The 238,546-nt window shown below is 37.8% G+C and overlaps 5 protein-coding genes and 1 long non-coding RNA gene across 10 annotated transcripts; 5 read left to right on the top strand and 1 right to left on the bottom strand.

Moving 5' to 3' along the window:
* Positions 1 to 11,536: 11,536 nt before the first annotated feature.
* LOC127081499 (uncharacterized) lies at positions 11,537 to 14,563 on the top strand. The gene is made up of 6 exons (XM_051021752.1): positions 11,537 to 12,295; positions 12,549 to 12,698; positions 12,852 to 12,929; positions 13,311 to 13,484; positions 13,629 to 13,722; positions 13,980 to 14,563. Exons 1-6 carry the CDS (start codon positions 11,537 to 11,539, stop codon positions 14,561 to 14,563), a joined length of 1,839 nt encoding a protein of 612 aa, XP_050877709.1.
* Positions 14,564 to 21,602: 7,039 nt separating this feature from the next.
* LOC127081498 (putative disease resistance RPP13-like protein 1) lies at positions 21,603 to 22,528 on the top strand. The gene is made up of 2 exons (XM_051021751.1): positions 21,603 to 22,334; positions 22,499 to 22,528. Exons 1-2 carry the CDS (start codon positions 21,603 to 21,605, stop codon positions 22,526 to 22,528), a joined length of 762 nt encoding a protein of 253 aa, XP_050877708.1.
* Positions 22,529 to 22,555: 27 nt separating this feature from the next.
* Positions 22,556 to 166,433, bottom strand: LOC127085666 (uncharacterized). Its single transcript, XR_007789247.1, has 3 exons — positions 166,344 to 166,433; positions 74,734 to 74,866; positions 22,556 to 22,648 (listed from the first exon to the last, which is right to left on the bottom strand). It is a non-coding gene; the product is annotated as an uncharacterized LOC127085666 (long non-coding RNA).
* LOC127085662 (putative disease resistance RPP13-like protein 1) lies at positions 72,699 to 214,644 on the top strand. 5 transcript variants are annotated; one of them, XM_051026152.1, is made up of 4 exons: positions 72,701 to 74,252; positions 165,730 to 166,060; positions 211,105 to 213,319; positions 213,468 to 214,644. In XM_051026152.1, exons 1-3 carry the CDS (start codon positions 72,854 to 72,856, stop codon positions 213,266 to 213,268), a joined length of 3,894 nt encoding a protein of 1,297 aa, XP_050882109.1. In that variant the 5' UTR covers positions 72,701 to 72,853; the 3' UTR covers positions 213,269 to 213,319; positions 213,468 to 214,644. The 5 variants fall into 5 exon arrangements, with proteins under 5 accessions (XP_050882105.1, XP_050882109.1, XP_050882106.1 ...); XM_051026149.1 differs by lacking the exon at positions 165,730 to 166,060 and adding an exon at positions 166,344 to 166,448 and having other exon boundaries at positions 72,701 to 74,866; positions 211,493 to 213,319; XM_051026151.1 differs by lacking the exon at positions 165,730 to 166,060 and adding an exon at positions 166,344 to 166,514 and having other exon boundaries at positions 72,701 to 74,866; positions 211,559 to 213,319.
* On the top strand, positions 164,148 to 164,981 carry LOC127085665 (putative disease resistance RPP13-like protein 1). The gene is made up of 2 exons (XM_051026162.1): positions 164,148 to 164,657; positions 164,804 to 164,981. The coding sequence occupies exons 1-2, from the start codon at positions 164,331 to 164,333 to the stop codon at positions 164,828 to 164,830; spliced, it is 354 nt and encodes a 117-aa protein (XP_050882119.1). The 5' UTR covers positions 164,148 to 164,330; the 3' UTR covers positions 164,831 to 164,981.
* Positions 214,645 to 218,569: 3,925 nt separating the features above from the next.
* LOC127081497 (uncharacterized mitochondrial protein AtMg00810-like) lies at positions 218,570 to 219,108 on the top strand. The gene is made up of 2 exons (XM_051021750.1): positions 218,570 to 218,696; positions 218,816 to 219,108. Exons 1-2 carry the CDS (start codon positions 218,570 to 218,572, stop codon positions 219,106 to 219,108), a joined length of 420 nt encoding a protein of 139 aa, XP_050877707.1.
* The last annotated feature ends 19,438 nt before the right edge of the window (positions 219,109 to 238,546 follow it).

The raw sequence follows: 238,546 nt of genomic DNA, 5'->3' as shown, positions 1-238,546 counted from the left end.
GAGTGTCGATATAGGGAGGGACAAGATCTTTTATCCTTCCTCAAAGCAATGGGTAAATCAACTGGATTAGTGTCACAAGTATCAGAAATGGCACAATCATCACTAGAGGAATCATTTTCAGTACTTACCTCCGGTTCAGGCGATTGAATTTGTTTCTGGAGAAGGTCAGGTTTACTTCTTCTCTGATACACTAGAGTTGGTGCTGGAGGTGCTGATTCCTGTAAAACAGAAGGCCTTGAAGGACCAGGAACACTTACTGGCTCAGATTCATGTGTTGAACTAGGACTCAAACTCAAACTAGGTGACAACTCGGGTTCAAGAGAGGGAACACTGATAGGTGTTCTAGGGAGGCTAGGACCAAGGATCAGAAACTCGGACTCAGACTCTGACTCTGACTCTAAGTCACTTATGTTCTCCCCCTGAGACTGAGAACGAGTGAAATATGACACATTTTCATGAAAGGTGACATCTTTGGAGACAAAGAATTTTCGACTCGGAGGATGATAACATTTGTACCCTCTTTTGTTGGGTGCATAACCCAGAAAGATACATCTGACAGCACGGGGATCCAACTTGTTGCGATATTGTTTGTGAACATGAACAAAAGCAACACAACCAAAAATGCGAGACTCAAGAGTGTGTAAGATAGGAACAGATGGGAAACGTGAAAGCATAAATTGGGCAGGACTTTTATTACCTAACACTCGAGATGGGACCCGGTTAATCAGATAGGCAGCAGTAAGAATTGCCTCACCCCAATAAGAGGTAGGAACAGACATTTGAAAAAGGAGAGATCTAGCAACTTCAAGTAAATGACGATTTTTTCTTTCTGCGACACCGTTTTGTTGTGGGGTGTCAACACATGTGAATTCATGGAGAATGTCATGTTTACTAGTGAAGTTGGAAAAGGTATGATTGACATATTCTTTACCATTGTCAGAACGAATTCTTTTTATGCCTTTCCCAAATTGCGTTTGTACCATATTATAAAATTGGATAAATATTTGTGGTACTTCGGATTTAGTATTCATCAAGAAAATCCAAGTTACCCGAGTACAATCATCAATAAATGAGACAAACCATTTTGCACCAAAAATATTAGAGGTAGGGGCAGGTCCCCAAACATCAGAATGAATCAAATCAAAAGGTTCATCACTTTTATTAAAACTGGAAGGAAAAGATACACGATTGTGTTTTGCCAACTGATAAACATCACACTTAAAAGACTCAACAGAATGGTGTAAGAACAACGACGGAAACATAGACTTAATTATATAAAATGGAGGATGACCGAGACGCTTGTGCTGAAGCCAAATTTGTGAGGCTGAAGAGGAAGACTGAGACTGGAAACAGGAGGACAATACCTTTGGATGGTCATCAGAGAAGTAGTATAACCCTTCCTTTTCCTTAGCAATTCCAATCGTCTGCCCCGTGGTAAGGTCCTGAAAAACACAATGGGACATAGAAAAAATTACTTTACAATTCAGATCACGGGTAAGCTTATGGATGGAAATTAATTTGTGGGAAAGTGTGGGAACATGAAGCACAGATTGCAACTGGAATGGAGGTTGCAAGTCAATATTTCCAGTGCCAACAACACAAGCATGAGAGCCATCAGCAACAGTGATATAAGGAATACTCGAAGGTGTGGTATATGAGCATAATAATGTGGAATCAAATGTCATACGATTAGTAGCACTAGAGTCAAGAATCCACGCATTCTTAGGAATATTCCCACAAACAGTAAGAGATCGGGAACACAAACTCTTACCAGTAACTGCTAGAGACCCAGAACCAGAAGGCTTACTCATGGAGTCAAGAATAATCTCAGCCATTGAAAGGACAATCGAGAGAAAACAAACCAAGAAACAGGATGGGTTAGGGTTTCAAAGATGAGTGAACAAAAACAAGAAGCACGATGTGCTACAACACAAAACAACAATGACCCGAACACCCAAAAACAACAACAAACTGCAAGCTGCAGTAAAAAAAAAGACTCCGCTACAAGGCGGCTAGGGTTTAGGCGGAAGCGAATCCCCCAAAATCGGGAGCTCTTGATACCATGTTGTAAAATATTTTACTGATATATTAAAAAGTTATTCTTACATGTTACATCTACATGCTTTAAATAAGAGAGAATAGAAAACCTAATGGGCTTTGACTAATGGGCCTCATTACTAATAGAAATAATTACTATTTACAATCTAATATTTACAACACTATATAAACAAGATTAGAGAACTCCACAAACCCAAAATCCAATACTCTTTGTTTCCTTTACACCCTCATCAGCAAGATATCTACCAAAAATGGAGCTGAAACATTCTGATGGTTGAATTGCCTTCAAATACATTCTAGCCGAAGAATGTGACTTTTCCTTTTCCACCAAAGTTAAATTCAAACCATGAGTTAGAGAAAGCATAGCTTGGCCAAGATGAGAAAGAGAAGAAGAAATGGAATTCAAAAGCTCCAACACTCATGGTATAGTTTAGATACTCTTCAATGGAATCCAACTTCCATTGACTCATTGGATAATCACTTTCCACTAAATTTTTTGCAAAAACTTTGTTGATGATGAATGGCAAGAAACAAAAACAGCTTTGAAACCATGACAAAGGCAGAGTTCCAGTGCTAATTGATTAATAAGTTTGGATTAAAAACACGGCAATATAGAAGGGCTCCTCCATTTCACTGGGATGGTTTGCGCATCACACTTTAGAGAGGAACATATTGGACAGATTGCAGAAAATATAGAAGGGCTTCGAAATTCATTACAATTATTTGGCAACAACCAAATCGGGGTTGAACGAAAATCAACACGAATGGTTTCGTTAGAGATAACTTAGCTGTAGGGGTGCCATTGCAAGGGACCATCAGAGAGAATTTATGGGCGCTTTTTGGGCGAACTTTGTCCCACAGACAATTTTGGAGGCGAAACTCCTCTCTATTATGGTAGCGTTAGAGCTTGCGGCGGTTAAAGAATGGTCCAAAATATGGATAGAATCAGACTCCCAAGCCGCTCTCCATGTCCAATGCATCAAGAATGAAATCTTAATGCCTTGGGAACTCATATAGGATAACTGCAAGCATCTGAGTAGTCTTAAGTGTTTTCACTCACATTAATAGAGAAAGAAATAATTGCGTGGATAGGCCTGTTAATCATAGTCATGAGTTGTTGGACATTATTTGGTAGGTTGAGATTCCTCATTTCATTAGAACAGACTTCTTTTAGAATAATTTGGATTTGCCTCAATATCGGTTTGCTTGATTCTGTTGGCGGGATGATAGCTGGATATTCACAGTGGTAGGTTATGCATTTTTTTTCAAATTTAGTTTATTTTTGGGGGGCGGGGGGTATTAGGTCCACTTAATCATTACTTCAAGTACAAGGTAACGCTGAATGAAAGTTTTCTAGGCATCGAATATGTCATTCTCATTCATTCCGTTCTACAAAATGAAGTCGGGCATGTGTATTATTATCATTTTGCTAATTAATTGAGCGATGACTCGTTTCAAATTAATACCGATGTAATCAAACATATGATTTGGATATGAAAGGGAGAATTTAAAAATAATTTAAGAGCTAAATTTTACAGTCATTCTGAATTTAATTATAAGACCATTTTCTTTCTTTTCTCTTTGTTACTTAATATAACATCATTTTCAAATTTTCATATGTTTTAATGATTTATAGGTAAAAAGAAATTCATATTAAGACTAGTATTGGTTAACTCGACGAAGAACAGACGTTTACGTCAACATTTGTTTGTTAGATTGTGAACGGAGATGGAAGACCAAAAAACTCATAATATTTCAACTTAACTAAGTAGATCCTACCTGAATACCAGTTTGATTGTTCAAGTCATGTTTATTTACATATGAGAACATTGACATCCACCGTGGAGCAACACAAAATTTTCAACAATCTAACTCAATTTTCAACCAAGTCACTGTTATGTACTACATAGACCAACTTAAACCTCATATGATTTGACATTAGATGAGAATTTTAACTCACAACTAGCTCAACTTTTAGAGGTGATGCAAGAGTTTCAATAGAAAAATGTGAAGCAATAAACTTTTAGAGGTGATGCAAGAGTTCCAATAGAAAAATGTGAAGCAACAACAACAAAATGAAGGAAAAAAAAGGTTATTAATAAGAAAATGATGTCCAAAAAAACTAAGTTGAGGTGGAAGTACGGAGGTTAGAGATAAGGAGGTGAGGTAGTAGGTTGATCTCATACCAAACAATATCAGATGGAGAGAATCCATTAGTCCTGGCAGCTAAGATTTTCTAACATTCTAAGAAAATATCCTATGAGTTTCTATGTGGCATCATATTTGGGAGTCTTATATCCGACTCTTATGATGGGATAATTGAATCTTAGAGTTATCTCTCAGCGTTTCAGACACAAATGTTTTTATTTTATTTTTTATGTTCAATAATCTCCAACCGAGTCTTTGAAAAGTTCCATATCTCGTAAGAATTTATCAATGTCCATCCTAAAGTGAATGTCGGTCAGTTTGGATTAGGTTTGACCAAACTAAATATCTAATATATATTGGGCATTTTGGTTTGGTTGATGTAAAATTAGCACATGTTACACTAATGGACCGGTTTAGATAAACTCACTGATTTTAGACTTAGATTTGATAGTGGATTGCCCAAATAAATTTTCTGTTTTTTTTTTTTTAATATTAAATAATTAAATGATGAGTCATCATACTTTTTCATAAAAATATTTTTATATCCTTAAAAAAAATTTAGATATATTTTTAATATCTTTTAGCATCATAAAATAATAAATAATAACATTAACTAATAAAAATTAGACTTAATTCATCTTTTGATCCCTTAACTTAATTTATTGTTTCTCTTTGATCATTTAATTAAAAAATGTTACAATCTAATCCTTTAAAACCGTGTTGTAGCATAAGCAGTCCCTTCCATTAATTTTAATTTACATAAAAAACGTTAACTTGTCTGCGTGACACTACTATTGTTTTTTAAAAATCTAACATGATTTTTTGTTTGCCATTTTTTAATTTTATTAATTCACTTATTTTCATTTTTAATATATTTTGGATTTTCTTAATATATTTCATATTTTTTGCACTTATTTTCATTTCTATTCATTATTTAAAACAAACCGTAATTACCCTCTAAAGAAACTCGTAGCCGTCACTTTCTTTCTCTTTCTCTTTCTCCTTCTTTCTTCTTTTCTCCCCCAGCATAGTACAACAATCCTACTGTTATTTTTTATTTTTTATTTTTACAAAAACAGAACAACGGTTGAAATGTGAAATAATGTGAGTATTGTACGTGGAGCGACGAAGAAGACTAAGATGCGACTGAGAGGTGTTGAGGGCAGCCAAAAAACGCACGATAAGGGTGAATCTCTATTTCCAACGTTAGTACGGTTTCACGTGGCAGAGAAGGCGTTGAAAGTGATTACCGAATCTGGAAAAAAAATTCTTCTCCTCTTCTTTTTCTTCTTTGTTTCTTTTCAGATTTGTGATGTTGTCATTTTTTGAGTTGTGATTTGGTATGGTGGTAGTGAAACTTGGAGGTTGTATGATGTTAGTCTGATAATAGTGTCGCTTTTTGTTCTCTAATGTTGCTTTTTGTTGTCTGTTGTTCAGTTATTGTTGTGTTTGGTGTTGTTATGTATGGATCTCGAGGTGAAAAGTTTTTGGATTGAGGAAAAAGGAAGGACTGATTTCTGTGAAAGTGACCGGAGGGATTTGAGGGTGGTGGTTGTCTAAGTGTGGAAGAGAGATTTTGCTATTTTTTTCCTTCTTTTAAAACGCGTGAAAGAAGGATGTATCTGAGTTTTTTATTCTAGGAGTTTATGAAGAAAAATAATAAATTTTTTATTTATTATAGATTTATTGTGGTTCTTGATTGATGGAAGACAATAGATGATTTTGATGGATGAAAAAATTGTTAAGAAATATTATGGATTGAAGAAAATCTGATAATGTGACCAAATCAAATTTCATAAAAAAATAATTATCGGCTGAGATTAATAATAAATTGATGAGTAATGGTAAAATTTAATTATGAAAGATATTTTGATAGAGAAATAATGAAAAACCTCATCATTCATGTTAAAGATGATCATAATAAAGAAATAATGAAAAATTTCTTGATTTTGCCGACTTCTCATGCCAGGTTGGCAACATTTAACGTTTTTTCAGAAAAAGTAACGGAAGGGACAAATAATGCCAATGGAACTTATTTTAAGGGACTAAAGTGTAATGTTTTTTGGTTAAGGGACTAAAGTGAAACATTAAATTAATTTAAAGGACTGGTGACTAATTATGCCTAAAAATTATCATAAAATACTAGCAACAAACTAAAGTTGCATGACATAAAATTATATTAATATCAAAATAACCAATGAGTGAAATATTCAAAATTAGTTAAAGTCATGGTTTATTAGTAAATGTTAAGAGAATAAAATTTCAACAAATAAGTTAATATTCATCAAAATCATTAAAATTTTAATAATAAATGTTTGATTAGCGGGTCAGTTGATTTTTTGGGTTTTAGTCTAATTTTACTCGAAACCTGATTTTTGACATGAGTTTTTTAGTTTTTAAACATATATTCATCTAATTATCCGACACAACCCACTTTTTTGGATTTTATTAGGTGAATTTGATAGAGTTTTGTAGGTTGACCTAATTAATGTACACTCTTAATTAAGATATACATGTCATGGTCTTTAGAAAAAGTTCTAAACATGGGTGACGCCTTAATGCAAGGAGAGTTCTATGAACGTGATCAGGATAACGCTCGAAAAACTCATGGAAGCCGAGGAGATCACTCGAGAGAAAGGGTCCAAGGTGGTCCAAAATAGTAATCGATAGTGTGGATTAAAGAGGTGTCTCAGAAGACTAGGAAAGGAGTTATAACCTTTTAAAAAGTAATTAGCTTAGTATTTAATTAGTCATTTGGTCTTTGTAAGTTTGCGAGTTTTTTATTTTCGTCCCTACATTTTTTATGGAGTCTTTGTATGTTAACTTATTGTTGGTGTTAGTCACTGACGTCAAAGTTTTGTTAAAAAAATCATATGTGGCTAACGTTGCTGACTTGGATTTTATTTTATAATTTTCTATTCAGACACTTTTTTAAAATGTGGTTAAAATATTTCCCACAAAAAAAAATCCTTAAAATTCATTTTACAACTTTAATATTAGTCCTTGTCAATTAGGGTTTTAGAAGACAAAACATTTGTTAGCTTCGTGGGAGGAGGTTGTGAGGAAGGCGACATCTGTTGGTGGCAAATGTGGTAGATGAATCAAATACGCATTTGAGCAAGGCGATCGATTCAATAAGGTATGAGTTTTACTATGAAATTTCATTACATGGAAAATTTTGTTAGGGATAGTGTAATATATTACCTAGGTGGGCATTAACATATATTAGACATTGATCATGATAAGTGGAACTTCTTTGAAGCTATTGGCATCATGAAAGACCTTTGTTAACTTGAGCATTCAGAATATTGGTTATGATGGTATAACAATCAATCAGATAGGCACAATAGAATGGTTTGTGATAGTGATGCTAATGAGGTTTATAAATTTGCACAATAAAACCCTAAATCCCAGTCAAACCTTAAAACCTTAAATCCATGTCTATTCCGATTTAATGTCTGGTCCGGTTTTGATTAAGCTATTTATTCTTCATTCATAGAGTTTTATTTATGATAAATTCTCCTCCTTAGCATTAACTTCAATCTCTCCCTAAATGGTCACAACAAAATCATCCTTCTCTGTGTTATTCTCAAAATAATGGTTGTTTGACTTATTAAATCTACATAGTCATAATTTATTATGTCATTCACTATTACACATGTACTCTAATTCAACAAAGAACACATAACACGTTATATTATTAACACATTATGTCATTCATTATTAAATATAAAGAGGTAAATTCTTGTATTCCAATTCAACAAAGAACACATAACACTCTTGTTCAACCAAAATACGATCACGGGGAGTATCTGATATGTTTCAAGAATCTTGTGTCCAAACATTAGCTCATTCTAACCGTTAACGAATTCATACTTACTACTTTTCCAAAATCGATTAGAGAAAAATGAAAATCTCTAACCTTAAATTTCAAATTTCTTTTTTCTCTCCCAAATCCTATTTTTTTTTCTCAAACTCAATAACTAATTAGAAGTAGCAATGTTGTTATATGTAGGACTTATATCTCTTAATATTTTTCGCCAAATTATATGTTTGCCTATCTCTCTAAGTTAGTCTCATTTTTATGTGACTTTTATCAATATCAATTATTTATATTTCACGTATATAATTGTTTTATGACTAAATAAATAAGACATTAGTCTTTCCATTTTTTATATTATAATATATATATATATATATATATATATATATATATATATATATATATATATATATATATATATATATATATATATATATATATATATATATATAAATATTACATTGTGAACTTTTTTTGAAATGATCACAATTTTTAGAAAAAATTCCAAAATAACCATTTAAAAAAATCCAAAATAACCACCTTTTAAAATAGATGCACCATATGAACTAACGCATCTATTTTCCATCATGAAGAGACACCAATGCTTATGGCGCCTGCATTGGTAGCCTCATGAAGAGGCGTCAATGCATATGGCGCCTGCATTTTGGCTTATGAAGAGACGCCAATGCCTCTGACGCCTTTATGTCTTGACATGTCAGGCACCTAGCCTCTTGGCACATGCATTTTCTATCTCATCTATATAAATACCTCACCCTGTATGTAATATTTTTCAACAAATCTTACCCTACAACCATATTTTCTTTCATTCAACTTCACTCTCCTTCAAGTTTTTGAGTTTTAACCATGTCTGAATACATTCACAAGCGAAATGCCGATTTAATATTTTTCGTTGTTGCGTCTCCGATAATTCGACTTTGGAATATAGATTCGTTTGAACGTCTTAATCGAACGTTGAACAGTTGATTAGATGGAGAAATTGGGGATGGTGAAAGGATTAGAAGAATCCAATGACTTGTGTCCACGCTCAACTAAAATGGACAAGTGCGTGAATGGATGGATATTAAGACTGACAGAGACGTTCATAGGATGATGCATTACTTGTTCAAAATTGTTTTGATGGTTGTAATCGCTTAGTTATTATATTGTAGTTGTTTTAATTGTTTGTGTTGTTGTTTATGTAATGATATATCCTCACAAACTTATAATATGAAATAAATTTAATTTTTCATATATTGCAATAGAGGTACTGATCAGTGTATTTTGATGCACATTCTTCTATAATTGTACTTAGGCATTTATCTAGTTTATTTTGCTTATTTTACTATTTTATTATGTTTTTAGATTTAAGTTCATGTTTGCCTTTAATCTATTTTCTTTTGCTATTTTCCGTTTTAGCGGTTATTTGATACATGTCCACTGTTCGGATCATAACTTGAGCTACGGGATGCCGTTTTGCAAGTTCTGACATGTGTTGGAAAGCTAAGAGAAAGATCTACAACGTTTATGTTGAAGTCAAAAGCTGATTCAGAGTGCAGATGTATCAAGTAATTCGTTGAAGTTTCATACTTTAGGAAATATTTTCTTTTGGGCCATTTGTGGGGCCGAATTTAGGTTTTCCGGCCCAGTTTGAATTAAAAGTGAAACCCTTATTTTGTTTAAAAGGGGAAGCCGTGGTACTGTAGCAAAGACACATTATTCATAATAACTTTTTGCTTTCGTGCGATCATGAAGAGGAACTAATCTCCTAGAGTCAATCTGTTGTAACTGAATTTCCAAGGCTTTGAGGTTTTTATTCTATCAATTTAATTTTGTTCTCTTTCAATTCTATTCTATGAAATTTCATTTGCTTAATCCGTATTTTATGGAGTGGTTTTGATTAAATTCATATGATTGCATTCCTAACTATTAATCATCGTTTTCGTCGCTTTGTCATTAAATTGCGTTTATAAATCGTGTTTTCTTAATTCACGATTGTATTTATCCGTTTGCCTAATTCGGAATATAGGAATATAAATCTGTCATATATATATTGCGCTTGTCAATCGAATTTGAACTCAATAGAGATCGAAGTCGCTTAGGGAATTGGTAGGTAAAAAAACCAATGATTAGCCGGAAACCCAAAACAGTAGATTGACTTATTTTATAATCGCTTATTTTAATCACTTATTTTTGCTTTGTTTTCTAAGTCGACTAATAAACATAACCCCCCCCTTAAATCGATTTCATTAGGTTAAGAATAATACAAGAATCCTTACGATACGATACTCGAGTTGTCGCTTCCGCTAAACTACAGTTTTCTAATTACTCGTTTTGACTCGTGCACGACAGCGGATCAAATTGGCGACGTTGCCGGGGATTCTTGTTGTTTTTAATCGTTAGTTGAGTCATAGGTGTCGATTGTAGTTTTTTGGCCCTCCGGTTTGCTGTTTTGGCCAATTCGCGTCCGTTCGTCCGACCTGGTCTGTTCTGGTCCGAAAACCCGGTTTTCTGAAAAATCATGTCTGATTCAAATTCTTTTTTGTCTACTAGGAGCATAAAAATCGTGCGATCATTAGTCCCTTACTCAAATTCCCAAATTCATCTTTTTTTCTATTTTTTATGAATTTTTTACTGATTTCATAGTCTCGAAAAAATTCCAAAAAAGTTCCAAAGTTCTTATTTCGTCTAATTAGATTAAATTTTGTGTTTTTGTATTTTTCTGAATTTATTTTGATCATATTTCTTCTTCTTTTTTTGTTTCTGCCTAATAGGGACATTGTTGGCATTTTCACATTTGTTGTTGCGTTAGTTCTGGCTACTAGGTCTGGTTGTTCTGATCTTTTTGATTTTGATCCTGAGATAGAGAAAGCCTTGCACGCACGACGTAGAGAAAATCAAGCTAGCACTAGTTCACCACCCATTAGCAATTCTGATTCGGACTATTTGCATAACTTATTTGATTCTGATTCTGAACTTGATTTTAATAACATGTCTGAACAAAGAACACTAAGACAACTTGCTGCTCCTAATATGAATTACAATGGTTTATGTGTTGAATATGCTGATGTTACTGTTCCTTTTGAGTTAAAATCTGGTTTAATACACTTGTTGCCAAGGTTTAGTGGTCTTGCAGGTGAGGATCCGCATAAGCATCTTAAGGAATTTCAGGTTGTTTGCACTACACCATTGAGACCCGAAGGAATCACCGAAGATCACATCAAGCTGAGAGCCTTCTCGTTTTCACTACAGGGTGCTACCAAGGATTGGTTATATTATCTTGAGCCGGATTCTGTCATGACTTGGAATGATTTGAAGAGAGTCTTCCTAGAGAGATACTTTCCTGCCTCCAGGGCTGCATCAATCCGAAAAGATATATGTGGTATTAGACAGGGAAATGAGTCATTGGCTGAGTATTGGGAGAGATTCAAACAATTAGTATCCAGCTGCCCTCAACATCAAATTACCAAACAACTGCTTATTCAGTATTTCTATGAGGGATTATCACCAATGGATAGAAACATTCTTGATGCTGCTAGTGGTGGAGCACTTGTCGATAAAACTCCAGTTGATGCCAAAGCCCTGATTGAGAACATGTCACTCAATTCCCAACAGTTCACAACCAGAAATAATTCTATGGTCCAAACAAAAGGTGTGAATGACATTCAGGTTTCCTCTTCCAACAAGGCTTTAGAAACCAGAATTGAAGAACTTACTTCTTTAGTGAAACAAATGGCAATGAGTAAACCTCAAACAACAAAGTTGTGTGGTATTTGTACTTCTACTGAACATCCAACTGACACATGTCCTATTCTTCAAGATGAGTCGGTCACTCAGTTGCCTCAAGCATATGCAGCTAACTTTTTCAACCAAAACAACAATCAGAAAGGGTACAACATTCCTGACTTGTCCACCAACAAATATCACCCCAATTGGAGGAACCATCCAAACCTTCGATATGGAAACCAGCAGCCCACCCAACAACAATTAGTCACACCCCTGCCACAAACCACTCCCCAAGTCTCCACCTCTGCACCTTCCGGGCCTTCATTAGAGGATCTTGTCAAACAAATGGTTGTGAACAATCTCCAATTTCAGCAACGAACAGATTCCAGTATTCAGACTTTGCAGACACAGATTGGACAGCTTGCCACTTCGATGAATGCCATGCAGCAAGCCCAAGGAGCAAACCAACTTCCTTCCCAAACAGTTGTGAATCGAAAAGGTCCTAATGCTAATGTGAGTGCAATTTCGTTGAGATCCGGGAAGGTAACAGAACCAGCCCCAGAAAAAAATAAAAAAAATGTCTTGAGGTAACACCTGAACCTTCCTCCGTTGTGATAGAAACTGAACCCTCCGTTGTGGTAGAAATTGAAAAAGAAAAAGAGAAGGAGTATGTGCCACCAGTTCCCTTCCCACATAGAATACTGAAAAATAAAAGGATGGAGACAAGGAGAGAGAGATTTTAGATGTGTTCAAAAAACCGGCGATAAACATTCCGCTTCTTGATGTTATTAAGCAGGTTCCAAAGTATGCAAAATTTCTAAAAGACTTGTGCACAAGTAAGAGAAGGTTGAAGGGAAATGAGAGAGTAAATTTGGGAGGAAACATTTCAGCCCTTATCCAGCTTAAACATTCACCTGAAAAAGCTACTATTTCATCCCTCAATCAGGTCATACCCCAAAAGTGCAAGGATCCAGGAACGTTTGATATTCCATGTACCATTGGGGATAATATATTCAAATATTGCATGCTTGATTTGGGAGCAGGCATTAATGTTATGCCTACTTCTGTTTATAATAACCTTGATCTTGGTCCTTCGCAGCATACATGTTTAATCATTCAACTGGCGAACAGAAGTAATGCTCGCCCTATTGGAGTAGTGGAAGATGTGCTTGTTCAAGTTAATGACTTGATTTTTCCTGCAGATTTCTACATTCTGGACATGTATGGAGAAACAAATTCAAGCAGATCGCCCATCATTTTAGGTAAACCGTTCATGAAAACGGCGAAAACAAAAATTGATGTCGACGATGGAACCATGTCCATGGAATTTGGTGACATTGTCGCAAAATTTAACATTTTCGATGCCATGAAACATCCCTTGGATGAGCATTCTGTTTTTCATATTGAATTGATCTCTGAGTTGGTCGATGACACTTTTTCTGAATTGTTTTCACTTGATTTTCCATCTCTATCTAGGTTTGATGATGTTTATTCATGTGATGATTGTACTGACACTAACCTTTGTGTTGTATGTGTTGAGATTGATGCTGCCTTGCAGGGTAACATTTCTCCTACAAGTGAAGTTGTCCATGAAGTTATTTATGCAATTGAAGCTCTCGACATCCCGGTTGTCCCAAACACCCCATCCATTGAGCAACCACCTTCCCTAGAGCTGAAACAACTCCCTGAAAATCTAAAATATGCTTATTTAGATAGTAATGAAAAACTTCCAGTTATAATTTCTTCTAACCTTGATTTAGATCAAGAAAATAAGCTTTTGCAGGTTTTGAGGAAGCATAAAAAGGCGATTGGGTGGACATTCACTGACATACCAGGCATTAGACCCTCAATGTGTATGCACTGGATTTTACTTCAGGATGGTTGTAAAACAGTGAGGCAGCCCCAAATGAGGCTTAATCCTTTGATTCTCGATGTTGTGAAGAAAGAGGTAACCAAACTCTTGCAAGCAGGTATCATCTATCCTATCTCTGATAGTAAATGGGTAAGCCCAATGCAGGTTGTACCTAAGAAATCTGGACTCACAGCGGTCAAAAATGAAAAAATGAACTTGTTCCCACTAGAGTTCAGAATAGTTGGAGAGTTTGTATTGATTACAGGAGATTGAATCGGGCTACTAGAAAGGATCACTTCCCCTTGTCGTTCATTGACCATATGCTTGAACGACTAGCTGGTAAATCACATTATTATTTTCTTGATGGTTTTTCAGGTTACTTTCAGATTCATATTGCACCAGAAGATCAAGAAAAGACCACTTTTACGTGTCCATTCGGTACATTTGCTTACAGGAGGATGCCTTTTGGTCTTTGTAATGCTCCTGGCACATTTCAGAGATGCATGATTAGCATTTTTGCTGATTTTATTGAAAATTGCATGGAAGTGTTTATGGATGACTTCACTGTTTATGGTTCTCCATTTGATGCATGTTTGAATAGTTTAAATTTGGTTTTAGAGAGATGCATCGAAATTGACCTTGTTTTAAATTATGAAAAATGCCATTTTATGGTCGAACATGGAATTGTCCTAGGTCACATAATTTCTAAAAAAGGAATTTCAGTAGACCCTGTTAAGGTTGATGTTATTTCTACACTTCCTTACCCATCTTTTATTCGCGAGATTCGTTCTTTTCTTGGTCATGCAGGTTTTTACAGGCGCTTCATAAAGGATTTCAGCAAGATAGCTCTTCCACTATCAAACTTGTTGAAGAATGATGTCACTTTCAACTTCGATGACAATTGCAAAAAAGCATTCGACTTCTTGAAGGAAGCATTGACCTCCGCCCCTATCATCTAGCCCCCTGACTGGACCCTCCATTTCGAGATTATGTGTGATGCTTCTAACTATGTTGTTGGGGCGGTCCTTGCACAAAGAGTTAACAAGGATGCCCATGTTATTTGTTATGCTTCTAGGACTTTAGATTCTGCACAGTCTAATTACACCACCACTGAAAAGGAACTTCTAGCTATTGTTTTTGCTCTTGATAAATTCAGATCATATTTGCTAGGTTCCAAGGTTGTTGTTTTTACTGACCATGCATCTTTAAAATGCTTGTTAAAGAATCCAGAAGCAAAACCGAGATTGATTTGATGGATGTTGTTGCTCCAAGAGTTTAATGTGGAGATTAAAGATAAAAGTGGAGCTGAGAACTTGGTGGATGATCATTTGAGCAGGATAGAGTGGGATGAAGATCCTTTTCCGATTCAGGATGACTTTCCTGATGAGCAACTTTTACTTTTGCATGGGGTTACTCCTTGGTTTGTTGATATTGTTAATTATCTTGTTGCTGGTGTTTTTCCTGCAGGTGCATTTAGGACACAAATTCACAAACTCAAGAGTGACGCCAAATATTATGTTTGGGATGATCCATATATTTGGAAGTTTGGTAGTGATAAGGTAATTAGGAGATGTGTCCCCGACTATGAGATTGAATCTATTTTGCATCTTTCTCATGCTTCTCAAGTAGGGTGGCACTTTGGTCCTCAAAGGACTGCAAGAAAAGTCTTAGACTCAGGTTTCTATTGGCCCACTATTTTTAAAGATTCCTATGAGACCTATAGAACTTGTAAAGTGTGCCAAATAGCAGGTACAACCATCACTCGTAAGAGTGAAATGCCTCAGCAACCTATGCTTCTCTGTGAGGTATTTGATGTATGGGGAATCGACTTCATGGGTCCCTTTCCTATATCATTTGGGTTTCTATACATTTTGCTTGCTGTTTATTATGTTTCAAAGTGGGTGGAAGCTATCCCCACTAGGACTAACGACTCTAGAGTTATTGCAAATTTTGTCAGGTCCAATATTTTTTGCAGGTTTGGAATCCCCCGAGCTATCATAAGTGACCAAGGCACTCATTTCTGTAACGGCACCATGGAAGCTTTGCTCCGGAAGTATGGAGTTGTTCACAAAGTCTCTACCGTATATCACCCACAAACTAATGGGCAAGCTGAGATCTCAAACAGAGAGATCAAACAGGTCTTAGAGAAAATGGTGCAACCAAACAGGAAGGACTGGAGTCGTCGTCTAGAAGACGCACTTTAGGCTCAAAGAACCGCTTTTAAGACACCAATAGGGATGTCCCCCTATCGACTTATTTTTGGTAAGGCATGCCACCTTCCTGTAGAGATAGAACACCGTGCTTATGGGCGGTAAAAAGTTGTAATTTGGAGATGCAACAAGCAGGTATTGAAAGAAAACTCCAATTACAACAACTTGAAGAACATAGGCTAGAGGCTTATGAGAGCTCTAGGATTTATAAAGAGAAAACTAAGCACTTCAATGATAAGATGATTTCTGGGAAGGAATTCTCTGTGGGCCAACAGGTTTTACTGTTTAACTCCCGCCTTAAGCATATGGTTGGGAAACTTTGATCCAAGTGGATTGGCCCTTTTGTTGTTACTAATATTTTCCCTCAAGGTGCAGTAGAAATAAAAAGTGTAGGTACTAATAAAACCTTTAAGGTCAATGGGCAGCACCTGAAGATATTCCATGAAAGTGTGGTACCTGAAGATGCACTCTTAGAAGAGCTTTCCTTGGAAAAGCCCACCTACCCTGTAACTTGACCAGGGAGCACTCCTTTCCTTTCCTCTCACTCTTATTTAATAGTTGTGTCCTTTCATTGAGGACAATGCATATTTTAAGTGTGGGGGAGGGAACCATTTATTTGTTTGTTTTCTTTGTTCTGTTTTCAGTTTTTCTCTTTTTTTGGTTCAAATTTAAAATTAAAAAAAATTGCATGTTTTTTCCCTTGGTTTTTGAGTTACAATTATGAGTATTTTTCTTAGTTCTCTTGACTAAAGTCATGTGGTGTGACGTGAAAAATTTGTTGTGCATTTTTAGTATGATAGGTATGACTAAATTCTAAATTGTATATCTTTAGCAGTAGATCATTAACCATGGTGAGCTTTGAGCCTTATATGGATAACATACAAAAATCCATCTCTTTCTTTCTTGTGTGATTCACTCATGTTTGTTAGTCTCTAGAACTTGAATTGACTCTTGTTGATGTTGTTGTTTACTTGTGCACACTGATATGATAAAGGCAGTTTTATTTTTTTGTTTTTTAGCCAGTTAGCCAAAAAGCCAACCCTGAAATAATATCATCCCTTGTTTGAAACCCCCTTGAGCCTATTATCCTTTTTTTTAAAAACTCATTACAAACCGAGAAGTGAAAAACAATGTTATCACCCTATTCAAAGGGTTGAAAGAGTCTTGTTTTGAATTGTGTGGAGTTGAATAACTATGTTTGTAATGTTTCAGAAGTTGGCAGAAAAAGAAAAAAAATAGAAAAGGAAAATAGAAAAGAAAAAAAAAGGAATGAAAAAATAGAAGGATAAGAGGAAGAAAAAAAAAGGAGTTATGTTTATAATATTTCAATACATGTCAATACATACTCCTTCAAGAAAAAGGAAGGATAAGAGAAAACAATTGCTATAGAGTTATTCAAGTGAATGAAATATTTTATAAATTCAACTCCCACAGTTTCTTTCAAGTCTCTTTTATCTCTTTGAATTTTAGCCTAGTACCCCTTAGGATTTATCTCACCCTTACCTTGGCCACGTTACAACCAAATAAAAGTCCTTTTGATATTTGTATGCATGTATTTTAACTGTGGATGTTAGAGCCTTTTCAAGCTTATGGTAGTACTAATTTTCATGTTGTGCTTTGAGTGTAAACAGTTAATCTAAACACTTGAGAGTTGAGTGAATTATATCCTGTGAGGATCTTACTGCTGTTGATGTAATTTTTGGTAATCTGTTTTTATATCTGCTTTGAATGTCACAAAAAGTTGCTTACTAACATCATATTCTTGAAGCTTAGACTTAGAATTATGCTTATACCTTGTATCTTGAAAACTTTTGGAAGTGCATGCTCTGTTTTCTTTCCTTTTGTTTTGAAATTGTAATTTTGCTCGGAGTGCAAAAGTTCAAGTGTGGGGGAATTTGATCAGTGTATTTTGATGCACATTCTTCCATAATTTTACTTAGACATTTATCTAGTTTATTTTGCTTATTTTACTATTTTATTATGATTTTAGATTTAAGTTCATGTTTGCCTTTAATCTATTCTCATTTGCTATTTTCAGTTTTAGTGGTTATTTGATACATGTCCACAGTTCTGATCATAACTTGAGCTACAGGATGCCGTTTTGCAAGTTCTGACATACGTTGGAAAGTTAAGAGAAAGATCTACAACTTTTATGTTGAAGTCAAAAGCTGATTCAGAGTGAAGACGTCTCAAGTAATTCGTTGAAGTTTCGTACTTTAGGAAATATTTTCTTTTGGGCCAAATTTAGGTTTTTCGGCCCAGTTTGAATTATAAGTGAAACTCTTATTCTGTTTAAAAGGGGCAGCCGTGGTACTGTAGCAAACACACATTATTCATAATAACTTTTTGCTTTCGTGCGATCATGAAGAGGAACTAATCTCCTAGAGTCAATCTGATGTATCCGAATTTCCAAGGCTTTGAGGTTTTTATTCTATCAATTTAATTTTGTTCTCTTTCAATTCTATTCTATGAAATTTCATTTGCTTAATCTGTATTTTATGGAATGATTTTGATTAAATTCGTATGATTGCATTCCTAACTATTAATCGCCATTTTCGTCGCTTTGTCATTAAATTGCATTTGTAAATCGTGTTTGCTTAACTCACGATTGTATTTATCCGTTTGCTTAATTCGGAATATAGGAATATAAATCTGTCATATATGTATTGCGCTTCTCAATCGAAATTGAACTCAATAGAGATCAAAGCCGCTTAGGGAATTGGTAGGTAAAAAACCAATTATTAGCCGGAAACCGAAAACAGTAGATTGACTTCTTTTATAATCGCTTATTTTAATCACTTTTTTTAATCACTTTTTTTTGCTTTGTTTTCTAAATCGACTAATAAACATAAACCCCCCCTAAATCGATTTCATTAGGTTAAGAATAATACAAGAATCCTTGTGATACGGTACTCGAGTTGTCGCTTCCGCTAAACTACAGTTTTCTAATTACTCGTTTTGACCTGTGCGCGACAGCGGATCAGGTTCATTTAAATTTATCTGGTTGTGCTCGTTCCAACACTAGGACAGTTAATACGATTGTGACCTGGCTGACGGCATGAAATACATAATCTAACCATTTTGTTCGCCGTATCCATTTCGGTTCGAATGCGGGTGCTGTTTGGGCGACCATTTTTCTTCCTTCGCATAACTTCGTTATGCCAGACGATGTCTCCTTGATATTCTGGTCAGTAATCCTCTTTTGCCACTACGGAAAAACTAATTTTATAAACATTTGATAGGCTGGTGACTTTGTAAACGTCAGATAGCAAGTAGGATGGATCCCTTCGAAGTTTTGAACATGCCGCAATGACATGGGAGCAGGGCATACGAAAGGCTTGGAACTTTCCGCAGTCGCACCAACCTCTATTTAGTTCGACTTTGTATTGTGCCATTGGCATGCCTTCATTGTGATCCATGGACTCGGCAACACTATACCAACCTTTAGTGCGGTCAAACACCGTGACCACATGTGCGTTTACTTTGGCAGCTTCATGTCTAATGAATTTCATTGGAGCATTACTAAACAACTGCCCATATTGCAACACTGAACTCCATTTGAAACGTCTGGTCTCAAACATCTCCCATAGCCTGAAATATGTTGCATGCACCAAAGCGGTTATAGGTAGGTTATAGATGCCTTTGAAGACAGAGTTCATTGATTCCACAAGATTTGTTGTCATGTGGCCCCAATGTTGACCGTCGCCGTATGCCCTAGTCCACTTCTCCAATGGAATACTGTCGATCCACCGTATTGCATTTGCGTTTGACAATCTTATTTCTTCGCGGTAGTGTTTGAAAGAAGGTTCTGATAATGCGTAACCTACATTGACAACCTTCTTCCGCAACGTCTTATCTTTGATTTCCCGCATAAAACTCAGAGCAATATGTCTAATATAGAAGACATGTGTCGAAGGAGGATCTTGCCAGTCATTATCAATGTTATTATATGCACTGATAATTGAAGGGTGTCTGTCAGAGATCAAACATAAATTAGGTTGAGGTGCAACGTGCAATCGGAGATTTCTTAGGAAAAAACTCCATCCCTCAGCAGTCTCCCCTTCAACAAGGAAAAAGGTGAGTGGAAAAATGTTGTTGTTGCCATCTTATGCCACTGCCATCAGTAACGTTCCTTTGTATTTCCCGTACAACCATGTACCATCAATTTGTATAATAGGTTTACAGAAAGAAAAACCTATGATTCATCGTTGATATGCCCAGAAAAGACGGTGGAATATTCCATTTTCAATATCACGCGTCCCGTCTGGTGTATACGCGGGCAACATTTCAAACTTGACAATAGTCCCTGGAGCATACTATTTTGGAGCCAACAAGTATTTTGGAAGTTGTTTGTAAGACTCCTCCCAATTTCCAAACACCTTTTCAACAATATTTTTCCTAACTATCCATGCCTTCCTATATGATGGAGTGTACTGGTATTATGCTACAATATGTGAGACTATTGTACTCACCTTTAACGACAGATTGTCGCCAATTACAGACAATATTTCATCGCATATTAGCTGAGAGCTTAGTTTCTGATGATCTTGCATTGGGTTTATCAGCATGCATGTGTGAACTTGACCCATGGATCCAATCTCCCAAGAATCCCTCCTCTTCCGGTACGAAGCTGACAACCTGAAAAGGTAGTGCTCATTTGGATAATAAATTTTGTACCTCAATGCATTAGTTCTATCAACTCTGAAATCAACTGATAGTTCCATGTGAAATTTTTTAATGGCTTTTACGCAATCCTCTTTTGTGCGAAATGTGTCTCCTTGTTTCAACGATCCTTGCATTTGCACATAAGGATTGTACCATATATCGGATGAAGGTTCATCGGAACCCAAATTCAACCTTGTCATGTCTTGAGGTTGACAGTATACATGACTAGCTGGTAATATCTCCTCTTCCTCATCAGCGTTCACCATTGAATCAACCAAGATCTCGACTTTTTCTTGTTCGTCATCTGCAACATTCACCTCAGCTTGTTCGTCATCAGTTTCACAAAACACTTGTGACTGATCAATGAACTGGGACACTTGTTATTGTTGTTGTGATAATATATACAACTCTATATCGTTGTGCCCAGATTGTTCATGAACACTCGAGAATATCTCGACATTTGTATGTTATCACTCTCTTTTTACTTATTTCTTATATCTTTCTTATCTATGTTTGTATTATATATTACTTCTTCTTATTGTATTTCTTACATATTAACTATGATTCCCTTCGATGCAAGATGGAGAACACACAAGCTGCAAGCAAAACTAAACAGGTCTGGAACTTCTTTTTTTCTCCTTCTACAAATAACTATGAAGAGATCAATTCCCAAATGAAAACAATGTGCTTAAACCTCAAACATTTTGCTGAAAATAAAGATATCATTAGTTTGCAAACTAAAAGTGTCGGAGTTTCTCGTAGAACACCTTCAACTCCTATGTTCAATGAATCTGTCATGGTTGGTAGGAAAGATGACAAAGCCAAAGTAATGAACATGTTGCTATCACAAAGCAATACTAGCCAGAACAATATGGGCGTAGTTGCAATTGTAGGCATGGGAGGTGTCGGAAAAACAACACTTGCACAACTTGCTTACAATGATGAAAAAGTTGAACATCACTTTGATCTCAAAGCCTGGGCTTGTGTATCCGAGGATTTTGATGTTTTTAGAGTAACCAAAGCCCTCCTTGAATCTGTCACTTCAAAAACATGGAATGACAGTAATCTTGATATTCTTCGAGTTGAGTTAAAGAAAAATTTGAGGGACAAATTTTTTTTCATTATGTTGGATGACTTATGGAATGACAGTTATTCTGATTGGGATGAACTTACATCTCCGTTGATATATGGAAAAAATGGAAGCAGAATGATCATCACAACACGCCACAAAAAAGTGGCAGATGTTGCACACACATTTCCTATTTTTTCATTAGATCCTCTATCCCATGAAGACAGTTGGTTTTTACTCTCCAAACATGCATTTGGAAGTGGAGACTTTTCTGAAACTCAACGCCGAAACCTAGAACCAATTGGCAGGAAGATTGCCAGAAAGTGTGGTGGATTGTCAATCGCTGCAAAATCACTTGGAGGACTATTGCGTTCGAAAGTAGATACTGAAGAGTGGATTGAAGTTCTGAACAACGACATATGGAACTTACAGAATGATAATATTTTGCCTGCATTGCGCTTGAGTTATCAATATCTTTCGTCTCAATTGAAAAGATGTTTTTCCTACTGCTCTATTTTTCCAAAGGACTATCCACTTGATAGGAAGAAATTGGTTTTGTTGTGGATGGCAGAAGGCTTCCTTGATCATTCTCAAGACAGAAAAACAATGGAAGAAGTAGGTGATGAGTTTTTTGCTGAATTGTTGTCCAGATCATTGATTCAACAATTGCATGATAATTATGGAAAACAAATATTTGTCATGCATGACCTTGTTAATGATTTAGCTACTGCTGTATCTGGAAGAAGTTGTTACAGACATGAATTTGGCGCTAAGTGCTATGAAAATGTTCGTCACTTGTCATACAATAAAGAAACATACGACGTTTTCAAGAAGTTTATGACTTTCGACAAATTCAAATGCTTGAGAAGCTTCCTTGCCATTGGATTTGGATGGGCAGAATATAATTTATCAAGAAACGTGGTCAATTATTTGCTACCCACATTTGGAAGGTTGCGTGTGTTATCGTTGTCAAAATATAGAAACATCACCACGCTACCCGTTATAGTTGGCAATTTAGTGCAGTTGCGCTATCTAGATCTCTCTCATACTGAAATCACAAGCTTGCCTGACACCATATGCAACCTCTACTACTTGCAAACCTTGATTTTATCTGAGTGCTCAAAACTCACAGAATTGCCAAAACATGTTGGTAAATTAATTAATTTGCGTCATCTTTATATTGATAGGACAAGCATAATAGAGATGCCAAAGCAAATTGCTGAACTAGAAAACCTTCAAACTGTAAATGTTTTTATAGTAGGCAAGAAAAATATTGGTTCAACTGTTAGAGAGCTTGGGAAGTTTCCTAAGCTACGGGGAAAATTATTCATCAAGAACCTGCAAAATGTCATTGATATCATGGAGGCAAGTGATACCAACTTGAAGGAATAGAAAAATGTGAAGCAACAACAACAAAATGAAGGAAAAAAAGGTTATTAATAAGAAAATGATGTCCAAAAAAACTAAGTTGAGGTGGAAGTACGGAGGTTAGAGATAAGGAGGTGAGGTAGTAGGTTGATCTCATACCAAACAATAGCAGATGGAGAGAATCCATTAGTCCTGGCACCTAAGATTTTCTAACATTCTAAGAAAATATCCTATGAGTTTCTATATGGCATCATATTTGGGAGTCTTATATCTGACTCATCTCTAAGCGTTTCAGACACAAATGTTTTATTTTTTTTTATGTTCAACAATCTTCAACCAAGTCTTTGAAAAGTTCCATATCTCGCAAGAATTTATCAATGTCCATCCTAAAGTGAATGTGGGTCAGTTTGGATTAGGTTTGACCCAACTAAATATCTAATCTATATTGGGCATTTTGGTTTGATTGATGTAAAATTACCACCTGTTACACTAATGGACCGGTTTAGATAAACTCACTAATTTTAGACTTAGATTTGGTAGTGGATTGTCCAAATAAATTTTCTGCTTTTTTTAATATTAAATGATTAAATGATGAGTCATCATACTTTTTCATAAAAATATTTCTATATCCTTAAAAAAATTTAGATATATTTTTAATATCTTTTAGCATCATAAAATAATAAATAATAACATTAACTAATAAAAATTAGGCTTAATTCATCTTTTGATCCCTTAACTTAATTTATTGTTTCTCTTTGGTCATTTAATTAAAAAAAGCAGTCCCTTCCATTAATTTTTATTTTAAAAAAAACATTAACTTGTTTGCGTGACACTACTATTGTTTTTTAAAAATCTAACATGATTTTTTGTTTGCCATTTTTTAATTTTATTAATTCACTTATTTTCATTTTTAATATATTTTGTATTTTCTTAATATATTTCATATTTTCTGCACTTATTTTCATTTCTATTCATTATTTGAAACAAACTGTAATTACCCTCTAAAGAAACTTGTAGCCGTCACTTTCTTTCTCTTTCTCCTTCTTTCTTCTTTTCTCCCCCAACATAGTACAACAGTCCTATTGTTATTTTTTTTCTAAAACAGAACAACAGTTGAATTGTGAAATGATGTGAGTATTGTACGTGGAGCGACGAAGAAGACTAAGACGCGACTGAGAGGTGTTGAGGGCGGCCAAAAAACGCACGATAAGGGTGAATCTCTATTTCCAACGTTGGTACGGTTTCACGTGGCAGAGAAGGCGTTGAAAGTGATTACCGAATCTGGAAAAAAAATTCTTCTCCTCTTCTTTTTCTTCTTCGTTTCTTTTCAGATTTGTGATGTTGTCATTTTTTGAGTTGTGATTTGGTATGGTGGTAGTGAAACTTGGAGGTTGTATGATGTTAGTCTGATAATGGTGTCGCTTTTTGTTCTCTAATGTTGCTTTTTGTTGTCTGTTGCTCAGTTATTGTTGTATTTGGTGTTGTTATGTATGGATTTCGAGGTGAAAAGTTTTTGGATTGAGGAAAAAGGAAGGACTGATTTCTGTGAAAGTGACCGGAGGGATTTGAGGGTGGTGGTTGTCTAAGTGTGGAAGAGAGATTTTGCTATTTTTACCTTCTTTTAAAACGCGTGAAAGAAAGATGTATCTGAGTTTTTTATTCTAGGAGTTTATGAAGAAAAATAATAAATTTTTTATTTATTATAGATTTATTGTGGTTCTTGATTGATGGAAGACAATAGATGATTTTGATGGATGAAAAAAATTGTTAAGAAATATTATGGATTGAAGAAAATCTGATAATGTGACCAAATCAAATTTCATAAAAAAATAATTATGGGCTGAGATTAATAATAAATTGATGAGTAATGGTAAAATTTAATTATGAAAGATATTTTGATAGAGAAATAATGAAAAACCTCATCATTTATGTTAAAGATGATCATAATAAAGAAATAATGAAAAATTTCTTGATTTTGCCGAGTTCTCATGCCAGGTTGGCAACATTTAACGTTTTTTCAGAAAAAGTAACGGAAGGGACAAATAATGCTAATGGAACTAATTTTAAGGGACTAAAGTGTAATGTTTTTTGGTTAAGGGACTAAAGTGAAATATTAAATTAATTTAAAGGACTTGGTGACTAATTATACCTAAAAATTATCATAAAATACTAGCAACAAACTAAAGTTGCATGACATAAAATTATATTAACATCAAAATAACCAATGAGTGAAACATTCAAAATTAGTTAAAGTCATGGTTAACTAGTAAATGTTAAGAGAATAAAATTGCAACAAATAAGTTAATATTCATCAAAATCATTAAAATTTTAATAATAAATGTTTGATTAGCGGGTCAATTGTTTTTTTGGGTTTTAGTCTAATTTTACTCGAAATTTGATTTTGGTCATGGGTTTTTTAGTTTTTAAACATATATTCATCTAATTATCCATCACGACCCACTTTTTTTGGATTTTATTGGGTGAATTTGATAGTTTTGTAGGTTGACCTAACTCATGTACACTCTTAATTAAGATATACATGTCATGGTCTTTATAAAAAGTTTTAAACATGGGTGACGCCTTAATGCAAGGAGAGTTCTATGAACGTGATCACGACAACGCTCGAAAAACTCATGGAGGCCGAGGAGATCACTCGAGAGAAGGGGTCCAAGGTGGTCCAAAATAGTAATAGATAGTGTGGAATAAAGAGGTGTCTCAGAAGACTAGGAAAGAAGTTATAACCTTTTAAAAAGTAATTAGCTTAGTATTTAATTAGTCTTTTGGTCCCGGTAAGTTTGCGAGTTTTTTATTTTCGTCCCTACATTTTTTTATGGAGTCTTTATATGTTACTTTATTGTTGGTGTTCGTCACTGACGTCAAAGTTTTGTTAAAAAATCATATGTGGCTAACGTTGCTGACTTGGATTTTATTTTATAATTTTCTATTCAGACACTTTTTTAAAATGTGGTTAAAATATTTCCCAAAAAAAAATCCTTAAAATTCATTTTACAATTTTAATATTAGTCCTTGTCAATTAGGGTTTTAGAAGAGAAAACATTTGTTAGCTTCGTGGGAGGAGATTGCGAGGAAGGCGACGTCTGTTGGCGGCAAATGTGGTAGACGAATCAAATACGCATTTGAGCAAGGCGGTTGATTCAATAAGGTATGAGTTTTACTATGAAATTTAATTACATGGGAAAATTTGTTAGGGATAGTGTAATATATTACCTAGGTGGGCATTAACATATATTAGACATTGATCATGATAAGTGGAACTTCTTTGAAGCTATTGGCATCGTGAAAGACCTTTGTTAACTTGAGCATTCAAAATATTGGTTATGATGGTATAACAATGAATCAGATAGGCACAGTAGAATGGTTTGTGATAGTGATGCTAATGAGGTTTATAAATTTGCACAATAAAACCCTAAATCCCGGTCAAACCTTAAAACCTTAAATCCATGTCTATTCCGGTTTAATGTTCGGTCCGGTTTTGATTAAGCTATTTATTCTTCATTCATAGAGGTTTATTTATGATAAATTCTCCTCATTAGCATTAACTTCAATCTGTCCCTAAATGGTCACAACAAAATCATCCTTCTCTGCGTTATTCTCAAAAGTATGGTTGTTTGACTTATTAAATCTACATAGTCATAATTTATTATGTCATTCACTTTTAACGCATGTATTCTAATTCAACAAAGAACACATAACACATTATATCATTAACACATTATGTCATTCATTATTAAATATAAAGAGGTAAATTCTTGTATTCCAATTCAACAAAGAACACGTAACACTCTCGTTCAACCAAAATACGATCACGAAGAGTATCTGATATGTTTCAAGAATCTTGTGTCCAAAAACTAGCTCATTCTAACCGTTAACGAATTCATAATTACTACTTTTCCAAAATCGATTAGAGAAAAATGAGAATCTCTAACCTTAAAATTCAAATTTCTTTTTTCTCTCCCAAATCCTATTTTAGCCTATTATATCTCTTAATATTTTTCACCAAATTATATGTTTGCCTATCTCTCTAAGTTAGTCTCATTTTTATGTGACTTTTATCAATGTCAATTATTTATATTTCACGTATAGAATTGTTTTATGACTAAATATAAGACATTAGTCTTTCCATTTTTTATATTATATATATATATATATATATATATATATATATATATATATATATATATATATATATATATATATATATATATATATATATATATATATATATATATATATATATATACTACATTGTGATTTTTTTGTTGAAATGATCACAATTTTTAAAAAGAATTCCAAAATAACCTTTTTTTTAAAAAAAATCCAAAATAACCACCTTTTAAAATAGATGCACCATATGAACTAGCACATCCATTTTTCATCATGAAGAGACACCAATGCTTATGGCACTTGCATTGGTAGCCTCATGAAGAGGCGTCAATGCGTATGGCGCATGTATTTTGGCTTATGAAGAGACGTCAATGCCTCTGACGCTTGTATGTCTTGACATGTCAGGCGCCTAGCCTCTTGTCGCATGCATTTTCTATCTCATCTGTATAAATATCTCACCCTGTATGCAATATTTTTCAACAAATCTTACTCTACAACCATATTTTCTTTCATTCAACTTCACTCTCCTTCAAGTTTTTTAGTTTTAACCATGTCTGAATACATTCACAAGCGAAATGTTGATTTAATATTTTTCGCCGTTGCGTCTCCGATAAAGATTCGACTTTGGAATATAGATTCGTTTGAACGTCTTAATCGAACGTTGAACAGTTAGTTAAATGGAGAAATTGGGGATGGTGAAAGGATTAGAAGAGTCCAATTACTTGTGTCCACGCTTAACCAAAATGGACAAGTGCGTGAATGGATGGATATTAAGACTGACCGAGACGTTCATAGGATGATGCGTTACATGTTCAAAATTGTTTTGATGATCGTAATTGCTTAGTTATTGTATTGTAGCTGTTTTAATTGCTTGTGTTGTTGTTTATGTAATGATATATCCTCACAAACTTATAATATGAAATAAATTTAATTTTTCATATATTGCAACAGAGGTACTGATCAATGTATTTTGATGCACATTCTTCTATAATTGTACTTAGCCATTTATCTAGTTTATTTTACTTATTTTACTATTTTATTATGTTTTTAGATTTAAGTTCATGTTTGCCTTTAATCTATTTTCGTTTGCTATTTTCAGTTTTAACGGTTATTTGATACATGTCCATTATTCGGATCATAACTTGAGCTACGGGATGTCGTTTTGCAAGTTCTGACATGCGTTGGAAATCTAAGAGAAAGATCTACAACTTTAATATTGAAGTCAAAAGCTGATTCAGAGTGCATACGTCTCAAGTAATTCGTTGAAGTTTCGTATTTTAGGAAATATTTTCTTTTGGGCCATTTGTTGGGCCGAATTTAGGTTTTCCAGCCCAGTTTGAATTATAAGTGAAACCCTTATTCTGTTTAAAAGGGGAAGCCGTGGTACTGTAGCAAACACAAATTATTCATAATAACTTTTTTTCTTTCGTGTGATCATGAAGAGGAACTAATCTCTTAGAGTCAATCTGCTGTAACCGAATTTCCAAGGCTTTGAGGTTTTTATTCTATCAATTTAATTTCGTTCTCTTTCAATTCTATTCTATGAAATTTCATTTGTTTAATCTATATTTTATGGAATGATTTTGATTAAATTCGTATGATTTCATTCCTAACTATTAATCGCCGTTTTCGTCGCTTTGTCATTAAATTGCATTTGTAAATCGTGTTTGCTTAATTCACGATTATATTTATCCGTTTGCTTAATTCGGAATATAGGAATATAAATCTGTCATATATCTATTGCGCTTGTCAATCGAAATTGAACTCAATAAAGATCGAAGCCGCTTAGGAAATTGGTAGGTAAAAACCAATGATTAGCCGGAAACCAAAAATAGTAGATTGACTTATTTTATAATCGCTTATTTTAATCACTTATTTTTGCTTTGTTTTCTAAATCGACTAATAAACATAAACCCCTCTTAAATCGATTTCATTAGGTTAAGAATAATACAAGAATCCTTGCGATACGATACTCGAGTTGTCGCTTCCGCTAAACTACAGTTTTCTAATTACTCGTTTTGACTCGTGCGCGACAGCGGATCAAATTGGCGACGTTGTCGGGGATTCTTGTTGTTTTTAATTGTTAGTTGAGTCATAGGCGTCGATTGTAGTGTTTTGGCCCTCCGATTTGCTGTTTTGGCCAATTCGCGTTCGTTCGTCCGACCTGGTCTGTCCTGGTCCGAAAACCCGGTTTTTTGAAAAATTGTGTCCGATTCAAATTTTGTTTTGTCTACTAGGAGCAAAAAAATCGTGCGATCATTAGTCCCTTACTCAAATTCCCAAATTCATCTTTTTTCTATTTTTTTATGAATTTTTTACTGTTTTCATAGTCTCGAAAAAATTCCAAAAATTTTCCAAAATTCTTATTTCGTCTAATTAGATAAAATTTTGTGTTTTTGTATTTTTCTGAATTTATTTTTATCATATTTCTTTTTTTTTTGTTTCTGCCTAATAGGGACATTATTGGCATTTTCACATTTGTTGTTGCGTTAGTTCATAGTTATACTCTCATGGTCTGAAACCCTAGTTGTTGCGAAGAAGAAGAGGAAATTGGAGCGAAGAAGACGACGGTAGTTGTGTAAGACCCGAATTTTGACCCTAAGATCCCTCATGCTACTTCATCATATGCTACTTTTGTATTTAAATACCCTTCAACTTGACTTCATGAGGACTGTCGTTGCTCATGAAATCAATTGAAGATATTTAAATGGGGGCAATTGTCGCACATCGAAAAAATGAGAACACGACCTAGCGAAGCGCAATCGCACGCTCACATGATGGACTAAACAGAGTCGCCGCCAAACTTTATTTATTCCTAAAAAGGAAAGGGGAAATATCAACAAAACCCAAGAAAGAACGACAATGATTACGGTTGTCGCAACCAAAACAGGGTTCGGGAGTCGATTACGCAAGGGGAAGGTATTAGCACCCCTTACGTCCGTTGCACTCAACGGGAACCATTAGGTTAATTGTGTGCGTCAGTGTTAGCTTGAAATATTAGACTTCTCAAGTTATTATGAGGGAAAGAATAATAGGATCAAAAGAAAAGAGAAGATGTTTTTTTATTTTTTTTGCAACGAAGGAGACTAAACCTAAGTTTTTCATTAATGGGCCTGACAAGATTTACATATCCTGCTCCTATGTATCTTCGGGTGCAATAGAGAACCCAAGGCTTATGTAGTTCTGGGTAGAAAAATATTTGTTTGTTGGTCGATTTTAGCGAAAGTTATATTGTATTAATCGATGAAAACATTGGTTTACCCAAAACAAATGAGGAGCAGACGTATACCACACATCGAATGAATTTACAAATCAACATTCGAAAAAACGTCACTTATCTTAACTCAACAATTATGGCCGAAGCATTTCTTTACATCACCTTAAGACAAGGTGTCTTTCGTTTATGAAAAGGTTTTTCTGATCAATCGCACGGCGGCGAATAAAAGAGTTTGATTGGTTGAATGTATTTTCGGGCTTGAAAGACGAGTATTTATGACTTGCAAGCTCTTACAACTTGGGTCTAATCCTCGGGACTACATCTGGACCTTTCACCCAGGTAATCTTTTTCCACCAATTTTATTGAGAAAAGAAGTTTGAATATTTACAAGTATTTTGAAGAGAAGACGAATACTTATGGCTCGCAAGCTCTTACAACTTGGGCCTAGCATTCGGGATTATGACTGGATATTTCATTCGGGTAATCTTTTTCTTCAAATTCACTTATGAACATGATTTGAATATTGGAGTGTTCTGAAGAGAAGACGAATACTTATGGCTTGCAAGCTCTTACAACTTAGGTCTAATATTCGGGATTACGACTTAATATTCCATCCAGGGTAATCTTTTTCTTCACATTTTACTTAGAAAAGATTTAAATGAAAAGGTTAATGTGAAGGTTTGAGATTAAAATGATCGAAGTATGGATGTTTGAAATCAAAGGAAGCTGAATGGATACCTTCACACAGACTTGACATAAAAGGACCCGAAATAAATCGATTATAAATAAATAAATAAATATATGAACAAATAAGTAAGTTTCCTCTTTTTTTTACGCATTTAAAAATAAAAATAAAAATAAAAATAAACGAAAATAGAATAAAACAATAATGTTTTTTTTAAAATTAAATAGGGGATACGGAAGAAAAAAAAGATTAATCTAAATCGAATAGTTATGAAAGGAAAATAGAATAAAGAATGGCGATTCTAAGAAAATAAATTAATGAAACCAAAACAATGCCAAGGATCGAATTAACAGCTTAATGGGAAACAGAATATGTCTCAACCACTAGGACATGAGCAACCAGTTGGGAAACACGTTCAACCATTAATACAAACATCAAAACCAAGTCATTTTTTTTATAAAAAAACAACATTGGGCCCAAAAATGGGTGGAACAATTTTAAAGGGGGAAGGCGGTTCAGGAGATCCAATTGGATCTCAATCGACCCGCCCAAAAACAACATAAAACAAACCAGTGAAGACAAAACCCTAACCTAAAACTAAAAACGTCCGCTCAAGACCTTCACCTAGCTTCAATTTTTTTCTTCTTCACGAACCAAACTTATGATTCAACACGGCCTCACCATACGTACCAAACTCACACAATGGCGAATCGATCGACCCTAACTCAAAAATGGCCGCTCTCACGGTTGCGAATCGGCCAACCAAAACCTCCACGGTGGCTGACCCTGAATCAACGGGAACCAAACTCTCACAGTTTCACATTGGGCTATGAAGAATCGACGGTCAGGCCATCAACAAGAAAATGGGAGACGAAACAAAATTATACATCAACCAGAGCATGTGTATATTGAGTAGAACGAATATGAAAAGTTCAAAAAGAAAAAACATGATGAGAAATAAGAATGGTCAGGAAGGGGTACCGATCTCAGGTACATGTCTCTGACTTTTGCTCTTTCGATAATAAGAAATTTTCTGTTAGGTTTTGTGGTATGTGATTTTTTTCTGAGGAATATTTTGAAGATGTTGGCTATTGGCTATTGATCTATCTTTGATTTTTTTATTTTCCTTACTGCTGTTTTTTTTTATGTTTTTTTTTTCGGATCCTCCTTGGAACTTCTTGGTACTGATGTGTTAGAGAAATATGGTAGCTATTTATCTTTCGAAAGAATAGAATCCCCCTCCACTTCTGCTTGTTTGTTTGATTCAAAAGATAAATAAGAACAACTGGCTAACACCTTTTTTGAAGTCAGAAATTAACTCTCATTTTGGTGAAACTATGTTTTATTATTGAGAACCTGCACATTACCCCATTCTATTTTTTTTTAAAATTATTTTGGACTTGTTTCTGAAATTATGCTAACTGTGGTACCTGTTTGTATAGGTCCGACTTAGAAATCAGATGATGCTCCAACCAAATCAAGTTTTAAGGGGTCCCTCACTTGGACATATTTTCTCTTTTTTAATGTAATTTGTTACTATAAAAAATACCTGGACCTTATTATAATGTGAAAACTTATTTTTATATTTTTTGAGTTTTTTTTCTATATTTGTGATGTAGAAGACAAAGTGAAATTAAATATAAATATTTTTTGAATTTTAAGATAGAGGAGTGATATTTATTTATAAAATGTGACCAAATACTTTACTCAAATCCAATTAACAGAATCAAAATAAATTATCATGCCCATGAGTACCCCTTTTTAAAACAAATTTTAATTATTATTATTACTTCTACTTAACATAAGAAACCTCTTGCTATAACCTAAGAACAATACCATGATAAGACCATTAGAACCTAATTTTAGGAATGCCAAGATATAACTTTAAATAGTAAAGCCAAACCTTAATACAATCCAAACAAAACCTTCCACATATTCAAACACTAAATATAATGCAACAAGTGTAAATTATGGATGTATGATAAAAGAAATGCTTGGAAGAAAAAATGCATGAATGACATAGTATATGATAGATGTTTGTATGAGTTAATCACAATTTTACGAGTAATTGTGATTAGAAAATCAAGACTTTAGTCAACCACAAGTGGCATCCAGAAAGGTCAGGAATCATCTAAATCAATCACCTTAATGACTTAAATGATTTATGATAAAAAATAATGAGTTGAGCTTATCAAACTAAACACAAACAAATATATTTAATCCTTAATTATTGAATTTTAATCTATGCATGAAGATGGGATCATATGACCAGATGAATTGATCATGATGCAAAATGCAATGCTAGTTAATAATGAATGCAAACGAATAGACATAAATGAGTGAATGCAGATGAATGATTGTTGATGAATTAGGTGGGGGGAAATTTAGGGTATGACACTTCTTTACACTCAATTTCCCCATTACTCACTAATATTATGGTTCCAAGTTCTAACATTTGGCATCAAGAGTTTGATTTTTATCCATAAATACCTAGTGTACAACATGAATTATGTCTTCAATGAAAGAATCCCTACAAACATACTCATCCTTGATGTGAAGAATTATGAAAATTGGTGCAAACAAATGAAGGTATTGTTTGGCTACCAAGATGTTCTTAAAGTGATCAAATTTAACCGGTTACGTAAAAGCTATAACCGGTTACAAGTAGAAGAAAATTTCATGATGAGTACGAAAGACTCAACTCATTGCAACGAGGAATGGTATTTGGACTCCGGTTGTTCTACTCATATGATGGGGAGGAAGGATTGGTTTGTTAAAATCAATCGTGCCATGAAGGACAAAGTGATGTTCACGGATGACACCACTCTAGCGGCCGATGGGATCGATGATGTTTTGATCATGAGAAAGGATGATGGAAATTCCTTGATCAAAGATGTATTTTAAATTTCAGGAATCAAATATAAACTTATAAGTATTGGCCAATTGCTTGAGAAGGGTTACAAGATTCACATGAAAAATAAAGGGTTGCGCATTATGGATGCATAATGGGTTTTGGCCCATAAAGCTTATATGGCTGCAAATAGAACTTTCAAGGTTGAAATGAAGGTTATGGATCATAGGTGTCTTGCTACAGCGGCTAGTCAAGAATAGTGGATATGGAATTACCGTCTTGGGCATCTAAATTTCTAAGATCTCAAAGACTTTGCAAAAGAACGGAATGGTAACGATGTTGATCAACATACCAACTGGAATTTGTGAAGAATGTGGTGAGCGAAGCAACATAAGGGTAAATTCAACAAGGATGCAGGTTGTAGAACCAAGAATCACCTTGAGATGGTGTATTCATATGTGTGTGGACCGATGCACGTTGACTCAATTGGTGGTAATAAATATTTTGTCACATTCATCGACGGTCATAGTAGAAAGCTATGTGTTGGCGTTAACTGTCAACAAGATTTTAGGAACTATAATAGGAATATAGTTATTAATTATTAATTACCATGATTTGGCTATAATTATTCTGATTTAGTTATAATTAGAAATAGGTTTTCTGTGTATATAAATATAACCTATTTCCTCCTTGTAATATACGATTGAAATAATATGAAAGTTTTATATCAGTTTAACGTGGTATCAGCCGCCAGGTCTTAATTCTGACCTACGGTAACACTTTCCATCCTTCTTCCATGACCGACTCGGATTCAAACTCCGATGAGGTTACTTCGTCTTCCATTCTTGTTGAATTGATGACGAAAATGACGGAAGTTCTGAACCGTGCGTCAGCCCCGTCACAAATTGGCTCTGACCATACGGTGGCACCGATTGGAATCAAGTTAGATGGCAACAACTATCCCCTTTGGTCCCAGGTGGTCGAGATGTATATCTCGGGCAAAGACAAACTAGGATATATCAATGGAGATCTCCCGCAACCCCCTCAAACAAATCCTACGTTTCGACGTTGGCGGACTGACAACGCGATTGTTAAGGGATGGATAATCAACTTAATGGACCCTTCTCTAATCTGCAACTTTATTCGCTTCTCCACTGCCAAGCTGGTGTGGGATGCAATTGCGACCACGTACTTTGATGGCAGTGACACCTCCCAGGTGTATGACCTTCGGCGACGGGTGACACGTCTTAAACAAGCCGGTGGTACTCTTGAAAAATATTATAACGATCTCCAAGGACTTTGGCGTGAGATAGATTTTCTTCGTCCAAATTCGATGACATGTCAAGTTGATATCCAACACTACAATACACTTATCCAAGAAGAACGAGTGTATGTGTTTTTGGATGGACTTGATGACCGCTTAGATAATATCAGAAGCGATGTTTTACAAATGAAATCGTTTCCAATAGTGGAGCAAGCATATGCACATGTTAGGAGGGAAGCTTTTCGTCAGGCAGTGATGACAGACAACTCCAATGAATTATCTGGAGCAGTTCTTGCATCTAAGGGTCTCAAATTACATAGCAGTAAGATACTTTCTCAATCCAAACATAAAGAACCATCTAATGGCACTAAGTGCTCTCATTGTGGAGGTAACAAACATACTAGCGAGACCTGTTTTAAGCTTCATGGATATCCAGACTGGTGGACAGATTTTCAGGCTCGAAAGCGTCGCGATACAACTAATAGCAACCCGGGAAAAGCTGCAGTAGCTACTGTCGAACCCCATCTTTCCCTCATTCCAAAATCAAGTTCCCACACCACTGAAGGTAATGTTCTGATTTTCTCTAATCATGATGATGACTCTAATGCATGGATACTTGATTCCGGAGCTACCGATCATATGACGTTCGATGCTGCTGATTTTTCTGAACGTTCAACCCCTCGACGCTCAAGTATTGCCAACGCAAATGATGGTTTATCGGCGGTAACAGGGGCTGGAACTGTGACGTTATCACCAGCCCTTTCGCTTTCAAATACACTACTTGTTCCCTCTCTATCTCATAAGTTGCTGTCTATGAGTCAAGTTACAAAAGACTTGAACTGTGTTGTGCTGATTTATCCTTTTCTTTGTTTCCTTCAGGATATTCTCACGAAGGAGATCATTGGGTGTGGTACTAAGAGAGGATTTTAGTGTAAGCCGAGCGCATCACATGCATTATCCAAGAAACAATAATGTGGAGCAAGTCTTACTTTGGCATCGCCGATTAGGCCATCCTTCGTTTGGCTACCTGAAACATGTGTTCCCAAGCTTATTTTCAGATACATCTTTGTTGAACTTCAAATGTGAAGCTTGTATTTTAGCCAAGAGTCATCGAGTTACTTTTCCATCAAGTATGAATAAAAGTAATGCTCCGTTTGCTTTAATCCATTCTGATGTATGGGGTCCATCCCCAAAATCTTCTATCTCTGGTTATCGGTGGTTTGTGATATTTGTTGATGATTGCACTCGAATGACTTGGATTTATTTGCAAGTTTTGTGTATTCCTGTTTGACTTGTCAGAAGTCGAAGATTGAGCATCAGAAGCCGTCTGGGCTAATGCAACCGTTGGCTATTCCAGAGTGGAAGTGGGATAGTATCAGTATGGATTTTGTTTCTGGGTTGCCGAGAACAAGTAAGAATTTTGAGGCTATTTGGGTGATTGTTGATAGATTGACGAAGTCGGCTCATTTCATTCCGATCAGAATGGATTATCCGTTAGAGAGGCTAGCTGAGTTGTATATTGAGAGGATTGTAAGTTTGCATGGTATTCCGTCGAGTATTGTTTCGGACAGAGATCCTAGATTTACATCGAAGTTCTGGGAAGGTTTGCAGAGAGCTTTGGGAACTAAGTTGAGATTGAGTTCTGCATATCATCCGCAGACTGATGGTCAGACTGAGAGGACGATTCAGTCATTAGAGGATCTTTTGAGAGCTTGTGTGTTAGAAAAGGGAGGTGCGTGGGATTGTTATTTACCTTTGGTTGAGTTTACCTACAACAATAGTTTTCATTCGAGTATAGGTATGGCACCGTTTGAAGCTTTGTATGGTAGGAGATGTCGGACACCTTTATGTTGGTATGAGTCCGGTGAGAGTGCTGTGGTTGGGCCGGAGATTGTTCAACAAACTACGGAAAAGATTAAAATGATTCAGGAGAAGATGAGAATTGCTCAGAGTCGTCAGAAGAGTTATCATGACAAGAGGAGGAAGTCACTTGAGTTCCAAGAGGGAGATCATGTGTTTCTTCGTGTTACTCCGATAACTGGTGTTGGTCGAGCTCTGAAGTCGAAGAAGTTGACACCTCGATTTATTGGTCCTTATCAGATTTTGGAGAGGATAGGAGGGGTAGCCTATCGTATCGCTTTACCGCCGTCACTTGCAAATTTGCATGATGTTTTTCATGTGTCTCAGCTGAGGAGGTACATTCATGATCCGTCGCATGTAGTCCAAGTAGATGATGTACAGGTGAGAGATAACCTGACTGTTGAAACATCACCTATGAGGATCGAGGATCGAGAGTTGAAGCAGTTGCGGGGTAAAGAGATTGCCTTAGTGAAGGTAGCTTGGGGAGGACCAGCAGGTGGCAATGTGACTTGGGAACTGGAGAGTAAGATGAAGGAGTCTTATCCAGAGTTGTTCGATTGAGGTATGTTTTCGAGGACGAAAACTCTTTTAGTGGGGGAGAGTTGTAACACCCCGATAATAATAAAATAATTATTTAAATTAAGTCAATAATGTAATTATTAATTTGATTAAATAATTAGAAATTTTATTATTATTATTTTGGATTATTATTTTGGAATAATAATTATTGGAATAATTATTTATTGGAATATATAAGTTGGAATAGTAAAAAAGTCCCAATTTTGGAAAAAGGGTTTTCACGTGAAAAGGAAAGGAGAAGCGGCTGAAAGAGAGAAAGGGCAAAAGGCAGAGCAAGAGAAGAGGAAGAGCTTGAAGCTGCAGAATTGCCGGATTAACTCAGGTAAGGGGGGTTTATCGTCGATTTAACGGGTATTATATGATAATATGTCATGGGTAGTGATAGACCTTTGAATTACTTCTGAATTGGATGATTATGGTGAATTTGTGAACTTTTGGATGAACGAGATTGAGGCGTGATTGAGAAAGAATTCGTAGGAATTTGATGTAAACGTGTTAGATTCTGTGTAATCGAATAAAATAGTGAGTTGTATTGACAATATGAACGATTATTTGATGTAATTGGGACGGTGGAAGGTTGGAGCGGATAGGTTTCGGAATAGGGAAAACCATTGTAGATCCGAAGTCTGGTTCCTGTAGCAGAGGATTCTGTTCGCACGCGATTCGCGGCGCGAAGCCCCGTTCGCGGCGCGAACTGGAAAATCCAGAGGGGGGTTCTGTGACGCACAGGTCGCGGCGCGAACCCTGCTGCGCGGCGCGAACTGTGCTGTGCAGAAGTGGATGTAAGTGAGTTTTGAGTGCAGTTTTGGCTGTTTAGGCTGAGTGATGTGACTTAGCTGAGATACGATGTAGTAGGGATCATTTCCCATTGCTTGAGTAGTATAGGTATTAGTGGAGTGTGCTAATACTGCGTTTGATTTTACGGCATGATGTGGTATGCTTTTGGTGTTAAAATGTATTATTGATGTGGGATGATATGCATGATGCTGTTAATGTATCAGTTATGTATGCATTTGTGGATAAACTGTTTTATGGCTTAGAGTGTGAGCTTATGTTTATTCTGGAATTGTTGTTGTTGTTGCATTGCTAGGTGATTAGCATGCATATTCTAGCCTTCGGGGCTGTAGCTAATTCCCATTGTGAGGAATTAGTGAGTAAAACCATTGTGGTTTTGTTGTTGTTGATGTTTGCATACTAGATGAGTAGTGTGCATAGTCTAGCCTTTGGGGCTGTAGCTAATTCCCATGGTGAGGAATTAGTGAGTGAGTCACTAGATCTCAATGAGTGGGACTAGTGAGCTTAGTAGCCGTATCCAGAGGGATCGGTGAGCTTGAACTGTAGGTTCAAGAACAGTCGGTACCGCATGTGTGGAGTCTCATTGCATAACGAATATGTGGCATATAATATGAATGGATGGATTCCAATATTATATGTGTGTTGTTTTGTTGTGTTGTTGACGTTGAGTATGGTTGAAGTTGTACATATGCTATATGTTATTGTTGAATATGATGTTTGAACGGATACTGTCGTTGCTGAGTGTATAGTCCGGTTAGGGTGAATTAATGCGTTATTTACTTAACATTACATGCTGTTGTATAATGCTTGTTATATTGATTGAGAAACTCACCCTTACGCCTATTTTTCAGGTAACGAGCAGTGAGTTGAGTAGAAGCTAGTACTATGAAGTTTAGTGTCGTCCCTAGTAGGTCATGCTCTGGTAGATGTAACATCGGGAGGGGATGTTTGCTATGTTTTCCTTTAGTCGTTGAATAACTTTACATGTACTGTAGTACATGATTTAAATGTTGATTTTGTATCCGCTGCGAATTATGCAAAGAGTTTTGTTTTAATTAAATAAATGAGAATGACAGGATATTTTGATGAATGTTGTGAAAGATTGTGTGACACCCTTCGGGGCATAAATTACTCTGATGATTTTTATACATTGTTATATGTTAATATTTTAATTAAATATTTTGGGGTATTTAGAAGGGTGTTACATTAGTGGTATCAGAGCATAGTCGGTCGTGTCGAGTCGTAATTATTCTGTTTCCCCTGTACGGGATAGGTGTGGTGTAACCCTATCGGTACTTATTTTGGTTTGACTTATTGGACTTTCAGAATAGAGATGGCTGGAAGAGGTAGAGATGATGCTGCAATTGCTGAGGCTCTGGGTATGCTAGCTGGAGTACTTGGAGGAAATCCGAATGTTGTGGGAATGGGAGCTACTCGTCAGTTGAGTGAGTTCCAGAAGAACAATCCTCCAATGTTCAAGGGAGCATACGACCCAGATGGTGCTCAGAAGTGGTTGAAGGAGATTGAGAGAATCTTCAGAGTAACTGAGTGTGCTGATAACCAGAAGGTCAGGTTCGGTACACATATGCTGTCAGAGGAAGCTGACGATTGGTGGGTTGCTACCCGCACTGAGTTGGAATCTGCTGGTAATACTGAGATCACTTGGGCTGTGTTCAGGGAAAGATTCCTGAGGAAGTATTTTCCAGAGGATGTCAGGGGGAAGAAAGAAATAGAATTCTTGGAATTGAAACAGGGTAACAGGTCGGTTACTGAGTATGCTGCGAAATTCACAGAGCTGTCAAAGTACTATACTCCCTATAGTGAGGCTGCTGGAGAATTTTCCAAGTGTGTGAAGTTTGAGAACGGGTTGCGTCCCGAGATCAAGCAGGCAATTGGATATCAGCGAATCAGGGTGTTTTCTGATTTGGTTGACTGTTGTAGAATTTTTGAACAGGATTCCAAAGCCAGAGCAGAGAGCTATCAGCAGAGGGTTGATAGGAAGGGTAAGAATCAGATGGATCGTGGGAAACCGTATGCAGCTGGCAAAGGTTTCCAGAGACAGAGTGGGATGAAGAGGCCTAGTGGGGGAGACTCTAGTGCTCCTGTTAAGTGTTACAGATGTGGTCGGGCTGGACATCGTGTTCATGAGTGTACCAGTGCTGAGATGAAGTGTTTCAAGTGTGGAAAAGGTGGTCACTTGGCTGCAGAGTGCCGATTGAAGACTGTAACTTGTTTCAACTGTGGAGAGTTGGGCCATATCAGTCCCCAGTGCCCTAAGCCGAAGAAAGAGAATCAGTCAGGAGGCAAGGTCTTTGCTTTATCGGGTTCTGAGACTTCTGCAGATGATCGGTTGATCCGAGGTACGTGTTATATTAATGGCTTTCCTCTTATAGCTATTATTGACACAGGTGCTACTCATTCTTTTATATCATTGGATTGTGCTGTAAAACTTAAGTTAGAAATATCTGAGATGCTTGGAAGTATGGTGATTGATACTCCTGCGAAGGGTTCAGTGACTACTACTTCGGTTTGTTTAAGTTGTCCTTTGAGTATATTTGGTAGAGACTTTGGGATAGACCTTGTGTGTCTTCCATTAGTGCAGATTGATGTTATTCTGGGCATGAACTGGTTGGTGTTCAACCGAGTCTATATCAACTGTTTTGATAAGACTGTGATATTTCCTGAGATCGAGGAAGGACATAGTTTGTTTCTATCAGCAAGGCAAGTGAATGAGGAAGTAGCTGATGGGGCAGAGTTGTTTATGTTGTTAGCAACTTTGGAGGCTAAAGATAAACTGGTGATTGGCAATCTAGTCGTGGTGGGTGATTTTCCTGATGTGTTTCCGGAAGAAGTGAATGAATTGCCGCCAGAGCGTGAAGTTGAGTTCTCGATTGAATTGGTACCTGGTACTAGGCCAATATCGATGGCTCCGTATCGTATGTCTGCTGTTGAGTTAACTGAATTGAAGAGTCAGTTGGAAGATCTGTTGGATAAGAAATTTATTCGTCCGAGTGTGTCACCTTGGGGTGCACCAGTGTTGTTGGTTAAGAAGAAAGAAGGTACTATGAGATTGTGTGTGGACTACAGGCAACTGAATAAAGTGACGATTAAGAATCGGTATCCGTTACCGAGGATTGATGATTTGATGGATCAGTTGGTTGGTGCGAGTGTGTTCAGCAAGATAGATTTGAGATCTGGGTATCATCAGATACGTGTGAAGACTGAGGATATTCAGAAGACTGCTTTTAGGACAAGGTATGGACATTATGAGTATTCTGTAATGCCTTTTGGTGTGACTAATGCGCCTGGAGTATTCATGGAGTATATGAATAGGATTTTCCATCCGTATCTAGATCAATTTGTTGTGGTGTTTATTGATGACATTTTGGTGTATTCGAAATCTGAAGAGGAGCATGCTGAGCATTTGAGAGTGGTTTTAGGAGTTCTGCGAGAAAAGCAGTTATATGCTAAACTATCTAAGTGTGAATTTTGGTTAGAGGAAGTAAGTTTTCTTGGTCATGTGATTTCAAGAGGTGGTGTTGCTGTTGATCCTTCTAAGATAGAAGCGGTATCTAAGTGGGAAGCTCCGAAGTCAGTTTCTGAGATAAGGAGTTTTCTTGGACTTGCAGGTTATTATAGGAAGTTCATCGAAGGATTTTCCAAGTTGGCGTTACCGTTGACGATGTTGACTAGGAAGGGGCAAGCGTTTGTTTGGGATTCAAAATGTGAAGAAGGTTTCCAAGAGTTAAAGAGAAGGTTAACTACTGCTCCTATTCTGATATTACCGAGTTCGTCGGAATTATTTGAAGTTTACTGTGATGCTTCATTGTTGGGTTTAGGTGGGGTGTTGATGCAGAATAAGCAGGTTATAGCTTATGCTTCGAGACAGCTGAGGGTTCATGAGAGGAACTATCCGACGCATGATTTAGAGTTGGCAGCTGTGGTATTTGTTCTTAAGTTATGGAGGCATTATTTGTATGGGTCAAGATTTGAAGTTTTCAGTGACCATAAGAGTTTAAAGTATTTGTTTGATCAGAAAGAGCTGAATATGAGACAGAGGAGATGGTTAGAATTTCTGAAGGATTACGACTTTGGTTTGAATTACCATCCGGGTAAAGCAAACGTTGTGGCTGACGCATTGAGTCGGAAATCATTGCATATGTCTATGCTAATGGTTAAGGAATTGGATTTGATTGAGCAGTTTAGAGACTTGAGTTTGGTGTGTGAGAATACTCACAATAGTGTTAAATTGGGAATGTTGAAGTTAACGAGTGGTATTTTGGATGAGATCAGAGAGGGTCAGAGATCCGATGTGCTTTTGGTTGATAAGTTGACTCTAGTGAATCAAGGTCAAGGTGGTGAATTCAGAGTTGATGAGAATGGTATTTTGAAATTTGGTAATCGGGTGTGTATTCCGGATGTTACCGAACTTAAGAAGAGTATTCTTGAAGAAGGACATCGTAGTGGTTTGAGTATTCATCCTGGAGCTACTAAGATGTATCATGATTTGAAAAAGTTATTTTGGTGGCCGGGAATGAAAAGAGAAATTGCAAGTTTTGTGTATTCCTGTTTGACTTGTCAGAAGTCGAAGATTGAGCATCAGAAGCCGTCTGGGCTAATGCAACCGTTGGCTATTCCAGAGTGGAAGTGGGATAGTATCAGTATGGATTTTGTTTCTGGGTTGCCGAGAACAAGTAAGAATTTTGAGGCTATTTGGGTGATTGTTGATAAATTGACGAAGTCGGCTCATTTCATTCCGATCAGAATGGATTATCCGTTAGAGAGGCTAGCTGAGTTGTATATTGAGAGGATTGTAAGTTTGCATGGTATTCCGTCGAGTATTGTTTCGGACAGAGATCCTAGATTTACATCGAAGTTCTGGGAAGGTTTGCAGAGAGCTTTGGGAACTAAGTTGAGATTGAGTTCTGCATATCATCCGCAGACTGATGGTCAGACTGAGAGGACGATTCAGTCATTAGAGGATCTTTTGAGAGCTTGTGTGTTAGAAAAGGGAGGTGCGTGGGATTGTTATTTACCTTTGGTTGAGTTTACCTACAACAATAGTTTTCATTCGAGTATAGGTATGGCACCGTTTGAAGCTTTGTATGGTAGGAGATGTCGGACACCTTTATGTTGGTATGAGTCCGGTGAGAGTGTTGTGGTTGGGCCGGAGATTGTTCAACAAACTACGGAAAAGATTAAAATGATTCAGGAGAAGATGAGAATTGCTCAGAGTCGTCAGAAGAGTTATCATGACAAGAGGAGGAAGTCACTTGAGTTCCAAGAGGGAGATCATGTGTTTCTTCGTGTTACTCCGATAACTGGTGTTGGTCGAGCTCTGAAGTCGAAGAAGTTGACACCTCGATTTATTGGTCCTTATCAGATTTTGGAGAGGATAGGAGGGGTAGCCTATCGTATCGCTTTACCGCCGTCACTTGCAAATTTGCATGATGTTTTTCATGTGTCTCAGCTGAGGAGGTACATTCATGATCCGTCGCATGTAGTCCAAGTAGATGATGTACAGGTGAGAGATAACCTGACTGTTGAAACATCACCTATGAGGATCGAGGATCGAGAGTTGAAGCAGTTGCGGGGTAAAGAGATTGCCTTAGTGAAGGTAGCTTGGGGAGGACCAGCAGGTGGCAATGTGACTTGGGAACTGGAGAGTAAGATGAAGGAGTCTTATCCAGAGTTGTTCGATTGAGGTATGTTTTCGAGGACGAAAACTCTTTTAGTGGGGGAGAGTTGTAACACCCCGATAATAATAAAATAATTATTTAAATTAAGTCAATAATGTAATTATTAATTTGATTAAATAATTAGAAATTTTATTATTATTATTTTTGGATTATTATTTTGGAATAATAATTATTGGAATAATTATTTATTGGAATATATAAGTTGGAATAGTAAAAAAGTCCCAATTTTGGAAAAAGGGTTTTCACGTGAAAAGGAAAGGAGAAGCGGCTGAAAGAGAGAAAGGGCAAAAGGCAGAGCAAGAGAAGAGGAAGAGCTTGAAGCTGCAGAATTGCCGGATTAACTCAGGTAAGGGGGGTTTATCGTCGATTTAACGGGTATTATATGATAATATGTCATGGGTAGTGATAGACCTTTGAATTACTTCTGAATTGGATGATTATGGTGAATTTGTGAACTTTTGGATGAACGAGATTGAGGCGTGATTGAGAAAGAATTCGTAGGAATTTGATGTAAACGTGTTAGATTCTGTGTAATCGAATAAAATAGTGAGTTGTATTGACAATATGAACGATTATTTGATGTAATTGGGACGGTGGAAGGTTGGAGCGGATAGGTTTCGGAATAGGGAAAACCATTGTAGATCCGAAGTCTGGTTCCTGTAGCAGAGGATTCTGTTCGCACGCGATTCGCGGCGCGAAGCCCCGTTCGCGGCGCGAACTGGAAAATCCAGAGGGGGGTTCTGTGACGCACAGGTCGCGGCGCGAACCCTGCTGCGCGGCGCGAACTGTGCTGTGCAGAAGTGGATGTAAGTGAGTTTTGAGTGCAGTTTTGGCTGTTTAGGCTGAGTGATGTGACTTAGCTGAGATACGATGTAGTAGGGATCATTTCCCGTTGCTTGAGTAGTATAGGTATTAGTGGAGTGTGCTAATACTGCGTTTGATTTTACGGCATGATGTGGTATGCTTTTGGTGTTAAAATGTATTATTGATGTGGGATGATATGCATGATGCTGTTAATGTATCAGTTATGTATGCATTTGTGGATAAACTGTTTTATGGCTTAGAGTGTGAGCTTATGTTTATTCTGGAATTGTTGTTGTTGTTGCATTGCTAGGTGATTAGCATGCATATTCTAGCCTTCGGGGCTGTAGCTAATTCCCATTGTGAGGAATTAGTGAGTAAAACCATTGTGGTTTTGTTGTTGTTGATGTTTGCATACTAGATGAGTAGTGTGCATAGTCTAGCCTTTGGGGCTGTAGCTAATTCCCATGGTGAGGAATTAGTGAGTGAGTCACTAGATCTCAATGAGTGGGACTAGTGAGCTTAGTAGCCGTATCCGGAGGGATCGGTGAGCTTGAACTGTAGGTTCAAGAACAGTCGGTACCGCATGTGTGGAGTCTCATTGCATAACGAATATGTGGCATATAATATGAATGGATGGATTCCAATATTATATGTGTGTTGTTTTGTTGTGTTGTTGACGTTGAGTATGGTTGAAGTTGTACATATGCTATATGTTATTGTTGAATATGATGTTTGAACGGATACTGCCGTTGCTGAGTGTATAGTCCGGTTAGGGTGAATTAATGCGTTATTTACTTAACATTACATGCTGTTGTATAATGCTTGTTATATTGATTGAGAAACTCACCCTTACGCCTATTTTTCAGGTAACGAGCAGTGAGTTGAGTAGAAGCTAGTACTATGAAGTTTAGTGTCGTCCCTAGTAGGTCATGCTCTGGTAGATGTAACATCGGGAGGGGATGTTTGCTATGTTTTCCTTTAGTCGTTGAATAACTTTACATGTACTGTAGTACATGATTTAAATGTTGATTTTGTATCCGCTGCGAATTATGCAAAGAGTTTTGTTTTAATTAAATAAATGAGAATGACAGGATATTTTGATGAATGTTGTGAAAGATTGTGTGACACCCTTCGGGGCATAAATTACTCTGATGATTTTTATACATTGTTATATGTTAATATTTTAATTAAATATTTTGGGGTATTTAGAAGGGTGTTACATGCCTCACCGCCATTGGACTGACGTTGTTACTACAACAGTATATCTCATCAATCGGATGCCATCAAAGGTCCTTGAATTTAAAACTCCGCTGCAGACCTTGTCCACATTTGTACCGCTGCCTACAATACAAATGCTGCCACCTCGAGTCTTTGGGTGTGTTGCGTTTGTTCACCTACATAAAAACCAGCGTACAAAGCTTAATCCGTGTGCCATTCGCTGCCTGTTTTTGGGATATGGTGTACACCAGAAAGGGTATCGTTGCTATGACCCTATTACTCGACGCATTTATGTAACTATGGATGTTACATTCTTGGAATTTGACCATTTCTACTCATTTGTATCACCCAATTCTTCTCTTCAGGGGGAGACACCAGAAGAAGAGTCGAATTGGTCGACATTTGACTGGTTCAAAGATATTGATATACCTTCAACTGAAGGTTTTGGTGATTCTTGTCAAACTCAAACAAACCATATGAGTCCTGAAGTTGAAGTATCCGAATTCCCCCCCCCCCCCCCCCCCTCTCCAATACTCAACGATCCATCTCATGAGAATATCATTGAGGTAAACTCTCATATATCTCATAATAATAATAATAATAATAATAATAATAATAATGGTGATATCTCTGTTAGCTATGAATTACCTCACATGCATAATCGGGGAAAACCACCGAAGTGTTACTCTCCTGAAGAAGAGGATCATAGATAAGGTATCCAATTGCTAATTATGTCTCTATGAAGGACTTGTCTGAACCCCTTAAGAAATTTGCAAATGAGCTGTCTTCATACAGTGTACCTAGCAACGTTGAAGAGGCCATTGAAGACCCTAGATGGGTTCAAGCTATGAATGAAGAAATAGAGGCATTAAACAAGAATGCGACATGGACTCTTGTCCCTTTACCAAAAGGAAAGAAACCAGTAGGGTGTAAGTGAGTTTTCTCTATCAAGTACAAAGTTGATGGGTCTATTGAAAGGTACAAAGCAAGATTAGTGGCTAAAGGCTTTACACAAACATATGGCGTAGACTACCAAGAAACTTTTTCACCTGTTGCCAAGTTGAGCACTGTCAGAGTTCTTTTATCTCTTGCAGTAAATCTGGATTGGCCATTGCATCAGTTAGACGTGAAAAATGCATTTCTCCATGGGCACTTGAAAGAAGAAATATATATGGATATCCCTCCGGGATACATGACAAATTATGAGACTAAGGTGGTGTGTAAATTGCAACGCAATTTGTACGGCTTGAAGCAATCTCCTAGAGCGTGGTTTGGGAGATTGAACCTGGCAATGAAAAATTATGGCTTCCAATAAAGCAACGCAGATCATACGTTTTTTCTGAAACATCGTCAAGGTAAGGTCACAGCTTTGATTGTGTATGTAGATGATATGATTATTACAGGAGATGACTCTGAGGAAATAGCAAAACTTCAAAAACAACTTGCAACCGAATTTGAGATGAAAAATCTAGCTGGGCTCAAATATTTTCTAGGTATTGAAGTTGCTAGGTCGAAGAAAGGCATCTTTTTATCTCAACGAAAATATATCCTAGATCTTTTATCAGAAGTTGGGCTACTAGACTGTAAACCTGTAGATACTCCAATTGTCCAGAACCACCAACTTGGAGAATATCCAGACCAAGTGCCAACAAACAAAGGAAGGTACCAGAGATTGGTTGGAAAACTTATTTACTTATTGTAACACCTCAAAATTTGCCCTCCTCTCTTGGGACTAAGCATTAACATATTTGCATTTCATTTTAGGTCATTAGGCATTTCATATTGCATATCATGTGGTTACATTGTGCAGACCATCTTCCCCAAGTCTTAATCAGAAGATAAGGAAATCAGAAGGTGCAAGCTAGGGTTTTGTTGACTGATCATGGACCATCTGAGGATTGGGCTGTGGATTAGGGTTTCATGATTCTCAAGGGAGATTGGTCTTCATCTTGATTTAATTGATACATCATCATCATCATGTTTGGGTGTCATCAGAAGATTGAAGAAGATTCCTTGAGATTAGGGTTTTGACCACTGGTCAACCCTAATCAGTTGCATTGGGCCAGTCAGGGCATATTCAGGAGATGGGGTCTGTGATGGGTATGAGGTTCATTTTGTGATTATATTATGCTTATTGAGGCTAGGGTTTCACCCTTGGGCCATTTCAGTTGAAGATTGGGGTTCAAATTGATCTATGCATTGCCAGATTCATCTGTCAGATGAAAAGTCAACTGTGGTCAACTGTACATGATCTGGTGGATTTGGAGGTGGAAATGAGTTAGACACATTTCATTCATGTTGGAACAAGTGTTGAATGACATCTCAATGCCTTAAAATGAAGAAAGTCAAGTCAGGACAAAAACTGCCAAAAATAGAAAGTGACTTGTAGCTGAAGTTTCCAAAAATGGAAAGTTTTTGACCTCAAAAACAGAAGTCCAAGGAAGCTTCAAATGAAAAATTGTTCAACATGACAGTTGTAGATCTTGCTCTCACCTTTCCAAAAAGTCCAAGAACTTGAAAATCCAATGTATGGTTTGCAAGATATGGCTCAGTGAATTTCAGAAAAGACCCGTAATCAGGAGGCCATAACTACCACATACTTTGTCCAAATTGCAAGTTCTTTATATGCACAAACTCCATTTGACATGTACTTTGAGGGTGCATCATTGGATTTTCCCAAAAATGGCCAAGGCAAAAAGTCACTTTTCAACTGGACAGCTGAATTGGACCAGGGGCAAAATTGTCCAAATGTCAAAATAATTGGAATTTGGAGATGGGACTTTTTCCAACACCTCAGGAATGGCATTTTGAGTATGTTTGAATATTCATTTTACGGTTAATGCACATGGTTTGAGTTTTGGGTTGAAAAATGAAATGCTAAAAATGCATCAATTACCACACACATATGATTTTGAGAAATACTCAACCAATTGGAATGGGAATAGTTTCTACACATTACATATGGCATTTGGGGGTTGCTTGAGCTGTCAAAACAGCTGGCACTAGCTGTCATTGTGTATTGACCAATTTGCCCTTGCTTACAAAAATTGCCATTTCACTAACATTCCAAATTGTTAATTAAACATGATTAGTGGTGGATTAATGCAAGGTATATAAACCAAATCATCTCCTAATCATAACTGAACCTCACATTCTCCAAAGTTGGATCTAGAATCATCACATTCTCTCCATTTTCATCCAAGAACACAAACCTTCAATCTCCAAATTCTCCTTCATTCCTTTACCAAATCGTGTGGTTTTTGTTGCATTCGATCACAAACATCATCCTCACCATCTGTTTTGCAAAATTGAGAGGAATAAGGTGCTAAATCGTGGCTGTGCAAAAACTCCTCATCCATGGCAAATGTGAATTCTTCATAATTGGAGCAAGGTTGAGCCAGACAAAGGTTGCTATTCACCTTCCTAATCCTTCTTGCGCATCTGTTTTGGATCGATTCACGCAGAGGACAGCTCTCTCACGACTGCCATTACAGGTTTGAGCAATTTTCGAGTTTCATGATTTGCTTCAAGATCATATGCGTTTGGAAGTACATGTTATGTAGATCGCGTTGATGTAATTAGAATTGTGAATGCTTGTCTGTGTAGTGAGAAATCTTGAATTGAACATTTGATTCAAAACCCTAAGTGAGTCGATTCGAGAGATTTAGGAACTGTTAGTGAAAAACAACGTAATATTCATGCTCTACATGTTGAGACGAGTCCAACGAGCTATCGCTCGTCCATTTTCATTAACTTTGAGTGTTCTTCAATTTTTTTCATTTTCTGGAAATTTGGCGTGAGGAAGAAGATGAAATAGGCTGTTTGATCCGTTTTTCATTTTGAACTTTCAAAATTTGTGTTTACCGCCATTGCCTCATATATTTACAAGATTGCCACTGAGATTTTATTTAATTATTAAAAAATGTTTAGGACATTAAAAAATTCATTAAAAATAGAGAAAAAATCAGAAAAATATGAGGAAAATTTTGTTGACTTTATTTTTGAGTGTAGGTTTTTTTTGACCTATTGGTCAAAGTTGTGCTTGGCAAATATTTTAGTTGACCTAGGGTTTTCCATTGTGTGTCCATTTTTGGTACATGTTTGCAATTTGATCATGAAATGCCTATGATGTAAAAGAAATTTGTGCCAATTTTTGTGGTGATTCCTGATTCATTGAGGCTTATTTGTATGTAAATTTTGTGCATTTATGATACCTGGACTTGGAGTTATGATTTTTGGAACATAGGTGTGACAATTTGTGTCACACCTCTTGATGTCAACTTGTGGAATTTAATTGGATAACCTATGCATGTTAGAATTGGATGAAATTTTGCATGATGACTTGTTGACATGTTAGGTTGTTGTATGAATTTTTGTGGATTTGTTCATTGCATTTTCAATTTAATCTTGATTTTTCATTTCTGGTTGTTGATTGTGCAAGTTCATGTGACATAGGTTTGTATTTTGATTGGGAAATGCTCATGTTGTACTGTATGGCCATGAAATTTGATATGAATGTAGTAGACACATGTTAGGACCTCCCTGTTTTGGTCTCACTCATTTATTTTTTGTTTTCATTGAGTTATGAATTTTTGAATTGGATGTATGCATTGATGTTGTGATTTGAAGCATGTAATGGTGTCTGTTTTTGTTGATTTTCATTGACATGGTTCCATTTGCCCAATTAAGCTCAAATTTGACATGGTAGACCTTGATTGACCCCTGTTTAGGTGTATTTAATTTGAGAATTTTTGGATGTGTTTTGGTATGGATTTGAATGCAATACTTCTGTTTGTATGCTTTGGGCTTCATATGAACCAATATGGATTGTTTTGTGCATGAATTGAACTTGATGGATGATATAAACATGAGACCAATGATGTTTGCTCTTGTTTGATGTTAATTTGATGTTGGTTGATGAATACCTTGCTGTTTTGAGTTTTCTCTTGCTTTTGGACCCTAGGCTTGGCCTAGTGGTCTAGTTGCTAATATTTGCTTGATTTTTCAGGATCAAAAAGCAAGGCACATGGATAATGGTCCAAATCAATTTTGATTGATGTTGTTGATGTTTGTATACTAATATAACATTGTTTTGTAGGTTGTGGAGCTTGGGGCTTGAGCCTTGAGCTTGCCTTGTGTTGTGCATAGTTTGTTTAAACTGATTGATTATACATTTGTTGTTTATGGTTTGTCTGCTTGATTACTGACTGAGTTTGATTGTTTCCAGGTACTTTAGTTGCTCAGTTCCTTGTGAACTATTGCTTTGCTTTGCTTAAGCAACTTGTATTGAGGTATAGCTTCCTAAACTTCATGTAGTCTGGAGACCCGGCTGTTACCGGGCCGGGCAAATTGTCTGAAGTCCTCCTTAAGAGGCAATGCTTGTGTATGTTTATTTTTAAGCCCAAGCAGGAAAAGTCCTTCAAGTAAGGCAATTGGTGGAAGGTAGGGACAAGCAACCTGTCCCCCACTATTCAGTGAGTCTTCTCCTTGCTCCCATTACATGGTTGTAGCATTGAGATCAAAAGCCCAAGATCTGTCGTGTCAGAGTCATCGAGTATAGAAGGGTTCCCCTATTCTGGACCCATGCTCATTTGTCAGCTCTCCCTGGTTAGGGATAAGAGCTGTGAGGTCTGATCCTCACTTCATCCTTTCATCTGCTTCACCTTAGCCTCGTAATGGCAAGGTTAAGAGCAAACCCAGCCCGTACAGACGACTTGCTTAGGCAGTCAAACCTGATTGATTGAGCCCCCTTGTTTGGCTATAGTGCGTGTTATGTGGATATCTGCTTGTGTTGATTGAGATGCCTGTTCTCATTTGATATATGATTGTATGCTTGTGTGCTAGCTTCTTTCCTGGTTAGGTTAGTTGCTTATGCAAGTAGGATAGAAAACCGAACTTAGGGTTAACGATGCATGACAACATTAGGCTCGAGTCTCAGCTCCCTAGTTGTGTGTCTTTCCCCGGTTTCTGGTTAGCAATTTAGTCCCTTTCAGGGGAACTACATCGCCCTGATCCTCGTTCCAGACGAGGTATGTAGGCAGGTGGTCGTGCGAGACCACTCCGGGCAACCTTTTTCTTTTTGTATACTTGTTATCTGATTGATTGTTTGGGTTCGGATGCTGACATAAGCCCAGGATTGGCTGTCGGGCTCCACGTTTGCCCTTTTGAGTGTGTTTTGGTTCGGATGCCGACGTAATTCCATCCAGTGGTTGTCGGGCTCCATGTTTGCTATCTGTTTGTATGTTTTGTGTTGTTTGGCGTGCGTAAGCCGAACTACAGTGGCTCTGATTCTTGTTCCAGACAAGATATGTAGGCATAAGGTGCGATACCTTATCGAGCTCCCTTCTCTTAACCCCACCTGCGTTCCCCGTGTGTGTGTGTGATGTTTAGCAACCTATTCTTTATTCTAGGACGTGGATCCCGTCGAGTACGACGGACGTGAGGGGTGCTAATACCTTCCCCTCGCGTAACCGACTTCCGAACCCATTCTCTTGGTCGCGAGACCATTTCCTTTCCAGGTTTCTCTGAGCGTTTCCTTTCCCTATCTTGGGATAAATAACGTTTAGTGGCGGCTCTGTGTGTTTTATTTTTAGGCTCGCCGGTTGATTTTTCGCAGGATGCGACAGCTGGCGACTCTGCTGGGGACCTCGTGTTGACCTATGCTGGTCCATGGTCCCTAAGCGAGTCTCTCCTAGCGCTTTAGTATAGGTTTGGTTGCTTGTATTGTTTATTTATCGCATTTATTTATACTAACCATTGTTTGTATACTTGCATTAAATACGTGCATGCATCATTACTGTCATGTTGCCATCTTCCTCTGCAGGTGGTTCTGATTGTTTGGGGTGGGTGTTGTTCTGAGTGGGGCTAAAACCCAGGCCCGAGTATACACCTAGGACTAGTGTGGTCTCACGTTGCCTCTTTCATGTTAAGTCAACATGTGCCTGGCGGCGTGATGTGCCACAAGCCGGACGAGGCTCACTTGATAGTGCTCATCTCTGTGGATATTCCGCTTTGTTTGAGTCACTCCATTTGAGTTGTTGACTCTGGTGACCGATCATTCCCGGATCTTTGGTTTAGACGATTTTAAGGGAGCTACGATGGCACACCCGAAAGGGCAAACCCATTGAGTATCTCCGCCCGATTGTCGAGACTATTATCCGCCTTAGGATGGCTTGTTTAGAACCTACCTGTGAGGGGAGGGTTGTTCTGTCAGATGTTTGTTCAGATAGCCTTCAGATGGTGACCTTTTGATCTGTGATTCAGAGACATAATTATAAGTCGGATTTATGGTTATTTATTGCTGTGACGCCGGAGTGCTGTCCGTGGTTTATCAGTGGGGATCCGTTTATTTCGGATTCCCCGGGCCGAGATATTTTATCAGTGGGGATCTGTTTATTTCGGATTCCCTGGGCCGATTCAGAGGGTGATGGTGTGTCTGCTCAGAGACCAGTGGTGATGATGATGATGTATCTGTCTTCCGTTTATTTCGGAACCTGTGGGTCAGAATTGTGATTGTGTATTCCTCAGATGGTTATGATTAGTTCAGAAACTCAGATTCAGTGCAGATGATCAGATGGCTTGGAGGATGGCAACGCATTGCATTCATTCATCAGCATCATTACATTTTGCATTAATTGCATCTAACACATGTTTACCCATATGCAGGGACACTTTTGATCGATATCCTGGTTGAGAGATTTCTGTTCAGAGATGAGGACCGGCCTGAAGAACAACATTGCTTACAGTTTCTTCGATCCAGAGATTGGTGTGCTCAAGGATATGGTAGCATTGATTACTCCTGATCATGTGGGGATGTTTAGAGAGTCATACGGTGGTATTCTGAAGACGGTTTTCAGGCTCACTGACTGTGATAGGAGTGCCATTCATACTCTTCTTCAGTTCTACGACCCGGGGCTGAGATGCTTCGTTTTTCCAGACTATTTGTTGGGACCCCTGATGGAGGATTATGTCAGCATCCTGGGTATTCAGGTCCGTGATCAGATTCCTTTCCATGTCACCAGAACAGAGCCAGATGTCCTTGGAATTTCACGTGCTCTTCATTTGAGTCCGGAAATGGTCAAGGAAGGTTTGAAGGAGAAGGGAAAGATACCGGGGTTTCATTTGAGTTTCTTGGAAGCTAATGCCAAGGAACATGCTGCTATGGGTAACTGGAAGGCGGTTTGTGCTTTGATTGCTGTGAGCATTTATGGGATTGTTCTGTTTCCTAATCAGAAGAATTTTGTGGACCATAATGCTATCAGATTGTTCATACAGAGAAACCCTATTCCTACTTTGATCGGAGATGTTTACTACTCGGTTCATAACAGGAATGAGAAGCGGCGTGGTGGCTTGATCAGGTGTTGTTCTCAGTTGCTCTTCCGATGGTTTATGGGGTATTTGCCTTCTCGAGGTGCCTTTGCTTATATCGATCCCCGTGTCAAGTGGTCCTTCAGGTTGATGGGTTTGCGGGCTGATGACATTTCTTGGACTCATAATGGTTTGGCTGGAAGAGATTTCATATGCAGTTGCGGGAGTTTGCCTAATGTGCCTTTGGTGGGAGTTCAGGGTTGCATTAATTACAACCCGGTGCTTCTCCGGAGACAGATGGGGTTTGCTATAGAGGGTTCTCCTCTCGGGCGAGAGATTCAGGAGTCCTTCTATTTTCCGATTGAGGGTAATCAGGCCAAGCTGAGGCAAGTGTTGGACGAATGGCGAGATATCCAGAGGAGGGGTAAGGTTCCTTATGGCAAAGTCAACTGCCGGTATTTTCCACTATTTGAGGATTGGTTGCGGAAGAGGATTGAGTCTACGTTTCTACCATTCCCTGGAGGTGACTCAGTGTGTCCTAGGATCGAGGGTCCAAGTTCTTCTGTTAGTATGGAGGAATTCCTCGAGACGAAGAGGGCCAGAGATCAGTTACTTGCGGAGAAAGCGGAGTTAGAGATGACTGTTGCTCGAATCCAGATGTCCAGCCAAGAGATGAAAGTGAAGCTGGAAGATCAAGACAAGCGGCATGCTTTAGAGACCAAACGCTTTGAGATGGATACGGCCTACTATGGGAAAATCAGCCAGGCTTTAGCATCGTCCAACAGGGAGCACGATATCACGAAGGAGAAGCTGTTCAGAGCATCGAAGGTGATTGAGGATGAGAAGAGGAGGCAGATCCTTGTCAGAGAGCAGAGAGATGATAGAGTCAGAGGCATCATTGCTGAGTGGGAGGCTAAGCTGCAGGTCAAGGATTCAGAGAGTCTGAAGATCAGGGCTGAGAGAGATCATTACCTAGCTGAGAGAGACCACTACTTCAGGCAGATGAAGATTCATCAGAAGGAAGTTGGAAGACTACAGCAGGAGAACATAGAGCTCAGGTTCGCCGCAGAGTTCGCAAGGATGGAAGGCGAGATAGGGCCACCTGCGGGACCCTCATCCAGTTAGATCTTTCATTTGTGTTGAATTACCGTCAGGCCTGTTGACGGAATTCACTTTGTCTGTATTTCTTTCCTATTCTGGAGAATTGTATTTGACTGATATTTGGCTGATGTATGACTATTGCACTGTTTGTGCACTCTTTTGGTTATGTGATGATGATTTCTGTTCAGTGATTGGTTTTCAAGCTTTATTTGCTTTACCGTATGCACTTACACAAGCACACACATGGTTGGGGGTATTCTTGCTAAATCACATATCTCCGATCTGTACGACAAAACCAAATGCTGCTAATCAGAATGTTAATGCCGGCTTATTATTTGTCTCGACGATGCCAGGGTCGAGAGACAAAGTGTCCTTCATATGGATAGACACTGCATTCATGCATAATCATGATAACTTGTGTTTTATTTTGCAGGTGACTATTACTAACGTGCTTGTTTGTAAACAGGAATCATTGCTCGCGCTCGAAGAGTAGTACCCCTGCACTCAACTCGCCCTCACCGATATTACACAAGGAGAAATACACCCAGACTCATGGAGCTTCCCAGTGCTGACATGCTGGAATTGAAAGAGAAAATGAACGAGCTGATCAATATAATGCAAGGTTTTGCCATTGGTCAGAAGGCTCTCGCGGACAAGGTTGAGAAACTCGAGCGGGTTTCTGCTGTGAATAGTGGGGTCAACCTGGATGGAGTCTCCAACCAGGGGCAAGGATCTCGTGATGGTGGGAAGAGAACAACCGTTGGTTTGGTGAACAATGCTGGTGGTCAACCTGGACCAAGCCAGAATCTGAAGGACAACTTTGTGCCTCCGTTTTATGGTTTTGATGACGATCAGGAAGAAGATAGGGAGGCGGATCAATTCTCGATACAGAATGAGCCCTTCGCGCCTTACAATATTCCTCCACAGAACAAAGAAATCCAACTGCTGGCTGAGAAGATAAAAGTGCTTGAAAGTTATGCCACGCCAGGGATGGTTAACATGTCCAACATGGGATTGGTGGAGGGGATTGTTATTCCTCAGAAGTTCAAGGCGCCTGCGTTCGATAAGTACAACGGAAGTTCCTGCCCAGAGACGCATTTGCAAGCCTTCGTCCGCAAGATCTCCGCGTATACTTCAGATCAGAAGCTGTGGATGTACTTCTTCCAGGACAGCCTGTCCGGAGGCTCCCTGGAATGGTACACCAAATTGAAATCGTCTAATATTAAAAGCTGGCAAGATTTGGGAGATGCTTTCTTCAAGCAATACCAGTTCAATGCAGATATGGCTCCGAGTCGTACCCAGTTGCAGGGTATGTCTCAAAAGCACAATGAGGGCTTTAAGGAGTATGCACAAAGGTGGAGAGAGCTGGCTGCCAGAGTTCAACCTCCTTTGGTGGACGGAGAGATGTCCGATCTGTTTATGGGGACCCTGCAGGGGCCATTTGCTGAGAGGATGGTAGGTTGTCCTGTCACCAATTTCTCCGACATTGTGGTGGCAGGGGAAAGAATTGAGAGTTGGCTGAAGCTGGGCAAGATTCAAGGTGGTGCGTCTTCTTCTTCTTCTGGTACGAAGAAACCATTCGGCAATAATGGTGGGCAGAGAAAGAAGGAAGGAGACACCAGTGCAGTCTATACACAGCGCGGACCCAGTAGGGACCGTTACTTCCAGCACACCGCTGCGGTAACAATTCCTGCTGAGTCTCAGTCAGCACAACCGCAACAACAACAACAGCAGCAACAAAGACAACCGTTCCAACAGAGGCCCCAGAGGGCTGGATACCAGGTCAGGGGCAGAGCAAATGATAGACAATTCGACAGGCCTCCGGTGACTTATTCGTTTCTGTTGAAGAAGCTTCTGGATCTCGGGCTGGTGCAATTGAGGACGCTGGCGCCTTTGAGACCTGATCAGAGGCCGCCCAGTTACAATGAAAATGCTAAGTGCGAATTCCACTCGGGTGCGCCCGGGCATAATGTTGAGGACTGCAAAGCTTTTAAGCACGTAGTCCAGGACCTAGTGGATTCCAAAGCAATCAACTTTGCGCCTTCTCCCAATGTCAATGCAAATCCCATGCCTGCGCATGGTCAGAGGGGAGTAAATGCTATTTCTGTGGAAGATAGAGTGGGGCTGTCTGAGGTCGATCGGTTGAAGACGCCTTTGGCTGAGTTGAAAAGACAACTGCTGATGAATGGGGTTTACCCGGGCTGTGGGTTTGAGTGTGCTGAGTGCACTATTTCTGCAAATGGTTGTGAGCTTCTGCGGAAGCATGTCCAGGGTCTGATGGACGGTGGTGAGATTGTGATCGAGAAGGCTGGAGGAAAGAAGGAAGAGGTCTCCACCATAACTATATACTATGATCCGGTGGATTTGTCTAACCTGGTGGAGGAGGCTCCAGTTACCATCACGGTACCTGGGCCGATTCCATATGACAAAGATGATGCTATGCCATGGCATTATGGGGGAGAAGTTTATTGTAATGGGGAAAAGGTTGAAGAACAGACTGCTAGTGAAACCACAGTACTAAAGGTGGATAATGCCGGTCCCAGCGGTTTCACTCGCAGTGGAAGGCTGTTTGCTCCCGACGCTTTGAGGAGGGGAGAGGAAGAGAAAGAAAAGAAAGAAAAGGCCGAGGCTTTAGCCAGGGCAAAAGGAAAATCTGTGGTGAATAATGAAGGTACTCCTGTGACGACACCGACGCCTGCGGGGTCGGATAATAAATTTGATGATGAAGCTGAGGAATTTCTGAGGATCATCAAAAAGTCAGAGTACAAATTGGTTGATCACTTGCAGCAGACTCCGTCCAAAATCTCCATTCTTTCATTATTGCTGAGCTCGGAGGGGCATAGGGAGGCCTTATTGAAAATTCTGAAGAAGGCGTATGTTCCTCAGGAGATTACAATCAACCAGCTGGAGACGGTTGTATCCAACGTGCATGCCAGTCATGGATTGGGCTTTACGGATATGGACCTGACAGTGGACGGCAGGAACCACAACCGGGCTTTGCACATCGCAATGGAATGTAAAGGAGCCGTGCTTTCGCATGTGCTGGTTGATACCGGCTCCTCTTTGAATGTGTTGCCTAAGAAGGCCTTGGCAAAGCTGAACTGTGAAGGGCTGATTTTGACCCCGACTGATCTGATTGTGCGGGCGTTTGATGGGTCAAAACGGGCTGTATTTGGGGAAGTGGAATTGCCAGTGAAGATTGGCCCAGAAGTGTTTAAGTCGACCTTCTATGTTATGGACATTCAGCCGGCATACAGTTGCATGTTGGGTCGCCCATGGATTCATGCTGCGGGAGCAGTTACATCGACTTTGCACCAGAAGCTCAAGTATATCTGGGAGGGCCAGGTCGTTACTGTTTGCGGAGAGGAGGACATCTTTGTCAGCCACCTGTCTTCGTTTAAGTATGTTGAGATGGACGGCGAGATCTGGGAGACGCCAAGTCAGGCTTTCGAAACCGTCAGGGTGGAGAATGCCCTGTTCGCCAAGCAAGAGGAAGAGAAACCGTCCATCGCTTCCTATAAGCAGGCTGCTGAGGTAGTCAAAAGCGGAGAGGCTCCGGGCTGGGGCAGGATAATGGAGGTCCCTGAGAAGAAGGACCGATTCGGAGTTGGGTATAAGCCGAGCCGAGGCTCTGGGCCGAGCAGAGGGGGTCGTGTGCCTGTAACTTTCACCAGTGCTGGAATGCTAGATCCGGACCACATCTGCATGATGGGTGAAGATACTGACAGCGACTGTGATATGGACCGGTGGATAACGCCGTGCGCACCAGGGATGGAAATCCGCAACTGGAAGGCCGAAGAGATCATCCGGGTCACTCTCCTCGAAGAGTAATATTTTTCTTGTTTCTTTCTTATTTGCATGAAAACCTTACGTGTTGCCCGACACGTAATGGTCCATTGTAAGGGCCACCTCATGTTTATAATTTGCAAGTTTTGCATCATAAATAAAAGGATGTTTTTCAATCAAAAGCGGTGTTCCTTGTTTTTCATTTATTTTTGCAGTTTAAAAATAAAAACAAAATAAAAATGGCAATGTTTTCATTTTTCTTTTTCAATTTCTCACACCGGTTCTAAAGCAATGCATGAATCAACATTCATGCAGATGCGATTCCTCTCCGGATTTCATTGATAACAATCCTGTTACACCTCTATATGATTTCGACAATCCGATCTATCTTGCTGAAGAAGAAGACGAAGAAGATTGTGAACTGCCGGAGGAATTAGCCAGGTTGTTAAAACAAGAGGAGAAGGTGATTCAGCCGCATGAAGAGCCGATCGAGGTTGTGAACTTGGGTACCGACGAGGTCAAGAGAGAAGTGAAAATCGGGGCTGCTTTGGAGGAAAGTGTCAAGAGCAGAATGGTGGCATTATTGAAAGAGTATGTCGACATCTTTGCCTGGTCTTATCAAGATATGCCAGGGTTGGATACCGATATTGTTGTGCACAAGCTACCATTGAGAACAGATTGTCCTCCAGTGAAGCAGAAGTTGCGCAGAACTCGACCTGATATGGCGATGAAAATTAAAGAAGAAGTGCAGAAGCAGTGGGATGCTGGTTTCCTTGCTGTCACTAATTATCCGCCATGGGTTGCGAACATCGTGCCAGTCCCGAAGAAAGATGGGAAGGTGAGAATGTGTGTGGACTACCGAGATCTGAATAGAGCTAGTCCTAAAGATGATTTCCCATTACCTCACATTGACGTGTTGGTAGATAATACAGCTCAATTCTCGGTGTTTTCCTTCATGGATGGCTTTTCTGGCTATAATCAAATTAAAATGTCGCCAGATGATATGGAGAAAACAACGTTCATTACACCGTGGGGTACCTTTTGTTACAAGGTGATGCCATTTGGTCTCAAGAACGCCGGTGCTACTTATCAGAGGGCCATGGTGACTTTGTTTCATGATATGATTCATCATGAAATTGAATGCTATGTTGATGACATGATAGCAAAGTCCCAGACAGAAGAGGGGCATTTGGTTGATCTGGCCAAGTTGTTTGACCGGTTGAGACAGTTCAGACTGAGGTTGAATCCGAACAAGTGCACGTTCGGAGTGCGGTCCGGTAAATTGTTGGGGTTTATTGTAAGCGAGAAAGGAATCGAGGTTGATCCTGCAAAAGTAAAAGCGATAAAAGAAATGCCTGAACCGAGAACAGAGAAAGAGGTTCGTGGTTTCTTAGGTAGATTGAACTACATTTCACGGTTCATATCTCATCTGACAGCCACGTGTGAACCGATATTCAAGTTGTTAAGAAAAGATCAAACGGTCAGGTGGAATGATGATTGCCAAGCGGCGTTTGAAAAAATAAAAGAATATTTGCAGGAGCCTCCGATTCTGATGCCTCCTGTGGAGGGAAGACCATTAATTCTGTACCTGACAGTCCTCGAGGGGTCTATGGGGTGTGTATTGGGGCAGCATGACGAGTCTGGTCGAAAAGAGCATGCCATATACTACCTTAGCAAAAAGTTTACCGACTGTGAAACAAGATATTCACTGCTCGAGAAAACTTGCTGTGCTTTGGTCTGGGCTGCTCGCCGACTAAGGCAGTACATGTTGGTTCATACCACTTTATTGATTTCCAAGATGGATCCAATCAAGTACATCTTTGAGAAGCCAGCATTGACCGGACGGGTTGCGAGGTGGCAAATGATTTTGACTGAATATGATATACAGTATACCTCTCAGAAAGCAATCAAGGGGAGTGTATTGTCTGATTACCTCGCCCAGCAACCCATTGATGATTATCAACCGATGAAGTTTGAATTCCCTGATGAGGACATCATGTTTCTCAAATCGAAAGATTGCGAGGAACCGATCCCGGAGGAGGGGCCTGACCCTGAATCCGAATGGATTCTGATGTTTGATGGGGCCGTTAACGTGAATGGAAGCGGTGTTGGTGCTGTTTTGGTTACGCCGAAAGGATCCCACATTCCTTTTGCTGCCCGGCTAACATTTGAGTGCACCAACAACGTAGCTGAATATGAAGCTTGCATATTGGGTATTGAAGAGGCGATTGATTTGAGGATCAAGAACCTTGTGATATATGGAGATTCAGCTCTGGTGATAAATCAGGTTAACGGAAAATGGTATACGCATCAATCTCATTTGGTTCCGTATCGAGATTATACGAGGAGATTATTGACGTTTTTCACTAAGGTGAAGATGCATCACGTGCCCAGAGAGGAGAACCCTTTGGCAGATGCTCTGGCTACTCTGCCGCCTTGATCAAGGTGCAGAGGTGGAGTCAATTCCCCAGTGTTGAAGTGGGACGTCTGGATAGACCGGCTTATGTGTTTGCTGTTGATACAGCGCCTGATGATGAGAAGCCGTGGTATTATGATATCAAACGCTATCTCGAGACGCAAGAATATCCTGAGGGAGCATCGAAGAAAGATCGAAAGACTCTGCGGAGGTTAGCCATGGTGTTCTACCTGAATAAGGATGGGGTTCTGTATAAGCGAAATTTTGATTGGGTCTTGCTCAGATGTGTTGATGATGCAGAAGCAAGCCAATTGATGAAAGAGGTTCATGAGGGATCATTCGGTACCCATGCCAGTGGGAATGCAATGGTAAAGAAGCTGCTGAGAGCGGGTTATTACTGGATGACAATGGAGGCCCAATGTTTTAATTTTGTGCGGAAGTGTCATAAATGCCAGATTTATGCTGACAAGGTGCACGTGCCTCCAAATCCTTTGAGCTTAATGTCGTCTCCATGGCCGTTTGCTATGTGGGGCATTGATATGATTGGAAAGATAGAGCCTACAGCTTCGAATGGGCACAGATTCATATTAGTGGCTATTGACTACTTCACCAAGTGGGTAGAAGCGGCCTCTTATGCTAATGTGACGAAGCAGGTCGTGGCCAGGTTTCTCAAGAGAGACATCATTTGCAGATATGGGGTTCCCGAGAGAATCATTACGGATAATGGTTCTAATTTGAATAATAAGATGATGGCAGAGTTGTGTCGGGAATTCAAGATCGAGCATCACAATTCTTCTCCCTATCGTCCGAAGATGAATGGGGCGGTTGAGGCAGCCAACAAGAATATTAAGAAGATTGTGCAGAAAATGGTGGTAACCTACAAGGATTGGCATGAGATGTTGCCATTTGCATTGCATGGGTATCGAACGTCGGTACGTACATCTACTGGGGCAACTCCTTTCTCATTGGTATATGGGATGGAGGCTGTATTACCTGTTGAAGTTCAGATTCCCTCTTTGAGAGTCCTGATGGACGTGAAATTGCAAGAGGCTGAATGGGTAAGGACCCGGTATGAAGAGTTGAGCCTAATAGAGGAAAAGAGGCTAGCAGCCATCTGTCATGGGCAGTTGTACCAGCAAAGGATGAAGCGTGCTTTTGACAAGAAGGTACGACCTCGGGTATATCACGTGGGTGATATGGTGCTGAAAAGGATCCTTCCTCCTCAAAACGATCGAAGGGGCAAATGGACGCCGAATTATGAAGGTCCATTCGTGGTCAAGAAGGTTTTCTCTGGTGGAGCCTTGTTGTTAACGACCATGGATGGTGAAGATTTCCCATCCCCTGTGAATGCGGACGCAGTTAAAAAATACTTCGTATAAAGAGACCCGCTGGACGAAAAGAATAAAATAGTCCAGGCAAAAATGGGCATCCCGGCGAACCAAAAACAGAAAAAAGGTTCGGGCAAAAGTTAGGGATATAGATGAAAAGACTGTACACCCGGCAAGTCGAAAACCTGAGAAGGGCGGCTTGGGCAGGAAGGGGTATCCCGGTGGACTGAAAACCCGAAAGGGCGGTCCAGGCAAAAGAGGGATTGAAACGAACAACTGCGTCTGCATGATCGTTTGCGCTTTGGTTAAAGCATCATGGATAATACCCGGTAGGGATCAATCGGAATCGTCTTGTTCAGAAGGCAGAAAGCACGGAGAGTCTGAGGACATATGGGGTGTAACCGAGTTGGAACTCGATGAGATCACGGGTTTCACATTGCCATTAGGATAGATTTTTCCTTTTGAGCGCAATTACCTCTTTTCAGGAATTGCTTCCTTTTGTATTGCTCATTTGAGCCACACACTTTTTCAATCAATAAAATGCACATTCAGTCAAATAATTTTGTTTTTGTTTTTCATTACCGCTTTGATTGCAAAAACATCCGATTATTTTGATAAAGAACTTTGCATTTTAAGACGTACAGGTTCCTTCCAATGCATGTTTATAAGATTGAATGCTGGAAATCTTATTTGGAAGGTTGAGTGACCCAAGTGTTGAAATCTTGACACGCCTGGGGCACGGTTTTATCTAATGATCTGTTTTGCAGGGACTGTTAGATACTTTTCACTCACTTGCAGGTTGTGATGTGGAAGCATTGATAAGAGAAATCCCCAGAGAGTCCGGTCAGGGACGAGTGTATGAAAAACGACGAAGACGTTGAGGCGTACGACGATCCTTGATGATAATCAAGAAGACTCTTCAAAGTCGAAAGACTTGAAAGTATGCAATTCCCCGCAGAGTTCGATCAGGGACGAAGGAGGAACGGTGGAGAGACGGCGAGAGACGTCCGACGGCCTTTGGAATTAATCAAGAAGACTCTTCAAAGTCGGAAAATTGAAATTTATGTATAAAACCCAGGAGTACGTCTCTCGTCGAGCGCGGAGCGACTTGGAATACAAGATGATGGAGCAGAAAAGGTCCAGATGAGTCTGGGAATTCTCATTTCCTAGCTAAGTCCCCAAGCAGAATCATAGGGCTAGTTCCTCAGCAGATCCGATGTCTGTGGACTTCTCCAGCCGAGTCAGGATGGTTATACCCGGCAGGTTTATAACAGTGTTTCCTCAGCAGCCAGGCCAGAAGGTTGTTATTCCCCGAGTGGAGCGGGTTCAATGAAATACATCTCCAGCAGTTCCCCGAGTGGAGCGGGTCTTTTTCAAAGAAATATATCTCCAGCAGTGTTCATCCTACCAGTGGATTGAACAAGTTCCCGTAGCGGACGAATTTCTGCATCCCCCAGCTGAGCTGATTCTACATATGGATTGCCTGGGTTGTCCCAGCGGAGTGGTATGTATTTCCCTAGCAGGGTCAAGATGGTTATCCTCAGCAGGTGATATATGGATGTTTCCCCAGGTGAGCTTGGAGGTTGGTATTCCCCTAGCAGAGTCTCTGTGAGTGTTTCCCCCAGCGAAGTCCACGGGTATCTGTGAGGGTTTTCCCGAAGCGGAGTCAGGATTGATATCCCCAGCAAGTCAAAAACTATTGTATCCCCACAGAGTGTTGGTGGCGCTTATCCCCAGCAGTTTTTCGAGCGGATTGGGTGCAAAGGAGGTTCTTCCCCAACAAGGGTTGCCTTTTCCCAGCAGCGGTGTTATTCCCCAGCAGGGCGGAATCAGAGTGGTGACGAGTTCCTCAGCAGAGTGTCTCGTATTCCCCAGAAGAGTCCCTTAAGGGGGATATTTCTTTTTATGCATTCATCATGAAAAAATAAGCATGGCATATTGCATAGAAAAAATAAATAATCGCGTAGCATTTCCATAATTATGGAGCATTACGCAGAAAAAATCAATCATACATCATTGCAAGCATAAGCTAGTCCCAAACCGTGGTTACCGTTTGAGGGGTGGTTTTGCCGAAAGTTGAAGATGTTACTCTGAGGAGTCTAGCATCAGGACGTCAGAGCAGCAGTGTTCCCCAGTAGTGCGATACTGGAGGAAATGTTTCCGTCAAACAGAGACGGAAGTAAAGTCAGAGGACGTTACGCGATTAGCAGTTTTCCGGAGTTCAGACTGAGGCGGTATCCAGACCGAAGTGGCGTTCAGGCCCAGTTTCCGATTCTCAGATCGAAGAAGTTTCCGACTATCAGGTTGATGTACTTGTGGTATTCAGGCCAATGTTCCGGAGTTCAGACCGAGGCGGTATCCAGACCGAAGTGGCGCTCAGGCCCAGTTTCCGATTCTCAGATCGAAGAAGTTTCCGACAGTCAGGTTGATGTACTTGTGGTATTCAGGCCAATGTTCCGGAGTTCAGACCGAGGCGGTATCCAGACCGAAGTGGCGCTCAGGCCCAGTTTCCGATTCTCAGATCGAAGAAGTTTCCAACAATCAGGTTGATGTACTTGTGGTATTCAGACCAGTGTTCCGGAGTTCAGACCGAGGCGGTATCCAGACCGAAGTGGCGATCAGGCCGATTTCCCGGAGTTCAGACCGAGGTGGTTTTCAGACCAAGAAGGAGAAAAAGTTCCGGGGCTCAAATGCAGAGGTCCGAGGATCGTTTGCGCAGAGAAAATTCGGGGTTCAAGGAAAGCAAAAAAAAAGAAGAGAATAACAAATCCCAGGAGGATGTGGTGATCAGGCCATGGTTATCCCTATGTTGCCATTTATTTTGGTATCCAGGTCGACGTTTTTCGAAACTGTTTCTTCGCCGATGCTGGCAGGCGTTGTTAATTATTATCCCATCAGAGTGCAAATTGTTCGTCTGTTCTTGGTATTCAATCACTCTTCATCCTGATCATCCGAAAGCCGAGGCTATTTCGTATCGACAGGTTCACAGTGGATTGAATAGGGGCAGCTGTAACACCTCAAAATTTGCCCTCCTCTCTTGGGACTAAGCATTAACATATTTGCATTTCATTTTAGGTCATTAGGCATTTCATATTGCATATCATGTGGTTACATTGTGCAGACCATCTTCCCCAAGTCTTAATCAGAAGATAAGGAAATCAGAAGGTGCAAGCTAGGGTTTTGTTGACTGATCATGGACCATCTGAGGATTGGGCTGTGGATTAGGGTTTCATGATTCTCAAGGGAGATTGGTCTTCATCTTGATTTAATTGATACATCATCATCATCATGTTTGGGTGTCATCAGAAGATTGAAGAAGATTCCTTGAGATTAGGGTTTTGACCACTGGTCAACCCTAATCAGTTGCATTGGGCCAGTCAGGGCATATTCAGGAGATGGGGTCTGTGATGGGTATGAGGTTCATTTTGTGATTATATTATGCTTATTGAGGCTAGGGTTTCACCCTTGGGCCATTTCAGTTGAAGATTGGGGTTCAAATTGATTTATGCATTGCCAGATTCATCTGTCAGATGAAAAGTCAACTGTGGTCAACTGTACATGATCTGGTGGATTTGGAGGTGGAAATGAGTTAGACACATTTCATTCATGTTGGAACAAGTGTTGAATGACATCTCAATGCCTTAAAATGAAGAAAGTCAAGTCAGGACAAAAACTGCCAAAAATAGAAAGTGACTTGTAGCTGAAGTTTCCAAAAATGGAAAGTTTTTGACCTCAAAAACAGAAGTCCAAGGAAGCTTCAAATGAAAAATTGTTCAACATTACAGTTGTAGATCTTGCTCTCACCTTTCCAAAAAGTCCAAGAACTTGAAAATCCAATGTATGGTTTGCAAGATATGGCTCAGTGAATTTCAGAAAAGACCCGTAATCAGGAGGCCATAACTACCACATACTTTGTCCAAATTGCAAGTTCTTTATATGCACAAACTCCATTTGACATGTACTTTGAGGGTGCATCATTGGATTTTCCCAAAAATGGCCAAGGCAAAAAGTCACTTTTCAACTGGACAGCTGAATTGGACCAGGGGCAAAATTGTCCAAATGTCAAAATAATTGGAATTTGGAGATGGGACTTTTTCCAACACCTCAGGAATGGCATTTTGAGTATGTTTGAATATTCATTTTATGGTTAATGCACATGGTTTGAGTTTTGGGTTGAAAAATGAAATGCTAAAAATGCATCAATTACCACACACATATGATTTTGAGAAATACTCAACCAATTGGAATGGGAATAGTTTCTACACATTACATATGGCATTTGGGGGTTGCTTGAGCTGTCAAAACAGCTGGCACTAGCTGTCATTGTGTATTGACCAATTTGCCCTTGCTTACAAAAATTGCCATTTCACTAACATTCCAAATTGTTAATTAAACATGATTAGTGGTGGATTAATGCAAGGTATATAAACCAAATCATCTCCTAATCATAACTGAACCTCACATTCTCCAAAGTTGAATCTAGAATCATCACATTCTCTCCATTTTCATCCAAGAACACAAACCTTCAATCTCCAAATTCTCCTTCATTCCTTTACCAAATCGTGTGGTTTTTGTTGCATTCGATCACAAACATCATCCTCACCATCTGTTTTGCAAAATTGAGAGGAATAAGGTGCTAAATCGTGGCTGTGCAAAAACTCCTCATCCATGGCAAATGTGAATTCTTCATAATTGGAGCAAGGTTGAGCCAGACAAAGGTTGCTATTCACCTTCCTAATCCTTCTTGCGCATCTGTTTTGGATCGATTCACGCAGAGGACAGCTCTCTCACGACTGCCATTACAGGTTTGAGCAATTTTCGAGTTTCATGATTTGCTTCAAGATCATATGCGTTTGGAAGTACATGTTATGTAGATCGCGTTGATGTAATTAGAATTGTGAATGCTTGCCTGTGTAGTGAGAAATCTTGAATTGAACATTTGATTCAAAACCCTAAGTGAGTCGATTCGAGAGATTTAGGAACTGTTAGTGAAAAACAACGTAATATTCATGCTCTACATGTTGAGACGAGTCCAACGAGCTATCGCTCGTCCATTTTCATTAACTTTGAGTGTTCTTCAATTTTTTTCATTTTCTGGAAATTTGGCGTGAGGAAGAAGATGAAATAGGCTGTTTGATCCGTTTTTCATTTTGAACTTTCAAAATTTGTGTTTACCGCCATTGCCTCATATATTTACAAGATTGCCACTGAGATTTTATTTAATTATTAAAAAATGTTTAGGACATTAAAAAATTCATTAAAAATAGAGAAAAAATCAGAAAAATATGAGGAAAATTTTGTTGACTTTATTTTTGAGTGTAGGTTTTTTTTGACCTATTGGTCAAAGTTGTGCTTGGCAAATATTTTAGTTGACCTAGGGTTTTCCATTGTGTGTCCATTTTTGGTACATGTTTGCAATTTGATCATGAAATGCCTATGATGTAAAAGAAATTTGTGCCAATTTTTGTGGTGATTCCTGATTCATTGAGGCTTATTTGTATGTAAATTTTGTGCATTTATGATACCTGGACTTGGAGTTATGATTTTTGGAACATAGGTGTGACAATTTGTGTCACACCTCTTGATGTCAACTTGTGGAATTTAATTGGATAACCTATGCATGTTAGAATTGGATGAAATTTTGCATGATGACTTGTTGACATGTTAGGTTGTTGTATGAATTTTTGTGGATTTGTTCATTGCATTTTCAATTTAATCTTGATTTTTCATTTCTGGTTGTTGATTGTGCAAGTTCATGTGACATAGGTTTGTATTTTGATTGGGAAATGCTCATGTTGTACTGTATGGCCATGAAATTTGATATGAATGTAGTAGACACATGTTAGGACCTCCCTGTTTTGGTCTCACTCATTTATTTTTTGTTTTCATTGAGTTATGAATTTTTGAATTGGATGTATGCATTGATGTTGTGATTTGAAGCATGTAATGGTGTCTGTTTTTGTTGATTTTCATTGACATGGTTCCATTTGCCCAATTAAGCTCAAATTTGACATGGTAGACCTTGATTGACCCCTGTTTAGGTGTATTTAATTTGAGAATTTTTGGATGTGTTTTGGTATGGATTTGAATGCAATACTTCTGTTTGTATGCTTTGGGCTTCATATGAACCAATATGGATTGTTTTGTGCATGAATTGAACTTGATGGATGATATAAACATGAGACCAATGATGTTTGCTCTTGTTTGATGTTAATTTGATGTTGGTTGATGAATACCTTGCTGTTTTGAGTTTTCTCTTGCTTTTGGACCCTAGGCTTGGCCTAGTGGTCTAGTTGCTAATATTTGCTTGATTTTTCAGGATCAAAAAGCAAGGCACATGGATAATGGTCCAAATCAATTTTGATTGATGTTGTTGATGTTTGTATACTAATATAACATTGTTTTGTAGGTTGTGGAGCTTGGGGCTTGAGCCTTGAGCTTGCCTTGTGTTGTGCATAGTTTGTTTAAACTGATTGATTATACATTTGTTGTTTATGGTTTGTCTGCTTGATTACTGACTGAGTTTGATTGTTTCCAGGTACTTTAGTTGCTCAGTTCCTTGTGAACTATTGCTTTGCTTTGCTTAAGCAACTTGTATTGAGGTATAGCTTCCTAAACTTCATGTAGTCTGGAGACCCGGCTGTTACCGGGCCGGGCAAATTGTCTGAAGTCCTCCTTAAGAGGCAATGCTTGTGTATGTTTATTTTTAAGCCCAAGCAGGAAAAGTCCTTCAAGTAAGGCAATTGGTGGAAGGTAGGGACAAGCAACCTGTCCCCCACTATTCAGTGAGTCTTCTCCTTGCTCCCATTACATGGTTGTAGCATTGAGATCAAAAGCCCAAGATCTGTCGTGTCAGAGTCATCGAGTATAGAAGGGTTCCCCTATTCTGGATCCATGCTCATTTGTCAGCTCTCCCTGGTTAGGGATAAGAGCTGTGAGGTCTGATCCTCACTTCATCCTTTCATCTGCTTCACCTTAGCCTCGTAATGGCAAGGTTAAGAGCAAACCCAGCCCGTACAGATGACTTGCTTAGGCAGTCAAACCTGATTGATTGAGCCCCCTTGTTTGGCTATAGTGCGTGTTATGTGGATATCTGCTTGTGTTGATTGAGATGCCTGTTCTCATTTGATATATGATTGTATGCTTGTGTGCTAGCTTCTTTCCTGGTTAGGTTAGTTGCTTATGCAAGTAGGATAGAAAACCGAACTTAGGGTTAACGATGCATGACAACATTAGGCTCGAGTCTCAGCTCCCTAGTTGTGTGTCTTTCCCCGGTTTCTGGTTAGCAATTTAGTCCCTTTCAGGGGAACTACATCGCCCTGATCCTCGTTCCAGACGAGGTATGTAGGCAGGTGGTCGTGCGAGACCACTCCGGGCAACCTTTTTCTTTTTGTATACTTGTTATCTGATTGATTGTTTGGGTTCGGATGCTGACATAAGCCCAGGATTGGCTGTCGGGCTCCACGTTTGCCCTTTTGAGTGTGTTTTGGTTCGGATGCCGACGTAATTCCATCCAGTGGTTGTCGGGCTCCATGTTTGCTATCTGTTTGTATGTTTTGTGTTGTTTGGCGTGCGTAAGCCGAACTACAGTGGCTCTGATTCTTGTTCCAGACAAGATATGTAGGCATAAGGTGCGATACCTTATCGAGCTCCCTTCTCTTAACCCCACCTGCGTTCCCCGTGTGTGTGTGTGATGTTTAGCAACCTATTCTTTATTCTAGGACGTGGATCCCGTCGAGTACGACGGACGTGAGGGGTGCTAATACCTTCCCCTCGCGTAACCGACTCCCGAACCCATTCTCTTGGTCGCGAGACCATTTCCTTTCCAGGTTTCTCTGAGCGTTTCCTTTCCCTATCTTGGGATAAATAACGTTTAGTGGCGGCTCTGTGTGTTTTATTTTTAGGCTCGCCGGTTGATTTTTCGCAGGATGCGACACTTATATCATACACGATTTGATATAGCGTATGCGGTAAGTGTAGTAAGTCAATTTATGCACAACCCGAGTAAAGATCACATGGACGCGGTAATTCGAATCATGCGGTACTTGAAGTCCTCGCCTGGAAAAGGCTTGATGTTCACAAAGAATAATCATGTAAAAGTTGAAGGTTATACAGACGCTGACTGGGAAGGAGATATCACCAACAGAAAATCCACCTCAGGCTATTTTACCTTTGTTGGAGGAAATTTGGTTACATGGAAAAGTAAGAAACAAAAGGTTGTAGCATTATCAAGTGCTGAAGCAGAGTTTCGAGGGATGGCTAAAGGTCTTTGTGAGCTTCTTTAGCTTCGAAGATTGTTAATTGAAATTGGCTTTGCTCCGAATAATGCGATGAACCTTTTTTGTGACAACAAGTCTGCAATTGAAACTGCTCATAATCCGGTTCAACATGATCGGACAAAACACGTGGAAATAGATCGACACTTCATTAAGCAAAATTTGGAACCAAGATAATTCAATTCCCGTTTGTTAAATCTGAAAATCAATTAGTAGATATACTCACAAAAGCTGTATGTAGCAGAGACTTCTACAACGCACTTGACAAGTTGGCCATTCGAGATCTCTATGCACCAACTTGAGGGGGAGTGTTGGCGTTAGCTGTCAACAAGATTTTAGGAACTATAATAGGAATATAGTTATTAATTGTTAATTACCATGATTTGACTATAATTATTCTGATTTAGTTATAATTAGAAATAGGTTTTCTGTGTATATAAATATAACATATTCCCTCCTTGTAATATACGATTGAAATAATATGAAAGTTTTATATCAGTTTAACACTATGGACATACTTAATCAACATAAAATATGATGTGTTCAAAGTGTTTAAGAAGTTCAAGTCCATGGTTGAGAGACAAAGCGATCACAAGCTCAAAGTGCTCAAAATACATGGTAGAGGCGAATATGTCTCAAAATACTTTGAGAGGTTTTGTGATCAAGAAGGGATGGTACATGAGGTTGTACCATCTTATACACCGCAACACAATAGTGTTGTCAAAAGAAATAATTGATCGATTACGAATATGGTAAGAAACATGTAAAAGGGGAAGAATTTGTTGAAGGAGTTATGGGGAGAAGCGATATCCACAACTATCTATTTGTTGGATAAGTATCCAACAAAGAAGCTTGAGAAGATAACACCGGAGGAAGCATGGTCGCGATTCAAATCGAATTTGAACCATTTGATATTTTGGTTCTATAGCATATCAGCATGTTCTGGGGCAGCTTAGAAAGAAGCTGGATGATAAGGGAGAAATTATGATACTTGTAGAGCATCACTTCATTGGGGCTTATAAGTTGTTTGATGCAACAAATAAGAGAGTTATGATCAGCCGAGACATCGTTTTCAACAAGATAAAGCAATTGCAGCAGCCTGTAACCAGTTACATAAAAGTTGTAACTAATTACAGCTTTGAAAATTCAGATTCTGTATTGTCTGTCGTGGTGGTTGATTTGTGAATGAGTACTCCCATCAGTTTTCAAGCAAACAAGTTTCAAAAGCATTGTCTATACAAAGTGTATCAAATTGGTCAAAATAACAACATCCACCCTCCGGTTACTATTATAAATAAATTTGACTTTTTTGATACGTTTGATGTACTAGATATATTGACGGTCAAATATACAAAAAAGAAAATTACTTGTAATAGTGATCGGAGGGTGTATTGATTTCAATACAGCTAGGTCACCGCATTATTACATGGACCCACATGGACCATATATAACTTATATCAATAACCATTCCTTTGCATCAATGATTGAATCAGTCCGTATTCACATCACATGTATCTCTTGCTTTACTATTACCACAGCCAACCATTCAAGAAAACCATTGACATACCACTCTTTGCTATCAATTCACACAGATCTTGATTTCCTTCAATCTTTTGCTAATATAACATGGCTGCAACTATCATTGGAAGTGCTTTCCTCTCTGCAACTGTTCAGAACTTAGTTGAGAAACTTGCTTCCAAAGAGTTTCTTGATTACTTCAAAAAAACCAAGTTCGATGACTCACTCTTGGAACAGTTAGGACAAACACTACTCACTATTCAACCTGTGCTAGATGCTGCAGAGGAGAAGCAGATCAACACTCCTTCTGTCAAACAATGGCTTGATGGCTTGAAAGATGCTCTCTACGATGCTGAAGATCTGCTCAACCAAATTAGCTATGATTCCCTTCAATGCCAGATGGAGAACACGCAAGCTGCAAGCAAAACTAAACAGGTCTGGAACTTCTTTTTTTCTCCTTCTACAAATAACTATGAAGAGATCAATTCCCAAATGAAAAAAATGTGCTTAAACCTCAAACATTTTGCTGAAAATAAAGATATCATTAGTTTGCAAACTAAAAGTGTCGGAGTTTCTCGTAGAACACCTTCAACTCCTATGTTCAATGAATCTGTCATGGTTGGTAGGAAAGATGACAAAGACAAAGTAATGAACATGTTGCTATCACAAAGCAATACTAGCCAGAACAATATGGGCGTAGTTGCAATTGTAGGCATGGGAGGTGTCGGAAAAACAACACTTGCACAACTTGCTTACAATGATGAAAAAGTTGAACATCACTTTGATCTCAAAGCATGGACTTGTGTATCGGAGGATTTTGATGTTTTTAGAGTAACCAAAGCTCTCCTTGAATCTGTCACTTCAAAAACATGGAATGACAGAAATCTTGATATTCTTCGAGTTGAGTTAAAGAAAAATTTGAGGGACAAAAGATTTTTCATTGTGTTGGATGACTTATGGAATGACAGTTATTCTGATTGGGATGAACTTGCATCTCCGTTGATATATGGAAAAAATGGAAGCAGAATGATCATCACAACACGCCACAAAAAAGTGGCAGATGTTGCACGCACATTTCCTATTTTTTCATTAGATCCTCTATCCCATGAAGACAGTTGGTTTTTACTCTCCAAACATGCATTTGGAAGTGGAGACTTTTCTGAAACTCAACGCCGAAACCTAGAACCAATTGGCAGGAAGATTGCCAGAAAGTGTGGTGGATTGCCAATCGCTGCAAAATCACTTGGAGGACTATTGCGTTCGAAAGTAGATACTGAAGAGTGGATTGAAGTTCTGAACAACGACATATGGAACTTACAGAATGATAATATTTTGCCTGCATTGCGCTTGAGTTATCAATATCTTTCGTCTCAATTGAAAAGATGTTTTTCCTATTGCTCTATTTTTCCAAAGGACTATCCGCTTGATAGGAAGCAATTGGTTTTGTTGTGGATGGCAGAAGGCTTCCTTGATCATTCTCAAGACAGAAAAACAATGGAAGAAGTAGGTGATGAGTTTTTTGCTGAATTGTTATCCAGATCATTGATTCAACAATTGCATGATAATTATGGAAAACAAATATTTGTCATGCATGACCTTGTTAATGATTTAGCTACTGCTGTATCTGGAAGAAGTTGTTACAGACATGAATTTGGCGCTAAGAGCTATGAAAATGTTCGTCACTTGTCATATAATCAAGAAACATACGACGTTTTCAAGAAGTTTAAGACTTTCGACAAATTCAAACGCTTGAGAAGCTTCCTTGCCATTGGACTTGGATGGGCAGAATATAATTTATCAAGAAACGTGGTCAATTATTTGCTACCCACATTTGGAAGGTTGCGTGTGTTATCGTTGTCAAAATATAGAAACATCACCACGCTACCCGTTACAGTTGGCAATTTAGTGCAGTTGCGCTATCTAGATCTCTCTCGCACGAATATTGCAAGCTTGCCTGACACCATATGCAACCTCTACTACTTGCAAACCTTGATTTTATCTGAGTGCTCAAAACTCACAGAATTGCCAGAACATGTTGGTAAATTAATTAATTTGCGTCATCTTTATATTGATAGGACAAGCATAATAGAGATGCCGAAGCAAATTGCTGAACTAGAAAACCTTCAAACTCTAAATTTTTTTGTAGTAGGCAAGAAAAATATTGGTTCAACTGTTAGAGAGCTTGGGAAGTTTCCTAAGCTACGGGGAAAATTATTCATCAAGAACCTGCAGAATGTCATTGATGTCATGGAGGCAAGTGATACCAACTTGAAGAGCAAAGAACATATTGAGGAATTGAAGCTACAGTGGGGCAAGGAAACGGATGACACACTTAATGAAAGAAATGTGCTTGATATGTTACAACCATCTGCAAACCTTAAGATATTAAACATTGGCTTGTATGGTGGGACACATTTTCCTAGTTGGTTGGGAGATCCATCATTTTTTAACATGGTGTCCCTCTGTATTGATGAATGTGTGAATTGCACGACACTTCCACCACTAGGGCAGCTACCTTCTCTCAAGGACTTGCAAATTGGTAGCATGACAATTTTGGAGACAATTGGGCCGCAGTTCTATGGCATGGCAGCAGGAGGTTCCAATTCTTCGTTCCAACCATTTCAATCCCTTGAGAATTTGTTCTTTTTGCTCATGGAAAATTGGAAGGAATGGCATCCTTTTCCAGACAACATGTCTCCTTTTCCTCGTCTGAAAACTCTGAGGTTATTAAGTTGTCCCAAATTAAAGGGACATTTACCTACTCATCTTCCTTCCATAGAAGAGATTGATATAGATGGTTGCGACCATCTCTTGGCAACACCACCTACTCAACATTGGCTCTCCTCAATAAAAAATATTCGTATTAGGGAACATTCGAATTCAGAAAGCAATACTGAAAGGACCCAATACTCATTGCTCGAGAGTGATTCTCCATGTCTGCTGCAAACAATAGACATATCGAACTGTCATATGCTAAAATCTGTACCTAAAATGATTATAAACAGCACCTGTCTTCTATGCTTGGATCTCTATGGTATTAGTTCTCTCAATGCGTTTCCAACAAACGGTTTACCCACTTCTTTGCAATCACTTTGTATTTCAAAATGTGAGAATTTAACATTCCTACCTCCTGAAACGTGGAGCAATTACACATCACTTGTGACTCTTAAATTAAAAAACAGCTGCAGTGCACTTACTTCCTTCCCATTAAATTGTTTTCCTGTGCTCCAAGATCTTTCCATCAGGAAATGTAGGAGTTTGGAATCTATTTTTATTTCAGAAACTTCTTCTTGTAGCTCATCGACCCTCCGATCTTTTGTTGTCAATGATTGTGAGGCACTTAGATCACTACCTCAACGGATGGACACACTCACCGCTCTTGAATCGATAACTCTATGCATTCTTCCAAATTTGAATTTATCATTATGTGAAGGAGCTTTCCTACCTCCGAATTTACAAATAATTATTGTTTATTCTGTGAGGATAACAAAGCCGGTAACAGAGTGGGGTCTCCGAGGCCTTACTCGTGTTCGTTCAATGGATATCAGAGGTGATGACATTGTTAAGATGTTGCTCAAAGAGCCGCTGTTGCCCATTTCCCTTGTGTCTCTAAAATTCAAAAGTCTCTTTGAAATGAAATCCTTAGAAGCAAATGGACTTCGACACCTCTCCTCTCTAGATCGCATTTACTTTATTAATTGTACAGAGCTTGTGTCATTGTCAGAAAAAGCCTTTCCCTCCTCGCTGAAAACACTTTATTTCTGGAACTGTCCAAGACTAAACTCATTGCCAGAAAAAGCCTTTCCCTCCTCGCTGAAAACACTTCATTTCTGGAACTGTCCAGAACTAAACTCATTGTCAGAAAAAGTCTTTCCCTCCTCGCTGAAAACACTCATTTTCTGCGAGTGTCCAAGACTAGAGTCATTGCCAGAAGACAGCCTCCCTACCTTTCTTGAGGAACTGACCATTATAAGTTGTCCATTGTTAGAAGAAAGATATAAACGGAACGAATATTGGTCCAAAATTGCTCACATCCCGGTCATAAAAATAAATGACCAACTCACAATATGAGCCATGACCGTTGAGAAGCCTAGAGAATGAAGAATTCCCATCATGTTTCAGGTATGAATGTTACTTCTTGTTTGTTTTATGTAAAATTATTATTATTTAGTTATAAGGTATATACTTGTGCTCATTAATATTGTCAAGTTCCATAGCAATCAAATGAGATTTCTAATTCTTCATGCAATGATTTGTCTTCCATTTCCAGAGTCCAGGTAATTCGGTAATCCGGTAAGGTGTATACTCTGTTGTTGTGGCTGACATTGATTGCTAAAAGACTAAGATGAAAAGGAGAGCTGAATTTGGTTGGTTGAGAAGGTTATTTTCTGATGAATGCAGTGCTTAGTTTTATCTTAATGTACTCTTTCTATCTTTTGAACCGTGACTACATAATTATATACAATTTAAGAAACAATACAAAAAGATGGCATTAACTAATTTAGTTCTATGACTCATTGCATCATTAAATAAATTATCAAAGAGCTTTTGTAACTCACACAACTCTCTCTGCAAATCTTTGGCTGCATTATGTCTTACTTTATCAGCAACACCATTATTCATCTCTTCATTTCCATTACACCCTCATTAGCAAGATATCTACCAAAAATGGAGCTAAAACATTCTGATGGTTGAATTGCTTTCAAATACATTCTAGCCAAAGAATGTGACTTTTCCTTTTCCACCAAAGTTAAATTCAAACCATGACTTAGAGAAAGCATAGCTTCAAAATCTCCAACACACTCATGGTATAGTTTAGATACTCTTCAACGGAATCAACCCTCCTTGACTCATTGGATAATCACTTTCCATTAAAAGTTTTGCAAAAGCTTTGTTGATGAATGGCAAGAGACAAAAACAGCTTTGAAACCATGACAAAGACAAAGTTCCTTCTTAGACGAGAGCAACTGATCTAGAGGGGTTGATTAGATCGTCAATTAAAAATTCAGTTTTAAAAATATTTTTTATGGTTATGCAAAAGCGATTCCGGATCAAAAACTCGTCTATCCGAATCCGTTATCAAAAGGTCCAGATATGAGTCTAAACCACATTGAGTTAAGTTTAATACAATGTCAAGATGAGAAATATAATTAATACGATTTTTTAACACACGTTTGAATTTTATAACACTTTGTTAAATTATTTCCGATGAAGCAAGTTAACAGGATTGATTTGAGCAATTTGCCAAACACTTGTGTGCAATGATCACCAAACATAATTTCTCTATGTGTTAATAATGGTGGAATCCAATTACAATTATTAGATTGCAATTCTCTTCACAAAAACAGTTTGAAAAATAATCCAACACTTAAAAAATTTCCGCAATTAACTATTACACACTTAATTCAAAACAATTTCAAATATAAAGGAGAGAGAGGGAGGGGGAGAAGAAAGGAAAGTATAGTATAGTAGATTTTCAAATAGCAATTACATAATAGATTGCAGTCGCGCATCACAACTCTTGATATTTCAAACAAACCTGATCAATTGCGACCATGTTGCAGTTTCTGCGAAAAGAAACTACGAGTCAACCTATAGAACTTCATGTGTTGATGCATGAAGGCCAGAGAAAAATAATTTTTGAAAACACAACTTATGCATCGACTCATAAAAGAAAAATATCTTCTATGCGTCGGACCTGTAGCATGGGTGAGTCGACTCATACCGTCTAGAGAGTTTTCTTAAAAAAAATAAGTCTTCATGTGTCGACCTATAGCAGCCATGACTCGACGCATGCTGAGTGAAAATAACTTCCCACATTATTTGTGCAGTATGAGTTGACCTGTGTTTTTCATGAGTCGACCGATAAAATTCATTTTGACACAACCTTATTTTTTACTTACGAAATAACTCTAAGCGGATAAGAATGATTCTAGGATGATTATGAACTCCTAGTCATGAAAATACACACCTAGATTAAAAGGATCCAGTCTAATGTACACGGATACTAAGTGTCTTAATTTTGACATCAATCAAAACACACTACTAGAAGAGAAATGCTCTCACATTCCTAAATCAGACTCAGGCTTCAATTCCATTGCTAATTGATCAATAAGTTTGGAGATGAAGTTGATAAGCCTTCATTTAGTTTAGGGTGTCATTTGGTTTAGGGTGACACTTGTTGTTTAGGGTGACACTTGTTGTGATTCTTCTTCTCGAAGAAGAGTTTTGCAAATTTGTCTACTACCATTGATAACTTGGTTGTAGATTAAGGTTATGTTTGTGTTGTTCGCTTTATATATATATATATATATATATATATATATATATATATATATATATATATATATATATATATATATATATATATATATATATATATATATATATATATATATATATATATATATATATATATATATTAATGGACCAATGAAAGAAATAATTTGAATTGGTCATCAAATAATTAAATGAGAGTTATTGCTTATTATTAGCATTTGATCCTGTCAAGTAGTTAACAAACCGTAGCTATAATTCTATTTAATTATCATCATGTATTATAGCTTTATATACTGATGCAAATCTCTGTAAAATATCATTCTAATATAAGTGAAAAATATACTCTTATATGGTATCAGTAGTTTACTAGCTTTACAGCAAAACCGATCCACAATCTCACCATGTCTTCCTCGACAACATCTGAAATTTCTATTACACCAAATACCAATTCTGTTATTGCCCTAAACACTCACTCGTCAGTGAAACTGAGCAGCAGCAATTTTCCTGCCTGGCAAGTGCAATTCAATGCACTCCTTGTAGGGTATGATCTCATTGGCTATGTTGATGGCACCACTGCCAGTCCAACCCAAACTGATCCAGCATACAAACGCTGGAAAAGACAGGATCAACTGATCCTGCATGCCATCATATCATCTGTTGATCCAAGCATTATTACCATGTTGGGGAATGTCAAAACCTCAAAACAAGCTTGGGACATTCTCACCAAGATGTTTGCAAGCAAAACTCGTGCAAGAATTATGCACTTAAAAGAGAGACTCTCTCGATTCACAAAAGGATCACAATCTATTTCTGAATACCTCCATGGCATCAAGGCCTTATCTGATGAATTAGCCATCATCAACTCTCCGGTGGACGATGTCGACCTTGTCATCCACACTTTGAATGGTCTTGGAGCTGAATATCGTGAAGTAATAGCTTCTCTAAGAACTAGAGAAAATCCTATCGGATTTGATGATCTTCACGATCTCCTTTCTGATTTTGAAAGTTATTTAAAGAGGGATACACCTGTGCAAGAAACTCCTCTCATTGCCACTGCAAACACTGCACACAAAGGAAAACAATTCTACAACAAAACACCAAAACAGTACCACAATAACACAATGTCCAGATCAACATCACTGGGCTTCTCAAGGCGTGTAGTGTGTCAATTTTGTGACAAACCAGGCCATACTGCCTAGGTCTGCTACAAATTGCATGGCTACCCTCCAAAGCATCAACCACCTACTGCTCTTCATACTAGGGCCATGCCTTCTGGTGCAGCAGATTGGATCCTAGACTCAGGGGCTTCTCATCATATAACAAATGAGTTGGATAACCTGCACTTGTCTCAACCTTACACAGGTTCAGATCAGCTTCTGGTTGGTGATGGATCTGGACACACCATCTCTAACATTGGTAAAATTATCTTACAAACTCCTTCTAAATCATTTCATCTTTCAAATGTTTTACATGTGCCTAAAATTACTCAAAAACTATTGTCTGTTTCATCTCTATGTCACACTAATCCAATTTCCATTGAATTTTTTTCTGATCATTTCTTGATAAAGGATTTGAAGACAAGAGAACCTCTTCTAAAAGGACAGCATAGCAATGGACTCTACCACATGCCCCATCCATCATCATTACCTCAGGCACTTGTCACAACCACACACACTCCTCCACCATGGCATCACATATTGGGGCATCCATCTGATCGCATACTGAGACATCTCCTACCATCTCACAAAATAAAGAGCCACCAACAACCTTGTCTATCATGTAATAGTGTTAAGAGTCACAAATTACCTTTTTCCATTTCCAGTATCAAAACACAAAAACCATTAGAACTTATATATACTGATGTATGGGGTCCATCCCACATCAAGTCTTTAGATGGTTTCTCCTATTATTTACTTCTTGTTGATCACTTCACCAAATATGTATGGCTCTATCCATTAAGAAATAAATCTGATGTCTCTAATGTATTTCCCACATTCAAAAATCTTGCTGAAAACTACTTCAAAGAAAAAATCATTTCATTGCACTATGATAATGGAGGAGAATTCATCAAACTAAAATCATTTCTCCACACACATGGCATATCTCATTTCACCACATCACCACATACACCTGAACTCAATGCTCCAGCTGAAAGGAGACACAGACATGTAGTTGAAACTGGAAGAGCCTTACTACATATGTCAAATCTACCTCCCGAATACTGGTCCTTTGCATTCAAGACAACAGTGTACCTAATCAATAGGTTACCAACTCCTATCCTCAACATGAAATCACCATATCAAGTCTTACACAAGAAAAGCCCAACAACATCACATCTTCATTCCTTTGGATGCCTTTGTTTTCCTTGGCTGCGACCTTATGTCTCAAATAAACTTCAACCCCGATCTCAACCTTGCATATTCTTAGGATATGCAGAATCCCAATACAGTTATTTATGTCTTGACCCAACAAATCACAAAATATACACCTCTAGGCATGTCAATTTTTTGACCACATTTTTCCATACAACCAACTTGTCAAATCTACACCACCACCATCTCTAAGCATACCCAACATACCACAATCCCCTCATATCATCATACCTATCCTTCAACAACCACCACTTGAGTCACACGCTATGCCCCATGAAGAGGAGGATCTCTTGGTTTCAAATACAATGTCAGGTAATGATACTCATCCACCTACTCTTGTTACTACACCTATTGTCACTCCTAATACCTCTACAGCCCTTACTACTGAAACAAACCAAATCATCACAAGGTCGAAAAATAATATATTCAAGCCAAAAAGGATGTATACTGCATCAAAACACCCTCTACCTGAGAATTTGGAACCTTCAAACATCCGTGAGGCAATGAAACATGCCCATTGGCGTCAGGCAATTGCTGATGAATTTGAAGCCTTAATAAGAAATGGCACATTCTCTCTTGTACCACCTAAGGCAGGGCAAAACATTGTTGGATGTAGATGGTTATTTCGTATCAAGAGAAATAGTGATGGTTCCATTACTCGCTACAAGGCACGTCTTGTTGCCAAGGGTTTCACACAATGTCCTGGCATTGACTTCAAGGAGACATTCGCACCAGTTGTTCGCCCACAAACAATTAAGATTATTCTTACCTTAGCAATCTCTCATCAGTGGTCAATGCACCAACTAGATGTGAACAATGCTGTCATACGGTGAACTGGACTTTTTGTGTTTTTTATCGCAATGTCGCGGTTAGCAAGAGTCGCCACCGACTTTTCTTTTATCCAATAAGGAAAGGTGGAAAAGAACAGGAAAGACCTTAATTTAGATTTTGGGTTCGGGAGGTACATTATACAAAGGGAAGGTGTTAGCACCCTTTGTATCCATGGTTATCCATGGGCTCTTAATTGCTCGATCACTTATATTATTTTTGTCTAAAAAAAAAAAGTGTTTGTGAATTGTTTGGAAAATTGTTTTTGGAAAGAGAATTTAACTTTGTAATGATTCTTGTATGAATGTATACAAAGTGGTTATCTCGTTTAGTTTTGAAAATTGTTTAGAAAAATATAACTCGGTAATGATTCTAGTATGAATGTATACCAAGTGGTGATTTTCTGGAGGTATTTTGAAAGGTGTGAGGTGTGAAAAAATGTTTTAGGTTGTGAGCCAGCAATTAAGAGTTATACCGACCCAAGGTCTTTATGAGTATTTCCTATCCTTATGAGGGTAAAACTGTCCTTATTATTGAGAAATAAGTAGTTTTATCCTTTGGATGTTTAAGGGTCATCGTAGGGTCATCGATAGGTCATTGAAGGCAACAGTTACGAGGATATCTTAGCATTCGAAGGGACTATCATCTTTTAACCGTAGGCAACATCGGAGGGTCATCGAGGGACAAAGTTGTATATTCGAAGGCAACATCCGAGGGACTATAATTTATTTTATGATGATTTAACCGAAGGGTCTTTGCTAAGGGTATCCCCACGTTCGCGGGACATGACCGTAATATCGTAATCGTAAGGCAACAAAGAGAGGTCCAAGATCACTTATTCAAAGGCAAAGTTTTACAATTAATTATATAATTAGGATGAAACTCCACATTAAAATTATTAAAAATAATATATTAAAAATTAATACATTAGAAATTAATACATTAAAAAATTAATTTAGGGTGAAACTCCACAAGGGTATCCCACAAATAAAGTGGAATACCTAGCCAATAACCTTTTCCTGAGATATGTGAACCTTTACGAAACTCAAAAAAAGAAACATGTCAGAACACCAAATCAGGGTGCAATCGAAGATTACACCGGAGAAATATCACAACAATAAATAGGATAGGATGAATAATGCATGGCTATGATAAAACATAAAAAAAAGAATAGGCCACGGATTTTGAATTTGAAAACAGCCCCACGTTAGGAACTTTGAATTTTATGGCATTTTATCACAGGAATAACATGGTCAAACATTCAGGGTATTCAGGCATATTTAAATTCCCATACGAAAGCAAATTATATATCAACATTTAATCATGATGCATTATATATGTAGATATGGCCAATTGAAAGTATAAACAATAGAGATACGCAAACCTGTTTGCCAATTCAAGGTTGAAGGGATTGACCCCTTGTAGTATCGGAATAAGTTAGGCAGCGGGAATTGGACGGCGATGGCTTCGGTGCAGATGGGTTGCCTTCAGGGTTTCTTTACTCTGAATTCTCCGGGTAGGCAGGGTTCCTATGCCAAAGTTTCTATCCGTCCTTCTCTGTTCTCTCTCTTTCTTTTTCCTCAAGGTTTTGTTCCAAGGAAACCTCAGAGTGTTTTGCTTCTCTTCCTTCTTTCTCCAGTGAATCTCCCAGTGTCAACTTCAAGTCTAACTCCCCTACTGAAACTTCAGTATTTATAGACTAATTTCGTGGGTAATGGGCTTGAAATGAGGGAGACCCAAGTCCAAAATAATTTGTTATATTTTATTTATATATTTATTTTAATTATTTAATTAATTAATTAATTAATTAATTAATTAAATTTTTTTTTTTCGTTTTTTTTTTTCGTTTTCTTTTTTCGTTTTTTTTTTTTTATTTTTTTATTTTTTTATTTTTTTTTAGGAAAAATGATGGGTAATTTTTGGGGTATGACAACTGCCCCTGTTTAATATTCTTGAACCGAGAGAGTTAGGATGGCGTGTATGCCATTCGTGGTCTGGAGGTGGAAGATTATTGAACACTAGAATGCCCCAAAAATTTGCACTTGAGAATCGACAGTTGGTCTTGATGGAGATGGGCTTAAAGATGCCATCCGGGAGGTTTGATGACGAAAGCTTCAGATCGAGCCGTACATTAGGCCAATTTGAAGACATGGGTGCCACACTGGGTCGTACATTAGACCGAATAATGAGTCATCCATTAGGCTGCCGACTTCGCTGGGGAGTCGGAGTGTGTCATATGCTGTTGGGGATAAAGGATCAGAATGGACCATACGCTAGATCGTATCTGAGTTGCAGAATGAGCCGTACGTTAGGCTGAATCTGATGACGAAAGGGGTAGTCGTACGTTAGACTACACTTCAGAAATGTACCGTATGTTAGGTAGCATTTGAGGGGATGGACATCCGAACGGGTCGTACGTTAGACCGTCGCAGAATGAGTCGTCTGTTAGGCCGCATCTGATGATGAAAGCGGTAGTCGTACGCCAGACTACACTTCAGAAATGTACCGTACGTTAGGTAGCATCTGAGGGTTGTAAGATCCAAACGGGTCGTACGTTAGACCGCGTTGGAGTTGCTGGAGTTCAGAATGGATCGTACGCTAGATCATATCTGAGTTGCAGAATGAGCCGCACGTTAGGCTGTATCCGAAGAAGAAAGTAGTCGTACGCTAGACTACACCCCTGAATGTACCGTACGCTAGGCAGCATCTGAGGATTTGAAGGTCCAAATGGGTCGTACGTTAGACCGCATTGGAGTTGCTGAAGAAGTCATATGTTGGGTTGAATCAGAATGAACCGTACGTTAGGCTGTATCTGATAACCTGTATATGTTGTACTTGCAATAAATGTCTGGGATGGGCTTAAAGATGCCATCGTTAGGAGGATATCGAAGTGTTGTCAGAATGAATGTTCCCATGAACTGTATTTGAAATATGTATCTGAATCTTGAATGTGATTGATAAAGGTGTCTGTCTGAATGAACCTTTTATTTTGACTATATCAGGAGGATAAATAACCTGCAAAGAAAAGTTAGCTTCATGCTATGTCATGATGTATGAGATGTTTCGTGTTATGCTAAAATAAATGCGAATGTTGTATGCATGCGTATGCTGTGAAATGATGTAATGAATGAGTTATGCGTATGAGAAGTTCTGCTTGGGGACTCTACTGGGGAAAATAAATCCCCATCTACTGATTGGAGATATTTGTAACGATGACCCTTTCTCGGCAGGGGGTTCTTGATTCTGTCTGATGGTAGAAATATTCCACAGATCTTGGCTGAGGATGGATGAGATGATCAATCTGTCTGATGATGCCGACCTCTGTTGGGGAGTAACTGGCTGTGCCGGGGAATACTGCTAATTTCTTCTGAGGAATAACAGACTTGCTGGGGGAGTAGAATTGATAGCGGATTCATTGGAAGCATGGTTAGACCTTCTCCTCGATCCTGAAGTCGGGTAGTAATTGCTATTGCTATTCTACGCATATATTTTGGTAAACATTTATCATATTCAAATGCACATATTAATTCAAATTAAATCAATGGACATTTACGCAAACAAAACAGAAAAAGTAAAACAAAAGCATCTTTTTTGAAATGAATCGCATTGATTTTGAAAGGAGGCCTATGAACAGGCAATTTGTGTACAAGGAGACAGAAATCCTAGTAAGAGGAAATTGTCAAAACAAAGAGAAAGCTATGCAGAAAAGTCTTATTGATTTTAAGTCTACTACTGTCATTATGTCTTCAAGCATCTCATCCCCTGCTGTCGGATAGAAGTGATTGGCTTGGTCAATCCCTTGAACTTGGATAAAGTTGACTGAGAACGGGACATAGTCATACGCTTTAATCCCTAATTTTTGCCTGGACCGCCTTTTCAGGTTTTCAGTCCACCAGGATACCCTTTTTTGCCCAAGCCGCCTTTTCAGGTTTTTGACTTGCCGGGTGTACATTTTTTTTATATATCCCTAATTTTTGCCCGAACCCTTTTGGTTCGCCGGGATGCCCTTACTTTTGCCTAGATACGTCGATCTAGCGGGTCTCTTTCATGCGTAGTATTTTTTAACTATGTCCGCGTTCACGGGATGTGGGAAGTCTTCACCATCCATTGTAGCGAGTATCATGGCTCCACCTGAGAATACCTTCTTAACTACAAATGGCCCTTCGTATGTGGGAGTCCATTTGCCTCTGGGGTCAGTTTGTGGTAGGATGATGCGTTTGATTACCAAGTCGCCAATTTGATACACTTGTCTCTTGACCTTTTTGTTGAATGCCCTGGTCATGCGCTTCTGATATATCTGCCCGTGACATACAGCCGCAAGTCTCTTCTCATCCATCAAATTTATCTGATCGAGTCGAGTCTGAATCCATTCGTCCTCGTCTAAGCCCGCTTCTTTCATGATCCTTAGAGAGGGAATCTGAACTTCCACTGGTAAAACGGCTTCCATTCCGTAGACTAAAGAGAAAGGAGTTGCCCCTGTCGAAGTTCGTACCGAAGTACGATAACCATGAAGAGCAAATGGTAACATCTCATGCCAATCTTTGTATGTTACCGTCATCTTTTGTATAATCTTCTTAATATTCTTATTAGCCGCTTCTACAGCGCCGTTCATCTTTGGCCGGTACGGAGAAGAGTTATGGTGTTTTATTTTGAACTGCGTGCAGAGTTCAGTAATCATCTTGTTGTTCAAATTAGTGCCATTGTCAGTGATAATCCTCTCAGGGACGCCGTATCGGCAGATGAGGCTGTTCTTGATGAATCGTGCCACCACATTCTTAGTAACAGAAGCAAATGAGGCTGCCTCCACCCACTTTGTGAAGTAATCAATAGCAACAAGGATGAAACGATGTCCATTAGAGGCGGTAGGTTTAATCTCGCCAATCATATCAATGCCCCACATTGCAAAGGGCCAAGGCGCTGTCAACACGTTTAATGGAGCAGGAGGCACATGTACTTTATCCGCATAGATCTGGCACTTATGACAAGTTCTGGAGTGATGGTGGCAATCAGTTTCCATGGTAGACCAATAATACCCTGATCTCAGAATCTTCTTGGCCATCGTATGTCCACTAGAATGAGTCCCAAAGATACCGTCGTGCATGTCTTCCATAATCTTCTCTGATTCCTTTCTATCCACACAGCGAAGCAAAGTCGAATCATGGTTACGTTTGTACAATATTCCATTACTCAAAAAGAATTTAGCGGAGAACTTTCTCAGAAATTTCCTGTCATTGATGGATGTCCCTTCAGGGTATTCTTGAGCTTCTAAATATCTTTTTATCTCGTGGTACCAAGGCTTCTCTTCTACTTCATCAGCGTTAAGTTCATAACAATATGCTGGTTCGTCTAGTCGTTCAATGGTAATCCGGGGAGCTTCATTGTCCCATCTGACTCTGAACATAGATGACATGGTAGCTAATGCGTCTGCCAACTGGTTCTCCTCTCGTGGAATATGTTCGAATGTGATCTCTTCAAAGTATGGGATTAATGTCAACACCCGTTCTCGATAAGGGATGAGATTCGGATGTTTAGTGTCCCATTCTCCTTTGACCTGACTGATTACCAAGGCTGAGTCTCCGTACACCTTCAAGAACTTGATTCTTAGGTCTATAGCAGCTCTGAGTCCTAAAATACACGCTTCATACTCAGCCATATTGTTGGTGCACTCAAAACATAGTCTAGCGGTGAAAGGCGTATGGCCACCCTTGGGGGAAATGATCACGACGCCAATACCGTTGCCCAATGCGTTAGACGATCCATCAAAAACCATAGTCCATCGGGATCCCACTTCAGGTCTTTCCTCTGGTCCAGGTTCTTCATAATCAGTAACAAGCATGACATCCTCATCTGGGAACTCAAAATTCATAGACTGATAATCATTCACTGCCTGATGAGCCAAATGATCAGCTAGCACGCTTCCTTTGATTGCTTTTTGGGTGGTATACTGGATATCATACTCTGTTAAAATCATCTGCCATCTTGCTATTCTTCCGGAGAGGGCGGGTTTCTCAAATATGTATTTGATAGGATCCATCTTAGAAATCAACAAAGTGGTGTGATTCAACATATACTGTCTTAGTCGGCGAGCAGCCCAGGCCAAAGCACAGCAAGTTTTCTCGAGCAGTGAGTATCTTGTTTCACAGTCGGTAAACTTTTTGCTAAGGTAGTATATGGCATGCTCTTTTCGACCAGACTCGTCATGTTGCCCCAACACGCACCCCATTGAGTTTTCTAAAACGGTCAAATACATGATTAGAGGTCTTCCCTCAACTGGTGGTACCAGAATCGGAGGTTCTTGGAGGTACTTCTTGATTTTGTCAAAAGCTTCTTGACATTCATCATTCCATATCATCTCTTGATTTTTTCTCAGTAACTTGAAGATGGGTTTGCAAGTAGCGGTCAAATGGGAAATAAACCGGGCAATGTAATTCAAACGTCCCAAGAAACCTCTGACTTCTTTATCCGTACGGGGAACTGGCATTTCTTGAATAGCTCTCACCTTGGCCGGGTCAACCTCAATACCTTTACCACTGACAATAAAGCCCAAGAGTTTACCAGATCTTACTCCAAAGGTGCATTTGTTCGGGTTCAATCTCAACTTGTATTTCTTCAGCCTCTCAAACAGTTTGTATAAATGATCGAGATGTTCTTCTTCAGTATGAGACCTGGCTATCATATCGTCCACATACACTTCTATTTCATGATGGATCATGTCATGGAACAAAACCACCATAGCACGCTGGTATGTTGCTCCTGCGTTCTTTAAACCGAATGGCATTACTTTATAACAGAAGGTGCCCCATTGCGTCACAAACGTAGTCTTCTCCATGTCCTCAAGTGCCATTTTGATCTGGTTATAACCCGAGAATCCATCCATGAAGGAGAATACCTTGTGTTGAGCGGTGTTGTCTACCAGAACATCAATATGTGGCAGTGGAAAATCATCTTTGGGACTCGCTCTATTCAAATCTCTGTAATCCACACACATTCGCACCTTACCATCCTTCTTTGGCACTGGTACCACATTAGCAACCCATTGAGGATAAGAAGTAACAGCCAGAAAACCAGCGTCAAATTGTTTCATCACCTCGGCTTTGATTTTCTCGGACATTTCAGGACGCATGCGACGAACCTTTTGCTTAACAGGACGACAATCTTCCTTCATCGGCAAACGATGCACCACTATATCGGTATCCAGCCCTGGCATGTCTTCGTAAGACCAAGCAAAAATCTCCACATAGTCATGTAGCATCTTGTCGCAACCTGAAAAATACAGTGTGCGAAAAAACAACCGGCGAAAGAGAATGACAGAAGAGTCGCCACCGTGCGTTATTCATCCCAAAGGAGGGAAAGGAAACGCTCGAAGTAAACCTGAAAAAGGAAAGGACAAGACGGGGTCTCGCAACCAAATCTTGGGTTCGGGAGTCGGTTATGCGAAGGGAAGGTATTAGCACCCCTACGCATCCATAGTACTCTACGGGATCCACTTTTGTAGTTCTTGTCTAAAGGGTGTGAGTTTATCTTGTGCTGTTTACTAAAAGGTTAAGAGAAATGACTCGCGCGGATGTCGCATCCACTGCATACGTATCTCATCTGAATATGAGAATCAGAGTCTTCGTAGCTCGGCTGACCTATGGGTTGGGGGTAATTGTGCTCGCTAAGACATCGCGTCTTATGCCTACGTATCTCATCTGGAATGAGAATCAGAGCAAGCCGTAGTTCGACTAACTACGGGGTTATGGATTATGTTACGGGGTGAACAACGTTACTACGCAATCTACCGGATGCTCGACCTTTGGAGACTTACTCGCCTGTAGTAGAAGGAGTAAACGTGTTGCTTTGGGTTTTAGGTTTTGTTTGCGTTGTAGGAACGCGCATGCAAAGAGGAAGTCCTAGGCGGAGGAACAGTGCTACCTAAATTGGCATGCAAACGGGAGACTATGCGAAGCCTCGCATCCTATGGGGAAACAATCACATCACACAAAACATATATCTTGAAATAGAAAAAATGCCACCAAGGGGCTCAAACATTGCCTCCTATCGAGGTCTTCCAGCTAAGAAACAGTAGAAATAAAAGGGAAGAAGTAAAATACCACACGGATCAAGATCCGAAGTTACAGCAATTAAAGGATAAGCGACCCTGAGATTCTCCCAAGCTGATGCCATCAAAGAAAACCAATCAGTACGGGAAATCGGAATAAACCTCCGGAGGGTATCCCTGCGAGAATATGTGAGCCCTCACAAAAACTCAACAAAAGGGGTTAGGCAAACAGGATGAAATCAAAAGATAACAAGGCCATGGCAACACAAAGAACAGGTTAGAACAAAACGGAATAAAGCAGATACTGTCACATTCGCGACTGCTTCGCCTAGCGAAAGCCTAGCGAAGCGGCTAGCGAGCACCTGCGGGATTTGGATTTCCCATTGGTACCTGCACGATGTTAAAGATTCCAGATCCTATGGCATTCACCTCATAAACGAAATTGTTAAACAGTCAAGGCATAAATCACATATTCATACACAAATATAACCCTGTGGGCCAAGCCTGAGGTTACCTCATATATTCAGTATTCAACCCGAGGCATAGAGTAATAGGAACAGAGGCATACCTGATGAGAGACCTGTTAAAATTGGAAGGCAAGGCCGGATTGGCGAAGTATCGTTTAGGGTTTGCGCGAGGCGGAATGAACTTCTCAGGGCTGCCCGAAGGTTGCTGCAGAGTAGTTCCTAGGTTTGAAACTCCACGTGAACTCCAAGTCTATTTCTCAGGGAATTTCCAAGTGTCTGAAACCCTACTGAAACTCTTATATTTATACCTGATTTTCGTGGACTTGTGGGCTTGGAATGAGGGAGACCCAAAATTTGTTATATTTTAATTATTTATTTTAATTTTTTTTTTTTTTTTTTTGGAAAAAATGAAAGGTAAATTTTGGGGTATTACAGCTGCCCCTATTCAATCAACTGGAGACCCGGAAGGAAGATGACAGCTGCTTTCGTGCTTTCGAGGTATCAAGGGATTGAATACAATAAAAGCCCAAAAATTTGCACTGAAGTGAAATGAAGTAACAATGTCTGTCAGAATCGGCAAAGATGTGGTCTTGAAAGAAGAATCCGTCTGGTACGGTGAGAGTCAGTCTAAATAAAGAATGTTAACTTGCATACCAAAATAAATGGTAACACAGAAATAACCATGGCCTGAATGCCGCTCATCAGTTTGAATACTGGAAAGGATTTCGATCTGATCATCGGAAAATGGGCCTGAATGCCACAAGTCGCATCGACCTGAACGTCGGAAACTTCTTCGATCTGAACATCGGAAAATTGGCCTGAATGCCACTTCGATCTGGATACCGGAAAACTGGCCTGAATGCCACTTCGGTCTGGATACCGGAAAACTGGCCTGAATGCCACTTCGGTCTGGATACCGGAAAACTGGCCTGAATGCCACAAGTTGCATCGACCTGAACGTCGAAAACTTCTTCGATCTGAACATCGGAACACTGGCCTGAATGCCACTTCGGTCTGGATACCGGAAAACTGGCCTGAACGCCACTTCGGTCTGGATACCGGAAAGCTGGCCTGAACGCCACTTCGGTCTGGATACCGGAAAACTGGCCTGGATGCCACTTCGGTCTGGATACCGGAAAATTGGCCTGAATGCCACTTCGGTCTGGATACCGGAAAACTGGCCTGAATGCCACAAGTTGCATCGACCTGAACGTCGAAAACTTCTTCGATCTGAACATCGGAACACTGGCCTGAATGCCACTTCGGTCTGGATACCGGAAAACTGGCCTGAACGCCACTTCGGTCTGGATACCGGAAAACTGGCCTGAACGCCACTTCGGTCTGGATACCGGAAAACTGGCCTGGATGCCACTTCGGTCTGGATACCGGAAAATTGGCCTGAATGCCACTTCGGTCTGGATACCGGAAAACTTCATGCCTGTCAGCATTGGCAGAAATAGGGAATGATAATAGAGGCGGCGCATGGGCCAATGACACTTGCTGGGGATAACAAAGGTAAGTCATGAACAATCTTCAGTCTGAGTACTGGAAACAACTTCTAGCTTATCACTTGGGATACCGAGAATGTTTTATGCTTACATGCGTATGTTTGAATTTTTCAATGGCGTAATGCTCCATGAAAATGGAAATGCTACGCGATTTGGAATGATGCAATGCAATATGATTCTACATGCAGGGATGCGAAATGCTGGGTAGAATGCCAAGTCGAGGCAAGGGGATCTGCTGGGGAAATGATTACCATCCTCTGGGCTCTGGCCAGGCTGCTGGAGATACACACCACAATGAACTCTGTGGGGAGATGACTAGCCATGCGGTGTTCTGGCCATACCGAGACTCTGATCGGGGAAAGAATGGCATTGGAAGCCTGCTGCTGAGGAAAGCTACACTGATTCTGGCAACCACAGTTTGCGAGAGATGACTCAGCAGGGGGAGCAAACACTGATACGGTACCGAGGTTCTGCTTCAAGAAAAGAAACCATGGATCTGGCATTGGGATTATCGATCTGGCATCGAACTCTAAGGAGCAGCCACTTCTGCTGGGAAGATACAGTCTGACACTGTCAACTCCGTTGGGGATATAGTCTGGCACTGTCAACTCTACTGGGGAGTGTATGTCCTGAAACAAACGCTTGGGGAAGTACAGTGGTGAAAACCTGCTGGGGATTGAAGAATCCAACGCTCTAATTAGCTCTACAGGGATAAGACACCGAAGTCTGTTGGTGGCTTCTGGGGAAGATATTCACGATCATCTGCAAGGGGATTTTAAGGAAATGCCCCGAGGGTATCTGTTCTGAATAGACGATCCAAAGCACTTAAAATTTACAGTAATTTTAAATGTTTATTAAGCATGTACCTGTAAAGCCCTTATGTGTCATGATGCAATGTTTATAAAAAATTCGGACGTCATTTTTGCAAACAAAACAGTAAAATGAAAATGAAAACAGAGATATACTGAATAACATGATTTTATTGATTGAACGGCCTCTGAATAGGCATTTACATCAAGAAGCAATCCCTAGAAAGAGGTAATCGCACAAAAGATAAAAACAGAAATTAATCTAATGGCAATGTGAAATGGATTTCTATTGGGTTCCAATTCTGCTATGACTTGCTCGTCTTCAAGATCCTCCAGATAATCAGCTTTCTGAAAGAGTGATTGGACTGTTTCCTATCCTTCAAAAATTTCCAGTCATTGGCACGAGATGAGATTCAGAACTACTCAGAACGCAGTCATTCACTTAATCCCTAACTTTTGCCTGGATCGCCCTTTTCGGGTTTTCGATCCACCGGGATACCCCTTTTTGCCTAAGTTGCCTTTTCAGGTTTTCAACTTACCGGGTGTACAATCTTTTTTTATCTTTTTGTCCCTAATTTTTGCCCGAACCTTTTCATTTTCTTGGTTCGTCGGGATGCCCATTTTTGCCTGGACTACTCTTTTTACTGTCCAGCGGGTCTATTTTATGCGAAGTATTTTTTAACTGCGTCTGAGTTCACAGGGGAAGTGAAGTTTTCACCATCCATAGTTGCAAGCATTAAAGCCCCACCATCAAAAACCTTGGTGATAATATACGGTCCATCATAGTTAGGAGTCCACTTGCCCCTGTGATCTGTCTGAGGAGGAAGGATCCTTTTCAAAACTAGATCTCCGACTTGGAAACAACGAGGACGCACTTTCTGATCAAAGGCTCTCTTCATCCGACTCTGATACAACTGCCCATGACAAATGGCTGTCATTCGCTTCTCTTCGATAAGACTCAACTCATTGAACCTTGTCCGAATCCATTCAGCTTCATCTAACTGGACATCCAACAGGACTCTTAGAGAAGGAATCTCCACTTCAATAGGTAGGACTGCTTCCATACCATACACCAGGGAGTAAGGGGTTGCCCCTGTCGATGTACGTACTGAAGTGCGGTACCCATGCAAGGCGAAGGGTAGCATCTCATGCCAATCTCTGTACGTAACGACCATCTTCTGCACAATCTTCTTTATGTTCTTATTTGCCGCCTCAACAGCGCCATTCATCTTAGGGCGGTAAGGGGAAGAATTGTGATGCTGAATGTTGAAGTTCTGACACAACTCCTTCATCATTTTGTTGTTGAGATTAGAACCATTATCAGTAATGATTCTTTCGGGAATCCCATAGCGACAAATAATTTCTTTCTTGATGAAACGGGCAACCACATGTCTGGTGACATTCGCAAATGACGCTGCTTCGACCCATTTGGTGAAATAGTCGATGGCAACAAGGATGAAGCGATGCCCATTGGAAGCAGTCGGCTCAATCTTTCCAATCATGTCAATACCCCACATAGAAAACGGCCACGGCGAAGACATCACATTCAGAGGATTCGGCGATACATGCACCTTATCAGCATAAATCTGGCATTTATGACACTTCCGAGCATACTTGAAACAATCTGATTCCATGGTCATCCAATAATAACCCGCTCTCAACAATTTCTTAGCCATTGCATGTCCACCGGCATGAGTACCGAAGGAACCTTCATGAACTTCCTGCATTAACATGTCCGCCTCGTGTCTGTCCACACATCTGAGCAAAACCATGTCGAAGTTCCTCTTATACAACACATCGTCTTTGTTCAAGAAGAAACTGCCTGCCAATCTTCTCAAAGTCTTTCTGTCATTGTTGGATGCCCCTGCAGGGTACTCTTGATTCTTCAGAAAGCACTTGATATCGTGATACCAGGGCTTGTCATCGACTACCAGTTCAGCAACAAACACATACGCGGCCCTGTCAAGGCGCATTACATCGATCCTGGGAGCATGGTTCCAACGAATTACCTTGATCATGGAGGATAGAGTAGCAAGTGCGTCTGCCATCTGGTTCTCATCACGAGGTATATGATACAATTTTACCGTTGTGAAGAAAGTCAACAGTCTTCTCGTGTAATCTCTGTAGGGGACCAGAGTGGGCTGGAGAGTATTCCAATCACCATTCACTTGATTAATCACCAGAGCTGAATCTCCGAAGATGTCCAGAGTCTTGATTCTCAGATCAATGGCTTGCTCAATGCCCAAGATACAGGCCTCGTACTCAGCTTCATTATTTGTGCACTCAAAAGTCAAACGAGCGGTGAAAGGTATGTGGGCACCTTTCGGAGTTGTAATGACAGCGCCAATTCCACTTCCTCTAGCATTGACAGCCCCATCAAACAACAAAGTCCACTTTTCGTTCGGATCAGGTCCCTCCCCAACAACTGGCTCTTCATAGTCTTTCATCTTGAGGAACATGATGTCTTCATCAGGGAATTCAAACTTCATCGGCTCATAATCATCAATCGGCTGCTCGGCAAGGTAGTCTGACAGAATACTACCTTTGATGGCCTTTTGCGACGTGTACTGAATATCATACTCTGTTAAAATCATTTGCCAACGAGCGACCCTTCCGGTGAGAGCTGGCTTCTCGAATATGTATTTCACTGGATCCATCTTAGAAATCAAAAGTAGTATGGTTCAACATATACTGCCTCAGTCGGCGAGCAGCCCAGGCCAAAGCACAGCAAGTTTTCTCAAGCTGCGAATATTTGATTTCACAGTCGGTAAACTTTTTGCTAAGGTAGTATATGGCATGCTCTTTTCGACCAGACTCGTCATGCTGTCCCAATACACACCCCATCGAGTTCTCAGTCACTGATAGGTACATTATCAGAGGTCTCCCAGGAACTGGAGGTATAAGGATCGGAGGTTTCTGTAGATACTCTTTTATCTTCTCGAAAGCCCTTTGACAATCTTCATTCCACCTGATAGCCTGATCTTTCCTCAGCAATTTGAAAATTGGCTCACACGTGGTTGTTAGGTGAGAGATGAACCTTGCAATGTAGTTCAACCTCCCTAAGAAACTACGGACTTGCTTCTCTGTTCTTGGCTCAGGCATTTCCTGTATTGCTTTCACTTTGTCAGGATCCACCTCAATCCCTTTTCCGCTAACAATAAAACCCAGCAATTTTCCCGATCTCACCCCGAAAGTACACTTGTTCGGATTAAGCCTCAGCTTGAATTTCCTCAAACGCTCAAACAGTTTCTGCAAATTCACCAAATGTTCTTCTTCTGTCTGAGATTTGGCAATCATATCATCCACATAAACCTCGATTTCATGATGAATCATATCATGGAACAGAGTTACCATAGCTCGTTGATATGTTGCTCCGGCATTTTTCAGACCAAACGGCATCACCTTGTAGCAGAAGGTGCCCCACGGGGTTATGAAAGTTGTCTTTTCCATGTCTTCTGGTGCCATCTTGATTTGGTTATAGCCAGAAAAGCCATCCATGAAGGAGAATACCGAGAACTGAGCTGTATTATCCACCAAAACGTCGATGTGAGGTAATGGGAAATCATCTTTAGGGCTAGCTCTGTTCAGATCCCGATAGTCGACACACATCCGTACCTTTCCATCCTTCTTAGGTACTGGGACGATGTTTGCAACCCATGGCGGATAATTGGTGACTGCTAGAAACCCTGCATCCAACTGCTTTTGCACTTCTTCCTTTATCTTGACAGCCATCTCTGGTCTTGTTCTTCTGAGCTTCTGCTTGACCGGAGGACAACCTTCTTTGAGAGGCAAGCGGTGTACCACGATGTCTGTGTCCAGCCCAGGCATGTCCTGATAAGACCAGGCGAAGATGTCAATGTATTCTTGCAGCAATTCAATCAGCCCTTTCTTCACATTGTCTTCTAAAGCAGCCCCTATCTTGATTTCTCTCTTGGCGTCTTCGGTGCCGAGATTAATCACTTCAACAAACTCTTGATGCGGTTGAATAACCCTTTCCTCTTGTTTCAACAACCTGGCAAGTTCTTCAGGGAGTTCACAATCTTCATCATCCTCTTCTTCAGCTTGAAAGATTGGATTTTCAAAGTCGAAGCGAGCCATAGCAGAACCGTTATCAATAGGATCCGGTGATGTGCATCTGCATGAGTGATGGTATGTGCTTATGAGTGTGAAAAAAATGTGGAAACTAAACAAAACATTGCCATTTTTTTTATTATTATTATTTTTTTTTTTTTTGAAAAACTGCAAAAAATAGAAAGACAAGGAACGAAATATTTGAATGCGAAAAGACGTCCTTTATTTATGATAAAAAAATGCAAGTGTCACATAGACGGGCCCTACAATGAGTCGTTACGCCCTGGGTGGAACGTAAGACTTGGATATGCATGAATAAACAAAGAAAATTACTCTTCAAGAAGAGTGACTTGAATAATCTCTTCAGAAGACCAATTGTTGATGACTTCACCCGGGATCCTCGGACGCACCCAGTTGTCGATGTCGCAGTCACCATCCCCATCTTCTTCGTTGACAGCAGAGACTTGACCATACTGAATGATGCCAGCACTGGAGAAAGTGATCGGCCCCTGAAGTGCTGAAGTTGTAGAAGTCAGAGCTGGCTGGTATCCAATCCCGAACTTATCTTCCTTAACTGGTAATTCCAACAGACGTCCCCAACCGGGAGCAACACCTGAATCCACCACGGCCTGTGCCTGCTTAAAGGATGAGATAGAGGCACCCGCTTTAACTTCTTCCACCGGAGCTGCATCTTTGACTTGAACTGACTCAAAAGCTTGACACAGAGTCTCATGAATTTCACCTTCTACTTCTACATACTTGAATGTAGACAGGTTACTGACCAGGATGTCCTCTTCACCACAGACGGTGATAATTCGTCCGTTGACCGGAAACTTAATCTTCTGATGTAGAGTTGAAGAGACTGCCCCAGCATTATGGATCCAAGGCCGACCCAGCAGGCAACTGTAGGAAGGACTGATATCCATCACGTAGAAGACAGTGTTGAAGGTTTGTGATCCAATCAGAATTGGCAATTCCACCTCTCCAAACACCGATCTCTTAGAACCATCGAAAGCTCTCACAATAAGATCTGAAGGTTTCAAGACCAAACCCTCTACTTCTAACTTCGACAGGGCCCTCTTGGGTAGCACATTGAGAGAGGAACCTGTATCCACCAGAACATGAGATAACATGGTGTCTCTGCATTCCAATGAGATGTGCAGAGCCTTGTTATGATTGCGTCCAGCTGGTGTTAAGTCAGAATCAGTAAAACCCAACCCGTTGCTTGTATGGACATTGGCAACGATCCCTTCTAGTTGGTTCACTGAGATCTCCTGAGGTACATATGCAGCATTAAGAACCTTCAGAAGTGCCTCCCTGTGTGCCTCCGAACACAATAGGAGTGAGAGAATGGATATCTTGGACGGAGTCTGAATCAACTGATCGACTACCTTGTAATCGCTTTTCTTTATGATTCTCAGAAGCTCGTCCACGTCCCTTGCGAAAGTGGGCTCAGAACCAGCTTGGGGTGCAGAGGTACCCTCATTCACGACTTGCTTGCCTTTGGTTTTCGCCACAGCATCAGCATTATCAGCTTGGGTAACCGGTGGTGAGAGCAATCTACCACTCCTGGTGAATCGCCAGATTCCACCAACATTATCCACTGCGGGACCTTCAAGTTCAGGCTTCTGACCCTCTTCTACTTTCAGTGGCCGTTCCACCTTATGATCGTGCGTATACACGCTCCCCCCATAATGCCACGGAATGGCCCTTTCACTGGTGAAGGGTAAAGGACCAGGGGTTGTGATGGTCATAGTAGGTCGTCGTACTGGTGGCGCGGGTTGCGCTTCTGGCACACTGATCTGATTAGTTGGATAGAAAATAGTTATAGTTGCAATGTCACAGTCGTACTCAGAAACCTCATTTGTTGGAGCATAAACATCCGAAACATCGGAATCAAGTTCAAATACAAAAGAGTCAACCATATTGGAAAGAGTAAATACATCATCATGGACTGCAGAATCAGCAGGAACAACATCTAGGAACTCTTCAGTAGCACCTTCAAACCCTTCTTCCTCGACCCCTTCCATAGACTCTCGGACAGACAAATCTTCAACCTGGAGGATACCCTTGTCGAGCAAGGCCTGAATACCTTGCTGTAGTTTCAAACAACCCTTCTCCTGTGCAGCACAATCCAAACAAACTTTCCCACAACCGGGGAAAACATCGGCCTTCAGCAAGCATCCTTTGATATCCAACAATGGAGTCTTCAACTTCAACACATCCTTAATGGACTTGGCTTCTCCTTCTATCATGTTAACGTTCGCACCACCATGCTGGGGCATGGGATTGTTAACGACATTCGGAGCCGGTGCAAGGTCGATGGCCTTTGAATCTATGAGGTCCTGAACTACGTGCTTAAAAGCTTTGCAGTTCTCAATATTGTGGCCAGGTGCCCCAGAGTGGAAGCTACACCTAGCGTTGGCGTCGTAACCCACCGGAAGTCTACCAACAGGAGGAGCCAGAGTGCGTAATTGCACAAGCTGTAGTTGTTGAAGACTAGAAAGCAACTGGGCGTACGACATTGGAATAGTGTCGAAACGCCGGTCCATCGTCCTTTGTCTCTGTTGATAAGCGGGTCTGTTACCCGGTTGTTGCTGCTGTTGGTACTGAGCTGGTTGATGCTGCGGTGGTTGTTGTTGTTGTGGCACTGCAGCTGGAATGGTCACCGCCGCAACATACGGTTGTTGATGATAATTCTGAAAATTATTCCTTCTAACACCTCTGTTCTGATAGGAAGCCAAAGAATTCACTCCCCCCTCTCTTTGCTTATGCCCTCCAACGAACGACTTTTTTACCCCTGACGAAGATCCTCCTCCACTTTGGATCTTGCAGGTCTTCAGGTAATTCTCCACCCTCTCTCCGGTAGAGACCACATCAGCAAAGTTGGAAGCATTGCACCCCACCAGACGCTCCAGATAAGGTCCCGGCAACGTATTCATGAACATGTTGGCCATTTCTTTCTCCAACATAGGGGGCTGAACACGGGAAGCTGTCTCCCTCCAGCGTTGAGCGTATTCCCTGAAGCACTCATTGCTTTTAAGAGACAGATTCTGAAGTTGAGTTCTGTCCGGAGCCATGTCTGCATTATACTGATACTGCTTCACGAAGGCCTCCGCCAAATCCCTCCAGCAACGGATGTGGGCTCTGTCCAGCCTCATATACCATTCCAAGGATGCCCCAGCTAGGCTGTCCTGGAAGAAGTACATAAGTAGCTTCTCGTCATCAGAGTATGCAACCATTTTACGGAAATAGGCCTGCACGTGAGTCTTGGGGCAAGAGTTGCCCTTGTACTTGTCAAAGACCGGGACTTTGAATTTCGGTGGCACTCTCACACCTGGGACCAGCCCTAAGTCAGCAACGTCTACTCCCAAAGGATTCTGTCCTTCCACTGCCTTCAACCTCTCTTCCAATCTCCTGAACATGGGGTCTACGCCATGACCCATGCCAAAGTCTTCCTGAAGTGGGGGAAACTGATCGTCCTGATCATCATGAACGGGCTGTTGACCGGGGTTGGCGTGCGGGATCGGGATAGGCCCTGGTCCACTGGGTCCGTTAACCTCTCCAGCCGGAGGATCAGTCACTGTCTCTGGTTGAGCAGGGGGATTCCCCTGTATTATCTGCCTGAGCTCTTGTTGTCCCTGAGCCACCCCTTGAACCACATCCATGAATTGGGTCATGCGGGCCCTCATCTCAGCGAGCTCTGCTTGTACACCTTCCATTGCTCTCTGTTGATTCCTCCGGGTACCGTATCGGTGAATGCCTGAGTCAGCTATCCTGCTAGTGGAACACCAAACAATATGAGAACACCGCAGTGGTACCTGTTATGCAAGATATGACAATGAATATGTAAATGCAATGACATGTTTATCAATTCCAAAAGGTATTCTACCCCCTTGATTCCAGTCTCACATCAGGTGGGTAGTGCAAGAAGGCCGAGTCATGGATAAACTCCTGAGATTAAGATGTAATAAAGGGAAACCATCATACAAATGAGTTCAAGGAAAGGGCCTTAGCCAAAAATACATCAAAGGAGGATCTCCACAACAAGCCTGTGGATCATCACTACATAACACCAAAGCAGTAAGTAAAGAGAGGAACAAGCAAATCAGAAATCAGCCTCCTGTATGCAACCCATAAGGACCGTTCCTCACTTCATCCAGTAGCGCCACCGTGTCAGGATGATCTGGAGATTCTGTCAAACGCCGGATGAGCAGATTCCTCTTGTGAATGATCCCATCCAGTTCGTTGATGTGTTCTCTGTAGTAATTCCCATCATCTTCTCCGAATACCTCTTCAAGTCTGGATTTCTTCAAACTTGCTAGCGTCTTGAGTTCTTCGATATATCCTTGAGCCTCATTGAGTTGATCTGTGATATAACCATTAGTTGATCGGGTACACAGCAGCTCATGGTTCTTCCCCTTCAGCAAAGTCTTCAATTTCTCTATCTGACCAGTCAGTTCAGCCACCGTCTCTTCCTCCTTTGTCTTCCGAGAAGTTGAAAATGCATCCCATCGCTCTTGCCACCCAGCTAATTTACCACGAGCATCCATTAACTGCTGCTTGACTCGCCTCAACTCAGAACTGGATGATCTCAAGGCTTCGTCTGTCTTCCTGAAGAAATTCACCTCCACAGCAAATTTCCTTTCGGCTTCCTCTTGCAATTTGACGGCTTCCTCCTTCTGATATTCTGACTCATGGAATCGATGCATACAGTCTTGCAATTTCTCCCTTAACTCCGAGTTCTCGATTTGAAGTCCTTCCGTGGTGTTCTTCAACTTGTCATACTCCTCTCGGCTCACCGTTGCTGACTGCTCGAGAGTAGGTGAATACAAGGGTTCTTCAATAGGAAACGGTAGACCAAACTCTTCGATTCTTCCTTGAAGCCATTCTCCATACTGAGGGTAAGCTCTACAATCTCCTTTCCCAAGAACAATTCTTCCTTTCTTGATCACCTTGAGCCAGGCCTCAGCTGCCTTACGGGATACCGTCAAATCAGGCGAAGAATGGAAAAACAGAGACTCTTCCACATCCTTTTCCACCGGCGGAGTTCTTAAGGCATATCCAAACTGTCTAACTGCAAGAGAAGGATTATAGTTGATTCCTCCTTTTCTTCCTACCAACGGAACATTCGGGAAGTTCCCACAACTGTGAATAATATCTGCTCGAAGCAAACTCCGGTCAGACCACCAAGAAATATCTTCAGCTCTCAACCCCATCAATCTCTTTGACCAACTCAACGAGTCCTTGACATCAATGAATGCTCCTGACTTGGGTAGGTGAGAACTGAACCACTTATAGAACAAAGGCGCACAACAATTCAACAATCCTCCTTTTCTATTCTTATTCCTGTGGTGCACTGAATGAAAGAAATCTCCCAGCAAGGTCGGCACTGGATTTCCCAACACGAAGAGGCGTATGGCATCTACGTCTATAAATTTGGCGACATTAGGGAACAAGACAATCCCATACACACAAAGAGCCAACACAGCATTGAAACCCCTCTGGTCACCATCTTCAAGCTTCTTCTTTGCTTCTCCCAATAAGAAACTCAGATGAAAACCGTTAACTTCTCCCTTCTGACACATATTAGCCTTCAAAACTGATTCCCTCAAATATGTGGTTGAAGCAACCATGCTGAGATCGGGCAGACACTCCGAGCTGTAGAATAGCAACTGTGACTTGATGGGAATTCTGAGAAAACTGGCAATCTCCTCCAAAGTAGGGACCAAAACATAATCCGGGAATGTGAAGCACCTCAATGGAGGGTCATAGAACTGCAGTAGTGTGAAGAGAGCATCCTGTTGATCTTTGGAAAGAACCGCGACGAAACTTAGAATTAAACCGTAATCCTCTCGGAATCCTTCTAGAGAACCAGGATCCATTAACTTCATCAGTTGTTGGATGGGCTCCAAACAGACCACCGGAAACTTGTAGGCGACGAGTCTCTTTCTGCCAATATCCATCTTAAGAGAACCAGGAAAAACCCCGACCGGAATCAAGAAGAAGATGTAAACCCCCTAGAAATGGATAAACATGTGTTAAATGATATGAATGCAAATGATGTGATGATGTGAATGCAATGCAGCGGCGTGTCAATCAGGATTGCTGTATCTGCTTGAGCATTTGTCAGGTTGCACTGTCTGAAGAGAAAACCACTGAGGAATATAATACGAGATCAAAGCACTGCTCCAGAAAACCGGGTTGGTCGGAGGTTAAGGTTTCCTGAACTTAGCCCGCCCCTCACTGGTAGGTTCTAAGAACAGAAGTTCGTCAACTTCAGCCCTTCAATCGCGAATAATACGTTTACCATTGAAGGTTTGGCATTATTACGGAATAAAAGACCTCCACTGACTCCCCTCAACAGGACATCCTAAAGCAAGTTCCCAGTCTCGGGGTCCTCGGATTGATCAGCGAGAATGCGCCCACCAGAGCTAACATAATCACGTCTCGGAGGAGAGGCCTCGACTGAGTTCTCGGGAAATGGTCACCAGAGTCGACAATTTCTAGGGGAATATTATGTCGTTACGGAACATCCGTAGGACATAGTATATCCAAGAGAAACCTCGTCTGGGTGTGGTTCTTCACGAACGACTTAACGCAGCAACATGCCACGCAAGCCTCATGAACATCCACTCTAAAACCTGTGTGTACACTCAAGCCTGGGTAATGGGCTTATCTCTCGTAGAACACCCCATCCCAACAAACAAACAAACAGCAGCAGATACAGCAAACATATGTACATGAATGCAATTAGGCAAATAAGTAACTGCACAAAAGAATGAACACTCAATAAACAAGAAAACACACAAGCTAGGAGGGACTCGCTTAGGGAAGATGGACCAGCAAGAGGTCAACCACTTTCGTCCCCAGCAGAGTCGCCAGCTGTCGCAACCTGAAAAATACAGTGTGCGAAAAAACAACCGGCGAAAGAGAATGACAGAAGAGTCGCCACCGTGCGTTATTCATCCCAAAGGAGGGAAAGGAAACGCTCGAAGTAAACCTGAAAAAGGAAAGGACAAGACGGGGTCTCGCAACCAAATCTTGGGTTCGGGAGTCGGTTATGCGAAGGGAAGGTATTAGCACCCCTACGCATCCATAGTACTCTACGGGATCCACTTTTGTAGTTCTTGTCTAAAGGGTGTGAGTTTATCTTGTGCTGTTTACTAAAAGGTTAAGAGAAATGACTCGCGCGGATGTCGCATCCACTGCATACGTATCTCATCTGAATATGAGAATCAGAGTCTTCGTAGCTCGGCTGACCTATGGGTTGGGGGTAATTGTGCTCGCTAAGACATCGCGTCTTATGCCTACGTATCTCATCTGGAATGAGAATCAGAGCAAGCCGTAGTTCGACTAACTACGGGGTTATGGATTATGTTACGGGGTGAACAACGTTACTACGCAATCTACCGGATGCTCGACCTTTGGAGACTTACTCGCCTGTAGTAGAAGGAGTAAACGTGTTGCTTTGGGTTTTAGGTTTTGTTTGCGTTGTAGGAACGCGCATGCAAAGAGGAAGTCCTAGGCGGAGGAACAGTGCTACCTAAATTGGCATGCAAACGGGAGACTATGCGAAGCCTCGCATCCTATGGGGAAACAATCACATCACACAAAACATATATCTTGAAATAGAAAAAATGCCACCAAGGGGCTCAAACATTGCCTCCTATCGAGGTCTTCCAGCTAAGAAACAGTAGAAATAAAAGGGAAGAAGTAAAATACCACACGGATCAAGATCCGAAGTTACAGCAATTAAAGGATAAGCGACCCTGAGATTCTCCCAAGCTGATGCCATCAAAGAAAACCAATCAGTACGGGAAATCGGAATAAACCTCCGGAGGGTATCCCTGCGAGAATATGTGAGCCCTCACAAAAACTCAACAAAAGGGGTTAGGCAAACAGGATGAAATCAAAAGATAACAAGGCCATGGCAACACAAAGAACAGGTTAGAACAAAACGGAATAAAGCAGATACTGTCACATTCGCGACTGCTTCGCCTAGCGAAAGCCTAGCGAAGCGGCTAGCGAGCACCTGCGGGATTTGGATTTCCCATTGGTACCTGCACGATGTTAAAGATTCCAGATCCTATGGCATTCACCTCATAAACGAAATTGTTAAACAGTCAAGGCATAAATCACATATTCATACACAAATATAACCCTGTGGGCCAAGCCTGAGGTTACCTCATATATTCAGTATTCAACCCGAGGCATAGAGTAATAGGAACAGAGGCATACCTGATGAGAGACCTGTTAAAATTGGAAGGCAAGGCCGGATTGGCGAAGTATCGTTTAGGGTTTGCGCGAGGCGGAATGAACTTCTCAGGGCTGCCCGAAGGTTGCTGCAGAGTAGTTCCTAGGTTTGAAACTCCACGTGAACTCCAAGTCTATTTCTCAGGGAATTTCCAAGTGTCTGAAACCCTACTGAAACTCTTATATTTATAGCTGATTTTCGTGGACTTGTGGGCTTGGAATGAGGGAGACCCAAAATTTGTTATATTTTAATTATTTATTTTAATTTTTTTTTTTTTTTTTTTGGAAAAAATGAAAGGTAAATTTTGGGGTATTACACATCTGGATCAATCTTCCTTTGACACTGCTTTCCAAGCCTGCTCCTATTTTGACTTCTTTCTTGTCCATCTCGGTACCCAGATTTACAGTCTCAACTGACTCCTCATGCGGCTGTATAGTCCTTTCTTCTTGCAGTAACAGTCTGGCAAGTTCTTCAGGTACTTCACAATCTTCCTCACTTCCATCTTCGGCTCGGTAGATCGGATTTTCAAAGTCATAATGAACAGTAGTAGAACTATTATCAACAGGATCCAGAGTGGATAGGGATCTGCAATTCGTTACGTGCGTGTGTGTAAGAAAACATAGCTTGTTTGAAAGATGATAGGAAAGACAAAGAGCGCAATATTTGAATGCAAAACGTCCATTGATTTATTGAATATAAATATGCTTATGAAAATGACAAAAACCCTTGAAAAATTAGCTATTGTGCCCCGGGTATAGACACAATGCTTTAAAACACTAAAATAGCAATAACAATTACTCCTGACTAAAGGAAATCGGGATAGTGTCTTCAGCCTTCCAATTGTCGAGTCCGTCGCCAATTGTTGGGGAAATCCAGCTATCCAGGTCACAGTCGCTGTCAGCATCTTCTACAGCATTAACAGTCTCATCATGACTAGGCAGAGGAGCAGTGATGACATTAGGAGTCTCCGGAGGATCAGAGGTAACTGCTTGTATCTTTCCACTTCGAATGCCGCTTTCAACATGTTCACCTGTTAATATAAGTTCAGTGAAACCCAATGAGGAACTCCTCAATAGATGGCTGTAGAATGGGCCAGTCAGTGTGCTCATGAACATGTCCACTAACTCTCGATCAGTCATAGGGGGTTTGACTCTGCCAGCCAAATCTCTCCACTTTTGAGCATATTCTTTGAAACTTTCTTTAGAGCCCATAGTCATATTTTGTAGCTGTAGCCGAGTAGGCGCTAACTCAGAATTATACTGGTAGTGCTTGTAGAAAGCTGTTGCTAAATCAGTCCATGTGCGGATGTTAGAGCTCTCAAGCTGATAATACCACTCTAACTGTGTGCCAGACAGACTCTCTTGGAAGAAATGGATCCACAGTTTCTTATCAGTAGTGTGCGGCTGAATCTTTCTCACATAAGCCCTTAGATGCATCTGAGGACAAGAGGCACCATCATACTTAGTGAAAATGGGAACCTTGAATTTGCGGGGAATGACCACATCAGAGACCAGACCCAAGTTTTCGAAATCCAGACCGGGCACTTTCTGCCCCTCCATAGCTAGCATACGTTCTTCCAGCAACTTGTACTTATCATCCTTCGGAGAGTACTGTTCATGTTCATAATCTTCGTCGTCGTCCTCAGAATTGACGAGATTAGGATTCTCATCTTCCGAATCATTCTCGGTCTCCTCTTCTGAATCCTTCGGAATTCTAATCTTGACTCCTGTAACCTGTCCCTTAAGCCTTCTCCCCGGGTTGATGTAACCCACAGGTTTCTGGTCCTTCTTCTTCTCCATCAAAAGAGCTTTCAGTTCTTCCTGCCCCTTAGATAAGCTCAGCATCATTTCCTGGAATTGAGCATTCTGGGCCTGGAGATCTTTGACAGTTTGTTCGAGAGCCATTGTTCAATCTGTTTGAATCTGCTGGAATCTGTTTGATAGGAAAATCGTGAGAACACTGATCCTTTAGAATACCTGTTATGCGATGCAATGCAATGTATGAAATGTTTTCAAGGACTTTCGGGATTTAACTTTGCATAAACTAACAAAAAGAGCCTTCTTTTTTTTTTCTCTTTTGTTTTTGCTTTTGTTTTTGTTTTTTCTGTTTTTTTTTTTAGCAGAGTTAAATCCCTAAATCCTTGAAATGGTTAGTACAATGCCATGATGTTATGATGTTATGTTGTTATGATGTCATGTTGTTAGATAAATAACAAGCACAAGCAAGTCACACAACAATCATTCCTAGGTTTTAAGGCTTGCGTGAGTTCCATAGGTAAATACCCTCCCCACTGAAGTTTGGTTGGTTCAACCTGTCTTAGAATAGTAACCGGGTTCTAGAAGGATCTCAAATCATTGACCTTTCCTTAAGTCCACTTCAGTGCAACACCAAGTGGTTGACCGAAGCTTCCCTAAAGTCCAATCTCAAAGAGTGTAGTATCGAGTCTCAACCAACTCCAGTCGGAACCGAAGCCAGTTATCTCACTACTTTCTAATGGCCAGGATGAGTCAATTAGGGTTCTAAAGGTCTGGTTAATGCTTTTATGACACCACGTGAATGCCAAATATTTCCTCAACTAACATGAGGAACATCAGGACATCCAAAGTGCCACATTAACCGTAGCCATCATTTTGACCATTCCAGTATACGCCGGACAGTCGCGATGATCTCTTGCTACTTACCTAAGGTACACTAGATCCGGGTGTAGGATCTTTCACTCAAGCATAACATACCCAAGCAATCCCTTAAAAATAAATCAGACAAATTGAATAAGTGATCTTGTTTTTAAGGTAACCTCTCTTTTTAAATATTTAGGTTCCCCAGCAGAGTCGCCAGTTCTGTCATACGGTGAACTGGACTTTTTGTGTTTTTTATCGCAATGTCGCGGTTAGCAAGAGTCGCCACCGACTTTTCTTTTATCCAATAAGGAAAGGTGGAAAAGAACAGGAAAGACCTTAATTTAGATTTTGGGTTCGGGAGGTACATTATACAAAGGGAAGGTGTTAGCACCCTTTGTATCCATGGTTATCCATGGGCTCTTAATTGCTCGATCACTTATATTATTTTTGTCTAAAAAAAAAAAAGTGTTTGTGAATTGTTTGGAAAATTGTTTTTGGAAAGAGAATTTAACTTTGTAATGATTCTTGTATGAATGTATACAAAGTGGTTATCTCGTTTAGTTTTGAAAATTGTTTAGAAAAATATAACTCGGTAATGATTCTAGTATGAATGTATACCAAGTGGTGATTTTCTGGAGGTATTTTGAAAGGTGTGAGGTGTGAAAAAATGTTTTAGGTTGTGAGCCAGCAATTAAGAGTTATACCGACCCAAGGTCTTTATGAGTATTTCCTATCCTTATGAGGGTAAAACTGTCCTTATTATTGAGAAATAAGTAGTTTTATCCTTTGGATGTTTAAGGGTCATCGTAGGGTCATCGATAGGTCATTGAAGGCAACAGTTACGAGGATATCTTAGCATTCGAAGGGACTATCATCTTTTAACCGTAGGCAACATCGGAGGGTCATCGAGGGACAAAGTTGTATATTCGAAGGCAACATCCGAGGGACTATAATTTATTTTATGATGATTTAACCGAAGGGTCTTTGCTAAGGGTATCCCCACGTTCGCGGGACATGACCGTAATATCGTAATCGTAAGGCAACCAAGAGAGGTCCAAGATCACTTATTCAAAGGCAAAGTTTTACAATTAATTATATAATTAGGATGAAACTCCACATTAAAATTATTAAAAATAATATATTAAAAAATTAATACATTAGAAATTAATACATTAAAAAATTAATTTAGGGTGAAACTCCACAAGGGTATCCCACAAATAAAGTGGAATACCTAGCCAATAACCTTTTCCTGAGATATGTGAACCTTTACGAAACTCAAAAAAAGAAACATGTCAGAACACCAAATCAGGGTGCAATCGAAGATTACACCGGAGAAATATCACAACAATAAATAGGATAGGATGAATAATGCATGGCTATGATAAAACATAAAAAAAAGAATAGGCCACGGATTTTGAATTTGAAAACAGCCCCACGTTAGGAACTTTGAATTTTATGGCATTTTATCACAGGAATAACATGGTCAAACATTCAGGGTATTCAGGCATATTTAAATTCCTATACGAAAGCAAATTATATATCAACATTTAATCATGATGCATTATATATGTAGATATGGCCAATTGAAAGTATAAACAATAGAGATACGCAAACCTGTTTGCCAATTCAAGGTTGAAGGGATTGACCCCTTGTAGTATCGGAATAAGTTAGGCAGCGGGAATTGGACGGCGATGGCTTCGGTGCAGATGGGTTGCCTTCAGGGTTTCTTTACTCTGAATTCTCCGGGTAGGCAGGGTTCCTATGCCAAAGTTTCTATTCGTCCTTCTCTATTCTCTCTCTTTCTTTTTCCTCAAGGTTTTGTTCCAAGGAAACCTCAGAGTGTTTTGCTTCTCTTCCTTCTTTCTCCAGTGAATCTCCCAGTGTCAACTTCAAGTCTAACTCCCCTACTGAAACTTCAGTATTTATAGACTAATTTCGTGGGTAATGGGCTTGAAATGAGGGAGACCCAAGTCCAAAATAATTTGTTATATTTTATTTATATATTTATTTTAATTATTTAATTAATTAATTAATTAATTAATTAATTAAATTTTTTTTTCTTTTTTTTCTCTTTTTCTTTTTCTTTTTTTTTTTTCGTTTTTTTTTTCGTTTTTTTTTTTTTTTTTTTTTTTTTTTTTTTTTTTTTTTTTTTTTTAGGAAAAATGATGGGTAATTTTTGGGGTATGACAAATGCGTTCTTACAAGGAGCTCTTACAGAAGAGGTCTTCATGGACCAACCGCCAGGTATGAAAGATGCAACACATCCCAACTATGTTTGTAAACTTCACAAGGCCATCTATGGCCTACGGCAAGCACCAAGAGCATGGCATGATTCTCTGAAGGAATTTATTATTGCATATGGATTTCAAACAAGCAAAAGTGATCCATCCTTGTTCATTTATCACTCGGGTGATACCAAGGCTTACTTTTTAGTCTATGTAGATGACTTGCTGCTCACTGGTAACAACTCTACATTCCTTCAAAGCTTCATCAAGGCACTATCTCAACGATTTTCGTTGAAAAATATGGGACAACCTCACTACTTTTTGGGTATTGAAATCATACCAACAAGCTCTGGAATTTTTCTTTCTCAACACCGGTACATTCGTGACCTCTTACAAAAGTTTGACATGGAGGGGGCGAAACCATCTCCCACACCACTTTCCTCCACAGCAGTGCTACAACTTCACGATGGTACATCATCCACCGATGCCACAGAGTTTCGTAGAATTATAGGAGGACTTCAGTATCTTAATCTTACTCGTCCAGACTTATCATACTGCATCAATAAATTGTCCCAATTTATGCATAAACCAACTTCCCTTCACCTACAGCACTTAAAACGCATCCTTCGATACATCAAACTAACCATTAATCATGGTCTCATGCTACACAAAACTGCTGCAAACAACTTTTAGCATACTCTGATGCAGATTGGGGTGGAAACAATGATGATCGCACATCTACCTCAGCTTATATCATTTTCTTCGGAGGCAACCCAATTTCGTGGCTCTCAAGAAAACAAAGAACTGTAGCACGGTCATCTACTGAGGCTGAATATCGTGCAGTTGCTACCGCTACCACTGAGATCATGTGGCTCCAAAACTTACTGCATGAACTAAGAATACCCATACATGACCCTCCACGACTATTGTGTGACAATGTGGGTGCCACATACCTTTGTTCCAATCCTGTACTTCACTCAAGAATGAAACATATATCATTAGATTATCATTTTGTCAGAGAACAGGTTCAAACCAAGAAGCTCATCGTAACACATGTGTCTACCAAGGATCAGCTGGCAGATTTACTCACTAAACCACTTCCCACAACCAAGTTCACTGAACTCATGTCCAAGGTAAAGGTCGTTGATGGAACCTTCATCTTGAGGGGGCGTAATGGACTAATGAAAGAAATAATTTGAATTGGTCATCAAATAATTAAATGAGAGTTATTGGTTATTATTAGCATTTGATCCTGTCAAGTAGTTAACAAACAGTAGCTATAATTCTATTTAATTATCATCATGTATTATAGCTTTATATACTGATGCAAATCTCTGTAAAATATCATTCTAATATAAGTGAAAAATATACTCTTATATATATATATATATATATATATATATATATATATATATATATATATTATATATATATATATATATATATATATATATATATATATATATATATAAACAAGATAAGAAGTTCACATTTAAAACATGATAAATTTGTTTGTGGTCAAATGTGCTCATCCTTTGTGTTATAGTTTAGACTAAAACACACGACAATATAGAAAGGCTCCTCCATTTAACAAGGATGGTTTACACATCGTGATTTAGAGCGGAACATATTGGACAAATTGCAAATTGAATTGAAATATAGAAGTACTTCGGATATTATTACAATTATATGACAACAACTAAATTGGAGTTGGAAGAAAATCAACACATATGGTTTTGTTAGAGACAACTTAGCTGCAGAGGACGCCATTGCAAGGGACCATCGAAGAGAATTCCTGAGCGTTTTCTCGGCGAACTTTGGCCCACAAACAACTTTGGAGGCAAAACTCTTCTCTAATATGATAGTGTTAGAGTTTGTGGCGGTTAAAGGTTGGTCCAATATATGGATAGAATCAGACTCCCATGCCACTCTCTGGTGCATCAAGAATGAAGTTTAATGCATTGGGAACTCTGGAATAGATGGGAAACTGCAAGGACCTGCATAGTCTTAAGTGTTTCACTCGCATTTATAAAAAAGAAATAAGTGTGCAGATAGGCTTGTTAATCATGGTCATGAGTTGTTGGACATTATTTCATGGGCTGAGATTCCTCATTTCATTAGAACATACTTCTTTCAGAATAATTTATGTTGAGTTGGCTCGCTCTAGGTCATGTCTAGCCCTCAGATATACATTCTTCTTCTTTATATATATATATATATATATATATATATATATATATATATATATATATATATATATATTAACATTTATTTTTTTTTTAAAAAGACTAAAAATACGGTGAATGAAGAATTGGGTCCACTTAGTCATTGCTTCAAGTACAAGGTAACGCTGAATGGAAGTTTTTGAGGAATCAAATATGTCATATTCAGTCATGCCGCTCTACAAAATGAAGGCAAACGCGTGTATTATCATCATTTTGCTAATTAATTAAAGACATGTTTCACATTAATACAGACATAATTAAACATGTGATTTGGATGCGTAATGGAGAATCTATATAATATATTAAATTTGAAGCAGCGGATTATATAACGACACATGTTGATTTTTCTAATTTATTTGTGCCACATCATTCCATTGTCCTACGTGTCACCTCTCTAAACTTATTCTCAAAAGGAAAATATAATAGTTATTCTCTATTAGAGGTCACGAGTTCAACTCCTTGCAAAGATAAAAAATGCAATATTTATTCTCTATTGAAAGTCACAAGTGCAACTCTTCCCAAAGACAAAAATATTATATATTGGAAGTGTCAAGTTCAACACCTCACAAAAACAAAAATAATCGTGAATCTAAACACTAAAATTGGAATTTTATTTTCTTCAAAATCATAATATATATATATATATATATATATATATATATATATATATATATATATATATATATATATATATATATATATATATATATATATATATATATATTGAATTACAAACTATTTGGTTGATTACTCATTCTCTTACCTGTTAAATCATTTAAAATTTGATGTGACATTAAAATTCAAACTATTTTTACTTTATTTTTTTTATTATGTACACTTATTTTAATAAAAAATTAAATTAATCAATTTCTAATTAAATGGATAGAAAAATTCCACGTGAAACAAATTCCACGTTGATCGATCAGGGACCAATAAACGATGAACAACAAAACTCGATCAGAACCAGAAAATCCCAGGTTTGATCGTGAGGCTGATACCATGTCAAGAAAATAGGTTTGATACCTCTCTCATTATTATTTCTGGTATATATAGAGATTACAGGGTTATACAAGTAATTACACTAATTAATTACATTTAACGAGAACAAATTAATTTCTGATTTGTTTCCCTTATTCTAGGAACAAACCCTATAAATAAATTAATTCCTATTCACACTAATTTGTTTCCCTTATTCTAGAAACAAAACTTTAATCTATGAATAAACTAATTTCTATCCACACAATGAATCTGTCATGGTTGGTAGGAAAGATGACAAAGACAAAGTAATGAACATGTTGCTATCACAAAGCAGTACTAGCCAGAACAATATGGGTGTAGTTGCAATTGTAGGCATGGGAGGTGTCGGAAAAACAACACTTGCACAACTTGTTTATAATGATGAAAAAGTTCAAAAGCACTTTGATCTCAAAGCATGGGCTTGTGTATCAGAAGATTTCGACATCCTTAGAGTAACCAAAACTCTCCTTGAATCTGTCACCAAAACATCATGGGAAACCAATAATCTTGATTTACTTCGAGTTGAGTTAAAGAAAACTTTAAAGGATAGGAGATTTTTTATTGTGTTGGATGACTTATGGAATGACAATCATCGTGTTTGGGAAGAACTTGTATCTCCGTTGATTTATGGAAAAACTGGAAGCAAAGTGATCATCACAACACGCAACAAAAAAGTGGCAGATGCTGCACGGACATTTCCTATTTTTGCATTAGATCCTCTATCAGATGAAGACAGTTGGTTTTTACTCTCCAAACATGCATTTGGAAGTGGAGACTTTTCTGAAACTCAACAGCGAAACGTAGAAGCAATTGGAAGGAAGATTGCAAGAAAGTGTGGTGGATTGCCAATAGCTGCGAAATCACTTGGAGGACTGTTGCGTTCGAAAGTAGATACTGAAGAGTGGATTGAAGTTCTGAACAATGACATATGGAACTTAGAGAATGATAATATTCTGCCTGCATTGCGCCTGAGTTATCATTATCTTTCATCTCAATTAAAAAGATGTTTTTCATATTGCTCTATTTTTCCAAAGGACTATCCACTTGATAAGGAGCAATTGGTTTTGTTGTGGATGGCAGAAGGCTTCCTTGATCTTTCTCAAGACAGAAAAACCATGGAAGAAGTAGGTGATGAGTGTTTTACTGAATTGTTATCAAGATCATTGATTCAACAATTGAATGATGATTCTAGTGAGCAAACTTTTGTCTTGCATGACCTTGTTAATGATTTAGCTACAGTCGTATCTGAAAAAAGCTGTTACAGACTTGAATTTGGCGCTAAGAGCTATGAAAATGTTCGCCACTTGTCATATAATAAAGAAAGAATAAAGAAAGAAGTTTAAGACTTTCTACAAATTCAAATGCTTGAGAAGCTTCGTTTCCATTGACTTTGGATGGGCAAAATATTATTTATCAAGAGAGGTGGTCGATGAACTGCTACCCACATTTGTCCATTGTTAGAAGAAAGGTATAAAAGGAAGGAACATTGGTCCAAAATTGCTCACACTCCTATCATACAAATAAATAGACATATCACAGTATGAGCCATGACTCGAGTCGATGTATTGGTGTAATGAGTGGTATCTATTTTTATATTATTTAGGAAATGCAGAATCAGTTGTTTTAATTACATGCACATGACTTGTTAATTCTTATATTTTGAGGTTAAAAAGCATATTTTGAGGGGATGAAGATGATAAGTCTTGATTTAGTTGAGGATGACACTTGTGCTGATTCTTATTCTTGAAGAAAAGTTTTGGAAATTTTGGAAATTTGTCTACTACCATTCATATTTTGAGGTTAGAACAGAAAGATCCTATACACTTTTGTGTGTTTGTGATTGGCTTATATAGGCATGTTGGTATTATCATCATTTTGCTAATTAATTACACGTTTCACATTAATACGGAGATAATAAAACATACGATGATTTGGATCTGCATAGAATTTAAAATAATTTAAGAGCTAAATGTTACGATCCTTCTGTATTTAGTTATAACATCATTTTCTTTTTTTCTTATTTAATATAAGATCATTTTCAAAATTTCTCATGTATTAATGATTTATCGGTTAAAAAAGTTCATATTAAGACTAGTATTGTTCAGCTCGACGAAAAACAAATGTTTATGTCGTAATAGGCTCGACGTTTGTTAGATTGTGAACTTAGATCTAGGACCAGAAAACTCATAATATTTCAACTTAAATAAGTAGATCCTACTTGAATATTAGTTTGATTGTCCAACATTCACCGTGGAAAAACACAAAAAAAATTCAACAATTTGACTTCATTTTCAACCAACTCACCATTATGTATGTACCACATGGAGAGAATCCACTAGCCTAACACCTAAGATTTTCTAACCATTCTAACAAAGGATCCTAAGAATTTTTATATGACATCATATTTGGGAGTCATTTATCGACTCTTATGATGGGATAATTGAACCTTAGAGTCATGTCTCAATGTTTAAGACAAGAATGTTTTGATTTGTTTGATGTTCAACAATGCCTAACCAAATCTCTGAAGAGTTATTTGGCCAAATTTAACGGTGTCAATCTCAAAATATACATGGGCTAATTTAAGTTGGGTTTGACCAAACCCAATATCTAATCTATATTGAACATTCTAGTTTATGTGAGGTAAAATAACCACTCGTTCCACCAATGAGTCAATTTAGATAAACCCATTAATTTTTGGTTAGGTTGTCCAAATAATTTTTATGTTTTTTTAATATTAAGTTACTAAATGATGAGTTATCGTATTTTTTTTCATAAAAATTATTCAACATATTTATTTTATTTTTTTAAATTAGATAACCTACTTTTAATATCTTTTAGTATCATTAAAAAATAAATAATAATATGAACTAATAAAATTATCATAAAATACTAGCAACAAATTAAAGTTGCATGATATAAAACTGTATTAGTGTCAGAATAACCAATGTATGAAACATTCAAAATTAGTTAAAGTCATGGTTTACTAAAATAATATGTTAAGAGAATAAAATTGTAATAACTAAGTTAATATTCATCAAAATCATTAAAATTTTAATAATAAATATTTGATTAGCAGGTCAGTGGATTTTTTAGGCTTGAGTCTAATTTTACTTGAAACCCGATTATTCTAATGGGTTTTTTAATTTTTAAACACATATCTATATAAGTATCCAACCCAAACCACTTTTTTGGATTTTATTGAGTGTATTTGACATAGTTTTGTAGGTTGACCCAACCCATATACATTTCAATTAAGATATTCATGTCATAGTCTTGAAAAAAAGTTCTAAACCTGGGTGACACCTTAATACAATGACAGTTCTATGAATGTGATCAGAATAACTCTCGAAAAACACATGGAGCCCGAAGAAATCACTTGAGATAAGGGGTCCAAGGTGGTACAAAATAGAAATCGATTGTGTGGATTAAAGAGGTGTCTGAGAAGACTAGGAAAAAAGTTCTAACCTTTTGAAAAGTAATTAACTTAGTATTTAATTAGTCTTTTGGTCCTTGTAAGTTGGCGGTTTTTTATTTTGGTCCCTAGTTTTTTTATGGAGTCCCTATATTTTACTTTCTCGTTGGTGTTAGTCTCTGACATCAAAGTTTTGTTAAAAAATAGCATATATATGTGGCTAACGTTGTTGACTTGACTTTTATTTTATAATTTTCCATTCTAACACTTTTTAAACACGTGGTTCAAATATTTTCCACCAAAAAAAATATCCTAAAAATTCATTTTACAATTTTAGTATTAGTCCCTGTAAATTAGCGTTTCAGAAGAGAAAACATTTCTGAGCTCCATGGGAGGAGATTGCGAGGAAGACGACGTCTGTGGGTGACGAATGTGCTAGACGAATCAAATACGCATTTGAGCATGGCGATCTATTCAACAAGGTATGACTTTTACTGTGAACTTTCATTACGGGCAGTGGCGGAGCCAGATAAAAAAATTTGGGATGGTCGCTAACGTAAAATAAAGATTATAAATAAAATGTAAATAGTATTTTAAATAAAACATTAAAGTTAAAATAAATACAAAGTTAATTACTAAAAATTTAAATTACATGACTTAAAACTACCTTAAAGTAATGCTTTACGCGTTCCGAGTGACTTGAAATCGTCAATAATTGACTCCGAACTAATGCTTGCACTAATCTCCCTTTCAATATATATTGCCATGCTATCTCCAAGAAACCCATCATCCATCTTGTTTCTCAACTTAGTCTTAATAATTTTCATTGCTGAAAAAGACCTCTCAGTTGTGGCCGTAGAAACGGGAAGAGTCATGATAAGACGAAGTAGTCTATCAATCAAGAAGTAAGTTTCAGTCTGTCCAGATGCAACCGAACATGAACATAGTTCTTGAATAGTTGATAAATTATTCAAGTTTGATGCTTGACGAGCAACAAATAGAAAATGTTGGAGTTGAAATTGCAAATTATTCTTCTCTTGATCACTAAAGTCCATAGGATAATATTTTTCAACTAAAGAACAAATAGTATCAATGCTAAAAGCTTTATATTCATCCTTAGGAGATAAAGAATAAGAAAGAGTTAACAAATCCATTGCCTGCTCACTGAATCTGCTATTCAACTCTTGTAACTGTTTGTCAATGGTAGTGAAAAAGATTTTAACTTTAAAGTAATGTTGAATTGTGACTTGATTCTCTTCAAGACGGGAGCGTCCAAATCTTGTTGTTGAATGAACATCATTAAGATCAGGAATCTCAATACCATTCTTTTCACAAAAAGATACCACTTTAGTAAACAATATATCCCAACCATTTTCTCTCAAACCTTGAATAAGATGTTTTTTTGAACGAACCAAGTTCATAGCATTAACTACATCTTGATTTTTGTTTGTAAGGCTTCACAAAGCATATCTGTTATTCCCATGATTTCTTTCATCAAGTGCAAAATAAATATAAAATCAAATGCCTTCAAGTAATTGTAACAACTATCTGCATCCCCACGTGTAGCATAACTCCCTCTATCTTTTGCAAATTTTTTAAAAACTAAACAAGTTGCTTCATACATGTTTATCAAGCTAGAAATTGAATCGTAATGTGATCCCCAACGAGTATCTCCAGCTCGTTTCAATGTACCAACTTGATTTGCACCTTTACCAGTTACAATATCATCAATCTCTAACAAATAAGCAATTTCTTCTAATTGGGCAGCTTGTAACTCATCATGACGCTTTGTAGAAGAACAAACAACATTCACAACAAAGATCAACTTCTCAAAAAATTTATGAACAGGTTTGACTTCTCTTGATGATGTAACTAATGCAAGTTGCAATGGATGAGCAAAACAATGAACATAGTATGTATAAGGACAATCCTTCATAAATAGGGCTTGTAAACCATTCCATTCTCCTCTCATATTGCTAGCACCATCATACCCTTGGCCACGGATTTTAGAAACATCAAGGTTATGTCGAGAAAGTATATCACATATTGCTTCCTTAAGAGTTAAAGATGTGGTGTCTTTAACATGTGCCACATCAAAAAATCTCTCTTGTATTAAACCAACTTTATCAACAAATCTTAATACAAGAGCCATTTGTTCCTTTTTTGACTCATCACGAGCTTCATCAACAATGATACAAAATTTGGAATCACCAATTTCCTCACGAATACTCTTTTTCACCCTACTAGAAAGAATTTGCAAGAGCTCTTTTTGAATTTGATGTGAAGTATACTTGCAATTTTGCGGAGCATTTTCCAACACAACTTTTGCAACTTCATCATTGTAGGATGCTAAAAGTTTCAATAACTCAAGAAAGTTACCTTGATTTCTTGATTTGCTACTTTCGTCGTGACCCCTAAAAGCACAAGCTTGTAGTGCTAACCAACAAACAGTGTCAATTGAAGTCTTGAGTCGTAACCGATTATTCATTCTTTGACTTGAACTTTGCACTTGAATAACATTTCTAATATGACCTTCTTGATTCAACAAGTCTTGACAAGCTTTCATTGCATTGTTGTGTGGTGAGCAAGGATCCTTCCCTATGTGTTTAAGAAAGGAACAATGTTTTCCATTCCTAACTTTCTTCCAATTTCTAAAACCCATAGAAATAAAGACAAGTGATTCGGGACGTCCACTTAGTTTTTTGCTAAAAAGGTAACATGGTAAGCAGTATGCGGCATCTTCAGATGGTGAATATTCTAACCATGATGGAAATATGCTAAACCAAGTATGTTGAAACCTTCTCGGATGATCCTCGTTACCGGACAAGGGATAGTTTTCTAAATGAATTTGATATGGACCCCATTTTAGATAAGCTCTTCGTATTGCATCCACTTGATTTGGTGGATATTTCCAAATCGGAGGACGATTTCCAGGATCGCGTTCCAAAGAATTTTCAAAACCATGATGTTCTTCAATTGTTGGATTCTCAAGAACTGTTTCAGATTCGGATGTCGGAATTATAATTTCTTCATCTCTCTCTTCTCTTTCAATTTCACATGCTTTCCTTTTGAAAAAAGAATCAATTTTCCTATTATTCATCTTTACTCTTCCTATAATATCATATCAGATCCAAAAATCAATTTAGAGAACATAAAAATTAAAAGAGAAAAAAATTAATAAACTTAATTAATCAACTTTAATCCGTTTTCAAATATCGGTAACTTCACTATTAGAAATTAGCAGCAACAATGATTAAATAAACCTTATTACAGTGTATAATTATATTTGTAAATTACAGTGTTATGAATTGGCTTAATAAACCTCATATAGATTATTTTAACACATCAAGAAAGAAGAACCCTAAAAATCTCAAAAACACAAATCAAGCAATCACTTTAGTTTGTTACTTTTTATAAAAGAAGAATGAATAAAGTTTTTTACCTGTTAGATGCCGATCACTTTAATCTGTTCCGACTCCGGTGCCGGTAGCAAACCTATATGAGAAAGAAAGGAAAGGTAGGAGTTTTTTACCTTATCTGTATTTTAACCTAACTTTGAATGAAAAAGAAAAAATAAAAATTAATTTTAATTTAAAATAAGGATGTTTTAGTAATTTAATATATATATGAATTAAAAAAAATAAAAAGTTGAGGGGTGGCCGTGGCCTTCCCACGCCCCCCCCCCCCCCCCTCAGTTCCGCCACTGATTACGGGAGAAAATTTGTTAGGGAGAATGTAATATATTACCTAGGTGGGCATGCACATATAGTAGACATTGATCCTGATAAGTGGAACTTCTTTGAAGCTATTTGTATCGTGAAAGGCCTTTGTCAGCTTGAGCATTCAAAATATTGGTTATGGTGGTATAACAATGAATCGAACAGACACAATACAATGTTTAGTGATGGTGATGCTGATGAGGTTTATAAATTTACAGTTGAAATGAAATGTGTAGTGGACATATATGTCGAGCATAAAGTAGTTCATATTGGTGTTGTTAATGTTGAGGAAGAAGGTGGTGTTAATGATGATGATGAAGTTAATGTTAATATTGGGAATGGTTGTGTTGTTAATGTTAATGTGGATGATGGTGGTGTTAATGTTGAGGATGAGAGTGGTGTTAATCTTAAGGATGATTGGGATGTTAATATTAACGATGATGATGATGGTGGTGTTAATATTAAGGATGATGGTGGTGGTAATGATGAAGGTGTTATTAATTTTGAAGAAGATGAACATGAGAATAATTATGACAATGATGATAGTGGCTTTGAAGCTAATGGTATATCATTTGATGATAGTGAGGATGATAGGACTTTTGAGTTGGATGATGATAGATTTGAGATTTTACAAGTTGTGTTTACAAAGAATGCTTCTAAGAAAGCAAATTAACACAAGTTAATACAATGAATGTTTCTCACACAGTAACAAGCAAAATCTCTTGTGTGTTTACAAAACTATACACATAAATAATATGACTTTAGCAAAAACGTGTGTAATAGCGTAGTTATGAGCATGGTGAATTAGCAGCTTCTTCCAATCTTAAAGTATCCTTTATATATGCATATAAAAGAATTGATAGAGGATAGAATTGGAATATAAAATTTCAAATGGCTCTTTCATAACGGTTTTCATATAGAAGGAGAAATGGTACAATAGTATTGTCGTTAGCCCACATAATCAGGTTAATGGCAGAAAGGGTGATCTTGTACTGTGTACTATTTTCCTGAGGCAAAACCATTTGATCTTATATTTTAATCTTCAGAGACTTATGATGTAATGATGTTGAAACATTCTTAGAAGGATCAAGATACAAGTTGACAGAATCTTTAGACCCTTGGTCTTTAGAGTCTTGACACAATTCCTTAGAATCTGGTCTTCAGAGTCTTCAGATCTTGTTCTTCAGAATATTCAGAACTTGAGTGCAGAATCTTAAAGGCAAACAAACCTTTAGAGGCTCTTCAATTAGAATCACGGTCAGAAGCTTTAGCATGAACGTTCATCAGAGTCGTTGTCTAAGAGCTTTCTAGAACATAACGACATCTTGTAAAGGACTTGTATCTCCTTAGAGTTAGAGTGTGTTGATTCCAGAATTTGATGATGTCATACGTCAATGCTTCAGAGTGAAAACCTTTTAGAAAAAGCTACACACTAGATAAAAACCATTTGTGTAAAAAATTATTCTCTAAGAAACAATGCATTATTATAATTAAAACTAAAGGTCATGTGCAGTATCAAATCTTGTTCTAATAGGTTTAAGATGGAGGAGTTGGACAAGAATTACAAGTTCAAAGTGGGATTGAAATTTAGTTCACTAAGGAGGCAATTACTGAATGGTCAATATTAAATGGTAGAGAGATAAAGTATGTGAAAAATGATAAAGTTAGAGTAAAGGTATTTTGCAATGGCAAATGTGGTTTTGGCACTTGTTAGTAAGGTTGGGAATAAGAACACGTATAAAATGAAGAGATTGGTCGGTATTCACAAATGTGGTAGGGTATTGAATAATAGTTCATCCATTTCCAAGTGGATTACTAAAACTGTGGTGGCTAGGATGACATCTTCTGATGGAATCAAGATTCGTGATATTGTTTATGAGATTACGAGTAATTACTCCATTGGTATATGATCAATGCATTTTGATACATATTATTCTATAATTGTACTTAGACATTTATCTAGTTTATTTTGCTTATTTTACTATTTTATTATGTTTTTAGATTTAAGTTCATGTTTGCCTTTAATCTATTTTCGTTTGCTATTTTCAGTTTTAGCGGTTATTTGATACTTGTCCACTGTTCGGATCATAACTTGAGCTACGGGATGTCGTTTTGCAAGTTATGACATGCGTTGGAAAGCTAAGAGAAAGAGCTACAACTTTTATGCTTAATTCAAAAGCTGATTCGGAGTGAAGACGTCCCAAATAATTCGTTGGAGTTTCGTACTTTAGAAAATATTTTCTTTTGGGCCATTTGTTGGGCCGAATTTAGGTTTTCCGGTCCAGTTTGAATTGTAAGTGAAACCCTTATTCTGTTTAAAAGGGCAGCCGCGGTAATGTAGCCAAAAGAGATTATTTACGATAACTTTTTGCTTTTGTGCGATCATGAAGAGGAACTAATCTTCTAGAGTCAATCTGTTGTAACCGAATTTCCAAGGCTTTGAGGTTTTTATTCTATCAATTTAATTTCGTTCTCTTTCAATTCTATTCTATGAAATTTCATTTGCTTAATCTGTATCTTATGGAATAGTTTTGATTAAATGTGTATGATTGCATTCCTAACTATTAATCGTCGTTTTCGTCGCTTTGTCGTTAGATTGCGTTTGTAAATCGTGTTTGCTTAATTCACGATTGTATTTATCCGTTTTCTTAATTCGGAATATAGGAATATAAATCTGTCATATATCTATTGTGCTTGTCAATCGAATTTGAATCGAATAGAGATCGAATCCGCTTAGGGAATTGGTAGGTAAAAACCAGTGATTAGCCGGAAACCGAAACAGTAGATTGGCTTATTTTATAATCACTTATTTTAATCACTTTTTTTTGCTTTGTTTTCTAAATCGACCACTAAAACATAAACCCCCCCTTAAATCGATTTCATTAGGTTAACAATAATATAAGAATCCTTGCGATACGATACTCGAGTTGCCGCTTCCGCTAAACTACAGTTTTCTAATTACTCATTTTGACCTGTGTGCGACAGCGGATCAGTATAACTATGAATAAGGCATGGAAGGAAAAGAAAATTGCAAAATCTTTGGTGACGCAGTCAAACAATATAACTTGTTGTAGAGATATTCTGCATAATTAAGGAGGGTAAATTCAGGAACAAATGCAAAATTAATGTGACAAGGGTTGGAGCAACAATATAACCAAGGTTTAAGAGTTTTTACTTTTTCTTTGATGGAATTAAGAAGGGGTTCACAACATCTTGCAGGTCATTCATTGGTGTTGATGGATGTCATCTTCAGAAAAAAATATGTATGAACCTTGCTTATTGTTATTGAGAGAGATCCCAATGACCAATCTTATCCCCTAGCTTTTGGTGTTTGTGAAATTGAAACAAATGAGTCATGGAGGCGGTTCCTTACTTTGCTTTTAAAGGACATTCACCAAGAAAAAATATGGGTTTTCATCTCTGACCAATAAAAGGTATATTTCATTATTGTTTTTTTATCTCACCCTTGATACATGTTTGACTTTTGGATTTCATCCCTGGTACATGTTTGACTTTTGGATTTCATCCCTGATACATGTTTTGACTTTTGGATTTCATCCCTTATACATATTTAACATTTGGATTTCATCTGAGTTACATATATTACATTTGGTTTTTATTCCTGTTACATGTTTGTTTCTTTTGAATTTGATACCTTTTTATTTATTTGAAACTGAATTTGCAAGGTCTAATCCTTGTGTTTGAAGAAATGTTTGAGAGGATGGAGCACATGTTATGTCTTAGGTATTTATATGCCAATTTTAAAAAGAAGTTTGGAAGAGGCACATAGATTAGGAGTTTGATGACTATAGGGTTGTTGAGTTCAACAAAAGGGATGTGTGGTTGACACCTTGTGATGGAACCATAAGCCATTTTTGTTGTGAGAAAGTTTGTTGAATATATGACGAGAAAAAGTTATAGAGAAATTTCAGAGGAATTACAAGGGCTTTAAAGAAGAAGATGGCAGAAGAGAGAACGAAATTGAGAAAAAGGGGTATATATAAACACAAAGAGAGAAAACATTTATGTTTCTCTCTAAAATATTGGGACAAGTGGCACATATGAATCGACATATGGTATTTAAATTTATCAAAAATAAATAAAATAAAATGATTTCTTTTAATCTCGTTTAATTTGGTAGCCCATTAATGTACAAGGAACTTAAAGTAATGATGGAAATCTGCACACACGTTTGTGACGTGATAGTTTGGTGAAAAATGTTCATGATGACTATGATGTGTGCGGGATATCTTGAATAGTGTCGAGCAGTTACTAAGAACATCACCTTTCTTCCATTAGATATGATCGAAAGTGGCATTTTTTGGGTACATTTGTTAGCTTGAAATTTATAGTTGAAAAATTCAACAAGGGATGATAGCAACCTTGCAGAAAAATGTTTAAGTATGAAAACACTCAGTCTTCGATACACTGCCTATGTCGACTGTCATACCCCAAAAATTACCCATCCTTTTTCCTAAAAAAAAAAAAAAAAAAAAAAAAAAAACGAAAAAAACGAAAAAAAAACGAAAAAAAAAAAAAATTTAATTAATTAATTAATTAATTAATTAATTAATTAATTAAATAATTAAAATAAATATATAAATAAAATATAACAAATTATTTTGGACTTGGGTTTCCCTCATTTCAAGCCCATTACCCACGAAATTAGTCTATAAATACTGAAGTTTCAGTAGGGGAGTGAGACTTGGAGTTACACTGGGAGATTCACTGGAGAAAGAAGGAAGAGAAGCAAAACACTCTGAGGTTTCCTTGGAACAAAACCTTGAGGAAAAAGAAAGAGAGAGAACAAAGAAGGACGGATAGAAACTTTGGCATAGGAACCCTGCCTACCCGGAGAATTCAGAGTAAAGAAACCCTGAAGGTAGCCCATCTGCACCGAAGCCATCGCCGTCCAATTCCCGCTGCCTAACTTATTCCGATACTACAAGGGGTCAATCCCTTCAACCTTGAATTGGCAAACAGGTTTGCGTATCTCTATTGTTTATACTTTCAATTGGCCATATCTACATATATAATGCATCATGATTAAATGTTGATATATAATTTGCTTTCGTATGGGAATTTAAATATGCCTGAATACCCTGAATGTTTGACCATGTTATTCCTGTGATAAAATGCCATAAAATTCAAAGTTCCTAACGTGGGGCTGTTTTCAAATTCAAAATCCGTGGCCTATTCTGTTTTTTTTTTATGTTTTATCATAGCCATGCATTATTCATCCTATCCTATTTATTGTTGTGATATTTCTCCGGTGTAATCTTCGATTGCACCCTGATTTGGTGTTCTGACATGTTTCTTTTTTTGAGTTTCGTAAAGGTTCACATATCCCAGGAAAAGGTTATTGGCTAGGTATTCCACTTTATTTGTGGGATACCCTTGTGGAGTTTCACCCTAAATTAATTTTTAATGTATTAATTTCTAATGTATTAATTTTTTAATATATTATTTTTAATAATTTTAATGTGGAGTTTCATCCTAATTATATAATTAATTGTAAAACTTTGCCTTTGAATAAGTGATCTTGGACCTCTCTTTGTTGCCTTACGATTACGATATTACGGTCATGTCCCGCAAACGTGGGGATACCCTTAGCAAAGACCCTTCGGTTAAATCATCATAAAATAAATTATAGTCCCTCGGATGTTGCCTTCGAATATACAACTTTGTCCCTCGATGACCCTCCGATGTTGCCTACGGTTAAAAGATGATAGTCCCTTCGAATGCTAAGGTATCCTCGTAACTGTTGCCTTCAATGACCAATCGATGACCCTACGATGACCCTTTTACATCCAAAGGATAAAACTACTTATTTCTCAATAATAAGGACAGTTTTACCCTCATAAGGATAGGAAATACTCATAAAGACCTTGGGTCGGTATAACTCTTAATTGCTGGCTCACAACCTAAAACATTTTTTCACACCTCACACCTTTCAAAATACCTTCAGAAAATCACCACTTGGTATACATTCATATTAGAATCATTACCGAGTTATATTTTTCTAAACAATTTTCAAAACTAAACGAGATAATCACTTTGTATACATTCATACAAGAATCATTACAAAGTTAAATTCTCTTTTCAAAACAATTTTTCTAAACAATTCACAAACACTTTTTTTCAGACAAAAATAATATAAGTGATCGAGCAATTAAGAGCCCATGGATAACCATGGATACAAAGGGTGCTAACACCTTCCCTTTGTATAATGTACCTCCCGAACCCAAAATCTAAATTAAGGTCTTTCCTGTTCTTTTCCACCTTTCCTTATTGGATAAAAGAAAAGTCGGTGGCGACTCTTGCTAACCACGACATTGCGATTAAAACCACAAAAAAGTCCAGTTCACCGTATGACAGAACTGGCGACTCTGCTGGGGAGTCGGAATATTTAAAAAGAGAGGTTACCTTAAAAACAAGATCACTTATTCAATTTGTCTGATTTATTTTTAAGGGATTGCTTGGGTATGTTATGCTTGAGTGAAAGATCCTACACCCGGATCTAGTGTACCTTAGGTAAGTAGCAAGAGATCATCGCGACTGTCCGGCGTATACTGGAATGGTCAAAATGATGGCTACGGTTAATGTGGCACTTTGGATGTCCTGATGTTCCTCATGTTAGTTGAGGAAATATTTGGCATTCGCGTGGTGTCATAAAAGCATTAACCAGACCTTTAGAACCCTAATTGACTCATCCTGGCCATTAGAAAGTAGTGAGATAACTGGCTTCGGTTCCGACTGGAGTTGGTTGAGACTCGATACTACACTCTTTGAGATTGGACTTTAGGGAAGCTTCGGTCAACCACTTGGTGTTGCACTGAAGTGGACTTAAGGAAAGGTCAATGATTTGAGATCCTTCTAGAACCCGGTTACTATTCTAAGACAGGTTGAACCAACCAAACTTCAGTGGGGAGGGTATTTACCTATGGAACTCACGCAAGCCTTAAAACCTAGGAATGATTGTTGTGTGACTTGCTTGTGCTTGTTATTTATCTAACAACATGACATCATAACAACATAACATCATAACATCATGGCATTGTACTAACCATTTCAAGGATTTAGGGATTTAACTCTGCTAAAAAAAAGGCTCTTTTTGTTAGTTTATGCAAAGTTAAATCCCGAAAGTCCTTGAAAACATTTCATACATTGCATTGCATCGCATAACAGGTATTCTAAAGGATCAGTGTTCTCACGATTTTCCTATCAAACAGATTCCAGCAGATTCAAACAGATTGAACAATGGCTCTCGAACAAACTGTCAAAGATCTCCAGGCTCAGAATGCTCAATTCCAGGAAATGATGCTGAGCTTATCTAAGGGGCAGGAAGAACTGAAAGCTCTTTTGATGGAGAAGAAGAAGGACCAGAAACCTGTGGGTTACATCAACCCGGGGAGAAGGCTTAAGGGACAGGTTACAGGAGTCAAGATTAGAATTCCGAAGGATTCAGAAGAAGAGACCGAGAATGATTCGGAAGATGAGAATCCTAATCTCGTCAATTCTGAGGACGACGATGAAGATTATGAACATGAACAGTACTCTCCGAAGGATGATAAGTACAAGTTGCTGGAAGAACGTATGCTAGCTATGGAGGGGCAGAAAGTGCCCGGTCTGGATTTCGAAAACTTGGGTCTGGTCTCTGATGTGGTCATTCCCCGCAAATTCAAGGTTCCCATTTTCACTAAGTATGATGGTGCCTCTTGTCCTCAGATGCATCTAAGGGCTTATGTGAGAAAGATTCAGCCGCACACTACTGATAAGAAACTGTGGATCCATTTCTTCCAAAGAGTCTGTCTGGCACACAGTTAGAGTGGTATTATCAGCTTGAGAGCTCTAACATCCGCACATGGACTGATTTAGCAACAGCTTTCTACAAGCACTACCAGTATAATTCTGAGTTAGCGCCTACTCGGCTACAGCTACAAAATATGACTATGGGCTCTAAAGAAAGTTTCAAAGAATATGCTCAAAAGTGGAGAGATTTGGCTGGCAGAGTCAAACCCCCTATGACTGATCGAGAGTTAGTGGACATGTTCATGGGTACACTGACTGGCCCATTCTACAGCCATCTACTGGGAAGTTCCTCGTCAGGTTTCACTGAACTTATCTTGACAGGTGAACGGGTTGAAAGCGGCATTCGAAGTGGAAAGATACAGGCAGCTACTTCTGCAAGCACCAAAAAGTCCTATCCGGGATAGAATGAATCAAATGCTGTGTACAGTGAGAGGAAGCATAACAAGAAGAACCGTGACCATACTGTTGGGGCAGTTACAATTGCCGCACCGCCATCTCAGAACTTCCAACACAGACAAGACAGGTCGAGAAGACAGTTTACCAAGATCAATATGACTTTAACCCAAGCACTGCAGAGTATGTTAAAGGCCAATTTGATTACCCTCAGAGGCCCTCCTGCAAATCCCAACACTACTTCTCCTCGTTATAATCCCAACGCCAGGTGTGCCTATCACTCCGATAGCCCCGGGCATGATACGAATGATTGCTGGTTGTTGAAGAACAAGATTCAGGATATGATCAACGCTGGAGAAATTGAATTTGATCCTCCAGCGACCCCCAATGTCATCACAGCACCTATGCCTAATCATGACCAGAATGTTAATGTTGTGGACGACAATTCTCACGTTACTGACGTTGCTGATTTAGCATCTCCTCTCCTGATCGTTAAGAAGAATTTATTGCAAGCTGGTTTATTTCCAGGTTGTGCTGAAGATTGCGATCTCTGTGTACTCCGACCCAATGATTGTTTGAAGTTGAAGAACGGCATTCAACGGCTGATGGATGATCGTACAATTCTATTTGAAAGGGTTCCTAAGGTGGACAACTCTATTGAAGAGGTATCTGTGATTGCTAGGTCCAAAGCTCCAGTGAAGATTACCGCTACTAGAGTGCCTGTGAAGATTACCACTGAGCCCAAAGTGGCTCCCCTGATTATTACCGCACCTGGCCCCGTGCCATATTCCTCCAGCAAAGCTATTCCGTGGAACTATGGAGGCGACGTTTACATCCATGGCATAAAGCAAGTTGGTAGTTCTGCTAATCCTAATGATATTGTGGGGACTAGTAAAATTACTCGAAGTGGAAGGATCTTCTCTCCAGAAATCTCACCTCCCGCTCCCGAAATTCGAGGAAAAAGACCAGTCAATCCTCCTCAGTCAGAGACATCGGTCGAAGTTACTTCTGAAGATGTTGCCAAACAGGAAATGGAAGAGATGCTGAAAATCATCCGTAAGAGCAATTTTGATGTAGTGGAACAATTGGGGCATACTCCGTCTAAAATCTCAATGTTATCCCTGTTGTTATCCTCTGAATCCCATGCCAATGCATTGATGAAATTCTTGAAGACCGCTCATGTGCCTCAAGAAACATCCGTCGATCAATTCGAACATTATGTTGCTAATTTGACTGTTGACAATGGCCTAGGCTTTTCCGATGCTGACCTGACGCCAGCAGGAAAGAATCACAATAAAGCTCTGCATATCTCCATCGAGTGTGAGGGGATCACCCTGGCTCACGTGTTGATCGACAACGGCTCTTCCTTGAATGTGCTCCCGAAAGCTGTACTCGACAAATTTGACTACAAAGGCATTGAACTGAAACCTAGTGATGTTGTGGTGCGTGCTTACGATGGTGCGAAGAGTGTTGTCTATGGTTAAGTGGTTCTCCCTATCAAGATAGGACCTCAAGTCTTCAGCACTACCTTTCATGTGATGGACATTCGTCCCGCCTACTCCTGCTTGTTGGGGCGCCCTTGGATCCATGGGGCAGGTGCGGTAGCTTCGTCGCTTCATCAAAAGCTGAAGTATCCAATAGCAGGCATGGTCGTCACTGTATGTGGAGAAGAAGAGTATATTGTCAGTAGTGTGCAAGCCTTCAAATACGTCGAGATGGATGGTGAATTCTTTGAGACTCCTTCTCAGTCATTTGAAGTAGTTCCTCCACCCATTCCTGTCCTTAAGCCAACCCCCCTTGTGCCCAAGTTTGTTCGTGCTCCCCCTGTCATGATCTCTCTGAAAGATGCTCAAGCCGCGGTTGAAAGTGGTGATCGTATTGGTTGGGGTCGACTGATTAATGTACCGTACAAGTCTGATAAAGCTGGCCTGGGGTTTAACTCTGGAAAGGTAGTCAAAAATCAGATTAATGCTGTAGAAGATGCTGATAGCGATTGCGACTTGGATAGCTGGATTTTCCCAACAATTGGTGACGGACTCAACAATTGGAAGGCTGAAGACATTATCCCGATTTCCTTTAGTCAGGAGTAATTGTTATTGTTTATTTTAGAGTTGCAAATTTTAATTTTCTTTTACAATTAAACTTCTTAAGGCATCGTGTCTATGCCCGGGGCACGATAGCTAATTTGTTAAGGTTTTTGTCATTTTCATAAGCATATTTATATTCAATAAATCAATGGACGTTTTGCATTCAAATATTGCGCTCTTTGTCTTTCCTATCATCTTTCAAACAAGCTATGTTTTCTTACACACACGCACGTAACGAATTGCAGATCCCTATCCACTCTGGATCCTGTTGATAATAGTTCTACTACTGTTCATTATGACTTTGAAAATCCGATCTACCGAGCCGAAGATGGAAGTGAGGAAGATTGTGAAGTACCTGAAGAACTTGCCAGACTGTTACTGCAAGAAGAAAGGACTATACAGCCGCATGAGGAGTCAGTTGAGACTGTAAATCTGGGTACCGAGGTGGACAAGAAAGAAGTCAAAATAGGAGCAGGCTTGGAAAGCAGTGTCAAAGGAAGATTGATCCAGATGCTGCATGACTATGTGGAGATTTTTGCTTGGTCTTACGAAGACATGCCAGGGCTGGATACCGATATAGTGGTGCATCATTTGCCGATGAAGGAAGATTGTCGTCCTGTTAAGCAAAAGGTTCGTCGCATGCGTCCTGAAATGTCCGAGAAAATCAAAGCCGAGGTGATGAAACAATTTGACGCTGGTTTTCTGGCTGTTACTTCTTATCCTCAATGGGTTGCTAATGTGGTACCAGTGCCAAAGAAGGATGGTAAGGTGCGAATGTGTGTGGATTACAGAGATTTGAATAGAGCGAGTCCCAAAGATGATTTTCCACTGCCACATATTGATGTTCTGGTAGACAACACCGCTCAACACAAGGTATTCTCCTTCATGGATGGATTCTCGGGTTATAACCAGATCAAAATGGCACCTGAGGACATGGAGAAGACTACGTTTGTGACGCAATGGGGCACCTTCTGTTATAAAGTAATGCCATTCGGTTTAAAGAACGCAGGAGCAACATACCAGCGTGCTATGGTGGTTTTGTTCCATGACATGATCCATCACGAAATAGAAGTATATGTGGACGATATGATAGCCAGGTCTCATACTGAAGAAGAACATCTCGATCATTTATACAAACTGTTTGAGAGGCTGAAGAAATACAAGTTGAGATTGAACCCGAACAAATGCACCTTTGGAGTAAGATCTGGTAAACTCTTGGGCTTTATTGTCAGTGGTAAAGGTATTGAGGTTGACCCAGCCAAGGTGAGAGCTATTCAAGAGATGCCAGTTCCCCGTACGGATAAAGAAGTCAGAGGTTTCTTGGGACGTTTGAATTACATTGCCCGGTTTATTTCCCATTTGACCGCTACTTGCAAACCCATCTTCAAGTTACTGAGAAAAAATCAAGAGATGATATGGAATGATGAATGTCAAGAAGCTTTTGACAAAATCAAGAAGTACCTCCAAGAACCTCCGATTCTGGTACCACCAGTTGAGGGAAGACCTCTAATCATGTATTTGACCGTTTTAGAAAACTCAATGGGGTGCGTGTTGGGGCAACATGACGAGTCTGGTCGAAAAGAGCATGCCATATACTACCTTAGCAAAAAGTTTACCGACTGTGAAACAAGATACTCACTGCTCGAGAAAACTTGCTGTGCTTTGGCCTGGGCTGCTCGCCGACTAAGACAGTATATGTTGAATCACACCACTTTGTTGATTTCTAAGATGGATCCTATCAAATACATATTTGAGAAACCCGCCCTCTCCGGAAGAATAGCAAGATGGCAGATGATTTTAACAGAATATGATATCCAGTATACCACCCAAAAAGCAATCAAAGGAAGCGTGCTAGCTGATCATTTGGCTCATCAGGCAGTGAATGATTATCAGTCTATGAATTTTGAGTTCCCAGATGAGGATGTCATGCTTGTTACTGATTATGAAGAACCTGGACCAGAGGAAGGACCTGAAGTGGGATCCCGATGGACTATGGTTTTTGATGGATCGTCTAACGCATTGGGCAACGGTATTGGCGTCGTGATCATTTCCCCCAAGGGTGGCCATACGCCTTTCACCGCTAGACTATGTTTTGAGTGCACCAACAATATGGCTGAGTATGAAGCGTGTATTTTGGGACTCAGAGCTGCTATAGACCTAAGAATCAAGTTCTTGAAGGTGTACGGAGACTCAGCCTTGGTAATCAGTCAGGTCAAAGGAGAATGGGACACTAAACATCCGAATCTCATCCCTTATCGAGAACGGGTGTTGACATTAATCCCATACTTTGAAGAGATCACATTCGAACATATTCCACGAGAGGAGAACCAGTTGGCAGACGCATTAGCTACCATGTCATCTATGTTCAGAGTCAGATGGGACAATGAAGCTCCCCGTATTACCATTGAACGACTAGACGAACCAGCATATTGTTATGAACTTAACGCTGATGAAGTAGAAGAGAAGCCTTGGTTCCACGAGATAAAAAGATATTTAGAAGCTCAAGAATACCCTGAAGGGACATCCATCAATGACAGGAAATTTCTGAGGAAGTTCTCCGCTAAATTCTTTTTGAGTAATGGAATATTGTACAAACGTAACCATGATTCGACTTTGCTTCGCTGTGTGGATAGAAAGGAATCAGAGAAGATTATGGAAGACATGCACGACGGTATCTTTGGGACTCATTCTAGTGGACATACGATGGCCAAGAAGATTCTGAGATCAGGGTATTATTGGTCTACCATGGAAACTGATTGCCACCATCACTCCAGAACTTGTCATAAGTGCCAGATCTATGCGGATAAAGTACATGTGCCTCCTGCTTCATTAAACGTGTTGACAGCGCCTTGGCCCTTTGCAATGTGGGGCATTGATATGATTGGCGAGATTAAACCTACCGCCTCTAATGGACATCGTTTCATCCTTGTTGCTATTGATTACTTCACAAAATGGGTGGAGGCAGCCTCATTTGCTTCTGTTACTAAGAATGTGGTGGCACGATTCATCAAGAACAGCCTCATCTGCCGATACGGCGTCCCTGAGAGGATTATCACTGACAATGGCACTAATTTGAACAACAAGATGATTACTGAACTCTGCACGCAGTTCAAAATAAAACACCATAACTCTTCTCCGTACCGGCCAAAGATGAACGGCGTTGTAGAAGCGGCTAATAAGAATATTAAGAAGATTATACAAAAGATGACGGTAACATACAAAGACTGGCATGAGATGTTACCATTTGCTCTTCATGGTTATCGTACTTCGGTACGAACTTCGACAGGGGCAACTCCTTTCTCTTTAGTCTACGGAATGAAAGCCGTTTTACCAGTGGAAGTTCAGATTCCCTCTCTAAGGATCATGAAAGAGGCGGGCTTAGACGAGGACGAATGGATTCAGACTCGACTCGATCAGATAAATTTGATGGATAAGAAGAGACTTGCGGCTGTATGTCACGGGCAGATATATCAGAAGCGCATGACCAGGGCATTCAACAAAAAGGTCAAGAGACAAGTGTATCAAATTGGCGACTTGGTAATCAAACGCATCATCCTACCACAAACTGACCCCAGAGGCAAATGGACTCCCACATACGAAGGGCCATTTGTAGTTAAGAAGGTATTCTCAGGTGGAGCCATGATACTCGCTACAATGGATGGTGAAGACTTCCCACATCCCGTGAACGCGGACATAGTTAAAAAATACTACGCATGAAAGAGACCCGCTAGATCGACGTATCTAGGCAAAAGTAAGGGCATCCCGGCGAACCAAAAGGGTTCGGGCAAAAATTAGGGATATATAAAAAAAATGTACACCCGGCAAGTCGAAAACCTGAAAAGGCGGCTTGGGCAAAAAAGGGTATCCTGGTGGACTGAAAACCTGAAAAGGCGGTCCAGGCAAAAATTAGGGATTAAAGCGTATGACTATGTCCCGTTCTCAGTCAACTTTATCCAAGTTCAAGGGATTGACCAAGCCAATCACTTCTATCCGACAGCAGGGGATGAGATGCTTGAAGACATAATGACAGTAGTAGACTTAAAATCAATAAGACTTTTCTGCATAGCTTTCTCTTTGTTTTTGACAATTTCCTCTTACTAGGATTTCTGTCTCCTTGTACACAAATTGCCTGTTCATAGGCCTCCTTTCAAAATCAATGCGATTCATTTCAAAAAAAGATGCTTTTGTTTTACTTTTTCTGTTTTGTTTGCGTAAATGTCCATTGATTTAATTTGAATTAATATGTGCATTTGAATATGATAAATGTTTACCAAAATATATGCGTAGAATAGCAATAGCAATTACTACCCGACTTCAGGATCGAGGAGAAGGTCTAACCATGCTTCCAATGAATCCGCTACCAATTCTTCTCCCCCAGCAAGTTTGTTATTCCTCAGAAGAAATTAGCAGTATTCCCCGGCACAGCCAGTTACTCCCCAACAGAGGTCGGCATCATCAGACAGATTGATCATCTCATCCATCCTCAACCAAGATCTGTGGAATATTTCTACCATCAGACAGAATCAAGAACCCCCTGCCGAGAAAGGGTTATCGTTACAAATATCTCCAATCAGTAGATGGGGATTTATTTTCCCCAGTAGAGTCCCCAAGCAGAACTTCTCATACGCATAACTCATTCATTACATCATTTCACAGCATACGCATGCATACAACATTCGCATTTATTTTACCATAACACGAAACATCTCATACATCATGACATAGCATGAAGCTAACTTTTCTTTGCAGGTTATTTATCCTCCTGATATAGTCAAAATAAAAGGTTCATTCAGACAGACACCTTTATCAATCACATTCAAGATTCAGATACATATTTCAAATACAGTTCATGGGAACATTCATTCTGACAACACTTCGATATCCTCCTAACGATGGCATCTTTAAGCCCATCCCAGACATTTATTGCAAGTACAACATATACAGGTTATCAGATACAGCCTAACGTACGGTTCATTCTGATTCAGCCCAACATATGACTTCTTCAGCAACTCCAATGCGGTCTAACGTACGACCCATTTGGACCTTCAAATCCTCAGATGCTGCCTAGCGTACGGTACATTCAGGGGTGTAGTCTAGCGTACGACTACTTTCTTCTTCGGATACAGCCTAACATACGGCTCATTCTGCAACTCAGATACGATCTAGCGTACGATCCATTCTGAACTCCAACAACTCCAACGCGGTCTAACGTACGACCCGTTTGGATCTTACAACCCTCAGATGCTACCTAACGTACGGTACATTTCTGAAGTGTAGTCTGGCGTACGACTACCGCTTTCATCATCAGATGCGGCCTAACAGACGACTCATTCTGCGACGGTCTAACGTACGACCCGTTCGGATGTCCATCCCCTCAAATGCTACCTAACATACGGTACATTTCTGAAGTGTAGTCTAACGTACGACTACCCCTTTCGTCATCAAATTCAGCCTAACGTACGGCTCATTCTGCAACTCAGATACGATCTAGCGTATGGTCCATTCTGATCCTTTATCCCCAACAGCATATGACACACTCCGACTCCCCAGCGAAGTCGGCAGCCTAATGGATGACTCATTATTCGGTCTAATGTACGACCCAGTGTGGCACCCATGTCTTCAAATTGGCCTAATGTACGGCTCGATCTGAAGCTTTCGTCATCAAACCTCCCGGATGGCATCTTTAAGCCCATCTCCATCAAGACCAACTGTCGATTCTCAAGTGCAAATTTTTGGGGCATTCTAGTGTTCAATAATCTTCCACCTCCAGACCACGAATGGCATACACGCCATCCTAACTCTCTCGGTTCAAGAATATTGAACAGGGGCAGCTGTCATACCCCAAAAATTACCCATCCTTTTTCCTAAAAAAAAAAAAAAAACGAAAAAAAAAAACGAAAAAAAAAAACGAAAAAAAAAAAAAAAAGAAAAATTTTAATTAATTAATTAATTAATTAATTAATTAATTAATTAAATAATTAAAATAAATATATAAATAAAATATAACAAATTATTTTGGACTTGGGTTTCCCTCATTTCAAGCCCATTACCCACGAAATTAGTCTATAAATACTGAAGTTTCAGTAGGGGAGTGAGACTTGGAGTTACACTGGGAGATTCACTGGAGAAAGAAGGAAGAGAAGCAAAACACTCTGAGGTTTCCTTGGAACAAAACCTTGAGGAAAAAGAAAGAGAGAGAACAGAGAAGGACGGATAGAAACTTTGGCATAGGAACCCTGCCTACCCGGAGAAATTAATTTTTTAATGTATTAATTTCTAATGTATTAATTTTTTAATATATTATTTTTAATAATTTTAATGTGGAGTTTCATCCTAATTATATAATTAATTGTAAAACTTTGCCTTTGAATAAGTGATCTTGGACCTCTCTTTGTTGCCTTACGATTACGATATTACGGTCATGTCCCGCGAACGTGGGGATACCCTTAGCAAAGACCCTTCGGTTAAATCATCATAAAATAAATTATAGTCCCTCGGATGTTGCCTTCGAATATACAACTTTGTCCCTCGATGACCCTCCGATGTTGCCTACGGTTAAAAGATGATAGTCCCTTCGAATGCTAAGGTATCCTCGTAACTGTTGCCTTCAATGACCAATCGATGACCCTACGATGACCCTTTTACATCCAAAGGATAAAACTACTTATTTCTCAATAATAAGGACAGTTTTACCCTCATAAGGATAGGAAATACTCATAAAGACCTTGGGTCGGTATAACTCTTAATTGCTGGCTCACAACCTAAAACATTTTTTCACACCTCACACCTTTCAAAATACCTTCAGAAAATCACCACTTGGTATACATTCATATTAGAATCATTACCGAGTTATATTTTTCTAAACAATTTTCAAAACTAAACGAGATAATCACTTTGTATACATTCATACAAGAATCATTACAAAGTTAAATTCTCTTTTCAAAACAATTTTTCTAAACAATTCACAAACACTTTTTTTCAGACAAAAATAATATAAGTGATCGAGCAATTAAGAGCCCATGGATAACCATGGATACAAAGGGTGCTAACACCTTCCCTTTGTATAATGTACCTCCCGAACCCAAAATCTAAATTAAGGTCTTTCCTGTTCTTTTCCACCTTTCCTTATTGGATAAAAGAAAAGTCGGTGGCGACTCTTGCTAACCGCGACATTGCGATTAAAACCACAAAAAAGTCCAGTTCACCGTATGACATCGACCAAGGGGGTTCGACTAGCGTGGTAAGCATGGTTTGGAAGAATATCAAGAATTGATCCACAGGATTAGGATCACTCTCTCTCTTTAAAAGATGTCCAAAATCTCGAGAAGTGTTTTAATAGACGGTTAAGTTCGACACATTCATCAGATGTTTAGGACATAACATATTTTCTAAGTCTAAAAGTCAATTAAGAAAAAGATGTCTCGACATTTCCTTAACAATTAATAAGAAACTCTTAAAGGTAGTTAGGAATTTCAAAAAGCAGTTACCAACATAACGAATGGTTTGCAGCAGTTCTCAACCAATAAATATGTGTGGAAGCAAATCATGAATCTGGAGCACACATAAATGGATACATGTCGATTACTGAAGAAGTAATCATTGTCAACGGTTATCATTTAGAGTAGTATATATGTTAACTTAGAAATATTTGTTCAAAAAATTGTATATCTTTTCCATTTTGATCTCTGATATAAGTAGTGTAGTTACAAGCTATTAGGTTGAATTTCAACGCACTAAATTAGCTAAACTGTCAGATGTACATTTACAACTAATTATATTAATTAAGAGAATAACCATTACAAATAATGTACAATCCCAACAGAATTATTTCTAATAATTAGCTAATTATTGTCAATAATTCTGTTGACATCCCCCCTCAAATTGATGTTGGTAAATCTACAAGCATCAATTTGCCAAGTAGAAAATTGTGTCGCTGACGTGTCAAGGTTTTAGTGAAAATGCCAGCTATTTAAATAGATGTTGAGACATGTGGTAGATTGACGACTCTTCTATCATAGGCTTCCCGAATAGAGTGACAATCAACTTCATATGTTTTGTCCGTTCATGGTAAACTGGATTTGCTGCAATCTGAATGGCACTGGTATTATCAGCATGCAGCGGAGTTGGTTGTTGTTGAGAGAATCCAAGCTCAGTAAAAAGACCACTCAACCATATTATTTCAGAACAAGCGACAAACATTGCGTGATATTCTGCTTCAGTGGACGACTTTGAGACTGAATCTTATTTCTTACATTTCCATGAAATAGGACCATTCCCGAGGAACATACACTAGTCAGTAGTAGATTTTCTTGTGTCTGGACATCCAACCCAATCAACATCACTATATGCTTGGAGTTTGATTAATCAATTAACACGAAAAAATAAACCACGCTTTGGGGTACCAAGAAGATATCTAATGATTCGTTGTACCGTTGAAAGATGGAAATGTCGTGGAGCTTGCATGAACTTACTAATTGTTTGTACAATGAAATAAATATTTGGGCGAGTGAAAGTTACATAGATAAGACTTCCTACCAGTTTAGGACATTGAGTGGGATCATCAAGAAGGTCACCTTCATCTCTTTTATATTTAACATTAACTTACATGGGAGTGTCTACAAGGGTTGCATTTGTGAATCCAGCTAGTTGTACCAAGTCTTGAATGTACTTTTGTTGATTTAGAAAAACACCCTCATGATGATAATGCACCTCCAAACCCAAGAAATAAGTGAGATAGCATAACTCTTTCATTTGAAAAGTTAAATGCAACAAGTGTTTGATTCTAGAAATAACATCTTGATCAGAACCTGTCACGACAATGTCATCCACATAAACAAGAAGCACAATTATGCCTATAGGAGTCCTTTGTAGGAAAAGAGATGGATCTTACTGAATTTGATTGAATTCAAAACCAAGTAGCGTCAGTCGAAACTTTTCAAACCAAACTTTTGGTGTCTGTTTCAATCCATATAAAGAGTGTTTTAGTTTGCAAACAACATTAGGTAAAGGTGTAGGCATACTGTTAGGATGTTTGATGTAAACTTCCTTCTGAAGATCATCGTGGAGGATTGCATTTTTAACATCCATTTAATGTAGTGGCTGTTAGATACCCAAAAGTGCTAATTTGAGCTATCAAATATGGGTATCTTTCACTCCATTTCCTTGCTAATGTGTTCAAAACCACCCTTGTTTTAGATGAAATGCAATTCAATGATAAACGATCTTGGTACCTTTGATTTGTGTGTTATTGTGCAGGAAGTAGGCATGAAATAATAGAAAGTGAAGACACAAGAAATTTGGCAAAGGGATCAAATCAAACAAGCATTCATCAGCTTGCTCGCTAGGCGAGGGCTGTGGCGAAGCACTCGCTAGGCGAGCGTTCAGCGAGAGTCCAGCGAAATGCTCCAGTATTTTACAGTGGCAAACATGACCAAACTCGCTAGGCGAGCTGCTGGCGAGGTGCGTAGCGAACACTTCCAGACTTGGTGAAAAGCGCAACCAGCACTCACTCGCTTCCCAGTGAGCATTCCAGTAGCTAAACCTCTCAACCTCGCTGGAGCGAAGGTTGAAGCGTGCCCTTCGCTAGGCGAAGGTTTTGTTCGCTAGGCGAACATGACAGTCTGAGAAAGGCTGTTTCTTTGGGCGCAGGTGCCTCAGGTGCCTAATTTAGGGGTTCGCTAGGCGAAGCAGTCTGATCGCCTAGCGAACATGACAGCCCAGTAGCTGCTCTATAAGTAGCAAGTGCCACTTTTGAGAGCCATACCTAGTTTTTCACACTTTTGTACTTTAGAGAGATATTTTACAGCATTGTTCCAAGAATCTTTTGTGCCCTAGATTTCATTTCTCTTCATCTCTTAACCATCTTTTACAAAAAGAAGGTGGATTCCCATCCAATCTTGATTATTCGACTTGGATGTTGATCAACCTTCTTCCGAAACTTGCCGACCAAGCTACCATGAAAATGAGTAGCTAAGTCCTCCATTTGTCAAGGTTAGATGTAGATGATCATTAGCTTTGTGTGTAAATGTAAGGATCTTCATTTGTAAACTCTTTAATGGTGAATATATGATGAAAACTTTGTTCTTATTCAAAACTCTTTGTGTTGGTTTATGATCGAGAGATGTTTACCAACTCTTAACCTAGGTTTTCATCCAATCTTGTTTGTTAGCTAGAGATAGTAATGAATGATTTTGTTCACCATAAGGTTGAACCAAAAAGTTGTCATTTTGATAGATTGTGTTAGAGATAAACAATGGATCAAAATGGGAAAACTCACAATGTGTGTTCGAGAGAAACACATTGGGAGGACTTTGTGAAATAATTTATCATCTAAAGGAGTTTATAAGATTGTTGACCGAACAAATACATGCAAAGTGATCGTTGAACCCTAACTTTGGCAATATTTCTTAAATATTCAAACCAAAACTTTTACCGCATTTTATTACCTTTTTTATGCAAGATATTGTGACAAACACCAAAACCCTATTGTTACCTTAAGCTAGAATTAATACAACCATCGAAAGGCGGTGATATCTTACAATCCCTGTGGATACGATAACAAAAACCCGACACTTAAAATTACAACTAACAAAATGGCGTCGTTGCCGGGGATTGTAAATTGATATTGCGAGCATCGCAATGGTTGCTTAATTTTTAGCTTTCGAATTTTTGACTTGTGCTTGTAATTTGTTTGGTTTAGTGTGTAGCTTACGTTTTATGCGAGGGCAAATCCCTGTGGACGAACTTCTTTTTGATCCCGAGATCGAAAGAACCGCAAGGAGGAACAATAGCAAAACGAGACGTAGGAGGCAACAGGCTAGACAACGTCAAGAGCAAGGAGAAAGTTCTTCTACCACAAATCCACCACCATTCAGACCTAACATGGAGCCACCACCACCACCTATTTCTACTCCATGCATAAACAGTCCAAGGAACACCGCTCAGTTTGCCAACCACACGGGAAGGCAAGCTGAGATGAAAACGGGAACTCTCAATTTATTATATGGAAGTCCATTCACCGGAATGGACCATGAAGATCCCTTTGCTTTTCTCACAAAATTTTATGAGATAGCATTGGCGGTCGGAGTGGATCAGGCTCAGGAGCTCCCGTTATTCAGAAGATTATTTCCCCACGCTTTGCTCGGCAAAGCAAAAGATTGGTACTTAGACCAAACACCAGCCGTCATGACAGACTGGAACGTGTTAGAAGAAAAGTTCATCGAAAGATTCTTCTCCCATAACCGGTTCATGGAATCCAAGACGGCCATCTCGGTGTTTGCACAAGGAATCAATGAATCCTTAAATGAAGCGTGGGAAAGATTCAAGTCCATGCTTCGGAAATGTAAAGGGCATGGGTTTGATGAATTGACTCAAATCCATATCTTCAAAAATGGACTTCAACCAAATTGCAAGACGTTGTTGGATGCTACCTCGGGTGGCTCTTTATTGTCAAAAAGTGCCGAAGAAGCTACAAACATCATAAATCGAATGGCTCTAAATGATCTTCAGAGTCAAAGTCGAGGCAACTCTTTGAAGAAGCCGGGAGTGCTTGAGCTAGGGACGAACGATGCCATCCTTGCCCAAAACAAGCTCATCTCACAACAAGTGGAACTCTTAACGCAACAAATTAAAGAGTTAAGGGAACCTTCTAAAGCTAAACAAATAGCTTGTTGTGAGCTTTGTAAAGGTGAGCATGACACCAGATTCTGTCCACCTCCGGGATTCGAAGATGTAAACTACATGGCAAACCAAAGGGACTACCAACCGAGACAACAACAACAACAACAACAACCTTATCAACCGCACCCTCAAAATCAACAACAACATTACCAAGGGAACCAAGGGTTCCAACCTAGGAGTAACTATTACCATAACCAAGGTTATGGAGATGGTTCTTCTAGCCGTCAAAACCCTCCACAAAATCCTTATATACCTCAACAACCGCCGGTCGTAACTTCTAAGTTGGAAGACACATTGACGCAATTCATGCAAATGTCAATGACAAATCAAAAAAGCAACGACGCGGCTATAAAAAATCTCGAGACTCAAGTTGGGCAACTTGCTAAGCAACTCGCGGAACAACAAACCGGTCCTTCCTTTTCGGCAAACACGCAAACAAATCCTAAGGAGCATTGTAAGGCGATCACAACGAGAAGTGGGAAGGAGTTGATGAGTGAGAATAACAAAAGAGTTGAGAGTGAACAAAGAGAGAAAAAGAAAGAAAATGAGGAGGAAATATTAGAGGAAAATGTTGATGGTGAAGTGGGGGAGTGGAGTGAGGAGGAAGAAGTTGAAAAGAACAAAAAGAATGGTGAAGTTGAAAAGAAAAAAAGTGTGGAGATTGAGAAAAATACGATTGATGAAGTAAGGGGGGAGGAAGTGAAAAAGCCTAGATGGAGGAGTTCTAGGGTTGCAAAGGGAAAGGAGGTAGTTAGCACTACTCCAATCCAAAACCTTCCTTATCCTCATGCCCCGTCCAAAAGGGAGAATGAACGGCATTACGCCCGGTTCATGGATATTTTTAAACAATTGAAAGTGAACCTTCCGTTTGGCGAAGCCTTGGAGCAAATGCCCAAGTATGCCAAATTCATGAAGGACATACTAACAAAAAAACGGAGGCACACGGAACCTGAGACAATCTTGCTTGATGCACGATGTAGTGCCATCATTCAGAAAACTCTCCCAAGGAAGGAATCTGATCCGGGACGAGTTGTTTTACCGATAACCATCGGAGACACCTACATGGGTAATGGCTTGATTGACTTGGGATCTAGCATCAATTTAATTCCCCTGTCCATTGTCAAAAGATTGGGAAATGTTGATATCAAACCTGCTAAGATGACTTTACAACTTGCTTATAAGTCTACCACTGCACCATATGGAGTGGCTCAGGACATGTTAGTCAAAGTTGATAAATTCTTCTTCCCGGTTGATTTTATTATTATTGATATGGAAGAGGATGATGATGCTCCGCTCATCCTGGGCCGACCATTCATGAAAACCGCGCGCATGATGATAGACGTAGATAACGGTTTGATGAAGGTAAGGGTCCAAAATGAAGAGGTTGCCTTCCATCTTTTTGAAGCCAAAAAGCATCTCAATGATAAACATGATTCTTTCCGAATCGATGCCACAGAGGAGAAGCAAGTGGAGGTCGCAAACAGGGTTCATATTTCTAATCCTTCCGAAAGATCTCTTATCGGAGTTTACCAAGTTTCGACCAAAAAGAAAGGAAGAGAGATGGAAGCATGGTTGCATGAATTAGAGGCTTACGGAGAACTTGTCTATCATGATGAGACAAGGGAAGGCGTGGATATGACCAATATAGTGGAGGAACCAAAACTGGAGCCACATTTGAAGTATGTGTACCTTGATGATAACTGTACTAAACCCGTGATCATTAGCAATAATTTGTCAACAAAAGAAGAGAATCAATTGATGCGGGTGCTGAAAAAGAAGGAGGTTGTCAAACTAGTAGAGGCCGGGATGAATTGTTCTATCGCCGATGGTGAATGGGTGAGCGTTGTGCAAATAGTGCCGAAAAAGGGTGGTATTAGATTTTATCGAAGGTTCATCAAGAACCTCTTGAAGACAACAAAGCCCTTGAGAAAGTTGCTCAACAAAATGGGTCCCGGTAGCTCAAACAACAAAGTGGATCGCGGAAGCTGCACAAATTCCTTAGATGCTCCTCTGTGAGCATCGCACCGTCGAGCGTAGCCGACGTTAAACAAGCGCTTGTTGGGAGGCACCCCAACATTGTAAGTATTTACTGTTTTTCTGTTGTGTTGTGATGGGATTCGAAGTGCTAAAACCATGCTGAATGTACCTGCATGCTGCCTTTGAAAAGGCAATTGCTGTCATGCTCGCTTGCTGCTCGCTAGGCGAAGCAGTAGCGAGCTGATTCGCTAGCTGCTCGCTAGGCGAAGCAGTAGGGAGCTGATTCGCTAGCTGCTCGCTAGGCGAAGCAGCAGCGAGCGCTGTGTGACAACACTTATTTAAAATCTCAGCAGGCCACTCATTTTGGCCCAAACACAAATTTTCTGTTTTTGCAACTCTGCTGAGGCAAGTTACACGAACACTCACCTCACTCTCTCATTTTCATCTCTCTCACAAACAACTCTAGCAGTTTCTGCTTAACGCTAACTGGCCTGTGGACAGGCCTGTGTATGGTGAGGAGGCGGGCGCTGGTGCGTCTTCGGGTGCTGCAGCTGATGATGATGATGATGAGGCTACCGGTTCTGAAGCCGGTAGTGAGGAAGGTTCTGAGCCCTTGGAGGGTTAAGTTTTTTGTATTTTTTTCATCTTATGTTTATTTCTATTGTATTTCCAGAATTCTGTATTTTGATGTTGGCTTTGTACTTTTGGGGTGTTTTGTCCCCCATGAACAAATTTAAATTTTCAGTTAATGTTATTTATTTATGTTTTTAATTTTGTTTGTATTAATAAATTTTTGGTTGGTTAAGTGGCAAACCTTCTAGATTGGTTGCTCCTCAAAGAAGTACCCAATGAAGGTGCATCCGAGCTTGGATGGCAATGATAAGAATAAACAAGTGAATAAGGCTAAGGTACATGGTTACCTCCGACTAGAATTTTAGAATGCACTAAGAACTTTACTCTTTTTTGTAATTGAGTATTGTCTTTTTGCAACATAATTGAATGAATGTTTCATCTAGGACTTAAAACCACAAATTGTGAGGAAACCTCCATTGTACACTTAAATGTTGGATTCTAATAAGTTTGTTGATTCATTTGATTCATGCTTTGTCTTTTATTATTGTGAATATGTGGAAGCAATTAGAAATGATCAAGGCACTTGTTTTCTAGCGAGCACAACTACATCCAAAAACAACTTACCTGTGAGCAGAGAGAGTATTCGTTAACTCCTTTGAGCTTAAACAGTTGAATCTCAGCTTGAAATAAAGCGAGATTTCAAAAATCTTTTTTTTTACAAACCGGAAAATCTTGATTATTGTTCTTTTGCCGTAAAAAGTTAAGAGCATTCACTTAGGGTGAGTAAGAAATAAGTTGGGGAGAATCGGTAAGTACCACAACTCTTGAAAAAAATAAAAGAAAAACCGAGCAAGCATTGAAAATAAAAATATAGAAAAGAAACATCTGTTTTGTAAATATGATGTGAAAGAAAAGAACAAAAATAGAAAGAATGAAAATGAATGCTTGCTTGGAAGAAAAATAGTGAAAAATAAAAATTGAGTTGTGAAATAAGAGTTGTGAAGGTTTCAAATGAGAAACAAATGGAACGAAGTCGAGATGTGTGAATAATGTACAATGAATGTCTCTTTTGCATCGGCAATTTCGTTTTCAATGGCCTTAGAAATGACCCTTGTTTGTTAACCTGACCAAGCTTCAACCGAAAAGCCCTTAGTGATCTTCATGCTTCCACATTACCATTTATAATTGTTAGACATTGTATGAATCGAATTGATTTCTTCATTATTTGTTAGAGAGTGAGATTATTCCCGCGGTTGCAAACGCGTAAATTCTTCAATCCTTATTCGAAGAGGAGAGATAGAGTGATTCATTCAAAATAATATTGTTGTAGATAGATACATATTTCGCATTACTATTAAGTTTTAGTTCTTGTGTATTATTTTATTCGAACCGTGGGAAATTTGTACCTGCTGATTCGCTTGTGTTTGAGCCGTTTTATCCGACTTCGGAGAAACCTTTTTCTTAAAGCAAATCCTCTTGTCCTTCAAGGGGCATACTTTGCTTGAGGACAAGCAAGAATCTAGTTGGGGAGAGTTGTTAGATACCCAAAAGTGCTAATTTGAGCTATCAAATATGGGTATCTTTCACTCTATTTCCTTGCTAATGTGTTCAAAACCACCCTTGTTTTAGATGAAATGCAATTCAATGATAAACGATCTTGGTACCTTTGATTTGTGTGTTATTGTGCAGGAAGTAGGCATGAAATAATAGAAAGTGAAGACACAAGAAATTTGGCAAAGGGATCAAATCAAACAAGCATTCATCAGCTTGCTCGCTAGGCGAGGGCTGTGGCGAAGCACTCGCTAGGCGAGCGTTCAGCGAGAGTCCAGCGAAATGCTCCAGTATTTTACAGTGGCAAACATGACCAAACTCGCTAGGCGAGCTGCTGGCGAGGTGCGTAGCGAACACTTCCAGACTTGGTGAAAAGCGCAACCAGCACTCACTCGCTAGGCGAGGCTCTAGCGAGTTCCCAGCGAGCATTCCAGTAGCTAAACCTCTCAACCTCGCTGGAGCGAAGGTTGAAGCGTGCCCTTCGCTAGGCGAAGGTTTTGTTCGCTAGGCGAACATGACAGTCTGAGAAAGGCTGTTTCTTTGGGCGCAGGTGCCTCAGGTGCCTAATTTAGGGGTTCGCTAGGCGAAGCAGTCTGCTCGCCTAGCGAACATGACAGCCCAGTAGCTGCTCTATAAGTAGAAAGTGCCACTTTTGAGAGCCATACCTAGTTTTTCACACTTTTGTACTTTAGAGAGATATTTTACAGCATTGTTCCAAGAATCTTTTGTGCCCTAGATTTCATTTCTCTTCATCTCTTAACCATCTTTTACAAAAAGAAGGTGGATTCCCATCCAATCTTGATTATTTGACTTGGATGTTGATCAACCTTCTTCCGAAACTTGCCGACCAAGCTACCATGAAAATGAGTAGCTAAGTCCTCCATTTGTCAAGCTTAGATGTAGATGATCATTAGCTTTGTGTGTAAATGTAAGGATCTTCATTTGTAAACTCTTTAATGGTGAATATATGATGAAAACTTTGTTCTTATTCAAAACTCTTTGTGTTGGTTTATGATCGAGAGATGTTTACCAACTCTTAACCTAGGTTTTCATCCAATCTTGTTTGTTAGCTAGAGATAGTAATGAATGATTTTGTTCACCATAAGGTTGAACCAAAAAGTTGTCATTTTGATAGATTGTGTTAGAGATAAACAATGGATCAAAATGGGAAAACTCACAATGTGTGTTCGAGAGAAACACATTGGGAGGACTTTGTGAAATAATTTATCATCTAAAGGAGTTTATAAGATTGTTGACCGAACAAATACATGCAAAGTGATCGTTGAACCCTAACTTTGGCAATATTTCTTAAATATTCAAACCAAAACTTTTACCGCATTTTATTACCTTTTTTATGCAAGATATTGTGACAAACACCAAAACCCTATTGTTACCTTAAGCTAGAATTAATACAACCATCGAAAGGCGGTGATATCTTCCAATCCCTGTGGATACGATAACAAAAACCCGACACTTAAAATTACAACTAACAGTGGCCAATCTTGTGACGTAACAATAGCAAGAATAATGTGTACAGTCGTCATCTTGGCAACCGGAGCAAGCGTCTCCTCATAGTCAAGTCCATATTCTTACTTATTTCCAAGAACATCTAAACGAGCCTTGTATCGATATATGGATCCATCTGAACACATCTTTATGGAGAACACAAACTTGTTGCCTAAGGTTTAACCGATGAGGGACATGGCATTATATCCCAAGTATGATTTTCTTCCAGGGCAAGAAGTTCTGTTTCAATAGATTTCTACCAATAATCATTCTTTATGGCCTGTTTATAAGATAAAGGAATAGGAATAGAAGATAATGATGTTGTCATGCAATTGATATACCTTTCTGGGGGCTTTTTATCGCGCGAGCTGCGTCGTAGAGGAGCTAGTTCTGATTCTTCTTCTACTGGACCAGCACCCAAGAAAATATCTTGAAGGGGCTCATCCGTTGGTTGATTTTGAGTGACAATACGTCTTTTTTAGATCAAGAAAGGTTTAGAAGATTGTTGACCTGAATGAGAGTTAGAAAACAATGGCAAAACAGAAACTGGAGAAGAGACGAGGTCATGATGTGATGCAAAAAAATATATATTTTCTAGGAAAATGACATTTCTATATACACGATTCCTATGAAGGTTAGGATCATAACATAGAAAGCCCTTTTGATGAGGAGAATATCCGAGAAAAACACATTCAACTGATTATGCAGTGAGCTTGATGCGTTCTTGTTGAGTAAGATGAACATAACACACACAACCGAAGATACGAATAGTGGAGTAATTTGGTGGGTGACCATATAATCGAATGAAAGGGGATCCGTTACCTATTAATGGAGATGGTATTCTGTTTATAAGATGGACAACAATGGAAATGGCTTCATACCAAAATCGTGAAGGCACATGAGACTCCAACAAAAGGGTGCGGACAACATCGAGCAAATGGCGGTTTTTTCTTTCTGCTACTCCATTTTGTTGTGGAGTTGAGGGGCACGACCTTTGAGATGTAATTCCATTGGATTGAAAATATTCCTGAAATGAGTGTGACATGTATTCCCCTCCATTGTCATAGCACAATATTTTTATTTGTGAAGAAAATTGGGTTTGAACATAAGCATGAAAAAATTTGAAAGTGAAAAAGACTTCATCTTTTGATCGTAAATAATAGACCCACGTGAAACGACTATAATCATCAATAAAAGTTACAAAATATTTATAATTAGCATGAGATATAACTAGTGTCATGCCCCAAACAATACTGTGGATGATATCGAAAAGTTGGGTTACATTAGAATGATGTGTTGAAATAGGCAAAGTTTTACTTTTACCAAGCTTACAAGGAATACAATCAAAATGAACAGAACTAAGAGAAAGAATGTGTTTATTTCCAAGAAAAATATATTTTAGCAAGTCATGAAGTACATTTGCGTTTGGATGTCCAAGATGCTTATGCCACACTTGGTAATCAACAATAACAGAGTTACGCGAAACTAAAGGTAGAGAAAGACTTGGAGGTAGTGAGAACTGAATTGGGAAAAGACGTCCAACTTTAGGCCCCTTCGCGATTATCTTCCCTGATTGTTGGTCCTGCACAAGACAACCAGATTGTGAGAATTGTACTTAACAATCATTCTCGACTAATTGGCCAATTGAAATGAGATTACTAGTGAGACCAGGAGAGACGAAAACATTTGTTAGAGATGAAGAAATATCACCAGTGGCTCTGATACCATGTTAACTCAGAAAGATTTGTTCAAAATATTGTATATCTTTTCCATTCTGATCTTTGATATAAATAGTGTAGTTACAAGCTCTTAGGTTGAATTTCAACCCACTAAATTAGCTAAACTGTCATATGTACACTTACAACTAATCATGTCAATTAAGAGAATAACTATTACAAATAAATGTACAATCTCAATAGAATTATCTAATAATTAGCTAATTATTGTCAATAATTTTGTTGACAATATAATGCAGACTCATGCATGTAATCTTGGTCACAAAAATATAATTTGTTTTTTATAGAACTAAAGTACTCGAATTACAGAGTTTGTGAGAAATGTATGAGTATACGTCCTTTATTTTACTTCTTTAAATCTTTTGTATTCAAAATATTTTCGATAAATGTCATTTATTTTGTTTATTGTTTATTATCTTTATCCAAAATTTATTGTTTATGTTCAAACATCTTAAATTTAAATCACACACAATTTTTGTTGTATCTTTTCTTTGCTCAAATTATCTTTGAGATAGTTACTTTCTAAAGTGAATGAAAGCTGTGGATGGTTACTAAAAACACCAATAATAAACATTACTTTATGGAGTATCCACAAAAAGATGTCAAACCAAATAAAAATAGAATAAAAATGTTGATTCACAGATTACATAACAGTGTTTGAGATGACGCTATTAACTCTTCACTCAGTTCTTGATGGTGTATGAACTGAAGGAGTTTTAAATCCCAAAGTCAAACATTGGAATTAAAGAAGAAGACTATTTGTTCAATTACAGTTCTGAGAAATACAAATTGGAATTGAAGATGGTTTATGAAAGGCTTCAACGTTTTGTTCAACAGATACACATTCTTGGTTTCAAAAATGTTCATTAATATTGGCAAATTCAACAAAGTTCTCAAAGTTAGGCAAATTATTAACTAGGTTGTTCTTGTTACTGGTTGACATAGATTGCTAGAAGATTGAGATGAAAAGTCGAGCAGAATTGACTTAGATAAATGATGTCATCAATATTAAAAATGAATTATCCTTTTAATATATATCATAGGATGTTTATTAAGTGTGTAGTATTAAACAAATAAAATAATAAAATATATGCTCTATTCATCTTTTAATCCTTCAAGTTAATTTATGGTTTCTATTTAGCCTCTATTCAAAAATGTTACAATATAGTCCTTTAAGACATCTCTGTTAGTCATATATCTCCCTTCTTGTAAATTATAGTGGAAAAACATTAAAAAAACGCCGACGTGACATAATGAACTTCTGACATGACATATTGTCATTGTTATTTCAATTATTAAGACGCATATTATTATTGTTGTTTCAATTATTAATACACTTATTATAATGTAAAGAATGAAATATCATTTTCTCTTTTAGAAACATGAAGTTTGAACTCTAGTTCATAGTTATACTCTCATGGTCTGAAACCCTAGTTGCTGCGAAGAAGAAGAGGAAATTGGAGCGAAGAAGACGACGGTAGTTGTGTAAGACCCAAATTTTGACCCTAAGATCCCTCATGTTACTTCATCATATGCTACTTTTGTATTTAAATACCCTTCAGCTTGACTTCATGAGGACTGTCGTTGCTCATGAAATCAATTGAAGATATTTAAATGGGGGCAATTATCGCACATCGAAAAAATGAGAACACGACCTACCGAAGCGCAATCGCACGCTCACATGATGGACTAAACAGAGTCACCACTGAACTTTATTTATTCCTAAAAAAGAAAGGGGAAATATAGACAAAACCCAAGAAAGAACGACAATGATTACGGTTGTCGCAACCAAATCAGAGTTCGGGAGTCGATTACACAAGGGGAAGGTATTAGCACCCCTTACGTTCGTTGTACTCAACGGGAACCATTAGGTTAATTGTGCGCGTCAGTGTTAGCTTGAAATATTAGGTTTCTCAAGTTATTATGAGGGAAATAATAATAGGATCAAAAGAAAAGAGAAGATGTTTTTGGATTTTTTTTGCAACGAAAGAGACTAAACCTAAGTTTTTCATTAATGGGTCTGACAAGATTTACAAATCCTGCTCCTACGTATCTCCGGGTGCAATAGAAAAGTCAAGGCTTACGTAGTTCTGGGTAGAAAAATATTTGTTTGTTGGTCGATTTTAGCGAAAGTTATATTGTATTAATCGACGAAAACATTGTTTTACCCAAAACAGATGAGGAGCGGACGTATACCACACATCGAATGAATTTACAAATCAACATTCGGAAAAACGTCACTTATCTCAACTCAACAATTATGGCCGAAGCATTTCTTTACATCACCTTAAGACAAGGTGTCTTTTGTTTATGAAAAGGTTTTTCTGACCAATCGCACGATGGCGAATAAAAGAGTTTGATTGGTTAAATGTATTTTCGGGCTTGAAAGACGAGTATTTATGACTTGCAAGCTCTTACAACTTGGGTCTAACCCTCGGGACTACATCTGGACCTTTCACCCAGGTAATCTTTTTCTTCCAATTTTATTGAGAAAAGAAGTTTGAATATTTACAAGTATTTTGAAGAGAAGACGAATACTTATGGCTCGCAAGCTCTTACAACTTAGGCCTAGCATTCGGGATTACGACTGGATATTTCATTCGGGTAATCTTTTTCTTCAGATTCACTTATGAACATGATTTGTATATTGGAGTGTTTTGAAGAGAAGACGAATACTTATGGCTTGCAAGCTCTTACAACTTGGGTCTAATATTCGGGATTACGACTTAATATTCCATCCAGGGTAATCTTTTTCTTCACATTTTACTTAGAAAAGATTTGAATGAAAAGGTTAATGTGAAGGTTTGAGATTAAAATGATCGAAGTATGGATGTTTGAAATCAAAGGAAGTTGAATGGATACCCTCACACAGACTTGACATAAAAGGACCCAAAATAAATCGATTATAAATAAATAAATAAATATATGAACAAATAAGTAAGTTTCCTTTTTTGACGCATTTGAAAATAAAAATAAAAATAAAAATAAACAAAAATAGAATAAAACAATAATGTTCTTTAAATTAAATAGGGGATACGGAAGAAAAAAAAGATTAATCTAAATCAAATAGTTACGAAAGGAAAATAAAATAAAGAATGACGATTCTAAGAAAATAAATTAATGAAACCAAAACACTGCCAAGGCCAAGGATCGAATTAAGAGCTTAATGGGAAATAGAATATGTCTCAACCACTAGGACATGAGGAACCAGTTGGGAAACACATTCAACCATTAATACAAACATCAAAACCAAGTCATTCTTTTATAAAAAAAACAACATTGGGCCCAAAAATGGGTGGACCAGTTTTAAAGGGGGAAGGCGGTTCAGGAGATCCAATTGGATCTCAACCGATCCTAACCTAAAACTAAAAACGGCCGCTCAAGACCTTCACCTAGCTTCAATTTTTTTCTTCTTCACGAACCAAACTTATGATTCAACACGGCCTCACCATACGTACCAAACTCACACAATGGCGAATCTACCGACCCTAACTCAAAAACGGTCACTCTCACAGTGGCGAATCGGCCGACCAAAACCTCCACGGTGGCCGACCCTAAATCAACGGGAACCAAACTCTCATAGTTTCACATTGGGCTATGAAGAATCGACGTTCAGGCCATCAACAAGAAAATAGGAGACAAAACAAAATTATACATCAACCAGAGCATGTGTATATTGAGTAGAACGAATACTGAAGAGCTCAAAAAGAAAAAACATGATGAGAAATAAGAATGGTCATGAAGGGGTACCGATCTCAGGTACGTGTCTCTTATTTTTTCTCTTGTGATAATAAGAAATTTTCTGTTAGGTTTTGTGGTATGTGATTTTTTTCTGAGGAATATTTTGAAGATATTGGCTATTGGCTATTGATCTCTCTTTGATTTTTTGATTTTCCTTACTGCTGTTTTTTTAATGTTTTTTTTGGATCCTCCTTGGAACTTCTTGGTACTGATGTGTTAGAGAAATATGGTAGCTATTTATCTTTCGAAAGAATAGAATCCCCCTCCACTTCTGCTTGTTTGTTTGATTCAAAAGATAAATAAGAACAACTTGCTAACACCTTTTTTGAAGTCAGAAATTAACTCTCATTTTGGTGAAACTATGTTTTATTATTGAGAACCTGCACATTACCCTTTCTATTTTTCTTTTGAAATTATTTTGGACTTGTTTCTGAAATTATGCTAATTGTGGTACCTGTTTGTATAGGTCCTGCTTAGAAATCAGATGATGCTCCAACCAAATCAAGCTTTAAGGGGTCCCTCACTTGGACATATTTTCTCTTTTTTAATGTAATTTGTTACTGTAAAAGATACTTGTACCTTATTATAATGTGAAAACTTATTTTTATATTTTTTAAGTTTTTTTCTATATTTGTGATGTAGAAGACAAAGTGAAATTAAATATAAATATTTTTTGAATTTTAAGATAGAGGAGTGATATTTATTTATAAAATGTGACCTAATACTTTACTCAAATCCAATTAACATAATCAAAATAAATTATCATGCCCATGAGTACCCCTTTTAAAAACAAATTTTAATTATTATTATTACTTTTACTTAACATAAGAAACCTCTTGCTATAACCTAAGAACAATACCATGATAAGACCATTAGAACCTAATTTTAGGAATGCCAAGATATAACTTTAAATAGTAAAGCCAAACCTTAATACAATCCAAACAAAAACCTCCACATATTCAAACACTAAATATAATGCAACAAGTGTAAATTATGGATGTATGATAAAAGAAATGCTTGGAAGAAAAAATGCATGAATGACATAGTATATGATAGATGTTTGTATGAGTTAATCACAATTTTACGAGTATTTGTGATTAGAAAATCAAGACTTTAGTCAACCACGGGTGGCATCCAGAAAGGTCAAGAATCATCCAAATCAATCACCTTAATGACTTAAATGATTTATGATAAAAAATAATGAACTGATCTTATCAAACTAAACACAAACAAATATATTTAATCCTTAATTATTGAATATAAAACTATGCATGAAGATGGGATCCTATGACCAGATGAACTGATCATGATGCAAAATGCAATACTAGTTAATAATGAATGCAAACGAATAGACACAAATGAGTGAATGCAGATGAATGATTGCTGATGAATTAGGTGGGGGGAAATTTAGGGTATGACACCTCTCTACACTCAATTTCCCCATTACTCACTAATATTATGGTTCCAAGTTCTAACATTTGGCATCAAGAGTCTGGTTTTGATCCATAAACACCTAGTGTGCAACATGAATTATGTCTTCAATGAAAGAATCCCTGCAAACATATTCGTCCTTGATGCGAAGAATTATGAAAATTGGTGCAAACAAATGAAGGTATTGTTTGGCTACCAAGATGCTCTTGAAGTGATCAAATTTAACCGGTTACGTAAAAGCTATAACCGGTTACAAGCAGAAGAAAATTTCATGATGAGTACGAAAGACTCAACTCATTGCAACGAGGAATGGTATTTGGACTCCAGTTGTTTTACTCATATGATAGGGAGGAAGGATTGGTTTGTTAAAATCAATCGTGCCATGAAGAACAAAGTGAAGTTCGCGGATGACACCACTCTAGCGGCCGATGGGATCGATGATGTTTTGATCATGAGAAAGGATGATGGACATTCCTTGATCAAATATGTATTTTAAATTTCAGGAATTAAATATAACCTTATAAGTATTGGCAAATTGCTTGAGAAGGGTTACAAGATTCACATGAAAAATAAGGAGTTGCGCATTATGGATGCACAATGGGTTTTGGCCCATAAGCTTCTATTGCTGCAAATAGAACTTTCAAGGTTGAAATGAAGGTTATGGATCATAGGTGTCTTGCTACAGCGGCTAGTCAAGAATAGTGGATATGGAATTATCGTCTTGGGCATCTAAACTTCTGAGATCTCAAAGACTTTGCAAAAGAACGGAATGGTAACTGTAATTCTGGTATCAAATATGAGATGTCGAAGGTAATGTCACGACACTAATATCTGAATAATGCAAATAGGATAAAGATAGAGAATAATAATGCAATCGACACAAGCAATTGTTAACCCAGTTCGGTCCAACTCACCTACATCTAGGGGCTAACAAGCCAGGAGGAAATCCACTAAATAGAATCAGTTCAAAGACTCTCCGTACACTTCAACAAGTTACAATCTTTCTCACCTAATCTCTACCCGTGCAATTTCTACCTAAGCACTCTTAGATATGAGAACCCATTCACTCCCCCTCAATCACACCTGTGATTTTAAACAACAATTCCTTGTGAAAAGAAGACACTTTTCAATAACACACACTTGATTTTACTTCACAGTCTCAATCAAGTAGACACACACTTGATCTTGCTTAACATCTTTGATCAAGTAGACACACACTTGATCTTGCTTCACAGCTTTGATCAAGTAGACACACACTCTTGCTTACAAGCTTAGAGTGACAAATTACAACCCACAAATCAGACCAATTCAATCATCTATGGATGAATTGAATGTCTTACAAGTCTCACGACTAAACAAGACACAAACCCTTGTATTCTCTCAATATTTCGCTCAGTATTAGTTGTGTATAAAATCAGGTTTTCCAAGTCCCTTTTTATAGAAGCTTTCAGCTGGGCTTGGACATCTTGAAAACCCTAAAACTATTTTCCAATTAAATCTTCTCATGACAACTGGTTAGATCTCCTTGGAAAATAAGTAAATCAGGTTGTAATCAATGATTGAATGCGCCTGCAAATCAGATCTTAAATCATACATAGATTGCCATTAAATGCGCAATCACATAACACCTAACATTCACACTGAATATTCTGTGTACAGGATGTCATGACATCGGGTCTGACATCCTGGAACAATCCTGCATAATTCCATAATTCCTTTTATAATTTCCAGCAGGTACATAATATCATATGTCATGACATCGTGTATGACATCCTGAAACAATCCTGCATAATTATGTTTTCCATTTAAACTCCAGCAGGTACATAGATATCTTATGTTAAGACATCACATGCAACATCTTGTGAACACTCTTTATTTTACCAAAATTGTTGCCAACACTTAGAACCAACAAACTCCCCCTTTGGCTAATTTTGGCTAAAACATATATCTGCCCTTTTTGTTCACAAGAAAACTATCAACAGTTAAACAACAGTTTAAACAGCAGCAGAAGCATACACGGAATTACTAGATAGTAACTAGTAAAACACACAAATGCACAAGGGTACTTCTTCGACCCTTAAATCTGTGCAACACAAACATCTCCTTTAATAATAACAGCACCTGTAACCACAACACCTGTAACAATCAGAGTCACCCTCTGACATCTGCTTCAACATCACCTGTGCACCACATAACATCACCTATGCACCACATCAGACATCCCCTTTGACATCTGTAAACAGAACAACATTCTGTCTTACATCAACCACATCTCCTCCAATAATAGTTGTTCATTTGTTCAGCTACACCAGCACATACATCTCCACACAGCTCCACATCTTTAACTGCTCCACATAATCACTTCTCCCCCTTTTTAGTCAAAATTTTGACCAAAGGTGGCCAATTAGACAAAATAAATTTTAATCAGCCTAGCAGAGAATGTCACAACAGATGTCATAACATATAACATGTTAAAACATAATTGTTAGGAGATACAAACCATCATTATACACAGCTGTGACAACTGAGATAATGAGAAATCCATGGAACTCATTAAGAGCCCAAATATTACATAAAGGCATCAGTAAGGACTGCCACAAATTACACATATTTCAACAGAAAAAAAAAAACAAATTCTTCAGCATAAAAATAGCAGGGAACTAGTCTTCATATCAGCATACACAACAGCCAAACCAACCCAGTCTTCATCACCACACACAGCACACAGTCTTCAAAACAGGGGGAACCATTACCACTTACTCTGAGGAAGAAGTATCATCTCCACCTTCAGAATTAGAGCTGCCACTAGATTGAGCATTGGACCTCTCACTTGAGGTATTGGCATCTGAATACTTGGTCTCACCATCCTTCTCCATCTCTTCTTTCTCTAAGCTACCAATAAGAACCTCCAAAGCCTCTTTTCTTGCCTTGGCAACCCTAATACCATTATCCAGTTCTTTACAAGTTTCCTTTAGTTGATCAATCAAGCTACCTTGAGAGGCAAGCTTCTTTCTGGCAGATGTCATGACAACATCATTGACATGGCTTCCTTCAAACAGCTTGTAGTGAATGGATAGTGGAGGCTTTCTTCTTCTAAGAATATCACTTGTATTGAGAATGCCTAGTTGCTGGCTCAAGATAATTCCATAAATGGTGGATGGAAAGGCAATGGGCAGCTTCACTGCATTTGTGGAGGCATGTCTGACAATTTGATCAAACATAAACCTTTCAAAGTCAAAGTTTATCCTGGTTCCTATAGCATAAATGATTTTCCAAGTCCAATAGAGATGGTTGAGATATGATTAGTAGGCACCCAGTTGGCTGAACCAATCTTATGTAAGATGGCATATTTGACAGTTAGGTTGCCAGCTGATAGGTGATTCTTACTAGGCCACTCCTTCACTTGGCCAGCTGTAATAGTCCTACAGACTTCATTCTCTATAGACTCTAAATCCACACCTCCTTCAGTTCCTCTCCCTAGGAACTTGTTGATTATGGTTGGGGAGAATCTCACACATCTTCCTCTTACAAAAACCTTGCAGAATTCCTTGCTACTCTTTTCATAAATATCCTCAGGGATATTCACAACAAACTCACTTACTAACCCCTCATAACATTGGGGCAGAGCAACCACAATCTTCATCAGTCCAGCAGCCTTAATCAATTCCATGACTTCCTTCACCTCTACAATCTCATTTCCCAGCTCCCTTTCAGAACATCTTCATGGAGGGAGTTCTTCCTTTGTGAGTGGGTTTTGATCCTGATGATGAGGGATGTTGTGACATTTTGTTGGACTTTTGGAAAGAATTTCTTTGCCCTAGCAGAGGTTTTCTGAGAAGTTGGATGAAGATGGAAATAGTTGTGTTTAGGTAGCGTGTGGAAATGGCATATATTCTAGTTCCAATACTAGGTAATGATTCATCATAAATGTGGCACTTTCTTTTAAGTGGGCAGACAATATTTTTATTACCTTTTCCACTCCACTTTAATTGCTATAACTTCACAAGAATCCAAATCCCTAATTTCCCTCTTAAAAAATTATTAACATTCAAAACCCTTGCAAATCTGTCAGCTAATTGCATTTCATGCTTTAGTGCTGTGATTTTGTCTTCCACAAATTCTCTGATGAAGTGATGACCATAATCAAAGTGCTTAGTCCAGCTGTGCTGAGTAGGATTTTTGGACACAGTTGTAGCACTCAGGTTGTCATAGTAAAAATGGCATGATATCGTGTGTGACATTGTGTTCAGTCAACATTAGATTCAACCAACCTTGTTGAGAGCAGCTACTTCCAGCTGCTATATATTCAGCTTGATATCTAGCACAAACACCATTTTCATCTTTCAGAGGAACAGGTGTCCTTTCACTCTCCATCCCAATCTTCTTCACATTGGTTTTGGCAAATTTTTTTGAGATAGACACATAGACCCTTCCATCTGTTTGAATTGTAGCTCAAGTCCAACAAGGTTCTTTCTAACTTCAGACTGCATATGACTAGTAACATGTGTCAACCATCTGATCCAACCTCCTATCTATTTGAGCCATCATGAGCTTTTCTCCTTTGGAAGTAATGTTAAGTCTGAGTTTCTGGTGTGACATCCTTGTCTGACATTTCCCACAGGCTTGTCTTTCATTACTCTTGAGAGTTCTTCTAGCAGATATACTCATCTTCATCCCTTTTTCTTTGACAAAGGTACACTTTGAGGAATAATCAATTTGAGAGCTCCACATGTAACTGTTGTCTTTGGTCCTGACTCCTTTCACAATCACTTCACATTCCTTGTTAGTAATCAGACATTCAGTTCTAGTGAAGTTTACATTCAGACCTTGATCACACAGTTGACTAATGCTTATTAGATTAGCAGTTAATCCCTTAACAAGTAGGACATTGTCAAGGTCAGGAACTCCAGGGCAATCCAGCTTACCAATTCCCTTGATTTCACCCTTTGCTCCATCATCAAAGGTAACATAACTTGTGGCATGGGGATGAAGGTCAGTTAGCAGGTTTTTGTTTTCAGTCATGTGTCTGGAACAACCACTGTCAAAATACCAATCTTCTTTGGCTGAAACTCTGAAGGAAGTGTGAGCTATTAGACTTGTAACATTTGTCTTAAGAACTCATTGCTTTTTGTTGACAGACCTGTGATGTTTGGGTCTTGATTGATATTGAGTATGAACATGGCTAGGATAACCATATAGCTTATAGCAGAAGGGCTTCGGGTGGTCAAATTTTCCACAGTAATGGCATCTCCATCTTTGATGTTTCCCTTTCTGCTGTCTTCCCTTCGGATGTTGTGACATATGATGTGACATCTCAGGTTTGCTTTTAACATGGCTGCACTTAGGTTTGGATTTTGGTTTGCAAACAGTGTAACTGCACTCAGCCTTAGATTCATTGAATCCAATGCCAGATTTGTCTCCTATTATTTGACCAGTCTGGAGAATCTTGTCTAAGATGTCAGATCCATTGTTAAGCATTCTTACATACTTGGTCATCTCATCTAGTTTGGAATTCAAGAGTACAGCTTCAGTCTTCAACTTGGAGATGGTTTCCACATATTCTCCCTTTTCATTTTCCTGCCGAGCTATCACTTTTTTCTGGCTTTCAACTTGTCTGCACACTCCTGCACTTTTGTGGAACAACTCTTTGTAGGTAGTGGCCAGCTCTTCAAAGGTTACTTCATCATCACTTGACTCTTCATTAGAACCCCATCTTCCTGTCAATGCAGTCACATGATTTGCAGCTTCTTCTATTTCACTTCCATCAGACCAAGAGGCAGCAAGACTCCTCTTTTGTTTCTTGAGGTAGGTCCCACATTCAGTTTTAATATGACCATACCCATTACACTCATAGCACTGAACTTCTTTGGGCTTTTCTTCAGACCTTGTTCTTCTACCAAAATTGTTGGATTTACTGATGTCAGATGCGATGTTCTTGACATTGGCCTTAGATCTTACATCTATCTTTTTTATAAGTTTGTTGAACTGTCTTCCCAGCATTGCTACCTCATTTGCCAGATCTTCATCAATATCTTGACCACCTTCCTCATCTTTCTCTTCAGTGTTTGACATGAAGGTTATGCTCTTGGCTTTCTTTTCAGATCCATCACATATTCCCATCTCAAATGTTTGGAGGGATCCAATTAGCTCATCAACTCTCATATTTGAGATGTCTTGAGATTCTTCTATGGCTGTTACTTTCACAGTAAATCTCTTAGGGAGTGATCTGAGTATTTTCCTTACTAACTTTTCATCTGACATCTTCTTTCCCAAAGCTCCAAAGGCATTGGCAATTTCAAGGATACTCATGTGAAATTCATGAATATTTTCATCTTCTTTCATCCTTAAGTTTTCAAACTTGGTGGTGAGCAGCTGTAGTCTAGACATTTTCACTCTAGAGGTGCCTTCATGAGTGGTTTTGAGAATATCCCAAGCATCTTTAGCCACTTCACAGTTGTTTAACAATCTGAAGATGTTCTTGTCTACTCCATTGAAGATGTCATTCAATGCTTTAGAATTTCCAAGGGCTAGGTCATCCTCCTCCTTGGACCATTGTTCTTCAGGCTTCTTATCAGTAGTGGCTTCTCCTTCTTTAGTAATTATAGGATGTACCCAGCCTGTTAACACAACCTTCCAAGCCTTCTTATCAAGAGATTTTAGGAAAGCTACCATTCGAGGTTTCCAATAGTCATAGTTAGATCCATCCAAAATTGGTGGCCTGTGAACAGATCCTCCATCTCTCTCCATTGTACCAGAAAGTATTGTCCCTAGATCTCACCCAGAATTAGAGCAGGATGCCTGCTCTAATACCAATTGTAATTCTGGTATCAGATATGAGATGTCGAAGGTAATGTCACGACACTAATATCTGAATAATGCAAACAGGATAAAGATAGAGAATAGTAATGGAATAGACACAAGCAATTGTTAACCCAGTTCGGTCAAACTCACCTACATCTGGGGGCTACCAAGCCAGGAAGGAAATCCACTAAATAGAATCAGTTCAAAGACTCTCCGTACACTTCAACAAGTTACAGTCTTTCTCACCTAATCTCTACCCGTGCAATTTCTACCTAAGCACTCTTAGATATGAGAACCCACTCACTCCCCCTCAATCACACTTGTGATTTTAAACAACAATTCCTTGTGAAAAGAAGACACTTTTCAATAACACACACTTGATTTTACTTCACAGTCTCAATCAAGTAGACACACACTTGATCTTGCTTAACAGCTTTGATCAAGTAGACACACACTTGATCTTGCTTCACAGCTTTGATCAAGTAGACACACACTCTTGCTTACAAGCTTAGAGTGACAAATTACAACCCACAAATCAGACCAATTCAATCATCTATGGATGAATTGAATGGCTTACAAGTCTCACGACTAAACAAGACACAAACCCTTATATTCTCTCAGTATTTCGCTCAGTATTGGTTGTGTATGAAATCAGGTTTTCCAAGTCCCTTTTTATAGAAGCTTTCAGTTGGGCTTGGACATCTTGAAAACCCTAAAACTATTTTCCAATTAAATCTTCTCATGACAGCTGGTTAGATCTCCTTGGAAAATAAGTAAATCAGGTTGTAATCAATGATTGAATGCGCCTGCAAATCAGATCTTCAATCATACATAGATTGCCATTAAATGCGCAATCACATAACACCTAATATTCACACTGAATGTTCTGTGTACAGCATGTCATGACATGGTGTCTGACATCCTGGAACATTCCTGCCTAATTCCATAATTCCTTTTATAATTTCCAGCAGGTACATAATATCAGATGTCATGACATCGTGTATGACATCCTGAAACAATCCTGCATAATTATGTTTTTCATTTAAACTCCAGCAGGTACATAGATATTTTATGTTAAGACATCACATGCAACATCTTGTGAACACTCTTTGTTTTACCAAAATTGCTGCTAACACTTAGAACCAACAGTAACGATGTTGATCAACATACCAACTGAAATTTGTGAAGAATGTGTGCGAGCGAAGCAACATAAGGGTAAATTCAACAAGGATGCATGTTGTAGAACCAAGAATCACCTTGAGGTGGTGTATTCATATGTGTGTGGACTGATGCAAGTTGACTCAATTGGTGGTAATAAATATTTTGTCACATTCATCGACGGTCATAGTAGAAAGCTATGGACATATTTAATCAACAGAAAGGATGATGTATTCAAAGTGTTTAAGAAGTTCAAGTCCATGGTTAAGAGACAAAGCGATCACAAGCTCAGAGTGCTCAAAATAGATGGTAGAGGCGAATATGTCTCAAAATACTTTGAGAGGTTTTGTGACCAAGAAGGGATGGTACATGAGGTTGTACCATCTTATACACCGCAACACAATATGGGTTCAAAAGAAAGAATCGATCGATTAAGAACATGGTAAGAAACATCTAAAAGGGGAAGAATTTGTTGAAGGAGTTATGGGGAGGAGCGATATCCACAACTATCTATTTGTTGGATAAGTGTCCAACAAAGAAGCTTGAGAAGATAACACCAGAGGAAGCATGGTCGAGATTCAAACCGAATTTGAACAATTTGATATTTTGGTTCTGTAGCATATCAGCATGTTCCGGGGCAGCATAGAAAAAAGCTGGATGATAAGGGAGAAATGATGATACTTGTAGAGTATCACTTCATTGGGGCTTATAAGTTGTTTGATGCAATAAATAAGAGAGTTGTGATCATCCGAGACGTCGTTTTCAACAAGATAAAGCAATTGCAGCAGCTTGTAACCAGTTACATAAAAGCTGTAACTAATTACAGCTTTGAAAATTCAGATTATGTATTATCTGTCGTGGTGGTTGATCTGTGAATGAGTACTCCCATCAGTTTTAAAGCAAACAAGTTTCAAAAGCATTGTCTATGCAAAGTGTATCAAATTGGTCAAAATAACAACATCCACCCTCCGGTTACTATTATAAATAAATTTGACTTTTTTGGTAGGTTTGATGTACTAGACACATTGACGGTCAAATATACAAAAAGAAATCAAATTTACTTATAATAGTGATCGGAGGGTATATTGGTTTCAATTCAGCTAGGAGCTTTAATGCTCATTTTTCACAATCACCTCTCACCTTTGCATCAATTATTGAATCAGTATTCACATCACATATATCTCTTGCTTTACTATTACCACTGCCAACCATTCAAGAAAACCATTGACATACCACTCTTTGCTATCAATTCACACCGATCTTGATTTCCTTCAATCTTTTGCTAATACAAAATGGCTGCAACTATGATTGGAAGTGCTTTCCTCTCTGGAACTGTTCAGACCTTAGTTGAGAAACTTGCTTCAAAAGAGTTTCTTGATTACTTCAAAAAAACCAAGTTCTATGACTCACTCTTGGAACAGTTAGGACAACCACTACTCACTATTCAACCTGTGCTAGATGCTGCAGAGGAGAAGCAGATCAACACTCCTTCTGTCAAACAATGGCTTGATGGCTTGAAAGATGCTCTCTACGATGCTGAAGATTTGCTCAACCAAATTAGCTATGATTCCCTTCGATGCCAGATGGAGAACACGCAAGCTGCAAGCAAAACTAAACAGGTCTGGAACTTCTTTTTTTCCCCTTCTACAAATAAGTATGAAGAGATCAATTCTCAAATGAAAATAATGTGCTTAAACCTCAAACATTTTGCTGAAAATAAAGATATCATTAGTTTGCAAACTAAAAGTGTCGGAGTTTCTCGCAGAACACCTTCAACTCCTATGTTCAATGAATCTGTCATGGTTGGTAGGAAAGATGACAAAGACAAAGTAATGAACATGTTGCTATCACAAAGCAATACTAGCCAGAACAATATGGGCGTAGTTGCAATTGTAGGCATGGGAGGTATCGGAAAAACAACACTTGCACAACTTGCTTACAATGATGAAAAAGTTGAACATCACTTTGATCTCAAAGCATGGGCTTGTGTATCGGAGGATTTTGATGTTTTTAGAGTAACCAAAACTCTCCTTAAATCTGTCACCTCAAAAACATGGGAAACCAGTAATCTTGATATTCTTCGAGTTGAGTTAAAGAAAAATTTGAGGGACAAAAGATTTTTCATTGTGTTGGATGACTTATGGAATGACAGTTATTCTGATTGGGATGAACTTGCAGCTCCGTTGATATATGGAAAAAATGGAAGCAGAATGATCATCACAACACGCCACAAAAACGTGGCAGATGTTGCACGCACATTTCCTATTTTTTCATTAGATCCTCTATCCCATGAAGACAGTTGGTTTTTACTCTCCAAACATGCATTTGGAAGTGGAGACTTTTCTGAAACTCAACGCCGAAACCTAGAACCAATTGGTAGGAAGATTGCCAGAAGGTGTGGTGGATTGCCAATCGCTGCAAAATCACTTGGAGGACTATTGCGTTCGAAAGTAGATACTGAAGAGTGGATTGAAGTTCTGAACAACGACATATGGAACTTACAAAATGATAACATTTTGCCTGCATTGCGCTTGAGTTATCAATATCTTTCCTCTCAATTGAAAAGATGTTTTTCCTATTGCTCTATTTTTCCAAAGGACTATCCGCTTGATAGGAAGCAATTGGTTTTGTTGTGGATGGCAGAAGGCTTCCTTGATCATTCTCAAGACAGAAAAACCATGGAAGAATTAGGTGATGAGTTTTTTGCAGAATTGTTATCCAGATCATTGATTCAACAATTGCATGATAATTATGGAAAACAAATATTTGTCATGCATGACCTTGTTAATGATTTAGCTACTGCTGTATCTGGAAGAAGTTGTTACAGACATGAATTTGGCGCTAAGAGCTATGAAAATGTTCGTCACTTGTCATATAATAAAGAAACATACGACATTTTCAAGAAGTTTAAGACTTTCGACAAATTCAAACGCTTGAGAAGCTTCCTTGCCATTGAATTTCGATGGGCAGAATATAATTTATCAAGAAATGTGGTCAATTATTTGCTACCCACATTTGGAAGGTTGCGTGTTTTATCGTTGTCAAAATATAGAAACATCACCACGTTACCCAATACAGTTGGCAATTTAGTGCAGTTGCGCTATCTAGATCTCTCTCACACGAATATTACAAGCTTGCCTGACACCATATGCAACCTCTACTACTTGCAAACCTTGATTTTATCTGAGTGCTCAAAACTCATAGAATTGCCAAAACATGTTGGAAAATTAATTAATTTGCGTCATCTTTATATTGATAGGACAAGCATAATAGAGATGCCGAAGCAAATTGCTGAACTAGAAAACCTTCAAACTCTAAATGTTTTTGTAGTAGGCAAGAAAAATATTGGTTCAACTGTTAGAGAGCTTGGGAAGTTTCCTAATCTACGGGGAGAATTATTCATCAAGAACCTGCAAAATGTCATTGTTGTCATGGAGGCAAGTGATACCAACTTGAAGAGCAAAGAACATATTGAGGTATTGACGCTAGAGTGGGGTAAGGAAACTGAAGACACACTTAATGAAAGAAATGTGCTTGATATGTTACAACCATCTGCAAACCTTAAGATATTAAGCATTGGCTTGTATGGTGGGACACATTTTCCTAGTTGGTTGGGAGATCCATCATTTTTTAACATGGTGTCCCTCTATATTGATGAATGTGTGAATCGCACGACACTTCCACCACTAGGGCAGCTACCCTCTCTCAAGGACTTGCAAATTGGTAGGATGACAATTTTGGAGACAATTGGGCCGCAGTTCTATGGCATGGCAGCAGGAGGTTCCAATTCTTCGTTCCAACCATTTCAATCCCTTGAGAATTTGTTCTTTTTGTCCATGGGAAATTGGAAGGAATGACATCCTTTTTCAGACAACATGTCTCCTTTTCCTCGTCTGAAAACTCTGAGGTTATTATGGTGTCCCAAATTAAAGGGACATTTACCTACTCATCTTCCTTCCATAGAAAAGATTGATATAGATGGTTGCGACCATCTCTTGGCAACACCACCTACTCAACATTGGCTCTCCTCAATAAAAAATATTTGTATTAGGGGAGATTCGAATTCAGAAAGCAATACTGAAAGGACCCAATACTCATTGCTCGAGAGTGATTCTCCATGTCTGCTGCAAACAATAGACATATCGAGCTGTCATATGCTAAAATCTGTACCTAAAATGATTATAAACAGCACCTGTCTCCGACGCTTGGATCTCTATGGTATTAGTTCTCTCAATGCGTTTCCAACAAACGGTTTACCCACTTCTTTGCAATCACTTTCCATTAAAAAATTTGCAAAAACTTTGTTGATGATGAATGGCAAGAAACAAAAACAGCTTTGAAACCATGACAAAGGCAGAGTTCCAGTGCTAATTGATAAATAAGTTTGGATTAAAAACACGGCAATGTAGAAGGGCTCCTCCATTTCACTGGGATGGTTTGCGCATCGCATTTTAGAGCGGAACATATTCGACAGATTGCAGAAAGTATTAGAAGGGCTTCGAAATAATTGCATGGATAGGCTTGTTAATCATAGTCATGAGTTGTTGGATATTATTTGGTGGGTTGAGATTCCTCATTTCATTAGAACAGACTTCTTTTAGAATAATTTGGATTTGCCTCAATATCGGTTTGCTTGATTCTGTTGGCGGGATGATAGCTGGATATTCACTGTGGTAGGTTATGCATTTTTTTTCAAATTTAGTTATTTATTTTGTTTTTTTGGGGTATTAGGTCCACTTAGTCATTGCTTCAAGTACAAGGTAACGCTGAATGAAAGTTTTATAGGCATCAAATATGTCATTCTCATTCATTCCTATTGTAATTGTATCTCTGTGTGTCTAATATGATCACACATGGTGTATATTTATATGCAAATAGGGAATATACAATAGGAAATAATATCAATTATAGTTATGACTAATTGAATATCAATCAATACTAATTGATTGATAACATATTCTTAACACTCCCCCTCAAGCCGGATCGTATATATTGTATGATCCGAGCTTGTTACAAATATAATTCACTCGAGAACCCTTGAGAGACTTGGTAAACATATCAGCCAATTGATCTTCAGATTTGACAAATTCCGTGGTTATTTCTCCCGACAGTACCTTGTCTCTTACATAGTGACAATCTATTTCTATATGCTTGGTCCGTTCATGGAAAACCGGATTGGACGCAATGTGGAGTGCCGCTTGATTGTCGCATATGAGTTTTGTGTTCTGAAGGTCACCGAACCTAAGTTCTGAGAGCAAATTCTTAAGCCAAGCAAGTTCTTTTGAGGCTGCTGCCATAGCCCGATATTCAGCTTCAGCACTAGATAATGCAACTGTGTTTTGTTTCTTGCTTCTCCATGAGATCATATTCCCTCCAATAAGAACACAATATCCAGAAGTGGATCTCCTATCCGACGGTGATCCTGCCCAATCTGCATCTGAGTAACAAGTGATTTTAGCATCACCCTTATCTTCATATAATAGGCCTTTTCCTGGTGCATTCTTTATATATCTGAGAATCCGAATAACGGCATTCCAATGAGTATCACAAGGAGCATTAAGGAATTGACTCACAATACTCACTGCAAAAGTAATATCCGGTCTGGTGACGGTAAGATAATTGAGTCTACCCACTAGACGTCAATATCTTCCCGGGTCTTTCAACAACTCCCCCTGACCCGGAAGAAGCTTGACATTGGGATCCATAGGAGTATCAATCGGACGACAGTCAAGCATACCAGTTTCAGTTAGGATGTCTAATGCATACTTACGTTGGTTAATTGCAATGCCTGATGAGGACTGTGCAACCTCAATACCTAAGAAGTATCTGAGTGGACCCAAATCTTTTGTCTGAAAGTTTTTGAAAAGATGAGTTTTGAGTCGCTGAATAGCGTCTGTATCGTCTCCAGTGATAACAATGTCATCAACATAAACCACAAGAAAGATGTGTTGTCCGTTGGAAGAGTGAAGGAAGAAAACAGAATGATCTGCTTCACATCTAGTCATACCAAACTGTATCAAGGCAGAGCTGAAGCGACCAAACCAAGCACGTGGAGATTGTTTTAGCCCATAAAGAGATCGATTGAGCCGACAAACAAATCTTGAATTACCAGGAATAGTAAAACCTGGAGGTTGATCCATATACACTTCCTCCTCCAATTCTCCGTGTAAGAATGCATTTTTAATATCCAACTGATGAAGCGACCAATGATTAATAGCAGCCAATGCAAGGAAGAGACGGACTGAACTAATCTTGGCCACTGGAGAAAAGGTGTCACCATAATCAAGGCCAAATATTTGTGTGTATCCCTTGGCTACCAAACGAGCTTTAAAACGATCAATCTGACCATCTGGTCCAATTTTCACTGTATAAACCCATCGACAGCCCACTGTAGTTTTGTCTGGAGGTAAAGGAACAATGTCCCAAGTGTTATTTGAATGCAATGCAGTCATTTCTTCCACCATCGCCTGACGCCAATTGGGATCAGTCATAGCTTCACCTGTAGACTTAGGAATAGACACAGAATCCAAAGCAGACACAAAAGAAACATAGGAAGTAGATAGACGGTCATAATTTAAAGCACAAACATATTTAGGATTTGGATTATGAGATCGAATACCTTTTCGTAATGCTATTGGAAGGTCAAGTTCAGGTGACGTAGCTGGAGGAACAATTGGAGTAGGAGATGGTGCTGGTGGATCAATATCATCTCTAACTGCCGATGGACGCGTTGTGCGTCGCTGATATACCTGCAAAGGAGGTTTAATGGGTGTGGGGATGACAGAAGGGATATCTTGATCATCTAAATTACAAATCTCCTGGGAGGACGAAGAGGCAGAGAAAAAAGGAGAACCTTCAAAAAATGTTACATCGGAAGAGACAATATACCGTTGAAGTTGAGGACAAAAACAACGATATCCCTTTTGTATACGTGAGTAGCCTAGAAAAATACATTTGAGAGATTTAGCGGAAAGTTTGTCTTTACCTGGATTAAGATCATGAACAAAGCATGTGCAACCAAACACACGAAGGGGAATGGGGTAGAGATCGTGTTCCGGATTCAAGATAGAGTATGGAATCTGATCTTGAAGGACCGAGGAAGGCATTCGGTTGATAAGGTGACATGCGGTGAGGAGAGCATCACCCCAAAAACGAGAGGGTACATTGTGGTGAAGAAGAAGAGTCCGTGCAGTTTCAACTAAATGACGATTCTTCCGTTCAGCAACACCGTTCTGTTGTGGTGTATGAGCACATGATGATTGGTGAATAATTCCCTGTAATGTTAAAAAAGATTGAAACTGGGATGACATATATTCACGAGCATTATCTGTGCGTAAAATTTTAATGGTAGTATTAAACTGATTTTTAATTTCAGCATAAAACTCTTGGAATATACGGAAAACATCTGAACGATTTTTCATTAGAAATAACCAAGTGCATCGTGAGTAATCGTCGATGAACGTTACAAAGTAATAGTATCCTAAAGTAGACTTCACACGACTAGGACCCCAAATATCAGAGTGAACTAAAGCAAAAGGTGATGCAACACTTTTATTTACTCGTTGACAATAAGTACTACGAGTATGTTTGCCTAATTGACAGGACTGACACTCAAAAGAAGAAAGCTTAGAAAGACTAGGAACTAAAAGACGCATTTTATTTTGACTAGGGTGACCCAAACGTTGATGTGTGAGTTCTTGAGAAGCAATAGAAGCACAGGCCACCGGTGGAGAAAGATGATATAATCCTCCAGCTTCACTCCCTGCTCCAATCGTCCGTCCTGTACGTCGATCCTGGATATGAACAGAATTAGCATTAAAAAGAACTGAACAATCAAGAGTACGAATAAGCTTGTGAACAGATATTAGATTAAAGGGACAACCAGGAATGTAAAGGACGGACTCTAAAGACAAGTTTGGAAGTGGATGTGCCTGACCAAGGCCTTGAACTTTGGCTTTAGAACCATCCGCCACAGTGACAGAAGGCAAAGAATCAGAATAAGACAAATGAGATAAAAGAGATTTATTACCAGTCATATGATCAGATGCCCCAGAGTCAAGGACCCAAGGACCAAGTGAAGATGTAGAGACAAAAGCTACAGGATTACCCGACTGAGCAACAGCGGCAGATGATGATTGTTGATGGGCTGCTTTGTATTGGAGGAAATCATTGTAATCAGCGGCGGGAATAGTGACATCTTTAGTGATATCCGGTTGAGCAACAGCAGCGATCCGTGGTTGTCGTTGTTGTTCTCTTGCCTTTGTACGACAATCGGCTTCAATGTGACCGTAACGATTGCAATAGTTACAACGAATACTTTGACGTCCACCTCGTCCACCGGTTCGTCCACCACGACCGTGATAGTGGGAAGCAAGAGCAGATGATTCAGTGGGAGAGGAAGTAGGGACCGGTCCAAAAGCATGAGGTGTAGCCAAGCGTAACAATTGTTCACTAACTGCTTCATAGTTAGGAACGTTGGTACCTGATAAAATCTGATTCCGAACGGAATCAAGTTCAGATGGCAGTCCAGCAAGTGCCATGACCATGAAATACTTACTTTGTTGTTCAGCATAAGTTGTTGCATCTTTTGTAAAGGGCATTAAGGTTGTGAAATTTGCCTTTAACGCATCAAGCTGAGTCAGATAGCCTTGCATATCCATATTCTCCAATTTCAAAGAGCGGAGTTTGGTGATGACACTGTAAAGATTATGGACATCATTTGAGAAGACTTTCTTGGCCTTTTCCCAAACCTCGTAGCAAGTGGTATAGGCTTGGTACTGTGCTTGGAGATTAGTTGCTATGGAAAACCATAACACAGTGCATAGAGAAGCATCGGTTTGTTTCCACTTATCGCGTTTGGCGGCGAGAATAGTATCGGCTTTTGTAGTTAAGTGATCCTCATATCCCTGACCGTGAAACCACATCTTGACAGCACCAGCCCATATGTTGTAGTTGGCTGTTCCGGTCAGTTTCTCACACGGAATAAGTGGAATTTTAGTGAACATGATGGAATCGGTATCTCCCATGATATTTGATGGCTCGGAACGAAAAACCGAGAGCAGATCTGGAAAAACGGCGACGGCTGGGGGCAGCGGATGCGCGGCTGATTGTCCGGCGCGTGAGATTCACGTGCGATGAAGGAGAGACGTGTGCGGATGCGTGCGGCGGCGGAAGGCAGTGAATCTGGCCGATCTGTAGGAGACGATTCCGGCGTATAGGAATCTCGCCGAAAAGTCGACAGGAGCGGCGGAGATGGCGGCGGCGCTGTGGGTGGCCGGAAAGAAAAAGAGAAAAAAAAAAATATATATATATATATATTTTTATTTTGTGGAAGACAGTAGGTCAACCAGCTCTAGATACCATATTGTAATTGTATCTCTGTGTGTCTAATATGATCACACATGGTGTATATTTATATGCAAATAGGGAATATACAATAGGAAATAATATCAATTATAGTTATGACTAATTGAATATCAATCAATACTAATTGATTGATAACATATTCTTAACAATTCCGTTCTACAAAATGAAGTCGGACATGTGTATTATCATCATTTTGTTAATTAATTGAGTGAGGACTCGTTTCAAATTAATACTGATATAATCAAATATATGATTTGGATATGAAATGGAGAATTTAAAAATAATTTAAGAGCTAAGTTTTACCGTCATTCTAAATTTAATTATAAGATCATTTTTTTGTTACTCATCATTTTCAAATTTTCATATGTTTTAATGATTTATAGGTAAAAAGAAATTCATATTAAGACTAGTATTGGTTAGTTCGACGAAGAACAGACGTTTACGTCAACGTTTGTTTGTTAGATTGTGAATGGAGATGGAAGACCAAAAAACTCATAATATTTCAACTTAATTAAGTAGATCCTACCTGAATATCAGTTTGATTGTTCAAGTCATGCTTATTTACATATGAGAACATTGACATTCACCGTGGAGCAACACATAATTTTCAACAATCTAACTCAATTTTCAACCAAGTCACTGTTATGTACCACATAGACCAACTTAAACCTCATATGATTTGACACTAGATGAGAATTTTAATTCACAACTAGCTCAACTTTTAGAGGTGATGCAAGAGTTTCAATAGAAAAATGTGAAGCAATAAACTTTTAGAGGTGATGCAAGAGTTCCAATAGAAAAATGTGAAGCAACAACAACAAAATGAAGGGAAAAAAAAGGTTAACAATAAGAAAATGACGTCCAAAAAACTAAGTTGAGGTGGAAGTACGGAGGTTAGAGATAAGGAGTTGAGGTAGTAGGTTGATCTCATATCAAACAATATCAGGTGGAGAGAATCCATTAGTCCTGGCACCTAAGATTTTCTAACATTTTAAGAAAATATCCTATGAGTTTCTATATGGCATTATATTTGGGAGTCTTATATCCGACTCTTATGATGGGATAATTGAATCTTAGAGTTATCTCTAGCATTTCAGACACAAATGTTTTCTTTTTTATGTTCAACAATCCTAAAGTTTCATATCTCGCAAGAATTTATCAATGTCCATCCTAAAGTGAATGTGGGTCAGTTTGGATTAAGTTTGACCAAACTAAATATCTAATCTATATTAGGCATTTTGGTTTGGTTGATGTAAAATTACCACCTGTTACACTAATGGACCGGTTTAGATAAACTCACTAATTTTAGACTTAGATTTGATAGTGGATTGCCCAAATAAATTTTTTGTTTTTTTTAATATTAAATGATTAAATGATGAGTCATCGTACTTTTTCATAAAAATATTTCTATATCCTTAAAAAATTTTAGATATATTTTTAATATCTTTTAGCATCATAAAATAATAAATAATAACATTAACTAATAAAAATTAGGCTTAATTCATCTTTTGATCCCTTAACTTAATTTATTGTTTCTTTTTGGTCATTTAATTAAAAAACGTTACAATCTAATCCTTTAAAACCGTGTTGTAGCATAAGCAGTCCCTTCCATTAATTTTAATTTACATAAAAAACGTTAACTTGTCTGTGTGACACTACTATTGTTTTTTAAAAATCTAACATGATTTTTTGTTTGCCATTTTATAATTTTATTAATTCACTTATTTTCATTTTTAATATATTTTGCATTTTCTTAATATATTTCATATTTTTTGCACTTATTTTCATTTCTATTCATTATTTGAAACAAACCGTAATTATCCTCTAAAGAAACTCGTAGCCGTCACTTTCTTTCTCTTTCTCTTTCTCCTTCTTTCTTCTTTTCTCCCCCAGCATAGTACAACAATCCTACTGTTATTTTTTATTTTTTATTTTTACAAAAATAGAACAACGGTTGAAATCTGAAATAATGTGAGTATTGTACGTGGAGCGACGAAGAAGACTAAGACGCGACTGAGAGGTGTTGAGGGCAGCCAAAAAACTCACGATAAGGGTGAATCTCTATTTCCAACGTTAGTACGGTTTCACGTGGCAGAGAAGGCGTTGAAAGTGATTACCGAATCTGGAAAAAAAATTCTTCTCCTCTTCTTTTTCTTCTTCGTTTCTTTTCAGATTTGTGATGTTGTCATTTTTTGAGTTGTGATTTGGTATGGTGGTAGTGAAACTTGGAGGTTGTATGATGTTAGTCTGATAATGGTGTCGCTTTTTGTTCTCTAATGTTGCTTTTTGTTGTCTGTTGTTCAGTTATTGTAGTGTTTGGTGTTGTTATGTATGGATCTCGAGGTGAAAAGTTTTTGGATTGAGGAAAAAGGAAGGACTGATTTCTGTGAAAGTGACCTGAGGGATTTGAGGGTGGTGGTTGTCTAAGTGTGGAAGAGAGATTTTGCTATTTTTTCCTTCTTTTAAAACGCGTGAAAGAAGGATGTATCTGAGTTTTTTATTCTAGGAGTTTATGAAGAAAAATAATAAATTTTTTATTTATTATAGATTTATTGTGGTTCTTGATTGATGGAAGACAATAGATGATTTTGATGGATGAAAAAATTGTTAAGAAATATTATGGATGGAAGAAAATCTGATAATGTGACCAAATCAAATTTCATAAAAAAATAATTATCGGCTGAGATTAATAATAAATTGATGAGTAATGGTAAAATTTAATTATGAAAGGTATTTTGATAGAGAAATAATAAAAAACCTCATCATTTATGTTAAAGATGATCATAATAAAGAAATAATGAATTTTTTTTATGATTTTGCCGAGTTCTCATGCCAGGTTGGCAACATTTAACGTTTTTTCAGAAAAAGTAACGGAAGGGACAAATAATGTCAATGGAACTTATTTTAAGGGACTAAAGTGTAATGTTTTTTGGTTAAGGGACTAAAGTGAAACATTAAATTAATTTAAAGGACTGGTGACTAATTATGCCTAAAAATTATCATAAAATACTAACAACAAACTAAAGTTGCATGACATAAAATTATATTAATATCAAAATAACCAATGAGTGAAATATTCAAAATTAGTTAAAGTCATGTTTTATTAGTAAATGTTAAGAGAATAAAATTGCAACAAATAAAGTTAATATTCATCAAAATCATTAAAAATTTAATAATAAATGTTTGATTAGCGGGTCAGTTGATTTTTTGGGTTTTAGTCTAATTTTACTCGAAACCTGATTTTTGACATGAGTTTTTTAGTTTTTAAACATATATTCATCTAATTATCCGACACAACCCACTTTTTTGGATTTTATTAGGTGAATTTGATAGAGTTTTGTAGGTTGACCTAATTAATGTACACTCTTAATTAAGATATACATGTCACGGTCTTTAGAAAAAGTTTTAAACATGGGTGACGCCTTAATGCAAGGAGAGTTCTATGAACGTGATCAGGATAACGCTCGAAAAACTCATGGAAGCCGAGGAGATCACTCGAGAGAAAGGGTCCAAGGTGGTCCAAAATAGTAATCGATAGTGTGGATTAAAGAGGTGTCTCAGAAGACTAGGAAAGGAGTTATAACCTTTTAAAAAGTAATTAGCTTAGTATTTAATTAGTCATTTGGTCTATGTAAGTTTGCGAGTTTTTTATTTTCGTCCCTACATTTTTTATGGAGTCTTTGTATGTTAATTTATTGTTGGTGTTAGTCACTGACGTCAAAGTTTTGTTAAAAAAATCATATGTGGCTAACGTTGCTGACTTGGATTTTATTTTATAATTTTCTATTCAGACACTTTTTTAAAATGTGGTTAAAATATTTCCCACAGAAAAAAATCCTTAAAATTCATTTTACAACTTTAATATTAGTCCTTGTCAATTAGGGTTTTAGAAGACAAAACATTTGTTAGCTTCGTGGGAGGAGGTTGTGAGGAAGGCGACGTCTGTTGGTGGCAAATGTGGTAGATGAATCAAATACGCATTTGAGCAAGGCGATCGATTCAATAAGGTATGAGTTTTACTATGAAATTTCATTACATGGAAAAATTTGTTAGGGATAGTGTAATATATTACCTAGGTGGGCATTAACATATATTAGACATTAATCATGATAAGTGGAACTTCTTTGAAGCTATTGGCATCATGAAAGACCTTTGTTAACTTGAGCATTCAGAATATTGGTTATGATGGTATAACAATCAATCAGATAGGCACAATAGAATGGTTTGTGATAGTGATGCTAATGAGGTTTATAAATTTGCACAATAAAACCCTAAATCCCGGTCAAACCTTAAAACCTTAAATCCATGTCTATTCCGATTTAATGTCTGGTCCGGTTTTGATTAAGCTATTTATTTTTCATTCATAGAGTTTTATTTATGATAAATTCTCCTCCTTAGCATTAACTTCAATCTCTCCCTAAATGGTCACAACAAAATCATCCTTCTCTGTGTTATTCTCAAAATAATGGTTGTTTGACTTATTAAATCTACATAGTCATAATTTATTATGTCATTCACTATTACACATGTATTCTAATTCAACAAAGAACACATAACACGATATATTATTAACACATTATGTCATTCATTATTAAATATAAAGAGGTAAATTCTTGTATTCCAATTCAACAAAGAACACATAACACTCTTGTTCAACCAAAATACGATCACGGGGAGTATCTGATATGTTTCAAGAATCTTGTGTCCAAACATTAGCTCATTCTAACCGTTAACGAATTCATAATTACTACTTTTCCAAAATCGATTAGAGAAAAATGAGAATCTCTAACCTTAAATTTCAAATTTCTTTTTTCTCTCCCAAATCCTATTTTTTTTCTCAAACTCAATAACTAATTAGAAGCAGCAATGTTGTTATATGTAGGACTTATATCTCTTAATATTTTTCACCAAATTATATGTTTGCCTATCTCTCTAAGTTAGTCTCATTTTTATGTGACTTTTATCAATATCAATTATTTATATTTCACGTATATAATTGTTTTATGACTAAATAAATAAGACATTAGTCTTTCCATTTTTTATATATATAATATATATATATATATATATATATATATATATATATATATATATATATATATATATATATATATATATATATATATATATATATATATATATATATATATATATATATATATATTACATTGTGAACTTTTTTTGAAATGATCACAATTTTTAGAAAAAATTCCAAAATAACCATTTAAAAAAAATCCAAAATAACCACCTTTTAAAATAGATGCACCATATGAACTAGCGCATCCATTTTCCATCATGAAGAGACACCAATGCTTATGGCGCCTGCATTGGTAGCCTCATGAAGAGGCGTCAATGCATATGGCGCCTGCATTTTATGAAGAGACGTCAATGCCTCTGACGCCTATATGTCTTGACATGTCAGGCGCCTAGCCTCTTGGCACATGCATTTTCTATCTCATCTATATAAATATCTCACCCTGTATGCAATATTTTTCAACAAATCTTACCCTACAACCATATTTTCTTTCATTCAACTTCACTCTCCTTCAAGTTTTTGAGTTTTAACCATGTCTGAATACATTCACAAGGGAAATGCCGATTTAATATTTTCCGTCGTTGCGTCTCCGATAATTCGACTTTGGAATATAGATTCATTTGAACGTCTTAATCGAACGTTGAACAGTTGGTTAGATGGAGAAATTGGGGATGGTGAAAGGATTAGAAGAATCCAATGACTTGTGTCCACGCTCAACTAAAATGGACAAGTGCGTGAATGGGTGGATATTAAGACTGACCGAGACGTTCATAGGATGATGCATTACTTGTTCAAAATTGTTTTGATGGTTGTAATCGCTTAGTTATTGTATTGTAGTTGTTTTAATTGTTTGTATTGTTGTTTATGTAATGATATATCCTCACAAACTTATAATATGAAATAAATTTAATTTTTCATATATTGCAACCGAGGTACTGATCAGTGTATTTTGATGCACATTCTTCTATAATTGTACTTAGGCATTTATCTAATTTATTTTGCTTATTTTACTATTTTATTATGTTTTTAGATTTAAGTTCATGTTTGCCTTTAATCTATTTTCTTTTGCTATTTTCAGTTTTAGCGGTTATTTGATACATGTCCACTGTTCGGATCATAACTTGAGCTACGGGATGCTGTTTTGCAAGTTCTGACATGTGTTGGAAAGCTAAGAGAAAGATCTACAACGTTTATGTTGAAGTCAAAAGCTGATTCAGAGTGCAGATGTATCAAGTAATTCGTTGAAGTTTCATACTTTAGGAAATATTTTCTTTTGGGCCATTTGTTGGGCCGAATTTAGGTTTTCCGGCCCAGTTTGAATTATAAGTGAAACCCTTATTTTGTTTAAAAGGGGCAGCCGTGGTACTGTAGCAAACACACATTATTCATAATAACTTTTTGCTTTCGTGCGATCATGAAGAGGAACTAATCTCCTAAAGTCAATCTGTTGTAACCGAATTTCCAAGGCTTTGAGGTTTTTATTCTATCAATTTAATTTTGTTCTCTTTCAATTCTATTCTATGAAATTTCATTTGCTTAATCCGTATTTTATGGAGTGGTTTTGATTAAATTCATATGATTGCATTCCTAACTATTAATCATCGTTTTCGTCGCTTTGTCATTAAATTGCGTTTGTAAATCGTGTTTGCTTAATTCACGATTGTATTTATCCGTTTGCCTAATTCGGAATATAGGAATATAAATTTGTCATATATATATTGCGCTTGTCAATCGAATTTGAACTCAATAGAGATCGAAGTCGCTTAGGGAATTGGTAGGTAAAAAAACCAATGATTAGCCGGAAACCCAAAACAGTAGATTGACTTATTTTATAATCACTTATTTTAATCACTTATTTTTGCTTTGTTTTCTAAGTCGACTAATAAACATAAACCCCCCCCTTAAATCGATTTCATTAGGTTAAGAATAATACAAGAATCTTTACGATACGATACTCGAGTTGTCGCTTCCGCTAAACTACAGTTTTCTAATTACTCGTTTTGACTCGTGCACGACAGCGAATCAAATTGGCGACGTTGCCGGGGATTCTTGTTATTTTTAATCGTTAGTTGAGTTATAGGTGTCGATTGTAGTTTTTTGGCCCTCCGGTTTGCTGTTTTGGCCAATTCGCGTCCGTTCGTCCGACCTGGTCTGTTCTGGTCCGAAAACCCGGTTTTCTGAAAAATTATGTCTGATTCAAATTCCTTTTTGTCTACTAGGAGCATAAAAATCGTGCGATCATTAGTCCCTTACTCAAATTCCCAAATTCATCTTTTTTTTTATTTTTTATGAATTTTTTACTGATTTCATAGTCTCGAAAAAATTCCAAAAAAATTCCAAAGTTCTTATTTCGTCTAATTAGATTAAATTTTGTGTTTTTGTATTTTTCTGAATTTATTTTGATCATATTTCTTCTTCTTTTTTTGTTTCTGCCTAATAGGGACATTGTTGGCATTTTCACATTTGTTGTTGCGTTAGTTCTGGCTACTAGGTCTGGTTGTTCTGATCTTTTTGATTTTGATCCTGAGATAGAGAGAGCCTTGCACGCACGACGTAGAGCAAATCAAGCTAGCACTAGTTCACCACCCATTAGCAATTCTGATTCGGACTATTTGAATAACTTATTTGATTCTGATTCTGAACTTGATTTTAATAACATGTCTGAACAAAGAACACTAAGACAACTTGCTGCTCCTAATATGAATTACAATGGTTTATGTGTTGAATATGCTGATGTTACTGTTCCTTTTGAGTTAAAATCTGGTTTAATACACTTGTTGCCAAGGTTTAGTGGTCTTGCAGGTGAGGATCCGCATAAGCATCTTAAGGAATTTCAGGTTGTTTGCACTACACCATTGAGACCCGAAGGAATCACCGAAGATCACATCAAGCTGAGAGCCTTCCCGTTTTCACTACAGGGTGCTGCCAAGGATTGGTTATATTATCTTGAGCCAAATTCTGTCATGACTTGGAATGATTTGAAGAGAGTCTTCCTAGAGAGATACTTTCCTGCCTCCAGGGCTGCATCAATCCGAAAAGATATATGTGGTATTAGACAGGGAAATGAGTCATTGGCTGAGTATTGGGAGGGATTCAAACAATTAGTATCCAGCTGCCCTCAACATCAAATTACCAAACAAATGCTTATTCAGTATTTCTATGGGGGATTATCACCAATGGATAGAAACATTCTTGATGCTGCTAGTGGTGGAGCACTTGTCGATAAAACTCCAGTTGATGCCAAAGCCCTGATTGAGAACATGTCACTCAATTCCCAACAGTTCACAACCAGAAATAATTCTATGGTCCAAACAAAAGGTGTGAATGACATTCAGGTTTCCTCTTCCAACAAGGCTTTAGAAACCAGAATTGAAGAACTTACTTCTTTAGTGAAACAAATGGCAATGAGTAAACCTCAAACAACAAAGTTGTGTGGTATTTGTACTTCTACTGAACATCCAACTGACACATGTCCTATTCTTCAAGATGAGTCGGTCACTCAGTTGCCTCAAGCATATGCAACTAACTTTTTCAACCAAAACAACAATCAGAAAGGGTACAACATTCCTGACTTGTCCACCAACAAATATCACCCCAATTGGAGGAACCATCCAAACCTTCGATATGGAAACCAGCAGCCCACCCAACAACAATTAGTCACACCCCTGCCACAAACCACTCCCCACGTCTCCACCTCTGCACCTTTCGGGCCTTCATTAGAGGATCTTGTCAAACAAATGGTTGTGAACAATCTCCAATTTCAGCAACGAACAGATTCCAGTATTCAGACTTTGCAGACACAGATTGGACAGCTTGCCACTTCGATGAATGCCATGCAGCAAGCCCAAGGAGCAAACCAACTTCCTTCCCAAACAGTTGTGAATCGAAAAGGTCCTAATGCTAATGTGAGTGCAATTTCGTTGAGATCCGGGAAGGTAACAGAACCAGCCCCAGAAAAAAATAAAAAAGTGTCTTGAGGTAACACCTGAACCTTCCTCCGTTGTGATAGAAACTGAACCCTCTGTTTTTGGTAGAAATTGAAAAAGAAAAAGAGAAGGAGTATGTGCCACCAGTTCCCTTCCCACATAGAATACTGAAAAATAAAAGGACTGATGATGGAGACAAGGAGAGAGAGATTTTAGATGTGTTCAAAAAACCGGCGATAAACATTCCGCTTCTTGATGTTATTAAGCAGGTTCAAAAGTATGCAAAATTTCTAAAAGACTTGTGCACAAGTAAGAGAAGGTTGAAGGGAAATGAGAGAGTAAATTTGGGACGAAACATTTCAGCCCTTATCCAGCTTAAACATTCACCTGAAAAAGCTACTATTTCATCCCTCAATCAAGTCATACCCCAAAAGTGCAAGGATCCAGGAACGTTTGATATTCCATGTACCATTGGGGATAATAAATTCAAATATTGCATGCTTGATTTAGGAGCAGGCATTAATGTTATGCCTACTTCTGTTTATAATAACCTTGATCTTGGTCCTTCGCAGCATACATGTTTAATCATTCAACTGGCAAACAGAAGTAATGCTCGCCCTATTGGAGTAGTGGAAGATGTGCTTGTTCAAGTTAATGACTTGATTTTTCCTGCAGATATCTACATTCTGGACATGTATGGAGAAACAAATTCAAGCAGATCGCCCATCATTTTAGGCAAACCGTTCATGAAAACGGCGAAAACAAAAATTGATGTCGACGATGGAACCATGTCCATGGAATTTGGTGACATTGTCGCAAAATTTAACATTTTCGATGCCATGAAACATCCCTTGGATGAGCATTCTGTTTTTCATATTGAATTGATCTCTGAGTTGGTTGATGACACTTTTTCTGAATTGTTTTCACTTGATTTTCCATCTCTATCTAGGTTTGATGATGTTTATTCATGTGATGATTGTACTGACACTAACCTTTGTGTTGTATGTGCTGAGATTGATGTTGCCTTGCAGGGTAACATTTCTCCTACAAGTGAAGTTGTCCATGAAGTTGTTTATGCAATTGAAGCTCTCAACATCCCGGTTGTCCCAAACACCCCATCCATTGAGCAACCACCTTCCCTAGAGCTGAAACAACTCCCTGAAAATCTAAAATATGCTTATTTAGATAGTAATGAAAAACTTCCAGTTATAATTTCTTCTAACCTTGATTTAGATCAAGAAAATAAGCTTTTGCAGGTTTTGAGGAAGCATAAAAAGGCGATTGGGTGGACATTGGCTGACATATCAGGCATTAGACCCTCAATGTGTATGCACTGGATTTTACTTGAGGATGGTTGTAAAACAGTGAGGCAGCCCCAAATGAGGCTTAATCCTTTGATTCTCGATGTTGTGAAGAAAGAGGTAACCAAACTCTTGCAAGCAGGTATCATTTATCCTATCTATGACAGTAAATGGGTAAGCCCAATGCAGGTTGTACCTAAGAAATCTGGACTCACAGCGGTCAAAAATGAAAAAATGAACTTGTTCCTACTAGAGTTCAGAATAGTTGGAGAGTTTGTATTGATTACAGGAGATTGAATCGGGCTACTAGAAAGGATCACTTCCCCTTGTCGTTCATTGACCATATGCTTGAACGACTAGCTGGTAAATCACATTATTATTTTCTTGATGGTTTTTCAGGTTACTTTCAGATTCATATTGCACCAGAAGATCAAGAAAAGACCACTTTTACGTGTCCATTCGGTACATTTGCTTACAGGAGGATGCCTTTTGGTCTTTGTAATGCTCCTGGCACATTTCAGAGATGCATGATTAGCATTTTTGCTGATTTTATTGAAAATTGCATGGAAGTGTTTATGGATGACTTCACTGTTTATGGTTCTTCATTTGATGCATGTTTGAATAGTTTAAATTTGGTTTTAGAGAGATGCATCGAAACTGACCTTGTTTTAAATTATGAAAAATGCCATTTTATGGTCGAACATGGAATTGTCCTAGGTCACATAATTTCTAAAAAAGGAATTTCAGTAGACCCTGCTAAGGTTGATGTTATTTCTACACTTCCTTACCCATCTAGTATTCGCGAGATTCATTCTTTTCTTGGTCATGCAGGTTTTTACAGGCGCTTCATAAAGGATTTCAGCAAGATAGCTCTTCCACTATCAAACTTGTTGAAGAATGATGTCACTTTCAACTTCGATGACAATTGCAAAAAAGCATTCGACTTCTTGAAGGAAGCATTGACCTCCGCCCCTATCATCCAACCCCCTGACTGGACCCTCCATTTCGAGATTATGTGTGATGCTTCTAACTATGTTGTTGGGGCGGTCCTTGCACAAAGAGTTAACAAGGATGCCCATGTTATTTATTATGCTTCTAGGACTTTAGATTCTGCACAGTGTAATTACACCACCACTGAAAAGGAACTTCTAGCTATTGTTTTTGCTCTTGATAAATTCAGATCATATTTGCTAGGTTCCAAGGTTGTTGTTTTTACTGACCATGCATCTTTAAAATGCTTGTTAAAGAAGCCAGAAGCAAAACCGAGATTGATTTGATGGATGTTGTTGCTCCAAGAGTTTAATGTGGAGATTAAAGATAAAAGTGGAGCTGAGAACTTGGTGGATGATCATTTGAGCAGGATAGAGAAGGATGAAGATCCTTTTCCGATTCAGGATGACTTTCCTGATGAGCAGCTTTTACTTTTGCATGGGGTTACTCCTTGGTTTGTTGATATTGTTAATTATCTTGTTGCTGGTGTTTTTCCTGCAGGTGCATTTAGGACACAAATTCACAAACTCAAGAGTGACGCCAAATATTATGTTTGGGATGATCCATATCTTTGGAAGTTTGTTAGTGATAAGGTAATTAGGAGATGTGTCCCCGACTATGAGATTGAATCTATTTTGTATCTTTCTCATGCTTCTCAAGTAGGGTGGCACTTTGGTCCTCAAAGGACTGCAAGAAAAGTCTTAGACTCAGGTTTCTATTGGCCCACTATTTTTAAAGATTCCTATGAGACCTATAGAACTTGTAAAGTGTGCCAAATAGCAGGTACAACCATCACTCGTAAGAGTGAAATGCCTCAGCAACCTATGCTTCTCTGTGAGGTATTTGATGTATGGGGAATCGACTTCATGGGTCCCTTTCCTATATCATTTGGGTTTCTATACATTTTGCTTGCTGTTTATTATGTTTCAAAGTGGGTGGAAGCTATCCCCACTAGGACTAACGACTCTAGAGTTATTGCAGATTTTGTCAGGTCCAATATTTTTTGCAGGTTTGGAATCCCCCGAGCTATCATAAGTGACCAAGGCACTCATTTCTGTAACGGCACCATGGAAGATTTGCTCCGGAAGTATGGAGTTGTTCACAAAGTCTCTACCGTATATCACCCACAAACTAATGGGCAAGCTGAGATCTCAAACAGAGAGATCAAACAGGTCTTAGAGAAAATGGTGCAACCAAACAAGAAGGACTGGAGTCGTCGTCTAGAAGACGCACTTTGGGCTCAAAGAACCGCTTTTAAGACACCAATAGGGATGTCCCCCTATCGACTTATTTTTGGTAAGGCATGCCACCTTCCTGTAGAGATAGAACACCGTGCTTATGGGCGGTAAAAAGTTGTAATTTGGAGATGCAACAAGCAGGTATTGAAAGAAAACTCCAATTACAACAACTTGAAGAACTTAGGCTAGAGGCTTATGAGAGCTCTAGGATTTATAAAGAGAAAACTAAGCACTTCAATGATAAGATGATTTCTGGGAAGGAATTCTCTGTGGGCCAACAGGTTTTACTGTTTAACTCCCGCCTTAAGCATATGGTTGGGAAACTTTGATCCAAGTGGATTGGCCCTTTTGTTGTTACTAATATTTTCCCTCATGGTGCAGTAGAAATAAAAAGTGTAGGTACTAATAAAACCTTTAAGGTCAATGGGCAGCACCTGAAGATATTCCATGAAAGTGTGGTACCTGAAGATGCACTCTTAGAAGAGCTTTCCTTGGAAAAGCCCACCTACCCTGTAACTTGACCAGGGAGCACTCCTTTCCTTTCCTCTCACTCTTATTTAATAGTTGTGTCCTTTCATTGAGGACAATGCATATTTATAGTGTGGGGGAGGGAACCATTTATTTGTTTGTTTTCTTTGTTCTGTTTTCAGTTTTTCTCTGTTTTTGGTTCAAATTTAAAATTAAAAAAAATTGCATGTTTTTTCCCTTGGTTTTTGAGTTACAATTATGAGTATTTTTCTTAGTTCTCTTGACTAAAGTCATGTGGTGTGACGTGAAAAATTTGATGTGCATTTTTAGTATGATAGGTATGACTAAATTCTAAATTGTATATCTTTAGCAGTAGATCATTAACCATGGTGAGCTTTGAGCCTTATATGGATAACATACAAAAATCCATCTCTTTCTTTCTTGTGTGATTCACTCATGTTTGTTAGTCTCTAGAACTTTAATTGACTCTTGTTGATGTTGTTGTTTACTTGTGCACACTGATATGATAAAGGCAGTTTTGTTTTTTTTGTTTTTTAGCCAATTAGCCAAAAAGCCAACCCTAAAATAATATCATCCCTTGTTTGAAACCCCCTTGAGCCTATTATCCTTTTTTTGTTTAAAACTCATTACAAACCGAGAAGTGAAAAACAATGTTATCACCCTATTCAAAGGGTTGAAAGAGTCTTGTTTTGAATTGTGTGGAGTTGAATAACTATGTTTGTAATGTTTCAGAAGTTGGCAGAAAAAGAAAAAAAATAGAAAAGGAAAATAGAAAAGAAAAAAAAAGGAATGAAAAAATAGAAGGATAAGAGGAAGAAAAAAAAGGAATTATGTTTATAATATTTCAATACATGTCAATACATACTCCTTCAAAAAAAGTGAAGGATAAGAGAAAACAATTGCTATAGAGTTATTCAAGTGAATGAAATATTTTATAAATTCAACTCCCACAGTTTCTTTCAAGTCTCTTTTATCTCTTTGAATTTTAGCCTAGTACCCCTTAGGATTTATCTCACCCTTACCTTGGCCACGTTACAACCAAATAAAAGTCCTTTTGATCTTTGTATGCATGTATTTTAACTGTGGATGTTAGAGCCTTTTCAAGCTTATGGTAGTACTAATTTTCATGTTGTGCTTTGAGTGTAAACAGTTAATCTAAACACTTGAGAGTTGAGTGAATTATATCCTGTGAGGATCTTACTGCTGTTGATGTAATTTTTGATAATCTGTTTTTATATCTGCTTTGAATGTCACAAAAAGTTGCTTACTAACACCATATTCTTGAAGCTTAGACTTAGAATTATGCTTATATCTTGTATCTTGAAAACTTTTGGAAGTGCATGCTCTGTTTTCTTTCCTTTTGTTTTGAAATTGTAATTTTGCTCGGAGTGCAAAAGTTCAAGTGTGGGGGAATTTGATCAGTGTATTTTGATGCATATTCCTCCATAATTTTACTTAGACATTTATCTAGTTTATTTTGCTTATTTTACTATTTTATTATGATTTTAGATTTAAGTTCATGTTTGCCTTTAATCTATTCTCGTTTGCTATTTTCAGTTTTAGTGGTTATTTGATACATGTCCACAGTTCGGATCATAACTTGAGCTACGGGATGCCGTTTTGCAAGTTCTGACATACGTTGGAAAGTTAAGAGAAAGATCTACAACTTTTATGTTGAAGTCAAAAGCTGATTCAGAGTGAAGACGTCTCAAGTAATTCGTTGAAGTTTCGTACTTTAGGAAATATTTTCTTTTGGGCCAAATTTAGGTTTTTCGGCCCAGTTTGAATTATAAGTGAAACCCTTATTCTGTTTAAAAGGGGCAGCCGTGGTACTGTAGCAAACACACATTATTCATAATAACTTTTTGCTTTCGTGCGATCATGAAGAGGAACTAATCTCCTAGAGTCAATCTGATGTATCCGAATTTCCAAGGCTTTGAGGTTTTTATTCTATCAATTTAATTTTGTTCTCTTTCAATTCTATTCTATGAAATTTCATTTGCTTAATCTGTATTTTATGGAATGATTTTGATTAAATTCGTATGATTGCATTCCTAACTATTAATCACCATTTTCGTCGCTTTGTCATTAAATTGCGTTTGTAAATCGTGTTTGCTTAACTCACGATTGTATTTATCCGTTTTCTTAATTCGGAATATAGGAATATAAATCTGTCATATATGTATTGCGCTTCTCAATCGAAATTGAACTCAATTAGAGATCAAAGCCGCTTAGGGAATTGGTAGATAAAAAACCAATTATTAGCCGGAAACCGAAAACAGTAGATTGACTTATTTTATAATCGCTTATTTTAATCAGTTTTTTTAATCAATTTTTTTTGCTTTGTTTTCTAAATCGACTAATAAACATAAACCCCCCCTAAATCGATTTCATTAGGTTAAGAATAATACAAGAATCCTTGTGATACGGTACTCGAGTTGTCGCTTCCGCTAAACTACAATTTTCTAATTACTTGTTTTGACCCGTGCGCGACAGCGGATCAGGTACATTTAAATTTATCTGGTTGTGCTCGTTCCAACACTAGGACAGTTAATACGATTATGACTTGGCTGACGGCATGAAATACATAATCTAACCATTTTGTTCGCCGTATCCATTTCGGTTCGAATGCGGGTGCTGTTTGGGCGACCATTTTTCTTCCTTCGCATAACTTCGTTATGCCAGACGATGTCCCCTTGATATTCTGGTAAGTAATCCTCTTTTGCCACTACGGAAAAACTAATTTTATAAACATTTGATAGGCTGGTGACTTTGTAAACGTCAGATAGCAAGTAGGATGGATCCCTTCGAAGTTTTGAACATGCCGCAATGACATGGGAGCAGGGCATACGAAAGGCTTGAAACTTTCCGCAGTCGCACCAACCTCTATTTAGTTCGACTCTGTATTGTGCCATCGGCATGCCCTCATTGTGATCCATGGACTCGGCAACACTTTACCAACCTTTAGTGCGGTCAAACACCGTGACCACATGTGCGTTTACTTTGGCAGCTTCATGTCTAATGAATTTCATTGGAGCATTACTAAACAACTGCCCATATTGCAACACTGAACTCCATTTGAAACGTCTGGTCTCAAACATCGCCCATAGCCTGAAATATGTTGCATGCACCAAAGCGGTTATAGGTAGGTTACAGATGCCTTTGAAGACAGAGTTCATTGATTCCAATAGATTTGTTGTCATGTGGCCCCAATGTTGACCGTCGCCGTATGCCCTAGTCCACTTCTCCAATGGAATACCGTCGATCCACCGTATTGCATTTGCATTTGACAATCTTATTTCTTCGCGGTAGTGTTTGAAAGAAGGTTCTGATAATGCGTAACCTACATTGACAACCTTCTTCCGCAACGTCTTATCTTTGATTTCCCGCATAAAATTCTGAGCAATATGTCTAATATAGAAGACATGTGTCGAAGGAGGATCTTGCCAGTCATTATCAATGTTATTATATGCACTGATAATTGAAGGGTGTCTGTCAGAGATCAAACATAAATTAGGCTGAGGTGCAACGTGCAATCGTAGATTTCTTAGGAAAAAACTCCATCCCTCAGCAGTCTCCCCTTCAACAAGGAAAGAGGTGAGTGGAAAAATGTTGTTGTTGCCATCTTATGCCACTGCCATCAGTAACGTTCCTTTGTATTTCCCGTACAACCATGTACCATCAATTTGTATAATAGGTTTACAGAAAGAAAAACCTATGATTCATCGTTGATACGCCCAGAAAAGACGGTGGAATATTCCATTTTCAATATCACGCGTCCCGTCTGGTGTATACGCGGGCAACATTTCCAACTTGACAATAGTCCCTGGAGCATACTATTTTGGAGCCAACAGGTATTTTGGAAGTTGTTTGTAAGACTCCTCCCAATTTCCAAACACTTTTTCAACAACCTTTTTCCTAACTATCCATGCCTTCCTATATGATGGAGTGTACTGGTATTGTGCTACAATATGTGAGACTATTGTACTCACCTTTAATGACAGATTGTCGCCAATTACAGACAATATTTCATCGCATATTAGCTGAGAGCTTAGTTTCTGATGATCTTGCATTGGGTTTATCAGCATGCATGTGTGAACTTGACCCATGGATCCAATCTCCCAAGAATCGCTCCTCTTCCGGTACGAAGCTGACAACCTGAAAAGGTAGTGCTCATTCGGACAATAAATTTTGTACCTCAATGCATTAGTTCTATCAACTCTGAAATCAACTGATAGTTCCATGTGAAATTTTTTAATGGCTTTTACGCAATCCTCTTTTGTGCGAAATGTGTCTCCTTGTTTCAACGATCCTTGCATTTGCACATAAGTATTGTACCATATATCGGATGAAGGTTCATCGGAACCCAAATTCAACCTTGTCATGTCTTGAGGTTGACAGTATACATGACTAGCTGGTAATATCTCCTCTTCCTCATCAGCGTTCACCATTGAATCAACCAAGATCTTGACTTTTTCTTCTTCGTCATCTGCAACATTCACCTCAGCTTGTTCGTCATCAGTTTCACAAAACACATGTGACTGATCAAAGAACTGGGACACTTGTTATTGTTGTTGTGATAATATATACAACTCTATATCGTTGTACCCAGATTGTTCATGAACACTTGAGAATATCTCGACATTTGTATGTTATCACTCTCTTTTTACTTATTTCGTATATCTTTCTTATCTATGTTTGTATTATATATTACTTCTTCTTATTGTATTTCTTACATATTAGCTATGATTCCCTTCGATGCAAGATGGAGAACACACAAGCTGCAAGCAAAACTAAACAGGTCTGGAACTTCTTTTTTTCTCCTTCTACAAATAACTATGAAGAGATCAATTCCCAAATGAAAACAATGTGCTAAAACCTCAAACATTTTGCTGAAAATAAAGATATCATTAGTTTGCAAACTAAAAGTGTCGGAGTTTCTCGTAGAACACCTTCAACTCCTATGTTCAATGAATCTGTCATGGTTGGTAGGAAAGATGATAAAGACAAAGTAATGAACATGTTGCTATCACAAAGCAATACTAGCCAGAACAATATGGGCGTAGTTGCAATTGTAGGCATGGGAGGTGTCGGAAAAACAACACTTGCACAACTTGCTTACAATGATGAAAAAGTTGAACATCACTTTGATCTCAAAGCATGGGCTTGTGTATCGGAGGATTTTGATGTTTTTAGAGTAACCAAAGCTCTCCTCGAATCTGTCACTTCAAAAACATGGAATGACAGTAATCTTGATATTCTTCGAGTTGAGTTAAAGAAAAATTTGAGGGACAAAAGATTTTTCATTGTGTTGGATGACTTATGGAATGAAAGTTATTCTGATTGGGATGAACTTGGATCTCCGTTGATATATGGAAAAAATGGAAGTAGAATGATCATCACAACACACCACAAAAAAGTGGCAGATGTTGCACGCACATTTCCTATTTTTTCATTAGATCCTCTATCCCATGAAGACAGTTGGTTTTTACTCTCCAAACATGCATTTGGAAGTGGAGACTTTTCTGAAACTCAACGCCGAAACCTAGAACCAATTGGCAGGAAGATTGCCAGAAAGTGTGGTGGATTGCCAATCGCTGAAAAATCACTTGGAGGACTATTGCGTTCGAAAGTAGATACTGAAGAGTGGATTGAAGTTCTGAACAACGACATATGGAACTTACAGAATGATAATATTTTGCCTGCATTGCGCTTGAGTTATCAATATCTTTCGTCTCAATTGAAAAGATGTTTTTCCTATTGCTCTATTTTTCCAAAGGACTATCCACTTGATAGGAAGCAATTGGTTTTGTTGTGGATGGCAGAAGGCTTCCTTGATCATTCTCAAGACAGAAAAACCATGGAAGAAGTAGGTGATGAGTTTTTTGCTGAATTGTTATCCAGATCATTGATTCAACAATTGCATGATAATTATGGAGAACAAATATTTGTCATGCATGACCTTGTTAATGATTTAGCTACTGCTGTATCTGGAAGAAGTTGTTACAGACATGAATTTGGCGCTAAGAGCTATGAAAATGTTCGTCACTTGTCATACAATAAAGAAACATACGACGTTTTCAAGAAGTTTATGACTTTCGACAAATTCAAATGCTTGAGAAGCTTCCTTGCCATTGGATTTGGACGGGCAGAATATAATTTATCAAGAAACGTGGTCAATTATTTGCTACCCAGATTTGGAAGGTTGCGTGTGTTATCGTTGTCAAAATATAGAAACATCACCACGCTACCCGTTACAGTTGGCAATTTAGTGCAGTTGCGCTATCTAGATCTCTCTCATACTGAAATCACAAGCTTGCCTGACACCATATGCAACCTCTACTACTTGCAAACCTTGATTTTATCTGAGTGCTCAAAACTCACAGAATTGCCAGAACATGTTGGTAAATTAATTAATTTGCGTCATCTTTATATTGATAGGACAAGCATAATAGAGATGCCGAAGCAAATTGCTGAACTAGAAAACCTTCAAACTCTAAATGTTTTTGTAGTAGGCAAGAAAAATATTGGTTCGACTGTTAGAGAGCTTGGGAAGTTTCCTAAGCTACGGGGAAAATTATTCATCAAGAACCTGCAAAATGTCATTGATATCATGGAGGCAAGTGATACCAACTTGAAGGAATAGAAAAATGTGAAGCAACAACAACAAAATGAAGGAAAAAAAAGGTTATTAATAAGAAAATGATGTCCAAAAAAACTAAGTTGAGGTGGAAGTACGGAGGTTAGAGATAAGGAGGTGAGGTAGTAGGTTGATCTCATACCAAACAATATCAGATGGAGAGAATCCATTGGTCCTGGCACCTAAGATTTTCTAACATTCTAAGAAAATATCCTATGAGTTTCTATATGGCATCATATTTGGGAGTCTTATATCCGACTCATCTCTAAGCGTTTCAGACACAAATGTTTTTTTTTTTTTTTATGTTCAACAATCTCCAACCAAGTCTTTGAAAAGTTCCATATCTCGCAAGAATTTATCAATGTCCATCCTAAAGTGAATGTGGGTCAGTTTGGATTAGGTTTGACCCAACTAAATATCTAATCTATATTGGGCATTTTGGTTTGATTGATGTAAAATTACCACCTGTTACACTAATGGACCGGTTTAGATAAACTCACTAATTTTAGACTTAGATTTGGTAGTGGATTGTCCAAATAAATTTTCTGTTTTTTTTAATATTAAATGATTAAATGATTAGTCATCATACTTTTTCATAAAAATATTTCTATATCCTTAAAAAAATTTAGATATATTTTTAATATCTTTTAGCATCATAAAATAATAAATAATAACATTAACTAATAAAAATTAGGCTTAATTCATCTTTTATCCCTTAACTTAATTTATTGTTTCTCTTTGGTCATTTAATTAAAAAAAGCAGTCCCTTCCATTAATTTTTATTTTAAAAAAAACATTAACTTGTTTGCGTGACACTACTATTGTTTTTTAAAAATCTAACATGATTTTTTGTTTGCCATTTTTTAATTTTATTAATTCACTTATTTTCATTTTTAATATATTTCACATTTTCTTAATATATTTCATATTTTCTGCACTTATTTTCATTTCTATTCATTATTTGAAACAAACCGTAATTACCCTCTAAAGAAACTTGTAGCCGTCACTTTCTTTCTCTTTCTCCTTCTTTCTTCTTTTCTCCCCCAACATAGTACAACAGTCCTAATGTTATTTTTTTTTCTAAAACAAAACAACGGTTGAAATGTGAAATGATGTGAGTATTGTACGTGGAGCGACGAAGAAGACTAAGACACGACTGAGAGGTGTTGAGGGCGGCCAAAAAACGCACGATAAGGGTGAATCTCTATTTCCAACGTTGGTACGGTTTCACGTGGCAGAGAAGGCGTTGAAAGTGATTACCGAATCTGGAAAAAAATTTCTTCTCCTCTTCTTTTTCTTCTTCGTTTCTTTTCAGATTTGTGATGTTGTCATTTTTTGAGTTGTGATTTGGTATGGTGGTAGTGAAACTTGGAGGTTGTATGATGTTAGTCTGATAATGGTGCCGCTTTTTGTTCTCTAATGTTGCTTTTTGTTGTCTGTTGCTCAGTTATTGTTGTGTTTGGTGTTGTTATGTATGGATTTCGAGGTGAAAAGTTTTTGGATTGAGGAAAAAGGAAGGACTGATTTCTGTAAAAGTGACCGGAGGGATTTGAGGGTGGTGGTTGTCTAAGTGTGGAAGAGAGATTTTGCTATTTTTTACCTTCTTTTAAAACGCGTGAAAGAAAGATGTATCTGAGTTTTTTATTCTAGGAGTTTATGAAGAAAAATAATAAATTTTTTATTTATTATAGATTTATTGTGGTTTTTGATTGATGGAAGACAATAGATGATTTTGATGGATGAAAAAAATTGTTAAGAAATATTATGGATTGAAGAAAATCTGATAATGTGACCAAATCAAATTTCATAAAAAAATAATTATGGGTTGAGATTAATAATAAATTGATGAGTAATGGTAAAATTTAATTATGAAAGATATTTTGATAGAGAAATAATGAAAAACCTCATCATTTATGTTAAAGATGATCATAAGAAAGAAATAATGAAAAATTTCTTGATTTTGCCGAGTTCTCATGCCAGGTTGGCAACATTTAACGTTTTTTCAGAAAAAGTAACGGAAGGGACAAATAATGCTAATGGAACTAATTTTAAGGGACTAGAGTGTAATGTTTTTTGGTTAAGGGACTAAAGTAAAATATTAAATTAATTTAAAGGACTTGGTGACTAATTATACCTAAAAATTATCATAAAATACTAGCAACAAACTAAAGTTGCATGACATAAAATTATATTAACATCAAAATAACCAATGAGTGAAACATTCAAAATTAGTTAAAGTCATGGTTAACTAGTAAATGTTAAGAGAATAAAATTGCATCAAATAAGTTAATATTCATCAAAATCATTAAAATTTTAATAATAAATGTTTGATTAGCGGGTCAATTGATTTTTTGGGTTTTAGTCTAATTTTACTCGAAATTTGATTTTGGTCATTGGTTTTTTAGTTTTTCAACATATATTCATCTAATTATCCGTCACAACCCACTTTTTTTGGATTTTATTGGGTGAATTTGATAGAGTTTTATAGGTTGACCTAACTCATGTACACTCTTAATTAAGATATACATATCATGGTCTTTATAAAAAGTTTTAAACATGGGTAACGCCTTAATGCAAGGAGAGTTCTATGAACGTGATCAGGATAACGCTCGAAAAACTCATGGAGGCCGAGGAGATCACTCGAGAGAAGGGGTCCAAGGTGGTCCAAAATAGTAATAGATAGTGTGGAATAAAGAGGTGTCTGAGAAGACTAGGAAAGAAGTTATAACCTTTTAAAAAGTAATTAGCTTAGTATTTAATTAGCCTTTTGGTCCCGGTAAGTTTGCGAGTTTTTTATTTTCGTCCCTACATTTTTTTATGGAGTCTTTGTATGTTACTTTATTGTTGGTGTTAGTCACAGACGTCAAAGTTTTGTTAAAAAATCATATGTGGCTAACGTTGCTGACTTGGATTTTATTTTATAATTTTCTATTCAGACACTTTTTTAAAATGTGGTTAAAATATTTCCCAAAAAAAAAATCCTTAAAATTCATTTTACAATTTTAATATTAGTCCTTGTCAATTAGGGTTTTAGAAGAGAAAACATTTGTTAGCTTCGTGGGAGGAGATTGCGAGGAAGGCGACGTCTGTTGGCGGCAAATGTGGTAGACGAATCAAATACGCATTTGAGCAAGGCGATTGATTCAATAAGGTATGAGTTTTACTATGAAATTTCATTACATGGGAAAATTTGTTAGGGATAGTGTAATATATTACCTAGGTGGGCATTAACATATATTAGACATTGATCATGATAAGTGGAACTTCTTTGAAGCTATTGGCATCGTGAAAGACCTTTGTTAACTTGAGCATTCAAAATATTGGTTATGATGGTATAACAATGAATCAGATAGGCACAGTAGAATGGTTTGTGATAGTGATGCTAATGAGGTTTATAAATTTGCACAATAAAACCCTAAATCCCGATCAAACCTTAAAACCTTAAATCCATGTCTATTCCGGTTTAATGTTCGGTCCGGTTTTGATTAAGTTATTTATTCTTCATTTATAGAGTTTTATTTATGATAAATTCTCCTCATTAGCATTAACTTCAATCTCTCCCTAAATGGTCACAACAAAATCATCCTTCTCTGCGTTATTCTCAAAAGTATGGTTGTTTGACTTATTAAATCTACATAGTCATAATTTATTATGTCATTCACTATTAACGCATGTATTCTAATTCAACAAAGAACACATAACACATTATATCATTAACACATTATATCATTCATTATTAAATATAAAGAGGTAAATTCTTGTATTCCAATTCAACAAAGAACACGTAACACTCTCGTTCAACCAAAATACGATCACGAAGAGTATCTGATATGTTTCAAGAATCTTGTGTCCAAAAACTAGCTCATTCTAACCGTTAACGAATTCATAATTACTACTTTTCCAAAATCGATTAGAGAAAAATGAGAATCTCTAACCTTAAAATTCAAATTTCTTTTTTCTCTCCCAAATCCTATTTTTTTCTCAAACTCAATAACTAACTAGAAGCAGCAATGTTGTTATATATAGGACTTATATCTCTTAATATTTTTCACCAAATTATATGTTTGCCTATCTCTCTAAGTTAGTCTCATTTTTATGTGACTTTTATCAATGTCAATTATTTATATTTCACGTATAGAATTGTTTTATGACTAAATATAAGACATTAGTCTTTCCATTTTTTATATTATATATATATATATATATATATATATATATATATATATATATATATATATATATATATATATATATATATATATATATATATATATATATATATATATATATATATATATACTACATTGTGATTTTTTTGTTGAAATGATCACAATTTTTAAAAAGAATTCCAAAATAACCTTTTTGTTTTTTTAAAAATCCAAAATAACCACCTTTTAAAATAGATGCACCATATGAACTAGCACATCCATTTTTCATCATGAAGAGACACCAATGCTTATGGCGCCTGCATTGGTAGCCTCATAAAGAGGCGTCAATGCATATGGCGCATGTATTTTGGCTTATGAAGAGACGTCAATGCCTCTGACGCTTGTATGTCCTGACATGTCAGGCGCCTAGCCTCTTGTCGCATGCATTTTCTATCTCATCTGTATAAATATCTCACCCTGTATGCAATATTTTTCAACAAATCTTACCCTACAACCATATTTTCTTTCATTCAACTTCATTCTCCTTCAAGTTTTTTAGTTTTAACCATGTCTGAATACATTCACAAGCGAAATGTCGATTTAATATTTTCCGCCGTTGCGTCTCCGATAAAGATTCGACTTTGGAATATAGATTCGTTTGAACGTCTTAATCGAACGTTGAACAGTTAGTTAGATGGAGAAATTGGGGATGGTGAAAGGATTAGAAGAATCCAATTACTTGTGTCCACGCTTAACCAAAATGGACAAGTGCGTGAATGGATGGATATTAAGACTGACCGAGACGTTCATAGGATGATGCGTTACATGTTCAAAATTGTTTTGATGATCGTAATTGCTTAGTTATTGTATTGTAGTTGTTTTAATTGTTTGTGTTGTTGTTTATGTAATGATATATCCTCACAAACTTATAATATGAAATAAATTTAATTTTTCATATATTGCAACAGAGGTACTGATCAGTGTATTTTGATGCACATTCTTCTATAATTGTACTTAGCCATTTATCTAGTTTATTTTACTTATTGTACTATTTTATCATGTTTTTAGATTTAAGTTCATGTTTGCCTTTAATCTATTTTCGTTTGCTATTTTCAGTTTTAACGGTTATTTGATACATGTCCATTATTCGGATCATAACTTGAGTTACGGGATGTCGTTTTGCAAGTTCTGACATGCGTTGGAAATCTAAGAGAAAGATCTACAACTTTAATGTTGAAGTCAAAAGCTGATTCAGAGTGCATACGTCTCAAGTAATTCGTTGAAGTTTCGTATTTTGGGAAATATTTTCTTTTGGGCCATTTGTTGGGCCGAATTTAGGTTTTCCGGCCCAGTTTGAATTATAAGTGAAACCCTTATTCTGTTTAAAAGGGGAAGCCGTGGTACTGTAGCAAACACACATTATTCATAATAACTTTTTTTCTTTCGTGCGATCATGAAGAGGAACTAATCTCCTAGAGTCAATCTGCTGTAACCGAATTTCCAAGGCTTTGAGATTTTTATTCTATCAATTTAATTTCGTTCTCTTTCAATTCTATTCTATGAAATTTCATTTGTTTAATCTATATTTTATGGAATGATTTTGATTAAATTCGTATGATTTCATTCCTAACTATTAATCGCCGTTTTCGTCGCTTTGTCATTAAATTGCGTTTGCAAATCGTGTTTGCTTAACTCACGATTATATTTATCCGTTTGCTTAATTCGGAATATAGGAATATAAATCTGTCATATATCTATTGCGCTTGTCAATCGAAATTGAACTCAATAAAGATCGAAGTCGCTTAGGAAATTGGTAGGTAAAAACCAATGATTAACCGGAAACCAAAAATAGTAGATTGACTTATTTTATAATCGCTTATTTTAATCACTTATTTTAATCACTTATTTTTGCTTTGTTTTCTAAATCGACTAATAAACATAAACCCCTTTTAAATCGATTTCATTAGGTTAAGAATAATACAAGAATCCTTGCGATACGATACTCGAGTTGTCGCTTCCGCTAAACTACAGTTTTCTAATTACTCGTTTTGACTCGTGCGCGACAGCGGATCAAATTGGCGACGTTGTCGGGGATTCTTGTTGTTTTTAATCGTTAGTTGAGTCATAGGTGTCGATTGTAGTGTTTTGGCCCTCCGATTTGCTGTTTTGGCCAATTCGCGTCCGTTCGTCCGACCTGATCTATCCTGGTCCGAAAACCCGAATTTCTGAAAAATTGTGTCCGATTCAAATTTTGTTTTGTCTACTAGGAGCAAAAAAATCGTGCGATCATTAGTCCCTTACTCAAATTCCCAAATTCATCTTTTTTCTATTTTTTTATGAATTTTTCACTGTTTTCATAGTCTCGAAAAAATTCCAAAAATTTTCCAAAATTCTTATTTCGTCTAATTAGATAAAATTTTGTGTTTTTGTATTTTTCTGAATTTATTTTTATCATATTTTTTTTTGTTTCTGCCTAATAGGGACATTGTTGGCATTTTCACATTTGTTGTTGCATTAGTTCATAGTTATACTCTCATGGTCTGAAACCCTAGTTGTTGCGAAGAAGAAGAGGAAATTGGAGCAAAGAAGACGACGGTAGTTGTGTAAGACCCGAATTTTGATCCTAAGATCCCTCATGCTACTTCATCATATGCTACTTTTGTATTTAAATACCCTTCAGCTTGACTTCATGAGGACTGTCGTTGCTCATGAAATCAATTGAAGATATTTAAATGGGGGCAATTGTCACACATCGAAAAAATGAGAACACGACCTAGCGAAGCGCAATCGCACGCTCACATGATGGACTAAACAGAGTCGTCGCCGAACTTTATTTATTCCTAAAAAGGAAAGGGGAAATATTGACAAAACCCAAGAAAGAACGACAATGATTACGGTTGTCGCAACCAAAACAGAGTTCGGGAGTCGATTACGCAAGGGGAAGGTATTAGCACCTCTTACGTCCGTTGCACTCAACGGGAACCATTAGGTTAATTGTGTGCGTCAGTGTTAGCTTGAAATATTAGACTTCTCAAGTTATTATGAGGGAAAGGATAATAGGGTCAAAAGAAAAGAGAAGATGTTTTTTGATTTTTTTTGCAACGAAGGAGACTAAACCTAAGTTTTTCATTAATGGGCCTGACAAGATTTACAAATCCTGCTCTTATGTATCTCCGGGTGCAATAGAGAACCCAAGGCTTATGTAGTTCTGGGTAGAAAAATATTTGTTTGTTGGTCGATTTTAGCGAAAGTTATATTGTATTAATCGATGAAAACATTGGTTTACCCAAAACAAATGAGGAGCAGACGTATACCACACATCGAATGAATTTACAAATCAACATTCGGAAAAACGTCACTTATCTTAACTCAACAATTATGGCCGAAGCATTTCTTTACATCACCTTAAGACAAGGTGTCTTTCGTTTATGAAAAGGTTTTTCTGATCAATCGCACGACGGCGAATAAAAGAGTTTGATTGGTTGAATGTATTTTCGGGCTTGGAAGACGAGTATTTATGTCTTACAACTTGGGTCTAATCCTCGGGACTACATCTGGACCTTTCACCCAGGTAATCTTTTTCCACCAATTTTATTGAGAAAAGAAGTTTGAATATTTACAAGTATTTTGAAGAGAAGACGAATACTTATGGCTCGCAAGCTCTTACAACTTGGGCCTAGCATTCGGGATTATGACTGGATATTTCATTCGGGTAATCTTTTTCTTCAAATTCACTTATGAACATGATTTGAATATTGGAGTGTTTTGAAGAGAAGACGAATACTTATGGCTTGCAAGCTCTTACAACTTAGGTCTAATATTCGGGATTACGACTTAATATTCCATCCAGGGTAATCTTTTTCTTCACATTTTACTTAGAAAAGATTTGAATGAAAAGGTTAATGTGAAGGTTTGAGATTAAAATGATCGAAGTATGGATGTTTGAAATCAAAGGAAGCTGAATGGATACCTTCACACAGACTTGACATAAAAGGACCCAAAATAAATCGATTATAAATAAATAAATAAATATATGAACAAATAAGTAAGTTTCCTCTTTTTTTTGACGCATTTAAAAATAAAAATAAAAATAAAAATAAACGAAAATAGAATAAAACAATAATGTTTTTTTTAAATTAAATAGGGGATACGGAAGAAAAAAAAGATTAATCTAAATCGAATAGTTATGAAAGGAAAATAGAATAAAGAATGGCGATTCTAAGAAAATAAATTAATGAAACCAAAACAATGCCAAGGCCAAGGATCGAATTAAGAGCTTAATGGGAAACAGAATATGTCTCAACCACTAGGACATGAGCAACCAGTTGGGAAACACGTTCAACCATTAATACAAACATCAAAACCAAGTCATTTTTTTTAATAAAAAAACAACATTGGGCCTAAAAATGGGTGGAACAATTTTAAAGGGGGAAGGCGGTTCAGGAGATCCAATTGGATCTCAATCGACCCGCCCCAAAACAACATAAAACAAACCAGTGAAGACAAAACCCTAACCTAAAACTAAAAACGTCCGCTCAAGACCTTCACCTAGCTTCAATTTTTTTCTTCTTCACGAACCAAACTTATGATTCAACACGGCCTCACCATACGTACCAAACTCACACAATGGCGAATCGATCGACCCTAACTCAAAAATGGCCGCTCTCACGGTTGCGAATCGGCCAACCAAAACCTCCACGGTGGCTGACCCTGAATCAACGAGAACCAAACTCTCACAGTTTCACATTGGGCTATGAAGAATCGACGGTCAGGCCATCAATAAGAAAATGGGAGACGAAACAAAATTATACATCAACCAGAGCATGTGTATATTGAGTATAACGAATATGAAAGGTTCAAAAAGAAAAAACATGATGAGAAATAAGAATGGTCAGGAAGGGGTACCGATCTCAGGTACATGTCTCTGACTTTTGCTCTTTCGATAATAAGAAATTTTCTGTTAGGTTTTGTGGTATGTGATTTTTTTCTGAGGAATATTTTGAAGATGTTGGCTATTGGCTATTGATCTATCTTTGATTTTTTTATTTTCCTTACTGCTGTTTTTTTATGTTTTTTTTTCTCGGATCCTCCTTGGAACTTCTTGGTACTGATGTGTTAGAGAAATATGGTAGCTATTTATCTTTCGAAAGAATAGAATCCCCCTCCACTTCTGCTTGTTTGTTTGATTCAAAAGATAAATAAGAACAACTGGCTAACACCTTTTTTGAAGTCAGAAATTAACTCTCATTTTGGTGAAACTATGTTTTATTATTGAGAACCTGCACATTACCCTTTCTATTTTTTTTTAAAATTATTTTGGACTTGTTTCTGAAATTATGCTAACTGTGGTACCTGTTTGTATAGGTCCGACTTAGAAATCAGATGATGCTCCAACCAAATCAAGTTTTAAGGGGTCCCTCACTTGGACATATTTTCTCTTTTTTAATGTAATTTGTTACTATAAAAAATACCTGGACCTTATTATAATGTGAAAACTTATTTTTATATTTTTTGAGTTTTTTTCTATATTTGTGATGTAGAAGACAAAGTGAAATTAAATATAAATATTTTTTTAATTTTAAGATAGAGGAGTGATATTTATTTATAAAATGTGACCAAATACTTTACTCAAATCCAATTAACATAATCAAAATAAATTATCATGCCCATGAGTACCCCTTTTTAAAACAAATTTTAATTATTATTATTACTTCTACTTAACATAAGAAACCTCTTGCTATAACCTAAGAACAATACCATGATAAGACCATTAGAACCTAATTTTAGGAATGCCAAGATATAACTTTAAATAGTAAAGCCAAACCTTAATACAATCCAAATAAAACCTTCCACATATTCAAACACTAAATATAATGCAACAAGTGTAAATTATGGATGTATGATAAAAGAAATGCTTGGAAGAAAAAATGCATGAATGACATAGTATATGATAGATGTTTGTATGAGTTAATCACAATTTTACGAGTAATTGTGATTAGAAAATCAAGACTTTAGTCAACCACAAGTGGCATCCAGAAAGGTCAGGAATCATCTAAATCAATCACCTTAATGACTTAAATGATTTATGATAAAAAATAATGAGCTGAGCTTATCAAACTAAACACAAACAAATATATTTAATCCTTAATTATTGAATTTTAATCTATGCATGAAGATGGGATCATATGACCAGATGAACTGATCATGATGCAAAATGTAATGCTAGTTAATAATGAATGCAAACGAATAGACACAAATGAGTGAATGCAGATGAATGATTGCTGATGAATTAGGTGGGGGGAAATTTAGGGTATGACACTTCTTTACACTCAATTTCCCCATTACTCACTAATATTATGGTTCCAAGTTCTAACATTTGGCATCAAGAGTCTGATTTTGATCCATAAATACCTAGTGTACAACATGAATTATGTCTTCAATGAAAGAATCCCTACAAACATACTCATCCTTGATGTGAAGAATTATGAAAATTGGTGCAAACAAATGAAGGTATTGTTTGGCTACCAAGATGTTCTTAAAGTGATCAAATTTAACCGGTTACGTAAAAGCTATAACCGGTTACAAGTAGAAGAAAATTGCATGATGAATACGAAAGACTCAACTCATTGCAACGAGGAATGGTATTTGGACTCCGGTTGTTCTACTCATATGATGGGGAGGAAGGATTGGTTTGTTAAAATCAATCGTGCCATGAAGGACAAAGTGAAGTTCGTGGATGACACCACTCTAGCGGCCGATGGGATCGATGATGTTTTGATCATGAGAAAGGATGATGGAAATTCCTTGATCAAAGATGTATTTTAAATTTCAGGAATCAAATATAAACTTATAAGTATTGGCCAATTGCTTGAGAAGGGTTACAAGATTCACATGAAAAATAAGGGGTTGCGCATTATGGATGCATAATGGGTTTTGGCCCATAAAGCTTATATGGCTGCAAATAGAACTTTCAAGGTTGAAATGAAGGTTATGGATCATAGGTGTCTTGCTACAGCGACTAGTCAAGAATAGTGGATATGGAATTATCGTCTTGGGCATCTAAATTTCTAAGATCTCAAAGACTTTGCAAAAGAACGGAATGGTAACGATGTTGATCAACATACCAACTGAAATTTGTGAAGAATGTGTGTGAGTGAAGCAACATAAGGGTAAATTCAACAAGGATGCAGGTTGTAGAACCAAGAATCACCTTGAGATGGTGTATTCATATGTGTGTGGACCGATGCAAGTTGACTCAATTGGTGGTAATAAATATTTTGTCACATTCATCGACGGTCATAGTAGAAAGCTATGTGTTGGCGTTAGCTGTTAACAAGATTTTAAGAACTATAATATGAATATAGTTATTAATTGTTAATTACCATGATTTGGCTATAATTATTCTGATTTAGTTATAATTAGAAATAGGTTTTCTGTGTATATAAATATAACATATTCTCTCCTTGTAATATACGATTGAAATAATATGAAAGTTTTATATCAGTTTAACGTGGTATCAGCCGCCAGGTCTTAATCCTGACCTACGGTAACACTTTCCATCCTTCTTCCATGGCCGACTCGGATTCAAACTCCGATGAGGTTACTTCGTCTTCCATTCTTATTGAATTGACGACGAAAATGACGGAAGTTCTGTACCGTGCGTCAGCCCCGTCACAAATTGGCTTTGACCATACGGTGGCACCGATTGGAATCAAGTTAGATGGCAACAACTATCCCCTTTGGTCCCAGGTGGTCGAGATGTATATCTCGGGCAAAGACAAACTAGGATATATCAATGGAGATCTCCCGCAACCCCCTCAAACAGATCCTACATTTCGACGTTGGCGGACTGACAACGCGATTGTTAAGGGATGGATAATCAACTTAATGGACTCTTCTCTAATCTACAACTTTATTCGCTTCTCCACTGCCAAGCTGGTGTGGGATGCAATTGCGACCACGTACTTTGATGGCAGTGACACCTCCTAGGTGTATGACCTTCGGCGACGGGTGACACGTCTTAAACAAGCCGGTGGTTCTCTTGAAAAATATTATAACGATCTCCAAGGACTTTGGCGTGAGATAGATTTTCTTCGTCCAAATCCGATGACATGTCAAGTTGATATCCAACATTACAATACACTTATCCAAGAAGAACGAGTGTATGTGTTTTTGGATGGACTTGATGACCGCTTAGATAATATCAGAAGCGATGTTTTACAAATGAAATCGTTTCCAACAGTGGAGCAAGCATATGCACATGTTAGGAGGGAAGCTCTTCGTCAGGCAGTAATGACAGACAACTCCAATGAATTATCTGGAGCAGTTCTTGCATCTAAGGGTCTCAAATTACATAGCAGTAAGATACTTTCTCAATCCAAACATAAAGAACCATCTAATGGCACTAAGTGCTCTCATTGTGGAGGTAACAAACATACTAGCGAGACCTGTTTTAAGCTTCATGGATATCCAGACTGGTGGACAGATTTTCAGGCTCGAAAGCGTCGCGATACAACTAATAGCAACCCGGGAAAAGCTGCAGTAGCTACTGTCGAACCCCATCTTTCCCTCATTCCAAAATCAAGTTCCCACACAACTGAAGGTAATGTTCTGATTTGCTCTAATCATGATGATGACTCTAATGCATGGATACTTGATTCCGGAGCTACCGATCATATGACGTTCGATGCTGCTGATTTTTCTGAACGTTCAACCCCTCGGCGCTCAAGTATTGCCAACGCAAATGGTGGTTTATCGGCGGTAACAGGGGCTGGAACTGTGACATTATCACCAGCCCTTTCGCTTTCAAATACACTACTTGTTCCCTCTCTATCTCATAAGTTGCTGTCTGTGAGTCAAGTTACAAAAGACTTGAACTGTGTTGTGCTGATTTATCCTTTTCTTTGTTTCCTTCAGGATATTCTCACGAAGGAGATCATTGGGTGTGGTACTAAGAGAGGATTTTAGTGTAAGCCGAGCGCATCACATGCATTATCCAAGAAACAATAATATGGAGCAAGTCTTACTTTGGCATCGCCGATTAGGCCATCCTTCGTTTGGCTACCTGAAACATGTGTTCCCAAGCTTATTTTCAGATACATCTTTGTTGAACTTCAAATGTGAAGCTTGTATTTTAGCCAAGAGTCATCGAGTTACTTTTCCATCAAGTATGAATAAAAGTAATGCTCCGTTTGCTTTAATCCATTCTGATGTATGGGGTCCATCCCCAAAATCTTCTATCTCTGGTTATCGGTGGTTTGTGATATTTGTTGATGATTGCACTCGAATGACTTGGATTTATTTGTTGAAACAAAAAAATGAAGTGATACACATATTTCTACAATTCCATAAAATGACTCAAACTCAATATTCAAAGAAAATTAAGATCCTTCGCTCTGATAATGGTGGGGAGTTTGTAAATCATCAATTCCATGAGTATTTCAAAAAACACGGACTTATTCACGAAACCACGTGTCCACAAACCCCACAACAAAATGGTGTTGCGGAACAAAAAAATCGCCATATCCTTGAAACTGCCCGTGCTCTTTTACATGGAGCACATGTGCCTCACCGCCATTGGACTGACGTTGTTACTATAGCAGTATATCTCATCAATCGGATGCCATCAAAGGTCCTTGAATTTAAAACTCCGCTGCAGACCTTGTCCACATTTGTACCGCTGCCTATAATACAAATGCTGCCACCTCGAGTCTTTGGGTGTGTTGCGTTTGTTCACCTACATAAAAACCAGCGTACAAAGCTTAATTCGTGTGCCATTCGCTGCCTGTTTTTGGGATATGGTGTACACCAGAAAGGGTATCGTTGCTATGACCCTATTACTCGACGCATTTATGTAACTATGGATGTTACATTCTTGGAATTTGACCATTTCTACTCATTTGTATCACCCAATTCTTCTCTTCAGGGGGAGACACCAGAAGAAGAGTCGAATTGGTCGACATTTGACTGGTTCAAAGATATTGATATACCTTCAATATACCTTCAACTGAAGGTTTTGGTGATTCTTGTCAAACTCAAACAAACCATATGAGTCCTGAAGTTGAAGTATCGGAATCCCCCCCCCCCCCTCTCCAATACTCAACGATCCATCTCATGAGAATATCATTGAGGTAAACTCTCATATATCTCATAATAATAATAATAATGGTGATATCTCTGTTAGCTATGAATTACCTCACATGCATAATCGGGGAAAACCATCGAAGTGTTACTCTCCTGAAGAAGAGGATCATAGATAAGGTATCCAATTGCTAATTATGTCTCTATGAAGGACTTGTCTGAACCCCTTAAGAAATTTGCAAATGAGCTGTCTTCATACAGTGTACCTAGCAACGTTGAAGAGGCCATTGAAGACCCTAGATGGGTTCAAGCTATGAATGAAGGAATGGAGGCATTAAACAAGAATGCGACATGGACTCTTGTCCCTTTACCAAAAGGAAAGAAACCAGTAGGGTGTAAGTGGGTTTTCTCTATCAAGTACAAAGTTGATGGGTCTATTGAAAGGTACAAAGCAAGATTAGTGGCTAAAGGCTTTACACAAACATATGGCGTAGACTATCAAGAAACTTTTTCACCTGTTGCCAAGTTGAGCACTGTCAGAGTTCTTTTATCTCTTGCAGTAAATCTGGATTGGCCATTGCATCAGTTAGACGTGAAAAATGCATTTCTCCATGGGCACTTGAAAGAAGAAATATATATGGATATCCCTCCGGGATACATGACAAATTATGAGACTAAGGTGGTGTGTAAATTGCAACGCAATTTGTACGGCTTGAAGCAATCTCCTAGAGCGTGGTTTGGGAGATTGAACCTGGCAATGAAAAATTATGGCTTCCAACAAAGCAACGCAGATCATACGTTGTTTCTGAAACATCGTCAAGGTAAGGTCACAACTTTGATTGTGTATGTAGATGATATGATTATTACAGGAGATGACTCTGAGGAAATAGCAAACCTTCAAAAACAACTTGCAACCGAATTTGAGATGAAAAATCTAGGTGGGCTCAAATATTTTCTAGGTATTGAAGTTGCTAGGTCGAAGAAAGGCATCTTTTTATCTCAACGAAAATATATCCTAGATCTTTTATCAGAAGTTGGGCTACTAGACTGTAAACCTGTAGATACTCCAATTGTCCAGAACCACCAACTTGGAGAATATCTAGATCAAGTGCCAACAAACAAAGGAATGTACTAGAGATTGGTTGGCAAAATTATTTACTTATATCATACACGATCTGATATAGCGTATGCGGTAAGTGTAGTAAGTCAATTTATGCACAACCCGAGTAAAGATCACATGGACGCGGTAATTCGAATCATGCGGTACTTGAAGTCCTCGCCTGGAAAAGGCTTGATGTTCACAAAGAATAATCATGTACAAGTTTAAGGTTATACAGACGCTGACTGGGAAGGAGATATCACCAACAGAAAATCCACCTCAGGCTATTTTACCTTTGTTGGAGGAAATTTGGTTACATGGAAAAGTAAGAAACAAAAGGTTGTAGCATTATCAAGTGGTGAAGCAGAGTTTTGAGGGATGGCTAAAGGTCTTTGTGAGCTTCTTTAGCTTCGAAGATTGTTAATTGAAATTGGCTTTGCTCCGAATAATGCGATGAACCTTTTTTGTGACAACAAGTCTGCAATTGAAACTGCTCATAATCTGGTTCAACATGATCGGACAAAACACGTGGAAATAGATCGACACTTCATTAAGCATAATTTGGAGACCAAGATAATTCAATTCCCGTTTGTTAAATCTGAAAATCAATTAGTAGATATACTCACAAAAGCTGTATGTAGCAGAGACTTCTACAACGCACTTGACAAGTTGGCCATTCGAGATCTCTATGCACCAACTTGAGGGGGAGTGTTGGCGTTAGCTGTCAACAAGATTTTAGGAACTATAATAGGAATATAGTTATTAATTGTTAATTACCATGATTTGACTATAATTATTCTGATTTAGTTATAATTAGAAATAGGTTTTCTGTGTATATAAATATAACCTATTCCCTCCTTGTAATATACGATTGAAATAATATGAAAGTTTTATATCAGTTTAACACTATGGACATACTTAATCAACATAAAAGATGATGTATTCAAAGTGTTTAAGAAGTTCAAGTCCATGGTTGAGAGACAAAGCGATCATAAGCTCAAAGTGCTCAAAATACATGGTAGAGGCAAATATGTCTCAAAATACTTTGAGAGGTTTTGTGATCAAGAAGGGATGGTACATGAGGTTGTACCATCTTATACACCGCAACACAATAGTGTTGTCAAAAGAAAGAATTGATCGATTACGAATATGGTAAGAAACATGTAAAAGGGGAAGAATTTGTTGAAGGAGTTATGGGGAGAAGCGATATCCACAACTATCTATTTGTTGGATAAGTATCCAACAAAGAAGCTTGAGAAGATAACACCGGAGGAAGCATGGTCGCGATTCAAACCGAATTTGAACCATTTGATATTTTGGTTCTATAGCATATCAGCATGTTCTGGGTGAGCTTAGAAAGAAGCTGGATGATAAGGGAGAAATTATGATACTTGTAGAGTATTACTTCATTGGGGCTTATAAGTTGTTTGATGCAACAAATAAGAGAGTTATGATCAGCCGAGACATCGTTTTCAACAAGATAAAGCAATTGCAGCAGCCTGTAACCAGTTACATAAAAGCTGTAACTAATTACAGCTTTGAAAATTCAGATTCTGTATTATCTGTCGTGGTGGTTGATTTGTGAATGAGTACTCCCATCAGTTTTAAAGCAAACAAGTTTCAAAAGCATTGTCTATACAAAGTGTATCAAATTGGTCAAAATAACAACATCCACCCTCCAGTTACTATTATAAATAAATTTGACTTTTTTGGTACGTTTGATGTACTAGATACATTGACGGTCAAATATACAAAAAAAAAATTACTTATAATAGTGATCGGAGGGTGTATTGATTTCAATACAGCTAGGTCACCGCATTATTACATGGACCCACATGAACCATATATAACTTATATCAATAACCATTCCTTTGCATCAATGATTGAATCAGTCCGTATTCACATCACATGTATCTCTTGCTTTACTATTACCACAGCCAACCATTCAAGAAAACCATTGACATACCACTCTTTGCTATCGATTCACACAGATCTTGATTTCCTTCAATCTTTTGCTAATACAAAATGGCTGCAACTATGATTGGAAGTGCTTTCCTCTCTGCAACTGTTCAAACCTTAGTTCAGAAACTTGCTTCCAAAGAGTTTCTTGATTACTTCAAAAAAACCAAGTTCGATGACTCACTCTTGGAACAGTTAGGACAAACACTACTCACTATTCAACCTGTGCTAGATGCTGCAGAGGAGAAGCAGATCAACACTCCTTCTGTCAAACAATGGCTTGATGGCTTGAAAGATGCTCTCTACGATGCTGAAGATCTGCTCAACCAAATTAGCTATGATTCCCTTCAATGCCAGATGGAGAACACGCAAGCTGCAAGCAAAACTAAACAGGTCTGGAACTTCTTTTTTTCTCCTTCTACAAATAACTATGAAGAGATCAATTCCCAAATGAAAAAAATGTGCTTAAACCTCAAACATTTTGCTGAAAATAAAGATATCATTAGTTTGCAAACTAAAAGTGTCGAAGTTTCTCGTAGAACACCTTCAACTCCTATGTTCAATGAATCTGTCATGGTTGGTAGGAAAGATGACAAAGACAAAGTAATGAACATGTTGCTATCACAAAGCAATACTAGCCAGAACAATATGGGCGTAGTTGCAATTGTAGGCATGGGAGGTATCGGAAAAACAACACTTGCACAACTTGCTTACAATGATGAAAAAGTTGAACATCACTTTGATCTCAAAGCATGGGCTTGTGTATCGGAGGATTTTGATGTTTTTAGAGTAACCAAAGCTCTCCTCGAATCTGTCACTTCAAAAACATGGAATGACAGTAATCTTGATATTCTTCGAGTTGAGTTAAAGAAAAATTTGAGGGACAAAAGATTTTTCATTGTGTTGGATGACTTATGGAATGAAAGTTATTCTGATTGGGATGAACTTGCATCTCCGTTGATATATGGAAAAAATGGAAGCAGAATGATCATCACAACACGCCACAAAAAAGTGGCAGATGTTGCACGCACATTTCCTATTTTTTCATTAGATCCTCTATCCCATGAAGACAGTTGGTTTTTACTCTCCAAACATGCATTTGGAAGTGGAGACTTTTCTGAAACTCAACGCCGAAACCTAGAACCAATTGGCAGGAAGATTGCCAGAAAGTGTGGTGGATTGCCAATCGCTGCAAAATCACTTGGAGGACTATTGCGTTCGAAAGTAGATACTGAAGAGTGGATTGAAGTTCTGAACAACGACATATGGAACTTACAAAATGATAATATTTTGCCTGCATTGCGCCTGAGTTATCAATATCTTTCCTCTCAATTGAAAAGATGTTTTTCCTATTGCTCTATTTTTCCAAAGGACTATCCGCTTGATAGGAAGCAATTGGTTTTGTTGTGGATGGCAGAAGGCTTCCTGGATCATTCTCAGGACAAAAAAACCATGGAAGAAGTAGGTGATGAGTTTTTTGCTGAATTGTTATCCAGATCATTGATTCAACAATTGCATGATGATTATGGAAAACAAATATTTGTCATGCATGACCTTGTTAATGATTTAGCTACTGCTGTATCTGGAAGAAGTTGTTACAGACATGAATTTGGCGCTAAGAGCTATGAAAATGTTCGTCACTTGTCATATAATAAAGAAACATACGACGTTTTCAAGAAGTTTAAGACTTTCGACAAATTCAATCGCTTGAGAAGCTTCCTTGCCATTGGATTTGATGGGCAGAATATAATTTATCAAGAAACGTGGTCAATTATTTGCTACCCACATTTGAAAGGTTGCGTGTGTTATCGTTGTCAAAATATAGAAACATCACCACGCTACCCGTTACAGTTGGCAATTTAGTGCAGTTGCGCTATCTAGATCTCTCTCGCACGGATATTGCAAGCTTGCCTGACACCATATGCAACCTCTACTACTTGCAAACCTTGATTTTATCTGAGTGCTCAAAACTCACAGAATTGCCAGAACATGTTGGTAAATTAATTAATTTGCGTCATCTTTATATTGATTGGACAAGCATAATAGAGATGCCGAAGCAAATTGCTGAACTAGAAAACCTTCAAACTCTAAATGTTTTTGTAGTAGGCAAGAAAAATATTGGTTCGACTGTTAGAGAGCTTGGGAAGTTTCCTAAGCTACGGGGAAAATTATTCATCAAGAACCTGCAAAATGTCATTGATATCATGGAGGCAAGTGATACCAACTTGAAGAGCAAAGAACATATTGAGGAATTGACGCTAGAGTGGGGCAAGGAAACGGATGACACACTTAATGAAAGAAATGTGCTTGATATGTTACAACCATCTGCAAACCTTAAGAAATTGAGCATTGACTGGTATGGTGGGACACATTTTCCTAGTTGGTTGGGAGATCCATCCTTTTTTAACATGGTGTTCCTCTGTATTGATAATTGTGTGAATTGCACGACACTTCCACCACTAGGGCAGCTACCTTCTCTCAAGGACTTGTGCATTGAAGGCATGACAATTTTGGAGACAATTGGGCCTCAGTTCTATGGCATGGCAGCAGGAGGTTCCAATTCTTCGTTCCAACCATTTCAATCCCTTGAGAATTTGGAATTTGCGTACATGGGAAATTGGGAGGAATGGTGTCCTTTCCGAGACAACATGTTTCCTTTTCCTCGTCTGAAAACTCTGAGGTTATTATGGTGTCCCAAATTAAAGGGACATTTACCTACTCATCTTCCTTCCATAGAAAAGATTGATATAGATGGTTGCGACCATCTCTTGGCAACACCACCTACTCAACATTGGCTCTCCTCAATAAAAAATATTCGTATTAGGGGAGATTCGAATTCAGAAAGAAATACTGAAAGGACCCAATACTCATTGCTCGAGAGTGATTCTCCATGTCTGCTGCAAACAATAGACATATCGATCTGTCATATGCTAAAATCTGTACCTAAAATGATTATAAACAGCACCTGTCTTCGACGCTTGGATCTCCATGGTATTAGTTCTCTCAATGCGTTTCCAACAAACGGTTTATCCACTTCTTTGCAATCACTATATATTTCAGAATGTGAGAATTTAACATTCCTACCTCCTGAAACGTGGAGCAATTACACATCACTTGTGACTCTTAAATTAGAAAAGAGCTGCAGTGCACTTACCTCCTTCCCATTGAATTGTTTTCCTGTGCTCCAAGATCTTTCCATCAGGAAATGTAGGAGTTTGGAATCTATTTTTATTTCAGAAACTTCTTCTTGTAGCTCGTCAACCCTCCGATCTTTTGTTGTCAATGATTGCGAGGCACTTAGATCACTACCTCAACGGATGGACACACTCACCGCTCTTGAATCGATAACTCTATGCATTCTTCCAAATTTGAATTTATCATTATGTGAAGGAGCTTTCCTACCTCCGAATTTACAATCAATTATAGTTTATTCTGTGAGGATAACAAAGCCGGTAACAGAGTGGGGTCTCCAAGGCCTTACTCGTGTTCGTTCAATGAATATCAAGGGTAATGACATTGTTAACATGTTGCTCAAGGAGCCGTTGTTGCCCATTTCCCTTGTGTCTCTAGAATTCGAAAGTCTCTTTGAAATGAAATCCTTAGAAGCAAATGGACTTCGACACCTCTCCTCTCTAGAATGCCTTTACTTTATTGATTGTCCAGAGCTTGTGTCATTGTCCGAAAAAGCCTTTCCCTCCTCGCTGAAAACAGTTTATTTCTATAACTGTCCAAGACTAAACTCATTGCCAGAAAAAGCCTTTCCCTCCTCGCTGAAAACACTTACTTTCTTGAACTGTCCAAGACTAGAGTCATTGCCAGAAGACAGTCTCGCTACCTTTCCTGAGGAACTGACCATTAGAGGTTGTCCATTGTTAGAAGAAAGGTATAAGCGGAACGAATATTGGTCCAAAATTGCTCACATCCCTGTCATACAAATAAATGAGCAACTCACAATATGAGCCATGACCATTGAGAAGCCAAGAGAATGAAGAATTCCCATCATGTTTCAGGTATGAATGTTACTTCTTGTTTGTTTTATGTAAAATTATTATTATTTAGTTATAAGGTGTATACTTGTGCTCATTAATATTGTCAAATTCCATAGCAATCAAATGAGATTTTTAATTCTTCATGCAATGATTTGTCTGCCATTTCCAGAGTCCAGGTAATTCGGTAAGGTGTATACTCTGTTGTTGTGGCTGACATAGATTGCTAAAAGACTGAGATGAAAAGGAGAGCTGAATTTGGTTGCTTGAGAAGGTTATTGTCTGTTCTCTTCTCCAACACTGCTACATAAATATTTATGTCTTCTCTTTCTATCTTAATCATGTGCAATAATAACCATGTGTTAGTATATTATTGAATGTACCTTTTGAACTGTTACTACAGTGAGTGTTGTTTTTAACATGACTACACAATTATATATAATGTAAGAAACAATACAAAAAGATACCATTAAATAATTTAGTTTTATGACTCATTACATCATTAAATAAAATTATCAACTTCCTTGCCTATATCATCAAAGAAGCAACAACAAGGTGACAACACCATTATTCATCTCTTCATTTCCATTACACCCTCATTAGCAAGATATCTACCAAAAATGGAGCTAAAACATTCTGATGGTTGAATTGCTTTCAAATACATTCTAGCCAAAGAATGTGACTTTTCCTTTTCCACCAAAGTTAAATTCAAACCATGAGTTTGAGAAAGCATAGCTTGGCCAAAGAGATGAATATAGTCTTCCCTCGCCAAGTCGAAGAATCCGTTTTGAAAATTGTTCAACTTTTCTGATATCAAGTGATCCATGATGAAGTCTCATATTCTTTGTCAGTGTTAATACTTCACAGTAGTCTCATATGTAAGATGAATTAAGGGATGCCTGAACAATGTCTGATCTGGAGCCACATGGTATGACGGGAAGAATCTATCAAAATTTAACTCCAAAAATGGAATTAGAGTTACCTGTTTTACTCATAACATCTCTCAGGGTACGATCAAGGGTGTGCCTCATCCCAAATGGTATGTTTGGTTTGTTAACAACTCAGTATGTTTGATATTTCCTTCTATATCTCATGTTAAGTTGTCTAAAATAGGAACATGAATTTTGAACAGGCATACAAAAGAAGTAAGTTATTATAAGAGGTAATGTTGCATACAAAAGAAGTTTGTGAGATTTCTGTTAGTAAGTATTTGTCACCTGTAAAAGATTTGTAGAGATTCTGATATTATTCTTTTAGTAATTGTTTGTCATAGTTCTTTTTGCGTATATTACTAAAAGATCCGTGCGACACACGGGTCCATTAATTTTAATTAATATATAATTTATTCATATTTATTTATAAATATAAATTGATAAATTTAATTATATAATACACATTAATTATATCAAAAAAATAATATATTAAAATTGTCATAAATAATTGACCATTTTTAAATGGGTTATAAATCATTATTTTAAAGAAAATTTCAATTAAAAGAATGTTGAAATGTGAAAAAATGGAAAATACTAAAAACACAACTCTCATAAATCTTCATTTTAAATAAGAGAACTTAAAGTCAAACATATCTCTATATGAAACCAAGTCAACAACAAATATAACAAATATTGACAATTGAGAAAAAAATGATAAATTTTTTAACAGTAAACAACATGCATTAGATAAAATTGAGAAAGTTTAAGATAAATTGAGAAAAACCGTCGGTGGGCAATAACAATGGTAGGAATGACGACACCATCGGAAACAGGAACAACATTGTTTTTTGTGACAGTTATTCCAACATATGCGGTAATGATCAAGAGGGTTTCTCATACTCCCTCTAGGTCAATATCCCTAAAATGAATGGGCTCAAACCGTTCAGTTGGTATTGGATAGCAAGGGGAAACTTGATTTCTTAACAGGAGCAGTAGCTGAACCGGCAACAGGAGACCCTCATTACAAACAATGGAAGTCGAAAAACTCCTTGATTATTGCGTGGCTGGTAAGCTCTATGGAAATTGGAATAGGTAAGTCTTACATATTTTTACCTTCCACAAAGGATGTGTGGGAAGCTGTTAAGGAAACATACTCTAATATTCAAAACTCCTCTCAAATTTTTGGTTTAAAATCAAAGTTATGGCATGTGAAACAATGTGACAAGAGTGTAACTGCTTATTACAATAAGCTGTTGACACTGTGGCAAGAGTTAGATCTTTGTTATGATGACAATTAGAGGTGTATAGAAGACAATATTTTGTTTCTCAAGAGGCAAGAAAATGATCGTGTATTCATGTTTCTCGTTGGGCTCAATAAAGACCTTGATGAGGTAAAAGGTAAGGAAAAGTACCATTGCCAACTCTTCGTGAAACTTTTGCAGAAATAAGAAGGGAAGAGGCACGATAAGGAATTATGTTGGGCAAGACACCACGAAACTCTGAATCTGATGGCTCAGCTCTGGCTACTAGGAATCTTGACGAGGGAAGAAGGTCAGACAAAGTTCCTTGGTGTGATCACTGCAAGTGCGAATGGCATACACATGAAACTTGTTGGAAGCTCAAAGGCAAACCTCTGAATTGGAAGAAGAAAAATGGTCGTGTATTTCAGGCTAGTAATTCTGATCAAGGGCAACAACCTCATTCGTCTCAGCTTCCACTCACTACGGAGCAACTAGACAGACTATACAAACTCCTTGAGTCTTCAACCCCTTCTTGCTCTATAGAAATAAAATATGATTCTGCATTTCTTAGTGTCAGTCCAAGCCATAATTGGATAGTAGATTCAGGTGCCTCCGATCACATGACAGGTGAATCTAATTTGTTCTCTTCATATAGTCCATGTGCAGGTAATCAAAAAATAAAAATCGTAGATGGATCTTTTTCGGCCATTGCAGGTAAAGGGTCAGTTGTGTTGTCTCCGATGTTAACTCTTTAAAATGTCTTTCATGTTCCAAATTTATCTTATAATTTAATGTCCGTCGGTAAATTAGCCCTCGGAGAAGATGATTGACAGTGCTAAGGAGAGTGGAAGACTTTACTACCTTGACATTGGATCTGCATCACAACTACGTTAAAAATAATAACTTCCTGCTTTGAGTCTTTTTCTGTTTTGAATAATAAAGATGACAACATTATGGTATGGCATTTAAGATTAGGTCATCCTAGCTTTTGTTACTTAGAACACTTGTTTCTTAAGATATTTCACAATAAGAATTTTTCGTCGTTTAAATGTGAAGCATGTCAGTTTGCAAAGCATCGTCGTTCCCAGTTTTCAATACAGCCTTATAAACCATCAAAACTTTTTTCTATTATTCACAGTGATGTTTGGGGCCCTAACCGTATAAGTACACCCTCTCTCAAAAAATGGTTTATTACATTTATAGATGACCATACAAGAGTATGTTAGGTGTACTTGTTAAAGGGGAAATCAGATGTTTGTTAGGTTGTAAATAATTTTTTTTCAATGGTGCAGAACCAATTTCAAACAAATATCCAAGTCTTTAGAAGTGATAATGACAAAGAATATTTTAACACTATCCTGGATGATTTTTTTCTAAAAAATGGGATTGTACATCAAAGTTCATGTCCTAATACTCCTCAATAAAATGGAGTGGCCGAAAGGAAAAATTGACATTTACTAGAGGTTGCTAGAGCTCTACTTTTTTCAAATAAAGTATCAAATTATTTGTGGGGCGAAGCTGTTTTAATAGCTACGTATTTAATTAACAGAATGCCCTCCAAAATTCTCAATTTCAAAATCATATTAATGCCTTCAAAGAATATTTTCATAGTACTCGTGTTTTAACTTATTTGACTTTAAAAATCTTTGGTTACACAGTTTTTGTTCATGAACATAAAAATGTTGGAAAACTTGAGCCACGTGCTATAAAATGTGTCTTTGTTGGATACTCCCCAACCCAAAAAGGATATAAATGTTTTGATCCAAAGAGTAAGAAAATGTTTGTCACTACGGATGTTATTCTTTGAAAATAAACCTTTTTTTGATGACACTCGTCTTCAAAGGGGGAGATAAACGAAGACTCGTTTCAAATTGAGGACATGGGTTTTTAAAATAACTTATCTTTTCCAGTATCACAAAATTATGAGATTTTTACACCTGCACCAACCGAAAATGGCCATGATTCTTTATCTGATCTACTCCTGTTATGAGTAAGGAACCTTGTGAATCCGAGCCTACATTTTCTCTTGTAGAAAACAATGAGTATCCTGAAAGCGATGATAATGATGATCTAATTGAAATGCCATAAAATAATTAGTCACTTCAATAATACAAATTTTAATTAGGAAACACGACTTGGAAAGGAAAAGGTTTTGTGAAAAAGCACCATAAAGGAAAGGACTAGCCCATATCTCAACACTGCCAGTAATCTAGGAATCTGAACTAGGTAATGATCAACTTCTTAACAAAAGGAAATGTAAGTCTATGTCTATTTCTAAAATTCGTATTTTGTATCCTGATATAGATGATCATGTTGCCATTAGAAAACCTATCAGATCTTGCACTAAACATCACATGTTCAATTTTATATCATATTCAAATTTGTCTTCATCTATGTCTGTCTTCACTTCAAAATTGTCTAGTGTAGAAATTCCAAAAAGTGTACAGGTTTCTCTAGAAATTCCAAAGTGGAGGAAAGTTGTACTTGAGGAGATGAAAGCTCTTGAAAAGAACAAAACTTGGAGTGTTACGTCACTACCAGATGGCAAGAAGGTTGTTGGATGCAAATGGGTGTTTATTGTGAAGTATAATTCAGATGGGTCAATTGAAAGGTACAAGTCTTGCTTGGTGGCTAAAGGCTTTACTCAGACCTATGGTATAGATTACTCAGAGACATTTGCTCATGTTATAAAATTGAACATTGTCAGAATTCTTTTGTCTCTTGTTGCTAACATGGATTGGCTTTTGCATCAGTTAGATGTTAAGAATGCATTTCTTAATGGCGATCTAGAAGAAGAAGTATATATGGACATTCCTCCTGGATTTGAAAACAAATTTGGATCAAATGTGTGCAAACTAAATAAGTCTTTGTATGGATTAAAGCAGTCATCTAGAGCTTGGTTTGAAAAATCCACTCAGCCCATGAAGAAACAAGGGTACATCTAAGGACAAGTTGATCACACCTTGTTCACAAAGTTCTCCCATGATGGGAAAGTTGTTGTCCTGATTGTTTATGTTGATGATATTGTCCTTATTGGAGACGATACAATTGAAATGGAAAGAGTAAAAGAAAAATTGGCAGTATAGTTTGAAATCAAGGACATGGGATTCATGAGATATTTTCTAGGTATGAAGGTTGCTAGGTCAAAGAATGGTATTGTGGTTTCACAACAGAAATACATTCTAGACTTGTTGAAAGAAACAGGAATGTGTGGATGTCGTCCTGCAGGTACCCATATGGATCCTAATGGGGAGAAGGTAATGCTTCTGTTGATACTAGGAGATATCAGAGATTGGTTGAGAAATTGATTTATTTGTCACACACCCGACCTGATATTACTTTCTCAGTTAGTGTAGTGAGTCAATTTATGCATTCTCCTTTCGAGAAACATCTTGAGGCAGTCTATAGGATACTGAGATATTTGAAGGGAAATACTGGAAAAGGATTATTTTTTAAGAAGACTAGTGAAAGAAATGTGTTTATCTTCATTGGTGCCGATTGGGCAGGTTCAGTGACAGATAGAAGATCAACCTCTAGATATTGTACCTATGTTTGGGGTAATCTTGTGACATGGAGGAGCAAGAAACAAGGAGTTGAAGAAAGGAGTAGTGCAGAGGCCGAGTTTAGAGTTATGTCTTAAGGTATTTGTGATTATGGATCCTTAGAGACCTAGAAGAACATAAGATGAAAATTGAGCTTCCGTTAAAATTGTACTCTAATAGTAAAGTTGCTATTAGCATAGCTCATAATCTAGTTCAACATGAAAGAACCAATTTGTCATACCCCAAAATTTGCCTGTTAATTTTTATGATAAATTGATTCATGCATGACATTCATTTCACATTTGCATTCATTCATTATCATACATTCTCATATAAATTATAAATTTTAATTTATTTATTATGTGATACAGATATAAAAAATAATAATAATTTTGGTTATCTGTATGATATAAATAAATTATATATATATAAATAAAATAGTTTTAATTTAATGATAAATAAAAATAGATTTGAATTTTAATTGTATAATTAAAATTTTAAATTAATTTTATTTGTTAAAGCTCATTAAATTATAATAACTATTTTTTATAATTTAGTGACTCATGTTCCATTTATTCATTATTTATAAATAGTATTTATTTAGTAATTCACGTTTTTTACTTAATAAAATTTATTTATAAGAGTAACATTTTTTTAAAAGCCCATAAATTATAAAATAATTTTGGTTGATATAAGTAAGAATAATTTTGATTTTTTTTAATGATGAAAGTAAAAATAGAAATAGGTTTAAATTTTAATTCAATTATGTAACTAAAATTTAAATTAATTTTTATTTGTTAAAAGTCATTTAAATTATTCATTATTTATAATAATATTTGTATTTAATAAATATTTAGCAAGGTTAAACCCTAACTCTCCTAAAGTATAGGAAGGAATCCAAATATTTAGCAAGGTTAAACCCTAACTCTCCTAAAGTATAGGAAGCGATCCAAATATTTAGCAAGGTTAAACCCTAAAGTATAGGAAGGGATCCAAATATTTAGCAAGGTTAAACCCTAATCCACACCATTATAAATACTTCATATGGCTGCAGCGAGAGAGAGAAGACGAAAAAGAGGAGAGACACAGCAGAAGAAGATACACAAGGCAAGGCAGAAGCAAGGAGATTCACGGGCAGAGAAAAGAGAAGCAACCATAAAGCACTCATAGCCTGAATAAGAACAACACACATACAGTGAGCAAGCTAGAAGAATCAAATCCCCAGTAAGTGTTCATTATGGAATTTGCATCCAGCATGATTACCTTGCAATACTCCTTAATTCATGCATGAATAATATTGGCTTAATATATATATTGAGATGATGTATTCATGGTTTGGTGGATGTTGATATTGCTTATTCAAGTATGCATCTGTTCTTGATATGTCATAGCATGTTGGAGAAATTCTGTTTGCATGATTAAAGAATTATATCTGCCATTTAATTATTATTATATGAGTGTTGTTTCTAGCATGATTATGTTTATTTCACATGCTGTTATTACATAATAATAATGATGATGATATAACGGTGATAATATAAATCCTTGGTTGTCTTTAACATGTATGTGTAAGGTTTGTTTTATCATTATCACTTGCAGTAAAGAGAACTAATACATGAGTAAAATAATATAAGCTTCTTGATTTGTGCATGACTATTTTTATTATTGCATGATGATTACATATGATTTTATTTTATGTGTGTGGTTTGATATAAGATGAAGTTACATGTTTGTTAAACTCACATGAAAGAAACAGCATGAGAAAAAATAAAGTAGCTTGCCGTAAGAGAGAAAGCTGTAACATGCATGGTGGTGTTGTGTCAAAATGGAAAAATCCATGTAGAATTAATATATATTTTAATGAAGGCGAATAAATAACAAATGGACCAACATAGCTCGTTGGTGGCTCCCCCCTCACTGCAACGTAGAGGTCCCTTTCCACTATTTTTTAGCTTTTTAGTGTTTTTATTATGTTTACTCCCTTTCCACTATAATTAATTCACCACTATTTTTCTATTATTAAAATAAAACCCATTAATTAATTTCCTAATTAATATATTATATTAGTTATTTAAACTAGGATATAATTTAATCTAGTTTATTAATTAAATTTTCATATATCACTTAATTAATTAAAATGGGCTATTTTGAATAATAAAAATCTAATTGTATTTTTTTTTCTTTTCTTTTAAAATTTCTATCAATTTAGTCTAAGTTTTTCCATAAATTCATAAAAAAAAGTTTCTATTATTATAGACTAAAAACATTCTTAATTCATTCTTAAATTTAGTTTATTTAGTTTTTTTTATTTCTTTCTTTTTAGTTTAATTAGGTTTTATTATTTTGTATGCCCTTTTAATTTTGTACTCGTTAATTAAGATTTAGATATTTTATATCCCCTTTTAAATTATGTACCCCCATCCCGAAGTCATGTAATAGCGTAGTCTTATTTTTTCGCACTTTAATTTTTCCATACTGTGAATATAACTGTCTACATGTATGCTAATAGGATTGCATGGAAAGATAAATAATCGAACTTAGATAAATTAATTCAAGATAATATATCCGAATCCAATCATTTCCACACTTGCACCTCTAGGGTAACCCTCTCTTTGTTGCCTTACAATATTACGGTCATGTCCCACGAATGTGGGGATACCCTTAGCAAAGACCCTTTCGATTAAATCATCATCATCTCTAAACAGATAAGTCATAGTCCCTTCGATCAAAAGGTCAATGTCCCTACAAGATAAATCATAGTCCCTCGAACGTTGCCTTCGAATATATGACCTTGTCCCTCGAACGTTGCCTTCGAATATATGACTTTGTCCCTCAATGACCCTTCGTTGTAGCCTACGATTAAATGATGATCGTCCCTTCGAATGCTAAGGTATCCTTACAAATGTTGCCTTCAATGACCAATCGACGACCCCACGATGTCCCTTTACATCCAAAGGATAAGACTACTTACTTCTCAATAGTAAGGACAATTTTACCCTCCTAAGGATAGGAAGTACCTATAAAGACCTTGGTTAGGTATAACTCTTAAATGCTTGCTCATAGCTTAAAATATTTTTCACACCTCACACTTTGCAAAACATCCTTTAGAAAGTCACCACTTGGTATACATTCGCACCAGAATCATCGCCGAGTTATATTTTTCTAAACATCTTTCAAAACCAAACGAGATAAACACTTTGTATACATTCGTACAAGAATCATTACAAAGTTAAACTCTCCTTTCAAAATATTTTCTAAACACACCACATTTCTCAAACACTTTCTCAAACAAGGAAAACATAAGTGAGTTAAGCAATTAAGAGCCCATGGATAACCATGGATACAAAGGGTGCTAACACCTTCCCTTTGTATAATGTACCTCCCGAACTCAAAATCTAATCAAGGTCTTTCCTGTTCTTTTCCGCCTTTCCTTATTGGATAAAAGAAAAGTCGGTGACGACTCTTGCTATCCGCAACATAGCTTTTCAAAGCAAAAACACAAAGTCAGTTCACCGTATCACAAAACTGGCGACTCTGCTGGGGAATCTTAAAAAGAGAGGTTACCTTTAAGATAAGATCACTTATGTTTTCGAATTGTTTCTTTGTCTGATTTACTTTTAAGGGATTGTTTGGGTATTCTATGCTTGAGTGAAAGATCCTACACCCGGATCTAGTGTACCTTAGGTAAGTAGCAAGAGATCATCGCGACTGTCCGGCATATACTGGAATGGTTAAAATGATGGCTACGGTTAATGTGACACTTCGGATGTCCTGATGTTCCTCATGTTTACTTAAGGAAAAATTTGGCGTCTGCGTGGTGTCATCAAAGCATTAACCGGACCTTTAGAACCCTAATTGACTCATCCTAGCCATTAGAAAGTAGTGAGATAACTGACTTCGGTTCTGACTGGGGTTGGTTGATACTCGATACTACACTCTTTGAGATTGGACTTTAGGGAAATTTTGGTCAACCGCTTGGTGTTGCACTGAAGTGGACTTAAGGAAAGGTAAATGATTTAAGATCCTTCTAGAAACCCGGTTACTATTCTAGGACAGGTTGAACCAACCAAACTTCAGTGGGGAGGGTACTTACCTATGGAACTCATGCAAGCCTTAAAACCTAGGAATGATTATGGTGTGACTTGTCTGTGCTTGTTACTTACTTGACATCATAACATCATAACATCATGACATCATGGCATTGTACTAACCATTTTGAGGACTTAGGGATTTAACTTTGCTCTGTTTTGTAGGGCTATGGCTTCCAGGAAGACCATCCGGATCAATTTTGTAGCGACCTCTCCTCAACTCAAGGATTTAGTGTCGGAACTTCTCGATCATGCTCAGTTCATCAAGAAACATGGGTATCCACTCAATTTAGTTACCACCGGTTTCAAGGAAGATATGATGAGAGTTCTATTCCAGTTCTTCGATCCTAAACATCATTGCTTCACCTTCCCAGATTATCAGTTGGTACCCACATTAGAAGAATTTTCCAGGTTGCTTGGGATACCTATCCTTGATCAAACACCTTTCAGTGGTTTAGAAAAGATTCTGAGGTCTGAAGAGGTTGCCGCGGCTTTACACATGACAAAGTCCGACATTGAAACTAATTGGGTAACAAGAAGTGAAGTTAAGGGTTTACTTGCCAAATTTCTGATAAATAAGGCCCGAGAATTCCTAAAAGCTATGAGTGTCCATGCTTTCGAAGATGTTCTAGCATTACTAGTCTATGGTTTGGTGCTATTTCCTAATCCGGATCAATTCATAGACATGAATGTTGTTAAGATATTTCTCACTCATAACCCTGTGCCCACCTTGCTTGGAGACATTTTGCATTCCCTTCACACTCGTACTATGAAAAGGCAAGGGACTCTCATGTACTGTGTACCTTTATTATCTAGGTGGTTTATTTCGCACCTTCCTCAATCAGTCTTGAAGAATGAGCAAAATTTGAAATGGTCTCAAAGTATAATGTCGCTCTCCTATTCAGACATCCATTGGTGTCCCCAACCCAAAGAAAATGTTATCATCATTGACCGTTGTGGAGAATTCTCTAACGTACCACTCCTGGGGATAAGAGGAGGTATTACGTATATTCCTGCTTTAGCCCTACGTCAGTTTAGTTATGCTCGAAGAGATGGTCCACATGAAATAATTATCCAAGGCACTGTGTTTGACCATGACAACGATTCTCAAGGTCTTCGTCAAAGGTTTGTACGAGCTTGGGGCATGGTGAAAAGAAGTACTTTAGGACAGAAAAACTCTATTCCTATGGAACCTTATCTCAGATGGGTACGCGCCAGAGCTCGTGAGCTTATCATGCCATATCTTGCAATCGGACCTCTGATTGTTGAACCAAAAGTTGAAGGAGGTACCCCTCAGATCATTCCTTATCCAGATATGCCTACCAATGTTGAAGAATTGAAGAAATCTTGGATCCAGTTGAGAGAGGAAAGGGATACTTTTGAAGCTCAGTTCTGTGCTGAAAGGAAGAAAGTATTAGAGCTCACCAGCCAGCTTAATGAGGAACGAAGTCTCAATGCATATCTCCGCCCAAAAAGAAGCCGTCCCTGGGAGACTTGAGCTTTCATTTTTTCTTGTAATGAACATTGATTAAAGAAATTATTAATAAAAGTTCCCCTTTTTGGTGGTTTACGCAAAGTTAAATTCCAAAAGTCCTTGAAAACATTTCATACATTGCATAGCATAACATAACATTGCATAACAGGTACTCTAAAGGATCAATGTTCTCACGGTCTTCCTCTCAAACAGAAAATGGCCCTCGAACAAACTGTCAAGGATCTCCAGGCTCAGAATGCTCAATTCCAGGAGATGATCTTGAACTTATCCAAGGGGCAAGAGGAACTGAAGACTCTATTGCTCGAGAAGAAGAAAGACAAGAAATCTGTGAGTTACATTAACCCGGGAAGAAGGCTTAAAGGACAGGCTCCAGGAGTCAAGATTGGAATTCCGAAGGATAAAGAAGATGAGACAGAAAATGATTCGGAAGATGAGAATGTTGATCCCTTCAACCCTGAGGACGACTATGAAATTATGAAAATGAACAGTACTCTCCGAAAGATGATAAGTATAAGGTGTTGGAAGAACGTATGCTAGCTATGGAGGGTCAGAAGGCGCCCGGTCTGGATTTCGAAAGTTTAGGTCTGGTCTCTGATGTGGTCATTCCTCGCAAATTCAAGGTCCCCGCTTTCACTAAGTATGATGGTGCGTCTTGTCCTCAGATGCATCTGAGAGCTTATGTGAGAAAGATCCAGCCGTATACCACTGATAGGAAGCTATGGATCCATTTCTTCCAAGAGAGTCTGTCTGGCACACAGTTAGAGTGGTATTATCAGCTCGAGAGCTCTAACATCCGCACCTGGACTGATTTAGCGACAACTTTCTACAAGCACTGCCAGTATAATTCTGAATTAGCGCCTACTCGGCTACAGCTGTAGAATATGACTATGGGCTCTAAAGAAAGCTTCAAAGAATATGCTCAAAAATGGAGAGACTTGGCTGGCAGAGTCAAACCCCCTATGACTGATAGAGAATTAGTGGACATGTTCATGGGTACACTGACTGGCCCATTCTACAGCCATCTATTGGGAAGTTCCTCATCGGGTTTCACTGAACTTATATTGACGGGTGAACGTGTTGAAAGCGGCATTCGAAGTGGAAAGATACAGGCGGCTACCTCTGCAAGCACCAAAAAGTCCTATCAGGGGAAGAATGAATCAAATGCTGTGTACGGTCAAAGGGGTCATAACAAGAAAAATCGTGACCATACTGTTGGAGCAGTTACGATTGCAGCACCGCCATCTCAAAACTTCCAACACAGACAAGACAGGCCAAGAAGGCAGTTTACCAAGATCAATATGACTTTAGCACAAGCACTATAGGGTATGCTAAAAGAAAATTTAATTACCCTCAGAGATCCTCCTGCAAATCCCAACACTACTTCTCCTCGTTATAATCCCAATGCCAGGTGTGCATATCACTCCGATAGCCCCGGGCATGATACAAACGATTGTTGGTTGTTGAAGAATAAGATTCAGGATATGATCGACGCTGGAGAAATTGAATTTGATCCTCCGGAGACTCCTAATGTCATCATTGCTCCTATGCCTAATCATGACAAGACTGTTAATGTTGTGGATGACAATTCTCACATTACTAATGTAGCCGACTTAGCATCTCCTCTCCTGATCATCAAGAAGAATTTATTGCAAGCTGGTTTATTTCCAGGTTGTGCTGAAAATTGCGATCTCTGTATACTCCGACCCAATGATTGCTTGAAGTTGAGGAATGGTATTCAACGGCTGATGGATGATCGTATAATTCTCTTTGAAAAGATTCCTAAGGTGGAAAACCCTATTGAAGAAATATATGTGATTGCTAGGTCCAAAGTTCCAGTGAAGATTACCGCTACTAGAGTGCCTGTGAAGATTACTGCTGAGCCCAAGGTAGCTCCCCTAATTATTACTGCACCTGGCCCAGTACCGTATTCGTCAAGCAAAGCCATTCCGTGGAATTATGGAGGTGATGTTTACATCCACGGCATAAAGCAAGATGATAATTCTGTTATTCCTAATAACGTTGACATTGTTGGGACTAGTAAAATTACTCGAAGTGGAAGGATCTTCTCTCCAGAAATCTCACCTCCCGCCCCTGAAACTCGAGGAACGGGACCAGTAATCAATCCTTCTCAGTCAAAGACACCAGTCAAAGTTACTACCGAAGATGTTGCCAAGCAGGAAATGGAAGAAATGCTGAAAATCATCCGTAAGAGTGATTTTGATGTGGTAGAACAGCTGGGGCATACTCCGTCTAAAATTTTGATGTTATCCTTGTTGTTATCTTCTGAATCTCATGCCAATGCATTGATAAAATTCTTGAAGACCGCTCATGTACCTCAGGAGACATCTGTCGATCAGTTAGAAAATTATGTTGCTAACTTGGCTGTTGATAATGGCATAGGCTTTTCTGATGCTGACCTGACACCAGCAGGAAAGAATCACAATAAAGCTCTGCATATCTCCATTGTGTGTAAGGGGATCACCTTGTCTCATGTGTTGATCGACAATGGATCTTCTTTGAATGTGCTACCGAAAGCTGTGCTCGATAAGCTTGACTGTAAAAGCATTGAACTGAAACCTAGTGACTTTGTGGTGCGTGCTTACGATGGTGCGAAGAGTGTTGTCCATGGTGAAGTGGTTCTCCCTATCAAGATAGGACCTCAAGTCTTCAACACTACCTGTTACGTAATGAACATTCGTCCTTCCTATTCCTGCTTGCTGGGACGCCCTTGGATCCATGGGGGCAAGTGCTGTAGATTTGTCTCTCCATCAAAAGCTGAGGTATCCAATAGAGGGCAAGATTGTCACTGTGTGTGGAGAAGAAGAGTATATTGTCAGTAGTGTGCATACCTTCAGATACGTCGAGATGGATGGTGAATTCTTTGAGACTCCTTCTCAGTCATTTGAAGTAGTTCCTCCGACCAGTCTTGTCCTTAAGCCAACTTCCCGTATGCCCAAGGTTATTCGTGCTCCTCCTGCTATGATTTCTCTGAAAGATGCTCAAGCCGTGGTTGAAGATGGTGGTCGTACTGGCTGGGGTCAACTGATCGATTAACCGTACAAGTCTGATAAATTTGGCCTGGGGTTTAGCTCTGAAAAGATAGTCAAAGATCAGATTAATGTTGTAGAAGATGCTGATAGCGATTGCGACTTGGATAGCTGGATCTTCCCAACAATTGGTGACGGACTCAATAATTGGAAGGCTGAAGACATTATCCCGATTTCCTTTAGTCAGGAGTAATTGTTATTGCTTATTTTAGTGTTTCAAATTTTGTAATTTTTATTATGAACAATTGAACTTCTTAAAGCATTGTTCCTATGCCCGGGGCACAATAGCTAATTTGTTAAGGGTTTTGTCATTTTCATAAGCATATTCACATTCAATAAATCAATGGACTTTTTGCATTCAAATATTGCGCTCTTTATCTTTCCTGTCATCTTTCAAATAAGTTATGTTTTCTTACACACACTCACGTAACAAATTGCAGATCCATATCCACTCTGGATCCTGTTGATAATAATTCTGCTACTATTAATTATGGCTTTAAAAATCCGATCTACCAAGCCGAGGATGGAAGTGAGGAAGATTGCGAAGTGCCTGGAGAGCTTTCCAGACTGATACTGCAAGAAGAAAAGACTATACAGCCGCATGAGGAATCAATTGAAATTGTAAATCTGGGTACTGAAGTGGACAAGAAAGAAGTCAAAATAGGAGCAGGCTTGGAAAACAGTGTCACAGAAAGATTGATTCAGATGTTACATGACTATGTAGAGATTTTTGCTTGGTCTTATGAAGACATTCCAGGATTGGATACTGATATAGTAGTACATCGTTTGCTGATGAAGGAAGATTGTCATCCTGTTAAGCAAAAGGTTCGTCGCATGCGTCCTGAAATGTCTGAGAAAATCAAAGTCGAGGTTATGAAGCAATTTAATGCAGGTTTTCTAGCTGTTACTTCTTATCCTCAATGGGTTGCTAATGTGGTACCAGTGCCAAAGAAGGATGGTAAGGTGCGAATGTGTGTAGATTACAGAGATTTGAATAAAGCAAGTCCCAAAGATGACTTTCCACTTCCGCACATTGATGTTCTGGTAGGTAACACCGCTCAACACAAGGTATTCTCATTCATGGATGGATTCTCAGGTTATAACCAGATTAAGATGGCACCTGAAGACATGGAGAAAACTACGTTTGTGACGCAATGGGGCACTTTCTGTTACAAAGTAATGCCATTCGGTTTAAAGAATGCAGGGGCAACATACCAGCGTGCTATGGTGGTTTTGTTCCATGGTATGATCCATCATGAAATAGAGGTATATGTGGATGACATGATAGCCAGATCTCTACTGAAGAAGAAAATCTCGATCATTTATACAAACTGTTTGAGAGGTTGAAGAAATACAAGTTGAGATTGAACCCGAACAAATGCACCTTTGGAGTAAGGTCCGGTAAACTCTTGGGCTTTATTGTCAGTGGTAAAGGAATTGAGGTTGACCCGGCTAAGGTGAGAGCTATTCAAGAAATGCCAGTTCCCCATACAGATAAAGAAGTCAGAGGTTTCTTGGGACGCTTGAATTACATTGCCCGATTTATCTCCCATTTGACTGCTACTTGCAAACCCATCTTCAAATTACTGAGGAAAAATCAAGAGATAATATGGAATGATGAATGTCAAGAAGCTTTTGACAAAATCAAGAAGTATCTCCAAGAACCTCCAATTCTGATGCCACCAGTTGAAGGAAGACCTTTAATCATGTATTTGGCCGTGTTAGAAAATTCAATGGGGTGTGTGCTGGGGCAACATGACGAGTCTGGTCGAAAAGAGCATGCAATATACTACCTTAGCAAAAAATTTACCGACTGTGAAACAAGATACTCACTGCTTGAGAAAACTTGTTGTGCTTTGGCTTGGGCTGCTCGCCGACTAAGACAGTATATGTTGAATCATACCACTTTATTGATTTCTAAGATGGATCCTATCAAATATATATTTGAGAAACCTGCTCTCTCTGGAAGAATAGCAAGATGGCAGATGATTTTAACAGAGTATGATATCTAGTATACTACCCAGAAAACAATCAAAGGAAGCGTGTTAGCTGATCATTTGGCTCATCAAGCGGTTGATGATTACCAATCTATGAATTTTGAGTTCCCTGATGAGGATGTTATGCTTGTTACTGATTATGAAGAACCTGGACCGGATGAAGGACCCGAACTGGGATCCCGATGGACTATGGTTTTTGATGGATCTTCTAATACATTGGGAAATGGTGTTGGTGTTGTAATTATTTCTCCCAAGGGTTGTCATACGCCTTTCACTGCTAGACTATGTTTTGATTGTACCAATAATATGGCTGAGTATGAAGCATGTATTTTGGGACTCAGAGCTGCTATAGCCCTGAGAATCAATTTTTTGAGTGTGTACGGAGACTCAGCCTTAGTAATCAGTCAGATCAAAGGAGAATGGGACACTAAACATCCGAATCTCATCCCTTATCGAGAGAGGGTGTTGACATTAATCCCATACTTTGAAGAGATTACATTCGAACATATTCGACGAGAAAAGAATCAGTTGGCAGACGCATTGGCTACCATGTCATCTATGTTCAGAGTCAGATGGGACAATGAAGCTCCCATGATCACCATTGAACGATTAGATGAACCAGCATATTGTTATGAACTTAATACTGATGAAGTAGAAGAGAAACCTTGGTTCCACGAAGTAAAAAGATATTTAGAAACTCAGGAATACCCTGAAGGGGCATCCATCAATGACAGAAAATTTCTGAGGAAGTTCTCCGCTAAATTCTTTTTGAGTAATGGGGTATTATACAAACGTAATCATGATTCGACTTTGCTTCGTTGTGTGGATAAAAAGGAAGCAGAAAAGATTATGGAAGACATGCATGACGGTATTTTTGGGACTCATTCTAGTGGACATACGATGGCCAAGAAGATGCTGAGATCAGGGTATTATTGGTCTACCATGGAAGCTGATTGCCACCATCACTTCAGAACTTGTCGCAAGTGCCAGATCTATGCGGACAAAGTACATGTGCCTTCTGCTTCATTGAACATGTTGACAGCCCCTTGGCCCTTTGCAATGTGGGGCATTGATATGATTGGAGAGATTAAACTTACTGCTTCTAATGGATATCGTTTCATTCTTGTTGCTATTGATTACTTTATGAAGTGGGTACAGGCAGCCTCATTTGCTTCTGTCACCAAGAATGTGGTGGCACAGTTCATCAAGAATAGTCCTTTTTGTCGGTATGGCATCCCTGAAAGAGTTATCACTAATAATGGTACTAATTTGAACAACAAGATGATTACTGAACTCTGCACGCAGTTCAAAATAAAACACCATAACTCTTCTCCGTACCGGCCAAAGATGAATGGCGCCGTAGAAGCTGCTAATAAGAATATTAAGAAGATTATACAAAAGATGACAGTAACATACAAAGACTGGCATGAGATGTTACCATTTGCTCTTCATGGTTATTGCACTTCAGTACGCACTTCGACAGGGGTAACTCCTTTCTCTTTAGTCTACGGAATGGAAGCCGTTTTACCAGTGGAAGTTCAGATTCCCTCTCTAAGAATTATGAAAGATGCAGGCTTAGATGAAGATGAATGGATTCAGACTCGACTCGATCATATAAATTTGATTGATGAAAAGAGACTTGCGGCTGTTTGTCATGGGCAGATATATCAGAAGCGCATGACCCAGGCATTTAATAAAAAAGTCAAGAGACAGGTGTATCAAATTGGCGACTTGGTGATAAAGCGTATCATTCTACCACAAGGTGATCCTAGAGGCAAATGGACTCCCACATACGAAGGGCCATTTGTAGTTAAGAAGGTATTCTCTGGTGGAGCCATGATGCTTGCTACAATGGATGGCGAAGATTTCCCGCATCCCGTGAACGCGGACATAGTTAAAAAATACTACGCATAAAAGAGACCCGCTAGATCGACATATCTAGGCAAAAGTAAGGGCATCCCGGCGAACCAAAAGGGTTTGGGCAAAAATTAGGGATAAACATATAAAAATGTACACCCGGCAAGTCGAAAACCTGAAAAGGCGGCTTGGGCAAAAAAGGGTATCCTGGTGGACTGAAAACCTGAAAAGGCGGTCCAGGAAAAAAATAGGGATTAAAGCGTATGACTATGTCCCGTTCTCGGTCAGCTTCACCAAAGTCAAAGAGACTGAACAAGCCAATCACTTCTATCTGACAACAAGAGATGAGATGCTTGAAGACATAATAGCAGTAGTAGAATTAAAATCAATAGGACTTTTTTTCATAGTTGTTTGTTCTTTGCTTTCTTGACAATTTCCTCTTACTAGGATTTCTGTCTCCTTGTATTAAAATTGCTTGTTTATAGGCCCTCTTTCAAAATCAATACAATTTTATTTCCAAAAAGATACTTTTGTTTTACTTTCTCCGTTTTGTTTGCATAAACGTCCATTGATTTAATTCGAATTAATATATGCATTTGAATATGATTGATGTTTACCGAAAATACATGCATAAAATAGAAATAGCAATTACTAAAAGACTTTAGGATCAAGGATAAGATTTAACCATGCGTTCTAACAAATCCGGTTGCAAATCCTATTCCCCAGCAAGACCAGTTATTCCCAGAAGAAATTGGCACTACTAGACAGACTGGTCATCTCTTTTATCCCCAATCAGGTTCTGTTGAATATTTCTACCATCAGATAGAAATCAAATATCACCAGCTAAGAAAGGGTCATCAATACAAATATCTCCAACCAGAATATCGGGATTTATTTTCCCATGGCAAAAAATTTCAAACGCATAATTCATTCATGCATCATTTCACAGCATATACATGCATGCAATGTTCACATTTATTTTCAAGAGCATAAAACATCTCATGCATCATGGCATGGCATGAGGCTAACTCTTTTTTTTCCAAGTTAATTATCCTCCTGATACAGTCAAAATAAAGATTCATTCAGACGGATATCTTTATCGATTACATTCAAGATTCAGATACATCTTTCAGATATAATCCATATGAATATTCATTCTGACAAGCATTCTGATATCCTCCTAATGATGGCATCTTTAAGCCCATCCCAGACATTTATTGCAAATACAACATATACAAATATTATCAGATATAGCCTAACATACGACTCATTCTGATTCAGCCTAACGTATGGTTCCTTCAACTGTTCCAATACGGTCTAGCATACGACCCATTTGAATATTCATCCCCTCAGATACTACCTAGCGTACGGTACATTCTGAAATGTAGTCTAGCGTATGACTACCCCTTTTATCATCAGATACAGCCTAATGGACGGCTCATTCTGCTACTCAGATACGATCTAGCGTATGATCCATTCTGATCTTTTATCCTCAGATACAGCCTAATGGACGACTCATTCTGCAACTCAGATATGGTCTAGTGTACGACCCAGTCTGGCTCTTCTCATCAGATACTACCTAGCGTACGGTACATTCTGAAATGTAGTCTAGCGTACGACTAATTTTTATCGCCAGATACAGCCTAACGGACGGCTCATTCTACTACTCAGATACGATCTAGCGTACGATCTATTTTGATCTTTATTTCTCTAGATACAGCCTAACGGACGGCTCACTCTGCTACTCAGATACGGTCTAGCGTATGACCCATTCTGATCCTTATCTCATCAGGTTCAGCTCACCCTAATATCACCTAATGGATGACTCATTATACGGTCTAGCGTACAACCCAGTGTGACACCCATGTCTTCAGATATGGTGTAATGTACGACGCACTCTGAAGCTCTCATCATCAAACTTACTGGATGACATCTTTAAGCCCATCTCCATCAAGACTATCTTTTAATTAACAAGTGCACATTTTTGAGGCATTCTAAGTGTTCAATAATCTTCCACCTCCAGATCACGAATGGCGTACATACCATTCTAATTCTCTCAGTTTAAGAATATTGAACATGGGCAGCTGTCATACCCTAAAATTTGCCTGTTAATTTTTATGATAAATTGATTCATGCATGGCATTCATTTCACATTTGCATTCATTCATTAGCATACATTCTCATATAAATTATAAATTTTAATTTATTTATTATGTGATACAAATATAAAAAATAATAATAATTTTGGTTATCTGTATGATATAAATAAATTTTATATATATAAATAAAATAGTTTTAATTTAATGATAAATAAAAATAGATTTGAATTTTAATTGTATAATTAAAATTTTAAATTAATTTTATTTGTTAAAGCTCATTAAATTATAATAAATATTTTTTATAATTTAGTGACTCATGTTCCATTTATTCATTATTTATAAATATTATTTATTTAGTAATTCACGTTTTTTATTTAATAAATTTATTTATAAGAGTAATATTTTTTAAAAGCCCATAAATTATAAAATAATTTTGATTGATATAAGTAAGAATAATTTTGATTTTTTTTTAAATGATGAAAGTAAAAATAGAAATAGGTTTAAATTTTAATTCAATTATGTAACTAAAATTTAAATTAATTTTTATTTGTTAAAAGTCATTTAAATTATTCATTATTTATAATAATATTTGTATTTAATAAATATTTAGCAAGGTTAAACCCTAACTCTCCTAAAGTATAGGAAGAGATCCAAATATTTAGCAAGGTTAAACCCTAACTCTCCTAAAGTATAGGAAGTGATCCAAATATTTAGCAAGGTTAAACCCTAAAGTATAGGAAGGGATCCAAATATTTAGCAAGGTTAAACCCTAATCCACACCATTATAAATACTTCATATGGCTGCAACGAGAGAGAAGACGAAAAAGAGGAGAGATACAGTAGAAGAAGATACACAAGGCAAGGCAGAAGCAAGAGATTCACGGGCAGGGAAAAGAGAAGCAACCATAAAGCACTCATAGCCTGAATAAGAACAACACACATACAGTGAGCAAGCTAGAAGAATCAAATCCCCAGTAAGTGTTCATTATGGAATTTGCATCCAGCATGATTACCTTGCAATACTCCTTAATTCATGCATGAATAATATTTGTTTAATATATATATTGAGATGATGTATTCATGGTTTGGTGGATGTTGATATTGCTTATTCAAGTATGCATCTGTTCTTGATATGTCATAGCATGTTGGAGAAATTCTGTTTGCATGATTAAAGAATTATATCTGCCATTTAATTATTATTATATGAGTGTTGTTTCTAGCATGATTATGTTTATTTCACATGCTGTTATTACATAATAATAATGATGATGATATAACGGTGATAATATAAATCCTTGGTTGTCTTTAACATGTATGTGTAAGGTTTATTTTATCATTATCACTTGCAGTAAAGAGAACTAATACATGAGTAAAATAATATAAGCTTCTTGATTTGTGCATGACTATTTTTATTATTGCATGATGATTACATATGATTTTATTTTATGTGTGTGGTTTGATATAAGATGAAGTTACAGGTTTGTTATACTCACATGAAAGAAACAGCATGAGAAAACATAAAGTAGCTTGCCGTAAGAGAGAAAGCTGTAACATGCATGGTGGTGTTGTGTCAAAATGGAAAAATCCATGTAAAATTAATATATATTTTAATGAAGGCGAATAAATAACAAATGGACCAACATAGCTCGTTGGTGGCTCCCCCCTCACTGCAACGTAGAGGTCCCTTTCCACTATTTTTTAGCTTTTCAGTGTTTTTACTATGTTTACTCCCTTTTCACTATAATTAATTCACCACTATTTTTCTATTATTAAAATAAAACCCATTAATTAATTTCCTAATTAATATATTATATTAGTTATTTAAACTAGGATATAATTTAATCTAGTTGATTAATTAAATTTTCATATATCACTTAATTAATTAAAATGGGCTATTTTGAATAATAAAAATCTAATTGTATTTTTTTTTTTTCTTTTAAATTTCTATCAATTTAGTCTAAGTTTTTCCATAAATTCATAAAAAAAAAGTTTCTATTATTATAGACTAAAAACATTCTTAATTCATTCTTAAATTTAGTTTATTTAGTTTTCTATATTTCTTTCTTTTTAGTTTAATTAGGTTTTATTATTTTGTAGGCCCTTTTAATTTTGTACTCGTTAATTAAGATTTAGATATTTTATATCCCCTTTTAAATTGTGTACCCCCATCCCGAAGCCATGTAATAGCGTAGTCTTATTTTTCGCACTTTAATTGTTCCATACTGTGAATATAACTGTCTACATGTATGCTAATAGGATTGCATGGAAAGATAAATCATCGAACTTAGATAAATTAATTCAAGATAATATATCCGAATCCAATCATTTCCACACTTGCACCTCTAGGGTAACCCTCTCTTTGTTGCCTTACGATATTACGGTCATGTCCCGCGAATGTGGGGATACCCTTAGCAAAGACCCTTTCGATTAAATCATCATCATCCCTAAACAGATAAGTCATAGTCCCTTCGATCAAAAGGTCAATGTCCCTACAAGATAAATCATAGTCCCTCGAACGTTGCCTTCGAATATATGACCTTGTCCCTCGAACGTTGCCTTCGAATATATGACTTTGTCCCTCGATGACCCTTTGTTGTAGACTACGATTAAATGATGATCGTCCCTTCGAATGCTAAGGTATCCTTACAAATTTTGCCTTCAATGACCAATCGACGACCCCACGATGTCCCTTTACATCCAAAGGATAAGACTACTTACTTCTCAATAGTAAGGACAATTTTACCCTCATAAGGATAGGAAATACCTATAAAGACCTTGGTTAGGTATAACTCTTAAATGCTTGCTCACAGCTTAAATATTTTTCACACCTCACACTTTTCAAAACATCCTTTAGAAAATCACCACTTGGTATACATTCGCACCAGAATCATCGCCGAGTTATATTTTTCTAAACATCTTTCAAAATCAAATAAGATAAACACTTTGTATACATTCGTACAAGAATCATTACAAAGTTAAACTCTCCTTTCAAAATATTTTCTAAACACACCACATTTCTCAAACAAGGAAAACATAAGTGAATTAAGCAATTAAGAGCCCATGGATAACCATGGATACAAAGGGTGCTAACACCTTCCCTTTGTATAATGTACCTCCCGAACTCAAAATCTAATCAAGGTCTTTCCTGTTCTTTTCCGCCTTTCCTTATTGGATAAAAGAAAAGTCGGTGGCGACTCTTGCTATCCGCAACATAGCTTTTCAAAGCAAAAACACAAAGTCAGTTCACCGTATCACACAAGTATATTGAGATTGATCGATACTTCATAAAGAAGAAGTTAGATGTGAGAATCATATGTCTACCCTTCGTGACTTCAAGTCAGCAAACTGCACATATCCTGACCAAGAGTTTGGCAAGACCTACTTTTGAGTATTTGATAGACAAGTTGGACATGATAGATATCTATGCACCAACTTGAGGGGGTGTTGGAAAATATATTATTTCCGGTTTTATTATTACCTTCAATATATAAATCAACATAAGGCTAACGAATAAGATATAACATCTTTTACCTATTTTTTTTCGATACTATCATAAAACTACTTTCACTGGGGGTTTTCGTATGAAAAGTTCATACTTCATATTAAAGTTTCCATCAATCCGTCTTATTAATCAAACACAAATAAAGAAAGTTACAAAATACGTATCAGTGTATATCGAATGATACTAAGGTGAACTAAACTTTAATTTCAACAAAGAACATAAATCGTATTGCCTTATTGCTAATAATTTCAATATGAATTCAAGATTGTGCACATAAAATGCTATCATTGTGTACAACAGTAAAAGGAACAGAAAGAAAAGGAAGAATCAGTGGAACGTAAGCTCTCCTCCTGATCAGTGCATTTTGATGCACCTTCTTCTAATATTGTACTTAGGCAACTCTATAGTTTATTCTATTATTTTTCCTATTTTAGTGTATTTTTATATTTAAGTTTATTTTTGGTTTTATTTTATTTTCGTACTTTATTTTCAGCATAAATATTTATTTCATACCTTGTTACTATGTAGATCATAACTTAAGCTACGAGGACCGGATTGATGTGTTCTAATATACGTTGGAAAACTGAGAGGATAAGCTAAACGTTTCATGTTGAAGTCAAAATCTGATTCTAAGTGAAGGAGGGTCTAATAATTCGTTGAAGTTCTAGACTTAATTAAAATAGTTAGTTTGGGTCAGTTTTTGTAATTTTCGGGTCGGATCCTATAAGGACTTGAATTTACCTTTTATTATATTAGGTCTTTAACTACTAAAGAAATCCTAATTCTGAATTTTGATGATACAATATTGCTTAGAAGATTTCATGGAGAACTAAAGTTTACGAGGTTGATCTGTTGCAATCGGTTTCCGCCAATACTTTGAGGTTTCTTAATTTTCAATCAAATGTCTTTTTCCTTTCAATATTTTGTTCTATATCTTGTATGCTTTATTCAAGTTCTATAGAATATGTGTTGATTAATTTCGAGTGATATATGTTCCATAATCGTGTTTGCTTAATTCGCGTGTGCTTAACTCGTTTGCTTAATTCAGAATATGTTTGCTTAATTCAGAAATTAGGAACACATATCATATATTAGTATCAATGCGCTTGTTATTGTTACGGTAATCGAAACAAGATTAGAATCCGATTAGGGCATGAAAATTATATTAACCAATAATAACTTAGGAAACCAAATCAATATATCAACTTATTTTATAATCAATTTTTATAATCGCTTATTTTAATCACTTTTTTTAATCACTTTTTTTAATCACTTATTCTAAATCGAATCGAAACCCCCATATTTTGTTTTCATACTTGTTAATTTGCCAAGAGTCCTTGCGATACGATACTCGAGGTGTCGCTTTTCGTTTACTATATATTATTACTCGTTTTTGACCCGTGTGCGACAACGGATCAAATTGGCGCCGTTGCCGGAGACTCTTGTAGATC

The sequence above is a fragment of the Lathyrus oleraceus genome, chromosome 5 (assembly GCF_024323335.1).
Source record: "Lathyrus oleraceus cultivar Zhongwan6 chromosome 5, CAAS_Psat_ZW6_1.0, whole genome shotgun sequence".
NCBI classification, from domain to species: domain Eukaryota; kingdom Viridiplantae; phylum Streptophyta; class Magnoliopsida; order Fabales; family Fabaceae; genus Lathyrus; species Lathyrus oleraceus.
The sequence above is the reverse complement of the archived record's forward strand: the minus strand, read 5'-3'. Positions and strand labels throughout refer to the sequence as shown.

Excerpts from the sequence above, each read along its gene's own strand:
- LOC127081499 (XM_051021752.1), top strand. The coding sequence starts at position 11,537 with ATGGATAGAAACATTCTTGATGCTGCTAGTGGTGGAGCACTTGTCGAT. Across the intron at positions 13,485-13,628 it reads ATAGTAATGAAAAACTTCCA|GATGGTTGTAAAACAGTGAG; the intron begins GTTATAATTTCT and ends ATTTTACTTCAG. Across the intron at positions 13,723-13,979 it reads AACCAAACTCTTGCAAGCAG|GTTACTTTCAGATTCATATT; the intron begins GTATCATCTATC and ends ATGGTTTTTCAG.
- LOC127081498 (XM_051021751.1), top strand. The coding sequence starts at position 21,603 with ATGTTGGATGACTTATGGAATGACAGTTATTCTGATTGGGATGAACTT. Across the intron at positions 22,335-22,498 it reads GCGCTAAGTGCTATGAAAAT|GTTGCGTGTGTTATCGTTGT; the intron begins GTTCGTCACTTG and ends CACATTTGGAAG.
- LOC127085662 (XM_051026148.1), top strand. The coding sequence starts at position 72,854 with ATGGCTGCAACTATCATTGGAAGTGCTTTCCTCTCTGCAACTGTTCAG.
- LOC127085665 (XM_051026162.1), top strand. The coding sequence starts at position 164,331 with ATGGCTGCAACTATGATTGGAAGTGCTTTCCTCTCTGGAACTGTTCAG. Across the intron at positions 164,658-164,803 it reads CTGCAAGCAAAACTAAACAG|AACACCTTCAACTCCTATGT; the intron begins GTCTGGAACTTC and ends AGTTTCTCGCAG.
- LOC127081497 (XM_051021750.1), top strand. The coding sequence starts at position 218,570 with ATGGGATTCATGAGATATTTTCTAGGTATGAAGGTTGCTAGGTCAAAG. Across the intron at positions 218,697-218,815 it reads GTGTGGATGTCGTCCTGCAG|TTAGTGTAGTGAGTCAATTT; the intron begins GTACCCATATGG and ends TTACTTTCTCAG.